The sequence below is a fragment of the Sander vitreus genome, chromosome 11 (genome assembly GCF_031162955.1).
Source record: "Sander vitreus isolate 19-12246 chromosome 11, sanVit1, whole genome shotgun sequence".
Taxonomy (NCBI): Eukaryota; Metazoa; Chordata; class Actinopteri; order Perciformes; family Percidae; genus Sander; species Sander vitreus.
Genome location: NC_135865.1, coordinates 23,849,666 through 24,138,023, shown reverse-complemented (window position 1 = coordinate 24,138,023; position 288,358 = coordinate 23,849,666). Strand labels below are relative to the sequence as shown.

Genomic DNA, 288,358 nt, shown 5'->3' with positions numbered 1-288,358 from the left:
TAAAAACAAAATATTAAAAGAAGGTGTGTTTACTGACCTCAGTGACGTCCATAACCTTGATGGCCGCCAGTTGTCCCGTCTTGACATGTCGGCCCTGGAGAGAAAAGCACAAGAGAGAACAGATAAGGGAAAGGTAAACTTTTTAGCAGCCTGCACAGCAGTCTATTAGACATTTTCAATGGAATTACATTGCTAGGCAACAGCCTGGCCCCTTGTTAACTTCCTGTCAGTTAATGTCATTCACATACACTGCAACAGGAAATCAACTTGGGGCCATTTAGAATGTTTATGTTTACTACTGTGAAATGGTCTATAGTCATTTATGTGACTACTGTTAAAAGTATAAACAGTCAATTATAAGAGCACAATATGACAATGTTATTTTTCTTTTTTCAGTGTTGGTAAAAGAAGCTAAAAAGTGACCAATTTACAGCACAGACAAGCACATGGCTGTGCAATCAAAAAGCTTTCCAGACGAGCTCAGTAAACATACACTGCGATTCAGTTGGTCATAAAAACAAAAACCACATTCATTCAAGTTATTTGCCTCTACAATAGTGTGGAAAACTACAGACGAGAGTCCAAACCTTCAGCATTCCTCAACAAACTGAACACGGTTTTAAATATATGGGCTTGGTGCAAGAAATTAAAATATAACTCTCCTCTTTTTTTAGGCACAGAGTGAACATCAAAACCCAAGTTAATGAGAAAGCCCATTTTCACTCTACAGCATCACCCGACAGGTTCAGTTACCACTGCGGGTTAACAACGTAAGTTCAAATGTTTTCACAGACGGAGAACCAGAGAGGAACGACTTAACTGACATAGAGAGAAAGTGTGAGTCTAAGTCTGTGCAACTTTTATGTCTGCATCAAGTTTGTAGCTTATGTCTGACTCTGTGCATGTGTGTCTGAACATGATCCGGTTTCCTTTGTGTAGAACAGGACTGCGACACCTGAGCCACCTGGCCCCGATGCTGAATGAGTTAGCGCAGTCCGCAGTTTGAGTGATGAGGGATTAACCCATTTTAGTTTAACCAAAGGGGACGTGTGTGTGTGTGTGTGTGTGTGTGTGTGTGTGTGTGTGTGTGTGTGTGTGTGTGTGTGTAGGCGGGGTTGGTGAAAAAGGTCAAGGCTGATCAAGAGAGCAAACTGCAAAACAAGACAAGGGAGCAAATCTCTGCTTGTGCCTTACTGTGGGAATTACAAAACTCATTAGCAGTAACATTCACAAAGAGAATTAAAGGAGAGGAGAGGTTAGTTAGAAATATGAATCTGGCAGTAGAGTGCAAGGGGAGAGGAGTGTAGATACTGAGAAACTTTAAAGAATAGCAACAACACAACGAAGTGTAGGTGGGCTGATTATGTTGAACATATCAGCTATAAAAAACAAAAGGGAAAGGAGTGACAGTTTAGGGAGTAGACAAACTGGAGCGAAGGGGAGAGGAAAGGAAAGATAAACAGAGCTGTTTCAGTGCAGAGGAGACTAAAAAATAATAAGGGACAGTGACAGAGTACCTGCATAGGAAAGTGTTTTTAACTGGACAAAATGAAGGCATATTACATAAACAAAATATGTATTTGTGTGTGAACAGTTTAGAAAACTATTCCAAGGCTTTTAAAAGCCATTCCTTTACAAAGTGTGTGCATCTGAAAAGCATTTGAAAGGACAGCAATTCTCTCAACAACTAGATACTACAATGTATGTTGCAACATTTAACACAGCTAGAGGAAGCATCCAACTAGGATTCAATAGCATTTGATCAAATCTGCTTATTGAACCCAATCCTTTATTACGGTTTCTTTTCTTTTTTTAAGTTATCTTAAGATACACAATGTATGAACCCATTCAAGACACATTAGGCAACTACCTGTCAGGCAGCAAACAGCAGACAGACAAAGATAGCAACTACCTAGTGATGATAGTGGAGCATTTAGCAGCTAAAGAGCCATATGGAGAGTGAACTTTGGACCTAGATTCATTAAATGAATGATAATGTTTGTTCTTATCTACCAGATGTGTAGTTGTCTGTCTCCTGAGCCCAAGTGGCCTAAAAAACAAATTAAGTATTCACTATTTAGCTTAATGACTACCTGAATGTTTTTTACAACTGGCCAAATTCTTCAAAAGTCAGTTGGTTATACTTCAACTGTGGAGCTGCTTTTCAGCCACAGCAAGCCGACGCAGGCTGACCTCCATCAGCCGACCATTAAACTCTGTAGCAATGCTGAGTCATCCGTTTCTAACTCACAACACACACACACAGGAATGTATTTCTGGCATACTAATGCAAACACAGCCAAACTCACCAGCACTAATAAATGCACTTACCAATTACATTTACACACAAAAAGTATATGGACCCTGACATTTTCCACAGCTTTCTCAGTCTGACCTCACTAACTTTTTCTCTGCTGACCACAGGCCTGTTTAACAAAGTGTTGCCTCGAGAGAACAAGAAGCAGCTGTGTGTGTGTGTGTGTGTGTGTGTGTGTGTGTGTGTGTGTGTGTGTGTGTGTGTGTGTAGGTAGGGTACCAGCATGTTTCAGCTGACTTGGAGTTTTGTTAAGACTTAAGAAAGTGTGTTGACTGGGTTTATTTATAATCTCACACAGAGGAAGTATGCGTACACTTATGGTAAACATCATTTGTCCAACCTGTAGTGTTACTGTCTGCACACACACACACACACACACACACACACACACACACACAGCAAACACTACTAAGGGCTACAAACTTCAATACACTGACAAACAGTAGACACACACTTCATATTCCTCTCACACACACTGAAACTAACATAACGTACAGAAGCTGCTGTATGAACACCAGTGACATCATGACAGACACTGATGAATGAATATCAAACAAACAAGAGTCCTTGAAGTGAAAAGCAACCTCTCATGACCAATGCGTGTCACTGTGTGTATGTGTGTGTAGGTGTGTGTTCTGACAGTTTGCAATTCGTACTGCATCCTCTCAGTTTCCAATCACATTAAGAAATATTGGCCATTTTTCTTTTAGTGATGCAGTTTTCCAAAAGAAATAATCAACAAGACACTGTCTAAATGATTCAAAAAGATTTTGTGTGTATGTGTGTGTGTGTGTGTGTGTGTGTGAGAGAGAGAGAGAAAGGTGACCTCAGAACGCAGACTGTAATAATTACAGAATCCCCCCTCCCTCCCAACCGTTGACACACACAGACAGGCACACAACAGTTAAAAGATGACATCATCTTCTTCTCTGGTTCCTTTGTTCAGAAACAACACACACACACACACACACACACACACACACGGCCATTTTGGACACACAAAATAAAAAGGTAAAAGACGGGGCGGTTCATCAGTCATTCCGAAGATTTATTACATTGACATTATTCAGCTGCTTTTTGTAGCTTTAAGGACAATTCCAGGCTATTTTCTACAACATGGGTTTTATTTTCACTGTTTTGCCGATTAGATGTATGATAGGCCATGTGAACCGGTCAGGACCACAACTTTTTCTTTATATCAACTGTAGCCAGCAATAGCAACCAGAAGTTAAAAGACAAAACCGGACACTGAACAAACAAAAACAAAGAAATGGGTCAAAAGAAAAAGAAAATTAGCAGGTAGACATTGCTTCATTTTTGGGGGGTCACAAGCCAAACAAAATTAACCACTGATCTTGGTATTTGAATGGAGACCAAGTGCACCTTAAATGTTACAACCTGTCTGACAACTTGTGTTCCTGCACTGTTAGACTCCCTGTTAGTATCCTTACATCAGTCATTTTAGCTAAGATTTAAGCAATGTCTGGGTTTTTTCACTACTTTTTAGATACATTATGTATCGTCTTAAATGGTGTGGATGCTTGATTTTCCATTAAGATTTCAAACTGTCCAATTGTCGAGTGCTTGGTCCAGAGAAAACTAGACTCATTAGTGATGGCTGAACATATCACTTCAACCAGACATTATCCAGGGGGATGTTCTTCACTGAAGCCACTTTTCATGATTCTAAGAATTAAAATAAAAGCAAAAATGGAAATAAAAGCAGCTGTTCTATTTACAGTACAACTGCATGACTGGATAAACCGAAGATCTAGGAGATTTAAAACTTCACTTTTCTCCCCCCCCAAGTCCTTTTATATACGTGGATGTAGATAATGCAGTTATTGAAACTCTGTTAGCACCTCCCCGCTGGCTCCACGCTCCATTCAGACATGATATCATACTGCTGTCATCCGACTCTCCCATGACTAGCACCATGATCCATCTTCACCGTGCTTGGTCAAGTCTCTGTGTGGGACGTTTGGACCGGAGTCTCCCTTAATAATGGAAAAGCCTGGAGGGCCCGGGAGGTGGGAGGCCATCTGTGTTGGTTTCAGTGCAGACTTTTTAGGCTCACATGATCTCAACACATTTCTTTCAGATGCCCTCGAGGCAAAGTTTGTATTTCTGGGGGGGAACTTTACTGCTTTACACCATACCTGAGATAACAATACAGCCTTGGTTTACGCTCATGTGGATTTTTTAAGCCTGATCACAGTTATTTTGTCAACTGAAGTCCCTGATAACCGTTGTTTTAGGAGATTATATATCATCTTTAAATTCAAATTTACAAAGATTGAATAATCATCTGGGAACTGTATTCTGGTCTTGCTGGAAACAGCTTTAACTCATCATGGGAGACCAAAACTCTCCACGGATTCAATTGTTTTAGTGTCAACAATCTATATATTTTGCAGACAAGTCCGTCTCAGACAGCAAGACATTTATTTATTTATTTATAGCAAGATCACAAAGTTAGTAAAGATGCCAAATAAGTGAGGTTGGTGAAATATGTATAAAAATATGCATCAAGACATTTGATGGAATATTTAAAAAGGACCTTAAAAACATAGGCCTATTCCCGTTGATAAAGCTTCAGAACAGCACTGAACATGCAGGTGCAAAATATGTAACGGTGTACGCATTTAAAATACAGTTGCATTAATGATAAGACTATACAATTTCAGAAAATAGTGAAACATGTCCATCACAGTCTCACTGAGCCCATGGGACATCTTCACTAGGGCTGCAAGTTAAACATTATTTTCATTATCAAGAAATTTACAAATTACTTTTTTTAGTTCATCAATTAATCAATGCTTAAAGCCCAAGGTGATGTCTTTAAATTGCTTGTTTTGTCCAGCCAACAGTTGTACATTTTCAGATTTTTACAATCACATTAGACAGAAAATCCTCACATTTGAGAATAAATGTCTGCATTTTTGCTTAATAAAAAAGTGAATCTTTATGTTTAAGAAGATGGAACCAGAGAATGTTTACCATTTTTTCTTGATAAATTAAACTATTAATCAACTATCAAACTGTTGCCAGTTAAGTTTTCGTTAATTCATTTTCAGGGTATTCCAAGTTGAAATGTCTTCCTCCTATCAGAGCAAGATGACAGGGAGAAATATATGATAAATGGATGTACAGTCTTAACCACTTTCTGGACCGATTGCAAAACACACAACAGTTGCTCAGTCAGCAGACTGTCAGGTTGCTCTGAGCTTGAAGAGGTCACGTGTGTGGGTGCTGAAGAATTGATACGCCCAGGGAGCGTTTTTCTTCAGAGACTCTGCTTTGGTTTCAGGGCATCACTGACTCACCCCCTTCCTCCCCCTGGCAGCCAACAGCCACTTTAATCAGCCGCTGTTTGCCAACACTGCCCGGCCCATCGCTCCCCACAGATCACCAGCTTCACTGATTTTTACACTCACACTTTTTATCAACTGCTGACTGCAGGGTTTTATTTTGCTGAGCTGGCTAGACAAAGATACTTATGTATTTATGTATATCAGTTTTGTTTAAAATTGAATGATTTTTTTCTAATACAGTATGTTAAAAAGGTACAATATAGTGGCTGGGTTAGCTCAGTTGGTAGAGCAGGCGCACATATGCAGAGGTTTGCTGCATGTCATTCCCCCTCGCTCTCCCCTTTCATGTCTTCATCTGTCCTATGAAAATAAAAAGCCTAAAATGACCAACAACAAAAAAATCTTTAAAAAAGGTACAATATCTGATAATTACTAATAAATACTGTAAAAGACAGCAGTGGGGAGCATTGCCCAGATACCACATTTACAAATCACTAATGTTTATTTACATTTATGTTTGTTCTAGCTTGTTCTGCTGTTGGCAAGTGGTCAAAAGAAATAAATTAAAAGTTCTTTAAGTTAGGTTTTTATTGTGTGGGGATATTATTTTTTCCATCTGCTTTTTTACATCTTTCCCCAGAAGCCATAAATCCTTAAATCCTTCATATTTTCCTCCAAATCCAAGAGTGGCTCACAATGTAAAACGTAACGTAGAGGTCACTCTGTGATCGTTTGTTCATGATAATTACATGTTACATGATAAATACTTTATTCATCTTTTGGTGATGACACACTACAACACTCATCAGGCTCTAACCTGCTGCCCATGACACATGTGGAACCCTTTGTTTAAGTGCTGACAGTTTCACAGACTGCGAGCCTAAATGAGCCCGACCACGGACGTTTAGAAAGGCTCTGTCGAAGCCTCCTTCACCTCTAATCAGCACCCATCAAGGCAGCAGAGGTTCCTTTGCTCAGACTACTGGGACCTGACCCTAGAGTTCATAAGGTACACCACGCCCATGATCCTTCAGCTGGTGTAACCTTTGAGCTGTAGCTAGGGGTGGGGTGGAGAGGAGTGATCTGGATTTCTCATTAAAGTGGAAGAGACCGAAGCTGAACCCAGATACTGATCTGTGGTCAGTTTAATTGCTACGTGTGGAAAGGATCAGAGAAACGTCAGATGTTTTTGCAAAGTAAACAAGTGTTAATAGTTAATAATATAACAATTTACGTTCAAATACAACTACTTTACGAAAAAAGGATCCACGTTTGTAATACATCGGAATTATCCTTTAATGTGCTGACACTGTGAATTGCAGTACACGATAACATAAGGGCTTATAATCAATATTGTTTTAATGACGATGTATCAAATGACAATATGAAATGGGTCACTTAAAGTGTTGAACCTACGGAGAATTATCACTTGAATCTGCAGCTCTCCTCGGCTTTACAGAGCTTTATAGTCTCAGCTCTGTGTTTAACTGTCTGGCCCTCAACTTTACTGTTCTGGTTCACTCTCACCGATTTCATGGTGTGGTTTTTTTGGCTGCAGAAGGCAGCTGAAATTGGAAAACAAAAGCCCCAAAACCCACTGAACACTACCTGTTCAGCACCAAACAAGCAGACAAACACAGTCAGTGACTAGCTGGTGATCATAGCGGAGTATTTAGCAGCTAAAGAGAAGATATTTCCCTCAGGAGTTTGTAGAGACCAAACACAGAGTGAATATTGGACTTACATTCATCAGGTGGCCAGAACCACACCTTCAAATGAATAATAATGTTGCTTTGTAACTGATGGATGTGTGAATAAACCACTGTTAATCTTCCACTGCTCCTAAGTGGCCAAAACATAATTTGACAGGAGGCATTTAATGTCTTTTTTTTTCGAAAGTGGAGACTTAGACCGTTTCACCACTACATTTACTGCTCCGGTACCTTTTTTACAAAGAGAATCGTCACGATCATTAAATCCAAAGAAATATTGACCAGCGACATCTTATAGCTATATTTCTGTCCTGTCGCTTTTAAAAAACATTTTTGTTGCCGTTCTTTTTCCTTCAAGATCTGAAAATCTGTTTTCTGGACTTTTTCAGGCTGCTACCAGAAAATACAGAAAGTGTTGGGGAGAAAGAAAGAAAGAAAGAAAGAAAGAGAAATGAGTGAAGACGAGCAGGAAAAGGAGGTTCAGTGTCAGAGGGTTTAAAAAAGAAGCAGAAGACGAATAAGATAAGACCACTCTGTGTGTGTGTGTGTGTGTGTGTGTGTGTGTGTGTGTGTGTGTGTGTGTGTGTGTGTGTGTGTGTGTGTGTAGGATGACTCCACTCCCCTGGCATTTCCTTGGGGGGCAAGTTGCGCAGATCCTTTCTTCCCTCATCATAGTTCTATCTGGCTTCCATCGTGTACACACACACACACACGCCATCTTAAACTTGTAATATATACTTTCACGTAATAATCTGTTAGCCTAAATCTGGACACACACCTGGCTCTGTTGAGCATTGTGTGTGTGTGTGTGTGTGTAATGGTTTTTGGGAAAAGGCGTTCTTTATTGCACCCCTCTGGTCTTTGGGGCACAGACAGAGCCAGGTGCAAGCTTTGGTACACACACATCCACACACACTTTTACAAACGCACACAGATGCACACACACAAAGACACACTTCCTATTTCTGCAGCTCAGCAAGTGTGAAAACCGTCTCACTAACAAGTCTTCATTGATCGAACCACTGATGTGTGTACTTACTGCTGTACTGCTAATCACCGTCGTAATTATGAGTTTCCACACCTCAGGGTGTTTTTCACATGTTGAACATCCGCCCACGACAAGCTGAATACACATACAAGTCTTTTATGACACACACTAACATATATTAAAAAAAATATTAGAAAATATGAGGTCCAGAGGAAGAATTCAAATATTTCTGGATGGTTCCAAACGAACGAACAGACAGCAGCAGCTGCTGAATGCTGTACTTCCTGCCACACATCATCAACAACAACAACAGTAGCAGTAAGGAAAGCTTCACTGAGTCACAACCAGTTCTATAGCGTTTCCACTGCCATTTTAAATTGACTATAAAACACTTAACTTATAAAGAGCATATTGAAATTTCCTCATTCACTCTTTCTTGTTTTTAAAAGAACTCACACACACAGTTTGCAGACACAACAGGCTGGAACACCTCGAAATCAGTTCCCCTTCTGAGACAGAAAGCAGCAATGTATACTATTCTATTACCATTTCTAGCATAACTCCGTAGTTGGAATTACTGCTGCAATTAATGATTATTTCCACCATCTATTTATCAGTCGACCATTTATTAGTCTATCAAATGTCTGAGGAAGACCGCTGCTGCCTTTTTCTTTAAAGAGACAGAAAACAATGGTAACAGCACAGTGACAGCAAGTAGAGTATAAATATATCCAAGAAAAGCTTCACAAGTTGTAACTTTGCTGTTAAGGCTTCATGGTATTTACAGTTGAGATGTGTTTGGGGAACTTATGTAAAAGTGGATTTCATATCCCCTTTTTTAACCTCACGTCCGATATTACACACAAACTACAAGCCTCAAAAGCGACCACATGGTTGAATCAACACATTATCTGACACTGTGTCAACAAAACCAAACCAAAGTTTTTTCTGGGTCTGCCAATCTCTAAAGATGCCGTCTTTTAAAAATGAAAATACATATTAAAGGGAAATATAAGGGGAAAGAGGGGAAGTGTTTCAGTTCACGGCACATTTTTGGTCAAAAACTGTTAGTGAGGGATGAAGAGATGTTGCTCTAAGAGCTGGGCAATATATCGATATTATATCGATATCGTGATATGAGACTAGATAACGACTTAGATTTTGGATATCGTAATATGGCATAAGTGTTTCCTGGTTTAAAGGCTGCATTACAGTATGACAGTTATGTCAAATTCTGAACTTACCAGACTGTTGTAACTGTTCTATTATTTGCCTTTACCCACTTAGTCATTATGTCCACATTACTGATGATTATTTATCAAAAATGTCATTGTGTAAATATTTTGTGAAAGCACCAATAGTCAACACTACAATATCGTTGCGTTATCGATATCGAGGTATTTGGTCAAAAATATCGTGATATTTGATTTTCTTCATATCGCCCAGCCCTAGTTGCTCTCAAGCTCAGTTTCGGTTGCTGCTTTGCCCTGCCTGACTATTCTAACAGGGAGCTCTATGTAAGTAGGCCAAGAAAACCAGCTCACTCTGGGGAGAGACACAGAGACAGACAGAGAAAGAGAGAGGCTGGTCACTTATAAACCACTATTGATCGCTGTGGTGCAGCTAAGAACTAGGGGAGTGTCCACTCTGATAAGAAACACACACACACACACACACACACACACACACGTAAGGAAAAAGATCAATATGGAATTTCTGCTTTTGATATCCACAAAGATTGCTCCACATTTATATTAATGATTAGTAGATAACTATGTATTTGGTCTTTTTTGTGTCCCTTTTTTAAGGGATTATATTTCTGTAGAGTGTAGACAGACGACACAATGCTTTCCAAGCAAGATCTTTAGAGTTAAAAAGGTCCAGAGAGAGGGGGAAGAAGTAAAGTTAAAGAGTTAAAGACAGACACACAGTGAGGTAGTGACAGAGAGAGAGACAGGTAGTTAGAGAGACAGGCAGTGTTGCATAGCTGCTGTAATTAGATCTAGTAGTAGTAAAGGGGCTACATTCTGGGCACTGGTGCAACTTTCCATAACGTAATGGGCTATCACAGTGAGGACTGACCACCGGTGAAATGGATATCGCTTATAACCAGGCCGACAACATGCAGAGGCAGCTGGGAAAACGCTGAGTCCCTCGAAAGATCAACTCAAAGCGCAACTAAAAGTTAACCACGTTCTTTTTAAATACAGCTGCTCCAAAAGATTCATTCAAGTCACACCAAGCCTAATGGATTACATTCTTTTGTAATCCAAGGACTCACTAAAACTTCAATAGCAGAAGTTTTGTGATCACTTGCATATCAAATTTTTGTGTAACAAAATTACTTCCAAAGACGTAAATAGAAGTTGAGAAATTTAATTCCTGAGATGTAGCCAAGTCAAACAGGTGACTCTTGAATTCAGAGGAATATTGTTAATTTTACAAGTGACGTGTTTAATTGAAGCAGCACAGGATTATGTTAAAGTTGTCACAAAGCTGAAGATGTCCCAACTAATGATTAGTTTCCCATTTAACTACTGGGGGCTGATGATGGTTTTAGTGACTGCTAGGGTTGGGTACCGAAAGGCGGTGCCAATAGGGCACCGGTTCCGAGGTAAACGGTAGTAACAAGAACGAAAATTTCGGTTCCTCATTTCGGTGCCTGTCTTTTCTTTTCTTTTTTTCCAGAAGCATCACTGCACGGGACGCTATGTTACCGTTAGCTAGTAGCTGGATTAAACACAATGGTTAAAATGCTGACAGTTTACGTTAAGCGGTGTAAAGTGTTACAGTATTTCGCTGTAGAGGATTCCAACACCGGGACGTAACAGTCTGACTGCAGCTGCCGTTGTCGGAAAAACAACACACAGACGGTGCGTTCACTTGAAACTCGCAAGCCTTGTGGTGCATTTTAAGTTATTGTAAAATACCCTTTTCCCATCTGGTGCTTGTTTTTGTCGTTTACCAGCAATTTACTGGTAAATAAGTCATTTTAAGTTATTGTTATTACATTATTAATCAATCATTTAATTTTGACCATATGGCCTTAGCAATAAACAAGCCGTTCTTTAATGTCGCCAACTGTCGTTTTGTGCTCCTTTTTTATATTTTATATTATATACATTATATACATTTCAGTTCAGGCACCGGCACCGTTTCAAAAGTATCGATTTAGCACAGGTATCAGAAAAAACCCAAACGATAGTAGACGACCCAACCCTAGTGATGGCATACTGTAGGTTTCCTGTTTTCACTTGATGTATTCATGCATTGTATGTTTTTGTGTACCTGAATCCGTGTGCCTACATCTACCTGGCTGCAACACAAAATTCCCCTCGGGGACAATAAAGCTAAAGCTGAAAGGGGAGTCTTGAAATTAGTAAAACAAGAAGAAACACAGCAGTTTTGTGCTTTAAGCTGGAGTTCAAAGTGACAAAGACAAGAGGAGACGCTGCTACATTCCCTGTGCGTAAAATCCGAGGACATCCAGACACGGTAGGACCAGACGTCCTCTCACCGCTCCTTTTATCATGACATTCCTCCATTAGCCCCCTGAGCTGGGAGGATCAGCAGGGAAAGCACAACCCGACCGTAGAGACAAAGGCAGAGAGAGCCGCATGAAGTACAGAAACAAGATGGAGTTGGACGGCAGAAAATATTCTTGTTTTGGTTGCATCGGGTTTGTTTAACAAACTGAAGCCATTTTTTATTAACCAAAGGAGTGTTAAATCCTTGTTGTTCAGAAATGTGTGAAAAAGATCTCTCATCAGGGTTAACTATCACCTTCTCCACAGAGTTGTGAATTGTTTTTTGTCAACATCCAAGTCAGTCCCCACCTATAGTATCAAAGACGTACACAGTACGTTGAACAGACGCTGATAAGACAGACCGCATCGGCTTGTAAACCTGAAGAAATGCATCGTGAAACTGAGTTTAAGCAACATCTGTAGCTGCAGCCTCGATTGTTTTGCACAAGTGATACCTAAATGTCTTTGGCAAAAAAACTCAAATGCTAATCAAAGCTATATTAGGTCACTTTTTAGCATGCTATCATAAATGAAAAAATAATCTTCTAGGGGTGTTCAGTCACATATTTAAACTTAAACTATAAACAAATTAGGTTCTCCATCAGACTCTGTCTCCAGGTCTGAAGCCTCTGGACGGAGCCCAGATGAAGCAGCTGAGTACACTGGAGGAATTAGCTTGCTGTCGGACGCCATTACCCCTGTTGTTACTGCGATTCAGTTCTGACTCCGCCTCCACACGCTGCCCTCCCTTGTCCAGAAGAAGACAGTCGAGCCACTGCTGGAGGCTCATTATTTTCTTACAAAGGCTCATTAGAGTTGATCTTGGCTGACTGGGGGGTTGCAAAGATATGAATCAGGGAGTAGAACACTGTTAAACAAATCCTGTTAGAGAGGCCTGCTGGGTGGTTTGGGACAAAGCTAGATAGAAGTGATACAACAATGTTTTGTAGGAAAGAAGCTCATGCTACTCCCTAGAAGGTAATTAAATCACATAGAAGAGGAGGACATATTTGTGTGTGGCAATGTCGGTCGATCGGTCCATCAATTTGGTCCAAACTGAAATGTCTCAACAACTGTTGGATGGATTTCCAAGACATTTAGTACAGACATTAGTGTTCCCCAGATGATGTATCCTACTTACTTTGGTGATCCTCTGACTTTCCATCTAGCACCATCATCAGGTCTTACTTTGGCTAAGAATTTAGCTAAAAGCATAGCTGTCTGGCCTCACAGAGCCGCAGCATGGCTTTAGACTTTTAGTCATGGTTGGGTCTTTTGGATGCAAAACAAAATATACTTGTGAGTGCATGTACTGTATGTTGCATGTCAACTGTAGCAGTTGCTCCTGACATCACAAAATACATTGTTTAGTGCAAACTTTTGCTTTTTAACACCTAATGTTTAATGTCAGGTATTAGTTATCAGCTGTTTAATGAAGTTATTTTGCCCATAGGCAGACTAATATGAATACAAATTTAGTTTCCACCAACCCCATATCATTCAGACTTTTGGACTTTGAACTGACTTAATGAATATAGCTCGATCTAAAATTACCAGTAAATCTCACATTATATTCTACTTTTGTAGTCTTTTATCCCTTACAACTGTTGATGAGCCACTCTCAGTATACTCTGGCCAGAGGTAATGTCTATAAAGTGTCTGTAAATTCCTCTTCTACCCTAATCTTTCATCTCAGTTTAATTTCAAAGCTGTATGTCCACAGCGTCTTTCCTTGGTTAATATTGAGAGGAACAATGGAAGAAGAGGAAAGATGGTGTCCTAAATATAGGCCAAACTCTCGGGAACAGAGCCCTGAGTGTTTAGGACTCTGCTACAGAGCATCTGTTTTTATCCCTTGGTTGGCTCACTGCCCTCTGCAGCTCCCTCAGTGACCCACAACTCCCACACTCTATCTTATCTCCCGCCTGGCTTAGCAAAACCTCCACCCACCGGCTCAACATCAGACAAGAGGCTGTGACTGTTTACGTCTTGCTTATAAACAGGAGTTAATTTAAGGGACGTCCAAACCTACTGCTTCTTAAAGCATTTAGGTATGTTCCCTTAGCCTTTGTCTTGCAGAGAATGAGAAAAATCATGACTCAGCAAAAATCTCCACCGAATCTGTATAGGTTTTGCCGACTATCAAACAGCACATTTGACTTCTAATTCAGGGACTTTGTGTAGGCATCAGCAGCTTAAACTATTAATTTCTTTAGCATAGTTTGGCGTTTAAATCCTCTCGCTACCCACTGTGGGCAAGCAGCCCGATTTTTCGAAAAACACTTCTCCTAAATTGCAAATGATGTGAGTGAAAATTAGCAGTGAAACAAGAGGAAAAGAATTGAGTCGGAGCATTGTTGGAGCAAGGCTGACTAATCCACGTGGGCCACAAGCTGCTTACATTCAACCTGGAAACCAGTGCTGAGCTTAATTAGAGCAGGGCAACACCAGGCTAAAGTGCTAAATTAATTAGCTTGTTAGTTGGGGTTGACTGTGTTTTTAGCTTCTCTGCTCTCTGAATTGAGTGGGTAGTGCTAACAGCTAAGCTACCACCCAGTTCTTTACTTATTAGAGACTGGAAATGTTGTCAGATAAAATTATACTGCTATTATAATGCTCCTAATGACAGAAGGATATTCTTCCTTTCAGGGATTTAAATATATAATGATAAGTCTAATAATGATATTATATTTATATTATTTTAGTTTCACTGCTGCTGCAACTATAACTTCTGATAGTGCTATTAATTACATCTACATCTCCATCTATTAACACAAGTAAAATTGTTGATACTGTTATTATAATAATTGCCTATTTCTTTATATAGCACTATGCTCTTATAACTATACTGCCAATGCAAAGTAAAACATACAGGTGAACCATTAAAACTTTATTTTGAGAAGGGATTTTAAATTAGACCCTGATTTTCTGTTAAATCGGTGCCGTTTTCCAGTTTAAAACAATGAAGGCATGTACTCTGTACGTCTGTACTCTAATATTAAAGGCAGACGGCCGCTCATCACACGGTGTCGCGCTGCTCGCTCAGCTGCACGGCTCCATCTGAGGAGGGAAACGGAGCGCGAGTGGAAGTGCAGCATGTGCGTGCGGTCGGCCATGTCAGACACGGCTAGTTTTGATGACACGAGTGTGCTGTGGAGATCAGCGGTGTCTCAGCGTGTCCCCATTTGTCTGTGCTGGGTAAAAGCGGCCGGTGGCCTACTTTCATCCGGCCACTGATGCAAGATGGCCACTCCTGAAACAGTCTATTCGGAATCAGCCGTGCTCTAGAGGTGTACAGACCTGTGATGAACATGCAAATAATTTATTATTAGACTGATGTTGGAACAATTAAATGATTAGTCAATTGATCAGTAGACACAAAAGATATGCTTAACAATAATAACTAATTTATTAGTGCAAACAGTTGCGGTTTTCAGCTTTTCTGATGTACGAATTTGCTGCTTTTCTATGTTTCACATCATATTTAATGCAACATCTTTTTTAAGGTTAGATAAAAATAAAAATAATTTTGTGTTGGCCATTTTATTTATTTTATTTTTTATATACAGTGAATGAGGGATCACAACATTTATAATGAAAATAAACGGGCTGCCCCCTAAACATAGATCATCACATGAATAATATATTTCTCATAATTCTGGTATTTTGTATTGATGAAAATCCAACGACAATAATGTTGAGTAATTTAAAAAGCCCTGTGTGTGTGTGTGTGTGTGTGTGTGTGTGTGTGTGTGTGTGTGTGTATTGTCCATCTTGAATCTATACGTTTACCTTTACCAATATGAAAAAGAGCTGCAGGGCATTCATTAAAGTGTGTGTGTGTGTGTGTGTGTGTGTGTGTGTGTGTGTGTGTGTGTGTGTGTGTGTGTGTGTTGCTCATTCCCCTAATGCATCAGTTCCTCCAGCAGTTGCAGCACTGTAAACTACATCACCATGGTAACAGAGCAAACTGTGACTCTGGGGAGGCAACGTTGTGATTTAAAAAGGGGCCAAAGGTCCTGAACACTAGCTTCTGAATCTATATCACCTATTCTGAAACATCAATCACCAGAAATGGTAGCAACACCTACACACCAAGAATATGACAGAACGATGAGCATACAGTACTTATATGCTTACTCCCTGTCTGGTTTCCTAAAATTCTTGAATCAACGAATTCGATTCAGAAAGACAAAGTTTCTGTCACACTCCGATGGCATTTTAAGAGGGCCTGGCTTCCCCAATGTGATGTATTTCCTGTTTAAACAGAGCCAGAGAAGGACATAACACATGATGGAAACATGCAGGGAGAGAAATGCAGCTTGATGTATTGGTCAACTCAAAAAACTGTGAAAGTTGTATTAGCTGGAGCTTTAATTTATTTCTACTGGTGCATAAGGTTAAGCTTTTCCACTGTGCTTTAAACTGTTTGGTATGCAATGGCTTGAGAGAATGAGCTGTGAAGGTGCATTCAAGATTATTTAAATCCAAGTGATGTACCTTTAGTTCCCCCAAAAATGTACAAATAAACCACATAAGGACAAGTAATGCAGGTTCTTGAATTATTCACCTGCAAAATCAGTCTTGAAGTTTGATTACGTAGTATGCACCAATAAATAATGTTTATGATATTATTCAGCCAAACTAATTGTGTCAAACCAGTGCTAACCATTCCCTCTACTTTAAGATACAAGCCTCTTTATTTAGCCACATGGTGATGCGATTAGAGTACTGTAGGTGTATGGCGCAGGTTGTTGTAGGATTGGATGTAGCCACAGAAGGGATGTTGCACCCTGCTGCACCCTGCCCCATTCAAAATACAGAAGACTGATCTCACAGGGCAGCAGATGCAGCGGTAACTTCTTGTTGTCTTGATCTTTGTCCTGCTTTAACATTTCAAAGTTGCATGAATTTAGACCTAAAAGCTTCCCAGGAAAACCAGACAACCACTGTCCACCTCTATGCAGCTTCACAAGAAAGATGTTGTGGATATTAATTGGTATTCTCTGACCCGGGATTCAAACTGGCAACCCTCCTGTCCTGAACAGCCCCATCAGGATGCAAACTAATGATACACAAAAACAGGCACAGGAAAAGACAGAAAGAGAGGAAGATTCTCCTGCTGTGGGAAATATATATAGATGTATCTGACTGAGCGAAACAGCTAGGCCCATTTCCAAACCAAACTCCGACTCCCTTCATGATTCGTTCCTTTGATAAATGGTGCATAGCGTAGTGCAGTGTTTAGTGTGCTAGAAGAGCTGGCAGATAAACAAAATCCTTTAGAGGCTACAAGCGGAAGGAAGAAGGGACGGAAGACAAAAAAACAAGGTAGGAGATCTTCAAAGAGTGCAAAACTGTGCCAAGCTTTTCAGAGAAAGGCCAAGGAGAACGATCGCTCTTCTCCTCCTCCTGCTCTGTCATTTACAGAAAAAGTCTAGGACACGTTTACCTCTGCAGCTTCCCTGCATGACGATTCAGAGTCATGCTCAGCTTCATCTGTGCCTCTCTCCAGACAGGAAGCTGCTGCCAGACAAAGTCACGGAAAGAGAGTCAGTGGTTTGAGGTATGACGCTGCCATGGAGAGATGTTTTTTGTACAATCAGATGATTTGGTGTTTTTCAGCCAGTGACATCTCCTTGCAGCCAGGGATGAACTACACCCTCCATTTTCAGACTCAAGGGCAGGGCGATATCCAAACCACTGGAACTTTCTACACTGGCATTTTTCTCACCTCTTCAAAAGCCCTGCGAGGGTAATGAGGGGGGTGCGGGTGGTGTCTGGTAAATATAGGGCCCTGCGATGTCGAGGAGTGAGGTCTGAAGGAGGTTTCACATTCACAGTGTGCTGTAATAAAAGAGAGCAGCTCTTTTTTCAGCGCAGGGAAGGGTGAGGCACACTTAATTAAGACAGAGATGTTTTAACCACACAGCTGAAAAAAGAAAAGCAGGGCGGCGGACAGGCGGGTAGAGAGGGAAATTTTAGACTGAGGATTGGATAACACTGGGTCTCTGTTGTATGAGAGATCTTCCAATGCTCCGTTCAGCACTTTTCAGTTCTATTCTGTTTGGACAAGTGATGAAAAGCTAGAAAAAGAGATAAAAAGTACAGATATAGGAAAATCCTTAAAAAGGGCTTACAGAAACACAAATCTCAACAAGGAATAAATAACATAAATCTCTCCAGATATCCTAGTTCTGCAGCTGACACTGAAGCACTTCAGAGATGAGCTTCCATAGTAAACACCTCACCTGAAACGCAATGATGGATGAATTAAGTTTGGCGTCTGCTGGAGTTTGAGTCATCATTGTAATCAAATTTATAAGAAGAACTAAATGGACTGCAGTGTTTCCGATCGGTGCATCCAAAAATGTGACAAAAATGTGACCATAATCTGCAAGAAGTTAATCGATCAATGTGTGAACTTAAAATGTTTCAGGCCTGGTTAGGAAAAGCTCGTATGAAAAACTCAGTCTGTAATGTCCATAGCACAGAGTATTAAAAACAGTCAAGAACCAAAAACTGCCATTGAATATCTCATCAGATTTGTAATTGTATTTACAATTTTTTTTTTTTTATCAAATAGTTCCTGACCAAAATCATAATTTAGCCTTTTTTTATTTAGGGAAGTTTTTGTATCTAGAAAACATTTAACATTTGAGAACTTGACAATTTAAGAAGCTGAAAAAAGTCTTGGTAATACTCCGCCCTAAAACTGGTGAAATTGCAGAGACAAGGATAGCAAATTGAAAAAACGCATAAATCTCAGCCACAATGGCCACTTTTCTGCCGTCATTTTTTGGCTCTGGCACAGGACACTGACGCCTCCATTTTTTTTATCATATTACATATACGCATTCAAACGGTATTACAGATTAATTTTTTTTTTGGGGGGGGGGGTTAGTGTAGTGAAAAGTCCAAAGACCACATATTGAACAGCCACTGTGAAAACTATTCAGAGCAATGCCAAAGCACGGGGCAAAAACAACCCAGAGTTCAGTTTTGTGGATGTAAACGCTCCTTTAAAGCACCATAGAGCTGCTATGCACAGAGCTGTGGGATTATGGGGAATAAAGGGTAATTCAGTAAGGCTTAAAGTCAACAGTAACTGCACAAATGCTGGTTCACTCCTGGGTGAGCTGTGCTGTTGGAGGAGGGAGGCTGACTTGGCTCAGATTAGCTGCTAGTATAACACTGCTGGTGGATAAAGAACCACACATCCAACACACCAACTGGACTGCTAAAACCAGGCTACTGACAACTAGCGTTCATCTTTTGCGCTTTCATTTTTTCTATTTTTAACTTTTTCCGAGTATAAAACAAGCACGCGTTGGGGCTGGAATACAGTGAAAATTTACCAAAAGAAACACCCTGCATACACTTGAATGCATATACTGAAAGTATAATAGATCTTTTTTGTCAATATGTTTTTTGCTCATCTGAATTTTCATTGTCCTGAGATTAAAATGTTCTCCAGTGATGTGTATTGGGAATTTGATGTGAATAAAAGTGCAACAAACACGGTCAAATCTCAGGCTGAGTGCGCAAAGAACTTAGTCATAAACCCAGTTTATATTCAGTATATCAAAACGCCTCCCTGAATAGGAGACTGTACCTTATTGTTTCTTAATCACACAACCTGCAGCTACTATCTTTGCTATGATAAACAGAGACACACAAGCTCCGTCCTTGGAGTTAATGGTCTATGCTTGCCAACCATAACACACGAACAATCAGTTCATGAGGAGGATAGTTATGTATTCCAATATTGCTTTTCCGTTTCAAACAGTAAACATTGTATTTTCCCACTACAGATGACCTGCAGAATCCCTTGCTGCCTCACAAATCCCACCTCTATATTAAAACTGATTTAAACAATGCGGAAAATTTTCCAATACATTAATATACAATTCAAATATTCCATGATTCACAAGATGTTATTCCAAGCGATACTGTGCAGCATTTGTTTTCAGGTGATTAATAGGTGGCTGGTGGTTGTGCTAATAATAGTGCATCGCCTGCTGACCTGGATTCAGCTCCACCCAAACTTTTCCTTCTGTCAACATCAACACAGGTACAGTAGGCTGGGGTGTTTAAGTGAAAACACTCACTGAATGTACAGCATGAGCATGCATACAAATAATAATGCCAAACACTTTTAAAGTCCATGAGTCCCTTCAATAGTCTATTTTAATATATGAGCAACAAGTTCCCCAAAAAGACTCTTACAATAGACATTCAATGTTTTCCTCTATAAAGACTTGAAGCCATGTAAGTTGTGATGGGCCACGCAGCAGCAGCCTCTCCTCCCTCTCAACATACTGACCCACAATTCAGCTCTGCTGCTGCACACTATAAATAGACTTAGATAGACTTAGAGAGATTTAACCTACAGCGAGTGAGATAATGAAAGAGCAGTGCGGGGAGATAAAAAAAACGGGATGAGGGCAGAGAGGTCTTTAAGCTCCACTCCGACAATATTGATGGTCATGTATCTGATTTGTCTTGGATGATATTGTTCCTGCACTCATATCTGATGTGAAGTGCCAGCAACGTTGAGAAGACCTGCGAGTAATCAGCAGCCACAGGAAGTCACATCCATCTGTCCTCCAGACAAATTAGTTACAGAGCAGTTGTTATGTGGTTATTATTCTGCTTCAGTAGATGGGTGACTGCAGACAGACAACAATTATGGGGAAAAACGTCTGGTCAAAAGACCGGGAAACGTCCTCCCTCTCTTGTAAAACGGACAGTAAACTAGAATGATCCTGCGCACAGTGACAGGAAAGAACGGGGCGTCCACATCAAGGTTAAATGATGCATAACATTAAGGAGGGATATGACAAGGTCGCTTACAACTGATTCAATATTTTCATTATTAAATGCAAATATAATTATTTTGATGAATCAAGAACGTAAAAATATATGTAATATATAATCAAACTTTGTATCTGAAGCTGGTCAAAGAAGGGCAGGGGTTAAATTTGGACAAAAAAAGATGAAGTGTAATTCGGTACACAACACTGAAGCCTCAAACACACACCGGCTGGAACAGAAAACGAGTTCATGCAGTCGTTTTCTGTTCATACCCACTACAAAAAATATCCAATGTCACTCATGTGTAAAGAGGAATCTAACATGAGATTTATGGACTGCATTGTGAACAAAGCCAGAGAAAAAGAAAAAACTGTTAAATCCTCCATTCTGCTCTGATTGATAATCCCTGTAGCATGGCTCCTCTCATCTGACATCACAAACCCTCCGCCACTCTATTTAGCCAGCAAAAGGAGAGTTGGGATTACACCAGAGGAGGAGAGAACCGGACGGAGAGAGCCAGAGTTGTCTGCCTGGCAGAGCGACAGTGAATCCTCCTCAGATCTTCAGGTTTCCACTCATGTGGGCTTGCATCAGGCATCATCTTCCCTACATCTGCCTCTGGTTCATTTTTAACCTCAGTAATGATGTCATCCATTTGCTCTCTACACTCCTGCATAGCGTATCCATCATGTCCGACAACAGAAGGCCGAAGGGCCCTTCACAGTGAATCCAACTTTTTAGTTTTTAAGCGTCTGAGAATATCTCCTGCCATACTTGTCCAAAAGAAAGATACCAAATCCTGACTCCCCCTCAGATTTTAATTTTAGCCGTTTGGTTTGCAGAAAAAAATAATTAATACCAGCTTTATTCTGGGGTTCATTAACTTATGTTTAACTGTTGACATCCCTTTGTCTCAGTTCATACATCCAGGTGAGTATAACACATGAAACTAGAGAAATACAGCGGAAACTGCTGATTATTTTCATTAGTGATAGTGTGCCGATTATTTTTATCGATCAATTAATCATTTAGTCCATAAAATGTCACACTAAGGTGACAAGGACAATTTCTTGAAGCCCAAGTTACATTTGTAAATTGCTTGTTTTATCCGACCTACAGTATAAAACCGAAAGATATTCAGGGAACGACCCCAAAACAAAAAGGGCTGTCAGTTATGAGTGAAAGGACATAGATGCGGTTCCCCATGCTTCAACTTTCAAGCAGAGTAAATTGAAAGTCATATGGGCCCCACGAAGCTGAGGCAGATGTGGTAAGTGTAAAAACCCTGACGCACCAACCCGATAATCAGCCGTCGGACAGTCTGGCGAGGTCGGTGACTCGAGTCTGTTTGGCGTGTTCCATGCCGTCGTCCGTCAGAGGGGCCGTCAGCCTTCATTTTGGCCGACCTGACTTGCTGGGTCGGAGGGCGGGCAGTCAGACTCAATGACCAATCTGATTTGTGGAGTGCTAACCCGGAAATGGTGAGTGGGATGAGGGACGAACACCTCTCAAAATCTGACGAAAATCTTTTAAACTGACCTTTGTCGATCTGAAATGAACTGTATGGCCTATTTCTCGCTTAAAATGTTTTCAGAAACACGTTTCAGTGAACTATTTTCGTAAAATACGAGATCGTATTTCGAACAAGCCGCCATTATCGGTCGGCTGGAGAAGCCAGACCCACGTGACGCCTTTGTCATTTCCGGTTTTCATTTTATGTATTACGTCTCACGCACATGCAGAACGTACGCTCAAGTTGGCGTCGCTTCGGTGTGTTCTGAGGCACTTTTGGGACCTCGGGGAGCCGACTGATCAGTCCGACTGCCTTTTCTGCCGACGGTCAGCCGTCGGGTTGGTGTGTCAAGGCCTTTATTTAGAGTGAACCAAAAACCTAAATAAAAAAAATAAAAAAATCAACCTGTAGCATCTGGTTTACAAATTGATTAGACAGGAGGCTGAAACCCTAAAGACTTTATGTTTACTATCAAACAACAGAGGTCACATGGGTCACACCATTAAAAGCTATTGACCCAAAAAAGACAGGAAGAAAACAGCACACAGCTTCAATTTGCCATCAGCAACTCTCCTGAAAGCGTTAACCTTTTCCTGTCCGTGGCTTGCAGAGCTCATCAGCTGAGTAGCCAAAAATAGCCACTCCCAGCATGCCTCACAAGTTACCATGGGATCAAACAACAGGGGAGGAGGGTGGACACCAAGGGTTTGTTTTAATCACATGGTGGAGGAGGAAGGAGGAGGAGGAGGAGGCGGTGGAGGAAGAGGGGGTAATGGCAGTTAGGCGGGACAAGAGTCAGTTGGAGAAAGAGACAGCGATTACAGAGTGATTTTACTGCAGAGCAATGCAATGATGATGAAAGATATACAACAAGCCTTTTGGCTTGACTGAGAGATTTACAGTGTGTGTGTCTGTGACAAGAGTGTTTTATGACTAGGCAGATCTTCTGTTTATCCAGGTCTTCTATTTTGCGGTTTATACTGTTGACAAATTGCCAGACTTCCACGGATGCTTTAACTGCTTGTAAATATGCACGCACGCACACACACACACACACACACTTACTTTCCCTTGCAGTCAAGTCAAGTTTGTTTATAGACAGAAATCACTCCTTCTAGAGGGCTTCACAAGGCTTTACAACATGTACACCACTAGCTCTATCCTTGTTTCAACCTAATCCATAGAAATAACAGAGGTGGTAACGTATGAAATATTCAAAACTGTTTGGATATTCTGCACAAACTGACAATTGTAGTCACATATCAGTAAGATTCTGCCTTGCATAACAAAAAGCTCTCAGATGGTCACTGGGTTGTTGGGGAGTGTTTATTTGGCTTTTTGTGACTTTTTCAGGGGTGTGAAGGAGCGCTGAGCTCAATGCAGCGAGCGGTCAGAAGTAGGACAAGTTGTAGTATGTAGGGCAGAGTGCACACAGTGGAGCCCTCAACACCCACCAGCACCTACCAGCAATGCCACGTTCCCCTCCAAGGAGAAAGAAAGAGTGAAAATTGTAAAATCGGTTCCTTTATAATAAGGACAATCACACAGTTGTCAGAGTCTAAAACTCTTTTTTAGTAGTCGTGCCTGTTTGGAAAAATATATTCTCATTAATGCACCTCTGTCACTCAGAATTACTTGCAAATATTCCAGAAATAATCTCAGAGTGAAAAGAAATGTATGTACAGAAGATAAAAACATTTAGAGCAGAATGCAGAGCAACAAAAGGTAAAAATATATCTTAATTTGACACCCCCTTGAAACTCCCAAATGGGCTGTATTGTAGCAAATGGAGAATAAATCAAGACAGATCTAGGAGGGTCAAAGTTATTTACAATGGGCAGTGAGCAGAATAAACTAGAACACACACACCTACACACAAACACACACCTATGCAGCTGCAGGGTTACATTTCTTAGCTTTTTACCCACCGAGAAAAACTTTGGAAAGGACAGAAATTCAAAAGTCACACAATGGCCCCGAAAAAATGAAAACAAAAATGATGGTTGACAATAACACTACATGGTGTGAGCAGATACACAACAATATACCAATAATGAAAAATTATACTTTGTTTTTAATTTAACTGTATTGTAATCTTGACAGTTTGATGGAGATATACCATCAAACCCCCTGTATCCCACTCCCATACTATGTACTTCAACTGCAAAGCATACACTATCTACTAATGGTGAGTCTTTGGAAAAGTAGAGGCTCAGTGTAAATGTGCTACATACATGTCTATCCACAGACATGTCCAGGCTTGTTCTTGAGATTGGCGGTGTGTCAGTGAGGGTTAAGAAGACAGAAGAGAGTTAGTTATGGATCAAGTGTTTTCAAGTGGCTTTCTACGGTTCACAGAACATCCAAAGCCTCATGCAGCTTTCCCTCTTTCTTTCTTTCTTATACACTGCAACCTGTAGCTATGCAGGTGATAAAAAAAAAATAGTCAGGGTTTGTAATAAGTCCCACTTGTTTTATGCTCTCTGTTTTGTGACAGATAAGGGGAGGGGAGCATTTTAGAAAACAATGGGACTCTGTCTACCAGATAATATATCACCACTCTCCTATCTTACAAGAACACTATGAATATTAACAACAGAAAGATATAAAGTAACATTTCAGTGACTCACACATTAAGCAGGAGCTAACCATGCAGAGAAAGGTGAGCAGTACTAGTAGCTGACAAAAACGCCCTGTGACGGTTATTTAAAACACTAGAGTCTCAAAGTGTTTTTAGCAGCGTAATTGCACAAAATAGACGGAGAGTAGATAGTAGTTCTAATACATGAAAAAAATCTGTTGTTATGTGCCTATTGGTGCAACACACATCCGAGTGCTGCAGTTATGGTTCAAAACTGCATTTGAGGTGGCCGGGTTGTTTCAGTGGGTAGAGCAGGCGCACATATGCTGAGAGGTTTATGCCTCGACGCAGAGGCCCAGGGTTCGAATCCGACCTGTGACGATTTCCTGCATGTCTTCCCCCTCTCTCTCCCCTTTCTCACCTGTCAAAAATTAAAAGCGGAAAAGCCCAAAAAATAATAAAAAAAAAAAAAAAATGCATTTAAGGCTAAATATTTTGTACTAGGATTGTACACTGAGATTAAAGAAAGGCTGTTAAAATCCTGCCCAGCCACAAGAAATATAAACTCAACACTGTGCTTAAATAATATACAAAATACTGCAGGACACTATACAAAATGTCACCATCCAAATATTAATACACTTAAATGACTTTAATCAAAACAAATATTTATAATAATATATAATCATAATTAACAATATAATAATAAAGTTGATCTATATAACAAATGTAACAATTACAAGACTTAAATATTAGATTGGTCGTGGTTTCCTCAGTATGTAAGGAATATGGGTCAAAATCATGACTGGAACTTCCCTCATTGACGTCTTGTTCGATTGATCAACACATGAAAATAGAAATCTCATCTCTGCAGCATCAGACACTGCAGCTCATTTAGCCAGATCCCGTCCTATTTTCAAGGCGTCTGCTGGACTGCTAAACACTTTACAAACTCGTCGCCAAGGCAACCTAGTGAACAGAGGCTGGTCGGAGGGAGGGTGGTGGTAAAGGCTGGTCGGAAAACAGCAGTAGGCGGGCATCAATGCCAGATCTGACCCTACAGTGACCCGTGTACCAGCTGCTGACAACATGCCAGAGGCAGAGAGAGAGAGAGACAGAGTGAGTGAGTGAGTGAGTGAGTGAGTGAGTGAGAGTGTGTGTGTGTGTGTGTGTGTGTGTGTGTGTGTGTGTGTGTGTGTGTGTGTGTGTGTGTGTGTGTGTGTGTGTGTGTGTGTGTGTGCGCCCATGGGTGCATGATCGCCAGTTTTCCGCAAAATCCGGCAACAACTGTGAGCGATGAGGTTTGTGTCGGATGGTCAGGTAAACGAAAGAGACAGACAAATAAGATACAGACAAGGACAGTAAGTGTACAAATAATGGGATGCTTAGTGTGCGTGTAGTGTTTCTTCCAAGTATTTGGAAGTATTTTCTTCTATCCAAGCATTTTATGCATCTGTTGGAGAGTTCTCTGTAAAGAGGTGACGAAAAAATGAGATGCGAGAGAATTTTCTTCAATACTGGTTTTTGGAACCTGATATTCGTTTTCAATATTTTTTATTGAATGTAACTCCGTTTTTTTTCTTGATTTCTTTTTGACTTAGATAAAGAAATCGAATAAAGAATATCTACACAAGCCCTGATAAAGCATTCAGATGCCAACTTTCGGTGCTTGCTAACCCTAGCCCTAACCAAACCCCCAACTGCTTGGGGTGCCTGTCGATTGGGCAGCCTCCTCGCCCTGACATCTGTCCATTTGATACATGTGCATAGGTCATGTGTGTGTATAATAACAGAGGGAAAAAAATATTCATATTATATAAATATTAATAAAGTATTTTCTCCTTGGACTGGATAAAACTGATATTGAACTTCTTCTGTGATTCAGGCTTTGAGGATAAACAAGGGAATTTCCTAAACGGCACACTATTCCTTTAACAACTCAAACTCCAGTTCCAGCAGCTTCTCCCTCCCTGCATGAGTAACTTGTTTGATTTTCTGTATCTGCCTGGTAACACCAGCAGCCTCAGACTCGCGAAAACATCGCCTGCATTTGAGAGGTTTTTTTCCATGTCAGCACAGTGAGATGAAAACCTTGTATCTACAGTTTAGATTGTTTTCAGGTTTTCACTTTAGCTGTCTCTCGTCAGCTCCGAGCACTTTCTCAACTCATTAAAGCCTTTAAAATCCACCATTTAAACATTGAGTACTGCAGTGTCATCAGTCTATTTGTAGCTCCTGATATACTCATAGGAATCATCTGAGAGGACTGAATCTTCACTTGGCTGCTATATAGTTGCCTGTTTGTTGCAGAGGATTCATGTGCAAAATGGTACGTCTAGTTGTAACTGTCTTGCTCTTAACTGCAGTTTAGATGTGATTTCAAACCCTTCAGCACTCATGGGAGTTTGCACAGTCTGCCCAGCTACAGGAGGAAGTGCTTTGAGAAACTCTGGGCCAATCAGAGGCCTGGGTTCTAGTCAGCTGGCTGAGGCTCATTGCTGTGGTCCAATCACGCAGCAGGGTTTGTGGTCAGGTGACCGGCTCAGAGTGGCTCTCAGTGTTTTAAAGCAGATGAAAACAAAAGCTAATGAGGCTGAGTCGTCCCTGCCAGCTGCCTCGCTGTGTGCAGGACTGAAAGAAGCTACAGAGCTCCATGAAAGAAAAACAGGATTTATTATCACTACGGCAACAAGTGTGTGTGTGTGTGTGTGTGTGTGTGTGTGTGTGTGTGTGTGAGACTCAAAGAGGTACACAATATATGAAAGGTAGGAGAAAGAAGAAAAAGTCACTTCCCTGACCTCAGTGAGGAGGACAAGCTTGTCCCTTTTAGGCTCACACAACAACAAAACAAATTGTGTGTTTACCATTAATATCTTCATACTAGTACTGTTTGGAGCTGAAACGATTAGCCAAGTTATCATACATTCTAATGTTCCACCTTCTCAAATGTGAGGATTTCCTACTTTCCTCCATCTTGTTTGGTAGTAAATACAATACATGGCATCTTTATGGGATTCAATGAATTGTGATGGGCATGTTTCACTAGTTTCTGACATACAGTATACTTTTTATTACTACAATTAATCAGGAAAATATTCATCAGATTAATCAATAATGAAAAAAGTTGTTAGCCTCAGCCCTTTTTTCGCAGTTTCTAACTGGAATGTAACAGGTACAAATCTATTAACATCCAGTTTATCCTGTCAATGTGTCTATGAGAAAGGCACTAAACTCCATATCAACCCAAACAGTTTGCAATACAGTCCAACAAAGCAGGCATTCCATAAAAACACATACAATTGGTGTGTGAAAACTGTTGTGTGACACTTTATTGTCCATTAATTGATTATGCCAACAGAAATGTGAATGACATCAAAATCAGTTAATCATTTAAGGCCATTCCCAACAACAAAAATTCCCAACATTCGCTGGTTTCAGCTTCTCAAATGTGAGGATATGCTGCGTGTCTTTTTTAAATTTTTAAACTGCGTATGTTTGAGTTTAGGACTGTTGTTCGGACAAAACAAGCAATTTGAAAATATCACATTAGGCTCTAACAAATTGTGATGGTCATTTTTCTGTATTTTTCTGACATTGGAGTAAATGATTCATCAAATGCAAAATCAACAGATTGTTAGTTGCAGTCCTTTCTGAATGGACCAGGGGCGTAGCAAAATATTCTGGGCCCTGTAGAAAGGCATTCTCAATGAGCCCCTCCCCACATCCACAGCTATTCATTCTAGCATCTTTTTGGGCCCTCCTCACATGAGGGCCCTGGGTACTCAGTCCGACACCCCTGAAATGGACCTTTTTTTAGTGCTACTAGGGGCATTTTTGGTAGTAAACCACCCACCAAACATTTACTATAGATGATGACTAAAGCGTGATTTATGCTTCTGCGTTAAATCTACGCCGTGGCTACATACGTAGGTACGTGAAGATACAAACCTACGCCGGACCCTACTCCATAGCCTGACGTGCACCTCTCGAAAAATGTAACTACACGTCACGGCAATGCACGTCGCTCGGCCGTAGCCTGGTAGCGTTGCATTTCCCCCCGACTCATTTCCTGGTTCTCCTGGCTTGTTAGACGAAATTTGGCAACATTTTGAGCGTTTTTTTCAGTTCCAAAAGGCAAAAGACAAATAACAGATGTAAGTGTGTCACCGGTTAACAGACCGTGCACACTTTTTTCCTCAAAAGAAGATACGTTTATATTGCTTTCAACTAAAACACAAACTTACCAACTCTACTTCTTCCTAAGTTCAACAATCTGCTCTCCAAGACTTCTCTTAAGCTTGTACTCAGAACAAACAGCCCCCCCACCCAATAGCAGGTTTGTTATTCCCTCTCCAGATGGCCCAACATACAGTAAAACACGCACGTGCACGCGCACGCACACACACACACACACACACACACACACACACACACACACACACACACACACACACACACACACACATCTACCCGTTAAAACCAAAGAAGCTCAGACAGGCCAACAACTGTCATTAAGAGCCTCAACCAGACGCTAAGAGTTAGCTGGTGCACGTGTGTGTGTGTGTGTGTGTGTGTGTGTGTGTGTGTGTGTGTGTGTGTGTGTGTGTGTGTGTCGAGGGGGGGAGGGGCTATAATAAGCCAACAGGAGGGATGCTGGGCTGTGCCTTTATCTGGCCGGCCAGTTATACCACTTCTTATTCAGTCGTACTAGATCAGCATTTAGCCAAAGCTAGGGTTATTCCCAGGGTCATTCATCTCTTTAACCGTACTCTGTTTAATTCAAGAAACAACTGTTTTAGGCATGAACTCCAAAAACAGTCTGCAATAAACTGAGAAAGCATTCAACATGTGGCCTGAGGAATGTCGCTACTTTCTTTGACATCAAATTTCCCAAGATCATTTCATGCTACATAATTTGGTGGAAAGGTGACTGACTTTTGTATCACATACACTTTTTTTTTTTTTTTTAAACAGGGCTAAGGCCTGCAGTGGCGACGGTACTAGAATCATACTAAAAACCAAGGAAAGGATAAGGGATGGGTCCCCAAGAAATGTAACCCTCAACTGGATAACGAATGTAATGGACGTGTGTACTGTAATCTACATAAAACAGTTGTCCACAGGAAACAGTGTGGTATATGACACATACATTAAACCGACAGACAGTGCAGATTGCAGTCAGTGATTTATCTGTGTGGAACTGTGCATGTGTGCACAATTCCACACGTCACGGTCGGGTAACCTATACTGTAACATACAGTCACTGCTCTCAGATTAATTAAAATCTTTGGAAAACACGGATAGTGGCTGGGTAACATGGCTGGGTGGACAAGTGTCACTATATTAAAAAAGAAATCTGGACGTAACAAATGCATGCAAAAAAGTCACAAAATAATAAATAAAATTGATCAATCATTCATCCTATCCTAGTTTTCTCAGAATCATTCATTTGGACACAATATGATGATATAATCATAATAGATTCTATCCAAAGTCAAAGACATCCAGCCCCATCTACGATAGAATTACATTATCATCCTCCACCTTCCTGATGGATAAAGAGTAGGCCTCTGCACTGAACAAAGATGTGGAAACACCACAGCGGATATCCAATGCCTAATTTCTTAGTGGCTTTTAGCTGCAGGCCTGGCTTTAAAGCAAAGGATGTGCCTAATGTGGTTTACAGCCACAGTTCACATTAGCTAGTTAAACTGTATATGACTGTATGGCAATTGGCTGAGAGGACACACAGAATAAGCTACCTAGCAAAATAAGAGGTGATCATTACGTCTTTATGAAATCATCAGAGCACAAATGTCGCCCTATGATGAACGTTAATTTATTAAACCTAAAGAAACCCAGTTGGGTGGATTTGAAACAGCACACGTGACCATCTAAAGCTCCGTCATTCCCAACTCGGAGCATGCAGCGCCCAGGTGGCGCCCATTTGGACTCTTAACAGAGAGGCTTTTACTGAGCTTTATCAGGCAGGAGCAGGTCACAGATAACAGAATGAAGGGGCCATTGTACAAGATGCTAGCTAGTGCTGTGTAAAATCAATAAGAGTGGAGTCCTGGGAAGATAGAGAGAGGAATGAAACCCATCTAGAAACCGTAGACATGCATGACTGATGCCTCCGACCTTGGAAATATGACTGTGCGCGTGTGTGTGCGCTCATGACTCATGACTCATGACCATTTAGCTAAGCTCAAATCCAAGGATAGGTGGGAATCTGATTCACTCCCTTATGAAGATAAATGCTATGAAAATGATCTAAAAATAATTTGTAAGGGCTTCTGCTGGGGCTTCTCTATTTTCTACAAAAAAAAATACATTTCCAATTGTCTTGCCAGATATTGTGACATCACTATTATAAATCACTATTTGTCTGCATCTAAGGAAAAAGACTAAATTCCAGATTCAACACTATCATAGCGAGCATATTTTCAACCATCTTAAATGCAACAACTGCAGCAGCTACAAAGTCTTGCTGTGCCTGCACTCTTACTGTGTCTTTACTTACCAAATTCCAACAGTTCCTACTTTATTACTTTGGTGAGCAGCTTTAACTGTAAGACTACGGATTTACATCTGGTTTTAAATACAAGTGCCTCCAGTCGACAAACAATGAGCCACATAAAAAAAACATATCTTTAGGATGTTTTGTATACATAGTACAGTTTAAATCATATGCTAACAAGAGGAGCCACAGGATGGCTTATATTAGAGCTGGGCTGATACAATGTTAGTTACCTAGTGTAAAGTTTAAAATTTTCCTCTTTAAAAGGACTGTTATTTTTAATGGTATTAATACGGATATTAATGGGCCAAATACATAAAAATCATCCTAATTTTTATGATCCAGAAAAGGATCATTTTATTAATTTCATCACATCAAAAACATGTAATGTGTCCTGTCATCTGCTTTTTTAGCCATGCTAGCGGCATGGCTCGAGGGACAGCAATGTCCACTAGTCGATCTGAAGTATCTCTACAGCTTTTGAAATTTAAGGAAATTTTGTACAGACGTTAATGCTACCCAGATGATGAATCCTGAAGACTTTGCGGACCCTTTGACTTTTTCTTTTATGTTTCCATGGAGTAGACATTTGTCGTTTTGAGTGAAATGTCTGAACAACTATTGGACAGATCAGCATGAAATTGGTTTATTAAAAAAAAAAAAAAAAAACACATTCTTGTCCCCCTCAGGATGAACAACCAGCAGGTCAAAATTCCAACTGGTTCAATACAATACTTTGATATATGACCAAATAACAGCAAAACTAATGACATAATAAGACGGTTGTTTATTACTAATGTTTTACATCAGCATGTTAGCATTGTCACTGTTAGCGTTTAAGCATGCTGACATTAGTATTTAGCTCAAAGCACAGTGCCGCTGTAGACTATCGTATTTTTTACTAATCTTCTGAATTTGCAACATTATTTTTCATGATGTAGTCTAAGAAAAAAGATTGATGTATTGATGTACTCTGTGGTTCATGGCGATGTTGACTCTACCACATGGGGAATCTATCAACGTGCGTGTTTGAGAAGCTCTACTGTACTAGCAACAGTGTCAACCTGATCTAAAGATTTACTTTAATGACAAACCTCCTGAATAACAACACATGTCCTGATGCTTGTTGAAAATGTTATGTGGTACCGGCTCTTTAACATCAGATAGATCTGTTCTTTCTTTTTTTTTTTTTTTTTTTTTTTTTTTTTTTATTGCTGGATGATCCATTTTCCTTTTCCTGCTTCTCCATCTGGACTTTAGTTTTGGCTGCATGGACGTCGCGTATTTAGACGTTGTGGCTCGTCAGCAGTAATTGAAGCATGATTGATTTACCATACAGAAAGTATTGAGCAAACTCAACCTAAAACATTTCTCCTACATTATTGTGTCTATCAGCATGTCTGCTTGCCAGTGTGACTACAGCCGAGGACAGAAGAGAAAGCACAAAGGGACGTCTGTCCATAACAGGACACATAATCAACCTAATAAACCACAAATCGCCTTCCGTCTAAGTCACACAACAGTCTCTTCATGCAACAAAAAACAGAAACAAACCCCACAGCCTCAGCTTTCAACATTACATTACATTTCAGCCATTTAGCATTTAGTCTTAGATTTACAATGAGAACCACAGTTTACCTCCAGACACCACCAAGACTAACTTAACACAATGTAGAAATGAATCCAATGGATGTTTAAAACTAAAGGCCTGGCAGAGTTAAGGATCTGTTTTACTCATGGATGTAAAGTGAGTCGGATATATTTGAGTAGAAATAAAAATGTTTTAAAACATACTATTTGGTGTCTGACTTTTAAAATAAAGCAGTCCTGGAATATTTGAGTTATTGTTTGACTAGAAATAAGACAAGAGGAACAATAACAAAGAGAGGGAAGATGAAGAAGCAAAAGAGAAAAAAAGATGAGGAAGAGGAAGGAAAAAGAAGAGATTAAATCACTGGACTAGCAGTTTGGGATATTGAAATTAAATGTGAAGACTTAAAATCTAAACTTTATTTTGATATTTTAATATGCTGGCTGGAGTCCACTGCCACCTGCTCACATCAGACATAAAAAAAGATTAGTTTGATTAATGTTAAATACTGTGGTCTCTTGTTCAGTTTTGATACGAAAATACCTTATTTGATACCTTGCTTTGTTTTAATACAAAATAAATGACAGCATAAAATTGAAAAGAATTGTCATTCAGATCATAAACTCTCTGATCAGCAGATAAGTACATAATGGGTTGGTTTTCAAAATAAAAGCTCATTTATTTTGTTTCTTCCTTTGAGAAAATTTACCAGCTGCACCTGACAGTGAGATACAGTTAATAATCTCTGTGTCTCTTCAGCATCACTGCCTCACAACTACAACAAGCCATCTGTCTGCAATGTCTGCATGCATCCGTCTCTCCATCCAGCACCACATTAACACATACTGTAGTTACACTATATAATGCATTATACATGCTTGCAGGAGCGAGCAAAACCAAAGCAATAAAAAGTGGTAAACTTGTTAATTATGATGATTTTTATAGTAGTTTCAATGAGACAAACACACCGTTGATGCTGCCTCTTAATTTCCAACAATATGATATGACTACAAGGTAACAGTTAGGGTGACCGCATTGAGATAAAGCAGGATCATACCATGACAACAGTACGTTTATAAAGTGTATATAATAATAATTTCACTAATTCAAGAAATTGTACAGCACAGAGGAATCATCGCTGTCAGACACAAGGGACCAAATAGTAGCTTGTGACATAAAAAACTGAGCAATTAAGTTTTTAAGAGGGAAAACTGAAGAGCAGCTAGTAAATGATTTATATAATATTTGGCTCTTTATCCTAATGACTCCCTTCTTTTCCTCTCAGCGTACGCATCTCCTGCTACAGCCATGGTGCCTTCCATCAAACCCCCCTCAATATGGGATGCTCAGGAACCACCAACCTTCCTCTGCTGTTGCCCCCCCCCCCTCTTTTCAAAGCCTTTTACCTCCTCTGCTTCATTCAAACATCCCTCTTCTTTCTCCTCTTGTGGGTGTACCCTGACCCTTACATTCCTCATTGAGGATGGGCTCTAAGTAGCCAGAGAAGAGGAAGAAATAGCTTTTTCCATCTTCATCCAGGTTCAGGAATGGGCCTGTGGCTGGATGCGCTGGCGGAGGAGGAAAAAGGAAACTCTTCTTCTGTCCACAAAACTCATGTTTAACAGTTCATCCCGGCAGGCCAGCAAACTCTTTCTGTGAACTTGCAGCGTTATGATCTTTGTCACAGCCTCTGAATTCACACGCTGCTGCGTGCTGGCTGACAAAACAACATGTGTGGTGTCAAAAGTAAAACGCAGAGAATGAAGGGAAATATTAGCTTGTGTTTTGCACCCAGAGCAGGTTAGCAGGGGAAACGAAGTGTCAAACTTCAGTTAATGAGAGCGTTCACTTTCACAGACTTCATCTTCTAGAGTTTATGATAAATGCAGCACTTAAACAATTATTCTATTTATTAATTGATTCGTTGATCTCCACGAAGTTTATTAAAAACTATTTGGATTCTCAATTTAGTTGAATCTCGTTTAAGTCATTTATAAAGCAAAAACTTGAAAGTGTCATTCAGTAATTTATGACACTTTAAATGCAAAGTTAACATTGTCTGAGATGTTTGTGTTATGACAACTTGACATTAACCAAGACCACAATCTCTGTGTTATGACAATTTGACATTAAAGGTCCTATGACATGCTGCTTTTTGGATGGTTTTATAAAGGCCTTAGTGGTCCCCTAATACTGTATCTGAAGTCTCTTTTATATAGACCTTAGTGGTCCCCTAATACTGTATCTGAAGTCTCTTTTATAAAGGCCTTAGTGGTCCCCTAATACTGTATCTGAAGTCTCTTTTATATAGGCCCTGTGGTCCCCTAATACTGTATCTGAAGTCTCTTTTATATAGACCTTAGTGGTCCCCTAATACTGTATCTGAAGTCTCTTTTATATAGGCCTTAGTGGTCCCCTAATACTGTATCTGAAGTCTCTTTTATATAGACCTTAGTGGTCCCCCTAATACTGTATCTGAAGTCTCTTTTATATAGACCTTAGTGGTCCCCCTAATACTGTATCTGAAGTCTCTTTTATATAGACCTTAGTGGTCCCCTAATACTGTATCTGAAGTCTCTTTTATAAAGGCCTTAGTGGTCCCCTAATACTGTATCTGAAGTCTCTTTTATATAGACCTTAGTGGTCCCCTAATACTGTATCTGAAGTCTCTTTTATATAGACCTTAGTGGTCCCCTAATACTGTATCTGAAGTCTCTTTTATAAAGGCCTTAGTGGTCCCCTAATACTGTATCTGAAGTCTCTTTCCCAAAATTCAGCCTTGGTGCAGAATTACAGCCACTAGAGCCAGTCCCACAATGAGCTTTCCTTAGAACGTGCCATTTATGTGTCTGTAGCTTTAAATGCTATTGAGGAGGAGGGGGGGGGCAAGGTGGAGGGTGGGGGTGTGGCCTTGACCAACTGCCATGCTTCGCTTGTTTGCAAGCCATGATGTCTCTCTCTTTCTCTGGGCGGGCAAAGCAGAGAAAGGGGAGGTTACCTTTCCCCTTATGATGTCATAAAAGGGAAGATCCCAGATTGGCCCATCTGAGCTTTCATTTTCTCAAAGGCAGAGCAGGATACCCAGGGCTCAGTTTACACCTAATGCCATTTCTAGCAACTGTGGGACCATAGGCAGGCTGGGGGAACTCATATTAATGTTAAAAAACCTCAAAGTGAAATTTTCATGCCATGGGACCTTTAAGAAAGACAATATAACCTGTCAATGTCTTTGTTATGACAACTTGAAATTAACCTAGACAACATAACCTGTCAAAAATGTGTCATAGCAGGCCTCATCAAACTTAAGAGACTATTTAGATGTGTTAACATTACATTAAACTGTGATGAGACTATTATATGGATGTTTATCCTTTAACAAAGTGCTATCTGGACTATGAAAAAGGGGCAGTTAAGCTGTGATTTCTGCAAGAGGTTCGGACCCGAGTTTAAGATGCCTCTCTTGTTCTTAAGGCATTCGTTTAAAAAAAATGGCAGCAGTAAATGCCAACAAATGTGTTAAAAAGCCAGCAAATAAGAAACAAAAGCACAGAAATCTTGCTCCTGATGTATGAAGCAGCAGCACGGTCACTGCATCAGTGCACACAGTGAGCATCAAGGAACGCGACCCAGATACTGTCTAAGGCTGTGGGTCTTATTTTTAGCTAAACTGTAGCTAGCAGGCAGAGCTGGTCACTGCTAACAAACTCATTAACAACAGTATGAAGAATGTCACCTTTGTGTAAAATAAAAACATTCTTTCTATAATTACTCTTTGAAACCACTTGTGATTTCATTTAATATGTCATCAATGTATAATCTTTGCTTCAGTATTCTTAACAGTTAATTGCCATATAGGTCTACTGGCAGTGCTTTGACCAGCAAAAACTGCAGAAACATTTCATACTAAACCTTACTCAGTGTATCAAGAATATTGAATGAAATTAATAATTATCCAATCAGGATAATCACTGTATCTTTAATTGTGCATTTGTACTGTAGCAATTAATCCTTCAAGTTCTTCGTGCTTTTAGGGACATATTAATTAGGGAAATAGCCGCTAGCATGTATGACATGTCCTGGTTAGACTATCAGACAACAGCTCTTAAAAAACAGCAGTTTAAAGAAGTCCCTTCGGGCTCTGGTGTATTGGGTGTTTGGTCACTTGTGGTTGAGCCTTTACACTGAAAGAGTCGGTATTTGTTCATCAACACTGAAAACAATGCTTAGTAGGTGCAGTCCTGGTTGGGAACACAAAGCAGCAAGACTTCTCCATCGTAAATCGTGACAAAGTCAAGTTCCTGTTGCTGCTATCAGTGGCAGAGCTTCCACTTCTTCTGATTGGAAAGGTCACGGTAGATAACACTAGTTTTGACTGTAAAGAAAAGTTCCCAGTGGAGACACCGCTTTACTGCTGCTGCTGTTGTTGGTGGTCGTGGCCATATTTCACTTCCTGTGCTGTGAAAGGTCACCGCAGACACGACTAACATTCCAGTTTGAATAGCCGGAAGGTCTGTGAGCCAGCTTTGCATGAGTCTATTCCTTCTGACAGCTTTGTAGTTCCACTTTACAGAGCAGGGACCGGCCTATTAATAGCTTCCCATAGAACTGGAATTGTATAAAACAATAGACATTTAAGAGGTGTGTAATACTATGCTTCTGATGACTTAAGATAAAGGACTTGATGGACAATTATTTGGGTTGATATATTTAAGTATAAATGCATTTAAGAATAGCTTTTCACATGCCAACAACTCTAAATATTCAGTGTTCCCTAGAAAGCTGTTCTTGTCAAGATGAAAGATGCTATTGCTGAAGCCATTATTTTTATTGAATGACTAGTTGGTCAACTAAATAAATCAACAACATGTTTGCTAATCAATTAATTGTCAAAAAAAGTAATTCATCAAGCAAAATGCTAATTATTCATTGTTTTCTGCTTCCTAAAATGTGAGAATTTGCTGCTTTTCTCTGCATTATATCATAAATAAAAAATATTTTGGGGTTAGACAAAACAAGCGATCGGACAACAACGCCTTGGACTCTATTTTGCTAATTTAGTATATAACATTTCTAATGATAATTGAGAGAGTACTCAATAATATAATCATTAGTTGCAGCCCTTATTTACACCATTATGAGACACTACAACTTAGGACTTGTGATATTTTTTCAGTGTTTGCAGCTCTTGTAAAAGCCAGAATGATCCACCATAGTAGAGAAAACAGGACACACTACTGCTTTAAATTAAACATGATTATCAATTTATTAGTAAAAATAAGCAAAGGAAATCAAATTTCATTGCGTGTTTTACAGTCTTTTTCTGTAGCTACCAGAACTAACTGGTCAATATCCAGTATTGTAATAGAAGGCCAGTACTGTCTTGATAAAGCAGATGTGTGAACTGTTAACCCACATATGAACAAGTCAAGGAAATGTGTACGTTTCTTAAGCTCCAGATGTGGATTAACAGGAGGTTAAAAGCATGGCATCTGACAGATCTGCAGTGTATTCAGTGAATTGCTGCGGTGCATTTCCTCTGAGGAACTCTCAGTGATGGTGCTGTGCCCTGCTGATGACAGGCTGCTGCTGGAGAGCCACACCCAGCTTCACTTTATCAGCAACAAAAAAAAAAAACTAACATCTTTCCTGTTAAAATGTCAGGATGGTGAGAAGCTGTAAAGTGGCTTTGAAGGGCTGTTTTTGTTATCAGTTTTATACACAAATTTCACGTGAGGATTTTCCTTTGGGTGTTGGACTGCAACTTGTAGCATTTTGAAGACATCGTCTTGAGGCCTAGATTCATTTATGAATAGATAATGCAAATAATCATTAGTTGCCACCCTACAAAAAAATATAAATGTTTCCTGCCTGCAGGTGATACAAAATGCTGCTGTCTGGCTGTCAAATCATATCACACCTACTCTTACTTCTCTGCACTTGTTACCTGTCAAGTCATCTCATAAGTCTAGTTCTAGTCTTTCCCCAGAATGTACAGCATGGATGGAAGTTGAATATGTGAAAGAAAAGACAGCGCTACGAAGGGGACGACCCTCCTGCTGATGGTTTACGTCCTCCGATCTAAAGGGTAAACAGGACTAACATTAGCTTGAAATGGAACAACCTTTATCTACACTGCACGATATGGCCACTGGAAGTTCCCTGGTAAAAAAGGGAGGAAGGCTCGAGAGAAATCCTCACATACCACTGAAATGACAGTTAGGGAATGGAGATTACAATACAGTGCATCAGAGTGAGAAACTGATCCAATTAAGGGTTCTCCCTAATCAGTTACAGAAAATGGTGCAGTGCTCTGACTGTTTAGCACATTTTATCTCCATTCATTTGACATTAATAATTAATTTAAAGAGTGCTAAAGTTGTCCGTCTGGTTTCAGTGCAAAGTTTTAGAGTCTCATTAATGAAGCTCATTATTTTTGTTTTTTTGTTATTATTTTCACATGCAAATGTACACATTTATTTTCAGATTGTGCAGTAGTATGGTAACTAAATAATATATCCGGTGCATGTGACGATGTAAAGATTTAAATGATCAACAATGTTCATAATTCTCATATTCTCTATATTTCCAGCTTCCAAAATGTACAGATTGTGTGTTTTTCTCTGTTGATTGTAATTTGATATTTCTGGGAGTTTTTGACTGTTGGTCGGACAAATCAAGCAAAAATCAAGCTGAACCCTTTGAATCTGGAAAAGAGTGATGGGTATTTTTTACTCTTGAGCATGACGATAATTAAATCAATTTTAACGGTAACAGCATCCATCTGAATAACACCTTTATCTGCATTGCATTTCTACATCCCACATCACCCAGTCAGCAGGATGTATGTCTCATGTTGTCACTTTCCAAACTGCTGAGACATTTCATGTTAGTACGTGAAAAAGAGCGACAGGAACAGGGCTGTGGTTTTTTAATCTGGCCATCACAACAAAGCCACCAACTTCTCCTCACTGCACTGATGACTTCCGCCGTTTCACTACTTCCTCACAAACATCTAGTCACACTCTCTGCAGACACCCGCACCAACAAACCCCATCTTCTCTCTATTTTAGAGAATAAAGCACAGGAAAAAAAAGTCCCCAAAGTTTGATTTGTTTGCTCATCTTGGACATTTTATAAACTTAAAAGGCAGTCTGAAACAATCACAGCTGTAGTTGAAGAAGAGAAGCTCAGCAATTCAGCAAATCTTAAATGGGTTAAACCATTTCCTCAGAAAGGGGGATTCCCAGCGCCACATGCTGAGTGTGGTATTACCCCAGAGTTTTAAAAATTCCTTCAGCTCCGATTGAACTTTTCCTCTACCTCCCACCGTTTAATGGAAACAAAAACACATGACCTCTGACCTCTTTGTTACGCTTGGTTGTTGTTAATGTAGTTTGGGTTATTTTACCTTATGTGTGTGTGTTTTTGGAATTCATATTCGTTTCTTTATTTCTTCAGTCACAGGATGTTTTGTTCTTGATGAATGTCCTCAATTTACCGCCTTGTTTTGTTTTTAATTTATGCCTTGTCATAAAACCAAAGACAATTTTCCACATACACAATACATTTGCTGGCTCACTAACGTTTTCGTAGGGGAACATTTTGAGATATGAGATATATACATTAAGATAAATCTAGAGAAATTCCCCAAGTGCATTTTCTGGAAATATTTATTACTATTTTTGTCAGAGTAAGGCTGATCACCACGAGTATCAAAAAAAAAAAAAGAAAAATGGCATGGAAATAAAGTGAAATTGAAAACATGCTGACAGATGTTTCACTTAAAAGTAAACATTTTAGAACTCAATCATAGACTAACAGATTTTAGTCTAGTGGATAGTGTATGAATACCACCTTGATTGTCTGACATTTCAGGCATAATATAACTAAAACACTTTGATTAAAGGGTGAGTAATTCTCTCTCTTTTGTACAGCCACCCCTATTTTATTTTTCCATCCCAACAGCTGTTGTCGGTGCACACAGCTGCAACAAGCCTTGGCGAATAGCTGCAGAGTGTGCTCTGCAGCTATTCGCCGGCATGGGAAGCCCAACCAATCGCCAAGTGCACACACACACACACACACACACACACACACACAGATACACACGAGGCAAGGCAGCGCAGACAAAAACAAAAAGTGCTTGGTTTATCCTCAAACTTGCATGGCACACGTAGTTATGATTCACCGAATCCTGAGGAACTAAACTCAAAATGTCAAGGTTAATTTGTGTTCCAGTGCATCTGAGCATTTCCACAACCACTTGTCCCCTTCTTTAATGAAACGTTTACAGCAGCCGCCATCCTCCCCCGAGCCACAAAAAAACCTCAAAGCAAATCAAGATGTGATTTCAGCAGTATTGTTTACTCCCAGCACAAAAAGGTATGACCAAACACACCCTACATGGCCGTCACCGTGCTCAATTATGAGGAGACGTTTCATCGTTCACACTGTGAGGTAACAGCAGAGCCGGCGTTCACTGAGGTTCGCCCTAGGGCGTGACTCATTGTCCATGACCACACAATCTGATTTAAAGTGACACTCGTCTCAGCAACGGAATCATTCAATGCTGCTGGTCATTTGTGTTATCCTCAGAGGCAGAACTGGAGATACAGTAGACCTTAGATTGTTCTGTGAACACAGATGCCATATTGTGTGGAAAGTAGGGCTGGGTTCAAATAATCGATTGTCCAATTAAAATCAATCTTTGTTTGCGTGATCTGATATCGATAAATAAAATCCTGAAATCAATCTTTTAATATGTTAATTATGTTAATATAATGTTAGTCCTGTTAATAAAAAAGTACTTTAACCAAACTTTTTGGGGGTCAGTTCTTAATTGAAACATTGACCTGGTGCATTATAAAAAATATTTGAGTGGTGCTTCTTGCTTGTACAATGTACAGCATAAGTTCCGAGAATCTCTTTTATATCCAAGCAAAACTGGTATTGTAACTGAAATTTCCCTAACCTAATTGACATTGATTCAAAAATGTAATCAAACAGTGGCCGGTTTAGCTCCCGTTGGTAGAGCAGGCGCACATATAAAGAGGTTTACTCTTTGACGCAGCGGCCGCGGGTTCGACTCCAAGCTGCGGCCCTTTGCTGAAAATAAAGGCCTAAAAATGCCCCCAAAAAAATAAATAAATGTAATCAAATCGGAACCTTGTAAATCAGAATAAAATCTAGAAATCATTGGCAATAGCCAGTCCTATGTGAGAGCCAATGCCAACTGTTTAGATTCCTGCTCAAACTCCTTATGCCAACTAACGGTGATCATCATGAAAGAAAGACACTGATGTGCATGAGCTTAGAGGCGAGTGATGATTCAGTGTCTTACAACCTCATTTTGTTGCAGCAATTGAGGTGAGTAACATCCCCGTCAGCTGTGCTTTCTCAGACATCCCTTCAAGGCCCAAAATGGCTCCTCATATATACTTTGATTTCCTGGAGCACATCATACTGTATGTTAGTTACTTTGTGTTGTGTTTACCATGAGCCTCGCCCAATAAACTGCAGAGCAATAGCAAGTGTATGCCATACAAGAAGTCCACATGGACTTTTTTACCTTATGATGTCTAGTACATGTCAGACAGCAGCAGTCATAAGACATTTCCACTTCAAGGCTGATGTAACCCCTTTAACACCATCATTTAGGGTAGAGAATCTGCAGCAGAAGTAACAGGAATGCCTGAGGATGGAGCTTTGTCATTTACAGATGTTGCTGCTCTCCACCTCTACAAAATCGACTTGTCTCCAGGTGTGTATTCTCATGACATTCAAGTGACAGAATCACCTCTGGCTCTGCTTCACTAATGCAGCTTTCAGTGTCACAAGAGGTTGGCATATTTATCAGTACATACAGCCAGGGGTTTAATTGGGCCGGGGCTGTCAGGGGCTCAGCGGACGCCAATACAACGGTGACCCGAGTCTGTTTGGTGTGTTCCATGCCGTCGTCAGTCGGAGGATCCGTCTGCGTACATTTGGGCTGATTTGACTTGTTGAATCGGCCAGTGGGCAGTCGGACTCAATGACCAATTACCGGAAATAACGAGCAGGATGAGCGTGACGAACGCCTCTCAAAATCTGACGAAAATCTTTTAAACTGACCTTTGTCGATCTGAAATGAAGACAGATTCAGCAACTGCATGGCCTATTTCTCTCTTAAAATGTTTTCCGAAACACGTTTCGGTGAACTATTTTCGTAAAATATGAGATTGTATTCCAAACGAGCCGCCATGATGTTCTGTTTTGAAATTCGGGAGAAGCCAGACACACGTGACGCGTTTGTCCAATCAGCCGCCGGTTTTCATTTTTGGGGCGACAACACATGTACACTCAGGTCAGCGTTGCTTCGGTGTGTTCCGAGGCACTATTTTGACCAACTCGGGGAGAATGATCAGTCCGACTGCCTTTTCTGCCGACGGTCGGTCGTCGGGTTGATGTGCCAGAGCCTTAAAACACGCTTTCTCTGTAGCTGTAGAGAACATAGTCCTAAATGAGGCGATGTAGGAACTTGCGAACATCAGAACTTTCACTGGGTTTCCATAAAAGCTACCTAGCAGTTCAGTGACTTCAGTCTAGGTTCAATTTCACTTGGATATGTTCCAAAAGGAGTTTGGAATTGTAACTCCGTTGCTGCAATGCAACACAGCAGGAAAAAACAGCACATAAGTCAATATTTTCTAGCCACAAGCTAATGAGAGTCAATCACAGCTGGACACAGCTTTGACTTGCAGTTTGTCTTGCAACATCTGCGAGTAGCATTATCTGATGGTGTGACTGCTCACAAGTCATAATAATCATGGCAATATTACCTATAGCTGCCTTCTGTCTCACATGACATCATTTCAAACAAACACACACAACAAAATTCACATTTCCTCAGATTACTTCCAAATTAAACAGCATAGTAAAAGCCTGGGCAGATCCAGCAGTTCTGACTATGTTCTCCTCTTTCCTCTGCTCTCATTTCTACAAGGCAAGAGCAGGATGATGTCGCTGCTCATCTCTGATGGGGCAACTGGGTCTCCATCAGATGCCTTTTCCTGTGTGTCTGTGCTTGTGTGTGTGTTGGGATGAACAGGCCTATCACCATAAATGCAGAACAGAGCCACTCCAGCAAAAGGCCTGCTAGGCAATAGTGTGCACAAATGCGCAAAGAAACACCGCCCACCCAATGGCGCACAAGTCGGTCAGCGTGGTGAGGGCTTGTCATGCACGGATGGGGTTGGCCTGATCAGTGCCATTGGAAAGCTTGCAGTATGCTGGGAATATTTTTATATTCCCAGCATATGGGTGAAAGGAGGAGGGACCTCTTTGGTACCAAAATAGGTGGTCTGGGATGATGTTTGCATCGCTACAATCCAAACATAATGAATGTGGATGTGAAGCAGTGAGAGGCCAAAGCGCTATCGGAGAGATAATCCAGTCCAGACTGCACCGGTCCCAGTGAGGGGAGGAGACATGTTATAATAAACGTGTTCCTGAGCCCGTGAGAGGGGAAAAATACATAAATGCATGTTTGTGCTCCAGTTTCCGTCCGTTTGTTCTCTCGGTTGGGGCTTTAACACACACACACACACACACACACACACACACACACACACAGATGGAGGCTCACACCAACCTTGTAGACTTGTCCATAGGTGCCATTTCCGACCACTTCCACCAACTCGAAAATCCCAGCAGGATCCTGTAATTAAAAAGCATAAAAACAAATGTTAAAAAAAAATAAAATAAAATAAAAAAAATAGACTGATTGATTGCCTGTAGCTATTTACAATCGGGTTCGTTCGATGTAGGAGCCGGCTGCGCCCGGTTGCCTGGCCTCCTATGCCAGCGGATATTAGACAAAGAAAAGCCACCGCAGGGTTGTGTCAACAACAGCATTGCCTACAACATGGTGGTGTTTTTATTTCTGAGCACGAAAAAATAAAATGCACTCTGAAAATGTCTTTGAGACACGCACTCACCCTCAGGGATGCCAGGTCTATATCCACCAGACTTTTGGCCGGGGACTCGTTCGCCATTTTCGTTAAAAAACGGTGTTAAATCAGCGAAATATCGGCGTGTTTTCAGTCTCCTTTAGTCGGACGGTATGTGTCTCATCCTCGGGTGGTTTTATTTTTAATCCCGCTGGTGATATTTTCTATCCAAGGCGCGTTTTTCCTCTTTGTAATCCCGGGCAGACGCTCGGCTCTGCTGCTACATACCGACCAACTGCTGGAGCCCTGTCTGCTCTAGGCTACCTCCCTCTCTCTCTCTCTCGCTCTCTCTCGCTCTGTGTGTGTGTGTGTGTGTGTGTGTACGTCTCTCTGCCTGTATTCTCCGCCCTCTCTCTTGCTCAGTCTGTCCGCATCTCTCTTTCCCTCTCTCTCTTCATTCTCCGCCCCTTCTCTCTCTCTCAAACAGGAACAGCCCTAAATACTTTTTGGGGCCCTGAAGAGAATTTGAATGCCCCCTCACATCTGAAAAAGGGAACTGTAAATTGACCAAATCCACTAACACTCCTGTAAAATGCATTTATATAGGCTAGTTGTGTGTTAAGGTAGCCTAATACCTACACATGTAGCCACCATAGGTACATTTTTGGAGCTCTGGCAGCTGATAAGCCCAGGTGATTTCGTTAACGATGGTCTCAGGACTACAGTAGAAAATTAGCCAGCTTGCTAACACCTGGACATTTACAGAAAAGTTGAATAATGTGCATTGTCCTAATAAGTACATCTTAAAAAACATACATGCACTTTTTTATTTTTTATTATTTATTTATTACTTATTAGAAAAATTCACTTAAGCCTTAGTTTAAGGTAAACATAAAACAATAACCAAGACTAAATCTCACAATTTTCCATCCCAAAATGTATATTTTTTAATGTAACATCCCGATTTAAACAATACATCAAGTGCAAAGTACAACATTTTTGTTTTCTTAAAAATCATTGAACTTTTGCAAATACAAAGTTACAATGTTAAACTTCCGACTTTAACATCAGACAACCATAACGAGCATTGTTACTTCCGAACTTCCGACTTTACTTTCAGAAATGCAATACCAACTTTCTTAATAATGGTCTAATAAGCAATGCCAGTGAGCCAGCATACACAACACCAGGGACCATGGAAGTAGCTCACTTAAATAGAATTTAATAATTATAATTTTAATGTTGTGTCAACAACACCTGTGCTTTTCCTGCTATGACATGTCAAAATGGCTGCTGTGAAAAAGGTCATCATTAGACTGTTGATGACAGAACAGAACGTGAGTGATGTTGAATGAAAATTATTGGACAAGTATTATAAATGTTATAAAAGATAATAATATAATCAATCCCCTCAAGTCCCCCAGTGGCAGTTTAGCCTAGTGCACCAAAATGTCCAGAAACGCCCCTGACCACATGTGGAAAAACTGTGATTGGTGAAATTGAGCTGCTGGTGTTTCCTGCTTCAAATGTTGATTATGATTGTTGATGGTCAGGACAACATTAAGCAAGTTGAATAAACCAAACCTATGACTGTCTTTCAGCCAGTATAAACCCACAAGAGCTAAACTTAGGAACTAAATCTGCATTTTTTTTGCTGTGAAAAAGGAATTTACAAATCTCGTTCTATAGTGAAATATTGGAAAACATGCACAGTGAATCCTACAATGTAAATATGTATCTGATAACTATCTTGTCCTCCTCTTTTCTCTCCACATCTCTATCTCTCTCTCAGCTTCTGTTTGTACTTCTCCCTCCGTCTCTCCATCAGATAGATGCAGGGCAATTAGAGCATGTGAAATGGAAACAGTGATACATATTTCAGTACTGCTCTCACTGCTCTGCTGTTCTGTTGGCAGGTATGATATCCAGACATGCTGCATTATATCCTGCTGCCATCGCTCTTACCTGTCATCTGCCTCCATGATTTTGGTTAACACTAAAAAATTTTGTGTGAACTGGTGTGAGTGTTAATTTCTTCAACTTAATGTCATCCAACAGTACAAATATGAGGTCGGCCTGCCGGCCCCTGATGTTGAAGGCTAATGCAGATACTCTTTGTAAGTAAAGGTACCTTTTGAGGTTACTTTGCAGGGGTTTTTTTAAAGATTTTTTTGGGCATTTGAGCCTTTAATGGAAAGGACAGCTAGATATGAAAGGGGAGAGAGAGGGGGAAAACATGCAGGAAAATCTTCTGGGTCGGACTCAAACCCTGGACCTTCAGCGTCGAGGTATACACCTCCATATGTATACACCTCCATATGTATACACCTCCATATGTGTGCACCTGCTCTACCAACTGAGCCAATGCGGCCACAGTTACTTTGCAGTTTTAATGTTCTTTAAAAGCAGTCTCCTAGAGATATGGTGTTCTTATTTAATTTTTTTAAAAGGAGATATTCACACACCCAACTATCTCAGATGCAGGTGGGTTGGAAAGTATCACTTGAGAAAAAAGAAGATCCCGCACACAGTTCTTGCTCAGCAGCACAATTTCTACATAATACTAAAGTTAGTATTATATAGTATGGTATAGTCACATACCTGCACCTTAAAACACAAATGACAGATGGACTATGATGTTGAGGCGTCAGAGACATTCCTTCACAGATGATCAATTGCCTGACTATGACTAAAACCAGGATAAGAGATAACAGGAACTAGTGTTTTTAGAAAGGTACTAATAGACCTATTTCACTTACTTCAACAAGAGTATTTTAAATAGATAATGCGCCGCCCATTCTGTGTGCACAGGTGTGGGACAATTATTCTTCTGTGGCAGTGTCTCTCAGTAATTGACAACATGTGTACAGTCTGTCACATTATATTCCACATATAAGAAAAATAAGAGAATGGTGTAATCATATGCACTACTAGTATATTGAGTGTTCCATAAGCAGGTCTACAAGGCCCCTTAGAGCATGACATGCCATGGTATCTTGTTGTTTATTCCATGGGGGATATCCATCCATCCATCCATCCATCTTCATCCGCTTATCCGGGGTCGGGTCGCGGGGGTAGCAGCTCCAGCAGGGGACCCCAAACTTCCCTTTCCCGGGCCACATTAACCAGCTCCGACTGGGGGATCCCGAGGCGTTCCCAGGCCAGGTTAGAGATATAATCCCTCCACCTAGTCCTGGGTCTCCCCCGAGGCCTCTTCCCAGCTGGACGTGCCTGGAACACCTCCCTAGGGAGGCGCCCAGGGGGCATCCTTACCAGATGCCCGAACCACCTCAACTGGCTCCTTTCGACGCAAAGGAGCAGCGGCTCTACTCCGAGCTCCTCACGGATAACTGAGCTTCTCACCCTATCTCTAAGGGAGACGCCAGCTACCCTCCTGAGGAAACCCATTTTGGCCGCTTGTACCCTGGATCTTGTTCTTTCGGTCATGACCCAGCCTTCATGACCATAGGTGAGGGTAGGAACAAAAACTGACCGGGGTAGATTGAGAGCTTTGCCTTCTGGCTCAGCTCTCTTTTCGTCACAACGGTGCGATAAATTGAATGTAATACCACACCTGCTGTGCCGATTCTCCGACCAATCTCCCGCTCCATTGTCCCCTCACTCGCGAACAAGACCCCAAGGTACTTGAACTCCTTCACTTGGGGTAAGGACTCATTCCCTACCTGGAGAAGGTACTCCATCGGTTTCCTGCTGAGAACCATGGCCTCCGATTTAGAGGTGCTGATCCTCATCCCAGCCGCTTCACACTCGGCTGCGAACCGATCCAGTGAGTGCTGAAGGTCACAGGCCGATGATGCCATCAGGACCACATCATCTGCAAAAAGCAGCAATGAGATCCCCAGCCCACCGAACTGCAACCCCTCTCCACCCCGACTACGCCTCGATATCCTGTCCATAAATGCTACAAACAGGATTGGTGACAAAGCACAGCCCTGGCGGAGGCCAACTCTCACCTGAAACGAATCCGACTTACTGCTGAGAACCCGGACACAGCTCTCGCTTTGGTCGTACAGAGATTGGATGGCCCTGAGAAGGGACCCCCTCACCCCATACTCCCGCAGCACCTCCCACAGTATCTCCCGGGGCACCCGGTCATACGCCTTCTCCAGATCCACAAAACACATGTAGACCGGTTGGGCATACTCCCAGGCTCCCTCCAGGATCCTTGCGAGAGTAAAGATCTGGTCCGTTGTTCCACGACCAGGACGGAATCCGCATTTCCATGGGGGATAGAGTTTTGCAAATTAAATATCAAGTAGACTTTCTCTTCTAAGTATTTAATCAATGGGCGGAGCATTATCTATTTAAGATGAATGTTGTAAGAATTGTTTAAAAGAATCTTGATGAAGGTCCAGAGGGACCAAAACGTTCTTGTTTTAATAAAACATAACAATTTGGAATTCTGTGATGAATTAGTTGAATGCATTATTTTGATTTTTATTAAGTTTGCCAATGTGGCAAAACAAATCTTCAGTGGCTTCTATAAATAGGTAGAGCCTATCCTGGGAAGAAAACAAACAAGTATCTTGAAAATGTAAAGGCCATAGGAAACAAATGCGAATGTATCACATGTGAAACACGTTTCCCATTTATCACGTGGAAAAGAAAACATTTTATAAGTGATTTTCAGATAATGCATTTGTGATATGTAAACTGTTATGTGAGAACAACAAGGCACAGAAGGGATTTGATTTAAATGTGAATATCAATATGCTCACGATGACAATGTAAACATGCTGATTTACAGTACAGGTATAATGTTTATCATGTTCACCATCTTAGTTTAGTGTGTTAGCATGCTAACATTTGCTAGTTAGTTTTGCATGTATTTGGTCATGAACCAAACTGACAAAAACAACTTTTATCTGATGGTGGCTCCAGATGAAATGTATTATTACAATTCATTATTTTATGGCAATCATCCAATATTTGGTGAGATATTTCAGTCTGGACCAAAATGGTGGGCCAACCGACAGACAGAGCCATCCACAGAGCTGCTAGTGTGGCTAAAAAATGTACTATACTATAGTACTATATTACAGTATATACTATGATTAAAAAAATAATAAATTAAAAAATCTACCTGGCATAAAATGACAAGCAAATATCCAAGTTTCAGCAATATAAACTGTCTCACCTAACTGCAAAGACCCATTTGCTCCTCTTCATCCTTCCACAGTGTGAAAACTTATGTCTGCCCTCAATGTCTTAAAAGCTCTGCACCCTTTTCAGTTCTTTTTTTAATGCATTTATGCACAGAAGATTTTTTTTTCCTACATCCCAACACTTTTTGCTCTCAACCCGTCTTCTGCTGTAATGTCAATGCTTTTTTCTTTTCCACAGGAATGTATGCCCCTCTCTAACACAGTTTTACCATTGGCTGTTAATGATGTTGGTTATCCAGATGTTAGAGCTTATTCCACTGCCTCACTCACTTTAATTTTGCTATCCACAAATGCCCAAAAATGAACATCTGTTGGCACACATGGAACAGAAACCACAGGACTTCAAAGTCATCAAACTGGATAAGAGCAGGACATACATACGCTGATCATCAGTGTTACTTTTTTATACAGTATGGGTAACAGACATACCTTTAGTGCATTATTATTGTAGTTTTTTGTAAAAGGACTTCAAACCCCTTTTATTTATTATTCTATTGAAAAGCAATCATGGTTTACAGATTTTGCAAACACTCAACAACAACAACAACACATAATAATAAAATAGGAAAGAACCTTTAAGAAGCAAAAGCATTGAACAAAGTAAAATATAAAGACATTAGATGCCATTAATTGCTTTATGTAACTTTGACTAAAGCAGCTAAATATACATTATTTTGCTTTTATGTTAAAGCTTCCAGGAAAGAACTGGTGTATTATGTCATGTTGGGGATAAAAAAAGAAATTGGTTCACTGCCCTGAAACTTGTGCTTTGGTCTGTACTCTTGAGTGAGTCTTTCCTTTGAAAATGATGGAGGGGGACGACCCACACACATCAAAGTATCACCCACTGGGTGTGCCCGGCTTTTATGTGTTATCTATAGAAGGGATATTTCAAGGATTTCAGGCTGTACGGACATCTAAATTACTGAGTTTATTCTAGACCTGGAGAGCATTGAGTAGCTCACACTGAAGGGTTCAATCATATGACTGTGTACCCATGTCTGCAGGTCTCCTCAGCTCTGTGGAGGTTTACAGCATCTTTCAGTTCATTGTTTTAGTTTTATGGTCTGCAATTTTACTGCTTTGGTTCACTCTCATCGCTCTCTGGTGTCATTTTGAGCCGCAGCTGTTTGCTGTTTTCAGAGGAAAAGCTGTAAAAACACACAGTACGCTACCTGCTCAGCCCCAAACAGCAGACAGACAACGTTAGCAACTAACTGGTGAACATGGCAGAAAATCTAGAGACAGATATTTCCCTTGGGATTGGTGGAGACCAAAAAGAGAGCTCAAAGGAAAGGGAATATTAGACTTAGATTGATCAGGTTGTCGGGAAGAAAAAAAACAAGAATCCAGATGAATAATAATGTTGCTTCATTTCTAACAGTGTAAGCAATCTGGCTGAACCTGAAAATACAACAATGCTGCTTAATCTCTGTTACAAACACACCCACTTCCATGCATCCACACCTTGGTAGCTTTGTTAAGTGTGAGAGGTGATGTGTGTGAACATCCACCAAACAGACAAACAAACAAACAAATAGATAACTAAATAAATATGATTATAAATGGTTTTACAGTTTCTTTGGTGATTATACAGTAAATAAACTGAGTGTATTATCCACTACTGGCTACTGCTAGCTTGTCCGACTGGTGTGTGTGTGTGTGTGTGTGTGTGTGTGTGTGTGTGTGTGTGTGTGTGTGTGTGTGTGTGTAGCCATCATAGGGGTCCAATCTCAATCCTGCAAGTCAATCCAATGTATCTTAAAAGTGATGTGAAGTTACTTTATTTTACGGCAAAAAGAACATAAAACTTTAATGTTTTAATGATTGCTACTGTATTGCACACATTGATTGTTCATGTATTGTCCAAGTCTTGTTTGCACTGTCTATATTGTTGTATTTAGTTGTCTGTATCTGTCTAGCCCATGCTAATGTCCTGTACAAATGTTTCTGTCCTTATGTACTATAAGTTGTGTTCAATGTTTTATGTTTCTGCAGAACAGGAACCTGCTGGAGTCAGGCCTGTTTCTATTGTAACTTAATGTTACTTTTAACTTTCCTGTATAATACATGAAAGAAAGAATGTAAACCTTGCACTTTCTGTATGTAAATCCTGTACTCTGTATTTCCTATTTTATTATTCTATAATTGATATCATGTTCTATATTGCTTACACTATATTACACCTGGAACATTCCGGATGGTTCTCACTTGGGGCAGTTTGAGGGTTTAAAGGTATGTTTAGACAAATAAAAATAACACACACATTTTCTTATTTACCCTCCAGCCATATGTTTGAGGTTTTGAAATAATTGTCTCTGAGAATTCTAAACCCAATGCAATTTCTCACTGGAACTATTTTTTATTTACCAAAGAAATACAGTATAGTTCCAATAAAAACAGTAGATTATATGAATATTACTACTAACACACTTTTCCTCCTCTTTATGTATTGTTTTTAGTTCTGGAAAAAGAATCCTGCTTCCTCTTTCTTTTCTGACTCCATGGTGTGTGTTGAAGTGTGTGTGGGGTGTTCTGTGTTTGGTTGGGTTCAAATAATGAGCAAACACTGTCTGTTTGTGTTAAATATGCAACGGCTTCCTCTTTTATGCTTCACTCTTCACCCATCAGAGGAAGCTGTGTGTGTGTGTGTGTGTGTGTGTGTGTGTGTGTGTGTGTGTGTGTGTGTGTGAAGAAGGTGAGTAAGTTATAGTTCAATCTTTCTTCTCTCGCCATTAATGTCCATAATTCAAATGATAGTATATTTGCCAGTCAGAAGCTCCTAACATCTGTTCTACTAGTAGTAAAGTAAACAATATCTCAAAGAGAAAAACATGCACACCTGACAAATGCAGTCCACGCTGTTGCTGACTAAATTCTGGCTTCTTCACTCTCATCACAAAAACATTAACAGAATGCAGTAAAAGAAACTTGAAAATGTTAAGACGGATTAACAACACAACCTGGTACCTTCTGATAAACTAACTTTACTTCACCTCATTGTTCCTTCAAGGGTACACTCACCTCACAGCAACCTTTTAAATATACAGCAAAGTAAAATGAAAATCCAGTAAATATTTTGGAAGATATGTTTGAGTGCATGCTCCTTGGTCAGTCATATTAAGAAACGGTGTCATACTGTGTGTTTACAAATGTATGTGACTACTAATTGCTGTAGATAATGATAGAAAGTTCTGATGACAATGTTGTGAGGATGTTTTTAGGATGTTGACTAGAGAGACAACAAAGCGGTGTCAAAATATGCTGGATGTTGTTCATGAATGTGAATGTCATCCCTTTAAGAACATTTAAAAATGACCATTGGAACAATGTCATTGGCTGTCTGGGATGTCTGCCTCTCTGCTGTGTCGGTCTTCACTCTCGCCTCTCAGTATGAACCCTGTATGAACTCAATGCCCCTGCAATTCATCTCACCTGCTATTTCACTAACAAACACCGCCCCTCTGTGGCCAACAGATGCTACTGTGTCCTACAGCCAAGCAGAGAGGAGAGACATGTAAAACCCTCCTACATTCACATTGCCCAGCAACAGTCACACTGTGCTTTCTATATAAAGTGACAGAGCCTGAGATGAGAAAAAAAACTGGAAGATGCTTATTGTCTGGACTACAGTGGCCGATACAGACACCAGCCAAGTAAATCAGAATAGCTTTATTGCCAAGTACGTTTTTTACACATACAAGGAATTTGTTTTGGTGTTGTAGGTGCACGTCACACATTCTCTAAAATAAGTTAAACAAACAGGTTAAACAGAACAAAACAAGTATACACACACACAATGTATTAAAAATAAGAGAGTAATAGTTAAGATAAAAAGAGCAGATTGAGTACAGTGGCATGTAGAGCCAGAGGGGGGGTGTGGAGAGAGTCAGGATGGTTTCCGGGCCTTGTAAATAAGGCTAGTGGCAGAGCGGAAAAAACTGTCCTTGTGAGGTTTTGGTCCTGATGGATCTCAGCCTCCTGCCAGAGGGGAGTGTCTCAAAGAGTTTGTGTCTGGGGTGGGAGGGGTCAGCCACAATCTTTACAGCACGCTTCAGAGTCCTGGTGGGGTAAAGGTCCTGGAGTGGCGGCAGATTGCAACCAATCACCTTCTCAGCTGACCGAATGACACGCTGCAGTCTGCCCTTGTCCTTGGCAGTGCTAGCAGCGTACCAGATGGTGATGGAGGATGTGAGGATGGACTCAATGATGTTGCTGTGTAGAAGTGCACCATCATTGTCTTTGGCAGGTTGGATTTCTTCAGCTGCCGCAGGAAGTACATCCTCGGTTGTGCTTTCTTGACGAGGGAGCTGATGTTCAGCTCCCACTTGAAGTCCTGGGAGATGATAGTTCCCAGGAAGCGGAAAGACTCCACAATGTTAATTGTGGAGTCACAGATGGTGATGGGGGCAGGTGGGGCTGGGTTCTTCCTGAAGTCCACAACCATCTCCACTGTCTTTAGAGCGTTGAGCTCTAGATTGTTTTGCTTGCACCACTTCACCAGGTGGTGAGCCTCCCACCTGTAGGCGGACTCGTCACCATCAGAGATGGTGTTTTTTTTTTTGTTATTTGTAGTTTATGTATTAGTGTTATTGTTAGTCTCCCCCTGTGTGTCAAACCTGGTCTGATCAGCCAGTATATAAGTCCCCTTTGTTTCTCTTATGACAAGTCAGTTGTATTTTTGAGTTTGTTATATTCAGAGCTTAAGTTCGGTTTGTTTTTTTGTCCTCTTTTAAGGGCCCAAACTTTATTTCTATTTTGTTGTAATGTTTTTGTGGGAAAAAAAAAACATTTTTGAAATCTTCTTGTGACTTCTCTTGCCTAACTGCTTGGTCCCTGACATATATTTTTTTTTTATTTAACAATAACACTAAATACATAAACTACAAATAACAAAAAACAACAACTAAACACTTACTCCAAAAGAAATGTAATCTTAATTAACATTAACCGAATAAATGTTCTAAATACAATACAAATCAAAACTCAAATATCTTGGGAAAAAATAAAGCTACCCCCCCAGACATAACAAGTAGTGGTAGAGTCCAATTTGGCCACCACCCCTATAAAGCTGCTGTTGTTCCAGACGCCACCCCTTTGTCCCAGCAGCCTTCATGCCTCACTCCAGGGTGTGGAATTCGTAACACTGGTAAGCTCAAAAGAAAACCATTATAGCAAAAAGACAATCCAAAACTAATAAAGTTTATATGTAAACCAAATCCAGTGTCCTGTATGTTATTTAAAACTAAATAAATGTTTACAACAAAATATATAATGTGTCTGAAAAGGTACAGAAACCAATCTTAAGGAAAACAGCATGAACTAAGATAAATGTGAGTGTATGAGGTTACCGCCTTTAAGATGGCTGTGTGGCCACGGCTGTGGCCATCACAAAAGGAGCACCTGAGTCTTCTTGGTGTTTTCCCTCCCTGTTCACTGACGTGTTTAAGTTTTTAAAGCATGTTGGTGATGGGATGGTGCATCCTGACAGTCCACGTCAGACGATTCAGGCGTACTTTTCTCTCTTAGACCCGAAATGATCAAGTTTCAAACCAGGTTAGGCAACAGGTAGCGCATATGCATTTCCCTCTGAGAAATCAAATGGCATGTGGTTGTATCAGCGTCTGATCAGAGTATGTGATGTACCTGCATCTGGCCACGACATTCATGCTTGCACATGCAGTACATATTTAATTCTGTTCCTAAATCTTCCATCAACACAATTTCCACTTTAATGGAAAACCTATCTCGAGCAGATTTCACATGGGCGAGTTTATTTTTCTTGTTTATTGAAATATATACAATTTCTAATGTTGACAATGTTCACCGTTTATTCTACCCAGGATACTACGCTTTATTCCCCAAATGTTTTTAACAATCTTTCCTTCATCAGGGTGGTATACTGTATGCATATTTTTTTTAATAACTTCTTTATATACCATTCAATGAGGCATGCAACTTCACCATATTTAATCTTGACCACGGGTATTCTGTATTAATTGCAACTTTTCTTTCTCTTGTAAAGTAAGAGAAGATTTGAGAAATAGAAGGTATGTTGTAGCAGAGTCATGTGACGCATTTCATTTTGATGGACAGGTATATTGTTTCTTTGCTGCTTCCATGGCTGTACTACAGCTGTAGCGCGCAGGGTTTACATGTTTACAGGTATATCTGGCAACCAGGCCTGGCTGTCAAACTGGGCAGTTGATAACCACACACAGGCCAAAACACAGGTTCCGTGACATTCCGTCACCGAACAGAAATTTCAAAAGGAGAAAATACTGGCATTAGCATTGTTGTCGGAAAAGAGTATTTCAACTAAGCGTGTTTCCTTAACAGATGATGATGCATTGGGGTCATTTTTTTTAATGAAATACAGTAAATATAATACATATCACCTTTAACTGTGCACCTCACCATGTGAAATTAATTTAAAAAACAATTTACAAACTGCCCATGCAGCTAACTACCACTGGATCAACACCTGATTGGATTTATCACACAAGCATCTGATGGTAGTCAGGCTCACAGATCAAAAAACACTGCCAGGGTGCCTTAACCCTCGTGTTGTCTTCCCGTCGACCGTGCAACGTTTAGTTTTTCTGGGTCTAAAATGTTTTTGTAACTTTTTTTTTCAATTTTTTTGTCACTTTTTTCGATATTTTTGTGACATTTTTTTCCATTTTTTTGTCACTTTTTTCGATATTTTTGTCACTTTTTTCCAATTTTTTTGTCACTCTTTTTGATATTTTTGTCACTTTTTTCAAATTTTTTTGTCACTTTTTCGATGTTTTTGTGACTTTTTTTTCAATTTTTTTGTCAGTTTTTCGATGTTTTTGTGACTTTTTTTTTCGATATTTTTGTGACTTTTTCGATATTTTTGTTACTTTTTTGTCAAATTTTTTTGTCACTTTTTTGATGTTTTTGTGACTTTTTTCCATGATTTTTTTGTCACTTTTTTGATGTTTTTGTCACTTTTTTTTTCAAATTTTTTTGTCACTTTTTCTACTGTGACTTTTGTCCGCACTTTTTTTCAATTTTTTTGTCATTTTTTTCCAATTTTTTTGTCACTTTTTTTCGATGTTTTTGTCACTTTTTCGATGTTTTTGTCACTTTTTTCGATGTTTTTGTGACTTTTTCGATATTTTTGTTACTTTTTTGTCAAATTTTTTTGTCACTTTTTTCCAATTTTTTTGTCACTTTTTGATGTTTTTGTCACTTTTTTCTACGATTTTTTTGTCACTTTTTCGATGTTTTTGTTACTTTTTTTTTCAATTTTTTTGTCACTCTTTTTGATATTTTTGTCACTTTTTTCTACGATTTTTTTGTCACTTTTTTCGATATATTCTTGTCACTTTTTTCGATGTTTTTCTCACTTTTTTCGATGTTTTTGTCACTTTTTTCTCCAATTTTTTTGTCACTTTTTTTCGATGTTTTTGACACTTTTTTTTCACAATTTGGTGAAAGAAACCCACATTTCAAACTTTTTGAACATTTGACCCGAGGACAACAGGAGGGTTAAAGCAAGTCACATTCTCGTTTGACTGTGGCCAGGTGTTTTCCCACCCTTCCAATTTGTGTAGGAACAGTTCAGAATTAAAGTTCTGATAAATAACATGTAAGCTTTCATTAAGTTATGAAACTAGTTTTAGTTTTCTTTTAGTAGTTTAGTAACATATACATGTGAGCACGACAGTGTGATATGTGTAGATGAGGATGTTGTTCCTGTATGGGAATGTGTATCTTCTTCACTTTCCAATGGAAATAAATCAACAAAAGTGTAGTGTTCTTTCTTCTTAACTACAATATAAAATCAGCCACTACAAACAACAGGTAGAAACAGGACAGAATGTGTTTCTCTTTATTTGCTATAAAAAAATAGGTATAAGATCTCAATTTACAAACGTACCAGGGAAATGCAGCACATTGTGAGCCCCGGTCCCGTACGGAGAGTAAGTGACTGCATAGGATTCAGACATTTGGAAGGACAGAATTATACAGAGAAATGGTGCATTTAAATGCACTCTAAGAATGCAATCACAACAGTGGTCATATTAAAGAACTTAACCAGCTTAACGTCAAGCATGTGACTTACACTGTTTCTCACTCTTTGAGAGTTACTGTAAAAACTTGATTTCATTTTATGACTTGCAAAAATAGTTACACTTAAGTCATCAACACTTCCTATTACAATTCATCCTTCCTTTTAAGGTATGCTGTCAAATATGACTGTAAACAAACAGGTTTACATTCAGTGTTTCTCACCAAAACAATTTGAATCCTGAATAAACATTTGCAAAGCTGAATATTTTTAAAACGTGTTTTTTTTACATCACCTACCAATCTTCTTTCCTGCATTTTACTGGCACGGCTGTTATCACAACCAACTGTTGATCAGTGGAATAGCTTGAAAGCGTCAGGAACCTGTATTCATCTGTTGTGCAAACAAAACCAGAACCCATTGTTTAAAACCGAACTTTTACATTTGGGCTACATGGTCATTATTGTATAACATTTTACCAATTCCCTTTAACCCTCTTGAGGTCTAAGGGCATTTTCACATCTTTTTAAATTTACCTTCTTTTTTTAAAAGAACTTTTTGGGCATTTTAGGCCTTTATTTGTATAGGACAGCTTGGACTTGAGAGGGGGAATGGCATGCAGCAAAGGGTGCCCACTCTACCAGGTGAGCTAACCAGGCGCCCTTAAATTGACCTTTTAAGGGTATTTGCATATAACTAGTCCCCATGTCTTTCATATCAAAATTGTCAGAACAAACTCAGCTTTCTGTCTAGTGACGCCCACATTTTTTTCTAGAGCAATGTGTAAAGAGATAATTTGGCGCTAAAGCTGAAACAATGTTGGCTTTTTGAAATTCCTCAAATCTCTTTTGAAAACCAACCTTAAATGGTGTGTTGTACGAATTGTTTCGGTGCTTGAAATGAGTTTACCAAAATCTTAGGTTACATATGATTAAAATAGTAAATAAATGTTTTAAATGAAATTTTGTAATATCACTTTTTGAGTAGGAGTTTTGTCAAACATCGTGTGGACGAGGGTTGATTTTCCTTCATAGTTTTTAACCACTAGTAGCGCTGTGGAGAGAACACATTCCTGTCAACAGTTTCAAGCTCCTTAATTGATCAATGGTTGGTGATGCTAAGCGCAGAGAGACAAGGCATTGTGCCAGTAAAAAAATATGCAAGTTCCAAAAATGTTTGAGAAACGAACATTACTCAACATGTTTGTCAGGCCTCAAGGATAGGCTCAATGTGTTCTGGTGAGAAACATTTAATATAAACATAGTTGTTTACAAGAAAACTTCACATGGCAACTTTATGTACTGTACTTGCATAACAGTGTGCATGTAAATGTACTGACAGAGAACGAGATAAAAGGAAGAGAAAGGGTGAAATGCTCCTTAAATAAAACATCAAAAAGGCCTCCGAGTTACATTGATATACATATAAATCACCCAACTTAAGATTTCAAACACGTACACTTAAGGGCATAGCAGAGAGAGAAACGGAAAACAAAAGAAAATATACAATCAACCCCTATACCTAAGTCTGTATTTAAAGTCGTCCGAGATATGCTACAATAGGACACAGTTCCAGATCAACTGTATCTGGAAGAAGTATTGTATGTGCCTTTTCCTAAATACAACTAGAACTTGTGTGATAGACAGACTTATGTTTAAATCTTAATCTCATTTGACAACAAATTGTACAGTTGCACTTGTTCTCACACAGTGTAGTATGTGTTTTTTTTAAGTGTTAGCATGGGAATAATCATGCTTCTCTCAATGCAACGACACCCATGGTGCCCTTTACTTTCTATCAGACAGTCTGAGGTACACGCGCACCACCGGGTGAGGTAGCAGATAGAAAGCTCCAGGTTTTTGCACGTGAGTTTTGGCTCAGTCAGGAAGATTTAGAGTGAAGCAGCTGTTGCACATACAGAAATCTGACCTCATGTGCACCTCGCCAAACGGATTCGGTAAATGTAGTAAGGAGAAAGAAAAACATCCACATACTACAGCTGGACCAGTACATTCACTTTAGTGTGTTGCCACTAAACAAGGGTTTTTGTTTTTGCTTTTGCTTTATATTTTAGTAGAGTTGAGTTTTTGTTTTGACTGTACAAACTGTCACACTTGTAGATGCGTTGGGCCACATGGCTCTGTGGCAGGCACACTGCTGTTTCAGCTTATGTGAAATACTGCTTAGTATATATATATGAAAAATGAAATCCTCTTGAACCTGACCCTTTCCGCTCACACAGCTTTTGTGAGGACAGGTTTTTGTTCCTTTCATAACAGTGAGACGGGTACATTACGTGAATGATCTAAATGGAAGTAAAGCAGCTTGACCTGACTATATCCCCGGCCTCGACAAAGAACAAGAGTTGAGGTCAATCGTGACGGGATGTAGCTTAATTCATCCAGTGAGATGATGCAGGTGGGGAGGATGGCTGGATGAACAGACAGATAGATGAGAAACCAGGAATGCCCCCACGCCAGCACCCTGGCCCAGCTGACGCTCTCAACACAACTGACATGTACTCATGTGCACGAAACAGCGAGGAGCTCATGGGCATCTGAGAGAATTAACTAATGTAAGAGTGGGCAAGTAATTGAAAATGTGTAACTGATTGAATGAATCAGTCAGTGAGTGACCTAATTAACAAATGAACCGGAGCAGCTGGGCAATCACCGCGGCCTCTTGCGCGTTACGAATATGAGAACCCTGCGGATGGCGATGAGGCGGTCCTTGAGGGAGGTCATGGCCAGGATGGTGAGCTGGGCTCGATTCTCCAACGGAAGGACAGCGAGCAGCCACCAGTACCAGGCCGGACCACTGGGACTGCCCTGCAGGAGAGAAAAGATATATACAGTTGATCTCTGTGTATCGCTCACTGCTCACAGGGCTTCAGAAAGGCTGTGTGGACATTCTGGACAATCTTTTTTCTTTTAAGTGCTCAGCTTTTTATGTGAGACTACCTTCAATCAGGGGGTGGCGAGATGATTACTGGGGTAAGATATAAGAAAAAAAGAAAAATTGGCTGCACAATTCTTTTAATTTTCTTTTTTTGGTAAAATACTTAAATTCCTCTTCAGGCATTTAAGAATTATGCATATCTAAAAAAAAAACAAAAAAAAAAAACAATTGAACTGCTCACAAAGCATACACATTAAAAGGTGCTGTAGGTAGGATTGGGAAGATCCAGGATTTAGCCAAAATTTGAACATCGACAACTTCTCAGTCCCTCCCCCCTTTCTGCTAAAGCCCAAAACGGTCTCCTAAGCCCCTCCCCCCACAAGGGAGAATGAATGCGTGCATGAGCAGTGATTGACACGCAGTTAGACCTACTGCATCTTTAAAGGCACATTAAGTGATTCTGCACAAAGATTGTTGAGATTTGAACTCAACTGCCAAAACAAATACAAACCCCCCCCTTCAGAAGCTCCGCCCCCCAGATTTACAGACAGATAACTACTGGCTGGGATATTCAAATGCTGCCTGCCCCCCTCCCGCCCCTACCATCAACTGTCGCTGCCTGTTGCCGATTGGCTGGAATAGTGTTTTGTGGCTCTTGCGCCCCTTTCCGTTTCTTTTCCATTTACACAGCCAGGGCTGTGTATTAACACCAGAATTTTTTGCAGCGCACACAGAAAATGGAAAGCTGAGTGACCGTGAGGAAATATTCACTGAATTTGACAAAAAGTGTATTTGATTAACATCACTTACTATACCTTTAACCTGCAAATGGGCATCTTATTTCATCATGTATTTATGTTTAAATCTGTAGTGATCGTGGTAAACGTGGTGAAAGTGTGCTTCACAGGCGTTTGCTGACCTGTGGGTCGGGGTCTTTGCTCGGAAGGTGTCCGAAGTGGCTGAGGATCTGGCTCTTCATGTTGTCTTTCAGGGAGGTGAACCAGTTGTTGGCCTGCTCGTAAACAGAGTCGTGCAGCTTCAGAAGTTCCTCCAGCGCCTCCCCCTCCATCTGATAGGATAGAGAGGTGAATTATTATTATTTTTTTTTTTTGTGGTTACAGTTTTTCAAAACTTCACGCAGACACCTTTAACTGTGATATGTTATTAATGGCGAGCCGAAAGCAGTCGCTGTGCTGTTGACGTTACACTTCCTGTGAGACAAGCAGGCACAACAGTGGTTTATATGCCCTGGGGACTGACTGACAGGCTGAGGTTGTAAGGCAAGGCAACTTTACTTCTACAGCACCTTTCAGTACAAGGGGGTAAGCTTCTCCTCGGACCGCGAACCTCCTATGGCGCCATTTTGATGCTAATAAGCCATCACCTCATCATCCCATTGACTGCCATTCATTTTGACGTCACTTTGACAGCGAATAACTTTACATCTGAAGCGTTTACAGACTATTTGTCCGTTGTTTATTTCTAAAGAAACACGACAATGTATAAAAGGCTCCATTACCTTGTACCTCACATTATGGCTCCGTAACGATTGTGTCATAACCACGCGACTTACTGTCGCATAGTAGAGGAATTACCGTATAGTACAGGAGAAGCTCGCAGGCAGTTTCGTCTCACATTAGCCGTTTAAGTTTAATTACTAATGTTAACTAACATTTTAGTTAGCAGTAATTAGCCTGTGTCCATGTTATCTCCTTCCATATACCTACGCTCTCCGTCTCTGAAAGATTGGGAATGATTGAGATTTCTCTTGGCACAGCTACCAGAAGACTTCCAACTTTCAGACAGGTTGCTCACGTCACATTAACGCGTTAATGCTGACAGCCCTAGTGACAGCCCTAGTTCTAAAGTAAATAGGACAAATAGGTTTGGAATTATTTTTACAACTGAAATATTTTTTTGTAATTACAGAGGGAAAGTACCGAAAAAAGTATCGTTGGGTACCGGGAACCGAATTTCAGGTACCGATATTGGTTCAGATGCGAAAGGTACCCAACCCTACTAGTCATATATTAATTAACATCAGCAAACTTATGTGTTTGCCTATGTGTGCTTAGTGCAGAGAGGGATAGTTTTTCGCCTCTGGGAAGACTGAATTTACCAGTGGCCCAGAAAGGGGAACTCAGGATTGCTTTTTTTTTTTTTTTCCCCTCACTGCTCAGCTGTCAGAGTGGCTTGGGGCAAAAACCTAAGTTCTACTTTGTGTGACATTTGATTGGCAGCAGCATGATGCAAAGTGTCCGGAATGACAAGCTCTAACAGACAACACATCCACGCAAAGATCTTCTCAGCCCACCTTCTGATCTTCCAGGTACTCTATCTTGGCAGTGTTGTAGCCGTCTCTTTGGCCGTGGCTGAGGACCTTGAACCGCGACACGCCGATGGTGTCGACCACTGAACGACCGTCAGGAAAGAACTTCACATCTCGCACCTGAAAGACAGTTTATCTTGTATTTACACTGGTAAAATACCTGTTATTTGACTGCATACAGCAGAGTAGTACTATCCTGTCCCGACTCTAAAAACACTCACCTCCAGCATGCAGCCATAGTCAGCAAAGCCTTTGAGCTCATCAGCTATGCACATGCCGAACTGCTTGGTGCCCGTCTCCATGGAGCGGCGAATCATGAGCCGGTAGCGCGGCTCAAACACGTGCAGTGGGCAGGGGATGGTGGGAAAGGCCATGGTGCACACAAAGATGGGAACTTCCTGGTTCAAGCTACAAGAGACACAGCGAAGACGTTGTTGAGCCTGTTGTGTTTGTGTGTATCTGGATGTTTTAGAAATCGAACACCGCTCAATTCTGTCTGGAAGTAGCAAATGAAGTGCGCAGAATTATTTGTCAAATGAAAGGAGTCCAACTTTATATAGCAAATATTGCACTGCCAAAGTTTGTTTTTGTTAAATAGAAGTAAAAAACTCCACATTAGCTGAGATTTTTTTTTTTTGTATAGGTTGAATACGTAAAAGGCATTACTGTTATTAAAAAAATAATTTCTGATCCTGTGACTGGTGTATTCAGATATATAACAATTAAACAGTTTCAGTGTGCGTGTGTTTGCATGTGTGTGAAACTGACTTGGATAGCTCCTTCATCTCCTCTTCATGGATTTTCTTCCTCTCGGCCAGCTCGTCTCCAAGGTAACGCTGCAGCACTTCCTCCATCAGCAGGGTCTTGTTGTAGCCCCTGGTGGCCAGATACTGCAATGACAACACACAAATACCATGAGTATGCTATTTTATTAGATACTAGGTTTTGTGTTATCATTTATTCCGTCAAGACTTTCTTGATTTATCTATTGATCCTTAGGCCTAAACAAATGGCCATTGCGATTTTAAAGTGTTTTGTTTTTGTCCAACCAACCTTAGACATTACCTTTCCAATTATAAAAAACTGAGAACAGCAAAATCTAACATTTTTGACAGGTAAACTATTTTAGCAATTAATAAATTACAAAAACTGATTTCCTGTCAACATACTACGATACGAAAACACGTATTCAGCACTACTACAAATTACACAAAAGTCACAACAATAATGATGTTATTACCTTCTCAATAAAGTGGTAATACCCTTTTTTAAACTAAGGGTATTTGCACATTTCACTATAGAAAACGTGCGTGTACCTCAGACAGATTCTCCTTGCACAGAGGGCAGTTGGAGTTGTGGTCCAGGCAGCGCTCCAGACATTTGAGGCAGAAGGTGTGTCCGCAGGGAGTGGCCACCGGCTCATAGAACAATCTAGAGAACAGTCAGGGGAACAAATGACGAAAAGCACACAGCCACACCTAAAGTACTGCACTCTCTAACACTGGCCGCTAGCCATTGATATCATGGCTGCATGTATCACGCATGGACTGTGTGCAGTCACCTCATGCAGAGTGAACACTCCATATCTCCACTGTCCAACAGCTCAGCAGGAAACGTCCTCCCTCCACACACTGCGTCCGTCTTAAGTCTGCTCTCCTCGTCTGTACAAAACATCGCAACGTCATCACATTTTTAAAATGTAAATGGACTGTATTTATGTAGCACTTTTTGAGTCTTAACTACTCAAAGCGCTTTTACATTAGTACAGGAACCATTCACACACATTCATATACTGTGGTTGCCGTAAAGGTGCCACATCAGATAAACATTCACACACCGATGGCGCAGCATCGGGAGCAGGTCACGGTTCAGTGTCATGCCCAAGGACACTTCGACATGGGATCAAACCACCAACCTTCCGATTGGTAGGCAACCGCTCACCACCTGTGTTCAGGGTATTTATTATCGACAGAGCAGAGAGGGCAGATTTATACTTCAAACTTTGCAAAAGCGTGAAACATGCCCAGGCATCCAAATGGGTTTGATATTCAGGTAATTTTCAGCCCATGGCTCATGACACAAAAATACACACTCACAGGACACATTAAAGTTGTATCACAGGGCTAATTTCTGCTTAGTTTTGTTGGAGTGAAGATCGGGCTTTATCTGTAGTTGTTTAAAACATTTAGGTGAATCATACGGTGATGATACGGTCAGATCATTTCATTTGAACAACATCCAGTTGTACACATTAGTCGTTCCACAGAATTGCAATCAATGACGGATAAAATGAGTTATTGTAGTTTTAATGTAATGCGTAATAGTGGGAAGTCCTTTGCATTGAACATTAACGTGAATATATTGAATACATAATATGTTACGCTTTTCTGGCTGGAAAAGTAGCTTAGCTGGTTCAGTACAGAGAAGCAGACTGCAGGATGTACACAGCATTGGATTGTCTGAGCCAAATACAGGATCAACACATCTCCATTAACTTAATAACACAGCAATTACTCAGTGAAGAAAGTAATTACTTGTATTACATCAGTCAATTTAATAATTCTATCACCCATTAATAATGATTAAAAAAAACAGACTTAAAAAGGGAAAATGGCATCCAATCAGTGACACCAATGAGAGCAAATTATTTAGACTTTAAGCCAAGTAGGGACAACAAAGGGCTCAATATAAAGTAATTCATATTGATAAATCATATTCAGTGATCAGTGTTATGGTACTTTCATGTGAGTCAGTGAGAGAAAGATTCTCCTACCTGTGTGTAGTGATTTCTAAATTGTAATTTCCCCACTGGGGATCAATAAAAAGTATAAAATTAAATTAAATAAAAATTACCAGGTCTGAGCAGTTTGGAGGGGGGGTTGAAGATTGCTGAGGGTCCATCTCTGCTGTGTTTCCTCTTGAGGCCACCAGGGGGAGCTGGCAGTGCAGCCAGAAAGCTGGCCAGGCTATTGGTGCGGTCCTCCCCTGCAGCATGCTCAGATTTACCAGGAGACTGAGCAGAGAGTCTGGAGGATGAGTCGTCCACTGGAGCGCTTTTAGTCACACTAAACTCTGAGTCCTGGACACACAGATGGACAGAGAGATTAGTCAGCCTGTCAGAGCCGGACGACTCTGAAGGGATGATCATTCTGACAGCCACACTCCTGACAGCAGCGATGAAAGTACACTCAACAAGCTGTGCTCTGATAAGATCACCATTCTCAATTTTCCCTTGGAGTTGTGTAACTGATTTCATTGACATTACATAAAATATTAGTGCTGTCAAACGATTAAAATATTTAATCACAATTAATCGCATATTTTTCTCTATTCTAAATGTCCCTTGATTTCTTTTTGTCCCATTATTTTTTCTCATTTTAATGCTCTTATCAACATGATATGATACTTTTAAAACGGTGCCTGAACCGAAAGATTTATATTTATATATATATATATATATATTTTTTTTATTATTTATTTATTTTTATTTAAAAAAGGAGCACCTTGTTCAATTGTATTTGTCTGTTCTGTATGTTCAAAAATATAAATAATAAGTTGATCAAAAAAAAAAAAAAAAGGAGCACAAAAAGGCAAAAACAACCACAGGATGGGAAAAGGGCATTTTACAATAACTTTGAATGCACCACAAGGCTGGCGAGGCGAGGCGGAGTCTGTGTTTTTCAGACAATGGCAGCTACAGTCTGGTGTTATAAGCCTCTCCAGTGAAATACAGTCACACTTTACACCGTTTAGCTGTCAGTATTTTAACCGTGTTTACTCCAGCTGCTAGCTAACGGTAGGCAAACGTTACCTGCTGCTAAGTGTAGTGTTGACTAGCGTCCCGTGCGGCAATGTTTCAGTTCCCTCTAACGTCCGCTTTTTGGAGTATCAGAGAGAAGCGCAGGCATTGAAGTGGCACCTAAATAAGGCACCGAAATCCGCGTTGCTATTCAGTCCGGTAGATAACGGTTATTAAGGCACCGGTGCCGTATTAGCACAGAGTCTCGGACCCCATTCAAAACGGCGATTTACACTGAAAAGCGACTAGTTTGCAGGTATGTACCACTCTTTGGCCAGCTCACAAGCCCAAACAAGTGTGTGCGGCGTGCCTGTTGTTTTGTTTCCGGTCTAGCTAGATCCGGTGTGGTGTGTAGTTTTTCTAACGTTACTAGTTGTTGCAACAGCATGTGAAAAAAACTACAAAGTTTGCTAGGCCAAAAACGTTAATCTCGCGATAAAAAAAATGTACGCCGTTAAAATGGGTTTGCGTTAACGTCGTTAATAATGCGTTTAACTGACAGCACTATAAAATATATATTTCATTTTTATAGAATATTTTCTTAATGTTCCGATGGTCCTCAAATCATTAGGGTAACATGTCCGTTCTCACAGATGTTTCCATTGGTCTCGGTGCGTGGAGTGTGTTAGCTTGTGTGCAGTAACCTGTGAGGAGGATCCAGGTTTCTGTGTGAGTGGCCTCAGAGACCTAAGTAAGGCAGGGGGTTTGATGAGGTGGGTGGCCACTCGCCCTTGCAGTGGGTGCAGCGGAGTGGGCATGTCGCTATTCTCAAACACAGAAGAGAACACATCGCTGAGGACCTGCAGGATGAAACAAGACAAGGCATCTGATTAATGTTCACAATACACATAGATAAATTAGATAAGCAAAAGTAGATGGGGACATTTGGGATTTTTTTTTTTTTTTACAATTCTAATTCAAAAAGGAGATTCTCTTACCTTCTGAGCCTCCAGTTTGACTTTGGTCCAGTCGGGCTTTAGCGCCACACACACAAAGTATTCCTGCAATGCCTCATCATTCCGGCCTGCTTCACTCAGCGCCATTGCTTTCAGATAGTGAGCCTGAAATAAACAAACAAATATTGTGTGAAAGTGTAATTTGCACGTATTTTCTTCTACATTCAAAAAAAAACACACTCAATGATGCAATCTGTTCATATCAACAGGTGTTTTAATGGGCCATGTTGTGATGGATCAGTATCTCCATTATTGCATTTTTATTATACACCACCTTCAAAACAAATGTCCCTCGTTTAGCAAGAGGTTTTGAAATCTGCAGTAAGTTTGAAGACATCGTGTATTATCCACTTACATCACTAACAGCTTTAGTACCAGGTCATAATGCACTTCATATGTAGACAGGGGGTCATTTGCAAAAAGATAATGTTTTACATTCTGTCGGTCTTCACTTGTGTCCAACGCTTCTGCTACTGTATATCTTTATCTATACTATATCATATATCACAACTACTAAATGAAATAAGTCTAATGCAAAATATAGGTGGAACATTGACTATAAAATGGTTATTTGCAGCACAGACATTCAGGGTCCGAAATTAACTTTTTCATCAATTATTTTGGAAAGATTCATGCATATCTGCACCATAATCAACAGCTTTGCATCCCCCATCCCCCCCGCACGTTTTTCTGTTCACTTTATTTTAGTGGAAGTATATCCTGAGCTGTCCAGTGTACTGTAACCCACAGGGGACAGTGATGTCTGGCACCAATCAATAAAACAACTTTCTGATGCTCATTACATAAGATCCTAGTGAAGATTAGTTTTATTTATTTTTTTAAACTTTGTTTATTGAGCTTTTTTCAAAACAGAACAAAAATACACAGAAACACTCAGAACAGAGTTCCCACCTCAAGAAATAAATAAATAATAAAAAAATAAAAAAAAAAGTAAAAGTAAATCTAAGACAATGCATGTCAAATTTGTTGTGAGAGAGGACATATATACATATGACAGAAAAGGAAATCTTAAAAAAAAAATAAAAATAAACAAAAGAAAAAAAAAATTTAAAAATCCAAGCGGGTTGTCACCTAAATAAAGTGAAGTCAGCGGTTGTCCTAATTAGATTGTTTCATGCAGCTCTGATTTCTCTTCCACATATCTCAAAAAAGGTTGCCAGATCTCATAAAATTTGCCAGATGAACCTCTAAGTGTAGGTCTTATTTTTTCCAATTTCATATAAAATAAAGTACTCCTGATCCATAGTGTGTGGGACGGAGGGATGGCATCTGTCCATCTCAGAAGGATTAGGCGGTGGGCAAGCAACGTACAGAAAGCCAGAAAGTCACACAGAGTTGTTCAAACTGTAGACGACAGAAAGTACTCCAAAAGGGCTATGACGGGACAGGGGGCTATAGACACCTCTAGGACCTCCGAAAGTGTTTTAAACATCGAAGTCCAGTAAGTCGACAGCTTGGAGCAGCTCCAAAATGTGTGTAAATATGAGGATGGGGTCATTTTACAACGATTGCACGCTGGATCTATGTCTGGGAATCTCTCGGATAACTTTTCTTTGGTCCAGTGAGCCGATGCAATATTTTACACTGTAGTAGTTCCTGCCTTGCACAGATAGAGGACGTGTGGACTCTTTAGTATTGCATCCCAAGTTTCATCATGTATAATCTCACCTACATCCTGCTCCCATCTATGTCTAATAGTGGCAAGGGACAGGTTTTTCTGGGATGAAAGTGCACTATATAGGTTACATATATTATACCTTTAAACGACTGGACAGGTGCCAATAGAGAGTCAATATCAGAGCTTGGGGGAATTTCTGGAAAGTGAGGCAGCCGTTTACGCATAAAATCACGCAACTGTAAGTATCGAAAGAAGTGTGTATGTGGGATATGAAATTTAGTGAGCAGTTGCTGAAAAGAGGCAAAGAAACCATCTATAAAAAAGTCATGCTGGGTGCGCAGTCCCCTGTTTTGCCACTTCAGAAACACATTGTCCTGAAGGGAGGGAGGAAACGTGATTTGCGTGGATTGGGGATTTCAATGAGAAACTATGCCATCCATAGTGCCGACGGACCTGCTTCCATATTTTAAGTGTTGTTCTGACCAAAAGATTTCTTGAATACGGTGCGGTGTCTGAGGCTAGAGGTGCATAGATTAATGCTGACAATATGGACGGGGCACAGGATCTAGCTTCAAGAGCGCACCACGAGGGAGTGTCGGCACCTGGATCCTCATATAGCCAATGGAGAATAGGTCGAATATTAGCAGCCCAATAATACAACTGGAAATTGGGCAGAGCCATACTACCTAGCACCTTTGGACGTTGTAAATAGGCTCTGCTCAGTCGCAGACTTTTATTATTCCAGATGAAGCTGGATACAAGTGCGTCTAGGCGTTTCAAGAATGACATGGGGATATACACTGGGAGACACTGAAAAAGATATGCAAATTTGGGCAACACATTCATTTTTATAGCATTTATTCTACCAGCAAGTGACAGATGTAGAGGCATCCAACGTTCTTCTCTACCTTAGTTACTAGTGGGTTGAAATTTTCCTTGAAGAGTCTGGCTATACTGTTTGTAATTTGCACCCCTAAATATGTAAGCTGATCATGAGTAACCTTAAAGGGAAGTGTGTGAAAAGAATAAGTGCGTGTTAGGGAATTGATAGGAAATACCTCACTTTTCTGAAGGTTTATTTTATACCCTGAGATTTTACCGAAATTCTCAAGGATGGAGAGGACCCTGAGCATAGAGATGTCCGGGTGCGAGACATACAATATCATATCATCCGCATAGAGTGAGATTCGTTGCTCTAGCCCCTCTCTGAATAGGCCAATCATTATAGTGTCCTGCCTTATTGCGATCGCTAAAGGCTCTATGGCCAATGCAAAAAGTAACGGTGATAGGGGGCAGCCTTGCCTTGTTCCACGAGAAACCGTTGGTACAGACTGATGCTACTGGCATGGTATATAATAGTATAAAAGTAATCCATTTAATATATTGTTTCCCAAAGCCAAACTTATCTAATACATAAAACAAATACCCCCACTCCAGCCTATCGAAGGCTTTTTCAACATCCATGGACATAATAAGCTCTGGGGTGGTAGGATCTGAATCATGATAAATTATATTTAAGGGTCGCCTGATATTAAAAAAAGAAAATCTATTTTTCATAAATCCTGTTTGGTCAGGGGAAATTATCTGGGGTTAAAAACCTCTTTAATCTCAGTGCTAACACCTTGGCTAAAATTTTGACATCTACATTCAGTAGTGAGATTGGATGGTAAGATTCACAATGGCTAGGATCCTTATTCTTTTTCAAGATTAAGGACATAGATGCCTCTTTTAATGATTGGGGTAGTACACCTAACTCAAGGGACTCAATGTACATGTTCAGCATGTGAAGGATTAGGTGGGTGGAAAATTTCTTAGAGAACTCTGATGGGAAACCGTCCGGCCCCGGACTCTTGCCACTCTCAAGTGTTTTAATTGCCACATTTAATTCTTCAGCAGTAATAGGATTTTCTAATATGTTCTTGGACTCTTCACTAATAGTGGGCTAAGAATCATGCTCAGAAGAATAAACTATAAAAATAAAACTATAGAAATCCCAGAACATATCATTTATTATTTTATTATCATATGTATAACCCTCAGCTGTTTCAATCTTTGTGATAAGTTGTGAGGCAGCTGCTTGTTTAAGTTGATGGGCAAGAATCGTACTGGCTTTGTCGCCAAATTCATAATATGTATGTCGGGATCTCAAGAGCATGTTCTCTGCTACACTGGTTGATAAGGTGTCAAATTTATTTTTCTCAAGCAGAAGCTCCTTCAGTAAGTCAGGTGAGGGGGAGCTTGTGTATGCTAGTTCTAATTGTGAAATTCGGGCAGTTATGTCTGACAATTTTTGATTAGCTTGCTTTTTATTATAAGATTATCTGGCCTCTCAGGTACGCTTTTAGTGACTCCCACAGAGTCGTACAAGAGATTTCCGGAGAGGAATTAACCTCAACAAAAGATCCTATTTGGTCAGCTACAAGGTGCACAAATTCCTCCTGGGATAATGTAATGGAGCTAAGTCTCCAGCGAGATCTAGGAGTGTTGTGCACAAACCTTAAAGTGGCTGTAAGGGCGTGGTCTGATATGACTATGGCATTGTATAAACAGGCTTCGGCTGAAGATCCCATCAGACTTTCTATTAAGATAACACTCAAAAGAGTCACAAGCTAAGGTCTGTTCTACACATCATCTGCAAATATGTCAAAATTGCCAAGAAAGAGTGTATGCGGGGAGAACAAGTATTTAATACACTGCCGATTTTGCAGGTTTTCCCACTTACAAAGCATGTAGAGGTCTGTAATTTTTATCATAGGTACACTTCAACTGTGAGAGACGGAATCACATTGTATGATTTTTAAATGATTAATTTGCATTTTATTGCATGACATAAGTATTTGATCACCTACCAACCAGTAAGAATTCTGGCTCTCACAGACCTGTTAGTTTTTCCTTTAAGAAGCCCTCCTGTTCTCCACTCATTACCTGTATTAACTGCACCTGTTTGAACTCATTACGTGTATAAAAGACACCTGTCCACACACTAAATCAAACAGACTCCAACCTCTCCACAATGGCCAAGACCAGAGAGCTGTGTAAGGACATCAGGGATATAATTGTAGACCTGCACAAGGCTGGGATGGGCTACAGGACAATAGGCAAGCAGCTTGGTGAGAAGGCAACAACTGTTGGCGCAATTATTAGAAAATGGAAGAAGTTCAAGATGACGGTCAATCTCCCTCGGTCTGGGGCACCATGCAAGATCTCACCTCATGGAGTATCAATGATCATGAGGAAGGTGAGGGATCAGCCCAGAACTATACGGCAGGACCTGGTCAATGACCTGAAGAGAGCTGGGACCACAGTCTCAAAGAAAACCATTAGTAACACACTACGCCGTCATGGATTCAAATCCTGCAGCGCACGCAAGGTCCCCCTGCTCAAGCCAGCGCGTCCAGGCCCGTCTGAAGTTTGCCAATGACCATCTGGATGATCCAGAGGAGGAATGGGAGAAGGTCATGTGGTCCGATGAGACAAAAATAGAGCTTTTTGTTCTAAACTCCACTCGCCGTGTTTGGAGGAAGAAGAAGGGTGAGTACAACCCCAACAACACCATCCCAACCGTGAAGCATGGAGGTGGAAACCTCATTCTTTGGGGATGGTTTTCTGCAAAGGGGACAGGACGACTGCACCGTATTGAGGGGAGGATGGATGGGGCCATGTATCGCGAGATCTTGGCCAACAACCTCCTTCCCTCAGTAAGAGCATTGAAGATGGGTCGTGGCTGGGTCTTCCAGCATGACAACGACCCAAAACACACAGCCAGGGCAACTAAGGAGTGGCTCCGTAAGAAGCATCTCAAGGTCTTGGAGTGGCCTAACCAGTCTCCAGACCTGAACCCAATAGAAAATCTTTGGAGGGAGCTGAAAGTCCGTATTGCCCAGCGACAGCCCCGAAACCTGAAGGATCTGGAGAAGGTCTGTATTTAGGAGTGGGCCAAAATCCCTGCTGCAGTGTGCGCAAACCTGGTCAAGAACTACAGGAAACGTATGATCTCTGTAATTGCAAACAAAGGTTTCTGTACCAAATATTAAGTTCTGCTTTTCTGATGTATCAAATACTTATGTCATGCAATAAAATGCAAATTAATTACTTAAAAATCATACAATGTGATTTTCTGGATTTTTGTTTTAGTCACTCACAGTTGAAGAGTACCTATGATACAAATTACAGACTTCTACATGCTTTGTAAGTGGGAAAACCTGCTAAATCAGCAGTGTATCAAATACTAGTTCTCCCCACTGTACTCAGTAAAAGGAAACCTGTTTTGCTCTCTTATTACTGTAGTCACAGATTCAGCATATATAGATTGTGAACAACATAATTCTATGTGCAACAGCACTCACATGCAGGTGTATATAATTCAACATTACAGTGCACAGTCAAAAATCGTGTGCACAGGCACTAGGTGATATATAGTAGTAGTCCCGTCCTGGTGAATTTGTCAATCACACAGTGCCACACCACGGAACCATATGTGTACATTGCAATGAATGATAATAGCAGGAATAGAAAGGGAGAGAGAAACATACCTGTCTGCTGTCAGCATATCTAACGGCAGTTGTACAGTTTCATAGCCTAACAGTCCTTCAAAAAGTAATGTCCAAAGGAGACGACCAGCACAAAACATCTGTGATGCATGGTTTGTTGTTGTTGGCTTGTTAATTAGCGGCTGTACTTCTTACCCCAGTGAAGAAGATGCAGATGTTTCATTCACTTGGGATGGCATCGTGTGGTTAATCAAGTCCAGTGCCAGGGTGGGATCCTCGTTCCTTACCCCCGGGAGAGTGACACGGAGTGTAGCTGGAAATCGTAGCCCGTACTTGGCTCCCTCTATGGATCTCAGTCTCCTTTTCACGTCTCCAAACGCTGCCCTTTTCTTCATCACCGCGGTGGTGTAGTCAGGATAAATATGGAGCATCTTCCCTTTGTACATCAGGGGGCCCTGAGAAGATTTATGCAGTATCTCATCCCTCATATGCGTGTAGTGCACGCGCATGATAAACACACGCGGGGGTTCCCCGGGTTTTGGTTTTGCTTGTAGTGATCTATGAGCTCTGTCCAGCAGCAGGGCTTCGCTCAGGTTTAGGACGTCTTTCAAAAGTTGAGACACAAACTGCGTAGGCTGACCATTCTCCAGCCCTTCCTCAACACCAGTGGGCCGCAAATTGTTCCGTTTGGCACGGCCTTCCAGGTCTTCACATTTTGCCTGCAGCTCCCTCACATCACCTTGAAGTTGGGACACAGTGGCACGGAGCTCAGTAGTGCAGTCGCTGGGACACAGTGGCACGGAGCTCAGTAGTGCAGTCGCCAGTATAGTCGGCAGCTTTCTCAAGCTCCTTCAGTCGGGTACCATGTGATGCTAACGAGGCCCGCAGGCTAGTGACCGCTGCCGATCGCTCGCCCCTCACCGAGTCAATATCCAGTTTGATATCATCCCGCAGTGTCTGAATGGCCGCCCCAATCTTTGCACAGACAGAATCCTGGAGCGAGTCAGAGAGCATCTTCGGTGTTTGCGTTTTGCTGCTAGTTGAGGCCTCGGGGGTAGCCGAGCCAGCCGCAGCGGCTGGTGCCGTACCTGACCGAGTACTATGCTGTTGTTTCGCTGACTGGTTTCGAGTATTTGAAGCCGCCATTATAGTTTAGTATAGTTTAAATTACTTTAAGACATATGAGTTAGGCCTCTGCACTTGTTTTGACAGTTATATTAAGTTTTAAAAGTCGACCTTGTAGGAGCTAGCAAGAGACGCGTCTACATTCTAGCTTGCGCAACAGCGCCCCTGAAGATTAGTTTTAAAAAGATTATTTTGACTCAGATGTATTTAATTTTGGCCCGCAGATCCATTTCAAACCTGTGTCTCACCTTTCTCCAGAGAGGTTTTATCCTACAGAGGCTGTTGGCATCCTGCACTGCCTGACTGAAGTTCCTCATCTCCATGTGCAACTCAGTCCGTTGACACAGCAGTCTGCCTGAAGAGGGCACTGTAGACCACAGGGAAAACAGACACACACCATCAGGTCAGTATGTAGGCCTCCAGGGGATGGATGGTTTTCTAGGTCTAGCAGAAGTAGGGCAACAATGTAACATGTGGCTAGAGAGCAATTTGACATGTAAGAACACGTGATACTCTAAAATGTAACTTATGTAGTCATAAAACCTTACAACATCAGTTGTGTCAGAGCACAATAACTGTCTGTCTGTTTTTGTTATACAACAGTCACTGCATGGCCAGGTTTGTGTGCCACATTAGCAAATGGTACACTTTAATCATTATATAAACAAATACTTCATCTACCAACCAGGGACTTTGATTAGGCTACACGGGATTAGTTCAAAGCATAATAATAGTGTATGTATTTAATAAACACATTTGTGGAAGACTGTTCAAAATAGCACACAGCCGCAAAGAAGCAAGAGGAAAATTCTGCAGACAGTTAGTGTTACTGTTAGTTATTCTTCTCTTTTAGATGTGTAATCTGTTAGCATTATTTCCTAGTGTTAGTCATGCAAATACCCTTTTGACATAAAATAACTTACACTCACTGGTCACTTTATTAGGTACACCTGTCCAAATGTTTGTTAACGCAGCCAATGGCAGCAACTCACTGCATTTAGGCATGAATACATGGTCAAGACTAGGGCTGCTCGATTATGGAAAAAAATCATAATCACGATTATTTTGGTCCATATTAAAATCCCGATTATTTAAAGCGATGACTTGTTGACTTTTGGAAAGATGTTGCAATTATTGAACTTAAAAAACTGTGAAAACCGTTAAACAAATCAACAGTGAAAACACCTAGAACTGTGAAATTTCCCTTAAACCTTTTCCCATTTGAACTTTTTTCCCCCCATTCAGAACACAAGACAAAATAAGAGTTTACTTGCAACACAGAATGTGCAAAATAATCGTTTGATTATTTTGTTTCTGTGATCATTAGGAGCTGAAATCAGATTAACATTTTGATTAATTGCACAGCCCTTGTCAAGACAACCTGCTGAAGTTCAAACCAAGCATCACAATGGGGAAGAAAGGTCATCCTCAAATAACCTCGTTACAAGGTATGCAGAAGAGCATCTCTGAACGCACAACACATCAAACCTTGAAGCAGATGGGCGACAGCAGCAGAAGACCACATTGGGTGCCACTCCTGTCCGCTAAAAAACATGAAACTGAGACTACAATTTACAGGGGCTCTCCAAAATTGGACAAAAGAAGATTGGAAAAACATTGCCTAGCCTGATCAGTCTCGAATCTGCTGCGTCATCACATGGCAGGGTCAGAATTTGGCGTAAACAACATGATGCAAGGTAATGGTGTGGGCATAAGTGTTGTCTTTTACTGGTTTTAAAGGCTGCATTACAGTAACGTGATGTCATTTTCTGAACTTACCAGACTGTTGTAACTGTTCTAATTATTTGCCTTTACCCACTTAGTCATTATATCCACATTACTGATGATTATTTATCAAAAATCACATTCTGTAAATATGTTATGAAAGCACCAATAGTCAACACTACAATATCGTTGCGGTATCGATATTGAGGTATTTGGTCAAAAATATCGTGATATTTGATTTTCTCCATATCGCCCAGCCCTAGTTACATGTCCACAATTATTGTGCTATTCAAACTGCCTTTTTTTTAAAGATCATTTTTGGGACGTTTTAGGCCTTTATTTTTATAGTACAGATGGAGACATGAAAGGGGAGAGAGAGGGGGAATGACATGCAGCAAAGGGCCGCAGGTTGGAGTTCAACCCACGGCCGCTGTGTCGAGGAGTAAATCTCTATATATGGGCGCGTGCTCTACCAAGTGAGCTACCCAGGCGCCCCAAACTGCCTTTTTTGTGAGACTGCAAAAATGAACAATGGAAATGTTAACCGCACCCGCAAACCTGCGAATGGCTAGTGAGCTGCTTCCACTGAAGTCTATGATCGTTTATGTACACAGTATTGTTGTACCTTTGCCTTTTTTTCCATTTCGAAACATTTTTTTCATTCATTGAATTACGATGTTGTCCTCCAATTTTTCCGGCCTTAGTTGTGTTACCTTGCAAAACATACTGCAACCTCTCCCTCAGTACCCATTATTTCAGCCGTTTCTCTCTCTTATACAAACACAAGACAGTACATCATTATATCACTTTTGTTGTGGAAATGCAGTGCATAACACATGTGGCACGGACAACCACCAAGAGAGAAAAAAAATATGGCTAAAAGGCACATTTTGGATAACAGTTGTATATCTGCTTACATCATGAGCCCATTACGCTCATCTTACATCACAGACACCACAAGGCTTCCTGCTGCCTGCCTGCTGCTGCCTCCTGATTTGTTGGGAAACCATTGATTGGCAGTGACAAAGCTGTGAAGGCACTCTGTCCTCCCGTCACCCAGTCCTTCACAAAACAGAAGGCATGAATCAATATTGATCTGGGGAGAGAAATATCTGAAAAAGTGCCATTCTAACGCTCAAAATGACAGAGACTGAAATATATCTCCTTTTTTTCTTCACACTTTCATCTCCAGTTGATCAATTTCTTAAAGTGTGAACACCTGAGTAGGTCAGCTGTGCCAGCGCCTTGTTTCAACCATTAAGCAATTTAAGGAAAAAGGGAAATTGTTTTTAATGAGGGTCTGATATGGAGGCCAGATGTGGAAAGAGGTCGGTTCAAATTTCTGAGGATTCAAACTGCGCCACATGAGACTTGCTGTTAGGTTATCCAACACATCATAAACTGCAAGCTTATGAAACACCAAAAGTAAGGGGAGGGGTTCGGGCTTAAGTCCAACACTGCCACAGCTAAGGAATATATATTATTGCAGTATATGTAAGCATTATGCATATAAATACAATATTTTGTGGATATGATAGGGACCGAATTACAAAGTGGGCTATTATATGTCCAGAGAGCGTTCCCCATATTTGCTCTATGAAAACACTACAGCACCGAGGGGAACAAATAGAAAACATGATATAAATGCGCCATTGGAAAGAAGTAGATCAGTATCTCAGTATGTGTGCTGCTTAGGTAACGAAGTCCGGTGCGTCATATAACGTCTGATCTCAGTGCAGTCTAAAGAGGTAGGAGTGGCGCCACTTATCGGTGACACAGAAAAGCTACACCGAACAAAGTAGGTCACCTTTCTAAAACACTAAGGTTTTGATGAGAACTTCTCACAATTAACAAAGAAAAGGAAATATAAAACATATTTTGTTTAATACATGAAGGCTGTGTCATCTTACCTAGATCCACCGCTGCGTTGTACTTCTCCAAAGCATCAGAGAGGTTCTGTTTTTTCCACAAAACCTCTCCTTCGATCCAGAATGTCCTAGCTTTGCTTTCGGTTGCAAACAGTTTATCCAGCAAGCTGCTGAGAACAACGTTTAATCTCAGGTCGTTAAGCAGACCATCTTTTTTGTTCAACTGTTGCTTGCAGTGTATACACTCTTTGACAGAGTTGTTCTCTAAGCACCGTTTGCAGAAAGTGTGTCCGCACTCCACGGTTGTAGGCTCGTGGAGCAGACACTTGCAGAGGCGACAGGAAAACAAGTCCAGTGTTTCATCCTCTCCACCACTTTCAACCCCGTCGTCCCCGCTACTACCATGCCCGTTTAACCTCCAGGGGATGCCCAGTTCTTTTTCACAGAGAGTCCGGGCGATGGTTTCCACCAAGAGGGAAAGTTCCTCCGGGCGCAGTTTGCCCAGGTTTGCCGCTGTGCAGTACGAGTCCAGCGCCTCTGATATCCGTCCGGCTCGGCACAGACAGTCGGCCTTTCTCAGACATAAGCCCCTGTCGGGCTGCTGGAGGTCTGCGAGCTGGGAGCTATAGATCTCCGCAGCCAGGTTAAAGTCCCCAGCCCGGTTGGCCTCCTCTGCCACCTCCAGCATTTCAGGGCAGATCCCCGCAGCCCCGGGGTTGGTGAGCGGGTGGACGAACAGCTCGCCCTGGTGAGACTTTATTCCCGTCTCCATCGTCTTCATTCAAAGGGGAAATCGACTACTTAAGCTACGGCGAAGAGGTTCACTGATACCCGACTATCACGGCTAGTCACTGGAAGTGGGTTCGGACTTAAATCATACGACCTCAATCCAGATAAAACAGGACGTCTGTGTAACATTGCTGGTCCGTGTGGGATGCGGTTTCCCTGTAAACACCTGGCTTCTCAGCGTTATCATGTACTAAGCTTTGAGTCTGTTGTTCTGATTTTACCCTTCCACTTTACAGCACGGAGGCGGTCAGATTAAATGTCTCGGCTAACGTTACACACTTTCCAGATAATGTCTCGTTTTTTAAGCGAACGCAATAAATTATAAATTATTCTTCAGCATTTTTTTGTTTAGTCGAGAGGCGGTGGGTAAAGTCATCCGTACTTAACAAGTAAGAAGCTTAATTTCCTTTTGGTCTATCGTGCTAACTCGGCGTTAAGATACTATATCCACTCAACCAAGTGTAGGTTTTTAAATAGTTGACAATACATTGGAGTCAAGGGTAAGTGACTATATCTAACCTACATACCTACAAGCCCGTCTTTGCTCCAGTCCACATCCGCCGATCGGCTGTTTTTATGTAAGAGAGCCCGAAGCACTAGCTAAAGCCGAGAGCTAACGTTACAGCGTGTTAACTAACACCGCTGGTCAAACTCCACAAACTCTCTACAACCCTATGCCCCCAAACCCTGTATATTATAACGAATCCGGATGTCATGTCTTTCTCTTCAAAAGCGAGAAATATCGGATGAAAATAAAGCAGTTGCTGGGGTACTCCATTTGAGTCGCTTGTCAGCTAGCTTCAGCAGCTAAAGGTTGTTGCTTCTTTGGATCTCACGTACTTTTCGCGGAAGCGAGCGTAGGGTGTCACGAGACGCACGAAGCGGGCTCCTATTGGCCCGTTAAGTGGCTCACTTATACAACGCCAAGATATTGTATAACCTCTCACAGACAACAGTGGGTGACAGACTATCTGTAAACTTCATCCAAAACAAGTTTTGTGTTTTTAACAAGGTTTCACACGTGATATCACAATAAGATGCCTTCAGGTAAAATAAGGATAATTGTATTCTGTTTGAGTTAGCTTGAATTATCACACAAGCCCTGCCTAGTACTGGATGTGGGATTGAATGTTTATGTAATGATTTATGTAAGCAGTGTTTCATGTCTGTTTTAGAGTTGTTAAATGACTGTTGAATCGTTCAAATCTATAATTTTGAGCCAAAATAAATTAAAAAAAAAAGTAGCCTGGTTATTCCACACTTCTGGATTTGAAACAATCTCAAATGTTGTAGTGCCATTCAAATACAGTCTTAGAAAGTGACCTCATTTAGGAGCCTAGTGGCCTGAGGATAGAAGTTTCTCCTGAGCCTCTCAGTGCCGGCCTGATGTATTCAGTACCTTCTTCCCGACCTTTCTCCCGACAGGGAGAAAAAGCTTTTATCCGCAGGTGGTTTTGATCTTTTGACCTTACAGCGCCTGGTGTAAATATGTCATTTTTACATATGTAAGAGGGTAGCTAGCTAGCTGGTGCTTGTTTTGCATTGGTCACATACAATTTATTCTTTTAAAAATGATATAGGTATTACCAGTGGGCTGGATGAAAGAAAACATGAGCGTCACTCTTTTTACAATTGGAACAAGTTGTATAAGGATGACATGAGCCTCTGTGACTCTGTACCACCACTGCTGTCAATTCAACACGCCCTGCAGTAAGTGTGCATGTGTAAGGGGGTGTTGTAACTAAAAGAGAGGCAGCACCAAGATGAATGTCTTGATAATAAGGTATCATGGAGTGTCACATAACCTGCCCACTCACACAGGTACAGACATGTGCAGACACAGGTAAACCATCCATACGCACACCCGCATTAATATACATAAACACCACATGGAACAACAGCAAGTGATAGCGTTATGCCACGGTTCATTTTTCTTACAAGACTTGCTTTCTACCCTAGTTCATTACCTTATGAAACAGGCTTGCGTGACCCTCATTTTGAACATCTATTCTTGGCGTTTTGTAATTTCTTGACACAGATTTCATAATTGACATAGAAATACTCGAACACTTCATATACCAAAGGCTGTTAGTAAGGGAGGGGACAATGATGATGAATACTTTCTATAAAACTATAATTTTTTTAGGCATTCGCTTTTCAGTAATGATTTAGAAGGATGTAATGTCAGTGTGCATAACATAAAAATGTGAGGGTAACAGCTACACCTAATGAGGAGTTTAGATGTTATCATTTCAAATAGTACAAGTTAAAAGCAACATCATCATTATCTTTGGAATAAGTTTGTAGGGCAAGAATATGCTTCTTTTTAAAAAACTTTTTTTTATCTCCATCCCCTTTTTATGTGGGACAATGTGTGAGTTTTTTTCAGTCACATGAGAGCTGAAGATATTTCTCTCACAAAGGCAAGCCAACACGAATTGTAACAGCCCTGACAATATCCCAACAAAAAAATAATCATTCTATAATATAATAGAAATTTGAGTAAATGTTGTAAGCTTCCCTTTTTTTAACCTAAATTATACAGTATAGGCAATATAGAACATGCTATAAATTATAGAATAAAAAAGTACAAACAAATAGAAAATAATTCAATAGGAAATACAGAGTACAGGATTTACATACAGAAAGTGCAACGTTTACATACAGAAGCTGTTTTTCTGGTAAAATAAAGTAAGTAAAAACACTTTCAAGATACATTGGATTAAATAGCAGGATTGTGATTGGACCCCTATGATGGCTGCATGGTCTATTCTGGATTTATGTACTGAATGCTCCTTTTTCATGATGAATATCAAATAGCAAATATCAAAACTGAAATTCTCTGACTCCTATCATCTACCTCTGCCAAGTGCGCACACACACACACACACACACACACACACACACACACACACACACACACACAAGGCAAGGTTATAAAAACAAATTTCCTCATTCAATTTTCTGTTTGACAACATCCTTTAACAATTTGAACAATGACACTAAAATGTTTCTGTCTTCACCCATGATGTTCCAATTTCCTTTTTTTTATGGAAAGGTTATTGCATTCACTATAATAGCAACGCTCTCTAGCACACCTCTGGCTTCAGTCTGACACATCTAAGAGGTTATCACTTTTTCAAATAAGATGTAAAAAGTGATTTTTTTCCACGCCAGAATGAGCAGTAAAAAAACACCATAGAAGATGTGATATTAGATTTGTTCTTACTGTTAAAAAAAGGGACTATAGCTTTTATCAGACAGCAGACAAACTGCTATAGAACCCCAAAAACCTTGGTATTTAGATTTTTCTTTTTGAATTTTTTTAAGATATTCTGGTTATTCATTATTCAACGGGTCAAGAATTCAGTCCAAACACTGTCAGATGACACATGCTCAGACAACCTGAGACAATGCTGACAACCTCAGAACTTCTCACCTTCCCACCATGCTTCATCTGTTCACCTGTTTCTTGCTCCTGCCATTCACCCGACTTTGATGTACAGTAACTTTATACATCTATTCCACTACATCTTGGAGGTAAATATTCACTTTTTACTACACAACATTTATCTGACAGCTTTAGTTATTTTTCAGATTACAAATGTTCATCCTTTCCAGTAAAAAAGTACCGCAACTAGTTATCTCTCGCATAATGCAAGCAGTTGAGTGTACCACAAGATGGCAGTCTGAATTCTGGAGACGCCATGTGGTTTAGACACACAGCTGTTGAAGTCTAGTCAGGTTCCTATGGTTTGTCAGATGAAACTTTCTTCCTTTACACAATTGTTTTTATCCAGTTTGGCTTAATTAATCAATTCCCCGTAACAATATCTCAGCTATTATTTTTCTTGAAAATAAATTCAATTCAATTTTCAATTCAATTTTATTTAAAGTGTCAAATTGTAACAGAAGTTATCTCAGGACACTTTCCATATAGAGTAGGTCTAGACCACACTTTGTGATTTACAGTGATGCAACTATTCCCCCAAGAGCAATTGCACTTTGTGCGACATATCATTCAACAATACAAGTCACTTTCTATTGAAATGATCAATTTGTATAATATGTTTTATAATGTAAAGTTTACATTTACTTAATCCTAGTTCATATTCTTCAATATCCCTGTGTGGGATCGATATATTCTTCCATCTATACTGCAATTAGGATCAGTTCTTCATTCAGAGAACTTTTACTCTGTCAAATAAATGCATACTAAATTTTCTGATGGAATAATAAATGTTTGAAATGTTCCTGTTTTTATAGTGGATAGTGTTACCGAGCTGCTAATAAGCTCTCCTACCAATACAATTCCTCAAGTTTTATGGTAGTCTGTTATTGATCGACAGGGATGGCTGACAAATCGATTCTTGCCAGACTCACAGTGCTGCTCTGCCTGATTCTCGGAATGTGTTGTTCCTAATCAGGCCATAAAGATAGACTTTGTTCTGTTCTGTCATGAGTCACTGCATGACTGTGTACAACACAGTCAGTCAGGAACAAATATCAGACATTCTGATGCTTCCAGTTGAAACTGTGGCGTGATTCAAATTCTTCGAAGCTGCAATGAAATGCAGTAGATGATTCCTGCCAAGGACAATCCTGTGTTTTTTTGCACTAGAATTTCATTATATGACATACTGAGGTGAAAATAAAACTTTATTGACTAAGTTCTCTCAATTTTGAGGTGGCTGTAAGTAAGTAAGTAAAGTTTATTTCTAGAGCACATTTTAACACAGCTTAAGCTGACCAAAGTGCTGTACAAAAAAAGCACCAAGGTGCTGCATAAAAGAACATTGAAATGTAAAAATAAAGTAGAAAGAAACACAAAAAGAACATCCCAACAACAACAAGCAGCAATTTGCACATAGAATTATAGACATGATAACAGATTGAGATATTAGTGTGTTAAAATGGCCAGCGAATAAAAATGTGTCTTAAGCCTAGATTTCAAAACAGAAATGGAGGAAGAATCTTATGTGGGTATAGGCTGCAATGGGTCATGAGTCATGACACATGCTCCTGGGTGTCACCAATCAACAGCTGTCAATGGCTATCAGAGCTCACACTCTCCGCTTCTTCATTTCTGCTGGACGCCACAATGACAACACCTCTGACTCGCCTGAAGGTTAGCATATAGATACCTGCTGGTGATGTGAACTGTACAACAGGTTCAGATCTTCTTGATCAGACAACCCAGAAAAAAAACTTGTAAGTGACACCATCAACGTTTTGCTGACACCCAAGTGTTTCAGTATTGCACTCCCATGAAGTTAGGGGAATTGTAAGGGACAGGTTGAAATCGATGCAAGAGAGATGCAATATCCTGAGTAGCTCTAAGGTTGTTAAAATCATTTCATTTCACATAATTCAGCCTGACATAATTGGTATCTTTGAAAACATATGATGTGAACTAGTTAACTTAGGTTTGGGAGCAGGGACATGCCTGCAATATGCATGTTTAACAACTCAATTACACCGTGATCAATTTCAGTTTTTGTGTGTTTCATGATCACATGATCACATTTACAGAGACATTATATGGGCATGTGGGAAATTATCAGACACAGAAAATATGTCATGTATCATGTTGTTTTGTTCTTTTTTCCAGCTGCTGCACACAAAGTACGGTAGTCCCTCCTCTCTCATTTACGCCTTCTCTGACTCATGCTGAATGAGCTGCATTGGTCACTGTGTGTTAATGGAAAGCATCTGTCTCTCGCCACATATTCGATTTGTTGTTGAGCATGAGCTGCTCAGCTGTTAGAGACTCCACAGTGACTGCGATGCACCCAGAGACACAGTTTAAAGTCATGTAATTTGATCAAACAGGCATTCACATATACAGTCACTGCCTCTGAAGATAAGGAGGGTGATTAGTTTTGTTTTGTTTTAATTAGGTACTGATATAATAGAGAAAAAAAAACATCTGAGGCTTTGTTGCATAAAAGTGGGAGCGTGAAAAGCTTTTGTAATGCAAGCCGCACGCTAGTGTTAATTCCAGTTCTCTTTCACTTCTGAGTTAGACTACAATACTACTGTAATCTGCTTCATAACAGAGGTGCAAAGTAACCATGTAATACAACTTTTCATAGCTCTAAGAACCTCCTTCAATAACCTACCTTTTTGTAATTGTGTCCACACCGCAATAACTACATTTTTTTTTTTTTTCACAGATTCTTATTATTTGTTTCACAGATTTTTGTGTGTGCTATTTTAGGCCTTTATTCGACAGGACAGCCCAGACATGAAAGGGGAGAGAGGGCACACGCTCCACCACGTGAGCTACCTAGGTGCCTGGATTGAGGTATTTTTTAAACTTCTACTTCAGAGTAGGTACATTCCTAGCACAAGACAAACATTGTACAGTGATTGGTCCAGACATAAGTGTACGTCGATGATTGAGCGATCACATGAGCCAATGTGGCACCTGCAACCACCCTTTTTAACCACTAGCTAACTAGCCAGCCGATAAAAGAGTCAGAACAACTTAATGCTTCATCCACACCCTTGTCACAGCGTAGAAAGCACATTGCTCTCACCAGATGAGGCTCATTTGCTGTAACCAGTGTAACATGAAAGCATGACAGAATAAGCTAGCTAAGGTAAGCCAACTAGCCAGCTGTCTGCTACAAAAAATGAGCCGTACAGCGGGATGGTGGCCAGTGGCAGCAGGTCCCTACACCCCAATTCCCGCCGCTGGGAAACAACTTTGTCGGGAGGACAGCGGACGGTAGCTAGTTATTGCTGCCAGCGGTGGGTAGTTCTCACTCTAGCGTTCCTATTTTACAGCTTGCATATCCCACACACTTGTGTTAACATCTGCAGAGCTTACATTGGGTATGTAATATGTCTCCCTTACTTGATTTGTATGTCTGTGTTTTTATTCTTAGTATTTCCATTCATTTTCAGATGTGACGTTATAACCAGTGAATAGCTATATTTCACTCATATATTCTGATGTCACTTCTACTTAATATAAAGGTGAGGCGTTGATCAAAACCAGATCTTAATTTGCACAAAAAGGCTCAAACAACATATTTAGTAAGACTGCAAATGGGACAAACATAGTTCCACTTTGTGTTTTGATCTAAAGACAAAATGATTTTTTATTTATTTATGGATTTTACCGCTTTTAACAAAAGATCATAGTGCCTCATAATATTCATATATTTTTTGCCTGCTCAATGACCTTACCTTTAGTGTAAGAGATCAATAGCAATGTGCGCTCCCCATCAAATCAGAAGAAGGCAGAGGAAAAAACAGATTTGACATTGGCACTGCCAAGTGAACTCTGCAGCTGTGAACATCCTCCAGCGAAAACATTGTAGCCTAATTTGATCACAATTCGTCGAAAAGTGTTGAGCGACGCCCATTGAATTGTGGGTGTTTTAACATTCCCTAAGCAGCACTTGAGCTACATCGACCATGTGAGATGCGACAGTTTGGGTCATTTTAAAGGGGAGGTTTGTTGGCAGGGCAAGCTGAGTTATGGGGTTAATAAGGGGAAGAGCATTGATGTGCCTCATCAACTAAGTGATGTGGACTTGCTCGTTAATGCCAGAGCTTGACAAACACCCGGACAAGAAAACAACGAAAAATCAGGAATCCTTTTTCTGTCCAAAGTGAGCTCTGGAGAAGAGCTGGTTGTTTTTCTAGTATACCTATCAGGGACAAAAGTATGGTTACATGACTTTTTCCATTACATTTTTTTTTAACATATAAAGAGTGACAGAAGATGTTAGTCTTGACAGGCTTCTTCAACATTTTTTAAGCCAAGGACCCCTTAACTGAAAGAGAGACTGATCAGGGACCCCCTACTACTAATATTGTATAAAATGAAGTTGCATAATAAACTGGGCCTACAATAATGTGTGGGCGGCCTAAAGCCTTTATACATAACTTTTTAGTGCATAGAATACTAAGCTATCAAATATCCTAATAATTGTTGGCATGATTATATAATTAATGTTAAACATACATGTGGCAGCGTGAATTCTTAGAATATACTGTGTCTGTGGATGGCTACCTTAGTGACTACCTTACCTATAGGCCAGTAAGCCTAACATCAATGGGGATTTATATTTGCTGATAATATGTTGGATTTTTTTTTAACAATATTTTGGAGGACCCCCCTTTATTGACTCTGAGGAACCCCTAAGGGTCCTGGACCCCCTGTTGAAGATCTCTGGTCTATAAGATAAGGCTGGTGTTATCCTATATTTATCGTATGGACCTTTTTCACAGCAGACATTTTGACTTATAGTAGGAAAATCACAGCTGAAATGAATAACCTTAACGATGGCTCAATTCCATCAAGTGTTCCAGTATGTAAAGTCATAAAGTCAAAGTATAGACTTTAGCCAGGCTTATCCTTTAAGAAGAGAAACAAAAGCTTTCTACCAGACGCAGAAGATGCATCTGTATTCTGTTTTGCTTATTTTAGCCGCGATGGATGACAACATCATTTTTATTTGCACAATCATAAGCAATCAAATGGTAACACTTCTACACGGATGCCGAAGCAAATCAAACATAACTACACACAAACACAGGCAGCAATCAGGGACGATCCAATATCAGAAAAGCTGAAAACCCACAAAACATTTATAGTGATGAAGCAGCTGCTGCAACAAACCAATCAGTCCAAAAGGCTGTACTGGAAACCACCAGACTGCAGGACACTTTCCCATCATGCTCTATTGCTCGTGTGTGCATCCCATAGGTAGCAGCTGTACGGGCTCGGCACATATGTCAGCCTATGTATATGACCACAGGGACATACATCAGGAGTTTTTGGGAAACTAATGGCCATTTGTTGTTGAGGGATGTATCACATTCCATATTGCCCTGAGACACTGACACACGATGTTACTGTCACACATGCTACAGTATGTCAATGGGAGTGGAGAAGAGAAAGAGAGGGACAGAAAGTGCTCAGCATATTCATAATATAGTTGATGTTTTTAATGAACATGAGGACAAAGCTCCAAACCTCACTATACAGTATATCATTAAGGTGCTCAAATTATCTTGTTCCCACGAGGATCAAAGATATTTAAACCTTTTGGCAGGTTTAAATATCCTCGATCATATGGATCATATTCTGTTTATCCTGCTGTAATAATTTTTCCACACAGGTTACAGATTTAGTCAGTTATTTTCTAAACATTAATACATGCACACAGGCACGTATCCAGGGCAGCCCCCCCTACTGAAAACAAGTTCCCGCTGGCATGATTTCCACAGTCCAAAGACATCAGATTTACTTCAGCTCTGCACCAAGATGGACATTTTCAAAACTTGCACATGGCTTTGAAGGTACCCTGTGGTGTTTTTGACCGCCAGTAGCGCTATGGAGCAATGTTTGTACGAGCGGGTCCCTGTTTTTTTCATATTTTTTATTTCCATATGCAATCATAAAGTGAACATGATACATAAATCACATAACAAATATAAGCATCTTCTTTGCGACAGCAACACCCTAAGAAAATACATTTGGTTTTTGGTATCAACATTCTCTGAGGTCTCATCCAGAATAAAGACTGCTGGTTCTAGAGGTAGGTCTTTTCCAATTATTTGCTTGTTCTCTGCCTGCATGTCTCTCAAGTGTTGATATAATTTTGAACAATCTGGCTATGGTCGCCAAACTTCTCACATTTTCTCCAGCATAATTCTGTTGCTGTATCTCGCTAACACAACAGAAGTCTTGTTAGCTTGTGACCCTTAAGGCATGTCTTTTCCGACATTTCATCGGTGATACAAACATTCATTTCTAATTCCCATTTCTGTTTTGTTTCCTGTTACGTTATCTTGAAGCCATCTGTATAAGTGGTATGGGTCCCTGTTTTGTTTGTGACGTACACAAGTATGAGCACATCCTGTCATGGGTTTCACGCTATTCCACTGATTGTTTGGGGGTAGTAGCAAGTAGTAGCAGGTCCGTAGGGACTTGGCATAGGAACTGGAGGGTTGCTGGTTCAAGTCCTTGTACGGACCAAGTACTAAGTTTGGACTGGTAGCTGGAGAGGTGCCACATCACCTCCTGGGCACTGAGCAAGGCACCAAATCCCCAACAGCTCAGGTGCATTTAATGGGCACCCCCACCCCCCCTCACTCTGACATCTCTCCAATTATTGCATGTATAAGGTCCTGTATGTGTGTGTGTATTTCGAGCCTGTGTGCATTATATAATAACAGAGTGTAAAATGTAATTTCCCCTTGAGGATTAATAAAAGTATTTCTTCTTCTTCTTCCATTCCATGGTAGGAACGTCCTGTCTTATCAGTGACTAAATCGGTTACCAACTTCGACATAGACGTAGACTGTTATTTTTGCATTTTACTTACTAATATAGTCCTTATCGAGGCTCTTTGAAAGAGTGACATCTGAGTGGATCTGTAGGACTTAATGAAACACTTCGCTGTTCACACACACAGAGATATGTGTGAAAGTAGACTGGTCACTAAGAAGCCACCATGAGGAACCTCATTATCCATTTTTCAGAGCAGTGGTGAGACACAGTGCCAGTGTTGGTCACCAAATTATGGAATTTTAAAGATACATTATGAAAATCAGAGAAGTAGCGCTGCTGTTGTGGATGTATGCAAAGAGCAGTTTTAGGAGCATTTTTCTACTGGTACATTACAGAGTCACATGAAGCCGAATGGACAAGGTTAATTATTAAATAGGACTTAATCAAGACAGGTGTAGTTAACCAGAGCTGGAGACTGATGCGCTTCATTAAATCCACTGTTCTTTACAATATTTGATCTAGTACAAAATTACACTAGGTGGTTTCAACACATAGGCCTACACATGCCTGTGACATCTCAAATTAGTTATATGAAGACAGCTTACAGCATGGATTTGAGGCTTAACTGTGGCTCACATTACAGCAGAAATGGCCTCAGTTTCAGCCTCTCATGCATTATCATTATATGACCTCTTTGTTCTGTTGACCTCTTGCTGTGAGTGGGGCCCTTGTATATTAGCCGCCCATTTTCCATTGTCTATCCCACATGAGACTGCATGTGCTGATCCAACAGCACATTACAATGACAACATTTTTTCTGGTATCTGAAGTGGTGTCACATTTTCTGGTTCTGAGAAGTTCAGGTTATGAGAAGCTCCAGACTATGGGTGATATGTTTCGGTTCTGGAAAAGAGCTATCTGTACAAAATTGTACGGCAATCCATATAGTTATGGAGACATTTCACTTAAAAACTATGAATGTTGATGCCATGGTGGCTCTATAGGTAAAATCAGGGGATCATCATCATCATCATCAAAAACATTAGGATTTATTGTCTGGGAACCATAACTGTTTGTACAAAACTTGAAAATTTTGACTGCTGGTGGTGCTAGATTAAAAAGTTAGAGGATGACTAAAGTCAGACAGATGGATCCTTTGGGCACCATGGATGCCTGTACAAAATTCCATGGCAATACATACAATTTAATTGGATCAAAAATGGTTAACCAATGGACCGCCAGACCGACAATTGACATACATTGTCACGTCAGCATAGCTAAAGCACAGGTCATTAAACAACACTTTACCGCTGTTCTGAAGGAACTCCTTTAAGACTGCTCTAACCATCTGGATAGAAAGACGTTCTGTCTGCTGCACAAAAGGGGTAGCTAAAAATTACTTATCACCTGGCTTAATTCCTACAACACAAGAAAAATATAAATGTGCAATTTTGTATGAAAATATAAAATAAAGGGAAGTGATATACATATAAACAGATAATAAAACTGCCGTATTAGGCATTTGAAAGAACAATAAATCTAGCTGTTTTTCTGAACAGTTCCGACACTATGCTTCATGTTCTCTATTGAGCACTTGGTTTTGTAACTCTGTGACTGTGTAAGTGCCATTGAGTGGAGAATATCCATCTTTCAAAATGAAAAAGTGAACAAGAAGCTCTTCAGCTGCTTCTCTGTGGTTACATTATTCCCATTTCCTTTGTTTTTGTGCAGGCCAATCACACAAGATGACCTGTGATTACTAGAGCTTCAAATGTGCTGCACACTGGGAAGATTCAAGAATCAACAGTGTTTCAGGTCATTGCATTTTTTTTTTTTTTATCTCTGCCACAAGACAGGGAAGCTGGGCTCAATCAGTCTGCTGAGTAGATATTTTTACAGATAAGGTTGATTATAATTTTACTTGTTATAAATAAAATAAATAAAACCAAAAGTGTCAAGGCAGGGGTAATTTGACAAGTGGATACTGGAGCTGTTAAATGATTTCAGATTCTTATTAATGAGCCTGGTTGGAGTCCAGTTTGATATATGACATGCTATATTATAAAGTGTACAGAAAAAGAACCAGATTGACAGCAGCTGCCTGCACTGTAGATATACGCGCACACACGGCACATAACGTTCTTTTTTTGCTCTGTTTTGTTCTCCACCAACTTCTGAGAAAAATTTAAGCTGCTAGATGTTTCATCTTCTTCAACAGCTAGTTGCTAATTGTGCCTGTCTGCAGTTTAGTTCTGGGCAGGTAGTTTACAGTGGGTTTGCTGTTTAATGAGAGAGCACTGAGACTCAACCACACCGTTAATGTGCCAGAAAATGAGCTAAAAGAGGCTAAAAAACATGGCAGAGCTGCAGAGTTAGGGGATAATTCTCTCTCTGTTCATCACTGGGAGTGACCGCTTCACATTACATGTAATAAATTGATTCATTGATTAGTGGAGCTTTAAAAATGCTCTCCTACAGCAAAAGTGCATTACAATTGTATTACATACAAGAGAACTCCACAGAAAGTCTGTGATAATGGACAACAGATGAGGTCATATTTATTTTATTTATATTTAGACTTATTAAATCCAACATTTACTGACCAAAACAACAATCAAAGTAGTGCAGATAAACAGGTTAGTTAGACTCTAAAGGTCAAAAGGCAGAGAAACATACTCCCTTAAATAGAGATCTTTTACAAAACCTCAGGAGCCAAAATTCTATTTGACGTAATACACTAAATTTAATGATAAATGATAATAAATAAATGATTTCATCATTAATTTGCCTCTTATTCACACAATCATCTTTCACCAAGGTAAAGGAGGCAGTGAGCGGTCCGACATAAAGCCAAATTGTTGAATTGTGTGAAAATGTGGAGTCACACTTCTTGGAAAGGTCAGCTTTATGTTGTAAAATCAAGTGTCAGGAGCAATGTGCTTCCCTTGTTGAATATAAGCATGCAGCTCTGTCTCTAGTCTACCTGATCTGAACAGTTAATCCCTGAAAAGAACAATATATTTTGCAACATCAGAGGACAACCTGACAACAGCTCTACCTGAGTAGTCAGTTAAATAAAACACTGGATCAGGCATTGGATGAATCTGTGTGACTCACTTAGAGCATTTGTGCCCAACAATAAGAGATATATATCTCCCTTCACATTTATATATATATATATATATATATATATATATATATATATATATATATATATATATATATATATATATATATATGTATATATCAGGGACAATACATATGAACAAACATAATGTAATTGTGATATAGTAAATGTTCCAAATTTAGCCAAATGGTGCATTTAATATGCAGGTCTCTGGGCAGGTTAATGCTAGAAAAAAGCACATATAGCATATATTCAGTTTCATCTTTTTAATCTAGTCAAATGAGGCCCAATAGCTAGGAATGGTTAAACTTGCTGAGGCGGCTGCTCAGATTTGTTGAACATCAGTGTCTGCAGTTTGGCAAGATAAGAACCTGATGGTGAACATTACAGCTGAATAAACTTCTCAGGAAAGGTTTTTTTCAGCAGGTTTTTGCAACTTCAATGGTCACAGAAGCAAGAGCATGAGGTGTTCAGAGAGGCCATGCAGAGGAGGGTCGCCAGTTCAAGTCCCGGTAAAGACCGAGTAAGGAGTGTTGACTGGAATCGGGAGAGGTGCCAGTTCACATCTTGGGCACTGAGCAAGGCACCAAATCTAATTTATTTCCCCTTGGGGATTAATAAAAAATATCTTATTCTTCTTCTAAAAGCACTGGACATTGTTGGACTGCCTTGGATATTTACTGTCATCACAAAATAATTTATATGTCTAATACCAGAGCTGTATTGTTTCAAGGATGATAGGTGTGTGTGTGTGTGTGTGTGTGTGTGTGTGTGTGTGTGTGTGTGTGTGTGTGTGTGTGTGTGTGTGTGTGTGAGAGAGAGAGAGAGAGAGAGAGAGAGAGAGAGAGAGAGAGAGAGGTTGTAGGGGCGTTGGATTTGCGTGTGCTGATGACCGGGGGTCGGTGTGTTTGGTCACCTCTGCCTATAAGAGGATGCCTGTCAAGGCAGAGGGCACGGTGTTCAGACCAAAACAGTTGCTGGTGACCGACATCAACGAGGGGAGCCAAACCGAACCTAACCGAGCAGATCGGTGCGCACCACAAGTCAAGGCACAACCTCTCCGAAAACGCGCGCAAATTAAGAGGAAGAGGAGCGAGCAAACACAGTCATGAGTCTGCCAACTATGCGACAACTTTTTCTTTTATTTTTATTCTGGTTTCCTGGATCTTGGAGCACAACAGGTGGGTGATCATATTTCAACTGACTGACAGGTCTTTTAAAACAAGGACTAACTCAACTTCATCTTAGGCTAAAAATGAACTTTTGTTTATGTCAGCAATGATATTGACTGCAAATAACAAATAACCAGTGAATTATATGGGGGGAAAAAATACTAATTGGATTTTAATGTGGAATATTTCTCCTTGTTTTTGGCTTGGGTTCACTCTTTAAACACATCCTGGGATGGACAAAAAGTGCAAAATGACAGCTCATAATAGAAAGATGTTGTGATCTAACACTTGAATGTAAACTAATTTATATTTCAATTGAATTATTTTATTATTTATTTTATTTATTTTTTAAACCTTCTAAACTACCTGTCAACAAACAAACTTTACTTTTATAAATGGTTTATAATTTGTAACTTGATCTTTATCAATGTACTTTATAGATCTTTAATAAGCCACTAACGAGGAGAACTTTTGGGTTGCCATGCTGTGGAAAATGTCTTTGGTGTATGTGGTCTTCAGGGATACAGTAACTTTCTTTGTCATTTTAGCTATCTTTTTAATTCATAGAGAGAGATGCTTTGGACACTATTCTATTGAAAACGAGCTGCAGAGTATTCTGGACTAAAATCAGTTCATCAACAGCTTTTTAACATTACCAACTGCAGACTTGATGGATCATTGTAAAGTAATACACTGCATATGAATGCATTACAGTATTCTGTAAAGCAAATTAAGTTGCCTCTGCTCTGTGGTTAAAAGGTGCTATTCAAATGAACCAGTACTATAATTTCAGGTATGGTTACAAATGATAAACTCATTCATTTTTCATCATTACAGTAATTACTTCTTTTTTTTACATTAATATGCTACCAGGTCAGCTGTTACATGTCATTCCCCCCAAAAAAGTCACAGGTTTTCCATTTACAGTAACCCATCAAGTGTGTGTAGAATTTTTGACAAGTTATTTAAAAAAAGAAAGATGTTTGGTCTGGAAGTCCGCAGTTTAATGTCAGATGGTCCAACTGCCTATTAGAAGAAGAAGAGGATATAAAATACAATAGGTTCTCCTTTATTCATTCATTATTTATTACTGGCCTGTAAAGCATTAATAAATGATTGAACAATCATTTCAACATGTACACCTTCTATAAAGTATGCCCTATACTAGAGAAATGCAGTGGCTGAAGAAGTATTTAATCCTTTGCAACCCTTTACAAATCCTTTAAACGTAGAAATACCTGTACATGTAAAATATACTAAGTTACAAGTTAAAGTACAGTTAAAGTATCAGCAGCAAAATGTATGTAAAGATACTCATTATGTAAAATGACCCCTTCCAGATCGTTATATTATTATATATATATATATTTTATTTTTTATTTTTATTTTTTTTATTATTATCAAAGTATAGTCAATATAGTTGTGTAATCTATGAAGATCATTGTAACTTTTAAAGGTGATCATTTATAGTGTATTTTAGAGCCCGACTGATAAAGGATTTTTAAGGCCGATATCGATACAAATATTTGGTGATTTAAAAATCCGATATTCCGATATATCGGCCGTTATTTTTTTATTTTTTTTATCCAGAAATGCGTAACAAAACATAAACAGCTTTCGCTAACATTAGTTATTTGTAGTTATTTATGAGTCCTCACTAAAATAATATGATAATGCAGTTTAAAAATAAACTTGTTTATTTTATTGTCACAACAGAACAGAAGAACATCAAAATATATTAAAGTTCTGATAAATAAAATGTATAAAAATACAAACTTAAGTGAAACTTAAAGTCCTTTGAACAAAAACACAATAACAAAAAAATCAAAGAGTGTGGCCAACAGGGACGTTGTGGAGCGCCCTCTGGTGGACAAACTAAGCAACGCAGACACTCATAACATGGTTGAAGGGTGTTTTTTGTCCGTTTTTATTTTTTAAATATTCATTTATCGGCCACTATAAATGCCGATACCGATAGTTTGGAAATTGCCTAATATTGGCCGATAATATCGGCCCGCTGATATATCGGTCTGGCTCTAGTGCATTTATATCTGAATGTACAGAATTAGCTTAGAATAGTAAGTACTGTAGCTATCAAATAGTGTAAAAAAGTACAATATTTCCAATTAAAATGGAGTGGAATTAAAGTATAAATACTCACATAAAATACAAGTATCTCAAAAGTACACAACTTGAGTAAATTAATTTAGGAAAGTATAGTAGTAATATGTAACCTAAAACCTGAAAAGCATCATTTTACTGACCTATTGTTGCTGAATGCTTGTGCTCTGTTAAACCAACCTCACCCACAGCACCAGTGATGTCAGGATGTACTAAACACATCCTGGTACACGTCAGCATTACTGCGTCAACTTCAGCCACTGACCGGGGGTCAGCCGAAACAAGAGTTTCAGCTGGTGTTAAGTTACTCTTTAAGGTTTTATGATTAAGTTTGCATTTAAGACTATAATTTATGTGTATAGAGTTACTGACACTTTCTACAGAAAGCCATATGAAAATACATTAAAATTACAGCACATAAAATACAATAAAGTACAATAATATCATTTTAAGTAACTATTGTGGACTACAAACACACTTAAGGTCGTATAGAATTGTTATATTATTAGAATGGTGATTTCTCCTCTTGTATTTTTTGCTGCCCGAGTATAAACAATGTTTCCAGTATGACGAAAATATTTATAAGTCCTCACATGTGCTCTTCATTAGATGCCAGTCCTTTCGATCGGTGGGAAGACGGGATAGAGTTAAGAAAGGTAGGAAATTATCTTTTCATTTTTCTTATTCATCCACACTCAAATCGTCCCTATTAACAACATTAACAACAACAAGTCACCCTTCTTTGGTCCCATTTCCATGTGTGATGTTTGAGCCAATTAATAATAAATGATGTTCAGGTTGTGAGTAAAGAAAGGAATGTTAATATAAGGTTGTAAAGAAAATAGCAGGGCCGTCAAAATAGGTTGTAGAGTCTACAGCTCTACCACAGCTTTTGGTTGTCTCTTCATCGAAATATTTCTTCCCTATGTCATTTCTCCCTAAGTCGGGATAACCAACACCTTCTGGTCACACATTCTTATGTGATCATCACCACCTATGGTCTGGTTGAAGAACAACATGCAAGAGAAAATATTGTCAGACCAAAGTCCATAGATCACACTGATCTGTATATGAATTCAGTCCAAATACACAGAAAATTAACTCGTCCCCCATATTGCGTTGTTGTGTCCATTGTCCGTTAATTCAAAATGAAGTGTGTCGTTTGTCTGCAGGTGCGAGGCATCCAGAGTGATGAATTGAGTGATGTATTATGGGGAGACCAGAATGAGGTATGATATATAGAGTATATTAAAACATTTCTCAGATATACTACATCACTGTCTAAATTGACTGTGACATATTGATATGATTACTGTAAACACAAGACCATAGTGCATGGACATGAGTGTTCACTTCTGTCTCTCAGCAGTGGGACTTTTTACATTTTAAGTTTAAAAAAATACCACATTTCCCATCAGCCCCGTTTGCTTAGTGATGCACGGAGAAACACAAGAAACACGTTTTGTTTTAGATCCTGCTAGTCAAAAGCTGAGAGCAGAGCAGGTGGCGCTAGCCCCGAGGCTACAGACGAGGCCTTTAAGTTTTCCCTAAATGATCATGAAAACATTACGCTGCAGCTTTTTGTAAATTAATTGGCTTTCTACTTAATAGCTAGGTTGTTTTTTTTAGGGAGGTAGCAAGCAAGTGAGAAAAACAGCTGAGAGACTGAGCGGGAGAGATGGAGCACTGAGGCCTCTAGTTTCACAGCAGTGTTGTGCAGTGACATATGCTGGGCTACCTAAAAATAATGAAATAATCAGCTACTGATATCATGAACCTCATCACAGTTTAACAGAGCGTTATCTGTAAAACATCAGTTCACCATTGAGAACCATCAGCCTCCAGACATCAACACAAATACCCCGCTACAACTTCCAACAGAAGTCTCAGTTGATCATCTTCAACCAAATATCTGAGATATCTAAAAAATTAAATGAGTTTTTAACTGTTTTCAGTGTTAGAAGCATATGCGATGACAATAAGGAGAAAGTTGTTTCTAAAAACACACAAAATGAGAAAAACAAAACAAAAATGAACAAGGTCATAACAGCCAAATAAAATATCAATGCAAAAAATATGTTTGGGTATTTCGGACAGTTTTAAATCTCTTTGAGACTTTGGACAGAAGTTAGTGACCAAACAACAGGAACACAATATAGCTCAACACCACTATAAACTATGGCCTCAGAAATGACAAGTGTCATCAGTAATTGGCTTCTTATATGCTTCTTGGAGAAAAGGAATATTGTTTTTTACAGGAGTTACTGTTGTTGTGTCCCTCAACTGTACTTTATGCAACAAGAATGAATGTTAAAAATAACAGTCAAGCAGTAAAAGTGTGTAAATGAACATGTCCAAATTATAAAAAACAAACTGTGTTACTTCTGTTATTAATCCAAGATTGTTTCCCCACAGGAGCAAGTCCAGAATGTTTTCAAAAGAGTACGTTTTCCACCTCAGTTCTGCATATTTTTTTATGTCTGGTATTTATCCCAGTAGCAGGTCACTGACCTGAATTTCTTCTTTTTTCAGTTCCTGTTTCATTACTCTAAAGCACGCAACTCTGTCGGAGCTGTACAGCACAAGGTGAGCAGGGGAGCAGACAAACCACTGGCGGTGCTGTTTTTTTTTTTACTCATTATGTCTTAAATGACATTTTCAAGAGTTATTGCTTTCATTTATTTGTCATTGGCTTGTGCAGCACATTTTGTCATTTTAAATGGCAACAGAGGTGAAAAGAGAACATGAAACATCTGCTGGAAGCCTAAAGGCTGATTTACAAAAGGGATTTTTAAAATGCTGGAGTGAACGATGAAGTCCTCGGTGCACTGAAGAGAGTCTCTGAAAATGAAAAAAACAAACCTAAGTGTTGACAATTTATCAGAGTTGGCCATTGTTGATTTGAGTGCTGTTGGTTCACATTTCCAGAGTTGACACTTCAATCCAGCCAAAACTCAACCATTAAAAATTGACACCCATACATGTATATCACTTTGATCTGAGCAGCTGTTTCATCTGAATTATCACCCCAACATTCTGGATTGCAAACAGATGTTCAGGATTTAAATCTCATTTTTAGGCTGGGTATTGTATAAAGGCCCGCCATTAGGAATTATGGATAGAGGGACACAGTTTCTTAAATTCGGCCCATCATCTACACACACTCCAACACCATAGACCTTTGCATGGACCCCCTTGATGACGGCCCTGCTAGCGCCAATACATTACAGTACCTGGGTTTCACTACTGAGGCAAAAGCTCTTTTTTTTTTTTTTATACTTTTGCATTCGACTTATATAAAAATGTTTGATAAAAGAAGCCAAATCTTTTGAATGTTGTCTAAACACAACAACTTTGCCAAAATAAAAAAACTCTAAAACCGGCCGGATTTAGGAAATATCTGATCTTTTTTTTTCCTTTTCCAAAGATTCTTTTTGGGGCATTTTAGGCCTTTATTTGACAGGACAACAGAAGACATGAAAGGGGGGAGAGAGAGGGGGAATGACATGCAGCAAAGGGCCGCAGGTCAGAGTCGAACCCTGCACCGCTGTGTCGAGGACTAAACCTCTATATATGTGTGCCTGCTCTACCAACTGAGCTATCTGGGCACCTGAATTTTGTATTTCTATAAAGTTACAAGGCTCGTACCAATGCAGACCGTTGCACGTTTTTGAAACATTGCTGTTGTAGTCCTGAATGCAAATACATTTCAGTATGTTTTAAGCCATGTCTGATACCATCTCAATATCAAACTGGGTCACCAATTACTTTATTTTTGGTTTTATTCCTCTCTAAGTTAACTCTCTTCTTTGCTCCTACAGTCTCACTCAGTTCATCCTTTGATGCGACTTCCCCCCAAGCTTTCCCAGATGAGGAAGAAGAAGGTGTTACTTTTGGTAAGAAAACACAAGATACAGGAGGTTTTGCCTCTCAAGCTACATACGGTTTGCCCTACCTGGTTGAAAGCTGTAAGAGATTGTTGGGGCAGTATACAACCTGAAACAAAGCTCTGCAGAGACTACGGAGGGCTGAAAAAAGTACAGTCAATTTCTCGCCATGTTTTTCGGTTTCAAAAAAAGTTAATCAGTTAAGATTCCCCCTTTTCATTGGTTCAATTAAGACCGTCAAGCTCAGTGCTCTTTGTAGGACACTTAACATGATTTAAGTAGCATCATTATGGATGTACTAAAATAACATATGTTTTTTTTTAATACATTTTGTGTGTCCCCCGCACTTCTGAAAATTAAACTTATGCACTTGCATCGTTGCCTGGGAATACCTGTTAAGAGGCTTGAAGAGAGGAACAATTATCCAGTTTTTAACAACAACAAAGCAAAGATTAGAGAAAAGTCTGAAAAACAAATCTAAATTGAAGTCATCTTGCAACCTAAAACTGTTTTAGAAGAAGGTTCCTTAGACTAACACCAGTCAACATTAGTAACAAGTATTAACAAGGAACGTTTACTATTTCTCTTCTTTTTACAAAAAGCCAACCTTTCCTGGAAGCAAAGAAGTAGTGAACCAGCGATGAAGAGAGCCCGCGTAAATCACATTAAATGACATCACTGTTCAGGTTCGATTTACTGACACTGATTGTTTTCCCCCTTTCTTCCTAATGAAACAGAAGATTCGAAGTATGCCGGAGGGGATGTTGTAGAAGAGAAATCTACAAAAACAAAAGGGAAATTTAGGCCTAACAGAAGAAGAGAAGCAGGCAGCCTCTTAACATCACACCCTAATGGTGGCTCGACTGGTGGAGCGCACACAGCATCTCTGACAGAAACATGACTTTTTGTTAACAGAAACATTATTGTACAGATGGAAAAAATAGAACTGCAGTACCATGGCTGCCATGTGACTTCCTGCTTCCAAATGTCAATCGGTGTGAATCAATGTGAACTGCCACCAAGCACAAATTTGGCATCTTGCACTGTTACACAAGACATCGGTATCACAAAATACAAACAGAACACTCCAAATAATCTCTTAAAGAAATCCTTTAGTGACACAGATTCCCCCAAAAATGAGAATTAAAGAAGAAATGGCACCGATCATTGTGGCAAAGAGGTGGACTCACATTTAATTCAACAGATTGAAATGTACATGAATATTTTGTGACAATTATAATGAAACGTAATAAAAAAAAGTTACAATGCGTCTTTGATGCTTATGTAAGGTGATGTAGTCGGATGTTTATTCAAACTACAAAAGAGTGATTGTTGTGCCGTTTTCCCTACGGAGACGTACAGGAGGCTGGGTGCTTCAAGCACAAAGCTCATAGGTCCAGCCAAGAGTCCTGTCCGAGTGCCGCTGAGCAGGATTGAGCTCTGTATAAGAGCCACCCACACTTTCTGGTTTGGAGTGACAGGCGTTTGTTTCTAATAGTCCTCGTCCTCAGAGTCACTGTCCTTTCCTGTAGGAAGCGAACATCTGATCGATGACATTAGCTTGTCTTCGATTTGCTTTTTGGGGTTTTCCTCCAGGTCTGTCTTCACCGCCCCGGACTCTGATAACCTCCACTCCAGCTCTGGTGAACAGCACAAATAACAAACGCTTGGTTCATAAAACATGATGACATGCACAGGCTGTGACTGGTTGTCCAAATTGTTTGAGAAAAACTGCAAGAATTAAAAGATTAAAATGTGACTAAACTAATGCATTTTTGAAAGAGTAAGATTTGAGATCAAATGCCAAAAATAACACTGCAACAGCTTTATATCGTTTTTAAATTGACTATTATGACAATATAATAAATATGTTAATCTGCTGAGAGAAAAAAAATCTAAGAAACAGTAAGTGTCCATTTACAAATACTCACACTAGGATTCAATGATTCTACAAAATGTTATGTTTATACTGACATCACTTTACATACTCTGATGGTCCTAAAGATTTAAGTCCTGCCGCTTTTCTGAAAGCAAGTCGCCTCCTACCTTCAACTTTGAGGTTCATGCCCCCAAAGACCAGTGGCCCAATGAACTGGGCCTTCATCTCTCCCTCAAAATAGACGAAGATGGTGGGAAGGTTGCGGTCCGGGTAGTTGGGGATGCAGGTGGTGGAGATGGACTTGAGGAACTTGGTCTGAGGGAACTTCCTGGCCAACATACTCAGGTGTTGGTTGATAAGGGTACACAGAGGGATGCTGGGAAAAGAGATGAGCGGAGAGAAAACATCATGTAGACTGATTAGTGCTGCACTAGTCTATATCAACGACGTTTTATTTCCGGGATTGTTCCGGTGCTGCCAGAAATTCCACCAGATGTCCCTCATTATGCCCGGATGACCGTCACCTTCCACTTTCTTTGTGTTGGCATTTTAAACTCCGGTGGATTTATGAGGACTAAAACAACCTTTGAACGTACACATGTTCCACCTAAACTAGTTCCTTCCCGAGGCACCGTTGCTCCGTCAGGCGCTGAGACCCGCCCAAGACGATTGTGACTGGTTTAAAGAAATGCCAATAAACCAGAGCACGTTTTTCTCCCACCCCGGAATGCTGTGTGGACTAGCCAGACCCTCCTCCGCAGCGTTGTGAAGGAAGGTCTGGCAGTGCGAGACTAGTGATGCACTGGGGGCAGAACCAACGTTGGTCATAATGGGAAGATTGATGAGAACAAATTACCATTTTCATCCTCTCTCTCTCTCTCTCTCTCTCATGAAGGAAAACAGATGCTACTTACATTTGAAAGTCGATTTGTTTGACTTTTTGCTCTGCTAACATTTCAACATCTGCTAACATTTCAAACCCAAAATGGTGATTAAAAAGAAGAAAAAAGGAAAAACAAGTCCTGATATTAACTTAACAGCTGTGTCAGCCTGTGGCGTTGACATTTGAAAAACTCAACTCATAATAATTCCTGTCCTTCTGGACACAAGACGTTTTCTCCCCGCATACTTGTTCAAGTACTCCATTTTGTTGGATGACCTACCCCTGTTTGTAAAGGTGCAGCACCACCCAGATGCCGTCTCCGGCCTTGTTGACCTCCTTGATGTAGTCCTGCCCGGAGATTTCCACCACCTCCCCGAACACGTTCTTCAACTGAGTCGCCTTCCACTCCGCAAGACGCTGCTGTCTGCAAGGAGATACATCTCATATTAGTGTGCAGTCAGAGTGAATAGGTTTCAGTCACCAACCAAATGCTGCAATTGTTGTTATTATTTTGTGGTACTTTTGGTATTAAGCCATCCTGTAAAAGGTCGTTTTCCAGTGGATTTTGACGTGTACTAACCACTGGGGTGGCCTTGAGAACAAAAGTAAGTTTTTCCTGCAGGCCCTGCACACAGAGTAACAGTATACTACACATGATTGGGGGTTGTAGTCTGTACACAAGACCCCTACCTGCATAATCTCCACTCACCTGTACATTTCAATGGCAGCCTCATCGTCTTCACTAAACTCATCTTCATTCTCCTGCAGTTCTTCCAGTGTCATGTCCTCATACGTTTTAACTGTTCAGAGAAACAACAGTCAGAGCAGCTGAGAACATGTTCTGCAAATAATCTAACCCTCCGTGATCAGTTGAATGGGGTCAAAATAGACTAGACTGAACTCTTTCAGAAAAAACAACAACTTGTATTTGATATAATTTACATGATTTTTATTTGCACATCTGCAAATAACAAAACTTGCGGGTAAATTGATTTGCGTGACAATTTCAAAACATGTTTTTTGAGGTGGAAACTCCCTAAATTTAGCCACAAAGAATAACCGATACATATCCCAAACTGTCTCTCTTACCAACAGACTGCTGTTGGAGAGCCAGCTCTTCCTCTTCATCTTCTTTTGGTACCTCTTTGGGAGGAAGAATGCCTTTCTTCCTCAGGATATCATTCCACTCTGTGTCTTCATTTGGGTCCTGGGGGGGAAAAAACAAAGCATTTACAAGTATTGTTACTCTGGGTTTATTTTAGCTAGTTTTTTTGGGGGGTTTTGTGTATGCAGAAGAGTGAAACAGCAATTTTAAAACTAAAATGTGCTCATACCATGATCAGGGTTTAATTCATCAATCTTTGTGAAAACAAGTTCCCTCCATAAGTTTACCAACTCTAACACATAGTTTGCTTTAATAAACTGGGAATGAGCCGTGGTGTAAGACGAGCATGTGCACGGTGGATGGGTTTTGTTCATATTTAAGCACCAAATATACAAAGTTAACTTGTGTGGGGTTTCTTTGCCACAAACTAAAACTGGGCTAACTGACAGAGAGAAAAGGTAAACATGGGGCTGTGTCTAAACCTGCTTGGAAGACAACAAAACAGTTTGGGGTGCTCTCCCCACCACAGCAACACTGAGTGAGATTCACAGTTAGAGCTGGGCAATATATCGATAATATATCGAGATCGTGATATGAGACTAAATATCGTCTTAGATTTTGGATATCATAATATCGTAATATGGCATAAGTGTTGTCTTTTCCTGGTTTTAAAGGCTGCGTTAAAGTAAAGTGATGTACTTTTCTGAACTTACCAGACTGTTGTAACTGTTCTATTATTTGCCTTTACCCACTTAGTCATTATATCCACATTACTGATGATTATTTATCAAATATCTCATTGTGTAAATATTTTGTGAAAGCACCAATAGTCAACTCTACAATATTGTTGCAGTATCGATATCGAGGTATTTGGTAAAAAAATATCATGATATTTGATTTTCTCCATATCGCCCAGCCCTCTTCACAGTGTGTATCGTGAGGGTTGGGGGGCCGCAAGCCAAAGTATTTATTGTATACACCCTTAAAATAAAAGGCGTCATCTATTGTGGACGGCAGCCTCAGGGCATCTGGCTAACCTGCAAAGTAGTGGCATGACTCGAGGCTAAGTTGGTCTCAGTTTAAAGCAACAGACTGACAACATGGTCTTGTAAAAACTGCAGTTTTAGTCTATCTATAACAACAATTTAGCAAATACTGTAGATTAACTTCTTGCTGTGCCAACTATTGTTGCAACCAATTATTGTACCGCCTGTGACAAATAAGTACTTGTTGACAAAACATTAAGCTAATAAGTAAAAATCAGACACTTAAATGTGAGGATTTACCATGTTCCTTTCCGCTGAAACATTTGGGTTTTTTGGACTTGCCCTCAGACAATAAGCAATTTGAGCTCAGTTTCTTCTTTTATTTTATTTTTTTTTTACATTTTGTAGACTCAACTAAATGACGTGAAAAACTTAAAACAGTAGATAATTCCCTTATAAAAAAAAATAGCCTAGGACATTTCTACTCACACTATATAGTTTAGGTTATTTACGTTTTCCAAGCCGTTTATTACCAAAAGTTTGACATGATCAAAATTGTCGTCAGTTAAATTTCTGTCTGCCAACTAATCGGTTTATCACACATCGTCTCAGCTCTTGCACCAGCTGAATTCATGTCAACATGTCTTTCTCTGTCTCTAATAGTAAAGCTGCTATTTAACCAGTTGATACGCCCAGCTACACAGCTAAGCTAAGTTTCAAAGCTCTGCTCAGAAATTATCTCCACACTCAACACCAACATCAACCGGTGTTGAATCGCCTCATTCACCAACGTTAAACCACAGCGTTTAAACGTCTTACAACGTTATACCAACCTGCATTTTAAAAGATAGAAGCTTCCTCTGAAATCACACTACTGCTCTCCTCCCAGACACGGAAACAGAAAGAGCGCTGACGGACCGAATCCGGCATAAAACAAAAAGCTACGATTGACTCAGATAAGCACACAATGCGTCCAGGGTGAACATAAAATCACTTCCACTACATATGTCGTAAATAAAACACAGACTGTATGCTTTTGCTTTTTTATACGGCGCTACAGCTCGGTAGTTTGTGTTTAAAAATACAAGGAACAGATGCGTTACGGGTAGGACAATAATAAAAGTGACACCAACTTCCTTTTGAGGCTCACTGTGACCATATAAGGAGTTGGAGAGCAGCATTCCATTTGTGGCTGTCGAGAGCGAAACCAAACAGGTGCTGTTGCTCACACACACGCACACACACACGCACACACACACACACACACACACACACACACACACACACACACACACACACACACGTCATTTGTACGGCATCCCCACTTTTAAAATAAAAATGGTTGAGTCTCGATAACAGGTGGAAAACGAACAAGCACATCAAAATAAGAATAAAAAAATCTCCATGAAGATAAACACATTGAAAATAATTATTGAAGTACACGATCAAATCTAAATAGATCTCCTTTTCAGAGTGTGGCTGCAAATACTGAAGTTTCTGTAACTGGGAAACTACTACTAAATGCTGACTTGCATAAACTCAACACAATCATCATTTCCTCATCATCCATCATCATGTTTTGTATTCTGTGTCCATCAATACTCAAAAAAAAACCCTGCAAAATAACAGTCATAAATCTATTAGTAAAAAGTGCAATATTTACTCCTGAATTGTAAAATGAAGGCATATAAAGTATCACATAATGCAAATGCTTAAGTAGGCTAAAATAACAAAATTGCAGTGCAATACTAGGCTATATGTTACTATAACCATAAATTAACAACTTATCAACAACTCATGTAAAGGAAACACACAAAAAAGAATGGATGTTGTTTACTGTAATGAAAGATTTTGAGGCTAAACTAAACGTGTAGCTAACTGTTTTCATGTTAAATTGGTGGCACCTCATGTTGAGATCTAATTTTAGATCCTACCAGTCGTACTTGTTTAACTTCCTCTTTTCTTTCTTCCTCTTATATTACACAGGACTGAGCATTACAGTAGATTAATATTTGGTGATATTTATTGCTGACCCTATCAAGTATGGATTACCAAACTGGATAAAAACTGGGGTAAGCACCAGTATCACTACATATTAATTTGTTTTGGTATTTTCATTATTGGCAGATTTGTCAGGGAATGTACACCGCTAAAGTTCACCATCAGCTAAACAGGCTGTGGATTGTTATGATGCCCCCCTGTCTTGTTGAGGGGCCCTGTGTTCAGGACCTTTAGCATTTGAGTTTACAATGAGTACACATGGTTCATATTCCCTAAATAAAGTTGTGTTTAATAACAATGTAAGTGACACATAGCAAACATGGGTGCTGGGGCTAGTATTTCAGCAGGAGTACTGGTTAGTTTCATGGCCACATGAAGCTGCTGTGTAGTCTGGTGTGTACTTAATGGAGACTTGGAGAGGTATACAGAATGCAAAGGATGTGGGCAGTGTGTATGTGAGAGGGTGGCCCAACAGAAACTTCTTCCCCTAATTAGGTCCCCAAATGGGTTGATCTAGCATGGCAAACAAATGGCTTGTGTCATTGTGACGATTTATCCATTGATGACACTGTGAGAGTGGCATTGAAATCTTTGTGTTTATGTCATGTATGTCCTCAGCCCCCTAGGCATACATGTCATGTTTGTGTTGACAAAACATATAAAACAATACAATAAGGATCCATTTTAATTTGTGTAAGAATTGCTCTTTTATTACAGCACCAGAGCTCATTTTATTTTGAAAGATTGACAAGTAAACAGAAACTTAAGAAAACATCCTTATTTCCTTTGTTGCCTTTAATCTCTTCTATAAAAATTATTGACGTTAGTATTTAGGCTATATGAGTAAATCCCATATTGGTCTATCCTTAATGCTAACTATTGACAATCAGCCATGCGATGTTTCCTTTCTTTGCTGCATTCTTCAAGTTAGGTTTCCCTCTTGGGTCCTCTGGTTTTAACAGGTCTAATATGATGCTTTTCTGCACTCTTTAGTATATAAACCACTCTGGATATTACTAAATGTCTTAAAAGTTAAATGTAAGTAGGCTAACTAAAATGTAAGTAATAATTATATGTTTTTTAAATTTGTTTTCAGGAGCAGTGGAATGATAGGATATAAAGAGCCTCCAGGCATTGTCTTTTTCATAATGATGAATAAACAAAAGTCATACAATGAGCCTTTGTGGGATAATTAATGTACTGAGCACCTGAACCTGTGTCAGCTGAACACCCAATCACGGGAGGGCCAGTGGCTCTCTGCCGGAACTGGCTGAAGGGAAAGTTGGTCAAATGCGGAAGAGAAAGAAAATAAAAATGAAGAGCGCCCACTCTGTCCCTGTTTTTCAGGAACCACAAACGTAATCTCTGTGTTTTAATTTTGCACGTGAAAAAGTTTTCCTCTGTTCTTGTAGGTCTTTTGCAATCAGTAGCCTATTTCATGTTTTAATTCACAATTATTTACAAAACAAACTGCTGCTGTATTTAATTTTATAGCTAGTTTTTTCAACTGTACTTTTTGGGATTATTAATTAGCCAATTTTTGGCTAAACATGTTTTACGGTGACTCTATGTTGTAGCTAAGTGTATTATTATTATTAGCAAATGTTTTTGTTTTTATTCTGGCTATACATATAGCCTAGCCTATTATTTTATTTTGTGTGTAGGCTAAAACTTTTTGTGTTTTGAGGTTGATCAAAGGTTGTAGCCTAACATATGGGTGATTGTTGCAGATATTTCCCTATCTACAACTAAGCTAAAAATGAGTTTCAAAATGACACAATGAAGATGGTGAAACTAAAAGATTTACAGTATAGTGAAACCATTCCTTTATGCAAAATGCCAACAAAACTGTGGCAACAAAATCCTCTGTTGCTGGATTTTTAATAGTAGCCTAGGCTAAACGCACTTGGTCAAAACAACGCAGAAGAGCTGGAACATCTGAAATGTGGGTCACCTAGCATCTTCAAATTTATATAAGTGCACCACAATGAGCTGAAGTCAATCACCTTTATTGGAAGGGGTTTGCTTTAACAAATTTGACTCTGGTTAATCTTTTCTCTCAGAGTATAACACTCACTTAACATATAAAGAGTAAAAACAGAAAGGACAGTAAGAAATATAAAAAAATATACAATAACAATTGAAGAAAATGATGAAAATGAACAGAGTTTTTAGATTTGGTTTGTGACTACTTACTTAACTTTTTATAGTTAAATAAGCAGAGAAATCAGGCCAATTACAAAAGCTGGTCAGTCTGACGTTGTGTTGCCTGAGCTCATTACTATTCATGAGCTTGTCCAGTTGCGCTGGGTAAAGGATGCTGATAGCCAGGCTCTCATTGGCTAGCTGTTAGCCAATCAGAGTCAAGCAGCTTAGCTCATTGAATATTAATGAGAAATGGCACAAATCGAACTGAGTCTTCCTGCAGGCTTTCTATATCACGCTAGAATGGCTTGAAACAATGTAACCAAGGCATTTTTTTCCACAACATTTTTTACAGAGTCCATGGTAGACCTTCAGACATTACCACAAAGTAATGAAATACGTGTGGCAGGGCACCTATAAGAGCTTTTTGTGCCAAATAAAAAAACTATAAAAACGTGTTTTGTTGCTATGATTCGTGATTCTGGGATCTAAAACAATTTAGCAAACTAATTAAAAAAAATCCCAGCTAACGTTACATTTATGGGGGGGGGGGGGGCTGATTCAACTACAGAGTGAGTCATCTTCTCAAATAGACGATCTTTGTCTGGTGTGTATGCTACAGCTGCTGCAAATCGGGCGTGAGGGAGCAGCAGACTTGAGGCGTGCAAGTCTGAAGCCTGCAGCTGTCGGGAGCGCAGGATACAGGATATGATCATGGATAAACCCGAAAACCCGCAGGTGTAGGATCGATCAGGGCGCTCCCGAGGCGGAGGACAGCCGGAGAAAACTTTTGTATATCGACGCTGCAAAGACCATAACGGCGGAGGGCTTCCTCCGGTCCCTCCCTGCTGGACGAAATGTGGCTAAACCCGGAGGAAGTTCTGCTGAAAAACGCTCTGAAGCTCTGGGTGACCGTGAGGAGCAACGACTTCTTCCTCCTGCAGAGGAGGAGAGGCCACGGAGAGCCGACGGGAAGGATCACAGGTAAATAAAAACAACACAACAAAAACAACACGCAAAGGCGAGGCCACACACACAGACAGACAGTAGCCTACTACAGGCAGGACCACAGGTAAACGGTGACAACACTGGAGAAGCCAAAGAAAGCCAGCTGTCAGGATAACAAGTCAACAACAAAAATAGCAAAAACAGAAAAAAAGAACCACAAAGAATCAGCAGACAGGGTCACAAGGGGGTATCCCAGAAAGAAGGATTAAATAGTTAAGGTCCGTTGAACCAAAATTCAGGGAAATCCTAGATTATTCCAATCACAGGGTTCACAGGAAAGCCCCTGTTCCAGATGGTTTACCACAGTCTGTGTGTGTTGTTATGGCGACTGATGCCAAACCAGCCTTATAACTTTATGGCAACTTGATCTTAACCACTGACCCTTAGCTTTGATTTTCTCAAACTCTCAACACGGGGGCCAACTTTGGTTAAAGGTGTCCTATTATACTCCGTTTCGGCACATAAACACATATATTTTTCATACTGCCCATTTCTGGAGCGCCTCTGGTTGTGACCAGAACAGAAACACATACATTTCTATAAAGGTATGCAGCAATCCTTTATGTCATATCCAAACTTTCTCACCTCCTATAAAGATGTTTCACACAGGTCTTAAAACCAAGATTAGAAGTAGAGTGGGAGGGGTTTCTAGCACTTCACCTACATGCAAAGTGCATGGTTTAAAAAAAGCAATCTTATAGGGTCAATGCTCCAGTAACACATCACCAACAAACTAAACTAAATAACTTTATTTTGGTTTAATTAACTGCTCACTGATATTTACACAAGAAAACTTTTGATTTTCCTACTGTCAGATTGTGGCATGTAGGCTAATACATTTTATTAAGCTGCTTCGGTTTCAGGGTCCAGTTATTGTGGTCATTTCATTTTTTATACAAAGTGTTAGATAAGTGTTGCTCTGAGGCCATGCACATCACAGCTTTACATCTCTGACTCCTCTACATTTTGATTTGTTTTGATCAAACCAGGCTTGAGTTAGCCTGATTGTGTTAGCTTTGGGGGTGTAAAGCCCCTGACCCGTCGGCAGAAAAGGCAGTCGGACTGATCAGTCGGCTCCCCAAGGTCCAAAAAGTGCCTCAGAACACACCGAAGCGATACCGACTTGAGCGTGTAATACGTCTCCATAACAGCAGGCGGCGCAAATCTGTGTTGTCGCCCAAAAAATGAAAACCGGCAGCTAATTGGACGAACGGGTCATGTGGGTCTGGCTGCTCCTGGATTTTTCAACTGGGCCTAATGGCGGCTCGTTCAGAATACGATCTCATATTTTACGAAGATAGGTCACCGCAAAGTGTTTCTGAAAACATTTTAAGACGAGAAATAGGCCATGCAGTTGCTGAATCTGTCTTCATTTCAGATCGACAAAGGTTTTTTGGGGTTCGGACTGTAAAAAATACGTGATTTTTAAGATGTTTAATTATAATGTAGAGCGAGTGGGTCATTATTACTGCCGGGGTTTAATTAGCAATAATGACCTGCTGGCTTTACATTATCCTGCTTATTACACAGCTACTTACTAAAGAAATCCAACTTTTGACACTAAATATTGATTTAAAAATTACTTTTTTGATTTAATGGTAGTAAATATTCCTCCAGAGTCTATATTCAGAACTGCACCCATAGCAGCGGTAATAACCGAGCGTAAAATGCTGACCACTGACCAATCAGAATCGAGTATTCAACAAAGCCGTGTAATTATACTGTGTGTCACTTACTATTCTTGCTGTAATGTTTATATTGGTTAAAATCAATATACAGTCAATCTAAAAAAAAACAAAAAACATTTTATTTAGTTTGATTCTAATAAAGTATACATTTTTTCTCATAGGAAATGTAACCCTCCTGTAATAGACATAAAAGAAAACCTGTAATAATCACATGCTTAAAAACAGTCTAACTGACCTCGCTGTGATTTCCTGTTGGAGAGTGACTGACAGGTTTTTGTCATTCAGTGGGATTTAGTTGTATTAAATGTTGAAGGTGGTGATAATGCTGCTATCAGTATGCCATAATTAAAAAATGTCATCCTGCAGAACTGTTTCTGTCCTAAATATTTAGTGATTATTATACACATTTCTGACAATGTACCTGATGCAGCCCATCTGACCGCTTCCCACCGCTGTGAATTACAACTTTCTCCATGATGACCTGTTTGCTGTTTCCACTGTCTCGCTTCCTCTCTGTGTTTTGTATCTGTACAACAGGCTTTACTGACAAATTGGCAGTCGTCTGTACAGTAGATTTATAGGGGACGAGGGACACTTTGAATCATTAAACCAGGCAACCAACTCATACAGCGTCTTCTCTATTCTCCCTCTTCTTCCCTTTGGGGAAACCCGTGGCCAGAGCTCTTCTCATAAAAGAGAATAGTAGGAACTTCCTGGCCGGGGTTTACTTTGTGTATGTGTTTGTTCCCACTGTTCCCATAGCAAGACGGGTAAAAAGGTCAAGTCCTGTTGTCTAATCGTCATTCAACATTAACTAATTAAACAAGCTTCTCTGTGGTGTTCCTGCCACACAGCCGAAGGAAAAAACACAGAGAGGAGTTGTCTGTTTTATGGCTCAGATCTGATTTTTATTTTTTTATTTTTATGTTTCTAGCTATAAAGATAAAAGCAGAAACTGAATTCAATGTGGTCTCAAAGTTGTGACAACATACTTACAGCAGGATTTCTGAGAAGGGTTGGGCAATGAAACATCTGCAGCTGATCAGTCCCTTCATACCAGTCTTTGTTTTATTATTTCTAACCAAATACTTTTATCTTAAAGTTACTTTTTGCATGTCCTTTGTCAGTTAGCCTTAATTGAATGCACAGACATAAAGCAACACAAGAAAAAGACAGATACAGATCATTTAAGTTTGATGCATTCAAGAGCAAACAGACATTGTAGATGTGAGAGCAGATCTCGATTTTCCTTTTCTCCAAGCCTCATAAAGGTTGACTGTAGCCTTTATGTCGCCACAGCCGTATTCCCCCACAATGTGACCATTAGCAGAGAAAGGCGATGATTCATATTGACTCCCCTTTCTGGAAAGTTTACCAGTGTCAACCCCTTCTGGGCTTTGTGGTAACAGACGGATGGTTTTGTGTTGCCAGGCTGCCGGCTTCGCAGCTCCAGGCAGGTCGACTTTGACTCTAAGATATGGTTTACATTTGGCTGAGAGCCAGAGCTGCTCAGAGAGACTTTATCTTTACACATCTCCACCTGCTTAGGGTTCCACCAACAAAGGCTATAATACTTCTGGTTTGAAGCTTACGACAGATGATATTTTATGCTGGTATTCAGTTATACACACCATGTATTGAATGATTTTAAATTGAACAAAAAACATACTTTCCAAAGGTGGAAAAGCCTTTTAAACAGCAGGTCTCTCACAAGATTATAAAAGCCTCCAGTGAATCCCATTCTTCATGACTTTCAGTTTCACTGCTTTTTTTATAGGCTAACAACCCTGAAGCTGTTGAGTTAAATCATCAAGCCCAGTATGCAGTACAACTAAAGGCCGTTTTACAGTCGCCGTAGCCGAGCTGGTGCTCGCTAATGTGACGTCAAAATGAAGTAGATCTCTCTGGCGCGCCACTGCTATTTTTTTTTCAGTGGCACGTGACAAAGCATTAACAGGAAGCATGGACGAGCTTGAGGGTAACCGGATGCCAGGACTCTCAGAGTGACTGCAAATCTCTCTTGTAAACTTACTGGGTTAAGATGAGTTCCTTTATGGCGAATGAAAGGCTTGATCCGACGAAGTAGGTCATTGAATCAAATCGAAGCATTGATGTCAATGCTGCTGCCAGTTCTGCCGTTGTTTACGTTTTTCTTCTTCTTCTAGTCCGTAGAAATAGCAAAGTCGGTAGCCTTTCCTCATTAGCGCCACCTCTGTTCAGGAGAAGACTGCAACTAGTGTCGCGACCACCACGCGCTAGTGTAAACAGTTACAGCGCTCCCATGACGTCACACTGACTCTCGACAGGTCGGCTGCAGCGAGTATACCCCACGTTTAATACTGATCCCTCTTCCTCTTCTCTCCATGTTTTACTTGGTCTTTTGTGTGTACCAGGCCAGAGAAGGCAATGCTGAACATGTAGATAGAGATCTGACTTCTTGCTCTTGCCCTTATCTTGTTCTGTCATAACTTTGAAATGCAGGGTTGTACTTAGTTGTGGCAGGTTGGGTAGATCTGGCTGATAATGCTGCCTTAACAGTTGAAAGCAAAGCTGGGTGAAAAACTTTGTGCAAAGAAGCAAAATGTAACTTCTAAGTAGGGCTGCACGATATGAGGGAAATATCTAATTGCGATTATTTTGACTGATATTGCGATTGCGATATGATTCACGATATTGGAGGGAATATTGTTTTTTGGATCATTATTCTCATTTTCATTGAAAATTATTAACATTGAAAGAAATTAAAATGATTATAGTGTGATAGTTTATAAAATGTCAGAAAATAGTGAAAAATGTCCATACCAGTTTCTCAACATGGTGTCAAGGGGATGTCTTTAAATGCTTTGTTTTGTCCGAAACCCAAAATGTTCATTTTAATATTATATAAAACAGCGAAAAGCAGGAAATCCATATTTAAGAGGCTGAAACCCACATTTTCTGCCACTTTTGCATGAAAAAATATTTTTATGGTTAATTGATTATCAATATGGTTGCGATTTATTTTTCTATCGACCGACTAATCGAAAAGTCGACTAATGTGTTTTGTCGTCTCTGCAGGTCTCCTGGTGGGGGCGCTGGACACAGTGCTGGACTCCAATGCCAGGGTCACACCCTTCCGCATCCTCCTCCAGGTTCCCGGCTCCCAGATCAGCTGGGTCATCGCCAGCGGTGAGCTGGACCATTACGTCTCAGATACGTTGGTGTTTTGGGTTGTGTGCAGTCTTGGTGTGCCTGGGAAATTTCTATGTTTTTTTTCTGTACCTGTTCAACTGCCTCATTAGATCGGACACATCTGTTAAGTTCCCTCTTGTGTTTGATCCTTTTGTCTATCAGGAGCCGCCATAGAGGAGGTGAACAAGCACTGGGACTGGCTGGTCCACAACCTGCTTCGCTCTCTGTCTGTGTTTGAGAACAAGGAGGATGCTGCCAGCTTTGTCAAAGGAAAGGTCAAGGTGCGAAACCTTCCTGTGCCGGCCTGAATCCTGTCAGAGGATGATTTTAGGTTTTTAAGATGTGTTGACAAAGCTTTCCCTGTGGGTTTAAAAAGGATTCAAGGCATTGGTTGGATCAAAGTAAAACACCCGCCTCACTGTTGATTATATAATGATGATGAAACCCTGTTGGGATGCAAGTCCATATAAAGTGCTCTGAAGTCATGAGTGTAATTTTCCTCCTTCGTAGGGCCTTATTGCAGAGGAGGTTCGGGGTCGCCAGGCCGCCCAGGAGGAGGAGCCGGAGAAGTTCAGGGAGGTGCTGCTGAAGTTCGAGCTGCACTTTGGCCTCCCTTCATCAGAGAAACTGGTGACGTACTACTCCTGCTGCTGCTGGAAGGGCCGTGTGCCTCGGCAGGGCTTCCTCTACCTTAGCATCAACCACATGGCCTTCTACTCCTTCCTGCTGGGGAAGGAAGGTCTGTACACCAAAGTGAGGGCTCTGATTTTCAAGCCAAAAGACTGAACGCAAAGACAGTTTCCCCACAATCATTTTTTTTATTCAATATTAATGTATACTGTTGTCAGAATTATCAAAAAGTCCATAGAAACTTCTCATACCTCTCACTTCTTTACTTTTTAAGTCTAGCTTCACCTGAGAAACCCTTAATGTGTGGAACATTCCTCAGAATAATAATGCGAGTTTGTGAGAACACATCGATTATGTTAGTAAAAAAGTAACCAAATGTATTGGTAAAATAAGTTTAGTTAGGGTATTTTGTAGACACAAAATGTTTTCATACCCTTTACTTTTCTTTAATCTATACTTACCTCTCATATTGCAACACAGTGTGGGGATGTAACTCTTAAAATATGTGATATAATGTTTTCCCAATATGTCATTTTAATATATAAAATACAATTCAATTTCACATCATTTCCGGTCTTATTTTAAATCTTCATCCTCCCAAACGTCTTACAAGCAGAAGTCAATTCTTGGTTATCGCTCTACAAACGTACATTTTCTTGCAGCATCTTAATTAACAATCTGCAACTGAAGTTTCACAATTGAGTGCAGTTGTGGAAAGTTCCTACTATTAGGAAAGCTTCATTTAAATTAGCTTGACAATAGGATGGAAACGCATAATGACCATAAGGTGGTTCACAGGTGAAGTAGTCACTGTGACATGAAGTCAGGCAGTTACACACCAACCAGATGGCCGAAACTCAAATATTTTACTCTCTTCTTTTTTCCCCAGTCAAGTTTGTGATTCCCTGGGCGGAGGTGACGCGGTTGGAGCGGGTCTCCACCGGTCTGATGACGGAGGCCATCCGGGTCAACACACGGCAGCGACAGAGGGAATTCTCCATGTTCCTCAACCTGGACGAGGCATTCGGGGTCATAGGTCAGCTGGCTGACATTGCCCTCAGGCGACTGCTGGACAGCGAAGGCCTGGAGCTGGACCGAGTCCTGCAGCAGCCCACACGCATCACTAAGAGGTCAGTGCTGGCTCTGGTTTTTATTACTAACATAAACTGACAGCATCGTCATTAAGTCGAAAAATAAAAGGTTTGTTTTCAGCATATTTCGGTTCACGTTTCAGGTGAATTCACAAATACCAGTTTAATTTGCTGGTGAAAGAATGTCAGGGATGAAAAAAATTCAAATTCAAACCCTGCCTGCTTTCTCACCTCCACACAGCTAGTTTATCACTGTGTGAAGTGGGTGTGAATGTCAGATCGTTAATTTTGGAAAGTTACCAAAATGGTTGGACACAGTTCCCCCTAATCTGACGATAGAAAGGCGTGAAGGTGAGGGGGTTTCTAAAGCTATTCGACAATCCGACGAGCAGTTCTGAAAAAGCATATTGTCATCTTGAGTGGCCTGACCTAAAAGTAACCCAAGATAACAGATATAATGGCGTGTTAGATGTATGTTGAGTTATAACCCAAGTTTTATGAATAGTCGGACATGACAGCATCTCCCTTAAAAAGAGAAACAAACAGAAGTAAAACAATATTGGAATATACTAAGCATTGTCTTGTTTTTTTATGCTTGTATGTTTTCTGTAATGCACTTTGCAGCAAACCTGATTTGCCTTGAGTACACAGACTACATTATATGGCGCTTTTACTCACAGTGTTCCTCCTCAGATGCCACTGTGATGCACAGGTTTACTTATTTCTTTTAATGTAAAAACCTCAAAACCACAACAGGAGGTGGAGCTAAAAGTAAACTGCCAGAGCTACAGAGCGCAGATGTAAGAGTGGATGGCAAACCACAACACAGAATCTTTTTTTGTAGCTGTAAATCGCAAATGTACCGTATTTGTGTATTTAGAGTAGATAGGGTTGATCTGAGCATGCATAAGTGAAGAGATGGAAACTGAAAAAAGGAAGTGGAAATGAAAAGTACATGCAAGGGACACATAAACTACAGGGTGTCCAGAATGGGGGTAAACATTTTATTTTTTATTTTTGCATTTGTGTGCTTGCCCTTTTGACTTTAAACAGCTTACTGTATATTTCTGTGATCCTCCAACATTTCTCTGTCTTTTATTCACTTATTCATAAAAAAAAATAACACTTGTTGTATGTAGGGTCTTAGTTGTGCTGGTGGGCATCCTTTAGAGAGGAAAAGTAGATGATTTGGTTCTCAGAGTAGAGAAAAACAAAAACTAGCTATGTTTAAACTGAACTCATCTCCTTACGGCTTTAACCAGACTGGCTTCTAGTCGAGCGTTACCTCACACATTTCTTTGCAGGATAAGTAGTACAACCCAAAAATGTTTTTGTCGTTTTCGCAAAGGCTAACCAAACATCCCTGAAATGTAATGCGAGTATCCTCTCTTCAGTTCTGAGGTCTGTATGTTTACCAGGCTATGTGCCAGATGAAGGAGCTACTAAGTTAACAGTTGAAGTGGAAGAAGACGAGAAAAATGTGTTCAAAAGACAGACTGCACAAAAAAAATGACTGAAACATACATAATGAGTCACTGATGTTGTTTACCAAGTGCAGGTGGTGATACATAGGACTGAAGAACAGTGTTTGCAGAGGCAAAGACTTGGAGTAGACAGTCTGGTTAACTCTGTCCCCCTTTACCAAAAAGCACATGCTTTTGTCCAGTGAACCAGAGAATTATATTGGTCATTCAAGATGAAAATTATAGAGGGGAATGTACAACTATGCTACAGTATAAACTCTGCCAAGAGGTGCTATACTTGTCTGTTACTTCCTAGCGCTGTACTGCAGTAAATCATCATGCACAACTACAGACAAACTAGGCCAGGTTACTTCTCTTTGTTTGTTTTTCTTGTGACATTGCCACAATAAATATCCCATGCTGGATTTTGTTTCAGATGTCAACATTTCCAAAAATGGAGCATTGCAGATTGCATGTGTTCAGTTCAGGAGGTGCCCTGAAGTCACGCTTGCATTAGCTTCATTCACGCTTCACCAGCAGTTGCTCATTCATCAGCCTCTTGGTTACCAGCTGACTAGTAACGTCCAATCCTATCAATACAGACGTACCTGTACAGCTCAGCCATTATAACCTGCTGATACACTGTTCTATTGGTGTAGTTTTAAGCCAAAGGGAATGAGAGGCAGACATTTTCTTGCAGCTTTGTGTCCAGATTCTATTTGTTTTTCTCCCAAGCCACATCTGTGTGTCACCGCCTAACTCTTCCCCTCATCATCTTCTTCCCAGAATCCTAGAGGAACAGGCTTTAAGGGAGTACGTCCTAGCTCTGTTTCGGCTCCCTCGTAGTGAACGACTCCACGAGGTGGCCTCCTGTTCGGTATGGACACCACACGGACGCTGCCATACAGCCGGGACCCTCTACACCACTGACAGTTATCTTTGCTTCTCCAGCCGAGAGGAAGGCAATTGCATCCTGCTTATACCCCTCTCAGAGGTACGGTACCTGCATCACAGCCTCACTGACGTTACCTGTTCATTAGGAGTACAATATGGTCTGTAAAGGAATAAAATACCATGAAAACACAGAGACTAAAGGCTTCCATGTGTCGCCAGTAAATATAAGGCTTCAGTGATCCATAATGACTCTGTGTACACTATGGCTGTGTGCCATTTCAGACCTTATAAAGATATAAACTTTAAAGGACTGAAGTGAGCGGAACCTGCACATCCTCACTACATGAGGTGGTCTACTAGGGTCTAATGGGGCATAATTGTAGGTTTTTGCGTTTTCATTTGTAGCAGATGTAGCTTTTCTTTATTTTGGGAAAGGAGAGGCTTTGTCCAATGAAGATTAACAAAAAGATTTAATAACGTAATGACATGACAGAACAGGATTTTATGCTGCAGTGGACTGCAAGATGTATTCCCCCCCCCGTGGTTCTACATTTTACAGTCCCAAACATTTCTAGGTTTCACAGATATATTCCATTGAAGTTGTAGGCGGTTCCTTGGATGAAAACTTTTTCCAGTGGTCCCTCATCGCAAAGTAGGCGTTATTTCCAAATTCATGTGTTTTGAGGTTACTTCCGGTCACAAACAGGATCCTACCATGTGGAAGTAAATTATTTTGAAGATAGTCTTTTGGTCTTAATCTAATCAACAGATGGCCGTGTGAACAAAGAGCTTCCTCCTGTATGCTAAGTGACAGACATGATCTAATTAGCACAATAAGCTGCAGAGGGCAAGATGTTGATTGGGATGCAATTTTCTTGCTTAACTCAGCTGCAGCATACATTGTGAATACATCAAAACATAAAAGTACATTGACATCAAAGATCAGCAATGTTTTAAAAATTTGAAACTCTACAGTTTCCTTACCTCGTCCAACGGAAAAGCTAAAGGTGCATTTCAGTGGTTCTCTTCAAATCTCAAATTTCCAAGATTACTCCCATGATGGCGCCTTTTAAATGGCTCATAAGATGATACCGTAAGTAAACTAGGCCAGGTTCTGTGGTCCCTGCGTGAGTTATGAAATGATATGGCTGTATTTACAGGATAACTGTAATTACTGTCATATAATCTTATTTCTTTGTCATAATGTGTGTAACTTACTGTAAATGCTTACAGGAAGTAGGAAACAAAAGCCCATTGGTTCAGTTCATGTGACCTAATTAGTAGCGAGTGTGAAAAACCTTTTAAATATGAAGGGATATTTTCTGATCACCATTAGGCAAGTGTGCGATATAGATTTTGGGATGCTGAAAACTGATAAGAGATACAACATCTCCTCGGGCAGTACAAGACCGTATCTTCTTTACCAGAGCTCCTGACTTTTCCAGCCGATTAAATCAGTGACTTCACAGTTACAAGTCTGTCTCTTTGTCCAGAGTGACTTTATTCAAGAGAGTTTATCTGAGCATTTCTGTAGTGTTTTCTATAATGTATTTTAAGGTGAGTTTGTTAAGCAGTCTTGTGTTTACTCTGCCTTGCCTAGTGCTGGTTAAAGAGTAACACACAGACTGGTTTCATGTGGCTGTTCACACACATTAAAGTGCAGAGGGGAATGTTGGACAGCTTGCATGTTTGCTTTGTTAACGGACAATTTCAGCCTTTAAGAAATTCAGAAGAACAAATGGGATTTGAATCTCTCCTAAGCTCTTCTATCACATGAAAACATTACCTTATCATTCTGCATTAAAGACGTACCTTTTGTTAAATCAATCGATTACCATGTTAAAGTGATACATATTGTTAAAGTGGTGGATTTAGTGCCACTTCTCTTCCAAATGTTTAATGCTGTCAGAGTAAATAATGAAAGAAAGGCAGAGCTAAATATATTATTTCAATGGGGGTATTCAATAAAGTAGCTTCTAGATTTTTACAGATGTATTTGTACGTGAAAAATAAAACGGTATATTCAAAGCTCTATTTGAGTTTGGTTTAGTTGGGAAAAGCAGAGATTAGCAGCCAGATGCCCAGTCTGTTCATGAACAATGTGAGGAATCATGCATACCGTCTTTCCTCCACTGCTGCGATTTAATCCTCTATTTCCTCTGTTTTCTGTTGAAGCATTGTCTTAGAAAAGTGTAATCGCTTCAGCCCACTTAATCTGTTACTGCTGATAAAGTTCCCCTTCTGCTCCTCTGATTCTCTTTTAACCATATATTGCTGCACATTTCCTGAAGAGCTTTTCTCATCTTAAAGCTTGTCTTACAGTAACTGTAAGTGATACAGTTGTTTGTTTGAGCTACAGTAAGATAAATTAACTGTGAATTTCTCTCCCTCTCTGGTCCACTTATCTCTAGTTTAAATAATATTTTGTATGAAAGCATGATGTCATGTAGCCTGGCTCCGCCCTCCTACGTACATCCGTTCAATTTTAATTTTTCTTCAGTACTCCGTCTGGGTTTGCAGTATATTCTTGGGTTTTCTCCGGCCAAATCTTTACCGGTCCAGTCAGCGAACAGAGGGAGTGGCTGAGAACGATGACATTGAGGTTGTGCGCTTGTTTGAGTTGTAGTTCCGTAATGGCGGCGGAGAAAGATGCAAGCGAAGCCATTCGGTCAGTTGTGGCAACTCTGCCGAACATCCAGAAGTTAAAGCCAGAGCAAGAATAATCTTTGCTGACTTTTGTTGGTGGCCATGATGTTGTGGCCCTCCTCCCCACGGGGTTCGGGAAAAGTTTGATTTTCCAGCTCGCTCCGTTAGTGGTGAAGGAGTTGGCTAAGGTGAACGCTAGCGATGCTAAGCCGACGTCACGAACAAACGTTAGCGATTGGTTATGGCTGATCCAGAGTGGCTCTGATCCAATAGTTTTAAACTTCAACAGAGTACCCGCCTTCAAGGAAGTTAACACTTGTCAATGGAGAGAGGCCAGACTCTCTGTACAAATGAAATGTACCAGAGTCTGGTAGGACCAGGCTAGATGTCATGGAGAAGTTGTCACATTATTGATATTTTGCACATTTATTTCTAAAGTAATAATCCATATTATTTCTGTTGATGAACTGAGAAGCAAAATCAAGTTTATTTATATTATGATGATTGATTGCAGACTTTAAATTGTGCTATATAACTTACCACAAAGTTGAGGGCAGTATTTTAGTACTTTCATTAGTACCCTTACTTTTCAGCTGCTTCCCCTTTACCGATTCCAACACAAGCAGTAGAAACCAGCCTACCTTCCTATTCTTATTTCATGTAAGGAATCATTGATTGTGTTCTGATGCTTGGTTTCCTGCATTTGTCTCATCAGGTGTTGTCCATAGAAAAAGTGGAGAGCACCAGCCTACTCCCTAACCCTATCATAGTGAGCGTTCGGACTAAGAAGGCCTTCCAGCTGATCGAGCTGCCAGACAGAGACGAGCTGGTCGAGAACCTGAACTCCAGACTCAGATCTCTGCAGTGGAAACAGTCCATGTTCCGCAGCAAGAAAGACGGCAGGAGGAGTATGGTATGTGTAAAGTTAGAGCACTGTTTTTATGTATTTATTATTCATTTATGTAATAATACATCTATTTTTTAAAGAGTACTTTTAAAAGAGCGCTCTATTTGGAAATCCAATCATATGATTAGGAGGGACTCAGCTGATTCATCAGCTGGTGTGCTGGTTTAGGGAGTGTCAGCTATGAGCTGAGATAATAGCCAAGCTTGACTCCATGACCTGCCTGAACTTATGCTATACTTCATTTCTGTTAAAGACACAGCGGCAATCTGAGTAGATTTATAGTAGAGTTTTAAAAAATTGTAACACTCACTACACAGCTAAAAACACATTTTGTTAAGCCTTGTGGTGAGGGAAAATAAGAAAAAGTTGTTATATTTCTGATACTTTTTCCTAGGCTCTCTGGCTCAGTCAGTAGAGGGGATCCATCACTGTGAACGTCATTTCACATATTTATTTACTATAAGTGCAATTTAAACATATGAGAGGAACTGTGAGCCCAAAAGGCACACCTGAGCATGTAAAACACAGCATTAAGTCAAACCGGGATGCTTTTAATGTTCAAATAAATTACTTTAACTGCTCAGTTTTGACATGTAGGAAAATGTCTGCATGAAACCAATGATGTTATTCTCCTCATATTTTCCTCAGAGCGCCCCGACACCATACTACACCTTCTACTATGACACCGGGCACTCTGATGAAGAAGAGATAGAGGAGCAGGTTCTGCGTAACACCGTCAACAGCGAGGCTCTGATGACGGCCTTCCACCAAAACCAACCAGGAACCAACGACAACAATGTAAGTGGAGTCTGACATTTCAGCTTCAGTCAAACTCACATTTTCAACGACCAATTAACTGATTTAAGAGCTAAATTAGAGTATTGGTTCACCCAAATAACACAGTTTCTCACTAACTCCACTTACATAGACAAGCAGATGGTTTATTTGTTGTTTTTTATGATAAAAGAGAAAATGTTGCTGCCGCCACTAGCATATAGGGCATCAGCACACTGAGCAAGTCAACATTTCTATCTCTGGATCTGTGTGTTTGTGTCAGAGCAAGGAGCAGGTGAAGGAGCGGCTGTGGGAGGATCATTTCTTGGAGTTCGGTCGCGGCGTCCACATGTTCCGCACAGACAAGATCCAAAGACTTGTTGCCATGGGGATACCAGAGTCGCTGCGAGGGGAGCTGTGGATGACACTTTCTGGTAATAGAGAGGGAGGAAGAAAAACTAAGATAGTAGCTAAAATGAAAGTGCTTCTATATGTATGAGAACCAGTTTTTCAAAATTTTTGTGCAGAGCAGTAATTTGACCTATCCGCTGAACGCTTGCTTCAGCGTGGATAGTAGTCAACAGACACAAAACGTCTGCACATGGGCTATGAACTGGACTCTGCTGCACCTCCACATACTGTATGTTGTTTAAGACCACACCTTCTCAGTCAGAACCAAACTGCCAGCTTTTATTTCCGTCTGCTCTCAGTTCCTCAGCTCAGTTTTGCTGAGGAGGAACAGCTTTCTGGAACACAAACTGCAACTGATGAACAACACCTGCTGTGGAACTACAAGGGTGTATTAGGGCCATTGTATAAAAACATTTTACAGAGCCGCGGGTGGGGGGTATTAGTCAGAGAAAAAACAAAGAATGAAAGTGTCAAATTGCGATTTAAAAAAAAAAAACTAGTATTAAACGGTATTAAAATCAACTTGAAGAGGCTTGAAAATGCCTGAGATGGATAATCAATAACCACAACATGTTTATTTTTTTTGTTTCAAAGGATGAGAGTTGAAAGCAGGGGCTGTTTGGAAGGTGTCATTTTATGCTTATTTACAGCATCTCTACTTCTGGTTTGTGCAGACGCGTCCTCAGAGCTAGAGTCCCACCAGGGCTATTACACCAGCATGGTGCAGAAGTCCATGGGCCTGAGCAGCCTGGCCACAGAGGAGATTGAGCGCGACCTTCACCGCTCTCTGCCGGACCATCCCGCCTTTCAAAACCCCACCGGCATCGCTGCACTGAGACGCGTCCTCACCACCTACGCTCACCGCAACCCCAAGATCGGATACTGTCAGGTAGGGACCTGATGATCCGAGCGCTGTGGTGACGTTTGGTTTAGTTTAGAGTAGTTTATTTCTATCACATAGATACACAACATCACATACACAACATTAATAGTAAAACAAACTGTCACCTTAATTCATACAGTGTCATCTTAACTCGTTTATAATCAATCATCTGACTGAAAAGGTGTAGGTTAAAGCATTTGCTTATTTACCTACCCTTTTTTATTTATATTTAGCTCTTAGGTCCCTCAGAATCTTATCTTATTAAATATATATATTTTTTTTAATTTGTGTGTGTTATATACAGTACATATTACATATTAACACACACATTACGTGCAGAAGATATGAAACAAAACTAAATTAATAGAATAAACAAAATGCATTCCCATTTGTCAGAGCAGAGATCGTGATGTGCAGGGGCGATTCTAGGGTCAGACCTTTAGGGGGGCCCCTCAGCCCCTAATGAGAATGTGGACCCCCCACGCCAAATCAGTAATTTCACTGGCTAACAATGAATATATGTATTTATTATTATAACGAAGGATAAATGCAAAATATTGAACATATGAAAAACTACAAAAGTCCCTTTATGGTCTACCAGAATCAAATGAAATGATAATGAGGTGTAAACAATAAATAAATAAATAAAAAATAAAACTTTCCTTGACTGGGTTACAGGTGCATAGCATCAGCGACAGACACACAGGATACTAAACCTTTTTCTTTGAACCTGTCATTTTTTTGCCCTCTTTCGCTAACAGACAAGTTCGCAACTCTGACTCGAGGCGCTAAAATTGATTTTTTTTTTTTGGGCTGAGATGAAATTTACACAATTTTCATTGTCTGTGTTTTTTGCATCTTCCATCTTCCTCGTCTGCTTCGGTCCAGTCTATGAACATCCTGGCGTCGGTGCTGCTGCTCTACGCTAAAGAAGAAGAAGCTTTCTGGCTGCTGGTGGCAGTTTGTGAGAGGATGCTGCCTGACTACTTCAACCGCAGGGTCATAGGTAAGAGGTCAGGGGTCAAGAAAAGAAGAGAGCAGTGAAGCATTTTTAAGCTTTATTTGCACTTCAGCCACTTAGAGTAGCTGCTCCTTGTTTAAAGTCACATAACCACAGCATGTTGTGTTGTTTATTTTGCGGTTGTTTGGTCTAATCTTCTGCTTCTCAGACACCAAACAACCCAAAAGGTTTATTTTGGCCTCTGAAATAAGGCTCATTTCCTGCGTTTGTGAAGCAGATTATTTATGACATGCAAGGTGCTTTTGAAACAATTTCCTGTTCGTTTCAATATCCAGATGTTTGTGTATCCTTGAAAAAACGGCAGTGATTGTGTTCTGGGAATTTGTATGTGGAGCATTTTTTTTTGTTATTATTAACAATTTCCCTCACCCAGAAGAGACAAAAACAACAAGAATTTATCCTCTGTCTGTAACCACATTCAAAAAGTGAAACTTCATTCAAAACTTCATTCATTCCACACAGACTGATATATTTCAAGTGTTTATATTCTTTTACTTTTGATGATTAGAACTGACAACTAATAAAAACCCCAAATTCAGTATCTCAGAAAATTAGAATATTGTGACAAGGTTCAATATTGAAGACACCTGGTGCCACACTCTAATCAGCTAATTAACTCAAAACACCAGCAAAGGCCTTTAAATGGTCTCTCAGTCTAGTTCTGTAGGATACACAATCATGGGGAAGACTGCTGACTTGACAGCTGTCCAAAAGACGACCATTGACACCTTGCACAAAGAGGGCAAGACACAAAAGGTCATTGCTAAAGAGGCTGGCTGTTCACAGAGCTCTGTGTCCAAGCACATTAATAGAGAGGCCAAGGGAAGGAAAAGATGTGGTAGAAAAAAGTGTACAAGCAATAGGGATAACCGCATCCCTGGAGAGGATTGTGAAACAAAACCCATTCAAAAATGTGGGGGAGATTCACAAAGAGTGGACTGCAGCTGGAGTCAGTGCTTCAAGAACCACCACGCACAGACGTATGCAAGACATGGGTTTCAGCTGTCGCATTCCTTGTGTCGAGCCACTCTTGAACAAGACACAGCGTCAGAAGCGTCTCGCCTGGGCTAAAGACAAAAAGGACTGGACTGCTGCTGAGTTGTCCAAAGTTATGTTCTCTGATGAAAGTAAATTTTGCATTTCCTTTGGAAATCAAGGTCCCAGAGTCTGGAGGAAGAGAGGAGAGGCACAGAATCCACGTTGCTTGAAGTCCAGTGTAAAGTTTCCACAGTCAGTGATGGTTTGGGGTGCCATGTCATCTGCTGGTGTTGGTCCACTGTGTTTTCTGAGGTCCAGGGTCAACGCAGCCGTCTACCAGGAAGTTTTAGAGCACTTCATGGTTCCTGCTGCTGACCAACTTTATGGAGAGGCAGATTTAATTTTCCAACAGGACTTGGCACCTGCACACAGTGCCAAAGCTACCAGTACCTGGTTTAAGGACCATGGTATCCCTATTCTTAATTGGCCAGCAAACTCACCTGACCTTAACCCTATAGAAAATCTAGGGGGTATTGTGAAGAGGATGATGCGATACGCCAGACCCAACAATGCAGAAGAGCTGAAGGCCACTATCAGAGCAACCTGGGCTCTCATAACACCTGAGCAGTGCCACAGACTGATCGACTCCATGCCACGCCGCGTTCCTGCAGTAATTAAAGGAGCCCCAACTAAGTATTGAGTGCTGTACATGCTCATACTTTTCATGTTCATACTTTTCAATTGGCCAACATTTCTAAAAATCCTTTTTTGTATTGGTCTTAAGTAATAGTCAAATTTTCGGAGATACTGAATTTGGGATTTTCATTAGTTGTCAGTTATAATCATCACAATTAAAAGAAATGAACATTTGAAGTCTATCACTCGGTGTGTGATAAATGAATATAATATACAAATTTCACTTTTTGAATGGAATTACTGAAATAAATCAACTTTTTCATGATATTCTAATTATATGACCAGCACCTGTATATACAACACTCAGACTGAATGTCCATCTTTTGCTTCCATCTAGTGGTTAAAAATTATGTAAAACAGCCCCAGTCCAAAATTACTTGCAAAAAGTACAAGTACATGAACATCCCCTCAACTATCAAAGCAGAACATTATTTTTTAAGCAGGTAGTTCTTGATTTTAATCATACTTTGGGCAATTTGAGACTGTAATCATTTTAAACAAAGTCTTTTTACGGCTGCTTTTTGTTTAGATAAAATTTAACATATCAGAAAAACATTGAAAAAAACATATAATTTTGGTAACTCAGCTATTGTATCAGCACTGTCATTGTGACATGTCGGTGCATGAGGCCACCCGGTAACCCCTCCACCCCCACACCATGCATTATTTCCCCCTGCAGGAGCTCAGGTGGACCAGTCAGTGTTTGAGGAGCTGATCAGGGAGCGCTTGCCAGAGCTGGCTGAACACGTTCCAGACCTCTCCACCCTCTCCTCAGTCTCCCTCTCTTGGTTCCTCACCCTCTTCCTCAGCGTCTTGCCCTTCCACAGTGCCGTCTGCGTGGTCGACTGTTTCTTCTTCCACGGAATCAAAGCCATCTTCCAGTTGGGTTTGGCAGCACTGGAGGCCAACGCTGCACAGCTCTCGGCCAGCACAGACGATGGACAGGCACTTATGATTCTCACAAGGTAAATACACACAGTATTTGATGCCTAAGTTTTACTCAAAATGAACGGCATTTTTGAAATATCTTTCAAACTAATTACACAGCTAGAAAAAAAATGAGCAGTCTATGGCATAAACACCGGTTTGGTATAAAATATGTAGAAATGGCTGTAACAGGGATTTTGCATTCAATGTTTTTTTGTCCATAAATGTTTGAAAACAATGAGAACAACTCCCGCACACTGTCTTTGCTTGTCCGTAAATGTTTGCATCATGTTTGGGCGATTTCAGTCCAACACATAGTTAGTTAGTTAGTTAGTTAGTTAGTTAGTAAGTAAGTAAGCTATGCTGTTGATCTCTGGGACTGTTTCTTGATGCATTTCCTGGTAACAGAGCAGAACACTGCTCTTATTGTGTTTCTAAATCACTCTAATTGATGGTAACGAGGCACTGCCAATCAGTGAAGAGCCTGTTGCACATTTAGAACCTGGTTTCACATATCAAACTTTCATTTTGAATGGAGCGATTGGGATTACTATTGTGTTTTGAGAATGTGAACCCTCTGCTCTATGCTTTGCAGTTTTCTGGACCAGGTTGGAAGTGAAGAGTCGTCCTGTCCTCCATCCTCCCCGTCGGCTGCAGAGGAGACCAGCAGCAGCGACACCGATATTCCCGCTTTGGGACCCACAAACATCACTGACCTCATCAGCGAGTCCTACGAGGTGAGAAGCACACACATATAATGGCTAATGGTGATATTGGCCATTCAGTCATTGTTTTTGCACATTTTATGTAGTTATGTAGTCACATTTAGGTAGTTTGCACTGTCCGCTACAAGAAATCATTCCTACCACAGGCAGTACAACTTTTTAACACTTCATAGTGTTAAAAAGTTAGTGTTAGATAAGACTCGTATACATCATAATACTGCACTAAGTGCAACTTGTACAAACATAGGTTTTACTAACATCTTTATAAATACTATTTAAGTATTTGTACACTTTTACCCAACGTATATACAAGTTTGTACATTCTTTTCCTTTTTATTTTTTTAATCTTTATTTTTTGAATATTTGTTCTTGTATTCTATCGTATTTATTATTTCTTGTATATTCTGTATGTGTGCTGTGTCTGATATTGTGCTGCTGTAGCACTGACATTTCCAAATTTGGGATCAATAAAAGTCTATCTAATTTAATCTAATCTATGTAGTATGATAAGTGAGGTTAATTTGGGTAAATTAGGGTGAACTGACCCTTTACCCACATACAGTCTTAATCATTTGTGGAGGAGGACATGTTTGCTGTTGCACTGAACTTCTGCTGTTTGTGTTTCCTTGTGTCAGAAATTCGGAGACCTGACAGTGAGGCAGATTGAGAGGCTTCGCTGTCGACACAGAATCCAAGTGCTGCAGGCTCACGAAGACACCACCAAAGAAAACGCTGTAAGCAGACAGAGAATATCAATACTGTCATGTAGTCTGACTTTAAAACTACCTAAAAGACAGAATGAAGGATAACCTTAGAGTTCAGCATCGTCTCAGACCTCCCTCTCTTCCCCCTGTGTGTGTCTGTGCAGTTGAGAATAGTGACTCCAGATGTTTCCATCCCTCCAGAGAACTTGGCTGATGTCTACGACCTCTTCAAGGTATATTCTTATCCCTCCTCCAATTAACCAATTTCCTTTATCATTTTCAGTTGTGTATTGAGAGAATTTGAGGTTTATAGGGTAAACAAACTATTTAATGCTTTTTCTTATCTCCTCCTCTCCCATCCAGACTGAGCACTTCATCAGTCTGTACTGGGGTGACAGCAGCTCCGCAGCAGCGGCGGAGGCGGCAGCGTGGCGTTATGCTGACTCCGGTCGCTCCTATATGGAGCGGCAGTACCGGCTAGATCGGCCCCAGTTCAAGAGCCTGTACGGGCTGCTGGCGCCGTGGCCCGGCGGCTCAAACCAGCACTCTGACACGCTGGCCAACCGCACCTTCACCCTGCTGGACCAGGACTGCGACAACCTGGTCACGTTTAAAGAGTTTGCTGGTTGGCTGGGTAGGTAAATGGAGTGAAGGAGGAGAGGAAGAATCAAGGCCGATTGAGACACAATATGATCCCTCCATCACTGCTCTTCAGCTCCATTCAGGCTCCCTAAAACTAATGCTGTAAAAGAAACCTGTGACTTTGCCGTCACCACTACTACTTTCTAGGCAACAAGAAAAGGCACACACAGTAAATTATAAGATTTGATTTTGGGGAAAGAAATGCAAGAATGTTCTCAAAAAATAGTTTCAATGGAGACAGACCAAGTCTGGTTCTTTAAAAGAAAGAGACGTTCATCCATAAGTTGAAAAAAGAATACATTTAAGGTGATTTTTCTAGAATGACAAGGATACCTTTTGCTTGACTAGATACAACTAGTGATTAATAATAATAAATAATACATGTGTACTGTATCTTAAGAAATGTAAAAGGAATAATGGCTGAACTCATAATGTCCATATTATGTTCAGCATAAATCCAGTCACCATACACTGTTATCCCGAATTAGTTGACTTCACTAGACATTTGCGTGGAAACCCGTTGCAGAAAGGTGAAACTTAACAGGTCCAGTTGTATTAACACAGAGTGGTAAGTTGATGCAGCAGACAAATCAAGTTTACATTAGTAGTCATTACTAAAAATCATTAGTAAACATAGAGTCATAAAAAAAAAAGTCTAAAATAAGCATGTTAAGTTAAAGCTTTAGTGTGTAACTTTTTGATATTAATGAACGTCCGTTACATTCAAGCCATTGCCAAATGAGTTGTTACAAAGCTAATTAAGACTATTGGCTCCATACAACTCTCTCTGTATTTCTCAGTATGACTGTGTTCAGGAGATTGTGTCGTCCGGCAACTTTTGCGCGCAGAAACCTCTTCTGAAGTGTCCATGTTTTTTAATCCTGCGTGTCCTCCTTGGCTACTAGTAACTGTGGGTTGGAGGGGTGGGGGTGGTGCCCGATCACAGAAGGCTTGCATCATGTGGATGCTAGTGGTGGGCGGATCGATCCAAATATCGATAATATCGATACCACCGTTGGTATTGATATTGAGCCATACCAGCGTAAGGAGATTGATACTTTAGTTTTAGTTTCTCTCCAGTATGCACTGCTGCGCTTTCATCAAAGAGGCGACCTGGCGGTCTGTGTCTGTGTAGGTGTCGCTGCTTTTACACATGCTGTCACAGCGCAGAGCAGGCACACTTTGCTTCTCCTCCCCCCTCTTGTGATTTCATGTTGTACCATCACGTGACTCAGCCGCGCCGGGCAAGCAAGCAAGCAAGCAAGCAAGCAGCCAGGCCCGGCATTGGCCAGCAGCACACACACACACACACACACACACACACACACACACACACACACACACACACACACACACACACACACACACAAGCAGGACAGAGCAGAAGAATGGAGAGGAAGAGAAGCGTGTGGCTATATTTTCAGGCCAAAAATTAAACAACGGCAAGCTGTATAAGTTGTAAAAAGGCTGTAAGATACAGTGGTAACAAAACAAATTTATACAAGCATATGAAAATTCTGTCCTGGGTTTGAATTTATTAATAATCCAAAGGAAAAATCACAAAACCACTTAAAGGTCATGAAAATTCATTCAGATTTCGCAATTTGATGATGCATCCACCTTAATTATAAAAAAGTATCGGTATCGGCCATACTGGCCCTGTATTTACTTGGTATCGGGTCAATACCAAATTTTGTCGTATCGCGCACCACTAGTGGACCCGCCGACAGTTTTTTTGTCATTACTTAGAATTCCTCATGGGGGAGACAGAAACTACGCACTATAGCTTTTAACATGCAAAGAAACAAATATAAAACATAATGCTACTTAAGAACTACTAAAGAAATGATTTGTTCAAATAAATATTGCTTATTTTCCTTTATGACAGCATGGCTTTAAGAACAATGTATTCAATACATGTGTTCCAATATAACAGAAAAGAAGAGTACACATTAAAAACATTATTAAAACACACTTTAACTAGGACAGAAACTGTTCAGAACATATTTATTTTTCTCCCATGAGCCTTTGCATCCCTTCAGCACAGAGCAGTTCAAATCACCCCGCCCCTCCCATACAGAAACTTAACATCCTTAGTTAACTCTGCTTAATATGATGAGAGAGACGGTTTAGTATAAAGGATCTTTGATAGGATCTGTGCACTGCATGCTTGAGCTGATTATTACAAACAACTAATGTGATTTAGTAATGAATATAGTTTTTACCAAAACATGAAAGAATAAGTAGTGACCACTAAAAAGTTTAATTACAACTAAATCTGGGTGCTCTTGAGAGAGCAGAGAGACCAAAACAGACATTGAAACGCTCTAAAGAACTTCCGGTGTCTCTATATTATGGTTTGGAGACTGAAACAGGAGAGGCTGTTGCACATCTGATTAGTTTTAACCCTTTATTTTCTCTCTCTCCCCCCACTCAGACACTTTGTACTGTGAAGAGCTGAATGAGAAAATAAGGCTGCTGTACCGTCTGCACATCCCACCAGGTTATTCATTTTGTTAACACGATGAAAGTCATGAGTTTCAAGCTGCCGTCAGGGCTGTAATTAACTGATTAACTTTTGTGTGTGTGTGTGTGTGTGTGTGTGTGTGTGTGTGTGTGTGTGTAGCTCTGACAGAAAGTGAGGATGACCCCTCTTTGATGAAGAGCCCCGTGCTGTCCACAAACAGACCCCTCTATGTTAATCTGCCCTCAGGTCGGTCCAAACACACTGTGACTCATTAGCTCAACACAACAACTAAAGAAAAATAGACAAAACACCAGCAATGTATTATGTGTTAAAGGCTGATATAGGCTGTACTGTATGTGTCTGGTTGTAGTGAATCTGACTGTTGTTCCAGATGTTGAAGGTGAAGTGACAGATTACCAGGAGCAGCTGAAGCAGATGCTGCAGGATCTGGTCAAAGAGAGGGAGAAAGATGTGGAGAAGCCTCTGCCACTCATGAACCAGGTACTGCACTAGTGTTGCATTACACAGTCGAATCTCATCTTTAAGTGGCGCTTCCTTTATTTCACCCCTGGACTCTGTATGCATATGTTCTTTGTCATATCCTGACATTTTTCTCCCATTGGTAGCATGTATTCTCTTTCCAATAAACCATACTGCGCTAAAAATAACTCATCCATGTATTATTAAATGCTTATTTTGGTAAAACAAGTGTATAGAAGAAGCCACTCTATACATAACTTGAATATCTCTGACATTGGTGCCTTCCAGTGGTAGTAAACAAAACAAAAACCCAGGCCATCAAATGAAAGTTGAAAGTATAATCACGTACGATTTAAAGTTATTTTTGTCTGCTGATCGGCAATTTAAAAAATGAAATTAACTCTTAATTGACTGACTAATTAGGCCCTGTATGCTGGTCCTGTGACAGACTGGTGACCTGTCTGGACTGGAGAGAGCCTGTCTCTCACCCAATGCATGCTGGGATAGGCCTAAACCCTTTTCAGAATAGACTGGGAATATGTAATATTACTGGCTTAATCTATCTGTTAAATTCAGACACTTTACGTAAAAGTGACCAGGATGCTTATTCAGACATGAGACCGACATGTTAATTTGACGTCGGATTAACGATTTTCTGAAAGGGTCTTTTATTTAGTCTCCCCTTTTCAGGGTGAACAGGATGAGCAAATATCTGATATATCAGAATCAGAATCACAATCAGAAATACTTTAATAATCCCAGGGGGAAATTATTTAAAAATATAGGGCTGCAATCAACAATTATTTTGATTAGCAAATAATTTGCAATTAATCAATAGTGTAGTGACCAACTGCCAAAACTCAAAGATATTCAATTTACATTGATAATGAATGATCATAAAACATAATAAAAATGGCAAATTGTTATATTTGTAAAAGCACTTATGCTTAAAAAATGACTTTTTTGATTTTGATTATCTACTAATCAATGTTTAATGCGTTTTAAGAACTAATCTGTTGGTTTGTTTTAGAAATTCCGGTAGAAAACATTTAAAGAAACTAAATGATATAATGTGATGAAACGCTGACCCTTTTTATTTTTCCCTCCACAGCGTGAGTTCATCCAGTTCTGTAAAACGCTCTACAGCATGTTCCACGGCGACCCAGAGGAGAACGACCTCTTTCAGGCCATCGCTACGGTAACGAGTCTGGTGCTGCAGATCGGCGAGGCCGGCCACCGTGGACACAGCTCGGGGTCAGAGGTCACCAGCCAGGAGGAGGGGAGAGGAGCCGCTGAAGATGCTGGGGTCGATGCCAGTAGAGGCAACGGGAGTTTGGCAGCAGAGAATGAGTGGACGGTCAGCTACGCTCAGATCCTGGCGTCGCTGCTCACTGAACAGGCGCTGGTGAACTTCTTCGAGAAGCCGGTGGATCTGTCCGCTAAAATCGCAGAGGCCAAGGAGAAGCAGTATCACCAGCGGGCGGGTTTGCTCACACTGCAGCAAGGGACCAGCTGACTCAAATGTGAACAAATGTAAGCAGCGACACAAACCAAATTTCTAATGAAGGACACCAAAATATCAGTATCATTTGACACAACGTGACAGAATGCAGCCAAGGAAGCTAAAAAGCCTTAAAGTTATCTGTGAAATGTAATTAATAGTATGACTGCAGGCAGCCACACTGGCAGGACCTGGCCTGTGACTCTTTTACCTATTTTGGCCTGGAACTGACAACAGAAAGGTGTTTGTTTTCCCCCAAAACATTTTGAGCCAAAATCTAAAGCTAAAATCTCAGCAGCAGTCCATGTAGTGGTCGACTCACGGTATCAGCCAGCAACATTACTAACATCGGAAGATCATTTTGTGCTCTGGGCCTGGAGAAACTCTGATGATTGCCTTCTTACATCACCATGAGGATGCCTGCAGTTAAACTGTGTTGTGGACAAATAATCCATCACCACTTTCTAATAAGGCACCCCTTATAAGTTTTGATCCAGAAGGTCAAACAATCCATATTGAGCAGGTTACCTGATGAACTGAAGAGCTAAAAAGACAAACAAGTGTCCTGCTGGAGGAGGAGATTTTCACAACCTGGCAACCCCACATTTGCTCCTATTAATCACTTATGACTGATCTATAAATCACTTGTAACTGATAAAGGCAGTGATTAAAACTCACTGAATGAATCCCTTTATAAAGGCTGCCTGATGAGAAAGTTGTACCAATAATCCTCACAAAGAACGGTGCAGCATTAAGGACAAATCTAGCATATAATGTTTTTTTTATCAATTTTATAACTTTCTTTAATGTTACATGTTTTCAGATGCACGCATCTCGAAATAAATATTTTCTAAACTTTTTCAAATTACTGGAAGAAATAATCTACAGTTACTGCTGGAACTGTTCTTTGAATAAAAGACATTGCATAAAGACGTCTCTTTTCTCTTTGAGTTGTGTCTTTTTCAGCTGTTTGGGACAGGTTGTTATTTAGCTCTTAACATCATTCTGAATTGGAAGCTACGGCAGTTGACATCAGGACAAGTCAACATTTGTCACGTTGATCAAATAAATATGCAAATTTAAAAATTGCCTTTTCTGTAAGTCGACTTGCAGAACTTCTTAGGCCCTGGTACAGCGAGATGGCGTCTCTGTTCTTACCCACACCTACGAAGCTGTGATTGGCTTTCTGAGAGCTGTTAGCGAGCACAACACTGGAGATGTGCCCAGCAATTCAGAGGCTAGAGCACAACTGTATTGATATGGTGCTTGAAGGCAAAGTCTTGAATACGGTGGCCTTAAAATGTTGAAAGCTGGGCTCAAATTCACCGAAACGTCCACAAATCAGCAGCGATATCCTAAACAGGGGCACAGTTATTACCACCCGAAGTGCAAACAGCTGCATTGTAAATATTATTTCCGTGAGTTAGCTGAACTTGCCTGCTGTATTGTTGTCATAGTAGACATTGTGTATAAACAATCTGCGCTCTCTAGCTTTGTAAAAATATAACTGTTTGTCTGCCAGAGAGCGCTGACACGTATTTTGTGTTAAATCCCCGGCTCAATAGTTATCTTGGACACAATTCATTGCTAAACAAATTCTAATTCTTACCATAAATGTTCACGTTACGTGTCATGGGTAGAAAATACATATAAAATAAATGTAATCGCTAGATTTTTTTTGTTTTTGAAACTCTTAAATATTGATATTGGCTTCAAAAAAATATAAACTTGTTTGTATTTGATTTGGGGAACTTGTCAGTGATTATTCTGTAAATGCAGAACAGTTTAAACCCATTCAGCAGAAAAAGTGTAAATAAAATGTAAGGCAGAAGATGCCTAAAGTCAAAGTTCAGAATGAGGGGCGCCTGGATCGCTTACCTGGTAGAGCGTGCGCCCCATGTACAAAGGCTCAGTCCTTGCCGCAGCGGCCGAGGGTTGGACTCGGACCTGCAGCCCTTTGCTACACGTCTCCCCCCCTCTCTTTTCATGTCTTAAGCTGTCCTATCAAATAAAAGCCTAAAAGCCCCAACAAATAATTGTTCAGAAAAACGTTGAGAATGTAAAGAAAGAGGCAGAGTGCTGCAGGAGCTTGGTGTGCTTTATTAGCTACTGATTAAAGGTAGAGGACCTAAATAATCAAAGAAACAAAACACACATTTTACTAGCGGCCAGCCTTCAGTACAAAGTAAGACTGAGACTTGTCTTGTACAACTCTTCACGAGTGGTTTTATCATGGAGGAGACAGATGGTAACTGACTCCTTAAAGGTTTCATTATTGTAGTCATTTCTTTTTCTCTCCATAGAATTTCCATTAAAGGCGTAATTGGAGATATTTGAGCCCATTGTTTGGGTAGTACAACTCAGACAAAAAATGTTTTATATATATTAAATATTTTTGAAATATACAAAAGGCGTATTGTTAGTGAGTCTTGCGTTTCCAAGAGTGCCTTAGAACAGTTTAAACAATCTAAAATAGTCTGCCATTCATAGTATGTATAATCAGAAATATTTTATGTGTCATGTCATGATGCTTTTATCACATCCACAGGCAACAGGGGCAGCAGCAATATATGAATCATAACAGACGAGAATTACAACACAAATAAAATACAGTTACAGAGCTACAAGTAACTAAAAGCTACACATTGCACAAAGCCACATTTGTGATCACAGGAAGACAAATCAGTTTGCCCTGTGGATGTGTCACGCCCACTCTGTAGAGCTTTGTCTTTAAACTGCTTCAACGTAGTTGGCTGGCAGCATGCCGGTCTTGCCGGTGCGCTGCACAGTACCGTACATCCACCCCTCATCAATGGCCTGCACGTTAACAATGACATCGCCATCCTTGAAGGACACCTCATCATTGTCGGCTGCACCGTAGTCATACAGGGCACGCACAGTTTTCTGCAGAGAATAAAGAAAACCGGTCAGTCGTAATGTATACGAGGGTGGTGTGAGAGTGGGAGTTTAAAGGATAAGGTTGATGATAAAATATATTATTGTTGGTGTCAACAAATCGCATAAAAAGACCAAAACTAGCAATGAATTGATCCTACTAACACGTAGGAGCACCATATGTGTATTAATGAGCTGCTGAAAAACGTCTTTTAACGTTTAACGCACATGCATTTTCAGCAATATTTGCTAAAAACTAAACTACTTTTTTTTATTAAAGGGGCTGCACTTGAAATACTGAACAAAAACAGCAGGCTGAGATTGCCTCCATGCTGATCGGGGCCTTGAAGGACAAATCAAGCATGGATTTATTGTCCTCTTGTATCGATTTTATAACATCTGTTTCTCTAAGTAATAAATGTTTCCAATTGAAATAAATATATATATATAAAAAATGTAATTACTGGAAAAAATAATCTACAGTAATCTACAAAAGCCATGCTATACTGCCCTCTCTGGTGGAAAGTTTCTAGCCTGTTTCACCCCAAAACTCGCAGAACATCACTGATGGATGTGGTTAGGTGTGGTCAGAAGTGTGCTTTGCAGCACCTGTAACGACACGCAACAGTGATGTCACGTTGTCCCGGAGTTCACCAGACATCACTGCAGCAAGTTGAGCAGGTAAACCACTGGAGGTCTAGCCTGGCTCCGCCCTCCTACCTACTTCCGCTCAATTTTCATTTTCCTTCAGTAGACCGTCTGGGTTTGCGTTCTCCGGTCCAAATATTTGGCGGTCCAATCAGCGAACAGAGGGAGTGGCTGAGAACGATGACGTTGAGGTCGTGAGCTTGTTTGAGTTGTAGTTCCGTAATGGCGGCGGAGAAAGATGCAAGCGAAGCCATTCGGTCAGTTGTGGCAACTCTGCCGAACATCCAGAAGTTAAAGCCAGAGCAAGAATAATCTTTGCTGACTTTTGTTGGTGGCCATGATGTTGTGGCCCTCCTCCCCACGGGGTTCGGGAAAAGTTTGATTTTCCAGCTCGCTCCGTTAGTGGTGAAGGAGTTGGCTAAGGTGAACGCTAGCGATGCTAAGCCGACGTCACGAACAAACGTTAGCGATTGGTTATGGCTGATCCAGAGTGGCTCTGATCCAATAGTTTTAAACTTCAACAGAGTACCCGCCTTCAAGGAAGTTAACACTTGTCAATGGAGAGAGGCCAGACTCTCTGTACAAATGAAATGTACCAGAGTCTGGTAGGACCAGGCTACTGGAGGTCAGTCAACCAATATATTTAGGGGCATTTTATTACTCTTTAAGCATTCACTTCATGTTTGTGTAGTGTGTGTATAGGGAATAAGTGTTACTTACCCCGGTGGTAGAGGGGTGTGAGGGGACGGAGGAGACGGTGGTCTGCTGGGTGGCCACTGATGATGACCTCTGCTGCAGCTCCACAGTCTTAGCATGCTGGTAACCTGCAGATGTTAAGATAATAAAGGAAACCACAGAAAAGGTACAGCCTTCTTAAAACTGATACAATGACACTGCAATGTGTAGATACTAAACCCCACATACTTCCAATCTGTGGTGTTTGGTAAAATACTCTTGATATGCCAATATAACGTATCATACAATATTATACAGTGTATGTTGAAGTTTGTTATGGTGATTCTAGATCATTTACCTGTAGAAGAGGCCATGAAGCCGTTGCTGTAGAGGGACATGTGGTGGTCGGGGTCCTGGGACACCTCAGACTTCTCATCAGCCATGCCGCTCAAGGCGCTGGTGGAGCGGGAGTGCTCCTTGCTACGGCGCTGAGCTTGCACTGTTGGAACAGCGTCAGAGGTAAGATAGATATGGTTCTTTAAGACTTTATGTAAAATAATCACACAATAATATGAGCAAATGTAACATTTACATCACACTAGCCATGGCTGAAACACATCTGTTTAAATTAGCATGTGGAAAATTCAATGTCGTAACGTAACACTTTGTCTCAGGGCAAGATATCTCGACAAATGGTAGCCAGATTGTTGTGAAATATGACAGGAATATTCATAGTCCTCAGATGATTATTCCTAATGATTTTGGCGACCAGTGACATCTCGTCCAGCTTCTGCTCTCGGGTTATGATCACCTTCACTGTAACACTTTACTTTAACACCCCCTATTTAGCATTTACTAGCTGTATATAATTACAGATGACATGGTTTATAACACACTATTATGTAGTTGTAAGGAGATATAAGGACATTTTGAAGTATTATTATATAATATAACTCCACAACTGGTCTATAGAGATAATGAGATAATAATTGCTTGATAACACTACAGTATATGACATATTTGTAATGATAGTGTGTGACTGACTGATTTGTACGCACAAATAAATAATACAAATAATAAATGCTGTAAAACAAACTGGAAGATTTGTCCATGTGGGTGATTAAAATATTATTATATCTGATATGATATATATATATATATATATATATGATAATTAATAAATGTAAAAATGTTTATTATTTGTTATATGGGGAGTTAAAACTTTACTTTAATATTTTGGACCATGACAAGGTAACTCAAAAAACGGATTGATATAAATGAATTTGTATTAATTTAATAATATCAGAGTCTAATAATCTTATCTTGTTTTATAATCCTTTGGAAAAATGACAGTGTAATGTGGACAAAATAATGTTTATTTATACAAAACATAACTAAAATGATATCTCCTTCTTTTGACCTATGCAGTCAGCCTTTTGAGCTTCTCATCTCACCTGACATCATGTGCAGACTCCTGGACTGGATGTTGTCCTCAGCAGGGTCGTAGTCAAACACAGAGCCGGGGTTTGTGCGCCACACACGCAGATCTGAAGGCACAAAGAGTCAAATACAGGATCAGTCCAGCAATTACTAATTTAAAGTAACCAACGGCAATCTGTGGCATAAAATGTGTCTCAGTCTGTGTGCTAAATTTGCCCCAGTTTGTGTCTCTCATGTATTAACATTACATAGAGCTAAGTATCGGTTTTCCTAATAAATTAGATAAATCCAATACCTCCAAATACCTTTTAAAAGATCATCAATGTTTTATCTTTCTGAAAAACATTGATTCTTAGCTCTGCGAACTGTATTAAATTTGCCTTTATCAAGAAAAATCAAATACATGAGCCAATTTCTTCAACACTTGGAGTATTTTCATCAAGTTATTTAAGAAGTTATTCTACAAAGCCTTGAAAGACTGCGATTGGCCTTTTTTCTTTACAGTTCAAATGTCTTGTATTAGCAGACACCAATAGCCCCAAGACACAAAATGAATGACTGTGTGCATTATTGTAACTGTACCAGTGATGGTCTCCTGGTCATGCTCAATGGCACGTCTCCTCTCCATCTCCACCACACGCCTCTGGATGCCACGGTAGTTGATGTCGCTGAAGTCTTGGGTGTTCTTCTTCACGCGCTCTGTCACCAGGTCAGAGGTGGTGGGAGTGAAGCTGCCCTTGCTTTTCTCAAAGTCCTGGTGGTATCTCACCTGGAAGCACAGATCACAACCACAGTAAGTCTAACCACATACACTGTCCTGCCCCAGGAAACACTCACTAGAGCACCAAACATGTATTCATTTGATTTAACAAGAAAAATATAGAACACCAGCCTTATCCTTCAAGTAGAGAAGTAGTAGAAAAGTAAACTATCTGCAGGAGAAAATGAACAAACAACCATAAAATCTTACTCCAGAAATGATGCGCTGGGTCTCCCTGACGCGCCTCATCTCAGGTGTGTCCAGAACGAAGGCAGCCTTGCCCTGGACCTGCTTACGGAAACTGTCAGAGTACAGCACCTGGTGGAAAGTGGAGGAACACACACTGAGCATCTGAAATGTTTCAATCCTGAAGCCATTATACAATAGCAGTTAGCATCCACAGGACGGTGTGGCAAAGAGACGTAATGGTAAGAGGACACACAGCTGCTGGCAGAATGAGTTGGGGTTACATTACTGGGATTTCAGACAAATGAATTAGAAGGGAGATTTTTTATTTAGAGGTTTAAGTATTAAATGAAAACAAGATTAAGTCCCAATCTTCAGTGGGAGGATGGCAGGGTAACAAGATGAAGTGGAGCAGTTTCAACAACAGAAGAGGATAGTAGTGATGATGTGCACAGACACACCCGAGCTAGTAGTATTAAACACATAAAAAAAAATAAAAAAATAGATCAGTGGGAAGAATTAATACAATTAACTACAGCCGGGAGACAAGTCAGTTAGAAAAGGGTTAACATGGGGTAGAAGAAGAACACATTTTAAGTTGAATGTGTTCTTGAAGTTGTTCTGAAGGTACCGAGCTAATGTTTTCTTGGTTCCTTTTGACTCGCTCCATCTCTGGGGTAAACACCACAGGAGTTCCCTTGGCTGAACTGTCTTTATACAAAACCTATGGGACAGAAGCACAGTGCCCCAAGGGGCCAATCAGACACTGTGGACCACACACAGACCACACACCTATAGGACTGGTTTCATAGACTTGGATTGACCTCAAACTATTTGTGTGAGTATACAGATAAAGCAGTTTTCAGGATATTTCCAAGATGAATTAATCCGAGAGAAGGAATTGCTTTGATGTGACATTTGTGGCTTTTGGTAAAGATTTAAGCCGTGTCTGAGAAATTGGTCCTATAGAGTGACTCATCCTGGTAGCTCCTGTTGAACCGCCAGTATCTCTGTTGTGGAAACAAACGTGGAAACAAACACACTCCTAACGTCTCAGCAGATTTAGTTTGTCGTTAGCTGTGAAGTGGAATTCAACTTAGAAGCTTTATGTGAAAAAAACAGGCTGTGGGTTAGAAAACACGGCATAATTGGGGGGCATCACAGGCCAAAGAGAAAGGGTTTCATTCAGCTTGAGGGGTTGATGGTTGAAGATTATCGATGGTGTAAGAGGAGAAAAAAGAAAAGAAAAAAAAAATGCAAATGGCGTGGATGAAAATGAAGGCTACATTAGGGTCAAAGTGATGATGAAAGCAGGGCTGGGGCTCAGGAAACTGCAGGCTGTGCCTTGGATGAAGATGGATGAAGATGGATGAAGATGAGCAAGAGGTGATGAGAGTGTGAGATGACAGCAGGAAGGAAGGGGAGGGAGTAGCAAACAGGCTTATATTGGGCATTATTGATGAGCTCTACTATCCACTCTCAACAGTTAGGAGCACACGTGGTTGGGTTGTGTTCCGCTACCGAGCTGATGTGCTTCTGGGTTTCTTTGACCCGCTTCACCTCAGGGAGGTCCGATATAGCTGTGCCTCGACCCAGAGAGTCCTTGTATTTTATCTACCCAACAGACAGTTTGAGTTTCAGGTAGAGAAAGTGGAGGAAAAAGTAAAGAGCAGGTCAATCAGAGACAATTGCTGGAAGACAGAGACACAGCACAGCACCAAAAATCACAGCAGACATGAAACATGTAATTAACACCCGAGAAATGGAGAAGCAGGTTGTGATAGAGACACAGTGAGGTTTAGCTGACCCCACAAGGCTCATTGGTGTTATATCTGCGTGGTGGGTTTGATGTGACAAACAGTTGGGACATCTAAACGAGCGGTGAAGGCTCAGGAGAGTTGTTATTATGACAGTGTTTGAGGGAGATGAAGAGGTAGAGGGGCGGACGGATGCAGGGTCACTCTGTGGAGTACCGTGCTTATGTTGTGCTGATTGCGTTTAACTCTCTCCATCTCTGGGGTCTCTGACACTGACGTGCCTTGTTCCACTCCTGCTTTGTATTGAATCTTTGAATGAGACGACACAAACAAGTCAAACATAAACACACTCAAAGGCAGGACATTTAAGATTTAAAAATCCAGGGAAATGGAATAAAACAAAATGGAGGGAAATTATGTTTTTGCAGAAATGTGAATTTCAAATCAAGTCATGAACCAAGTCCGGTAAATAGGAGTGATTTATGAAACTTTGTTAAGGTGGAGGAGGGGAAACCAATACTAAACACATGGAAGGTAATGTTTTTGACTTTTAGACGGAGAGGTCAGTGGGTGTTTTGGGAAATGATTTTAAGAGGATAGGATAAGGATCACTGCAGTCTTTTTCCTCTACCAAGCTGATATTCTTCTGGGATTCTCGGACCCGCTTCACCTCAGGGAGATCTGGTATGGATGTGCCTTGACCCACAGCATCTTTGTACTGAATCTGCCCATTGCATAAATTACAGAGACACAGAGTAAGACAGGGACAAACAAAAGCACAGTATGTACTGTGTTATATCTGCGTGGTGGGTTTAATGTGACAAGAATAACAATTCTGGCATCTAAAGGAGCGGTGAAGGCTCAGGAGAGTTGTTGACAGTGTGTTTGAGGGAGATCAAGAGAGAGGTAGAGGGGCAGACGGAGGTAAATTAAAGAACAGCACAGAAGGATACAGGGTCACTCTGTGGAGTACCGTGCTTATGTTGTGCTGATTGCGTTTAACTCTCTCCATCTCTGGGGTCTCTGACACTGACGTGCCTTGTCCCACGCCTGCCTTGTATTGAATCTTTGAATGAGACGACACAAAAAAGTCAAATATGGTGGTAACACATTTAAAGGCAGATTAGTTTTCAATTTATGAGGGAAGGAAATGCCAATTAATAGGAAATTAAAAAATTTTAAAATCCAGGGAAATGCAGACTTTTTAAAGGGAGAAAATAAGGGAAATTGTGTTTTTGTGGAAATGTGAATTCAAAATCAAGTCATGAACCAAGTCTGGTAAAAAGGAGTGATTTATGAGACCTAGTTAGGATGGAGGAGGGGAAACTAATACTAAAAACATGGAAGGTAAAGTTTTCTAAACTTTTATACTAGTAGAAGAGGTCAGAGGGTGTTTTGGGAAATGATTTTAGGATAATTAAGAGTCACTGCAGTCTTTTTCCTCTACCAAGCTGATATTCTTCTGGGTTTCTCGGACCCGCTTCACCTCAGGGAGATCTGGTATGGATGTGCCTTGACCCACAGAATCCTTGTACTGAATCTGCCCATTGCATAAGTAACACAGAGTAAGACAGGGACAAACAAAAGCACAGTGTATACACAGACATGTCCATCCATTCATAACAGCACACACTTCGGAGCAACGACAGTAACACGTTATTACTTCCACCAATTTTTACATATTTCAGTGGTAGTTGGGTATGTTGGCAACAGGTAAGGCTGAGTTAACATTTAGGGCCTTCGGGATCCAAAAAATTCTATAATTAGTAAAAACTAAAAAAGTAACATAATAAGCATGAAAGAAATCTGTGTTGGATTGAAAATGGCATTTTGAAGAGATGACATGTCAAGAAAGGTCTGGTTATATTACTGGTCACTAGATAAGGAGTGAATATGGAGGTTGAGTAGGAGATGAAGGAGGGCAGGGTCACTCTGTGGAGTACCGTGCTAATGTTCCGCTGGTTGCGTTTAACTCTCTCCATCTCAGGGGTCTCGGGCAAAGCTGTTCCTCCTCCCAAATCCTCTTTGTACTGAATCTTTACATGAATGAGGAATGAAAGCAGCAACCAGTGATTAGCCTGATTTCAACTCTTGGATAATGAGGACGAGATGTTTGATTTCATTTTTGCACCTTGTGAGCAAAATCCGACAGACACCAACAAAAACACACTGAATGAAACAAACATAAATCAACATTTAAAAAGGCACACATTTTGTTTAACAACACACAAGCTCTGCACTAACAAGTATAAATGTTATAGAAACACTATAGAAAAAACTGTCAGGGGTTAGTTGCATGAATTAAAATGCTGCATATTCTACAAGGTTAAAAAATATCTGTTTGGTCCAAAGAAATGAGGGCTGCAAACCAGGGATTATAAAAGACAGAAAGTAAAAAAAAAGAATTAAGAAATGTAAGAAATATGTTATTAGAAATCGTTAAGAAAAGATGTTTTTATATAGTAGATACCGAGCTGAAATTCTTTGTATTCTCTTTAACACGAAGCATTTCAGGAGTGTCCTTTATAGTAGACACTTTGCCCATTACGCTTTTATGGTCAATCTGGTATTGATGCTATAGGGAGAAAAACAAAAGTGCAGTTAAAATGTTTCACAATGATAAAGAGGTAAAATAAAAAATAAGAAAAACAGAAAGCCAGAAGAAAAACTACTAAAATGTACTTTATACCACCTTCACACCAATAACCAGGGTCGGACCAGAGTTATCTGACCCGTGTTCAACTCATAAACTGTATAATATTAATGGACAACGCATCCGAACCGTTGCCTTAAACCTGCATTCTATCTGAATTTTAAAATCGGCGATAAAGCAGGGGGTGTTTTAGGGCGTGGCTATGATGTGATTGCCAGTGAAAGTGTGTAATGTAACGTGGCTCCCTCTCGTCTAAAATCGTCACATTCGCAACCAGGATGGCTGCGGCCGTAACGGAAAACTCGACGACTCATAGCAGATCTCCACAAACCAATGGGTGACGTCACACATGCTCTGTCCATTAATATTATACAGTCTATGGTTCAACCCTTATTATATCAACTCAAACCAAGCCAGTCTACACCGGTTGATCACTGATCATGACAATTCAGATACGACATGGGTCACAACCTGGGAGCGATGCATACCAATTACCTCACGTGCTAGAAATGGGCGGGGCTTTACACGTCATATTCACTGAGCAGCTAACATCACATACTCCAGTCCAGCCGCACACTACCAGAACTAATGTTTTGTACTTGAATTCCTCATTGTACAGTACGCTCTCGATTACGTTCTAAAGCACAAATAAATAACCATTACACACTCAACACATTCATTTTGAGGAGACAGATGATCTTGTGAGTGTGTTCACGGGTGACTCTCCCTGGGATCCCTCACTACCCTCGTGACCCCCTTCTCCTCCACTGGTAAGCCTCAGCAGCAATTGTAATTTTCCCCCATTCCCCTCCCCAAGGCTGTGTTTTCAATTGTTTTAAAATTATCTAAATAAAATGTGTTGTTCTTTTTAAATTGAACCTCGTCTCTGGCTCATTGTACCTGAGCCATTGTACCTGTGTGTCCTTAATTGTATCGATAACATTGCAATTAGGAGGTCAAATCATTCCCTGGGTGAAATTCTCCTCCTCTTCATTTCATTCATTGCAGGTGCAGCAGTAAACAAGGAAGTAGGCTACCCTAATGATTTAGGACTATTTTAGGAGGAGGGGAAAACATGTTTCTTTGTTTGCTAACATTCAAATTAAAGTTAGGCTTTGCTGTCGGCTTCCCGACTCGTTTTTAAAAAGACGGAGAGAAAAAGAGAGAGATTTGCGCGAGCCAGCGGCCGCACTGAACTGCCATTTTTCATACGTTTACGTTCCAGCGCTTTCACAGGCAGCTTTTTTCCAACTGCAACTCACTACCCTTCTCCAAAGTTGACTTGGGCAGAGCGGTGGACATCTGGGCACTTTCGCCACTGTTTTCGCTCATACTGCTGTTCTTAAAGGGATTGAATTGAACCGCTCGCCTCTGCTGTTATTGAAGCTGCCTGTGAAACCCCAGCGTAAAGCATAGTTTGTTTTTTAAGGTGCGTGGCGACCTGTGACGACTATGCCATTGATTACTTACAGTGCTGAAGTTCTTCTGGTTCTCACGGACTCTCTGCATCTCTGGAGTGTCCAGGACCGGTACATAGTGGGACATGGTCCTTTCAGCCTCCTCCTTGTACTTTTTCTGTTGGACAAAAACACAGATAACAGGAATTTTTAATTAAAATAGACGTAAAAGAGTTTTACACAGTATTCCAGGAGCCCTCAGTTAATTGTTTTGAGTCTCCAGATGCACAACCTAGAAGGGGATATGTTTTAAATGAAACTTTTTGAAGATTGGTTCAATTCGATAATCTACCTGGCTGATGATGTTCCTCATCTGCTGAGCATGGATGATGTCTGGGGTGTCGATGACACTTGTGTAGCTGGCCCTGTCCATCTCAGCGGTGTGCTTGTATTTAGACTAAGGAACAGGAAACATCAGTCAGCACAGATTCTGACTTTACTATAACTGCAACCAACAACACAGACATAAATATACCATAGCTGCTCTATGAATTATTTATATATTTTCCACAATATGATTCAGACCTGACTGAGGATGTCAGTAGCGTTCTTTGCCCTCATGAAGTCTGGGGTGTCTGTAGCCAAAGCCAACATTCCCTTGCCCTTGATCTCCTGCTCCAGCGACTTCTTGTATTCTCTCTGTAAATATTACAGGTGATTAAGTCTTACATAAAAGCACTGTATTTGCTAAAAGAAGACTTCTTTTAGCAAATTTCTACTACTACTAATTCAGATTTAGTGGGGCTGCAAAACCTAAAACGTCTAGGGAATGGTGAATAAAGAAGAGTTAGAAGAAATTAGGATTTTTTTATTAAAAAGTCAGTTGTTAGACAGACAGTAGATTGTGTGTTAAGCTCCACTCAAAACTGAAAAATACAACAGCAGTTAAGGACAGTGTGTTAAAGCATATTTATGCATTTTCAACAAACCCATGTTTTTTCTTAATTTTCTATTATTTCAGTTTATTTACTAAAAACTGCTTCACAGTACTACGTCTGTTGTGCACTCCAAAAATCAACCTCAAAAGCACTCCGAGCATATCTCGACAAACAAATTAACTAAATAACAATAAACTAAAGCTTTGATACTATCTTGACCACAACACTAAGCACGTTCTTGTTCCTTTTGTATTGCAGGAACTATAATGTAAATAAGTGAAATGCAAACTAAAGTGAAAGAATGACATCCTGAAATGCAATATTGCATGTTTTCTCAAAAAAATTAAATAAAACAAAATATGCTTAGAGTACATTTAAGGCTGACTTTTGTTATATTTATTATTAAAGAACACAAGTATAAAAGGAAATAGGGTGAAGGTAAAGGTCAAGATAAGTACATTTAATAGAAATCAAAAGGAAGAAGGAGAATGTTGGAAATTAGTGATGTCATAAAGCAGAGACAAACGTAAGAGTCAAACCCAGCAGTCACCCTTTTAGTGTGATGATAAAGCTTAGTTAAGGGGATAGGATTCAGCAAATGATGCACCAAGAGCGGGATTGTGGGAAGGCAGTCGGATGAGAGCGTGACACTGTTTCCATCACCTCTCAGTCAGTCGTACCTCACACAGGATATGAGTAGCATTCCTTGCTCTCAAAAGCTCCGGAGTTTCCTCCATTATAGTTATCCCTTTACCCTTCACTCCCTCCTCTAGATCCCTCCTGTACTCTTTCTACAGGATGGAAGAAGAACAGAGAGACTGCAAGACGGGTATACAGGCAGGCCAGGCCAAGGCATACAGACAGACAGTACAGTAGGCACGCTCTGCTGCTTGCCCTATGAGCTCAAAGTCACCAAAACTCCCCAAAAAAGAAACTTGAGCAGTGACAGATTCAGAGTTTAGGTCTATTACATTATTATAAAACAGTGAACATTGTTACAATCAAGTCACATTTTCACATAGAGAGTGGAGACATTGGTGACTTTGGCAAGAATCCTGATAAAAGACAATGTGAAACACATTTAATCAGAAACAAAAAAGCAACATGACAATTTAAATCAGCATTTCACCGTATTGATTGATATGATTGCCATGCATGCATGCAGACCTTTTAAAATAAAGCTGTTAGTAGTTTCCTGATTGTGAAATTAGGAGTCCAGAGGGCTATTTCACAAAACCAAGATTAGGGATTAAGCCGGGAATTCCCAGTTATCCTGGCTCAATTTAGCCTTGACTCGGTTTCACAAAAGCAGAGGCACCTAAGTTACCATGGAGATGTATTCTGTACAGTTAGCCTGGTCCTGATTTATTAACCCTGCTGCCTTTTCTGTTCACTCAGTGGTTTTACCTTATTGTTATCAGCCTGCATTAAATTACAACAGGTACATATTGCTGTTCATTTAAGTACTGCTATTATTTTATAACTATAATAACTTTTATTAAGTTGTGACCATTATTTTTTATAATTATTCATGTGACATTGTTACTGTTGTATTGCTGTATGAAGACTGCTGTTCATATTGTTGTTAGAAGTTTGATGAACATATTAATGGCAGTTGTTGAGATAATTAGAAAAGGCTGATACAGTTGCCAAATGTGTTTTAAATGAAGTCAGTTACTAAGGGCAATATATAAAGTGCTGTACATGTGTCTCTATAGTGGACCAATGCACCTTACAGTAATTTAGTTTATTAATTTATTTTGTATTCTTTAACGACTATAATTTGGAGGATTGTACAATTTTAAGAACATATCCTAATTGTACAATCCTCCCAAATTATAGTCTTAGTTCACTGGACCAATAACTATATAGTGTAGACTACTAGTCTAGTCTATAGTGTACACTTTGCATTAAAAGCGGGCAGTGGAAGTTAATATGACTTAGGTCATTTATATTTTAGCCCATGAGAGAGAGGGAGAAACCGAGTGAAAGAGATCATATTCTAGCATTGTAGAAAATTGATCTTAATGGTAAATTTCATGAGTAACATTATCTTCTGCTCACTTTTAAGGCAAAGAGTACAACGGTTAATTTGTGCAAATGATTAGTAGCCTAACTTCTTGAATGGTATGATTATGACGGTTTTAATTCAGAGCAGTGGTCAGTTAATGTATATTTTTTGGCTGCTTACGCATTCAGTCGGTCCGCGATCGTCTGCCGTGTTTCTTTTTTACAAATGTGTTTCACGTTATCATAATTCCACAAGAAGCTGCTGCTCACTCTGTATGAAGTATGAACAATGCGTATTCTCCATTTCAGCATCAGTAAATCTGTGATCGACCTCATGGTCTGTTACGGCACGCCGTGAACGTGCATCTATCCAAATTACTTCATCCTGGTTTGACCTAGTTGCTCGTCCTCAGCCTGGCTTGGCCTTCGTGAAACGCACCAAGCCAGCAGATTAGACTAGGTCAAGCCTCGCTTTATCAGTTATCCTTTTTATAAATTCTGCTTTTGTGAAACAGCCCCCAGGATGTCAAAGGACATAAACATAAATACAAACAAACAATACTAACGGCTATAAAATCATGCTACAGAGAGAGAGAAGGGAGATGGATAAATGTTGCATTATTAAGAGTTTAGGGCAGTGTAGTGAATCATGCAAACAAACTACAACTTAAATGCATGAGAAGACCTACAGGTCAAGAAAAAAGGAAGCACTCATGGGATTAAAAATAAAAAAGTGTTGAAAAGGAAGGGGGGCCGTGGTTGTGATATAGTCTTCTTAGTATGATTATAAAGGATAGGTGAGGTAAATAGGGGAGGTTGTCAGGGATAAGTTATCCTTTAGTTACCTCACTGGCTATTTTGGTGGCGTGTCTGACATGTATCATGGCAGGGGTGACCTCCAAGCCTGAGAGGTTCTTTCCCCTCATGTGCTCCTCAAAGTCCTTCTTATAGTCTTTCTATTGTCCACAAAAATAAGACAGGGGACAGACAGAGCTAAAATAAGCACATGCAAGCAGCGCTGGTTCAAAATGCAGTTACCCCATCCTGGTTTGCACCATTCTCCTTATAATGACACCAATTTCTGCATTTGCAGTCTTTAAATGTAAGTACTTGTGCATGTGTATAAGTGCATTTGTGCGGTGTAGGAGTTGTTTATTGTGAGCAAAGAGTTTGCCACCAATATAATTAAACTAAATATAATAACTGATTATAATTAAACACTGTAAAAAGCTCCATAGAAATGATCACAGACTGAGACAAACCTACTTTACCTTTGCCATTCCTGCAATATGAAAGTAAGATTAAGCAGTCTGAACTAACATACACAGTAGTAGGCAACAACAATACACAAGACAATTTACACTGCCTTATCCAGGTTTATTTTCTAAGCATAGCTAGTTAAGAGTAAAAAATGGTGAAGGACTAACAGTAATAGTGACAATTAACTGCGATCTGAATTGTCAAAAAAAAAAAAACTGAAAGTAATTGACAAATTACAAGATGTAATTAATAACAATTAATAATTAATTTTATAAACTGGCATTAAAGGCACTGTAAAAGGTTTTGTCCAAACTTCAGAAACATTCTGTAAAATATAAACAATAGCTGGACATCAAACAAGCTAAAACTTATCAATATATAACAAGTCATTACAATACAGGTTAATATATACAGTGGCAGACACTGAAGAGTCTTCAGACTGGGAGCGAGGCTTGTAATGGTAAGTGTAGTGCATTTGTAGCTATATTAACAACATAGGAGACAGACGGGGTATTTACCTGGCTTTGCATATGCTGGGCCTCCTTAGCAGACACATATGTGGGTGTCTCAAAGTCCAGCATGGCCTTGCCCTTCTCCTTCTCATACTTCTCCTTGTATTTCACCTGAACAGCACACACACAAGTAATGTCAAAGGTTTTCAACAGACAGTTTGAAAAATATTATGCAGGTACACACAGGTTTCCATTCATTCCAGTACGCTAGGAAAATCAAGTAGAAAACACAGTAGAAAGACATGTTTGAGTTGTGTAATTCATCACAGCATGCATTAAGACTGCATTCATTTTTGTCATAGAAATGATACTACGGATGAAAAGAGCACAGTTTTAACTAATAGATATCACCATGAAACGTCCCCAGGTGATTACTTACATTAAGACAATTAGTTTATGTATTTCAAGTTTTCTGAAATGTTATGTTTCAATATGCAAATGAGGCATTATCTAATTAAATATGTGCTAATTTGCATAAATGTCCAGAACAGAAATCCAAACATTGGATGAAGCCAAAATTCTTGTTTCATTTGTTTGACATATAAGAGTCAAAGGTTTTTACAGAGGGAATTTTGCATATATCTTTTTATCACTCCATAAATCAGAAAATATGGTCAACAGCCATTTAAAAAAATCTATTTATGGCCACAATTTTAGGCTAAAATGTTATATAAATCCAGCTATATAGGATATATGAACAAACCCCTCTGTATCCTTCAGGTTATAGATAGGAATAAAACTTGAACATTTAGTTTTTTGGTTCTTTCTTTCCACTAGTCTGAAAGAAGACATGTTATGGAAGCAAAATAGCACATCTCAAAATTGACCATTGCATGAAAAAACTATGTTTTTGCCTGACGTGTCTGGCCTGTACATAAATGTAAATGGCCGTAATCAGCCTCTTTAGACGTTTTTTTAAATTGAGAAATAATCTTACTTCAGTTAACCATGTACAATATTAAACACAAATGTTACCATTTGATGTATTGTACCAGTTAGTTTAAGCAAATTTACTATGGTGTGTTATGTTGTCCCAAGCCTATATTATTAACAAGATAATGCAACACCCCACTCTTGTATGTACAGTAAGTGAAGATCTGAGATGCAGATATAGCTAACACATCTGTTTGCCAAGAAAGTGGTTGAAACCCACAGCAGTTTTTTTTGGGTGGGTGAAGTGCTTGTTGAACCCCAGAGTCTGTATCACTTACGTTGCTCTGAAGTTCAGAGGCCTCCTTGTGATGGAGCTGTTCTGGTGTGTCGGCAATCATATGGTAGTGACCCTTACTGTCCTCAAACTTCTTCTTGTAGCAGTACTATGGGGGAATTCCCAGTCAAGTAAGACAGCTCAGTACAGCAAACGAGAAAAAGAGCGTCTTTCTGGAGTTCACTCCCATCCATTACATAGTACAAAAAAATCTCATATTTAATGACAGAAACAAAAATAGTAACATTATCATTGGGAAAACAGCTTTTAGCAATGTCAAAAAATATATGACATGCTGGCAAAACAATATGTGGGAATTTTAAATGGTAGTTGAAAATTGAAAGAAAGATTATCTAGAAACAATGGAGAAGCAGGGAGTTTTGTGTTAAGGGATCATTAATAAGACTAGTTTTGTACAAACTACAGGAGGAAATAAAAAGTGAAGGAGTAGAGATTATAGAAGGTGATAGTATGGGAAGGTCAAAGGAAGAGTCAAGGGTGAGAAGGGTAAGGATCACTACCAGATGAGGTCACAGAATAATGGATATTTGGATGATGGATCTTAGTGCATAAATCCATGAGACGGTCAATAATCTGCAGCATGTTGATTGTTAATGTGTTACGTGACAGAAACACTGAAGTTCAGACACATTTCAATAAACCACAGAGGGCGCACTGAAATGTGACTGACTCCCAGCTGCTTCCTGGTTATGAATGTGAGAAGGTTAAAGGCAGGTGATGTCTTACTTGGCTGGACAGTTTGCTGGTGCTCAGGTTGTGCTGCATGGACAGCGACTCAGCCATGTCCGTCACAGGCTTGTGGATCTTCTTCAGGTCACCCTTGTACTTCACCTGCACGTTGTGTAAGCAGACACACTTATTTATAAATGAACATATCTCGAAATGGGTGATCTTTGTAATTGATGTATGGCAATTTCCTCAGATTATTAATGAGTTTTTATGATGGATTTGGAAAGAGAGTCTTGCTACTTGATAAAGGCTTAGTTGGTTTTAGTCTTACAGGGTTTATTAAAATGATGTGGAATGATGTGGGTCATGTGAGCACCTACCTCACTAGCCAGATCATTGGCATCCTTCAAAGTCTTGTAAATCTTACTGTCCTTCAGGTCATACTGTGGTCTCTTTCCTTTCATCTCCTTGTCAAACTTCTCCTTGTATTTCAACTAATGGGGGCGATACATGTGAGAGTTAGTGCAAGTGGTAAAAACCAGTGGAAGATTTACAGACTCCATCCCACTGGAAACACTTAAAGGACAATATAATGCTTTTTTTAGTGTATAAAAAGGGATTCCTTATAGATAGCTTTGTGTACATGCTTTAGACATGTTGTATACTGTATGCTTCTCAATATTAAACAAATTAAGTTTGCATCCCTTGTTATACAAGTAAAAACGTCAAACTTTGTATCCGATAAGATTTTTTCATTTTCTCATTTCCCCTTTTCATTCAGCAATCATAGGGTTAATTAGTCAGGGCAAGATGGTTTCTATGGGTGTATTCACATCTGCAGTTTGGTTCCAGGCTTGAGAAGAAAGTCCTCTATTTTGTTTTTTATTCCTAGTTTTCAAACAACTCGTTCTGTTTTTTTTAAATCACAAACAACTCCAGATATGTAATAAAACAATCACATAAAGAATCTTCTCAATCAAACCAAACATGTCAGCTGTGGAGACGCCCTAAGACTCTGTTCAGACCGAATATCTCGCATCCAGATGTATCCAGTCTGTACTTAGATGCAGAGGGATGGAGTTCACACTTGACATTAAAAAGCATCTCAAATGCATCTCAAATCTCAAGTAATTCAGCATTCTGTGATCGACATAAACACAACATGGACTTCACATATATTAAAGTATATATGAAAGAGGTAGGGCAGTATGATTGTGGTCGTGTTTCAGAGGGACTCTGGATTGACCTGTCAATCCGCAGATCATTCAGCTTTAGAGAGAAGGTGAGACAGGCAATTTCCTTAAACAGTGTCTTAGAAAAAAGTATGTGTAAATCCAGCAGTAATGATGAATAAATCTGCATTCTTAACTTAACACATTTGAGTAAGTCTACACTGACCTCTAGTGTTCAGACCAAAAAGAAAGAAGCTTCACATAGTTGACTACTGGATAAACACATGTTTTAAAAATCCTTCCATATACTGACTGAGTGAGAAGTGGGAAAATTATAAAAATTGTTAACAAAATAAATAAATAAGTGTCTTTAACATACAGTATTAGTACCAGTGCAACAAATGCAGTAACGCAACACTTGTCATTGAGCCTCAGCTTGTCAGGGAACAAAAGACTGTAAAAGGTACCCCCCCCCCCCAGTAAAATCAGAAATCATTAATTCGGTCAGTCAAAAGGTCGATAAGAAGTGAACAGATAGACAGAGGAGACAGACATTTAGTAGCGGCCCTTCAGTTTTAGGGCATGAACCTCCTTACATCACTAGTCATGGCACTCATTTTCTTAATGTGGCGCATCTGGAGGGTATCGTAGGAAGCTGCTCCGTGGAGGGAGGGCTTCGCCTCCACCTACAAAGCGCAGTGAGATGGAGGGATGAGAACACACAGACCAGGACATTTTGGAAGAGGAAAGAGATGAGGAATAAGAAGAGTAAGGTATATAAGGATGGAGGAAGAAAGAGCAGTGTAAGAGGAGAGGCAGGTTTGAGGATGGGGACATGTACAATGATATGAGCAGTTAAACATGTAAATGTACTATCATGGAATCACAACGACAAGACTAAGACATGGATTATAATGCAGGATGGCAGAGGAAGCGCTATGGAAAGGCTGCTAGTTTTATTGTTAGGACTGCAGCTAAGCATCTACAACAGCAATACTATTCTGCAAATATCAGCTAATGGAAGCTGATCTGACAATGACACCCAGACAGAAGAGTGTGACATGGCTTCCATTGATGGATTCCGGCCATCTTGTATGATAAATCAGGGAAATATTTTTCTGGGAGATGATGACTGCAGGGAACCAGTGGAAAAGCAGAATGACTTCATGAGACAGATGGTAGATGTGGTTTGGTGTACCTGGCTGTTCAGCTTGGACACCTCAGTGGCCAAAGCAATGTCTGGGCGGTGGGCCAGAGAACCTCCACGGCTGGCCTCCTCACGGGCCTTGTCACGGTAGCCGATCTGATAGATTCAAGACCAAACAAGAATCAGTGGACCATGTACAAACTACAGTGGTGGTCTTAACTGTTTTGCTGTTTCATCTTTGGTTCTAAGTCATTATTGTTGCTGTGTTGTTTGTGCACTGTATGACTTCATTTTTCAGTTAAACAGTGTTGATGGTACAACAGTTTTTCAATCATTTTCTTATGAACAATAATACATATTTCTATGCAAACCTCTGATTAATAGTCCAGACTTGCCAGACCTACAGACACTGAGATATTGCATATTTCTACCTTTGTGTGTACAGGTTTTAGTCTTTAACCTACAGGTTTGACACATATACTGTAGTTGCTGATTACCTCACTGATAAGTTTGGCAGCCTGGGTAGCCTTCTTTATGTCAGGACGGTCGATTACACTAGTGTAGTGTAGGTTGGCTTTGGCATCTTTCTTGTAGGCAACCTGTAGGGTTGGGCAGAAGTCAACTCAATTTTATTTATATAGCCCAATATCAAAAATCACAAATTTGCCTCAGAGGGCTTTACAATCTGTATGGCATATGACACACTCTGTCTTCAGACCCTTGCATCGGGTAAGGAAAAACTCCCCCCAAAAAAACCTTTAACAGGAAATAATTGAAGAAACCTTAGGAAGAGCAACTGAGAAGGAACCCCTCTACCTGGACGGACAAACGTGCAAATAATAAAATAACAATATGAACAATCCATCTGACAAAATTATACATAGAATGTGAACATATATGAAAAAGATGGATTCAAAAACTGACAAGCAAATCAAAAGAGAAATACGAGAGGCTGTGAAACTTTCAACATGGAGATTGTATGCTGTAAATACAATCAATACAATGCTATTTTAGTACAATTGTGGAGAGGTTAGGGTTAGGTTTGACTCACGTTGCTCTGATTCTTGGCTACTCCCATGGCATGCTGAACATCAGGTGGAACAACCATGTTGTTATATATTGATTTGCCCTTTTCCTTCTCAAACTTCGCTTTGTACAATTTCTATAAGGAGTGAAGAGAATGTCAAAGGCCAACCGCACAAAAACAGTCCAGGATTATGAGATGGCTGAGCTCATTTTGTAAAATAAATGTGAGACAATTGTACCCCGCTAATAAGCTTGTTGATCTCCTTGCTGTGGACAGTGTCACGAGTCTCGGACAAGGTGGTGAATGAGCCCGACTGCATATTCTTCTTACTGGCCTCCTTGTATTTGCTCTGAGGAGGAAAATAAGAATGTATACAGTTGTATAGTAAAGTCATAAAAGCAGCTATTTAGTGTAATATATCTTATTCTTAACCTGTACAAAAAATGGTTGACTTTTTACTGAATGAAATTTACCTCTGATGCCAGAGTGCGGACAGCCTTAGCATGGAGGATTTGAGGAGTGTCCGAGACTGGCAAGTAGTGGCCCTTTTCCTTCTCATACTTCTGTTTGTACTTCACCTGGAGAGCAATAACGAATAAAGTATTAGTTGACAACATGTTAAACATTCAATTCTGAAGAAATATTGTCCTTTGATATTGGGAACTGAGTACTCTCTGTCCTCTAGTCATTTCATTTCATCATAGAGAAGGTAATAAAGACATGGAAAAACTTACATCGCTGGCCATTTCAGTATGTTTCATAGCCAGGAGGGTCAACTTGTCATCAACTACAGGTATCACACAGCCCTTCATCATCTCTTTGTCGTACTTGTACTCAACCTGTGGGTGAAACAATGGAAGTGGAATTAGAACAACGCTGTTGGATGTTGTTAAAATGAAAAATAACACAAATAAAGAAGAGACACCAACTCACATCACTCTGTTGCAGGGAGTTCTTGGCATTATTGATAAAGTCAGGTCTGTCTGTTGTCCAGATCCACTTGTTCTTGGTGGCTTCATATTTCTTCTTGTAGTCAAGCTAAAAACGGATGCAAATATTAAATCAATATTTCCAGATATTTCGAGTTCAACTAATCAATAATGTACAGAATGTGACTTTTCCTGATACCGTCACCAAAGACACTTACATTGCTGATGTTCTTGTAGGCCTCCTTGGCAGCACGGATCGAATGAGCCTCAGGGTCCATGTTGATCTGGGCCTTGCTCTTCTCATACACTTCTTTGTACTTCAGCTGCAAGATGCATGAAAAACACACCATCAAACACAAAAATGTATTTCATATTTTGGCTACCTATGCCTCTGTAAGAAAGTCTGAGTGGGACTTACATTGCTGGTGATATCCTTGACCTTCTTCATGTGCTGTTGGTATGGAGTGTCATATGGCAAGGTGTATCCCTTAGCCTTGGTCTTGTTGTACTCCATCTTGTAGATGATCTAAGGATTAATCATCACATAGTCAGGAGAAATTAAAAAGACACCAAACATAAAGAAATCATTAAGCACATTTTAACTGTTAAAATCTTAAAACATTTAACCCACTGGACAAAAACAAATTTGTTTTAAAGCTCACATCGCCGATTTTCTTGCTGCGTTTGTGGGCCTCATACTCAGGAGTCTCCAGAACTGAGGTGAACTTGTCCTTGGCACGTTCATACTGCTCCCTGTACCTCCACTGATGGAGGAGGTGTAAACACAATAAAGTTAGTACCATTCGTAATCAATTTGCTAGTGTAATCATTTGCTTTTATTTATGTGTATTTATGAAGTTGAAGTAAAGACGAAAACTATCCAAGAGAAGGGGTGAATGAACTTTCGGGGGGAAAAAAAGACAATTTAAGTAAGAGAGACAGAGATGGACAAAAAGTCACATTTTAGCATCAAATGATGTCCTCCTCAAAGTAAATTCAGATGAAGATCATTTGACTTCAAATCCCTTTGTTATTACATAATAGAGCTAAAGGGTAAGAACAACTAGATTATTTTGTTATTCATTTACTGTTGTTGCACTGTTTGTTCTGTTTCTTGTTCTTCTTGGATAGTTCTCTAACAGCAAAGTCAGAAACAGTTAACTAACATGTATTATGTGAAAAATACAGTATGAGTGAAGTGGTGTCATGCATAGGTTTAGAAAAACATGCTTTATGAAACATGCAGAAACATAGAGGGAGTTATTTTCCAGGTGAAAATGAGGACAAGGACACGTTACCACTGTTCAGTCATGAAAGTCTGCAGTGCCCACGTAGCTCATGGTGACCAGCAGTCCATCTTATGCTATTGCTCACTGAATCTGAGGCTGATATACAGAGTGGCTTCAATAAAGATGAGTTTTACTCAAGAAAAAACTGTGTTGAGTAACTAAAAATGGCTGACTTTGGTATTTTAGCAGAGTAACAAAATCTTATTGGAAGAAAACTGTATGAAATATACACATACGCCTTAACAAATGTCTGTTTGTACGTATTTATTCCTAAACATATCACTTTTATATCAACCACTACAACTCAGCAATTTTGTGCAATATCCAAAAGTGCAATATCTCAGCTATTTTACTGTTTTATAGGTCACAGAAAATTGCAATTTTAAAAGAAATTATAAAATATATTTTTATTTTTCTCTATTTTAAAGTAATGTTTAATAATGTGTGAATGCAACATTAGGAATGCTACTTAGTTTCATTGTATAATATTGTGCAATGGCAATAAAGGAGTTATATTCTATAGTAACTGTATAACAGATGATACATGTATGGATAAATGATATATTGTGTCTCTGCAGAAACTTTGGTCTGTAAAGCTGCAATCTGCTGCATATCTGACTCTAGATGCATCTGTCGCGCAACTACTGCACTGCATTTTAGAGTGAGGTAAAGGTTCGTAAATCAATGAGACATTAAGAGAAGTGAATAGATGATGGGGGGGGGGGGGTTAGAGCATGAAAGAGAAGGGTGGAATGTGTGGGAGTTAAAACCCTTTTAGGAGTAAAGTGGTTTGAATGGAGGGAAGGAGTTTATACAAGATGAGTATATGATGTGATAGGGACTTGTCCAAAAACAGCACGGAGGAACAAAGTAACATGATGACTATAGAGGGCTTTTTTTCTGCTTGTTTGTGGACAGGGGTCAGAGTTTCCATGGTTCACCACTCTGTGGCTGTTTACCTTACTGCTCAAAGTGGACTGGTAAAGGGCTGTGAGGATGTCAGGGCGGTGTAGCTCATTGCAGCCACTCTTTAGCAGGCCCTTTGCTTTGGATTTATACCTTGCCTGTACAAACACACACAATGACATACACACACAGCATGCCATAGTTGAGGACACACAAAAAACAGCAGTAACACTGGGAGGACTGGAGAGAAGTACTCCGGAGATCCAAGTGTGACAAAGGAGTTGCTAGCCCTCATCTGTGCCTTCAAAGTGACATACATCTTCATCTTTAGTAGTGCTAAGCTTGATAATGACTTGTTTGGACATCATTCATAATCTAATAAGCATAACTTAATCATAGTTATATGAGTGATTAAACTGTCTCTCTGATGGCACAGATAAAGGAGTCCTGCTCACTCAAGATAGCTATCCAGCTGCTATTTAAGTGGCACGGTTTATAATGACCTCTTTGGGACTAAAAGAAAGAAAGAAAGAACGAACAGAGACTGATACAGAAGGAAGAGCAATAATCGTGTTGAACTATCATGCGACGACGACGACCAACAGCAGTTCAGTCGACGACCTCATGCACCACTGTCAGAGGTCTGGAGGACCGGACTGGAGGTAGCAGCGGAGGAGGCAGGCTAGTCGTACGAGAAGACCAGAACGGTTACCTGGCTCATCTTACTGTTCTCCCTGGCCAGTAGGTACCTAGGATCATCTGTAGTTATGGTGAACTTATCCTTGGTTTTCTCATAAGTAGCTCTGTAGGCCCTCTGCTCAGAATGTCAGAAGGTAGTTAGAGACAAATGTCCAGAAAACAATGGGCACTGTCAAGTGATGATACTTTTCCAGGGAACGAAGTGTGGTTAAAACAAGTTGATGTGAAGAACAATGAACACATTTTATACACTTGGTATTACGGTTACTCATTAAAAGAGCGGGTCATTAAAGTCAATAATCAGATAATACTATGAATTCACACTCTTTTACCTTCAAGCTAAGAGTCCAATATAGATGCAGAAAGACAGAGAAATGTGATTAACAATTAAAGTTTCTATGTTACAAATGGGTCTCAACAAACTAATTATAATAAATGACTGTATAGGGCTAAAGAATGAAGGGACTCACATCGTTGATGAGAGTGGAGGCAAACTTGGCAGCCTGGAAGAACGGAGTATCGCAAGTATACTTGAAGTTGCCTCTGTTCTTCTCAGAAGAGGCTTTGTACAGTCTCTGTTAACAAGAAATGAAACTGTTATTAGGAACATGCAGAAAAAAATATATAGTACAATAAAAAGCATAATGTAATATACATTTTAGACATCACAAGTAGTGTATGGTATTTTCTTTGGAATGAAATAAACAAACAAGTATTGTTACAACATCTTATGAAATGATTGACATTACAGATATATAAATAAATAGATCCTTCACCTCACTGTACAGCGTCTTGTTCTTCTCAGCCTGCACCAGCTCAGGTGTGTCCCACACAAAGCAGCCAATACCCTTCAGCCATTCCAGATCCTCCTTGTACTTGACCTAAAGAGGGACATAAAAAGGGGGATTTCATTCAAACGAAACATAGGATGTCAATTATACTATATGCCCTTCTCTCTACTGTGGGTGAATATAAAAATAAATAAAAACACAGGTTGCATCATTTTGGAATGCAAGTCAAAAGTACTTACAGCGCTGATGTTATCGCTGGCAATTTTGCTGATGAAGAATTCAGGACGGTCGGGGATGGACTTCCATGTACCCAGAGAGTTAATGTACTTCCCCCTGTATTTAACCTGAGGTAGAGAGATGGAGACAGAAACACAACAACAGTATGAGGGATGAAAGAGCTCAAATCAAAATGATCTTATATTATTTGTTAACATTGTGTAAATATAAGTGTGCAAAGACATTCACGACAAATAGTCAATCAGCTAATTTCAAATGCTGACCTCGCTGATGTCATCAGTGACTCTGCGGTGGTAGGTGATGTCCAGGGCATCCTTGACTGTGTGGTAGTGGCCCTTGGCGAGCTCAAAGGTCTCTTTGTAACGCAGCTGAAGACATGGAAACAAAATGTGTCAGATTTTCATCAAACACACACACACACACACACACACACACACACACACACACACACACACACACACACACACACACACACACACACACACACACACACACACACACGCCACAATTTTGCACTGATTTCTGATTTGTACTGGTAGTACTTTATAGTATGGTTGAAAGTTCATGAAACAATATTTAGATTATCGTAGCAGACACAATTCTTTGTTTAATTAGTAGATTCAGTAACCGGTTTAATAATACATTTTATAGAATAGTGCTCTGAACACACTGACCAATCAATTTTTCACTAAGATAATGGAATTACAAAACTTTAAACAAACAGGTTTTCTGCTAAATGGAAGGTTGAGCAGAAGAACTAAATAGGGAAATCTACAAATAATTAAAAATGGTTCATTGCACTGATATAAATATTATTGTTTGTTATGACCATATAGCCAATGAGCATACTCACATCACTGGACTGGAGGTAGGCTTTCTTGGCTCGGATCAGGAGAGGTGTATCAGCAATGGCAGTATATCTGTGCTTCATCTTCTCATACTGGTCTTTGTATTTGTTCTAAGGGAAAAAATGATTTATGCAACACATTAGAAGAGAGTTAGATCATTTTTGTTACATAATTTGGACAACTAATCCACTGCAGCATTTACAGTATTTCCTATTCTGTAGCAGTAAGTCAGCTACAAAATATTACTGAATACAAATACAAAACACTGTTAAGATATATATTCATTTCAATTCTGCGGAGGTGAGGGGCCCGCTGCTAGGAAACCATGGAAAAAATAATGAAATGAGGAAGGGGAAGACTTACATCACTGCAGACCACTTTCATTTTTCTAGCATGGCCCATGTTTGGAGTGTCAATTTCTTGAGTGAAATGAGCTCTCTCCCTAGCAGCCAGATTGGTGTACTGGTACTGTAGAGAAACAGATAAAATACTGATTAGATTATCAGTAAAATAAAAAAAATCTTCAAAACGATACATTCAGCAAATGATGGTGTATCTGAACTTGCTTTGTTAGTCAGCAGCTGGGCCCATTTGGCTCTCTGGTGCTCCACAGAGTCCCCAGTGGTGGTGACCTTAGCCATTTCCTCTTTGCTCTGGGCTTTGTATAGCATCTGAAAATAGAAGAGCAGAAAAAGTCAAGTCAAAAGCCTGCTTGTCAAAAGCAATTCTGACAGAATACAAACAATTGTCTTGTTAATATAAAGTGTGTTTGGGAAAACCACTCACATTGCTCATGTGGGTCTTTAGCTCAGTCACACGTTGATACTCTGGTGTGTCCAGGACCACAGAGAAGTTGGCAAGGTTCTTCTTAGCTTCCACTGGATAGGTCACCTATAAAAGACAACGCAATAGGCCATACAAAGGATTGTGATGCCACTGCAAGAAGTTGATCATAACTGAAAATAAACAATACTGATATTAAAAAAGGATATTTCATCCAAATGGAAACGCATACCCTTTGTTTGGTGATGTTGCGGACGTGGACCATCTCGGGGGTGTCATACAAGAAGCAGCCAAAGCCTCTCAGCCACGTCAGATCCTCTTTGTATTTCAGCTAAAAACACAAAATGAATTTAACGAAAATTTCTATCTAAAAGTTTTAAAGATTTTTAAAGATTTTAATATCATAAAAATGTGTGTGAAACTCATGGCTCTTTACTCCATACCTCGCTGGTAATCTCATTGACGTGGTAGCAGTGCATCAGCTCGGGCGTAATGGGCAAAGAGATCAGCTGGCCTCTGGTGTTGTAGTATTTCTCTCTGTAGCACAACTAAGATGAGAATGGAAGAAAAAGGTCTCATGAATAGAACATAATTCTCAACTCCATCGAGCCACATGAATAGAAATAGGTACATGAATGACAAAAATTGCGTGACAATGGTTCCATACGTCGCTGAGGTGTGCCTGGTTCATCTTGACTTGTTTGATATCGGGGGTGTCGTAGGTTGTGTGGATCCTATCCTTTTGCTTGTGGTACATCTCCCGATACAGACGCTGGGGAAAGAAAGATGGCAACATATAAGATTGTTTCATCCAGTAAAAGCGTCAGTAGTAAATCTCCATCAACACTAATGTGTATGGTGTCAACAATAGCAGCAGTGTGTTATCTTACATCGTTAGTGATCTTGTTAGCCTTCCTTGAGTTGACAAAGTTGACACCCTCTGGATGAAGAGTGTAGGCCTTTGCTTTTGTCATCTCATAGGCTTCCTTGTACTTCACCTACCCAAATAAAAGCAAAAGTATATAATTCAGTAATAACAAAACTCCATTGGCAAAAAGATTTAATTGCTGTCAAAAGAACAGAATAATTGGATGATTCAAGACAACGATTGTACTTACATAGCTGGTGACAACGCTGTTCATCTTAGCCTGCTTGATGAGTGGGGTGTCATTGGGCAGGGAGTAACCAGTGGGCATGGAGCTCTTGTTGGCCTCCTTGTACCAGTTCTGAGAGAGGACAAAACAACAAAGTGAATTTGTAAAAACATTTTTACAGTATACATATACAGGTAGACTGAATACTAAGGATTATTATCTTACATCACTCTGGATGTAGTTAGCCAGGCGTGCCCTTTCTGTGTCAATGGTAACAGCAGGAGACGTGTTGGTGCCCTTGATATTGGTGTTGTAATCATAGCGGTAGTGCAGCTGGAAAAAGAGAAGAAAAAAAAGATGAAATACATGATCATGATTTTTTGTTATGTAATGAAATATAGACATTGTTAAGAACATAGAGTCACTTACATCACTCAGATTCTCGGAGTTCTGCTTGGACGTCTCGTACACTGGAGTGTCGATCACCACTGAATAGTTCTTGAAAGCCTCAATACCTTTGGCTCTGTACTTATTCTGGAATAGAAACACAAGGACATGAGAATCAGCATGGTTTCTGATGAAAAACTAGGTAGTATTAGTCTATGGATAATTTGCTGAAAGGGAGGATAGTGAAAGTTGTTTGAGTGCCAAAGAGAAGAGGAAAATGTGAACAGTGACAAGATAACTTGTTAAACCAAATAACTGAAGAGGATGTGAAATAGAGGGCCGCATGAGAATGAATATACTTTGAGGTCTTACCTCACTCTGAAGATCACCAGCATGCTTGACACGGATGATCTCCGGTGTATCCCAGGCGTAGCAGCCAATACCCCTCAGCCAGTTCAGGTCATCCTTGTAGATGATCTGTACACAACAAAACACACATGTTAAGTGACTTTGGCAGATTTGTATTGCAACTGGTTTAAATCTGACTCTTCTTTCATACAGAATATGGATTTAAAAAGTGTAAAAAGTGTGGGCACTTTCTGAACCATACCCATCAACGCCTCTGAAAACTCTTGAATATTATGTTCTTATGTCTTCTTTATTATACACAATACTCAATGTGGTGTCCTTACATTTTCAATGTATTTATAAATATAGAATATATACAGGTGGCAGGTAACTGGATAAAGAAAAGGTTCTACTATGAAATTATATTATAATTAAAGGTAAAAAAGAAGGTATAGCATCATAAATAATATAACTGACAAAATATATGCAAGAATATGGCTGTACCTTTGACTAAAATTTAGCTACTGAGGCTATGCAGTAACGAGCACAGAATATCAAGCTGAGAGTAGTTACTCACGTCACTGAGCTGCTCGTTGACTTTGCGTGCTTGGGTGTACACCTGCATGTCAGGGAGGCATATCCATTGATGCAGATACTTGCGGTAGTGGATCCCACTGACAGTGGACTGGGTGTTGCGGGCAGACAGGATCTCCAGCATGTCTGCTGGGATATGGTTCTTGGCCTTGGTCTTTTCATATTTCTCTCTGTACAGACGCTATAAAGATGGACAACAGATGGGTCATTTTAGTTCTCGCATTGTGTATGCACAAAAAAGCAATACAGTTCGATGCATTTTAGCAGCTTGTTTGTTAAACTAGAGCTAATCCTCCTGCATTCTTCATCAAAAGAAATTCAGACATGTGGGAGATGAAATGGCTCAACAAATTTAACTTACATCAAGGACCAGCTTTCCAGCTTTAACGCAGCGAGCAGTGGCAGGATCGTCTTCAAGAGACTTGGGCAGACTGTAGAGGGATTTGAACTTCTCATAATCCTCCTTGTACTTCACCTAAAAGGGGTAACAGGATTCATAATGTGTCTTAAAGTTGAACGGTCAAAAATTCCAGCACAGTATTAAGATGGAATGAAATTAACAGAAGTGAAACTCACGCTGCTGAGAATGATCTTTTGCTGTTTGGCGTGTTGCAGGGCGTGTGAGTCATGTGGAATATTGTAGCTCTTGGCTTTGATTTTGTCCCAGGCAGCAGTGTAAATATTCTGATGACAGAGAACATTATCAACACGTTGCATGTGAACATGCCGTTTACCAAGCTGATATCTTTAGTCGTGTCACAGACTGAAAGAGAGATATGTTTATATTCACTTACGTTACTGAAGAAGTGTTTGAAGTTGTGGCATCTGGCATAGTCGTGGGTATCCAGAATAGTGGTATACATGTGCTTCTCCTTATGATAAGCCTCCCTATAGCTGAGCTGTCAATGACAATTGTTTAATTAATGCACTCAATTAGGCATTTTAAACTCAAACACTATACATGCTTTTAAGTCCAGCTCACTCACATCACTGGCCCAGGTGTGACCCAGGACAGCAGTCACATAAGCTGGGGTGTCTGTCACAATGGAGTAATTGTTGAATTCTTTCTTGGCTTCTGTTCTGTATTTAAGCTAGAAAGGAAGATATTACATGGGTAAATTATCACAGTTCAATGACCTTAAGAACTTAATTTAATCATATAAACCATACATTATGAAGTACATTTCTGAAGGTTTCCTGTTGTCTTCCATGTTTTCACTCACCTCACTCTGCAGGTCGTAGGACTTCTTGGCACGAACAATCTCTGGTGTGTCCCAGGCATAGCAACCCATACCCCTCATCCAGTTCAGGTCTTCCTTGTAGAACACCTATCAAATGAAAACAGCAGAAAGCACACAATTATATGTATAATAATGGAGAAAACATCTAAATGTTGTACAATGTCTTGCTTGTAAACAGATAAATCTACTGTATATCATATTAAACTATAATGTTGTGCAGGCACAACAACCATTTGTCTTGGGATAGGAACTGCTTGTCCAAAACACTGTAGTAACAAAGAAAATGTCACTTCATTATAACAATAAGATTTGGGCTGTCAAATAACTGCTCTTAATTTTTAAAAGGTCTTTATGAAGAGAACTTTTATCATATACCAAATACCAATAATCAAATATATAGTACAGTACACTGCCTGTGTATCTCACATAATTAAAAACAAAGTTGATGTGATTTGATTTTGTCCAAACGTCTACTACAGGACGTTGTGCAAAAATCAGGTACAAGCAGCAGATGTGCCCTGAAGAATGACTTACATCACTGAGAATCTCGTTGGTCTTGCGGGCACGAATGGCGTCTTCCTGGTCAGGGTGGCAAGTCCACTGGTGCAGGTAGGTACGGTAGAGGACGTCGCTCAGCATGTCCTGGGACCGCTTAGCAACCTGGTTAGCGATGATGTCAGGCGGGAGGTGGGTCTTGGTCTTGCTCTGATGGTAGTCTTTCTGGTAGACCCTCTGTGAAGACATGCATACCATGGAAAGTTATTGACATTGTCATTACCATTGTGAATCAAATTGACCTAAAATAAATCTTATGTGGATTAGAACAACTGTGAATCCTAATCTCTGGTCATAAAAGCGATTAAAATGCTTAAAAAATCTATATGAAAGGGCTGCCCTCTGTCCCCGCTCCTGTTCGCCATCGCGACCGAACCGCTGGCCGTTTGGCTTCGCTCGGAGGAAGGTTTCGAGGGCATCACACGATCTGGCACAACTCATAAAGTATCATTGTATGTGAACGACCTGTACATCTCTAACCAAGCCGTCTCACTTCCTGTGATTTTAAACATTCTGGAACGGTTCGGTGCGTATTCCGGCTACAAGCTGAACTACCAGAAAAGCGAGCTCCTAGCAATAAGCTCTCTGGCCAGGCAGCTCCAACGCTCGTTATTGTCATTTAAATGGGCTGAGGACGGATTTCGCTACTTGGGGTTTTTTATTACAACGGCCGTATCAGACATGTTCCGCTCTCCCTCGCAGCCGGTTAAATTTGATTAAAATGGTTGTCCTCCCCAAATGTCTCTATCTTTTCCAGCACATCCCTGTACTTATCTCAAAAAATGTTTTCGACAAGCTGGACAGGGCGATATCTAAATTTCTCTCGGGCGGCAAACCAGCTAGGATCCGCAAGGCGATATTACAGTCCCCTAAGATGGAGGGGGGGTCTGGCACTCCCGAATTTCAGACAATATTACTGGGCAGCTAACCTGAAAAAACTCTTATACTGGATGAGCAACGACTGTGCCTCACTACCTGTCAGGGTACACTTCCATTGTGGTCGGCCCTCTGTTCCCAACTCCCTTTACCTTCAACGCCTGTGGGCACAAGCCCGATTGTATCCCTCTTGCTTAAGATCTGGAGTCAGGTTAGGAAAAACTTTGGTTTGCAGGGCCCTTTCGTTCCCCCCCCCGCCAAGTAAACCATGTCTTTACACCCTCGAGTTCAGACCTGGCATTTGGGACCTGGCACAGTAAGGGTCTTGTCAGTGTTAAGGACCTATACAAGGATGGCATATTTGCGTCCTTCACAGAGCTCTCTTCCCTTTATGGCTTGCCGAAGTCACACCTCTTCGGTTTTTTCCAGATCAGAGACTTTGTCAAGAAGACATCAAGCTGCGTGGGAGGGTGATATGAGTATGACTATTACGGACCAACAATGGGACCATGCTTTGGCTATGGTTCACTCTTCTTCCATATGCGCTCGTCATGGCCTAATCCAATGCAAGGTCCTTCATAAAGTCCACTACACAAATGCAAAATTGTCCAAAATATACTCCTAATATATAACTGTCTGTGATGCCTGTAACAGGTGCAATCAGTCCCCCGCCAACCATACTCATATGTTCTGGTCTTGCCCTAAATTGACAACCTTCTGGATGAGCATTTTTGACACCTTGAGCAGAGCGTATAATCACATTGTCCCACCTAACCCTTTATCAGCCATTTTTGGCATTTCCCCTGACACAGACCTCCCTGTTGCATTGAGGCGAGCCCTGGTGTAATACCGTGTCAACTATATCTTGTACACTTAAATCTGCTTGCTTCATGCCTTGTTTGTTGTTCACAGAGTTAAAAAAAAAGGAAGATTTGCAAGCCACACATCATTTACAGCATTTAAAGTACGGTTAATCAGGCCCAAGTATGTCTAGGACCATTTACCTGAAAACAAAGACTGATCTTTTGACTGTCGATTCTTACTTACTTAGCCTTTACATTTTCTTTGGACAGGGGAATATCATTTATGCTATCTTTTTCCCGAATTCTATGAATCTCGTGGTGCATGTGATATCTGTTTGCTTTTATAGTACCTTGCAGATGTATTAAGCTGCTTCATATGTATGGAATAAATGAACAAACTATATTCAATATCTTACCAGTCCCTTGTTCTTTTCCTGGTGTCCACAGCGCATCACCTCAGGGAAGTCTACCAGGGTCCCAGCCATGTAGTGACCCTTGGCCTTCTCATGGAGTTCCTTGTACTTGACCTAGTAAGATCCAGAATAATAAAAGTCTCAACTTTTGTTTACATATTGAAAGAAGAAAACATGATTCCATGCGCTTTGCCTTATCAGCAATGACAGCTATAAAGAAGTGTAAGACACTCACATCACTAGCGATCTCCCTGCCCTTCTTGCCGCTGAGAAGTGGGATGTATTCATGGTTCAGCTGGTAGCCTGTAGCCTTAGACTTGTCCCATTGCAGTTTGTAGAGTTTCTGAAATCACACAAAGTAGGCACAATGTTTAAGACAAGGCTGCTAGAATACGTGAAATACAATCAACAAAAATTGTAATTTAATGAAATAATAGTTTACATTACCTCACTGATGTTCTTAGACACATCCCTGCTATGGGCCAGTTGAGGAGTGTCTTCCGAACCAATATAAGTACCCTTTTCTGCATTGAAGGTCTCTTTGTACTTCAGCTATAGTAGGAAGCAAACAACAGAATTTAGATGTGTTTGTTATTACTATGCTTCTTGAAATTTAGAAGTTTAAAATAGATTTTTTACATACATCACTGAGATTGGCAGCATTTATCCTCGCCAAGACAAGTTCAGGGCGGTCCACTATCAGGGTGAATTTTCCAAAGCATTCTTTGGCATTCTTCTTGTAGAGCCTCTGCAAAAAAAAAAATACAGCTTTGAGGTAAGACAAAAAACTGACAGAAAATGGGCAAAATGTGCTTAAAGAAATCAGCCAAAATAAAAAACTAAATGCAATACAGTAAACATACGTCGTTGAGAATCTCCTGGGCCTTCCTGGCCTTGACGTGATCAACAGATTCAGCTGGCATCCAGCCGCAGCCACGAATCCATTCCAAATCAGACTTATACACATTCTGAAGACAGAAAGCAAGATACAATTTAGTATACCAATGTGATAAAGAAGTCCTAGGTTAGTGTGATTAGCACTCACATCACTTTGAAATTCATAGGCTTTTCGGGCCTGGATATGGGTTTGCATGGTCAAGAAAACAAAGTAACTTAAGGCAATTTCCATTATGGAAATTATGCTTTTTGGTGTAGGATAGGATAAGAGCTAAAAACCAACTCCAAACAATCTGCTCTTACTTTATCAATTCTCAACAAGCCCGCTAAACTTTACATGTACTTACATCACTCTGTAAGTCGCAGACCTTTCTAGCCTGAACCACTGAATCACTTTCTTGGGTTAAAATAGGTATATACAGAATAGACCCCTCAAAAGACCCAATACATATTTGATCATTGTTACAATAGTGTATGTGAATGAATGCCATCCACAAGCACTACTATAAACCTACATCGCTCTGCAGATCGTAGGTCTTTCTGGCCTGGACCACATCAGTGGAGTCTGGCAGGCAGGTCCACTGGTGCAGGCGGGTTCTGTAGAGGTCATCATTAACTTGTCTCTGACATTTCTTGGCCAGTTCAAACTGCAGCATGTCCACGGGTAGGTTGAACTTGGTCTTAGACTTGTTGAAGTCCTTCTTGTACAGGGCATCACTGGCAATCCTGGCTGAGTTCAGAGCCAGCATGATCAGAGGGTCGTCCTGGCTGCTGAGGGCACCAATGTGATGGCCAACCTGCTTACGGTAACTCTCAAGGTACTTATGCTACAGGACAGACAGAAAACATTATTATATCATATTATTATACGATTATTATACGTATATTATATCATTAATTAATGTATTATTATGAAAGAAACAGATGCAACTTTGTCCCACTACTCACTTGACTCTGCACTTTACTCGTGAGGATGCACTGCTTGATTGGTACAGCATCTCCAGGCATGAAGTAGCCTGTGGCTTTGACCTTATCCCATGCTTTGGTGTACAGTTTCTGCAAAAGATGGAAATGTTTATTATAGGTTTATGATGATGTATTGCTTATTGAGCTGAAAATAGTGGATAAAATTGGTACAGAACAAAGAATGTTAAATTGAAATATGTAGCAAATACCTCCCTTGAGGAGTCATCTTACCGGGTGAACGTTCTTAGCCACCTCTCTGGCTGTGGCAAGAATTGGAGTGTCCACCACTGTGTACTTGGTCTTGTCATTGTGCCAGGCCTCACGATATTTGGCCTGAGCAGAGCGATAAATTATAATGCAGTTACCAAAACAAACAAAAATCTGTCATTGTTACTATTCTGGTAGGGGGTTCGACTGAAGAAAGGACTAAAAACATTTCCAAACAGCATCTGAATAGCAGAAAGTCATCCTCACCTCGTTGAGGACGTCAGCAGCATTCTTGGCACAGACCAAGTCAACTCTGTCAGTTGTAACTGTGAATTTCTGATCATCCAATTTGACACGGTAGCCTCTCTGTAAGTAGCAAGAAAGAACTATATTTCAGCAAATTTAAGATAGACGTGCATTTTTCTAGCTAAAAACATTCTTTTAAATGTTTACAAATGTCTGTGATTTCACAAGTAATTAAAAAGTCAAATTGTAGTCAGACTTACATCAGCCAGGATCTTCTGTGCATGCTTCACCTTCAAAACATCCACAGACTCATGTGGTATCCATCCACATCCACGGATCCATTCCATATCAGCTCTGTAGACAGCCTGGGAAAAAAAAACAAGCATATCTTTATTTGTTTCCAAGACATTACAAATTTATACAGACAATAATCACAATGTGAGAGTTTCTTGGGCTAAAATAGGTGTATACAGTATAAACCCCTCAAAGACCTAATACATATTTGATCATTGCTACAATAGTGTATGTGAATGAATACTATCCACAAGCATTACTATAAACCTACATCGCTCTGCAGGTCATAAGCCTTTCTGGCCTGGACCACATCAGTGGAGTCTGGCAGGCAGGTCCAGTTGTGCAGATGTGTTCTGTAGTTGAAATCATTAACTTGGATCTGGCATTTCTTGGCCAGTTCAAGATTCAGCATGTCGACTGGCAGGTTGAACTTGGTCTTAGACTTGTTAAAGTCCTTCTTGTACAGGGCATCACTGGCAATCTTGGCTGAGTTCATAGCCAGCATGATCAGAGGGTCGTCTTGCACGCAGCGAGCACCAATGTGGTGGCCAACCTGCTTACGGTATCCTGTATGGTACTTGTACTAAAAGAGAAGAGATGAAAAGTTGAGTGATGATGAAAAGACAGAAAGTATCCCATTTATGCATCTGTTGTATTTAAACCTGATCCAGATTTCTATTCTTACGTCACTAATGATGTCTCTGGAAGCTCTAGCCTTCAGCACAGCGATAGCGTCCTCCTTGATATGGTAGCCTTTGGCCTTCTGGTCATCCCATGCCTTTGTGTACAGTTTCTGCACAGAGCAAGAACATATGATCAAAAAGACTGTACAAAATAGTAGTGTCAGCGTATCGAAATCACAGTAATCATGCACTGATCGAATAATACTATTTCAACAAATAAGATATTTATATACTTTTCAGAATTTCAACATAGGCAAAACTGGTACAGTGCAAACTTACATTGCTGATGCTGATAGCATTGGCCTTGGACAGTACAAAGCTGGGGGCATCAGGTGGCAAGTGAAAGCTGACCTTGTCTTTATCCCAGACTTCCTTATATTTCCTCTGTTAGAAAGAAACAAACGTTAACTTATCATTTACACAAATATTTGTACAAAATATGTATTGTTAAGTTTTAAATGTTAAGTTTTAAATTTCCTAGAGAAAGAATTAAGCATGACAAAATATTGTATTACTCACATCACTGATGTTGAGGGCATTTTGCTTGGACAAGACAATGGCCGGGAGGTCAACAACACTGGTGAACTTGACAGTGCTTGGGGGCTGGCGGTAGAGCCTCTCATTGATAATAGCCTGGGCATTTTTAGCTTTGATGACGTCCACAGAGTCCTGTGGTGACCAGCCGCATCCCCTCAGCCACTCCAGATCAGCTCGGTATACGGCCTAAAAAAACAATATCAGTTTTAACCTCACCAAAAATTGTTATGTTTTTGTTCTTAAATTTGTGGAAAATGCAGATCGAGGTTCAAATGCTAGCATTGATCTGAATCTATTAAACCAACAAACATACATTCTCCAACAACCTTAAGAATGGGTTTGCATAGTAATTTAAGGCAATTTCCATTATGGCAATGATGCCTTTTGGTTTAACAGTAAGAGTATGATAAGAGCTAACAACAAACTCCAAAGGATCCACTCTTACTTCATCAATTCTCAACAAGTCTGCTGAACTTTACATGTACTTACATCACTCTGTAAGTCGTAGACCTTTCTAGCCTGAACCACATCACTGGAGTCTGGCAGGCAGGTCCACTGGTGTAAGTGAGTTCTATAGTTGAAGTCATTCACTTGCTGCTGGCATTTCTTGGCAAGTTCAATTGTCAGCATGTCCACTGGCAGGTGGTACTTGGTCTTGGTCTCGTTGAAGTTCTTCTTATAGATGTTGTCACTGGAGATCCTGGCTGCATTAGCGGCCAACATAATCAGTGGGTCGTCTTTAACACTGAGTGCACCAATATGATGGCCACATTGCTTGCGGTAACCAGCCTTGTATTTGTACTAAACATTTGGGATAGAAATATATGGATTAGTTTCATAATTGCAGTGAAATAATAAAAAAAAAAGCTGCAGAAGAATTCAGCTTGTGAAGCGAGAAAAGGAAAACGAGAGGTACCGACTTACATCACTGACGATGTCTCGGGAGGCCCTGGCTGCTAAAACGGAAACTGCATCTTTGGGAAGGTAGTAGCCTTTGTTTATGGTGTCCATATAGCCTTCACGATAATGTTTCTGAGGAAACAAGAATTAGGGTGTCAGGGTATCTGATATACACACTGTGTGCTATACATCATAATACAAGTACAAAATACCAGTATCGATGGAGCAGACAATTTTCTTTCACACTAGATGTGATTAAAATGTCAACAATTACTACATGACAATATCGTTCTTTTTTTTCAAACGTTAGCACAATTAACTGATTTAGATACATAAAGTTGCCAATTACTGATATGATCATTTATGATGTACTAATTGGTTGTACAACTACATACAGAGGCACTGCATTACCAGACTGGTGTTCAATTTATTCTGCTTGGCCAGGATGATCTCTGGGGTGTCAGGCTTGACGTGAAGCTTGATCTTGTCCTTCTCCCAGGCAGAAATATATGCTTTCTGTAAACAGAATATTAACACAGTTTAGTGAGACGTGACTGTATCTGAGTCATATAATACCATAATAAAGCAAACTGAGTTTTGGCTAAAACAAGCTGTCCTCATTAGGGTCAAACAAATGGAAGTGATGAAACATTTAGCCAAAGATTTGGTATACCATTTTTAGAATAAAAAAATAAAAATAAAACAAAAAAAATAATGCAAAGAAAAACAATAAATACAATGACATAATATTGAAGAAGCAATATCTACCTTGTCCATGATCTGGGCATTAGCTTGAGCAAGGACATATGGCATGTCACTTGTCTTGGCAGTGAATTTGAAGTTGGAGGGAGGCTGACGGTACTTTATCTCGCTCAGGACCTCTCCTGCTTTCTTGGCTTTCTCCACATCAACTGAACCAATTGGCACCCAACCTGTTCCCCTGATCCACTCCATGTCGGCCTTGTAAACAGCCTACAAGTCACAGCAGGAGGAAACAGGGGAGTCACATTGAGTTTAAAAAAAAAAAAAAATCTTCAGTCTTCAGCAAACACATTCTGAGAAATATTCATTACTCACATTACTCTGCAGGTCATAAGCCTTTCTGGCCTGGACCACATCGTTGGAGTCTGGTAGGCAGGTCCAGTTGTGCAGATGAGTTCTGTAGTTGAAATCATTGACTTGGATCTGGCATTTCTTGGCCAGTTCAAGATTCAGCATGTCCACTGGCAGATTGAACTTGGTTTTGGACTTGTTGAAGTCCTTCTTGTACAGGGCATCACTGGCAATCTTGGCTCCGTTCAGAGCCAGCATGATCAGAGGGTCGTCGTGGACGCTGAGGGCTCCGATGTGATGACCGACCTGCTTACGGTATCCCGTCTTGTATTTGTACTGTGAAGAGAGGAGTAAAATGACAATTGAAAGATTTATGTTCAAATAAGCCAAAGTCAATATCACAAAGAAAATTATTCATTTGTATGTTACGTACATCACTGATGATTTCTCTTCCACGTTTGGCAGCAACAACAGAGACAGCATCGGCCTTAAGATCGTAGCCCTTTCTAAAGATCTCCTCAACACCTTCCCTGTATAGTTTCTGAAAGAGTAATGAAAATATTTGAATTATGAAATGAAGTTCATGATGCCTATATATCACTGATATTTTCTAACATGGATGTGTAATACTATTTTTCAAAGCAGACCAAACGTACCTTGCTGATGTTGTGAGCATTAGCTTTAGAAAGCAATATCTCAGGTAAATCAGGGATAACATGATTCTTAACCTTGTCAGCCTCCCAAGCAGAAATATACTTTTTCTGTAGTGAGAAACATAAAAAGAAGAACACACAAATTGTAAACACCAGGAATGGATTTTGTTTGTATATAAAAAAAAAGAATAAAAAGAAAAAAAGAGATGTGATATTCTTACCTTGTTGATGATTTCAGCATTTGCTTTGGCCAAGACCATGGACATGGAACTCATGTCAGTTGTATATTTCTGTGTGTCTGGTTTCAGCCTGTAGAGATGTTCGCTGAGAATTCTTCCAGCATTCTTGGCCTTCACCACATCAATTGAACCGATGGGGACCCATCCCACGCCTATGACCTCATCCATGTCAGCTTTGTATACAGCCTGTTGGGAAAAGCATAAATATGTTACATTAAAACACATAAGCACAGTTGACATGGTATATTAAGTTGTGATATGTTGAATATGTCACAGAAGGGCTCACGTCACTCTGAAGATCATAGGCCTTCCTAGCCTGGCGGACATCATTGGAGTCTGGCAGGCAAGTCCACTGGTGCAGGCGGGTGATATAGTTGGCGTGGTTGACTTGAATCTGGCATTTCTTGGCCAGTTCAATATTCAGCATGTCCACTGGCAGGTTGAACTTGGTTTTGGACTTGTTGAAGTCCTTCTTGTACAGGGCATCACTGGCAATCTTGGCTCCATTCAGAGCCAGCATGATCAGAGGATCATCCTGGATGCAGCGAGCACCAATGTGGTGGCCGACTTGCTTACGGTATCCCGTCTTGTACTTGTACTGATGATATCAGCAGAAAATGTTTTATGTTACAACTAGAACATATCTCACATTATGTCTAATACCAGTGTGTCAATCATATAAACAGATTTTAGATACAGTATGAGTCACTCACATCACTGATGATGTCCCTGGAGCCCTTAGCAGCCTTGACAGAGATTGCATCCACAGGGAGGAAATAGCCTTTGTTGATGGTGGCCTCAAAACCTTGTCTGTAGAGTTTCTGAAAAGTAAGACATTTATGAATACTTTTGCTTACTGTTTAAACAAATGGAGGTCTAATAATGGTGCTTAATTCTGGAAAGCATCAGGCTTTCCACTAACCTAACCTTGCTCATGTTGATAGCATTCTGCTGAGAGAGGATGATCTCAGGAGTGTTAGGTTGGATGTGCAGCTTGGTCTTATCCTTCTCCCATGCTTCAGTGTAGAGATTCTGGAACAAACCACACATTTTTTGAGTGTTACTTGATGGTATTGACTTTAAAGATCTCCAGAGAGAGATCTCCATTGCACATGAAGGTAGTTGTTATTATTATAAGCCCTTTCACACAAATATAAATTTGTATTTTACCAAAAGAATTATGAATTGTAGCACCAAACTCAAATGTTCCAAAATAAAATGCCCTTTTCATTGGACACAACATAATCTTATTTGACAAAATGATATACTTGGCCATTATTATTACTTGGAAAAATCTATGTTATAAACATTAATTAGTTTGTTTCAAATGTTGCCATGTTATCTTCTTTACTTACGTTTTTAAATAACTAAACAAAAATATAATAAAATGTATTCAGTGTAAGAAAAAAACGTAATCAGTTATTCTACTGTATGCTTAAAGAACATTTTGTTAAGTGTTATTAGTTTTTGAAAAAAACTGCATAAATATGATACACAATAAAATGTTGGGGCAGTAGCTGCAAATACCTTGTTCATAACCTGAGCGTTGGCCTTAGCCAACACCATGGGCATGTCTCCAGTGGTCATTTTGAATTTGAAGTTGCTTGGGTGTTGACGATACTTTCTCTCACTCAGGGCCTCACCAGCTTTCTTCGCCTTCTCAACATCCAGTGAACCTATAGGCACCCATCCAATACCCTGCAACATCTTCAGATCTTCCTTGTAAACAGCCTGGACAAAACATAAAAGGGTTTATTATGGTTAACAATCTTCCAAAACTTAAAATTATACATTAATAAACCTGAAAATGTTTCAGGGTATAGATTCTTACTCACATCACTCTGTAGGTCATATGCATGTCTGGCCAGGCGGACATCATTGGAGTCTGGCAGGCAAGTCCAGTTGTGGAGGCGAGTGATGTAGTTGGCGTGGTTGACCTGAATCTGGTTCTTCTTGGCCAGTTCAAAGGCGATCATGTCCACTGGCAGGTTGAACTTGGTCTTGGACTTGTTGAAGTCCTTCTTGTACAGGGCATCACTGGCAATTCTGGCTGAGTTCAGAGCCAGCATGAGCAGAGGATCATCCTGGACGCAGCGAGCACCAATGTGGTGACCAACCTGCTTACGGTATCCTGCATGGTACTTGTACTGGAAGAAAAATTTAATAATTTCATTGTTTATTAACATTTACATACACATTTTGTCCGATGGGTAAAATGAAATAATTTATTTACTATACTGTTTTGGCAAACATGATTAGTTGCCTATAATAAAATTAACATGGCATTTATAATATAAATAATATTGCAATTAACAATCACTTGTCACTTTTCAAATAAATAACTAAAATGAAACACTTACATCACTGGCAATGTCCCTGGAAGCCCGGGCTGCTTTAATGGAAATGGCATCATTGCGGATATCGTAGCCCTTCTTCTTGGCGTCTTCATTTGCCTGTTTGTACTTTTTCTGTAACCAAACACAATCATCCCAGAGACCTTAAGTATGTATAGTTAACATTGAAAGTAATCCATAAATACAAATTGCTGTACCATCATTACTATTTAATTTTCCACATACTATGCTGTAGTTGACATTGTTTGCTTTGGCTAGAAGAACATCCATAGCATCAGGCATGATGTGGATCTTCGACTTATCATTATCCCAGGCTTCAACGTATGCTTTCTGCAGTCAGAAATCAGAAACATGAGAATTGACTTACATTATGAAATCTGTGAGTAAGCATTTTTATGGTTAAATCATTTCCTTATCATATCCATATGTAGTCACTATAGTTATTTGATATTACACAAAATCATTCTTTAAATATGATTTCATACCTTGTTCATAACCTGAGCGTTGGCCTTAGCCAACACCATGGGCATGTCTCCAGTGGTCATTTTGAATTTGAAGTTGCTTGGGTGTTGACGATACTTTCTCTCACTCAGGGCCTCACCAGCTTTCTTTGCCTTCTCAACATCCAGTGAACCTATAGGCACCCATCCAATACCCTGCAACATCTTCAGATCTTCCTTGTAAACAGCCTGGACAAAACAAAAAAGGGTTTATTACGGTTAACAATCTTCCAAAACTTAAAAAATATACATTAATAAACCTGAAAAGATTCTTACTCACATCACTCTGTAGGTCATATGCATGTCTGGCCAGGCGGACATCATTGGAGTCTGGCAGGCAAGTCCAGTTGTGGAGGCGAGTGATGTAGTTGGCGTGGTTGACCTGAATCTGGTTCTTCTTGGCCAGTTCAAAGGCGATCATGTCCACTGGCAGGTTGAACTTGGTCTTGGACTTGTTGAAGTCCTTCTTGTACAGGGCATCACTGGCAATTCTGGCTGAGTTCAGAGCCAGCATGAGCAGAGGATCATCCTGGACGCAGCGAGCACCGATGTGGTGACCAACCTGCTTACGGTATCCTGCATGGTACTTGTACTGGAAGAAAAATTTAATAATTTCATTGTTTATTAACATTTACATACACATTTTGTCCGATGGGTAAAATGAAATAATTTATTTACTATACTGTTTTGGCAAACATGATTAGTTGCCTATAATAAAATTAACATGGCATTTATAATATAAATAATATTGCAATTAACAATCACTTGTCACTTTTCAAATAAATAACTAAAATGAAACACTTACATCACTGGCAATGTCCCTGGAAGCCCGGGCTGCTTTAATGGAAATGGCATCATTGCGGATATCGTAGCCCTTCTTCTTGGCGTCTTCATTTGCCTGTTTGTACTTTTTCTGTAACCAAACACAATCATCCCAGAGACCTTAAGTATGTAAAGTTAACATTGAAAGTAATCCATAAATACAAATTGCTGTACCATCATTACTATTTAATTTTCCACATACTATGCTGTAGTTGACATTGTTTGCTTTGGCTAGAAGAACATCCATAGCATCAGGCATGATGTGGATCTTCGACTTATCATTATCCCAGGCTTCAACGTATGCTTTCTGCAGTCAGAAATCAGAAACATGAGAATTGACTTACATTATGAAATCTGTGAGTAAGCATTTTTATGGTTAAATCATTTCCTTATCATATCCATATGTAGTCAGTCGCTATAGTTATTTGATATTATACAAAATAATTTGTAAATATGATTTCATACCTTGTTCATAACCTGAGCGTTGGCCTTAGCCAACACCATGGGCATGTCTCCAGTGGTCATTTTGAATTTGAAGTTGCTTGGGTGTTGACGATACTTTCTCTCACTCAGGGCCTCACCAGCTTTCTTCGCCTTCTCAACATCCAGTGAACCTATAGGCACCCATCCAATACCCTGCAACATCTTCAGATCTTCCTTGTAAACAGCCTGGACAAAACATAAAAGGGTTTATTATGGTTAACAATCTTCCAAAACTTAAAATTATACATTAATAAAAATGAAATATTTTCATACTATAAATTCAAGGATTCTTACTCACATCACTCTGTAGGTCATATGCATGTCTGGCCAGGCGGACATCATTGGAGTCTGGCAGGCAAGTCCAGTTGTGGAGGCGAGTGATGTAGTTGGCGTGGTTGACCTGAATCTGGTTCTTCTTGGCCAGTTCAAAGGCGATCATGTCCACTGGCAGGTTGAACTTGGTCTTGGACTTGTTGAAGTCCTTCTTGTACAGGGCATCACTGGCAATTCTGGCTGAGTTCAGAGCCAGCATGAGCAGAGGATCATCCTGGACGCAGCGAGCACCGATGTGGTGACCAACCTGCTTACGGTATCCTGCATGGTACTTGTACTGCAAATGAGTAACAAAGCAACTGATCAAAACGATATGGTTTTCACAAGGCAATAGTATCAGTAGCAATATTGTTTTCAAACTTTGCTGCACATCAATTTCAGTATAAATTAAGTATGTAATCATGTAGTTAACAACATTTTTACTAATGTGGAATATTAGCATGAAAAAGTATACTACATTACAAAAAACAAATCTATAACACAATCATTTAAATACATTAAACTGCTCAACAATTGCATGTTTTTTTACCTTTTTATATTTAAAATATGTGTGCTAATTGTAATAAATGGAAATTAAATTATTTTACATCGCTGGCAATATCCCTTGTAGCTCTCGCTGCTTTGATGGAAATGGCATCATTACGCAGGTCGTAGCCCTTCTTTTTGGCCTCTTCATTTGCCTGCTTGTACATTTTCTGTATAAAGGAAAGAAAATACAAAAAAACCTTCAAGCATCTTTTGAAAAACAGTGTTGTATTATCAAGCCTGTTGCTTGAAAAGCTATGACAACAACTTAACTTTTTTCAGAATGTTTTATAAGGACTCACCAAACTGTAGTTGGATTTGTTTGCTTTGGCCAGTTGAATATCCATGGCATCAGGCATGACATGAATGGTTGTCTTGTCTTTTTCCCAGGCTTTAATGTAAGCTTGCTGTAATTTAAAGTTATTTATTTTTGTTTAATTTCAATACAAAAAAAAACATTTAGCAGAAGATTAATTGGCATGCATTGATAATTAAATCAATACTGATCTTAAGACAAATAAAAAGCGGATATAAAGAGATAACACCTGAATGTGATTTATTATGCTAAATGTCGTCATGCAGAGTTTTTTTCGTCAGTCAGCTGGAATGTTTACTCAGTTTTTTACACTTTAAATTGATTATAATGAATAGATTAGAATTATACTGTATAACAAAGCCCTAAGGTGGCAGTCATAACAAAATTAAAAACCTTTCTTTAGGCACAGTCAAAACACATGGGTGTCCTTTGTCATGGTTGTTGTTTGCATGATCGCTGAACCTTTCACTTTATGTGTAGGTGAGAACACAGATATTTAAGGTTAAACATCAGTGATAGTGTACTGTACAAGCGGCAACTTCCGTGTCTGAAAAGTGAAGCCAATGTGGAAATGCCTTAAACCTGCATTCAAAAACCTACGTTATAAAAATGTATATTCTTCCTGAGCGTTGCCATGTTATCTTCCTTCGTTATGTTTTAAAATACGTAAACAAAATATAATAAAATGTATTTGGTGTAAGAAAAAGACCTGAATCAGTTCTTCTACTGTAAACTCAGTGTTATTAGTTTCTAAAAAAAACAAAAAAACATCATAAATATGAGACACAATAAAATGTTGGGGCAGTAGCTGCAAATACCTTGTTCATAACCTGAGCGTTGGCCTTAGCCAACACTATGGGCATGTCTTCAGTGGTCATTTTAAATTTGTAGTTGCTTGGGTGTTGACGATACTTTCTCTCACTCAGGGCCTCACCAGCTTTCTTCGCCTTCTCAACATCCAGTGAACCTATAGGCACCCATCCAATACCCTGCAACATCTTCAGATCTTCCTTGTAAACAGCCTGGACAAAACATAAAAGGGTTTATTATGGTTAACAATCTTCCAAAACTTAAAATTATACATTAATAAACCTAAAAACTTTTCAGAGTATAAATTCAAGGATTCTTACTCACATCACTCTGTAGGTCATATGCATGTCTGGCCAGGCGGACATCATTGGAGTCTGGCAGGCAAGTCCAGTTGTGGAGGCGAGTGATGTAGTTGGCGTGGTTGACCTGAATCTGGTTCTTCTTGGCCAGTTCAAAGGCGATCATGTCCACTGGCAGGTTGAACTTGGTCTTGGACTTGTTGAAGTCCTTCTTGTACAGGGCATCACTGGCAATTCTGGCTGAGTTCAGAGCCAGCATGAGCAGAGGATCATCCTGGATGCAGCGAGCACCGATGTGGTGGCCAACCTGCTTACGGTATCCCGTTTTGTACTTGTACTAAAAAGAAAATGTGAGTTTTCATAACCAAACTCTGTTGAGGGGGGAAGCATAACAAATAATATACAGTATACAGTAGGTAGGTAGTACAGTATAGAACTAACCACACAGACACTTACATCACTTGCAATAGCAGTGGAGGCTTTGGCAGCACGGACTGCAATTGCATCCCCACGAACATTATGGCCCTTCTTCTTGGACAGTTCATTGTCCAATTTGTACAGTTTCTGAAGAGAGAGAGAGAATATATATAAAGGAAAGCATGTCATCTTTCAAATTAATGAACTAATGCACCAACCTGAAATAATGTACAGATTTCCTATTTGTCTATACTGTAAGTGTTGTTTATTTTCATTACAAATCATGACAGATCTAGAAAAAAAAGTGTGGAAATGTGTAGAGAAATTAAGGTATCGCACTGTACCTCACTGAAGTTCTTCTTGTTTCCTCTCGCAAGAACAATGTCCATTGCATCAGGCATGATGTGGATCGAAGTCTTGTCTTTCTCCCAGGCAGTGGTGTAGGATTTCTAAAAACAAAACATTGTTGGTTTGACATCTTAGACATGAATACTAGAGAAGAGATATGTGTGGTTTTTTCACAGCAAGTCCTTTTCAGTACCTTATTCATAATCTGGTTGTTGGCAGTGGCTAGTGTTAGATCCATGGAGTGCATGTCCTTGGTGAATTTGAAGTTGCTAGGAGCTTGACGGTATAGGGCCTCACTGAGAATCTTGCCTCCTATTTTTGCTTTCTCAACATCGAGTGATCCAATAGGGACCCATCCTATTCCCTTTATGAAGCTTTCATACTCACTTTTGTACTGGTTCTGAGGGAAAATATGAACAGAAATCATTTCCTTCACAATGCAGCACAGCACCATACAGCAATGGTAACATTAATGTAAAACTTTGGATTTTTATTTTAAAATGATTAAGTCAGCCTCTCTACATACATCACTGGCGATGAACTGCATGTTACGCGCTAGTTGCAGGTTCATGGCATCAGGCAGCACAGTGTAGTGGGAGTTTTTCTGCTTGTATCCAGCCATAGTTTGAGCAGCAGAAGCCTGCTTGGCATGGACCAAACTGATCATGTCTACTGGGGAGTGATACTTCAGCTTGGACTTCTGGTAGTCCTTCTTGTAGTTCTTGTCACTCTGCAATCTGGCCACCTCCATGTAGTGAACCAGCAGAGGATCGTCCTTGATGTTGCGGAAGCCAACATGGTGGCCTCTGGCCTTCTCGTAAGCCAACTTGTACTTGTACTGTGTCAGCAAACATGCACTTTGTCACTCACAGAGACTGTACTCTCGTACAATATGAATTTTATCAGATGTATTGTGAATATTGATTTCCTACAGGAAGTTTTTTTTATAACTTACATTACTGGCAATAGTGGTACCGGACTTGGCAGCCTGAATTGGGATGGCATCTGCTTTGAGGTGGTAGCCCTTATTGGCCATCGCCACAACACCGGCTTTGTAAAGTTTCTGTAAAAGAGTAAGATAACAATGAATAAAACAGTGTTCACATTCACAAACGGATCACCAATAACCCTATACAGAATTAACTATTGCAAGCAGTTGATTTATTAGTTTCATGGATTCCCCCTTACATTGCTCATGGTGAGGGCATTAGCCTTGGCCAGGAGAATCTCAGGAGCGTCTGGCATGACGTGGACTGACAGTTTGTCCTTCTCCCAAGCTGCAGTGTATGCTTTCTGTAAATAAAGACACCAGAAAAACAAGTGAATGATGATTGTTGTAAACAATATGATCAGCAACATTTTTGTAGCCCTCCACTTTAGAGTACAGTTAAACATACTGCACCTTGTTCATGATCTTGTTGTTGGCAGTAGCCAGAGTCAAGTCCATGGAGTCCATCAGTTTGCTGAACTTGAAGTTGGATGGATGAGTGCGGTACTTTTGTTCACTCTGAATCTGACCACCAAGTTTAGCAGTCTCAACTCCAATTGAGCCAATAGGGACCCATCCAATGCCCCTGATATAGTTATTCCATTCAGACTTGTAGTCACACTAAAAAGAAATGCAAGAATCAAGGGATAATACAACAATTATCTATTATCTTTTAGCAAAAATATGAATATCAAACACACAGTGTAGATTTATTGTGGTTGCCTTTCAAACATAGTTTGGATCCTAAGAGACACAATTCACAGATGAAAACTCTCAATGCCACTCACATCACTTGACTGGGTGTTCATGGTGCGACACCGCTGAACGTGCAAGTTGTCAGGCAGAAGAATGTAGCCGTGAGGGATCTTTCTGTAACCAGCATAGGTCTGAACAGCAGAGGCGTGCTTGGCTTGTACCACACTCATCATGTCCACTGGGGTGTGATACTTCAGCTTGGCCTTGTGGTAGTCCTTCTTGTAGTTCTTGTCACTCTGCATCTTAGCTACCGCCATGTAGTGAACCAGCAGAGGATCGTCCTTGATGCTGCGGAAGCCAACATGGTGGCCTCTGGCCTTCTCGTAAGCCAGCTTGTACTTGTACTATAACAGTGAATAAATACTTGTTTAACATGTGTGATGGTTTGTAGTAGATTAACTTCTTGATTTGGTACAGGAATTTATTTTCAACTTACATTACTGGCAATGGTGGTACCGGATTTGGCAGCCAAAATTGAGATGGCGTCTGCTTTGAGGTTGTGGCCCTTATTGGCCATCTCCACAACACCAGCTTTGTAACGTTTCTGTAAAAACATATACATTAATATAATTAAAATAAGATCAAATATTGAAGTATATAAGTACACAAATTCCTAAACAGCATGCCATTATATATATATATATATATATAAATAATGACATGCTGTTTAGGAATTTATTATATATATGTAAAGTTTGAATATATTGAATGAAAGCCTGAATATATTGAATGAACCTTGACTATATTGAATGAAAGTCTGAATATTTTGAATGAACCTTGAATATATACTGTATATAAATGAAAGTCTGAATATATTGAATGGAAAACAGAATATATTGAATGGATGTCTGAATATATTGAATGAAAGTTGAAATGGAATCTGAAGTCATTGTCTGCCACCATCTTGTGTTTTCATTGTGATTAATCCTAACTGAAGTGTGACACTATGAGCGAATCAGCAAGAAATCTACTGTCAGCAATTTTGAGCAATGAAGAGATTATTAAAACACTGGTGAATGCATGTACGGGCCAAAACACTGGTTACGGTAACCATATCCTGTACCGTTCTCCCAATGAAGAAGTTTATTCACTTTTTCATCATGTAAGATCGAATGAAAGGAACCTCTCTGGTCAGACAGGTCCCTTTCATCAGGCTAACGTCAACACGCCTTTCATTCAATATATTCAGACTTTCAGTCACTATATTCAGACTTTCATTCAATATATTCAGACTGCCATTCAATATATTCAAGGTTCATTCAATATATTTGAGGTTCATTCAATATATTTGAGGTTCATTCAATATATTCAAGGTGCATTCAATATATTCAAACTTCACATATATATAATAATTTCCTAAACGGCATATATATATATATATTATATATATATATATATATATATATATATATATATATATATATATATATATATAGTAATGTAATTTAATGCCTTACATTGCTCATGGTGAGGGCATTAGCCTTGGCCAGGAGAATCTCAGGAGCGTCTGGCATGACGTGGACTGACAGTTTGTCCTTCTCCCAAGCTGCAGTGTATGCTTTCTGTAAATAAAGACACCAGAAAAACAAATGAATGATGATACCTATGAACAAGATTATAATTTATATTTTGTGACCCTGCACTATATACTTGAATATGCTAGCACCTTGTTCATGATCTTGTTGTTGGCAGTGGCCAGAGTCAAGTCCATGGAGTCCATCAGCTTGCTGAACTTGAAGTTGGATGGATGAGTGCGGTACTTTTGTTCACTCTGAATCTGACCACCAAGTTTAGCAGTCTCAACTCCAATTGAGCCAATAGGGACCCATCCAATACCCCTGATATCGTTATTCCATTCAGATTTGTAATCACACTGAAAAAATAAATAAATGAAATGCATATTAGTTCTGAAGTTAAGATCAATGACAATTATCTTTTAAACTTTTAGCAAAAATATGAATATCAAACACACAGTGTAGATTTATTGTGGTTGCCTTTCAAACATAGTTTGGATCCTAAGAGACACAATTCACAGATGAAAACTCTCAATGCCACTCACATCACTTGACTGGGTGTTCATGGTGCGACACCGCTGAACGTGCAAGTTGTCAGGCAGAAGAATGTAGCCGTGAGGGATCTTTCTGTAACCAGCATAGGTCTGAACAGCAGAGGCGTGCTTGGCTTGTACCACACTCATCATGTCCACTGGGGTGTGATACTTCAGCTTGGCCTTGTGGTAGTCCTTCTTGTAGTTCTTGTCACTCTGCATCTTAGCTACCTCCATGTAGTGAACCAGCAGAGGATCGTCCTTGATGCTGCGGAAGCCAACATGGTGGCCTCTGGCCTTCTCGTAAGCTTTCTTGTATTGGATCTAAAAATAAATAAATAAAAGAGTTAGAAACGCCTAGATGACAATGAGTGATTGTTTCAGTTATATGGGAAAAAAAGTGCTGAATACATTCAATGTTGGGTAGATTTATGATTTACATACATCGCTGGCAATATGTCTGCCTTGCTTGGCATGCAGCACAGAAATAGCATCCGGCTTCATGTCGTATCCCTTGGCAATATCTTCCAGCCACTTGTGCTTGTAGTGACTCTGTGGATAAAGATCAAAGTATTACAACAATATTTTGCATAAAGATTATGCTGATATACACTTGGCATTTCAGGCTAGTCATATTCCTTTGACTTGCACATTTGGCAAAGAAAACATTGTCTAACTTTGATTTTCAATAAATATATTGTGCTCAAACCTCGCTAAGGGTCTGGGCATTGAATTTAGCCTGAAGGAACTCAGGGCAGTCAGCTGGTAGATTATAGGTGTGCTTGAACTTCTCGCCTGAAGCTCTGTATGAAGCCTAGAGGGAAGGAAAAAGAACAGTAAAACCTGTGAATTTTTGTAACTTTCTAATAGGAAAATCTTTGTTCTGACATGCATCAATATTTCAACACATTTTAAGAGATGTAAAGCCATTGCATAATCAATATAAAGAAGACATTCTTACATTGTCCAGCGTCTTTGTGTTGGCCAGAGCCAAAGCTGTGTTAATGGCATCAGTCTTGCTTGTGTATTTGAATGTACTGGGATGCTGGCGGTATCCTCTTTCTGCCAGTGCGGATCTAGCAACTTTGGCCCTCTCAACATCCAAAGAACCAATAGGGACCCACCCTACGCCTTTACTGTAGTTGGTGTAATCTGACTTGTAGACATTCTGTGGGTTTATAGAAAAAAAAAAGTTAAGAGTTTACTGTCCTCACCTCGCACATTGCTTTGGTACTGTGTATATAATCAATTTACTCATATAGGTACCAATTATACTAGCATTACACTATAGTAACATATAGGTGAAAAGTGAAAACATACATCACTCTGAATCTCCATCATGCCACGACACCGCTGCATGTGCAAGTTGTCAGGAAGAAGCATGTAGCTATGAGGGATATTTCTGTAACCAGCATAGGTCTGAACAGCAGAGGCGTGCTTGGCGTGTACCACACTCATCATGTCTACTGGGGAGTGGTACTTCAGCTTGGCCTTGTGGTAGTCCTTCTTGTAGTTCTTCTCGCTCTGCATCTTAGCTACCTCCATGTAATGAACCAGCAGAGGATCGTCCTTGATGCTGCGGTGGCCAACATGGTGGCCCTTTGCCTTCTCATAAGCCAGTTTATACTTGTACTATATAAAAGAAAAATATTAGGTATGAATAACATTGAATTCAGTAAGATTGGAATCAGATTATTATTACCATATTCACAACTTACATTACTGGCAATGATGCTGGAACTTTTTGCTGCAACAATGGAAATGGCATCTTCCTTCACATGATGTCCTTTGAGCAGATCTTGACGATGAGCATAGGTGTAGTAATTCTGAATAAAATGATCATCAGTGTTATGTTAACAATATAGTAGCAATTTCATTTCTACATGTTGTCCACCAACGCTGGAAAACACCAAACAAGAATCTGCAACTAACCTGGCTGATGTTGACGGCGTTGTATCTGGCTTGCATCAGTTCAGGGACGTCAGCAGGGAGATGGTAAGTGTGCATGAACTTCTCTCCACTGGCCTTATACTCTTTCTGCATAATTACAATTAAGAGATAGCTTTATGTCTATTCTGAAAAGGAATTCAAAGACTTAAATTATGAAATTTATATTAGAGCAAATTAGGAAGTTATTCTGTTTTCTCCTTCTCACCGCATTCATGATCTTGGCATTGGCCTTGGCCAGCTCCATGTTCATGGAGTCAGGGACACTGGTGAATTTGATTGTGTCAGGGTGCTGGCGGTACTTTTTCTCATTCAGAGCTTCTGCTGCTTTCTTGGCTTTTTCCACCTCTAGAGAACCAATGGGAATCCAGCCAATTCCCTTGACAGAGTTCTCATAATCCAGTTTATAGTTATACTGAAAAGTAAATGAGACACATTAAAAATGATCAGACCTGCAGAAACACCATCTTTTAGCCAAGACATAAAATATTTACCTAGATTATGAAACAAAAGTCATAAAAAGGAAAATTAAACTTACATCACTGGAATTGATGTTCATGTTGCGAGCAAGGTGCAGACTCATTGAGTCAGGCATAAGCATGTAGCTGTGAGGGATCTTTCTGTAACCAGCAAAGGTCTGAACAGCAGAGGCGTGCTTGGCTTGTACCACACTCATCATGTCTACTGGGGAGTGGTACTTCAGCTTGGCCTTGTGGTAGTCCTTCTTGTAGTTCTTCTCGCTCTGCATCTTAGCTACCGCCATGTAGTGAACCAGCAGAGGATCGTCCTTGATGCTGCGGAAGCCAACATGGTGGCCTCTGGCCTTCTCGTAAGCCTTTTTATACTGGATCTAGAAATTCAAGGGCATATAGCATCTCTAATAATTTCGCTTTAAATTAATGTTAACGATTATATGATGCAACAAGAAGTACAGAGTACAGCGCATGTTAAAATGGAGTTTGTTGGCTCAGTTGTTTAGAGAACTTACATCACTGGCAGCATGTCTGGCAGCTTTGGCGGCAACAATAGATACAGCATCAGACTTCAGGTCATAACCTTTAGCAATCAATGCCTGCCAGTCAAGCTTGTAGTAGTTCTGAAATGACAGATTAAAGATGTAAACAATAATAAAAGATATGCACATTCAATAGGTTTAGCATGGATCCGCTACACATTGCACGCACATGTGTGTGTGTGCGTGCGTGCGTGCGTGTGTGTGCTTGTGTAATGATATAGTGGAATTTAAACATACCCCAAAGTACTACTTACAAAATTGTGCTATCAGAAAATATTTGGTTTACATAATTGAAAAAAGTGATCTCTCAGTGTTTCTATGCCTTACCTTGCTGATGTTGTAGGCATTGCACTTGGCCTGGAGGAACTCAGGGACATCATGAGGCAGAGAGTACTTCTGATGGATCTTCTCCAGACCTCTCTTGTAGAACAGCTGGAAGCAAGAAAGCAATAATGGCACAAGTCACATGTGCTGTATTAAGATCGAAGTAAAGATTAAAACAATCTTCTCAAAAGTGATCTTAGAAAAATAAAGTGCAGAAAGATTTCAAAATAACTGTTGTGACAATAGACTCACATCACTCCTTTGAAGCTGGTTGACTTTGGCCTGCATCATGGTGGGGTGGTTGTCAATAGAGGTGAAAGGGACTGTGTCTGGGTGTTTTCTGTATTTTTTCTGTAGGAAACAAGTAAAATACACTAGTAACAAGTTATTACATAACACGGTATGTGACATATTCCGCTAACTATCAAACTAGTCCTTTTTTTAATTTCTAGGGGAATTTGTCGCAAGGGGTAAAGTTATGTACAGGAAGACTGAAGTGTTGCTGTTGCACACATACCTCACTAAGGATGTCACCAGCTTTCTTATTCTTTTCAACCTCCACAGAGCCAAGGGGGATCCATGGAGAACCCTTGGTGTAGTTGTTGTAGTCAGACTTGTACTCATTCTGTGATGCAGGAAAACGAAAAACAAATTAAAATGGTGTCACTGAATACATAACTAATCTCAATAACCATGCAAGTACAAGTTTAATATTATGATTAAAACAAAAACCAAAACTGTCAACATTAAATCAGTTAAAAGTCTCTCTATGCTTACATCACTCTGGATGATGTTGGCTTTTTTGGCCAAGTCCAACAGCACACTGTCATAAGGAAGGAAGAAGTTGGCGCTGATGCTCCTATACCCAGCCATGCTGGCAATCCCCTGTGATTTCTTGGCCAAGGTGACTGACATCATATCCAGTGGTGCATGGTACTTGGTCTTTATCTTTTCATAGTCCTTTTTATATTCCCGCTGTGAAAATATCAGTAAAAGATTGTTCAAGAGTGCCCTCTTATCTCAGCTCTAATATAGGTAAATCAATCATTTAGTAATACAGCAAGCTAATGACTTACGTCACTCTGGATTTTGGCCACATGAACAGAGTGCAAGATCTTGGGATCATCATTAATGCTGAGGGCTCCAACCATATGTCCCTTGTTCTTCTCATACTCCTTTTTATATTTAACCTGAAAAGAAGAGCAAAGGGTGATCAATTATGAGATTAATAAAAACGAAACTGGGTGCTAAAAGCAACTGAAATACAAAGCCAGAAATACTGAAACATTAAAGGCTGATATTGTAGCATACTTACATCACTGGCAATGTTTGTGTGAGCACGGGCAGCAAGGATCGAAATAGCATCACCCCTGATCTCAAACTTTTTTGCTTTAGATTTCTCCCAATCATACTTGTAACAGTTCTGCGAGGAGAGAATCACACCATTCAGGAAATTACAATCTTATACCAAATTAAAGCTGATAGCAATTCAATTTCGGTTACTGCTGGAAATTAATTGTATAGTAGTTACTTACATCACTGAGGTTAAAAGCGTTAACTCTGGACTGGATGAAGAAGGGATAGTCGGGGGGCAGACTATTCTTGAACTTTGTATCCTCATACTTTGCCTTGTAGTTCAACTGCAAAAAGAACAAAGTGATAACATTATGTTTGTTTTTTCTAGCACAAACAAAAGTTTAGGTCAAGTGTTATTGGATTTTCTGTCACTGGATGGCAGCAGTGTATTAGCTGGACTCCATTTGAGACATATTGACCATCCCTTTCCTGCCTCGCTGATCACAGGGTTTATTCTGGGCCAACTGAATGCTTGATGCTATTTATACTACAGATAGATGGCTCTCCAGTTTCCATGGTGCCCACAGAAAGACAGCTGGGCTATGTGGATGATTGGGCAGATTTTAAGGTGATCTGCATATCTAGGAAAAATTGTATGTAGAGAATTTGATCTAGAGCCTTAGCTGGCGATTGTAGCAATTTCAGTAAATAAATGAACAATATAAAGAAAGAATTATGTTCTCCTATACAACTTATATGAACCACTTATATTATTTATGTGAACATACGGTAAGAAAAGAGTTCATGAGATGTACTGTACTAATTCTAATATATTTTGTATCAGCACTAAGAGGCAGGCCATGCAGTCATACATACATCACTTAGCTGTTTGGCGTTGATGGCGGCTTGAAGCTGAACTGGGGAATCCACCACTTGTGTAAATTTCACTGTGCCTGGATGTTGCCGGTAAACTTTCTGCAAACCATAAGATAAACACATTTTGTAACATACAAGTATATCAAAACAGAAGAACTGTAAATCCGTTGTACTGCAAATACGTTTTTTATTAGCCAATACAACTCACCTCATTACACTGCTGAAGCTTCTTCCCAGCTTCATATTCAGGAGTCAGTGTTTGAGGGAAGAAGCACCTTGTCTTAATGTCTTCATAGTCAGATTTATATAGTTGCTGCAAGATACAATAGGAAAATTGCAAGGAAAGACATAATGAAGTTTAAAATACATTCTTACACAAGTTTTTTGATTTTGAAAAATAAAAAAGCACATTATATTATTAATTTACCTCATTTTTCATTTCCTCAACTTTCTGGCAGTGAAGCATGTAGAGATCTTCAAAGCTTCCAATGTAGTGGCCCTTCACCTCATTTTCATACTTATTTTTGTAACGTGCCTAAAATAAAAATTGCATATTACATTGCATATATTTAAAAAGGAAAGAAAAACAATAATATTATTTTAAGAAAGTATTTCAACTCATAGATTATACTAACATCAGAGAACTGTTTAAGTACGGAGTCCATCTGAAACTTGGGCGTGTCACAGTAGTTGATGCTGGAACCCCTGGATTTTTCATAGCTGGACTTATAAACTTTCTGCAAAGAAGACATAAAACAAATGCAAAATCACATATAAATGATGATCAGTAACTCAAAAATACACAAACAAACAAAAATAATGGACATCTGTCCACATGGTACATAAAGTAGATGTCCAACCCCCTCTACTACCTGTCAGACTGGTAACTTGATTTAATTAAATCAATTATCTCACTGTATGCAAAAGGGTACTGCAAGTGACTTCCAGATGGTTTAATTAGCACCACTAATATGACAATCCCCTTAGAGGAGCTTCATGTCAGACACTCTAAATAACATCCACAACTACCACAACTACTAACTAACCAACCAACCGTCTAACAAGAGTAATTGCAATACTCATGCAAGCACAATCTCTGTCTATACAGGAACAGACATGGAGACCTATAATGCACTACTTCAAAGATTTTGTAATGGGTTTTTACCCAAAATTGTATCTATAATTTTTCATTAAACCAGCTGTGATTGAAAATTCCTGTGTTCTTCAGACACCTACATCACTGAGGATGGTGCCAGCATATCTGAGCTGTCTGAGGAGAGGATTCTCTGTGGCGGGGAGCGTGTTGTAGTCACACTGCGCTTTCCTTTTCTCGTATTCCTTCTTGTATTGGACCTGGAAACAGAAACATGGACAACAGTGTGAGTAAGAAGAAAACAAAGTGTGTCGATGAGTCTTTTTAGCATGATTGATACACTGACTCATAACATGACGTTGGTAGAGTCCGTCATGGTGTCTTTATGTTTTGTTTTTTAAATGACGTATGTTTGCATTGTGTGTGAATGCGTGGGTGGAGGTATACAGGAGCTAAAAAGCCCATTCACATAGTCTGATATGTTGTTACTGGGGACTAGTTAAACTACACACTCAATGTGTGCAGTGAGAATGAACTAAATGTAGATCTCTCAGTCATACAGTGCATGTGTGGGCACAATACAGTGTGTCCCTCTGTCAGAGTGGACTCAGTGTGTTGACTCACACTCTGCTCTGAGACACATGTCAACTCTCTGTCGTATCTTCCACATGAGATAGGACCTATAAAAATACTTTGATACCTTTGTGTGTGTATTTGTGTGGACTTACCTCACTGGCAGCAATACGAGCTTTCTTGTTTGTGTCATAAACGGGCGTGTTTGTTTGCATGAAATAAATTTGGTCTTTCGTATCCTCATAATGTTGCGTGTATTTTTTCTGAAAGGAGAAGGAATCAACAGTTAGATACAGGAAAATGAAAACCTAATACCATTTTGAAAATATTGCCCCTTAGATAGTGTTATGCTCTTACACTGCTTAAGTTCTCCATCGCCACCCTGGCAGTGGCCACGTCAAAGTATGGCGTCTCGCACCATTGACCCTTCACATTTTTATTGTAATCCTCCTTGTATTTAAGCTGTGGATAAAAACAGTAAAACATTGTATTTAAGCTTTGGAAAAAGAAAAAAAACATTAGAAGAATGTTGTTGTATAGTTAGAGAAACTAACTGAAGATAGAGAAATCTATTAGATATTTTAATATTCTGTTTGATAAAAACACTTTGGAATGACTGGAATCTCTGTAATTTCAAACTATTGTTGAACCCTCCCTTTCAGCTTAGTGTGGCCAGTAAGAGCGCCAAAGAGCAGGTGGTCAGTTATCCCTAGCAGTGGCTCGGGGTTGGTTGGTCTCTAAGGGCCCTGTTTCCATTTCCAGTAGGTACACTGTGCAAAGTACAAGTTTGAGCCTCTAAAATGTAATTTTCCTGAGAAGCAATGAGGTTTATTATTCTTCTATGCACTATTATTTATAGGAATAAAGTGTATGAAAATGCTGCCTGCTCATATTTTTTACACCTACATTTCTCACTTTGCCTACCTCTATCATCCTGTGTTTCTTATATTTGTTTTACACTTATACAATGTGTTTGAGAGCCAGATTAAAATTGTTCATCTTACATCACTGCGCTGATGGGCCACTCTCTTGGCCAGCTCCATTTCAGGAGGATTAGCCAAGGAGGTGTACTTAGCCTTGCGTTGATCATGACCCTTCTTGTAGAGAATCTGCGGGGGGGGCACACACAGAAGGAGCGGAAATTTACTGAGGTGGTTAATTCTTCAACACCAATAGCTGACCTTAGTACACAGTCTGCCTCACACAGATCATATCTACATTGACTGGTGTGAGTTTCCCACATAAGCGAAAATGGTTACAAGCAAGAAAGGGCGGGGGGGGGGGGCTAAGCACAAACAAATGGACCCTGAAAGGAAAAAAAACCAATATAAAAGCAGAGAAAACGTGCTCGTCTTTAGGCAAAGCCTAAATAGCATGTTGCCAGCAAAGTCAGAGGTAAATTAACTGCTCAGGTGAATTTAAGTCACATTATACTTAGCTTGTTTTTATACAACTGACCATATGTTAAATATTCAACATTGTTTCATATCAGAACACTACAAGAAATGGCACCAAACAGTCACAATCCTATATTGTGGTATATGTAATATTTGTACCACAATCTTGATACACTGTATACTGTGATATAGTATATTTACTGGAGATTAAATAAAATAAATGCTTATAGACAAATTAACCTGATGGAAATGTCTACTTTCAGCTATGTCAGTGAATTATATACTTGACAAATCAAGGTACAGAAAAAACGATGTAACTCCAATATTGCAGTCCTTCTCACTGAGGATAGTAATGGCCAAATAAAGCCAGTTAAAGTGAGAGCTGCCACGGCATAAAGGGTAAAGCAAACTCTCTGACACTAAATTCTCATGGTGTATGTTATCATACTGCCAAACCCTTGAATCACAAAATGTCACGATACTGTTATTTTTCACCTTGCAAGCATTTAAACCACACACTGTCTAAAATATGAATGTTGGACAATGTGTATTTCCATTTACTGCAGTTGAAAAAACTGGGTGATGTCAGTAAACTCAACTTACATCACTGAAGACCTCCTGAGCCTTGGCCACCCTGCGCAGCTCAGGGCTGTCGCTGTAAGGATAGAACATGGTCTTCTCTTCATTCCAGTCCTCCGTGTAAAGTTTCTGAACAAAGTGTTAAGTCATGAATTACCCAATGCATACAAAATATTTAAGAGATTTTTTTTGTATTAAATCATACATCAGATATGTTTCTAATGTCAGAAAAAAAAATCTTTTTTTGGGACATAAAATACAGTGTTTGAATGCCACATTGTGCTTACTTTGCTGTAGTTAGCAGCATTTTTCACAGCCAGGACCAGCTCAGGAGCATCAGGAGGCAGCAGGTACCTGTCCTTAGTCTCATCCCACTTCTGTCTGTACAGAACCTATAAGAGATTAGCAACACCATTTGTGTTAAACATTCAAATTTTCTTTTCTTCAAATCTTGGCATATTGTTGTGAGTTCAGATAATTCACCTTGCTGATCAGCTCAGATACGCGCTTGACGTGGGCGACCTCTCTGGCCTCACCATCATACAAGCTTGTCGTCCGAGTTTTATTTCCCTCCATGCGGTATTTAACCTAATGACAAAGTGTGTGTAATTTGTTAATATGTATAACTAGAGAAAATGAAGTTTGAGAAATGTAATTATATATTTTGTATCTTCATCTTTTATACACCTTCATTTACCAAAAACCTAAATCACAATGAATGTATTAAGCATCTATGCTCCACATTCAATCTATCGCTGGCCACAGAATAGTTTTATTTAAGTAATTTTGCAAACAAGATTTTAACCAGCAATCTTCCATTCCAATAACCCTCCAACAGTCAACCTTGAACTTTAGACAACATGACTTGGGGAAAAATATCACCACAGTTCTCAGTGGTACCTCGCTAAGCTGCTCCTGGGCCTTCCTGATGCGAATAAGTTCAGGGGTATCATTGATGAAGGCAGTAGGTGTCCCTCTGGACATGTCATAAGCTTGCCGGTACTTGTTCTGTCAAGAAAAGCAATGACTGAATTGAATACAATAGTCATGAATTAAGTAAAAGTAAAACTTAAATACAAGTAAAACCGTAAATCACAAAAAATATTGAATTGAGTAGTAATTTTCACAACCATATACTGCCAAACCCAAACGTGTAGCTTACATGGCTGAACTGCTCCAGCATCTTCTGGCTGTGAGCCAGGTACGGAGTCATGAACTTGGAAGTATCCACCTTGACCTTCTTCCTGACTTTCCTGGTGGGCAAGCCAGACTGGAGGAGGACAAAGGGAACTACAATTAACTACACAACTGACAAAACGGCCTAGGTTCCTTGATTGCAGGAAACATATTGGCCAGGAAGTAAAACTACATCCACAGACATGGCAATCATCAAATACAAGGAGAAGGACTCAGTGACATTTTAACAAAACTAATTATTTCAGATATTTTGAAACTAATGTAAATTTGTTAATTAAATAATGATCTTGTCAATTTGAAGCGAAAACTTCTCATCAAATTGATATTAACTTGTGTGAGTTTGCAGTATACCTATTACTCTAATAACTCACCTTCAATAAGTGAAGTGATTCAAGTAAAGACTTAAAGGGTTGTGAATACATCAGTAAAATATTCTACATGAAACTCAAGTAGTTAGGACAATGGCATGATTATGTACTGAGATAATACTGGCTGAATAGTGACTGAAGGACAAAACTAACACAAGTAAAAGCGCTGAATATAAATTAAAAGTATCTATGAGCATCTTGCACTGCATGCAATGCCAGGCTTAGCAACATGTACATGAGGGTTACAATATCTCATCTTTTGGGAAGTAAAGCCACAGAGAACTAAAGTACAAGAAGCAATTAAATGCCCAAAAAGCAGCTATTTCGTCTTGGAGGTTACATTAAAATGATTGTAAATTACTGAAAAGTTAAATTTTCATGCAGAGTTGTATAACATAAAAACCTGGCAAGACAAAGGACAATATGCATTAAATAACCAGACAGTAATAGCTTATCCATACAGGCATGCAGACAAGGAGGAGGATGCACCATTGTCAAGACAAGGGAGGGATATCCTGTACTGTTTGAACTGTTGTCCCTTGGGAGAAGGTGCTTTACCTGTGCGAACTGAGAACTCTTGTGCTCAGTGACAGTCATCGTTGTAATCTGCTCAACATATTACAAATATAGGACTGAGGTTTCAAAAGTGCCAGAACAAGTTATGGGAGAAACAGCACATTATTTCTATTGGATTGAGGGTGATTTTTCCACAGCTCTGGTGTTCATCAATTACGGCTATTAACACTTCAAGTATGACAGGAAATCACTCTGCACTGCATCACATTTGTAGCTGTTCTGTCAAACGCCCTCAAAAGGTCCATCAACTGCATAAAAGCAGAGAGCGGATCTTTGTCCTAAGGTTTAATAAACTGATCAAACCGTGTCACTAAAAGAAAGGTAGGATCCATAGACGGGAATGTACTATAATTATGACTGCAGTCTAATTAAGCCTGTATTGTACAGAGGACAGAGAAACATTAATATCCTCTGTTATGTGAGCCTGACTGCTCTAACTCTTTGGCCAAGTCTATAAACACCAGGCACTCACATGACAGTAATTCTATTCTTATTTATTAAATTTTTTCATAGACCATTGTTCCTGTTATCACTTGCTACAGCACACCTCAGTACTCAAACTGTTTAGACAGCTTTGTAATCTCATTGTCTGAACACACACAGTGCTCATGGGTTTAAAGGACTGGTTCACTCAAATTACAAAAAGAAAACTAATGCTCTTAATTATCTCAAGTGATATCTAGCCATGCATAGTTTTATTTTTTAAATATTTTGAGATATCTTTCTCTACGTTGGCCTTCACTCCAATATAGTGAATGTGAATGAAATTTCATTTGTGGCGCTCACAGCATTGAAGAATGGCATTTAAAGAAATCCAACAGTGACTTGAATTTTTTAGAAACAATGTCCTTGTTACTCTGAATTATCCACAGAGGATAGGAACTATTTTCTTCCGAAGAAGTAGTCCCATACTGTATATAAACTGACAGTTATTTCCGTGGATTATCCAGAGTAACAATTATGTTGTTTCTGAAAAGAGATGTTGCTGTTGGACCATAAATGAAACCCTGATTCACCACTATTGTATTGGAGCGGAGAGATCCCACAATCTGGGGTTACAGTAGGCTATCATTTTTACTGTAATTTGGGGAAAAACATCCATTTAAGGGGAAAACGTTCTTTTCCAGTCAAGCACCCTAACTCTCAGACTTAAGTAACTGACAGCATTCCCACACATAGCATACTATTCCATGAATAGCCCGTCTAACTTACAGCCTGCCTGAATTACACTTCCTTCTACTTAGGAAGTATCTCAGTGAAACACTGACAGTCATGTCGTAAGGGTGAACATTTTGAGACCGGTAACCAATAATCCTTCAAATCTACCAAAAATCTAGAAATAACCAGAGCTGCGAGAAAGAACATCTCAATCATGTTTTATCAACATTTGTATGAGGCTTCAATATCAGAATCTATCAGACAGGAGAGAACCATAGGTGTGAATGAATCACTCAACCACCATATTACACATCACTACAAAGACATGCAAAATGAACCTCTCTGCCACCCGGCAGGCACTCTTTCCATCACCTCTCCTAAGCAAATTTCTAGCAGTGTGACGTTAATACGTTCCAGGCTATCAGAGTGTGATTTAGAGCACAGTGGCTCGTCTCATTTGCCCCCCCCCCGCCCTCTCTCTCTCTCCCCTCCACTCCATCTCTCTGCCAATGTGCCGTAGATGTCCACTTCTAATTTTGTCTAAATGCCAGACAGAGAACTCTACGCTCCACCCCTTAATGACCTGAGGAGTTTTTTAAGTTAATGAAGAAAATACTCATGATCATAATGACTTATAAAGTAGATCATTAGCAAATAGAACAAAAGAATAATTTAGTAACTACACTCTTTTTGATATTATTAGATAATCAAACTAGATCTAAGTTCTTGTGTGTTTTTAACTATTATACATATTCTTATATATGACGTGAACAGCACTATGTTTCTCCCCATTCTGTAGATTAAATAAGAAGCCATCATACTCTTTTTTTCAAAACAATGCAACTTTTCTCCACAGTGTAGATGAAAGTGCAAGTGAAATCAGAGTGTATTGATTTTGTGGGTATCCATTTGTTCCGCCTCCCAAACGATTTACATCTTTTTAGTAAAGATGGCAAATCTATTTGAAACAGTTGATATGTTATACGGGAGTTAAATGATGACTGATTGCTTGGTATGATGAGGAAATATTGTGGCAGCTAAAAACAATCATTTAGACTCCCCTATAAGATATCAGCAATATTAATGTGTATGAACAAATACAAGGCAAACCTTAATCCTATTTCACCAGGAAATATAGGATTAAGCTGTTAGCCTTCTGCTTTCACTCTTCCATTGGACACTGATAGGGAGACCTTCAGAAACTAAATGATTCATACACAAAATGCATTCTAAACGCAGCATAAAAGCATCCTGAAATCTCGGGGATATGAGGTTTGATCACATAATCTGGAGACAATTATGACTAGAGATTGGTGTGAAATGGAAGGTCATTTCAAACAAAAGACAGAATGGTAACTTCCAGAAACTGGCACACAGCCAAATATTATGTAATCCAATCTTGCACTATCTATGCTACACAGGAAGGATACCATCAGAATTTGGGAAGCATTACATTATTGCAAAGTATTGTTCATCTATAGGTTAGATAATTGAGATAGCTAATGGCCTGCTACAAAAATGTAGTTAAGTCCTCTGCAAGAATTTGTGGAAATGAATGACATTATCTTGTGAATCTGGCAGTTGTATAATAATTATGTCACTAGATTTCAGGATGGCATACTAACCACCTATGGCTGCCTGCCATAAGGCATAATAGGACAACAGACAATGTCCCCCTAAAATATTCTATCTTCAGTTTAAAATAGTTTTATTTATAGTTGGCTTTTAAGGGCAATCCAGGACGTTAAACCTGTCAGAAGGTGTCCATCTGAAACAGGATCCACCAGCAGACATGGACGACTGGTTCCATGAACTGCGACTGGAGGGGTTTACTAACTTAACTATTCATAGGGCCTGCCACTGGCTCCTGTATCTTAGGTTTTATTCATATTTAGCCTGGAAACTAAACAAATTAAGTATAGAAATGAAAGTAAAGTAATCTTGCAATTTACAATCAATGTACATAACCCAGTGAGAGGATGTCTACTTACCTCATCCACAATCTCCTCCTCCTCCTCATATTCCTCATATTCCTCATATTCCTCCACAATTTCCGTCATTTTGGGACGGTTTTAGAGGTTCTAAGGAAAACACAGATAACATGTATAGGCATTCATTATTCAAACTCTGAATGAACAAGGTTTGGCCTCATAAGCTAAAACGCATACAACATAACAATTTAGCAGAGTTAACATAAATGTTCTATCAGTAGCACCAAATCCCATTTTAAGACAGCATATACTGGGGCTTTGACAAGAGATCAAAGGACAACTGCACCAGCGATATTTTAGGATGCTGCCCGTCATCCGCCGTTGAACCCAATTACACGATTCAAAAATAGGAATAACACACAGCAAACGCATGCTTGAAAAATACACAAGATATTGATGATAAACCAATAAGCATGCCATACCAGCGAAAGATCTCCAGAGTATTTCCTAACAGTAAGGAAGTTGCCATCCACTAGGGTCTCAAACTTAAAGTCCAACTTTGTGATTTGCCCAAATCCTAAACAAAGTAATACAAATGTGTGAAACACCTCACAAACTAGGCAACAAGTGTAAATCAGTAATTACACAGGGAGAATTGCAGATTAGGAAGGTGAGACACTGAGTGCATTATAACAGGCCTTTAAATGCGTGACAGTCACAACACAACTCAAAGAACTGTGCCTCCTGGCTGAAGGTTGGCGACAGCTGCCTAACAGTGCTTCAGCTATTTGACATGTAAGCTAATGCCACAGCCTGATTGGTCGACTCTGTTTAGCAAACGGTGGGGCAATGCCTTCTGAGGCTGCAGGTTAAATATAGTATGGCATACTAAGTACCTTTTTTAGCACTTGATTACCCTCTCTTTAAATCAAAATATAATTTTCTAAGTAAAATAATAAGAGAAATAGGTGAAACGGTTGTGGTAGAATGACAAAATAGCCCAACAGGTGTTGCGATTTCAGAGAGCAGACAAAATGGCCAGCCTGCTGCTGAAATTTCAGATACATCCAAAGGTAGGCCTGGTCAGATCTTTCTTGAGTCTTGCAGATCTGGATTGTTTGGTTACTCCTTCCATGTGCAGCAGAACCTTCACACTCCTTATCCCTCAATCAGCTGTCCTCCTGGATCCAGATGGCAGGAGATGACGGAAAAGAAGGAAGTCCGTGCAGATGGAAAGCCATGCAAGGTGTAAAAAATATTAATATGTGTGCTTTTTCTCCTTTTCTTGCTTACCAGTTAAATCAAAGTTTAATGGTCTCCCAAGCCGCCAAAGCCTCACCAGCTTTCCTCCAGAGAAACGCTGGGCGACAGACCACAGCTGTGATTTCTACCCAGGTTATCATGTGGCCGACACAGCCAATCAGAGGCCAGTGCACTCAGGTTTCAAATTCTAAATATACCTAAGTGATCATTTTAGAAAGGAGCACCTGTTGAGGCTAATGCATCAGCGGTATAGTTGTGAGGAAGGCAGTGGGGAACGGGTGGTCGGGGTCTCAAGAAAACAAGGGTAAACCCTAACTGTTGGTTGTGTTGACAAATGCAACAGTTTTTTTGTATAAGGTTTGGAAGTAGGTCTGACCATGGGTAAGGATATGACTATGAGCCTCTGAGAGAAGGCTATCTGAAGGCCCAGCAGGGATCTGTTGAGGTCATCTGTTAGCTGACCCTGAGCTGGCTAGGTCCTCTCAAGAACCAGGTCAACATCAAACTGTAGACCTTTGAGACAGAAAAAAAAAACAAGTACATGCCCCCATACATATGAACCACAAATTAATAGCTACTAGTATAAATGTGACTGTATGCATCTGAAAAAAATGAAGTCCGATAAATCACCCCCTTGGATTATAGACAAAGCCTGCTAATGAATAATAAGTCACCCTGGGCAAGTCTTGACATTTACTTTGGAATGAAGATTGAGGACATCTGACATGATACATTTAGATGTACGTGCATACATTTGTAAAGTTTTTAGCTTTACAGTGGTAATGAAAATTAAATTCAACCTTGTTCCCTTGTATATTAACAAACCTTAAAACAATCAGCTATATATATTCACTTTATGTTACAAAATAGACTAAATTCCTTTCAACCTCTCACAAGTGGCTGATATCTGGGTCAAAAAAGCTAAATTTCAAAGCAGCGGATCAGACTGCCACTCAAGTTTCATACGATCAGAGTGCCTGATAAAGTATCTGACATTCAAAAATACATCAAGAACTATTTCTAGATAACATACTGTACACCACATATTTGAGGTCAAATTGCAGCTATGGTTTAATCCAACAGCAGTTTATTAAATATTAAATAATATTAAGAGGCAAATGGCATCAACTCTGAACATGTGGTGCCACAGGACAAAGAATGAAAAATGTATCATATATTTACATTTCCTCTCTTCAGATGATGTGCCTCTATCTCTCTGGTATGTCATATATTTGCTCTCACTCTTTGTGCCAGGAGCAGGGTGCTACCCAGGGACCAAGACAGACAGCAGCAGCTGAATGTCTCTCTCTCCCTCTGGAAAGTGGCAATGACCCTCCATTCTGTGATGCAGTGAATGACTGCTGCTTGGTCCTTTGTAGCAACATCACTACAGTTTTGTATCTCTTAATCTGCAAAACTAAAGAAGTAGTCATGTTTTAAAGGGTCACATATTGAAGGATATATCAAAATCTGGGCATATAAATTCCAAAACTATTTACCACTGAGGGACCCTTCAAACGAAACAAAAAAAGTTTTGAGTTTATGTTAAGCTTGATACTGTATTGCAAAGGATTTTCATGCTATGAAAAAACATTAGGTGCATTACATTTGAAGTTCAGACAGGGTATCACAGACTTTTAGGATTCTAGCAGTCAAAGGAACAACTACCCAATGCCAAGGACACCAAGGGAGGGGGCTACATGATGCTTAGTCACTGGAAAAAATGACTGATGACCAGTGAGACCAGAACATAACAGCTGCGGGATAGACAACCACAACACAAACACTGCCAATTGTAAAGCTTAGTCCACCAACACCTTAGAAAACAATACATTCTAGTGAGGTAAGAGGCCTAAAATGATCAGTCAGTCAGTCATGGAAATACTTTGCAAAAACAGAATAGGTTGTTGTTTACACAAACACAAACATCTGCACTGACCTTTCTAGCTCTATAAGAGGAAAGTGATGTCTTGAGTAAGTTCATGCTGGTAATCAAGCCTTGGAATCATCAAATGACTATAATGTTTGTTGATGTTGATCACTTTGCGATTTGGAAAGATTTGCTAGTCTGTACTATTACACATGCCTTCATTGTTCTCAACATAAATTAGACCTGTGCAAAAAGTATGTCAACCAAAGGACTAAACTCCCCATTCACATCTTTGGGGTGGTTATACTGTCGGACACTATCGCTGACACATTACTTAAAATAAACTGAGGACACACAGGTCTCCTGTCCTGCACTGTGGAATGGTGGAAAACTGGAATAAGGCTAGAGTATTTCGATAAATCATTATGAAGATAAACTTAATGGATGACAGTTATTGAAATTGTGTTGACTGGGTATTATTTGGGTTTGACTTACCTGCTACAATACCTGGAATGTCTGCTTAAACTGAAATTTATAAAAAGTTTTGCAGATGAAACATTGTGACTGAAAGCTATTCACAGATCAGTGTGAAAAGCCAACAATTGCAGTCTGAGGATGTTTCAATTCAATATGAAGCAAGTTCCCGATTGTGTGAGCTTTAGGAACAAAGATTAAAAAAAAACTTGCATATCTGTTTAAACATGTACACCAATTAATCCAGAGCATATTTTAAATAGGTTGGAAAAAGGATAGAATACACAAAATTTTACAAAAGTATTCTAGCACAAGGTCCACTAACAGTATTTTCTTTTCGGTGCTTTTAAGACGCATCTTTTGGTCTTTTTTCATTAGCAGATGGCGTTTTCTCAGTTGTCCTAGCAGAGATATGATCTTCACACACTAGAATTTTACTAAAATATCAAGTGTTTGTGTTCATTCATTTATATCTCCACTCCACTTACTTTTGTTGTTCAGAGTAAAAAAAAAAAAGTGAGCTAAAAGACACTAAAGATGGAGCTGACGGTTTGGGTAATAATTCTCTGTGGTCGTGTTACTTCTACATTACACACAGTCATTTGATTCAGTGTTAGAGTAACAATATTAATATATTAATGCTCACAGTGAAACTGGCTGCTCAACGTTAAAAAGACAAGAATCTTGCTATTCAAAAACACAAGGCCATAATAGGTAGTTATCACACAGTATGAAAATATTTAAATGAACCATATTTATGACTAGGTTTAAAGCTGTTCATGAGTCAGCTGTTACATTTGGCATAAAGGAAGAAAGTCGCAAACCAAGATGAAAGGATAGTCACAAGACCAAAGCATGGAAACATGTCATAATGACAAGTTTAAAGGATAAAGATAGGGCTGTTTGCTGACATTGTAAAAAGCAACTTCCACATAGCAACATTACCACAACAATGGATCTGAAAAGGCAAACCTATCAACAAAGTGAGGCAGCGGAGGCACCACAAATGAGTGGAATAGTTTGGCTTTCGTTTGTGTTAGTTCCCATTAATTTGAACTTGATTATCCTACTGATAATCCTACTATGCAGTCCTTGTTATTCTGCTGTGCTTTCTTCTTATCTTAACAACTCACTGTGTGCTTGGTCTTTTCTTCTCTCCCTGAATCCCTCTGCTGTCTGTCTAACTCTGGCTCTCTCCTCTCTAGTCCTGTAGCTTCTCATCATACTCCCTGAAAAGCACCAGGGACCATGAGCTCATGTGCCACATTCTGCCCCCTAAAGGACTAAAAAAAGAATAACTGACGTTACAAACAAGAAACTCAATATAGTTGAGAGTAAAGTAAATCATATTAAGTGAATCACCTGAAAGAAATACTCATTTATGACACGCTGCAATTCACCTGAAACAGATAAAAACACTTTATTTCACCGATTATTCATAGGGACTGAAAATAAGAGGGTATTTTGTGATTTGACCCTCCTTTCTGCACGTTTCAGTCACCATCAACCATCATCACTTGAACATTCTGCTGCAGGCACCAGGTTAAAAGAGAATACTGGACTGTACACACAGGGTAGGGGGCAATAAAAACTGCCACAGCCAGTCTGGCAATACTGCAAGGCCACCGTGGGCTAGAGAAACACAGAGCTGAAGAATAAGTCCATGTACAGTTCCATGTCAGACACCCTGCTGACTTCTGTGTTTTGTTGAAAAGAAAACCGTGCACACATTTCAGTTGAAATAATTAGAGTCTCTTTTGTTGTTCAATGTCCTTCTGAAAAGGTTATGTTTTTTGTTTTCCGAGTTCAGACGTCTTTTGTAAAATAAATTATCACAGAAGATTATAACGTCCTGGCAGCGGTCTGCCCACGTCAGCATCACAGGAAAGAGGAGAGGGCCATCCATCAACCGACCTCACCCCCATCCTCATTTCAAGTCAATGTCTGGAGGCAGAGAAAACAAAGAGCAAGGGCGCACTCTTGATCAAAGTCAAAGGTCATCATCTCACGCGCAGCCGTGACATCATCCACTCAAGACCCTGGCACAACCTGGAGGTAAACAAGACATCGGGGGAGTTGTAAAGGAATGGGGATGTGGAAGAGAGAGGGACAGGAATGCAGATAAGACAGGCATTAAGATGACAGCTTTGTATGTATACTGTATTAGAACAAAATGTTTTCCTACATAAAAACACAGTGGTGTGAGTGCACACAAGTCTTTCTACGGTCTAATGTAACAAGAGTAAGTAGTAAATGCAGTTCTCACCCCTCCCCAGTGAGGGCGCAGCAGGCCTGGATGTGCCACTGGTGGTCTTTGACAGAGGTAAGCTGAAGGCTCTGGGAGATCTCAGCCACAGACAAGCAACCTTTCACATCCTGCTTGTTGGCAAAGACCAACAGCCCTGCCTTTCTTAAATCCTTGAGGACAGAGACATCAAAAGAGAAGAGGGTAAACAAATGTAGATTCTTTCTAAGACAAACATTATGTATAAGGGTACACAAAATCACAATTAAAAAATAATTTCATGGAAAATGGCTTTTATTGCTTTGATAAAAAAAGAAAAGGGATATTCACAAACATAATTGAAGAGTTTGAGTTATAGATGAAAAATCTGCACTTGACTACAGACATGTTTGTAAATTTGGCCATCTCTTTTTTATGTTTACATGATGAGCTGTGACTAACTTTTGAAATAACTAAGTCTTCATTAGGGCTGCACAATAGTAGGAAAATATCTAATGGCGATTATTTTGACAATTGCGATATGATTAACGATATTGGAGGAAATGATCATTTTTGTATTATTATTAGGGCTGTCAAAATAACACGTTATTAATTAATCTGAGAAAAAATAACGTGTTAAAAAAATGTACGCAGATTAATCCATTCCATATTGACGTTTGCATACAGACGAAAATCTGGTGCCACTGATATGTCTGCGCTTCTCTCTGCTGCTCTGAATCAGACGATACAGGAAACACAAACCCCGCTGCACGTGACGCTAGTTAACACTATACTCGACAGCAGCTAACGTTAGCCTACCGCTAGCTAGTAGCTGGATTAAACACGGTTAAAATGCTGACAGCTAACGCTAAACGGTGTAAAGTGTGACTGTGTTTTACTGTAGAGGATTCAACACCGGTATGTAACAATCTGCAGCTGCCGTCGGAGAAACAACACAGACGGTGCGTTCAATGAAACTGGTAAACTACAGCCTCGTGGTGCATTTGAAGTTATTGTAAATGTCCTTTACCATCTGGTTGTTGTTTTTGTCGTTCAACAGCAACTTACTAGTGAAATAAGTTATTGTTATACATTATTATTAAATCATTTAATTTTGACCATATGGCCTTAGCAATAAACAAGCCGTTCTTTAATGTCACCAACTGTATCCTTTTTTTTCTTTTCTTACTTTCTTAAAAAGTATCGGTTCAGGCACCGTTAATTATGTATGCGATTCATTTCGATTAATTAATCACAGAGTATGTAATTAATTAGATTACATTTTTTAATAGATTTCGATAAAATTGCGATTGATTGTGCAGCCCTAGTCTTCATCTTAAACAGTGCTGCAAAGATGGGTCACATACTGTAATGTCCCAGTCTGCATTTTTGTAATGCCAATTGGCTGTGCTTTGCAAACTGTATTTTGAAATAGTATTAGAGAATGTCCTCCTAAACATATCAAATAACACTGCATTAAAAAATAAATTCCCTTCAAAATTTGATTATTTGGGTTTTTAGAGCTCTGTCAGTGATCTCATCTGTTTGTTGCGCTAAATGCTGCTAACTGGTATTCAATTTAATTTGACCCTTTGTAAGTTTAGTTTATGATAATTTAAAGCTAGTCATTTTCCATTAGATGTTGACTTTACGTGGCATTAGTCCACCCCCAGGACCTCCAACATTTATATCTATAAAAGATGATTAACTGATGTAATTACAATTGATATATTTTTTCATGATACTCACTTCATGTGCTAGCATTCTGTAGAGTTCCTCTTTGGTCACGGAGATCCTTTCTCTGTCTGTGCTGTCGACCACCACAATGACAAACTACTCAGAAAAGATGGAGAAAAATAACGGACGATAAATTAAAGAGTATTGCATCTCAACTTTGCAAGACCATGGGCATAACTGACATAGTACAGTGGCCATTTATTCAAACTATAGCCCAACCAATGTTTGGTAATTTTGATGATATGACTTTTTTTTTTCTTTTTTGTTGGATGCCGATCACTAGTCTTTATGATTAGCAGTGAGTCAACATAACCTGCTATCACCTCTGTGTTTGTGTAGTATGTATTCCACGATGACCTAAGGGACTCCTGGCCCCCAATGTCCCACATCAGGAAATGGGTGTTGTTGACCACAATCTCCTCCACGTTGCTCCCAATCGTAGGAGAGGTGTGCACCACCTCATTCATTGAACTATAACATACACAATGGGGAGGGGGGGGGGACCTTTAGGTTGTGGGGTAACACAAGCAACATTCACAAAATGACCATATCGATTTATCATACATATGGATGGATAAAACGGTGAGGATATATAAAGAAGCTTACTGATAGTGCTGTTTGGATACTTACAACTGGTAAAGAATTGTGGTCTTGCCAGCATTGTCCAGTCCCACAATAATAACTTTGTGTTCTGAAAGGCAATAAAAGACACTTACAAAGAATTCACAAAGCTAACAGTGACATCAATATGTGTAAACTCAGCCAAGAAATCTGTTGAAAAGATGTCTTTTGATGTGGAACTGCATTGAGCGATTCAAACAACAGCCCTTTTGTGTTCAGCATTATGCTTCAGTACTAAACACATACTGTAAGTAGCATAACTGAGACATTGTGGTACTGTGAACAGTATACTTTCACAGCTAGAACAGATGAGTTGGAGGGTTGTCTTAAGCAAGCTTGTACAATCAGGCTGAACCACAGGCTGGGACAACTAGGATACATTGCTACCCTGCTGTTAATACACTAAGGTGACAAGACAATAGTAAGATATCCTATAGTAAGCACAATGATAGGATAAAGGTAAAGGACACAAGGTTACACTGCATGAGCGATCAAAGCCCTGGTTGCCTTTGCGACATTATACTCAGCTTCAACAGCACTAAAGGCTCTTTTCAAATGTAGAATTTAATTATTTTGCAATGATCCAGATCCTGTGACAACACAGAAGACAGATGAGGAACCAAGACTGTTTGGTGTTTTTAGTCACGGGCAAATGGGTAGTCAAGAGAAACTAGAGCATGACAGAAAGAGATCAAGCCCGAATTCTCTAAACTTTTCTTTTACTATACATGTTTTAAAGTATGTCTTATCAGAATGACCGTCACGTTTTTGTCTACACAAAGCCTAGCAACCACACAACAAACACATAAAAGGCATGTAGTTGAGGGATGCATGTGTCCTCTTGCTGATAAAAGCTTACAGTGATTTTCAGATATTTTCCTAAATCGCGTCAGTAGTTTTTGCATTTTGTGAGCTTGGAGTACTCACGTATATCTATATATAATGTAACTGTGTAATTGTTACTTTGAAGGAAAAGGTGGTAAAAGGGATTTCAAATTTATTTTTGCCAGTGTTTTGAGTTTCCAAGTGGGTGGCCTTGTTTTTGGGGCTAAATACAGCCATGCTATTTGACTTATGGCTAAGGTGTTGTAGGTTTGTTCAATATTATTAAGAATTATGTATTTGCACAACCTTTCATAACTTTCTGCAACTGCTTCTACCAACCAACTTATTCAGCTACATGGAAGGCCCAAAGTGTGTTTTAGGAACTTAGGAATGCACAAAGCAAAAAACAGTGAAGCAAGTTTGATGGAGGTTTGGCCAAACACATAACCACAGATGTCACCTTGAATCTGAAAGATAGGATACTTCCTAACAAATCACAACATCAGCCTGTTGATTGAGACTGACTGATTCTTATGCTTTGCATACTGCTATGCCTAAGAGCCAATATATAGTGTTGTTTTCAAGGACACACGTCTTTTTCAACGGAGTGATATGAAACAGATTCACAAATGCAAGAATGAAGAAATGGGCAGCAATTCACTGCAGCCTTTTACAGAGAGACAGTGAAGATAAATGTAACATAGTGAGTGATTCATAAGATGTGCCACATGATTTAATGTCTCTTTATTCGATTGTGAATAAAAAGAGTGTTTTTTTTTTTGTGGTTGTGGACTTTCTGTAATTTCAAGGCATATTCCAGATATACTAGAGTAAAGTATTGTTGGACTACACATTTTACAAAGTTTCCTGTCTGGAGTACACCTTAAAATTCTGTGAAATTACAGAAAGTTCACAACCAGTGTGAACACTGCCAGAAAACTATTTTCTATTCGATAAAACTTGATGTACGTATGTTACCGCATAATGTTAGGGTACAGCTGTTACAAGAGGAACTAAAACCTCACTAAGGCAAAGGAAGTGAATACTGCAAGGCAAACAGAATTGCAGAAGATAAAAATGTGGGCCTTATCTATGCAACTGTACCATGTTAAACCTCAACAAAACACCTGTGAAGGAGTAACGTTATTTCATCAGAAACATAACAGACTGCATGTATAGACATAACACACAGCTCACTACACTATCCTCAGTGTGTGAAGGTCACAAGTCAGTCTTGTGCAGTTGGAAGAGGCTACAGTAAAAGGTGCTAGCTAAGCTGCTTGCATACATTCTAACTCAACAAACATCCCTAAATGTGGGTGGTACAGTGCCTACAAGGGTTTTCTCCCACAATCAAAAGTAGGTCTGCAACCAGGGTTCAAAATTAACTGTTTTTTTTGTCCACCAGCTAAATGGCTAGTCAATGCTCACATTTTAACAGCCACTCAATAGATTACCATTGTATTTTTTTTTGGCTGGTGAGTGAAGCAAATCTACCAGCCACTTGTATATTTTACCAGCATTTGGCTAGTAGATGGTGCTAATTTTGAACCCTGTCTGCAACTAACATTGTTCTTGGATTCTGCCAATAATTTTCTCTATGAAGTTTGGTTTAATAAACGTCTGAAAATAGTGTGAAATGCCCGAAACAATTTCCCGACATCAATTTAAAGCGAGGTCTTCAAATTGCTTATTTTGTCTGACCAAAAGTACAAAACCCAAAGATAGACGAGCCCATTTGAGAGTGTAACTAGCAAATTTGAGGTATTATTGCTGGAAGGTCTGTGACCATTATGTTGAATAAGACTTTGCTACCATTGTCTTGAAGCCTTTTAACATTTAGCAGTTATGAATATGGATAACTACATTTGTAATGTCTAATCACATGCCCTCCTCACTGTGAATGAACTTCTGTTGTTCCACTGGGTTGAATCAATCAACTGGGAACAGCCACGGTAAGACTTCCTGAGACTTGGAAGTGCAGCTGGGGCTAGATCCAGGGGTTACAATGAAAGTCTTACAGACTCCAGTGACATGATGGATGGAAGCAAAATGGAGCAGAGCTCAGAGATGATCTAACAGAGGAAGGTGCTATTTGATGACTAACCAGACAATGATGGCAACAGCAAATAATTACAGCTTTTGCCAACGTTTATGTCAGAGAGCAGTCAAAGGATTATTTTCAAACATTTTAAAAAGGCAATTAAATGTAAGGTGCACCCAGCAACTTATTTTATTCTTTAATTGATATATCAACTACTTTTCTGATTCATTTTTAGACTTTATTAATAACAATACTACTACTACTAATATATTAGGGTCTCAATCTTGTTCACAGCTGACACCCTGATCTACTTTGTAGTTATGACAAACTTAAACTGGATAGTGAACATTGTAGTTATCCCTGTTTTACAGAAGACAAGCCAAGTGTGAATGGATTTGGGGTTACCTGTATTGCTGACATTACACTGATAAGGGGATGTGATTACAGTGGCAGTGCAAAGTCAATGTGATTCACTCTGAAGTCATTCATCGATCCTTATTGGCCCACATTCTGCTTATGTGGCTGCCTTCAGTCAAGGGAACTTATAAGGATCTTTATAGTTTCCTTGCCTTCAGTGTGCTCTGCCTATGTGCCATCTCTAGTCATAATACCGGGGCTGAACGCTGGACCGTACGTTGGGACTCATGTTACAGAGGTTTTGCAATGAATCTGTTTACTGATTCAAGATCACTATACAGGGATCTACTTGGTTTCACCTAACCTTCGCTCCATCTCCAGAGAGCATAAATAATCTAACGCGAACGTTAAATGAATGCAGCAGTTTATACATAACGACATTCTTCACCACTTAGCTAGCTAATATACGAAAACAATAGCGTAATCTAAGCGGGGTAAGCGCAGTGGTAAAGCGTATGCACATATACAGCGAACGACATTATGATAACAATTTTAATACCTATATACTGTCATGTGTAGAAAGCGTTTTTCCAGGCTAGTATGAACGGAGCAGACCTGTCTTTCAAAGCGGGCCTTCTCTGACCAACGAGCTCCCATTTCTTCGACAATACCATGATGAATGCCAGGGCACCTTTCTTACCTTGATGGTTAAAAAGCCTCCATAGTTTTGTAAATAGTATTCCCATGGCTGACGATGAGGTTTTTTTGATGCCAGATTGTAAGAATCCGCTGTAACTTAGCTAGCTAGCGTTGATGCTATTCAGTGCTATCAACTTTACCTGGCTAGCTAGCTAGCTAGCTAACTACAGAGACGAAGAGCTGTCAAGGCTTTTAAGTACAACCGCCATACTTGTATGAATGAATCTTAATTATGTCGCTGCCGCAGGATGTAAGTTGAGTATAACGGTTAATATGTTGCCGAAAACCAAACCAATACGGTAACCACTGTGGAAAGCTGGTTGGCATCAGCTGGCTGTTGTGAAGTGCGCTGCGCTGGTTAGCTGTCAACCGTGCGCATGCGTACTTGCACACAGTCCTTTTGGTACAAATGATACAAAATTGAGTTAAAGTACAATACAGTTTCTATATAGACAGACAGAAATGTAATAATCTTAGCATAATTTTTGGAAGACTACTATATATTAATATTAATAATACTACTACTAATATATTAATACATATTAGATGTACATATAGCAGCAAAATAGAATCAAATCACATAGAATTATCATACTGTAATAATTTAAGTATAAAATCATTATTGACTAGTAGTAGATTCTTTTTATTATTATTTTCATTATTTTTTATTATAGTGGATGATTATATTGCATTGAAAAGATCAGTCAATTCATTGATTAGTTGACCTGCAAAATGCCAGAAATACTCTGGTTCCAGCCTCTCAAATGGGAATATATGATGGTTTTCTTCTATGAAACACACATCTTCTGTACACCTTTGAATTTTGGACTGTTGATCAGAAACAACAAGACATTTGGGATAATTCGATTTTTCATCTTATACCCAAACAATTGATAGATGTATTGGAAAATATACATTATATTAGCCTATATTATAGTTCTGAAGTGCTCGCAAAATATGAAGAAATAAAGAAAACCAACAGGTGTGTGTTTGTTTTTGAACAAAAAACAGTGCTATCCATACAACAACATAAGGGCAGTTTATTTCATTACAATTGTAAAATTACAGTGCACACAATTTTCTAATCAATGCATCATTCTCTCACAGGCAGTAATCAAATCTTTTACATTGTTGCTTCAGAGTTTTGAAACAACAACAAAAAAAGCTACTGTATATGGCAGATACAAGCAGAAGTCTCCTTGTCCTTCTTCCTTTTCCAGAATCATTGAAGCACAATGAGATCTCTGGCCTATGAACTGAAGAAAAAAAACTGAGATTTTCAACAAATATTAGATTACAAGATAGGAAGGAAAGGATATGTCATTAAAAGGTAGTCAATTCTGTATTAGCTGGCAGCACACAAGTGATTTCATTTGATTTAAAAAAAAAATGCAGCATGTCAAAGATATTGTGACAAATGTAGCGCAGTCCTGCCCAAGTGCTTTCACTCTTTAGGAGTCTTTAATTAAACTGAAATTGAATACATTGAAAAAAGTTATAGCTGAAAATACGTATGAACATGGTGGCCTGTCGAATTGCTACTCAATTAAAATGTTACTTAATACCATTGTTACTTTCTTTCATAAAAGCTTTAGTAATAAAGTTAGATGGAGGAAATATTTAAAAATATGTTTTGATCAGATGTTGACAGGTGTATGCAAGGCTTTAAAAGAAGAGTCAATCAATGGAATGGGATGAATCTACTGAAAGTGAAACTTTAAATGAATTAATGCTTCTGTCCTTTTTTACTGTTACACATGGAAGCCCTCAATATAAATCTCTCACTAAAATTGAATTCTGTCTATTCCAAATGATGTCCTGCCAAATACATGACAGACAACAGGAGCTGATAAACGCATGGCGTATGAAAAAACATGCTGGCTTGACCATGCTAGTGACTCCTAGTCCTGAAAGTGTTTATTCCTTATAGTAATAACTTTTTTGAAACAACTAAATCATAGAATCACGCTCAGAATCAAATTTCCATCAGATGGGAAATAAACACTACATCTGTCAGCACACTGCTAGGTCTAAATGACCTCTCATTCCTGAGGTTTGGAGCTTTGAAGTGAATTAGTAGCTGCATGATTTTTATATTTCTGTCTTGTTATGGTTAATGTTGAAAATGACATTAAGAAATAACAAAAATAGGGCACAGAGAGCTACTGTGTGAACCCTGAAGAGAACACCACGACACCATCCATGTCACTTCAAAACAAAATATGTAAAACTCTGGATTTGGGAACAGGCTTCCACTGGATTTACTACACTCACATCGCAGACAGTGGCAAACAAACTTAAGGAGCATTGAAGATGCATTATACTCTTCTTCTACCTGCTCCTGGACGCGTGCAAACAGGTTCTGTGCTACTCATCACCTCTAGTGCTGTGTGGCACTGGCTTGAGGCTGGTAGTAACCAGTAATTACAGTCCTAGCTGCATGCTACAGTAACAGCTGAAATGGTGGGGAGGATCCAGAAGAACCTACGTCGCACACTATCACCTGCTAGTGTACTTCACTCACAAGCCACATTTGCAGCATATTCAGATCAGGTCCAGCTTTATCCTTCCCTTGGAAACATAACTTTTCTGCTCTTGTGCTACTTTCATTCCCAGTCCCATCCCTTGTTCACATCAAAGCAAGAGCAGGATTCTTAATTTTTTAGGTTCAAATGCTCCTATGGCAGCAGCCAAGGCCAAAGGGAAAATGAGGTACTACACATCGACACAAAGTTGTTACGGTCCAAATGAGTGTAGTAGTTTCATCATCTTACAGCAAAGCTGCCTCAACTCTTATGTCCACGGTGGTTAGAGAAAGACAGGCCTACACTTTGTTCACAGCAGGCCACAGCTCAATGCCGGTGCCTGGAGTCCTGGCTGTAGCCTCCCGGGGATCCTCGGTTACGATGAGGCTTGTAGGAATCCTGGTAGGGGTCCTGGTAGTCCTCCTCCACCAGAGGTGAGTGGTCCCGGCTGTGCTGTGACCCAGAGGACAGACGGTTGCGATTTTTCCGCGCACGTTCGTTATGGTAGTTCTCATCGGCAGGCATCAGGCTGCGACGTTCAACAGGTGAAAGGTCTGTTGTTGTGTGGTTGCTGTTGCGGTTTCTTTGGGCCTGTTGGAGAGAGAAAATACTGATTCTGTACAGTGTTTTGCTTTGTTAAATATTTGAACAGTTTAGCAGCAACATGTACAGTAACATGATACACAATTGGCAAAAGGTTTGTAAAGTATTGCCATTATTAGATCTAATGTGCTAGTTTTATCTAATGTAAACACATGTTGATATAAGCATCATATTTAATGACATCAGACGAATGCTTGTAGTTTCCTCATTGCTATCAATGAAACAAAGATAAGCAACTTCTGAAGGCTTGAATTCAGTTAGTTACAATGGAGTCCATGGGTGAAGTTTCAAACTTTCAAAGAAATTCAGAAAAACACAGTCCATTTGTCCACTGCCAATATGGCTCTCAGCTTTGGCTTTAAGGTATACTACATTTATCAGAGGCATTTTAGCATGAGTTTTACAGGTAAGCCTATAAACACACAAAAAATAGGGAGTACAGACTTTAAATTAACTACCAAAGTAAAAAATACAAGACATCATTTTTCTTTTTTTTCTATTTGACAAGTTCACCTGAATGGCAGCTGGATATGGGGAGAGAGCAGTGGAACCCAGATTGCGTCCCAGCAGGGGGTTGAGTGGCGTGCTAAGTGAAGTGTGTGTAGCACGCCAGTATGCATCCAGGTACTCTGCCAGGTGTTCACACGCATCTTCCAGCTGGTTCTCATCCAGAATAATATCAAACATCTCCTGAGAGGGGGGGGGGGGGGTAAAAAGGAAAGTGTCGTTTCACCAATGGAAAACTAAGAAGCTGCTGCTTGTAATTGTGCTGCGTTGTTTTAGATTTAAAAGGGTGTTTGAAATTCACTCACAGAAGGACACTGTGCTAGTTTTTCCGCTGCAACAAGCTGCACATTCAAGTGTTTGCTTTGAGATTTCCCTCTTGATTTGATCAGCCGCTGGAGGACCTATGGCAAGCACATGTTCAATAGAAAAACACAGGGAAATATCTCCAACTATGGAACACTGACTACAATGGCTTTGGGTTACCAAGTGTAACAGTTATGCCCTCTGTCTCAGACTTTACCTCACTGCCTGGTGCAGTGTGCAGTGTTAATCCTCAAAAGATGCGACCTGCAGCTTTAAGACTATATAGTACCCTGCTAGGAGATGACATGTGGAAATCAATACAGTTTTATGGATGGCTATCTGGTATCTAAGCCTTCAATCTTACCTTAGGTGAGGACACTTTAACGTGGACGATAATGGGTGCTAATGAGGTCTTGATGAGCTGTGCTGGATGGTTAATTGTGTCTGCATCCAACACTACCAGCTGTAGAGACCTGGCCAGCTCAAAGATCCTTTCTATTTCACTCTGAACCTCCGCTACATGAAGACAACAACATATAGCAGGAAAATTATGAACAACAAGGAATATGAAGGTTATTACAAAACATTCACAGTGTCGACACCTACAAGACATGCACATCATTGAGTGGAACAGTTTCTGTAGTTTTACCCAGGCTGGAGCGGGTGTTGGATCTCTCAATGATGGCCCTCTTACTGGGGTTGTTTAGTACTGACCTCTTGGCCAACGATATGTCAGCTGTTACCCTTGTGATGGATATCCTGAAACAACACAAAACACACATGGCATACAGAGCAAACTGTCAGGAGGATGATACACTGTACGACAGGCGCTGCTTTGCTTTGACTGCTCACCTCCCGTCAAACCTGTGCTTCAGGAAGTCAAACAGAGCCTTCTGCATCATATCTGTCACCTACAGTGATGGTTATGGAAGAAGGCGGAGGACACAGAATGAAAAGGGAAGAGGAAGGAGAAGAAGAATATCAGGTAATTAAAGGCAGATTAAGGGAAGACGTCAAGGACAGAACATACTGTCAGGCATGTTACAAGTAAACAAAAGAGACATACAACATAAACATCCTAACACATCTACTGGATATGCTATAAAGCAACAAACAAGTGGAAGTGGACTCTTATTATTCATTCTGATGCCGTCCATTCAGGCTGCTGCTGAATTACACACTTGACCGAGCAATTTGTCTACAGTGCACACAGTTTCTTTCCTTCCGGCTCTTTGCTGAGTGAATGTGGCCCACATTAAATAAAGTGATTAAGAGCTACAATGAGAAGTATCACAAAGACCAATGCACAGGTGATGAATTGGGGCAATTGCACAGTGCAGCCTTCAATTATAGCTTTTCCTGATGAGTATGACTGCCAGTCCAAGACCTTGAATTGAAAAAGATATTCAAGATGAATTAGCTTTTGTTGAGAAAGTCATCCTTAAAGGCAGACAGTCATCCAATTGGCCTGAGGTGTTTGACTAGAGGAATTGAATACATGGATACATGAATCTAAACAGGCAAAGCTTGGTGTTAGGCTGTTGTCACTCTGAATTGTTCAAATGAGCTTGACAGTGACAGAGGGTTGACAGGGGCGGCATAGCCTTTGAGCTGAAACACAGCAGTAGATGGAAATGAATGCTGTTAACATGTGCAATGACTTTGGGGATCCAAAAGGTGATTAATTTCCAACTGTACTCAAGTAATGTATATAAGTACAATTTTGTACTTTACATTTTTCTATTTCATGCTACTTCATACTTCAACTCCACAGGAAATTTTTGTTCTTTTTACTTCGAACTACAGCTACAGTTTTGTAGTTACTTTCTATTTTACATACAAGCATATGATCCATTTATAAAATATGATGAAGCGTTACGGATTAAACTACCCAACAGTATATAACGTAGCGATTGTACAGCTCAACCAGCTGCAACATTAAAATGCTGATTATATACATATTAGATTAGTTATACATCAGCATTGAATCCAATTATCCAATAAATAATAATATAACAATGCCAAGGGCCATTATGCTGCATAACAATGACTTTTATTTTTGCATTTTGCAGATTATACTTCTGTACCCTTCATTAGTGTATGTACTGTTTTGAATGCACAGCTTTTACTTGTAATTGAGCATTTGTGGTATAACGTTTAAGCAAAGGATCTGAATACTTTGTCCACCATTGTAACTACACCACTCTTCACACAAGCTTAACACCATGCACTTTTATTAAGCCCCATGTTCTGAATAAAAGTAACTACATCCTCATTCCGGTGCCATTGTCAGAAAGAATAGCACTGCTGACACAAAATCGTGTACTTCATGAGTTTTATTATTTGTAGAACTAAATTGCTGTCTTGTATTGATTCAGGAACAATGAGCTGAAAAGGTGTCAGATGTGATTAATAGCTAAAATCTCTACTTCTTATGGAAACATTAAATGCCATTCAGTCACTCATCTCATTCCAAAACCTTAGTAGCAGTATACATTATTCTCCGTTTCTAATTTCAAACCATGCTCCACTTTTTCAGACTGATGCAGTTTACCCAGAATGTTGTTACCATGGCAACACCAGAATGGGAAATGAAGACTGTGATTCCATGACGACTCCTCCCCTCTTCCACCTCCCACCACCTCCTTGGCCTCCTTTATTGTTTGCCCTGTGATTCCAATGGTAACTGATAATCAATGAGCAGTTTCCATTTTAATGTTGTATCTCCATTTTAACTTTAGAGGGAATTAGCCTTAACACAAGAACCTTCGACAAAATGCAACATCAAGGAATTAGTCAGCTTGGCTCATAATGGATGCAATGTCACTCTGAGAAAATGATGTCAGAGAGGGAACATGCCAGTTATGTCACCTAAATAAGAGCTGCAAAAATCTTTGTATTGGGATTTTTTGATTATAAAAAAGTGAACCTCTTTGTCTCACACAGTAGGGAAGAAAATTGCCTTTATGTGCAAGTGCACTAGAATATTAGGCATTTATTTCATTGGTCAAAGTTGGCTAAGTAATGTAAGGATGACGAGATTTCAGTTGTGGCTGTGAGAAAGATTCTGAGTCAGATGACTGGAGGAGCAGCAGTGTGTTCTACCTCGTAACCTTTCAGGGATGGTCCCACCAGGACAACCGGCCTCATGGAGGGAACCACGTCATACGGAGGGATGTGCTCAGCCTGGAGGGGTGGGCACACACAGACTACAGTCAGGATTTCATTTTAGCAAGTGTCTCTCGAAAGAAACCAAGCACTCTTCCACGCTATATCAATGTAAATGGAATTATGCTTTAAAGCAATACTCCATTATTGTATAAATAAAATGTTTTCATTTCAGGATTTTTAATGAATGTAAAACAGTAATGATTTAAGCTATTGACATTTCATCATGTAACATGAGAACAGTCTGCAGAGTAGAATCTGACTCAGATGCAGCAACCAATTCATTTAATATGTGTGTTGTTAAGCTTTAGTCTTTAAGAAGGTGCATTCTTTCATTCAAAGTCAATTTTGCAGGAGAAAACATGTGGCGTTCAAACAATACTAACATTTATGCAAACACAGATGTTGTTAAAATGACTAGTAGCAGTTTCCCAAATAAGCAATCCATTTTAGTTTGTTAAGAACTTGATTTTGATTTTAAAGTTTAACTGCCACAAAAATGGCATGTTAATTAAAGGCACGATATGTGGTCTAAATGTAAAAAAAAAAAGGGTAGCCTTTAAAAACTTAATAACTTAAAACTCTGTTAACCACTGTTAACCTACCTTTAAGGGACCTTAATAGACCTTTAAAAAGTAATTATTTCAAGAAATCAAGTTATGCTTTACATACTTTAATTTATTCCCTATAAAGTAGGCAAATAAATAAATAAATGAATGTGTAAATTGCCATGCTCACCACTTTCTGTTTCTGTTTTCCTGAAAAAGAAAGGAAAGATCAGGTGAGTAAGTAAATACTGGACTGGGACTATACATGAAATTATATCAGATATTGTAAAGCATCAAATATTACAGGAGCTGAATAAATACTACTTTTATACAGATACAAATACAGAGCAGAAACCAAGACAAACAATTCCCTCTGTGGATCTGACGACAGCGTTTCCTCTCAGACCTAGACAGAGTCGTATCTGTGGGACCAACCTGTAGAGTTGGGGTTTGGCTTGAATGTGCCCGACACCATTTCTCCCAGACTTGAGGAGGAATTCCCACTGGACTTACTGCTATGATGATGGCAGCAGCGAATAGAAAGAGAAAAGTGTTAATGTAAAATCCAGCAAGATGTCATCCTTAAAACACCACTGAACCCTAGGAATCAGGTGACCATACACCACCCCCCGCCCACTCCCTCTAATTCAAAAAAAGTACTATGCAGACAATTGTGTTCAGCAGTGTATATTATTACTTGGACATAAATAACAGAACAAAACTCAGTAACTGAGTGATGGTTTTTCTCCAATTTACTTTAAAATGATCCCCTGGGAGAGTGTTGAGGTAGCCTTGAGCTAAATAAAAAAGGTGAATAGCTGAAATAAAAATAGGATATATTGAGCTTGGATTAAGATGTGTCTGACTCAGCTGTAACTGAATGCATATCTCAACTAAAACAAAGTCTTTTTGGTTAGTTTTCTCTCAACATCTCTAACGGCCTTGCTGGTTGAAACACATCACTCCATCTGATGGAAAATTCTGTGGTGGCCATGATCCAGACCCACCTCTGAGAGGCTGGACCACACAACACAGCTTGGCTTTCATCCACTTGACTTCCTCCCTATCTGCCAGCTCAACTGCCAGGCTTTTACTCATCCCTACAGTGGCTCTCCCCTCAACACATCCCCAAAATCCTCCAACTCTCTTTATCCCTTTTGATCCATGTGTCTTCTCTACACTTTCTGCTGCTTCTGCTGCTGATTCCTCCACCTTGTGAACTCTCACATCCCAGTACTCCTCCTCTACTCACCCATGGAAGCGTCCTCTCTTCTGTTCCTGCTGGAGTCGGATGTTTTCCAGCTTCAGAGGGCTTGGGATGAAGCCGATGTCACAGCCTTCTTTCACCAGACGACCGATCCACCAGTCATTGTTGTACTTCTGTAGATTGGAGAGAACAGACAGAAAACAGACAGAAAACCTCAGGGTTTTATATTATTTTGGGAGATGAAGAAACCTAAATTAGTTGTTTGTTTTATAATTGGTGGATTTATTTTATCAATAAATACCTCCTTAAGACACAAAAATTGCACTTTATTTTGTAATATCCAAAATTATCCAATCCAAAAATATACCTTACTTATGAATGAACCACAGGCCGAAAGAATAGTTCCCCATTCCAGCATATTGAGAAACCACCAAGTCTACCACAAATATATATTAGTTCATTTTATATGTTATATATGTTATATTTCATCCCTATATTTTACCTTTAGCACCATGTCTAAGATTCTTTCCAAAGATATTTCTACAAGCGTTGTTGGAGGGAGATTTTCATTGACTGCTTCTCTGTATTGTGTTGCATTTGACAATAAATAACTTGAAACAATACATTTTCTGTAAAGGATGTAATGAAAAATGCCACACAGTCTTTTGAACAGTTGTTATACCATTGTACCAAAAGGTTGGGTTCCAATTAATGCTAACATTTATTGTAGACACCACACAAGATATTGAACAATGAAACACCATGACCTGAGAGCGGGGAGCCATTTACTCTGCTGACACAATATTTATTACAGCACACCAGCTGTCCGGAAAAGAGCAAAAGAGGGTGATCAAAAGCTCCAGAACTGCTTCTAAACAGACCTTGTGGTGAGTATGTTGCCTCAACTGCTTTTTCCCTAAACTTTGACCTGAAGCTTTTAAACCAACATGGACGAAAAGTTCCCAAAGCGCTCAGAAAAAAAAATGTAAATGTGCACATTTACAATTCCATGACAAATGGGCAAACTCCATCTGCTGATAAAAAGTAATTTGGTATGATTGAAAGCTCCAGAAAAGCTACTAAATAGACATTGCTGTTGAGATTGTTTTGTCAAGATAGTCTGTTTAGTTTAGTTGTAGCCAGTTTCTCGAGTTGTCAGGTTTTATTACCGGTAAGTTAACCAATTACATTTTGTGACAGACAGCTGCCAGTCAATCAGAAAAGAGTATTTTCTTTGGACATGGTAGTGAAAGAACAGATTGCTGACATGCTACAATCCAGTGACAAAGTCTGTTAGACACACATTAGTAGAATATAGAACCAGTGGTGGAAGAAGTAAAAGTAGCAATACCACAGTGTAGAAATACTGTTAAAAGTAAATGTCCTGCAGTAAAAGTATTGTTATCAAAATATATTGAAAGTACAAAAAGTAAAAGTACGAATTATGCAGAATGGCTCATTTCAGAATAATATATACCGGTACTAATGAATAATTAGTGATGCATTAATGTGTCATCACTTTAATGTAGCAGCTGGTAAAGGTAGAGCTTATTTGGTTATACTGCCCGCCTGTGATTTAACCAAGATTTATCTTTATCCATCATAATACATAATACTTCTACCATAATACATCATTCATACTTTATTTGCTTATTATATTTTGTATTATTAATCTGAGTCTGTAAAGTAACTAATAACTAATGTTATTAAAGCAATGTAGTGCAGTAAAAAGTACAATATTTGCCTCTGAGTTGTAGTAGAGTAGAAGTATAAAGTAGCATAAAATGGAAATACTAAAGTAAAGTACAAGCACCTCAAGACTGTACTCAAGTACAGTATTTAAGTAAATGTACTTAGTTACTTTCCACCACTGTATAGAACTATGTACAGTACAAAAGTACACATGCTCATGTGACTGTGAATGTCCCCGTTGTGGGATCAATAAAGGATTTTGAATCTTGAATCTTGATTTATAAACCAAAATAGAGGGGACTAAATTCAATCTGTCATACCGTGCCACAGGTTTAGCATCACTGGATAGTGCCTGAATTGTACCTCTTTGATGTGGAGGAAGTCCTTGGCATCAAAGGAGACGGCGGTGCCGACCACAGGAACATCCTCGTCCAGAGCACCACAGTAGCTGACGTTGGTCCTCACAGCAAATGCCACTGCTTTAGTCTGTAAGACAGCAGAGAGAAAAGGGTCATCACAGCAATAAAGTGGCACCATGAATATGTAATTGGGATTAAAATCTTCTATCACAGAATATGAAACGTTATGTCATGATGTTGATATTGTATTTTTTGTGTGGAAATTCAACAGAGAAACCGTTTAATACATAAACAGAAGCAGCAGTGGATACATAGAGACACAGAGCATGTGCAATGTGCTCATCAAGCTCCAGCATCACATGCAGCGAGACTGCAGTCAGGGGCGGGCACTAATGAAGAGACGCTATTTCTGAGCTCCTGACGAAGGTGGCTGCAAGACAGCAGCAGTGTGATCACACCAGCATACAGCAGGGGCAGCAGAAGATTTCACTCCAAGGCCAAAAAGCCTACATAGTCTACAAAGATGGCTCCTTCAAACATTCTTTACCTATTATCCTTTTTTGTACTTTCTTACAATGAAGTACAGGCCATAATATGGTGAACTGACTGATTAAGTTGATGCTTTTCTCTTTTATTTTATTTTACTGGTTTTATTTTAGTTAACCATTATTTATCATGACTTGATTTGCTGATAGATTTGGGTTAGATATTAATAATATATCGCAGGTGAAATGGTGTCTTTTGCTGGTGTTAAAGGCTGCATCACTATTCTTACTAGAATGAGTTCTTACTAGCACTGCTGCTGTTTTCTGATAGTACGATTAATTACAGTATCTCTATAAGACATTGTAAGGTTATGTATTCTGTGTTATATCATAGGTGTATATATCATGGTTTGTTGTACTGATACTGTAGCATCCCCATGGAAGCGCTTGTTTAAATTTTTTGTTATTATCATTATAGTATTTTTTCACTTGTTTTATGTCCCAAGGTTGTTCCTGTAAGTGATATGATGTTGTTGTCACCAAACCAAATTCAACTATGTTGAAATGAAAATAAAGTATTGATGCTTTGAAACCTTGATTCTGGGGGAAAAACACAAAAACCAAAGGTTTGGCACCAATGCTTTTGAGTAGTGATTCCGCCCCTAGCTGTTGAACTCTATTACATTTTTCAACATAAAAAGTCACATCACACTGTTTATGCTCAGCCCGGTTTCATCAGGAAAAAAGATATCCACAAACAACAGAAAAGGTGTGAGAATGCAACGGGACGTGGCCAAGTTGACTCAGTGGTAGAACAGGCACACTATATACTGGGAGGTTTAGGCCTCGACGCAGAGGTCCAGGGTTCGAATCCGACCTGTGACGATTTCCTGCATGTCTTCCCCCCTCTCTCACCTTTCTCACCTAGCTGTCCTGTCAAAAAATATAAAGGCGGAAAAGCCGCAAAAAATAATAAAAAGTAAAGAGAATGCGACGGGACAGTGTAACATCTCTGCATCTGTAACAGTGTAAATCTATATTTCGACAAGTTGACAACTTTTAGACAACTAATGCAGACCAGACGTACAGTGCAGTAAATTAAACTAAATCACGTGTCTTTTGTTTGTGCGCTGAGATTATGAGTTTCATCATGTGATATACAGAACAGCATGTAGCTCTATTGTGCTGTAAATGACCTTTGCCCTCTCGAGCTGGACAGTGGCCTGCTGCTCCCTCTCCTGCCGGCCGCCCTCCTTCTCCTCCTCCAGGGACACATCCGAGTCAGACGGTCGGCTTGTGTAGGAATCAGCTGAGCCCTGGAGAACAACAGGGCACAGAAGATGGAAATAACATGTTACAAGAAGGAATTAAAAAGTACCAGTATTGGCAAAACAACCACAGGGTGACAACTTCCCTTATGTGATACAAATTTAATTTGACATGCGTCCCATTCAAAACTAAACCCATTGCAAAACAGTGCAAATAGATGCAGGACATAATAAGAGACTGTTTCTTAAAACACAGAATGAGTAAGAGGTTAGAAAAACCCAGGTGTGCGCGCGTGTGTGTGTGTGTGTGTGTGTGTGTGTGTGTGTGTGTGTGTGTGTGTGTGTGTGTGTGTGTGTGTTGCTGTGTTTACATGACTGGTCGTATTCCTCTTCATAAAGGATCAAAGGCTGACAGATTAAAGATGATGAACCGACTGGGAGGGCAGGTTCAGAACAGAAAGATGGTGTTTTTATTTGTAGAGATAACATTAAAGACACAATACTCAGGAAACCCTGCCTCATTTGTTTGTCACCATGGTAATTTGACAAAAATATGAATTTGAATGACAAAAAGGGGTACCCTTGTCTGCAATCTCATAGAAAAAAAACGCTAAACCTCGAATGAAGAAAATACACGGACCTCTATGGGTTGAAAGTCTGTTGCTCTTCTGACAACATTATTCCTTTATCGTCACATACACACAGTACAATGTAGTGAAATTCTATTACTGCATTTAACCCATCCTAAGTATTAGGAGCAGTGAACAGCTATACATACAGCATCCGGGGAGCAACTTGGGGTTCAGTGTCTTGCTCAGGGACGCTTTGACGTGTTATGGGGCGACCATTCTACCTCCGAGCCACAAGCCACCTACCTTATTATCTCATGAAAAGTTTTAGTTTATGTTCTAATGTAAATATCTAATATTGTAATCATCTTCTTGGCCTGAGTTATGTACAATTTAACTTGTTTTGTTAAGTCTTGTTAAAAAGAAATAGTTTAACGTTTTGGGAAATATGCTTATTTGCTTTCTTGCCAAGAGTTAGATGAAAAGACTGGCTATAACTCTCATGTCTGTACACTAAATATGAGGCATTTCAGTTGAAGAGATATAAGATTCAGTAAACAAAATATAACATTTTAATTTGTGAGCTTTAGAGGTGCTGGTAAAGAGCCAGGCTAGCAGTTTCCAGTTTTTATGTTTAACTAAGCTAACAGCCTGCTGGCTCTAGCTTTATATTTAGCATACAGACATGAAAATGGTATCAAGCTTCTCATTTAACTCCCAAGAGTGTATTTAAAAATGTCAAACCATTCTTTCAAACTAATTAATGTAATGTTTTATCTTTTCTTTTTGCTATTTGTTATTTTTCATGTCATTTTTTTCTTCCATAGAGTCACATGTGTGTAAAGACCCCAGGAGAGTTAGAAATCTGTGGAAGATAAAGCGGATCCTGCTCCTATAAATAGCAAGATAGCTATAACGCTCGCTCCTTTCAAAAATGTCCAGCAGTGAAAGAAGGACTTTGGTTTATTGCAGGTACAGATGGGTGACAGCGTAAAGAATAAAAGCCAACATAATGTGTCTTAGTGAGGTGCTGTTCCACCACTAGCCTCCACAACACCTTCAGTGTTTCTTGACTTTAAGAGATGAACACCATTCTTACAAACAATATTCCCCTATTTGGTGATTTAATGATTAAGATGGACAGTGTCATTTAAAAAGTCATTTAAAAATCTCTCCCACCTCTATGCTATAATCTGCGTTAAATTATTCCTTTTTTCTTTCTTTTAATTTGTCACCCATTTGTATGTGATGAATATTTTGGTTTGCGAGGACATTTCTTCTCCTAAAAAATGATTACTGAGAACTTATTGGTTATACAGTATGTGTAATGTATGTATGTGTGTATTCCTCTGAGACTCAGTGGGTGGCTTGACCCCCCTCCAGATCAGTCTCATAGCATCACTATCAGTGGAGTCACCTCATTCCTCACCCCTCATCCTTATTAGCTTTATATTTGCTTTATATTGGCTGCTGAGTTAGAGGAGCAGTAAATAAAAATAAAAAAAAGCCCACCCATTTATTCAAGGCAGAGAGAGAGAGATAACTGAAGAGACAGCAAGATTATTATCGACTAGCTGAGGAAACTGTGCAAACATCAAAAGAAGCAACAGTGGATGCACATAGATGGTTGGAGAGCGAGTTTCCCCTCAGCAGAGAGAGTTATTACAGCACCAATGTGCTCATCAAGCTTCAGCATCACATGCAGTGAGCCTGCAGTGAGAGGTGGGCGCTGATGAAGAGACGCAGACCTTGAGACAGACAAAGACATGGTGACAAGAAGACAGGTGCAGATCCCAATCCAAGGCCACCATGCTGAAAATGATTCTTGGTACTGACATTTGTACAGACTTTTAGATTCTGCTATATGACTACAATGAGGTTACACCTTGTCTGAAAAATTCTAATCTCCACCACTGATGTAGAAAAGAAAAAGATAACACAGAGTAGAAGAGAATGGAGACATTTTCATGCTACTGTAGTGTTTATTGATGTAATGTAATGTGCATGCTGCAAATATGGGTACTGATTTTAATATTTATCTTATTATTATTATTATTCAGTGGGTTTTATTTTCCATCTTTTTTCATTAATTATGGCATTTATTCCCTGTAAGTATGTTTATTCTGTGTATAATGTCCCTAAAGGCAGTTACATACCGGGCCGATTATCGGCCGTTGGACAGTCTGGCGAGGTCGGTGACTCGAGTCTGTTTGGTGTGTTCCGTGCCGTCGTCCATTGGAGGAGCCGTCGGCCTTTATTTTGGCTGACCTGACTTGCTCAGTCGGAGACAGGGCAGTCGGGACTCACCCGGAAATGGCAAGCGGAATGACCGGGACTAAGCCTCTCAAAATCTAACGAAAATCTTTTAAACTGACCTTTGTCGATATGTAATGAAGACAGATTCAGCAACTGTATGGCCTATTTCTCGCTTAAAATGTTTTCAGAAACACATTTCGGTGAACTATTTTAGTACAATATGAGATCATATTCTGAATGAGTCGCCATTAATGGCCGGTTGAAAGCAGGAAGCAGCAGCCAGACCCAGGTGACGCGTTCGTTCAATCAGCTGCCGGTTTTCATTTTTTTGGGCGACAATACAGATTAGCGCCGCCTGCTGTTATGGAGACGTATTACGTCTCGTCGCTTTGGTGTGTTCCAAGGCATTTTTTTAACCAACTCGGGGAGACTGATCAGTCCAACATCCTTTTCTGCCGACGGTCGGCCGTTGGCTCTGTGTGTAGCTGCCTTGTTGTAAAGCACATGCTGCATTTCTGGTATAAAAGATGATATATAAATAACGTTTATTATATTATTATCCTTTATCTTACAGTTCTACAGACTTTTTTCTGTAGAGCTTCTTCTTTCTATTATACAATAGTATACACATAACACCAATATATACTATACAAAACCAAGTAAAAAAAAGAATAAAGTACTAGTACTTTTGCCTCAAATTAAGTTGAATAAACCCCTTTGTAAAACACTTTCAATATAATCATAACCTTCATAGTATGTATTGCAGGGTTGATGTAAGACTGAAGCAATTTTAGTAGGGGTACCTATTTAAAGTGTGCACATAAATGTCTTCTGCCAGGACCAATAGTCATCCCATCCCCAAACAACTGTACTATTATTGATAAATTTTTTACACATTGATTTTAGGGGTATTCATTCAAACATATTGTAAAACTTAATTTTGCCACCATCCTGCAAACACAACAGCAAGGTGAATGCATTTGCATAATGTTACCTGCTCCTGAGCGTGAAATGAAAAGCACACGTCACACATCTGAGTGGATCCCTGGCCAATGGACATGTACTATAAATCTATCATTAACAATGGCTAAATCTACAGTGCGTCCTGTAACATTACCAATTATAACCTCCACCGGCTGACTTATAGTTTGCCAACATTGTCAACACATAGCGATGTATGTGTGTAAACTAGGCCATCATGGCTCTGAGGACTTAACCTTTGGCTGACGGTACTGTGGCCGTTTAATCCTATGTGGGAGATCTGGCTTCAGCCCTTATTTGTTACAACTGCACCATGTGATTAAGTCTCTGTGCGTTATATGGAGTGGCTGCACATTTGATTCTTTCATTCATCAAGCTAATTTACAGTCAAAGAAATGGCAGTGTTGTTGCAGCACCATTTCCTCTGAGCTCAGAAACTCAGCCATGGTTGTCTTGCCATTAGGTTTTGGACTTTAGTGTTTACATAGTGTTGGTTACTAACTTAGAAGTCACAATAATATTGTAAATGTCCTAAAGTGTTGAATGCAGCAGCGCTGCAACTAAAAGATCAAATTTATTGAACTTTGACCCCAACTAATCCGACAGCCAATGGCTAAAGTATACGCTTGAGCAATGGGGGATAAATTAGGCATTTGTCTTTCTGTACATACTCATACAATAACGTAGATACTCATACAACTTATACTGATGGGCAAAATATCAGCCTATCATTTGTAGAATGCATCAAGCGCAAGCTAATCTTAGTAGTGAGTATAAACAAGGACTATAAAAACACATATGTTTTATTTATATATTTTTGGACTGAAATTAATTCACATCACAGCAGCTTCTTTCACTCTTTCTTTCTGGTCCAGTTAGCTGTTACTCTCTATTCTCCATATCTGTGATGGAGAGAGATGTTGGTCGCTATGTAACAAAATCTGTACAAAACGCTACACTACAGCTGAGAAATCACTACATTAGCATAACAACACTGGATGCCTGCCTCAGAGGCAAAAAAACAACAACCTCAGTGCACAGACTCACTAGGGTCCACAAGCTAATTACTGCTCATCATTACTTTCTAGTACAGGTACAGGGAATACACTGTGTACAGTTGCCTGCAGGCTTCCGTAAACAGCAGCCTCTTCAGGGGTCAGGAGCCAGTTATTCCCTTGTCACCAGAATTAAATGAGAGGAAGGCCTGAAAGATCAGCGTGAGTATGGCTGCTGCTACAGTTACCACTACTGACATAAATATCCTTTATGATTCATTGGCCCCACAGTCTCTATAACCCACCTGTCTAAAGTCATCTGTTACCCTCTTTGTTTGCCAGTCTGTCTGCCCTTATCTGTCATTTAGTCCAAACATGTCTTTGTGTGTCAGTTTCTCTTACTTTCTATTTATAGAGACAAAAAGCGCCATAGAAGTGCAGTAAACACTGTGTTATTCCAGTTGCCAGTCAGTCCACATCAACATGTGTTGGCTTGAACAGGCAACTACTGCCTGCAACAATCTGTGCACAAGTATTACGTAACATGCAAAAACGTTCTATAATATATGGAACCATGTTGCATGATGTAATGCTGTACACAGCATAGTGCAATGGCCATGACATGCATCATGACATAATACATAAATTAGTTCATTAATATGAATGACTTCTTCACTTTCATGTTCTACAATAAAAGCGGTTCGTCCCTCACTGGGTGACACACAAAAGCAGCATGACTTCCTGCACTCAACGACGCAACGACTGAAAACAAATGAACAAGTAAATCACTGCATAGCACAAGCTTATACAATTAAAATATCCTTTTTCTGTCTAACAGTATAGAACATACATGATCACGGTCATGATCAGACCACTTAAATCATTTCTGTCAAAACAAAGTGCATTTGTTGATTGTTTTTTTATAAGACATATGACAAAAAAAAAAACAGCCGTTAAAAGAGTAATGCCAGACTAGTGACTTAAAAGTAATTTTTAATTTGAACCATCAATTTGATTGTTCAACCACACCTGTCACGGTGCATACAGTCTACAGAACATTTTGACTCGCTGAAGAATTGACTCGGATCAAAATGTTTTCTTTTTGTCGTATAAAAGTCATGTGCAGTCAGAAGTTTTCTAGATCTAACAACATAATCTTATACCTGAGCTGCTTTACCTGCTGAAAAGTTTACTTTTGTTTTGTCACTATTAATCAAACTATAAGTTCTGAGGTTTGCCATCTTCCATTTCTCAATATTTTCTTCTTTCTTGTTCATGATGTACTTTCATAACATGAACTCCCCTTACTAATGTATTTGACAGTCTACTAATATAAAAGACAGCCCAATGTACTTTACAAGGTTCCCACCTCACACATCACAACATAATAATGTCATATTGACATTGGAGCCGGCGATGCAGCATCTTCTTTGTGTCATACCTCCTGAACTATGCAGTACACTGGATATCATGTTACTGTCAACACTCGGACACTGGTCTCGCATGGCAAATTTAATATTCCAACTCTTTTCTGTCAGCGTTTGTAGGTTTTGTTTGACTCCATGAAATAAAATCAGAAAGGAACATAACAGCTAACAAGTCAAGCGACAGCTTAAATATATTGTGACTAAACTATTACTGTACAAACATCTCTTATAACATAATATATAAAAAAGATATACTAGTAGGAGATATATATATATATATATATATATATATATATATATATATATAAAAATATATATATATTATAAAATCCAAATTTAAATCGCTCTGATGGTAAATTCAGCATTCTACAGAATCGTGATCTTGGCTGACGAGAGTACATCTCTGTCCTTCACTGAGTCCAAGTGGCGGCTGTGGATGCAACATTCAGCATGTCATTACTCGGCTGTTGAAGGGTGAAGATCATGGAGGCGGTCCATCTCTAACTACACTCTTCTTTGAATGTGGACCATCAAGCCACATTGGTGAAGCCCGTAGCTATCACACAGACAGCAGTAAGTGTGGAGTTGATCACTGCTTCGCAGTTGTTGATCTTCCCCATTTCTTTTTGTTTCAGCTTTAACTATACACATGGAGAACTTGTATTTCCAGAATGTCAGCTCTTCATTAGCAAAGAAAAACAGAATTGTTATTAGTCCCAGACTCTATGCTTGGTTCTAACTTTCAGGCAAATAGTCAAAGAGTTTTCTCAATTTACGAAGTATCTACAATATATAGTCTAAAAGTCCTCAAATGTAAGGCCAGTAATGTTTAATTTCCATAATATTGTTGGTTCAACATGTTGGTCTAGTTGAGTTTTAAAACATCTCATAAAAAGGTAACGCTCTTTATGTTTTATGCTGTTTATAGAATTTGTCAGTGTCAGTGTGTCATTTGTAGCGATATCTTTGCACTAGTATTAAAATAACTATGGATGAGTATCAAGCCTTAATCTGTCCTTTTTTTACTGTTTGAATTATGTTTGTAGTACCAGAAAATGTCAAGTAACTTACATTAGCACAAAATGTAACCAAAACTCTTGCCAGGATTTTTTTTACACACAAAAAATTATATTTTGTTCACACACAACTTTTTTTGTTTAAAGGACAGATTAAGGCTTAATGGGTTTTTGGTAAGAGAAAGAACATTTTTACACTCATTCACACGAACCCAATTCAAACGTGAGATGCTTTGTGCTCTCCAGCTCGTCGGGTCAGGTGGATCTGCTTTCCATTTTGCTGGACAGCCAGCTGGTGGACGTTTGGAGTCCTGCAGACTCAGCCAAATGGGGTGAAAAACTTGGCCTCAGCACAAATGTTTCCCTAACAGATGATGGCACAGTCTGTTGCCCCCATGGATGCTGCCACAGACTCTGTTCAACACAACCCATTAACAGCATTCATCCACAGAGGACAGGGGGGTACAGTACAGGCAGATATGCCGTGTTGACACAGAGCTTTCATACCATCTGAACATTTCATAAGAGCTGAAAATGTGAGATTCTGCGAGCAAGAGTGTGAATCTTTAAATAGAATCTTTGTGAGGACCTGTAATCATGAACATTTCTTACATAAATATATGAGAAAAAATAATTATTAAAAACAGATCTTTGCACAAGAGAAGAGTGATGAAGAAGATGATGATGACAGGAATTAAAGGAATACAGCAAATATTTCATCTTATTTTGGACTGTTGGTCGAACAAAACAAGACCTTTGAAGATGGGACTTGGAAATTGTGATTATTCCCCCCACTATTTTATGACTAGTAACTGATCCAAAACTTGATTTTATTTTTATTATTCATGCTATTAATTCTATTACTCTTTACAAGAACAAAATAAAAACTCTTGCACAAACACTATATCTAGCCTTTTTAGAAACCTGATAAAAAAAAACTCCAATATGTGATAGATAAAACTACAAAGGAGTATAATTTCAAAACATGTGGAAGCAGCTGTAAAAACTGTATACAGTGCATGTGCAAGTACACATGCACACACACCCACACACCCACACACACACACACAAAGGGGGTGAAACTCATGGGAGCAGGAAACATGCTTACAAAGGGTTGCTTGACATCAGGACTAAGGCATGATGTATTGCTTTACTGTAAATTCTGCCCTGTTCATCATTTTTCTCTCCTGCGATAGCACCTTCTTTTTCCATAACCATCTCGTCCAATTACCATCCTCTGCCACTTTCACAGCAGAACAGATGTTTTGCATGATTGCATTCTCTGTTGCGATCAGCCGTTTACATGCCACAGTCAAAGACACAGAGGTATAGTATGTTCTTGGCAAACTTTGCATTATCAATATGACGTGGTAAATAGTAAGTAAATTGCATGTTTGACTGATGGCAGTGACATGCAGTTAATACAGTTTTGGAGTTATAATTTCAACCTTCCATCAAATGCAGAGAAAAACAATATATAATCTGTTTGTACCCAAATGGTAGCATTAAATATGAAAATGATTACTTTGAATAGTTGAACAGGATAAGAAGAAGACTTGGATGGTGTCGCCATCGTCAATGCATTTTTTTATATGTGAGTGCGTGCACATAAGGCATAGCGCATGCATTATGTTGCACATTATGGCAAAGGGCAGGGGACATGCAGCTCGTCATACATTTCCCCAATGTATATGCGCCAATAAAAGAAAATAGAAATACATAAATACATTTAGATTTTAAAAACAATAATTGCATGAAAACAGGTTGTTGACGAGTCTCGAAGCTTGAGTCCGAGTCAAGTCTGAAGTCTTTTGGGTCGAGTCCGAGTCATGTCTGAAGTCACTGTTTGTGCGACTTAAGTGTGACTCGAGTCCGAGTCTCAGACTTGAGTCCCCATCTCTGCGTTGTAATACTGTCAGACAGTAGTGCAATGACAATGAAGCCTCTTATATCTTTGAGAAGCAGCCACTGTTTTGTATTTGACCTTGATAAACAACTTCAACAAACTAATTTTAGCAACAGATTTGAATGAAATTAGGTAGAAAGTTAGGTATTGGACCAAAAAAGAACTTTTTGGTGCCATTAGCGCCACCATGTAGCTATAAAGCACATCGGATTTTGGCGCATACAGTAACTCCTGCACTATGAGCCATAGAAGCAAATTCCACTTTTGCTTGGCTCCTCCTGAAAGACATATCTTTCAGTTGAAGCCCTGTCTGCTGCCTAAATCTTTTTCAAAAACACGTTTTTCAACACGCTACAATACATTTTAATCCAATATTACCGTTATTTCCGAATTAACGTTTTTTCCGAATTGGTTGTCATGTTCTTCTATAGAAGAACATGAAAACCAATTCAAAATGTATGTGTAGCCTACAGTCATGAACTGCCATAATAAACTAAATTCTTATGAATAGTTTCAGATATACACGTATACTCAAGTAAAAATGTAAATGTGATGTCGTTTCTGTATGATATCTTGTATTGCATTGCTGTGGTGCTTTTGCTAAGACAATAATTTGATTCTTATGACCTATTGAATAACTATAAAGTAGACAGAGGGTAAACAACTGTGCAAACTTTGTAACTGAATTTCTGATACCACTTTACAATTTAAAACTGTTAAGTAACAAATGACAAAGATGATGTCATTCAGCTCATTTTACTAGAAAGGACAGAAAGTATTCAGAGCACGAGGCACTTTGAAACCCCCCCCCATCCCACTTCTCTGTCTGTCTCCTGTCTCTACTCACACACATACACACACACACACACACACACACACACACACACACACACACACACACACACACACACACACACACACACACACACACACACACACACACACACAGACAATGAGTTGTTTGTGAGGTTATTATCCAAGAGTGTCAAGTGGCCAGTCTTAAGTCCATCATGCAACACTCAAGCCTTATCTGTTCGGACGCCAAAGCTAGGTCTGTTCTCTCATCTCCATCCTTCTTCCTCCCCTGACTTCCACATATCAGACCCAGGCTAAAAGGCTAAAAGCATTCTTCATTATATCCAACATCAACAAGAATGGAGAAGTGGAAACATACCTCCAGGCTCCTCTAAAACAACTGAGCCCAAATAAGAGAAAGAGCTCATACTGTAATTCACTTACATTTGTTTTTATGTACACAATGTCTTCTTCTGAATCACTGAGCTCTCCTTCCAGCATCCTTACAATAGTACAATCACTAATCATTGAGTGCAGCAGGTTTACTAGGCATTGTATTTAACACAATAGCTTTCGTAAAGGTGAGTCATTCATTAAACAACATTGTTTATGTGCAGAACTCTGGTAAGTGGATTGCATCATTCCTGTAAGCTAGGGAGGAGAAGTTGCTTATTAAAATTAAAATGTTCTGCAATAACAACAAAGTTTGACTTTGCTTTCACTTTAAAGTTTATGGTCTGAGGCTCATGTTCTTAAAAGTCCCATGTAATGCTAATTTTCAGGTTTATACTAGAACATGTTTACATACTTTAATATTAAAAAAAACAAAAAAACATTATTTTTCTCATACTGTCTGAATATACCTGAATTGACCCTCTGAATTAAAACGTTTTTGTGCCTGTCTCTTTAAGCCACCTCCCTGCTCTGATTGGTCAGCGTTTCCAGGTCTTCCGCATCTGCGCTTTCTGAGTCTCTGAAGCATCATTGCAGCCGGGGAATAATTGTGACGGCACCTTAGCGGCACTTTCAACCTATAAAAAGTATAGTTGTGACATCACAGCCGTACAGAAGTCCTGACAACTTGTTTAAAGGCACAGTTTCTGAATACGTGCTGTGTGCATTTCTTTGTGGAGTGAATGTTTTGACACTTTCACAGCATTTACGTAGCCCCAATAGTTGGTCCTAGCCCCCAAAATAGAAATGAGCACAAGTAATTGCCTAAATTTGTTAGACAATTGTGAAAATATAGGTGGGGAAAGTGACGGAGGAGCACGTTAACAGCTAACTTCAAAGTGCTCTTGAGCATAGCACTTAACTCACTGACATTTTGTTTTGTTGTAAACTATGCTGTACAAATATATTGAAAAGATTTGACTTGACTGACATTTCGGTCAGACAACTCACGTTTGAAATGTTTATTATAACAGCAGAATGTTGTCGGCGGCCAGACTCCGAACCTCATCACTCCCAGCAGATTGGGTTTACACGAAATATTGGCAAGTGATGATAAAGTAGCTTCCCCCTGGCTGGAGCCTGCAGGCGGATGCTGGGGTGGTGCTGAAAGAGCAGGCAGCAATACAGGTGCGTGGCAGCAGCAGCACTGACAAGCAGAGATGGGGAAATTGTGCAGCTTAAGACCACCAAATTGAAGGGGTGTGTTTGGTAAATGATACGGAGAGTGAAGCATGTCACATGTGTATACAGCAGTACAATTCGTTGACTGCCTGAACTAGCTCGCAGGCGTCGCACCATTTCTGCTGTACATTGTCAGTGGCTGAGAAAGTATGCAGCTGTACGAATGAAGCATTGCAGTGCTGGAAAGAATAGGCATTCTTAATAAAAAAAATCTACAATCACCAGAAGGTGGGTGGCATGGGCATATACTGTCTGGCCATCTCAGAAAACATTACATTCATAGTCAGAGTGCCAAACAATGTCCCTGAGTAGCTTAAAACACATTCACAGAAATTCTACTAAGTCACACAATAGCCTGCAGGTCATTATGGGTTAAAGGACAATTCCGGCGCAAAACAAACCTAGGGGTTAATAACGGATGTGTACCCACTCTGTCGTTCTCTGGGACATGTTTTCATGCTCATTGATTGTGTTTGTAGCTTGAACGAAGCTAGTGCGGACCGCTGGTTAGCTTACTACGCTAGTATTCGGGGCACAGGGAAAGTAAAAACAAATTGCTATTTATACCACTAAAAAGGCTCAAAATATCACCAAACTTCAACGGTAGCATAGTGAGGGTCACTATATGTTAACCGAAGCATTGAGAACTTTGTAAGTGTACCGACAGTTTATTGAACGAAGAGCTGCAGGAGCTCCGTGAAAGGGCTACGAGAGAGAGAGCTATGCCGCAACAGAGCCTCATACTTCGGGAAACTGGTGGTGTACCTGCGGACATTGTGAAGCTATGGCCACCGAACAGGAGTATCTGTGTTGCACGGAGTGGGACCTGTTGCGTTGCAACACCCAAGAGACGCAGTGTTTTGTACAGGCTGAAGATTCCCCCTCTCTGATGAACAGGGAAACTTTTTTTCCATGTCCCGAAAATAAATTGGAGAATGCGACCCAGACCGGAGGGACAAGATGGACAGTTATCCACTGAGTAAGTAAACTAGACAAGTTATGTTTTACATCGGTGCGATTATTTCAGATATATTGATAAATTGCTTTTGATTTTAGTTGGCATCGCCAGCTGTAAGTCATGACTGGTTTCCCGCAGTACGAGGCTCTGTTGCGGCATAGCTCTCTCTCTCTCTCGTAGTCCTTTCACAGAGCTCTCGCAGCTCTTCGTTCAATAAACTGTCGGTACACTTACAAAGTTCTCAATGCTTCGGTTAACATGTAGGGACCCTCACTATGCTACTGTTGAAGTTTAGTGATATTTTGAGCCTTTTTAGTGGTATAAATAGCGATTTGTTTTCACTTTCCCTGTGCCCCGAATAGGCTACTAGTGTTGTAAGCTAACCAGCGGTCCGCGCTAGCTTCGTTCAAGCTACAAACACAATCAATTAGCATGAAAACATGTCCCAGAGAACGACAGAGTGGGTACACATCCATTATTAACCCCTAGGTTCGTTTTGCGCCGGAATTGTCCTTTAAGGATGCAACAAATGCTTTAGTTTCTCATCTGTTGTTTTAGAAGTCCTTGGACAAAGTCTCACATCTGAAAAATCCAGACACCCACAAGCCAATGACAAGTGCTGATAGCAAACCACAAGGACAGTAAGAGCCCCAAAGATGTCTTCTATAGTGCTGCCAATACCGCCCTAAATATGGGACAGCGTGGAACAACAGCACTGATTGTGATTGATTGAAGAACAAGAGTTGTAAGTTGGGATTCATTAGAATCCATGTCCCACACACGTGCTGTGTCAACAGAAACATGACTGGACTCATTGTTTGAAACTGAAGAAAGTCAATCCAATTAGTGGTAATGAATGAATCCAGTGGCAGTTATACAGTTTTAATTAGGGTGGATGAGGCCGTGTCCTTGAGATATTTTTTTAAAGAGAATTTACAGAGAATCCATTTCCTGAATAGTCTGAGGGGAAAGTAAATAGTCTCCAGCCTTATCAGTTATTCAGACCCATAATAATGGGACAATATCACATGATAACAACAGCTGAAACAACAGACTGTATTTCTGGATTGTGCTGCACTGTCAGGGACATACAGAGTAACACATTTAAGAGAGTTATTTTTGGCATCCAGGGTTCTGTCAATAAAAGTCCTGTTCATTTTGTGCAATGTTATGTGACTGAGGGGAATGAAACTCTCCTAGTTGAATCTTCTGTAAAAAAAAAAAAGAAAAAAAAAAGAAAATATCTGGTTCTTCGGAAAGTTTTTTTGGAGCAAAAAAAAAATCCAGCCAACAAACCAGCCACTCCCCCCGTTTCACAACATCATTATCATCAAGGCCAAAAGTATGTGGACACTCCTATCTACATGTGCACTTTTGTTCTGGGGTTTGTTTTTCATGTTTTGAGCTTTTCTGTTTTAACATGACAATGCCCCCGTGCACAACGCCAGGATCATAAAGAAATGGTCTTCTCAGTTTGGTCTGGAAAAAAGCCAGGATGTCAGGTAGAATTTAAAAAAGGTCTTGACAGATTCTGGCTCAGTGGGATTCCCCCCCTCCCCTCCACCCAGCAGCAGCTCCTACATGTATTGCCTTTGTAAGCATTTTTCCGGCACTCCGACACATTTCTATCCCATGGATGCCCACTCTGCCCAACTTTAATAATGTTGGCCTCTCTGCATCAAAGGCAATGTGTAGGTCTAACTGTGTGTACCGTCACCTGTGTGTCGTCAGGATGAACATTTATACTTAATGACCTGGGAATATGACGTTTCTCTACCATGCATGCCTCCTCGTCTTGTGAGGAAAACGTCACGGTCGGATGCAACATCAGTATTATACAGATGGATATGAGCGTTATGATCATAGCTGTTGGTCTTTTCAGTAAACCTTGATGATGTATAGTGGGATATGATGAAGGGAGCGACATCCTCAAACACAGATACCCACAATGCTCATAAGCAGAGGTTTATCGCATGCACACTGGCCATTCATCCATATGGAGAGATGGTAAAGGAATACTCTTCTGATCTGCAGGTGCTCAGTCCAGACAGGAGGAAAACTGTCATCTGACTGGCAGCATCAGTAGAGAAAAACTGTACAGTTTGAGGAGCCCCAAAGACACACGCTCTCTCAAAAACACACGCCGACACACATACACACTTGTGCGCACCCTTCCCCCAGCCTCTCCTAACTCCCCAGAGAAGAGTGCACGCTCAGCCCACTCAAGTCTCAACGTATTCTGTGGGTGTTTATGAAGAGATCAACCAGCCACGACACAACAGAAAAGCATGGTTTACAAGTGCCAGACGCCCCTCTCCACTCACCGCCTCCGAGTCTTCAAATCCATGTAGGTACAAGTTATCGTACATGGAGGAGTGGAATTCCAGAAAGCAGCTATTCGGCGCAAAATTGGCAGAAGCAGTAAACGATCAACCTGTTCCAGAGAGGATGGGTGATGAGGACTGGGGAGTGACAGAGCCCACCAGCAGTCTCTTTCTCCACATAGACCTCACAGACCACAGAGCAACCAGAGCAGCAGATAGAAAGAAAGAAAAAAGGTGGAGCCCTGTGTTTGCCTGATGCTGAATTGGATATTACTGCCCCTGAGCCAAGCGAGCGTTGGTTCCCATTATTGTAAGGCAGCCTGGTTGTCCCCAGAGGCAGAGCAGACCTGGTATTTCATCTGCCTTCCAAGCTCAGATCACACAAGCCAATCCCTTTCTCCAGCATTGGCTGATGACAGAGGTGGGATGCAGCTTGCTGATTGGCTGGTGGAGGCTCCAGTCAGGCTGGCTGGCTGTGAATAAGGAAGAGGCAGAGAGGGAGGTGGGGGTCTGCAGCCCGAAATCAGCGTCAACCAGCAAACCGTGTGTACTCTGTGCATGGATGTGTGTGTGTTTGAGGTAACCTAAACACCAAACTGCAAAGACAGACATATCATTTACACATGCAGAATTGCAGCAAACAGCTGAGGGATGGGCGCCAGGGTGGCTCGCCTGGTGGAGCGTGTACCCATGTGCAGAGGCTCGGTTCTTGACGCAGTGGCCATGGGTTTGGTTCTGACCTGCGGCCCTTTGCTGCGTGTTGTTCCCTCTCTCTCCCCTTTCATTTCTAGGCTGTCCTGTCCAATAAAGGCCTCAAAAATGCCAAAAAATAATCATCAAAACAGCTGAGGGATGATACTTTAACAGGTGGCAGACTTGATGCTGCGGTGCCCCTGCTCTGTTACAACAAGTGTTATAAAATCAATCTATAAAAGTATGTTACAAGGAAACTGATCATATAGGAAATCAGGCAAGAAGAGAAATAGAGTTTGACACCTTTTATGAGCAAATTCCCTGTTGAAAGCATTCACAGAATAATGGAGGAATGGTAAGGCCATTGCTTTTTTACAAAAAAAATTATTTTATGAATTCTGGCAAGGCCCTTAGTGATTTGTTCCAGGACACTACTACTGACTACTGAATATTCTGTTAAAGTATTATGATGATGTACGTATGTGCCTTAAATGAAATATTCAGATTTCTTACATTAGGGCGTCAAGGCAACAATAAAAGTCATCTCTAAAAAATACAGATGCATTTTGTGACTTCTTCAGCAGAGGAAGGCCATTGGATACATTATCACAGTGTGTTTTCCCAAGGTCAACAATGAACCTCCATGCTCTAAGATAAAAAAGATTAAACAGACTAAAAACATTAAAAAAAGGCTAATTGGCTAATTAAATGGTGAAGAGAAACAAATTGGCTGAACTTAATGAAAAGCAAAATATTCTAATCAAACCAAAATGCTGTAAAAGCTGTCTAGATGTAAATTTTAAGTTATTATAATTAGTATTATACTATTTTTTTAAATTATTTTCCTGCATGCTCATGTCCTATTTCTACAACTAAAGCTATGCAACTCCTGTGTGGGGAATACAGGTAAAAAAGCCCATTGTCCTTGTTAAATTAACCAATAAACCAATACATGAATGCATGAATTGCACATATTTTTTACATTATCCAATCCAAGTGAAAACTGCAAGAGAATATCATTTGTTATGTCCGAGTCTAAGCTGCGCTTGTGACAAAGTAGAGCAACAGCGCCCTCTGCTGACAAACTGTGTTACAGCAGATGCACCTGCTCCTATCAGAGGATGCATCTTCATCAAACCTGCCACAGTTTTCTTTTTACCTTCCTCTTAACAAGCACCTCTCAAAATACCTGATGGCTTCATATCTATCAGATATTCTAGTGTGTGTGTGTGTGTGTGGGGGGGGGGACAGAGGTGACACATCAAAGAGCTGATACTCAGATAGTGACCTGTGTCTGGAGACCTCAGCAGCTCGCAGCCCCCTCTGGCCTATTGACGTACAAGCCACAGTAGATGAAGGAGAAGCCATTAAGAATCAGTGCAACAAAGCTGCAGGTGCAGGAAGTAACACTTACATTTCTGAAGAGAGATACCGCTGTAGATGTTTAAGGTTGTGCTAATTTTAACTCCTTTATATACTGCTGGGTAGTTTAATCTACAGCACTGCATCATATTCCATAAGATTATCATACATTTGGAGCATCGCTGTCCTGAGAACCACGTATCTCTAAAAAGTCAACTTTTCATGGTGTCAGAAAAACAGCCCTGTTTTCAGCTTTGTGACGATGCATTTTCCAGCTGATCCAAGAAGCTTTTTAAAGCCGTTATTTAGCTTAAGAAGTAGGATAATCTCCTCAACACATCAAGGAAGACTTCTAATTCAAAATCAAAGGAATTGGAGATATATAGTTCTCCCTAGACAGGAAGGGGATGGAAATGTATAATGTGAAAAGTAACTAAAGTTTGCCTCTGATGTAATGGAGTAATAATAATATTAATAATAATAACTTTATTTGTTTAGCACCTTTAATAAATGCAGCTTAAAGTGCTTTTCAGTATGGTATTAATAGAAATAAAAAAGAAACACATTAAAGAAAAAGCAACATACATATAAATGACAACATACATAAGATAAATAAGTTTATTAAAATAGAGTAGAAGTATAAAGTTGCATAGAATGGAAATACTCAGCACAAGTACCTGAAATTTGTAACTTGTGTGTGAGTTCAATGTATTATTTTATGATTTAGACTTGGTGTTAGGATTAGGCATGTAGTGGTTATCATTAAGATTAGGGCAAGCCACAGGGGAATGAAGATAGGTCATCACAAGTGCTGATTACTGACAATTAATTGATGTGTCAATCAAACAACAACTATTTGACAACTATTTTTAGGTAATTTGTGAAGTAAAAAAGATGAATATTTTCTTTCTTTTAATGTATTTGTTGTAATTCTCTGTTTCATAAAAGTCTGAATTGAATATCTTTGTGGTTTAGACTTTTTTTTACATTTTCTCAATTAAGCACTAAATCCACTCATTTAGAAAAATCCATTAACTGATAATGTCTAATAATTATAAGTTGCAGCTCAAGTGTGTATGCATGAATTGGTTGTATTTATTTGTTGCAACTTTCAGTAGCTTGTGCTTTTGAATCCCCGATTTAAGATACAGACCTGATATGCAGTGATAGCCAACCCAGCTGAAATGTGTTGTTTTTTAAGTGTATTTTCATGAGTAATCTTGCTAGGGGGTCTCCAGGGGTTGCATATTTACTCAAGAGGCACTGGCAGACTAGTGCATGGTGCCAGCGAGAGCTATGAGAGCAGTGGCCAGACCCCATCAAGTAATTTACGAATTAAATGCTGCTGAGTTGAGCCATGCGACCTACATAAAAGGGATTAGCCGTGCCAAGAAGCCCCTTCTTTATCACTATGCAGGGAGCAAGCTGAACATTTTGGTTAAAGGTATTTCTGTGTATAATGTATTGTGATTCAGAAATGAAATTTAATTTCTGGGAGAAAGCCGTGTCATCCCAAAATGAGACAGGCAATCTGCAGGCCTTAAATTCCTAATTTGCATTTCAGACAGAAGGTGGTGACCCAGGATGTGAATATGGGCTAAGACTTCAATTCAGACTTTTTCTAAAGAGGTGACGATGAGGTCTTTAGTTCACAGCTGCATTACTGCTACAACTAAAAGTCATTTTCAGGTCAGCCTCAGCCCATGAAAACATTGGGTACATTGGGTCATACGTTCATTTTATTACTTTTCATCGAATTTTGTGTCAAGTCCACACGCTGTCTTCCTTTTGCGGCTCATCGTTCATTACCACAAACGCACTGCCCTCTGAAGTCTGCAGTAGAAATATATGTCAAATTAGGACACTCTCATCAAAATAGTTTAAAAAGCGCCACTACTGGTAAAAACTCCTTAAGATACATTCCAGGCTCATGCCTGCTTTTTACTAATGCATATGCACAGCAGAAAAATTGGTAGAAGTCACAACATTCCACCATTGTGCTTCATTTAGTCTGCTGCTGACCTTATTTCACATACTGATGGGATTCATTGCATTTTGCTGACATGTATAGTTAATTCTTGAGAACACTGACGCAGGATATGTGAGGTAGTCATCATGTGCATACAAACACGTCGCTTATATTAGCTCTCAACAAACACAAAAATCAAAGAATGTGCAACCAGAGCAAATGTCCTCTGTGCCACTTCAACGTTGCAGCTTTGGATTATTCCTGAGCGCAAACATCTGCCGAGCTTTGGCATCCTCTTATCATGAAGCTCAGAGGTTGGCCCGGAAGCCGTTCAGGCATTCGCTCACCGATCGTGCAGAGAAGCATCTTTCCACACGAGTACTGCATGTAGATGTTCGGCACACAGTGTGAGAGAATCAGCTCTTTACCAGCACCTCTCTGTTAGAGATCTGATCTGCTCAGCATATCATGTGGTGACTCATACTGATCAAACATATCTCCTCGAATACATTCTGTCCTTTTAGTTTTTTCTTTCAGACTTCCTTTTCCCTAAAATGGACTGATCTGTATGAGGACATCCCACAGACTCTGGCCCTGACCAGTTGCCATTTCCTCCATTAACCCTTATACTTTAAGGCCCTGAATTTATTTTTTCAGTAGTGAGATCTACAAAAGTTTCTGTATTTCTGTCTGTGCTCTTCTTGCTGGTTTGAAGTGGGTGCAGTGAGATTAGCAATATTTGAGTCACAATCTGATGACAGTCGTGCGGTTGTTTGCCTATGTTGCCAATACAGTCAATCCAATCTGATCAAACAACACCCACACAGTGCTGATGAAGCACATTCGCTGAGTTTCTGTGTGTTAGACCCTTGATAAAAAAATATTTTGTAGGTTTTTTCCAACTTTGATTCGTGTTCATTTAGTCATGAATATTTAATGTTGAGATTTGAAACCAAGTTTTCAGGGGCTTTAACAAACCCTTGAATGCAACACAACACCCTAATTTTGCTCCATTCAGGAGTTAAACGACTAAATGAAGCTGAATAACCCTTCTGTCTAGGCTTTTGCCATGTGCCAGAAAAGCATGACGTGAAAGCACAGAACTGGGATAAGGATGAGGATTGAGATCCTGTCAAACTTTCTATAAATGTAAGGCGACCTCTAGCTCACCCCGTAAGAGCGTGCGGCCCATGTAGGCTGAGTCCTTTGCAGCGGTCTGGGTTCAAGTCCGACCTGCTGCCCGTGTCATCCCCCATCTCTCTCCCACCTTTCCTGTCTATCCACTGTCACTATCTAATAAAGGGAAAAAATGCCCCAAAAAATTATCTTCTGAAAAAAAATCTGTAAATGTTATTTAAGTCTTAAATGAAAGCGTAAGATATCCCAATGTTTTGGAGAATAAACCTGATGTAACTTTTATTTAAAGCATTTTTCTCAGCGTTCTCTTCTTTTATGTGAGCATTTATTTTAAAAAAAAACCATTGTACTATCTGCTGAAAAGGAGGAGGAGGTGCAGTTTCCTGCTAATCAACCTTCAGGGCTTGACCCCTGTTGTTGATGGGCAGCTGTTACTATGGATACACAAGGGAACCAAAGAGAGCCCACTGCTCCTCTTCTCACCTGATGACGATCACACCGGTGATGACAGAAATCACAGCGGGGGTGTAAAAGAAATCTGTGAGGGAAAGCAGTGAGCAAGAGATTTTATGTGTACATTTCTCCGTCCTTGCGTCCTTGTGTCTTTCTTCTTTTTATATCCATTCTTTGTTTTTTTGTTTTTAATTTCTGCTTGTTTTGTTCTTTCTGTCTAATACATCTTGTTCTTCCTCCTTCCTGTGAACCACATAATTACTACCTGCCGCTTTCATGCAGTGGGCATTCAATAATTAATGGCAGATGTCAACAGGTTGAACGTACAGTACATACACTGGTGTGTAATTCAAAAACAAAGCCATGAATAACTCTAAAGGACTGTACTATTCATGAGGATCCAACAACTGCTCTGTAGCTATACTGTCTATACTGAACAGGTTTAGTTGAAATGCTATTAAACAAAACATTAGACTGAATATTGCCTCAAAAATGATGATATGTGTGACCTTCAATGCCTCAGGACTCATCTACTCACCCAATACAATCTCACACGTACAAACATGACCTACATGTGATAGAAAATGTGGCAGCCACAGATCTGAGCACTTGACACTATCATCACTCACATCAGGCTGTTGGATTTGACAAGCTGTCGGGCGCTTTTGTTTGCATGTCCACGTTGAAAAGCCTCCAACCTGATTCGTTTTGATTTGCCGTTACCGCATCTCCTCAATGTGGTACGATGATGGAGAAGTGAAAAAGTGAAAGAGGCATTGAAAAAGAAATAGAGGGTGACAAACTATCGCTACTACCGCTAAATGGCCTCTGCAGCCTCAGTTCCCTTGGTAACTTGCTAGCAGGATGTCAACGACCAGGGTAATTCTCCTGTGTATTATGAATTACAGAAGGGACTTAATACCGGAAACTAATTTGAATTTGTTTTACATTGGCACATACAGTATAAAGGAGGCGGCATTCAAATGACCCTGCCTAACCCCGACCTTATGAATTAAACATGGCTGATAGCTCTTAAGCAGCGGAGCGGGCTGAATTTCCAGGCTGATACAAATCAAGGTCCTCCTTTCCCTAAACTACAGCAGAGGCCAAAGGCTTTGGTCTTGGAAACATATTGTTTGATGTCATACTGTAGCCCCTTTGTTCACTTTTCACTTGACATTTGAATCAAACTTTTATGAGTGATACTAAAAGTTTTGAAATGAACTGAGGTCAGAAGCCAACCGAGGTACACTGCTGTCAGAAAACTCCCTTTTTCAAGGAGGAATTTCAACAAGAGTTTCTTTAAATGACAAGTCCCCAAATGTGTTCACCATTCACTGTCAGTGCTGGGATTGGTATCGCGCTTTCAGAACCTGGTGCTTTTGAAAGATGAATGGATAAATCTGATCACAGACTTTCACAGAAAAATAGTGAGACGTTTCATAAGTAATTTCATCCAGAAAAAGTTCTGTCGCTCCCAGTAAATGGCATCCCTTGAAGGTGAGGACAGCTCAAAATATGCTGCCAAAATAAAATTGAAGATCTGCTAAATCTGTTTATAGATCAGCCCGGTCTTTGTTATACCTTAGACTCTCACCACTAGTGGGAGAAGTTTGTCTTGCACCCCCCCCCCCACCCTCCATTGTCCTACCTGTCTGAGGATGAAGCTGGTGGAGGTGGTGCTGCCGTCTGACCTTTTCAGCCGGCTACGTCTGGAGTACGTCCCTCTGTTAGCCTGGTGAGGACAAAACACACACATACAAATACAATTCTGCTTTTCATATTCTGTATTTGTGATTCTGTTGCTGTACCTTGTCTTATACCTATATTTAGGCTACCCCTTACTCTCTTCCACACTAACTCAATGTCACCTTTCCTCCAGCAACCCCCATTTAAAAACAGCATTTCAGAGTCCCTGGTGGTGGAGGGGTGACAGGGCTCTGACTCTCTGCAGCTGCTTATTGTCCTCTGTGACGACCTGATAATATGAAGTCAGTCTTTCACTGCTTTCTTAGACCAAAATCCATAGTACATTTCTTTTGCATGAACGTTGCTAGGCTGCACAGATGCACTCTGTGTGACCCACTTTCATATGTAGCCAGTTTTGTTTTAGTGCTTGAGGAATAAATGAGGTAACACTTCACCTGAGACACAAGAAGAGGGGCGGAATATGATAAATGACTGTATGTGAGGCACTGGAGTGTATCTGGGGTAAGTGAATGATAGTTCCAAAACAGACTGCTACTTACTTGGAACTGCATTTATGTATTACGTTCATCTAGCGATGCAACAAACTGTAATTTTCATTTTGAAAAGATGACATCCACAGATTGCTTGATTTTTCCAACCAACAGTCCAAAACCTGAAGATTGACAAAACTGTCTCAACTCAAGTTCCACGTTACACGCTTTTTCTGGAGCTTTCGACTGTATCACTGGGTCATCATCAACAGATTGAATTTGCTCAGTAGCCCTGGAGCTGTATGTTCAAACTTTCCCTGATTTTACCAGTACTATCACATTAGACTAGACTGGGTAAACCCAGCCCGATCTGCCGGCGATTTGATTTCGCCTTGCAGCTCTTAAAAGATTGAGCTTGGTCTGGTGATAGCCAGACTAACATTATACAATTAGCAAATACTCACATTTAACAAGCTGGGACTGGGTAATGTTCAGCATTTATGCCTAAAAATGACATAGTCAATTATCAAAATACAGTTAATCTTCTGCCAAACAACTAATTGATTAAATAAATAATGAATTGTTTCAGCTCTACAATCAAAAGCATTTATTATATTACTAATTTATCTGCTGTTTATTCCTTCCGATGCTGTCTGTGTTCTCTTTCACCTTGCAGACCCTCTAGACCCTAGATACCATCTGTCTGTACATGTCCTCTGTAGGCTATTTATCTTTTGCACATAGTAATGCATGCATTTAACAGTGACAACACAAGTACTGATGCAGAGGTACAAAAAAGCCCTGTTCTGTATCAACAATGTTTACAAAATTCTGCTTCAGTGGTAAAAATATAGTTCTTTTGTGGAAAAAGTGACTTTGACCACCTCATACATCATGAGTGGAGTTCTAGAGAAAATGTTTAATAATTAAGAACCTAATTTCTTTTTGAATAAATCAAATTCTCACCTTACTGCAGGACCTGTGCTTGTGTTTGATTAATAGCACCTCAGGGGGCTCATTAGATATAGGCCTAACATGCTTTAGTTAAGCAGAATGATGAGTTTGGTGTGTCTGTGGGGATTAGAGTTCAATTCTTACAATCAATTTTCAATATTGCTGTTTCAGTAGGAGTGTAGTATTGATCTCCAATAACACATTTTTCCCAATCCATAATAGCCTAATTATTCTTATTCACATGTTTGGCTGTGCTTCTAATTCATTCAAATAACTATAAGACAAGAGGAAGAAGAGCCTCGGTGATTTCACGTGATTTGTGTTTTTTTTTCCTACCTGAAACACGGGCTTCTGCATCCCTTCTCCTATCCCGTGTCGGGTGTAGATGTGCCGGGACATCTCAGCCAGTTCATCGGTCCAAGGCGGAGGCTGCCTCTCCGTGCCGCTCCACTGGAACTGCTGCTGCTGCGGTAGTGGGCAGTGGACCGCGGGCTCCAGCTTTGCTCCGGTTCCGCTTCACGACAACAGAAGAGAAAAAGATGTGTCCCACTCTGCAGTAGGTCTGCACAGAATAGATGAAGCCCGTGTATCAGTGCGACCACTGATACTAACCCTCCCCCTCCACTCCTATCACACTGGGCTTCAGTAGTGCTGCGTTCAATGACAACGCAGATATTCTGAATTTCAGCAATGCAGCTTGAGATACGCATGAAAGACCAACATATAGGCCTAGCCTAGGAGCCATCAATCCATCACCTCGTTTGAGTGAAATGTCCAACTAGTCTAAACGAGTTGTACACGTGAGAGAAGGCCTATGTTTAAACATTGTTATGTTGACACCAGTCAACTAGTGTAGGAACAATCCCTGTGCACCCTGTAACACGAACAAGCATCCGCTGTAACTGTAAATTATGTTTTATAGTTTGCATTCGTACTATTTTAACATTTTAATATCATCACTGTCAATAATAATCTAAGCACACTCTGTATGCCCTATAAACAGTTTATAGCCAAATGTCATATCCACGTAGGCTACCTCATGTAGCCTAAAGCAAGCTGTTACATGAACCATTCCATAACCATAATTATTCCAGCACCCTTTGCACTGCTGTCTTTTATTCATTATTGTGGATTTTAGCTGTATGTCTATTTTTGTGTAAGCCCATTGAGAGCTTCGAAAAAAGAAATTCCTTGTGCACATACTTGCCCAATGATTCAGATTGTGATGTTGGACTTTACGAGGTGCATCTGAACGCAGCGTCAACACTTCGCCAGCATGACCTGGCATTTGGCTTGAGAGTTCAGGCAAATGCATTCTCTTCATTGCATTAAAAACAACAACCCTCATAAAAGATTTAATTATGGCCCACTACAAATACTGTAGGCTAGGTTATAAAGAAAAAACAAACTTCATCTTTAAAAAAACACAAGATGAATGTTTGAATATTAACATGATTAAAAGTGCTTTTTTCAAAACATTTTCCATAATGATGACTGGTAACTTTAAGTTTCTTTTATGATAAATAGAACATATTTGAATATATGCTATATTCAATATATTTAAAGTATTGTATGTACAATTGTAACCCAACACAATCACTTACTGATTTAGTGTAGTGCTGTGTTCCTCACATAAAAATAAAACAAACAAGGCCAGTTTTATCCCAGCAAATAAACTAGGACAAACAACAGATGATAGAACCTCCTCAGTCATCCTCACCAGCTGTGCTGTTTTCAGACTATCTCACTGCAGGTCTGTGGAGAGCCTTAACACGGTGTTCTATCTCGGTGGCATCCTGGCTAACAGCCTGGTGTCTGGCCTTAAACATTGAATTAAAGAGAACAGTTTTACCTGCACTTTGCCACCAGAATGACCCTGGCATTCAAAGGAGCCTCAGTGCAGCTTTTTGAAAAGTAAAGAGGAGAAACTATAAAAAGGCTATGTTCAATGAATAAATTATACCTTCTGAATAATGACCATATTATAAGCTTGTTCATGACGTGCAGCTGGTGAAGTGTCCAGGGAATCGGAGAGACTAATTAGTTGCAAGGCTAATCATCTTCCTCTTAATTTTTTAAATGTAATTACTTAAAGCCAGCCATAGGGAAAAGTTAAGTTTAAAAAAAAAAAAAAAAAACACCACCCTCAACACAGGTACATTTCTTTTTATTTCAAAGAATACTATGTTTGCTCTGTTAAAAAAAGCAGTCTTAAAATCCTGGATAAAGGAACTTTTCCTGGAATATTTTAAATATACAGAATTATACATATCCAGCGGATTCTGAGACTGAAGTTAGTCGCCAAAGTTGTGTGTGTCATTTTTTGATTTCTACAGAAAAACAAGGCATCCAGTGGTAAATAAATGTTTACAAAGCTAAGGTGCAATGGCAATGCAACCAACAAAACCAGGTATTTTACATCTAATATACAATGCCTTAAATATGAGGCCATAAAGAAAATATAAACAGTTCTGGCTAGAATTATAACTACAGAGCTACTGCAACATGACTGTAGATTCTAGGAAAGCTGCTCCTTGATTTTCACCCCCAAACTGAAAAAAACAAGGGTAGATTTGAAACATGATCTCTTACTTTCCTTTCTTCTTAACAGTAACTAATTGTTTCATCATGCCTGGAAAATAAAAAAGGTAAAAGTAGAAGCAAAACTAAGAATAATAATTACACATTCTCCAGCCATGTAAATTATACATGTATAATGTCTCAATATATATATATATATATATATATAAATCAAAGTACAGGCGAGGCCATTGACAATTTTGAAATTTAAGTATATAGAGATGATAAATCTCAGTATCGTGCATTTGCATAAAACATGGACTCCTAACAGGTTTCCGCTAAATGGAAGAGACTCCACAGATGAAGATGAGAGGCAGCAGCGTACAGATGTTATAATCATGAACAGATGCATTTCACCAGATTAAAAAAAACACACAAAGAGATCTAACTATTTCTCAGTTCAACCTAAAATCTGATCCTTGTGAAAATCAGTGTAATTTTACAAAGATGAATTATGGGTAAGCCCTCAAACACATACAAACATGTAAAAAACAAACAAATATGTGCACACACACACAGAAAATGTCATCTTAAATATCGCAAATGCAACCACAGAATGCATTACAAGGCAGTGAGTTTACGGAAAAGTATTGTTTTTAACCATTTACACAAATATAACTGTTAGCATACATGTTTGATAGTTGAAAATATAGTGTGGACTTCTCTTCAGAAAACAGATGAGCTAAACTGATGAATGCTGGTGAGAAGAAAAAAAAAAACGGAGTTCCTGCCTTTTAATAAGAGCTGACTTTGCAGAAACAGACTCACCAATCTCACCAAAAAATGTTGTTTCGATCATTCAGTGCAAACTGCAGTAGAGGACAAAGAGATAGTCAAAAAATAAACTGTACCTGCCTTCAGATGAATTCACCTATAGACTTAAAAACAAGATGGTCATTAAAAACTATAAGAAAAACAAAACAATTAGGCCCTGTTCACTTTAATACGTAGCTACATTTGAAAATGCCATTTTGGTGTCAAATGGTGTTCAATCCACACTAGCAAGCAGCTGCAAGCTGGCTATACCGGACATGTTTCAGCCACGTTTTTCAGTAATCTGTCTCACAAGCATCTGCCAGAACAGATATGCTTTTTAAGTTTTGATCAATACAGCCGTTTAGACCAGCTGTGCAAAGGCTTGCGTAAAGGCTCACGTTTTACTTGCATTTTACATGCAGAGCTGCTATTTTAGTCTATTCAATTCCGACTTGCGCATGTAATTACATTGATCTTCTATTATGCTATATGGGCTGTACTGTGGCTAAACATATCCAGTGTACACATTGACAGAGGGATTGCTTTCGCCACATTGCCCATATAATCAAGGTAGAAAAAAAATGTTCTCTCATTTATCTACATTAGTGTGGACATGGCTGACTCTTTCTTACCACCTCAGAAGAGTACATGTTGCGTGAATTCTTTGAAGGGGGTCAATACAGAAAAAAAGCAATGTTTGGGAGTAGCATTGTGATGAACTATGAATTGCCAAAATAGGCTGCTCATTATTACATGGTCCTGTATTGGTGGGCAAACCCAACTCTTCTTCTGTGTTGACCAGCGCCGTGTTCACTGTCAGCCAGGAAAAAGCAGTGAAGAACAGGAGAAAACTCCTGGCGCCATGTTTAGCCTCACATACAGTAGCTGAGGACATGCGCACAGAGAGTGTCCTGACTCAGACCTGCGTTACATACACGCCGCAGTTAATTCAACTTTCGCAGGGTCTCTCTCTCACACACACACACACACACACACACACACACACACACACACACACAATTCATCTTAGGTCTACGGTCAGTATGAGTTTTACAGCAAAGGCTGCTGATAATATGCCGCTTGCTGCTGCTGCTGAGGAGCCTGGTGAGGAGGAGCAGCCACAGGATAGGACACAGGAGGCATGTTGGAGTTGTGATAGGTCGACATGTCCATGTGTGGGTAAGGAGCTCCAGGAGCTTGGTTCATGTACTGAGCGTTCATACCACTGCTGTGAAAAGAATACAGATGTGACAATTTTTTTACCAACAAAGAGTCTCAACATGTAAAAAGTATATTTTGTTTGCATGTAGTCTCGCTTTGCCAGACCCTCCTCCAAAACGCGCTGGAGGAGAGCCTGGCTACTCCACATAGCATTCGGGATGGGAGGAAAACATGCTCTGGTTTAATGGCATTTCTTTAAACCAATCACAATTGTCTTGGGTGGTGCTAAGAACTGGAGAAAAGCTGCGGTGCCTCTGCAAAATAGGCTCGAAAGGAACTTGTTTTGGTGGAACATGTATACGTTTAAAAGTTGTTTTAGTCGTGCAACAGAAAACTCAGTCTGGACAGATAGTCTAACTAGCTGTCTGGATTTACCCTGCAGAGATCTGAGAAAAGGTTAACCATAGTCCTCATAACTCCACCGGAGTTTAAAATGCCAACATAAAAGGAAGCCCAAGGCAACGGTTATCCAGCCATGGTTTTATTTCAGTTAGCCTAATAGCTGGTTTGATTTGCATTGAGAGATGATCTTATGGAAAGTACCCCATGCCAATCTCTAGGTATGGTGAAGGGTATGTGATGATGTGGGGCTATTTTAATCCCAAAGGCCAAGGAACTTTATCAGGATGCATAGTATCCTGGATCCATGAAATAACTGGCCTTTAAAAAAAAATCTGCCTGCCTCTATGGGAATTTAACATAGGGGGTGTACTTACTTAAGCCCCTGTATTTTAAGGAAGAACATTTATTTATTTACGATACATTATTCATTCACAAAGAAAACTGGTGTCCTTAAAGGTTGGATTTTTCCTCATTTTTTTTAATTAAGGCATTAGATCACTTTCCAAAAGAAGATTTTTTTTATTCCTCTTTTTAGTCAACTTTAGCATGGGCATATTCACTTATGCTGAGCACTGTAGACTAGTTTGCATGTAGTGAATAAAAATAAGTAGAATCTCTCAGACCTTTTTCATGAGCTTTCTAGATCTCTTGTGTAAAAATTAGGGGCGTGTCAAAAATAACGCGTTAATTTTGATTAATTAATCTGAGAAAAAAATAACGCGTTAAAAAAAAATAACGCAGATTAATCCATTCCATATTGACGTTTGACCCGGAGCCGTTCTAGCCACCATTCGACTGTAAAATGAAGGAGGGAGACGAGAATGTTCTGCCTGGATCATTAATTGGAACATTTACTTGTAAAAATCTTCTTCCTGCCAACCCTGGCTACCGAAAATCTGGTGCCACTGATATGTCTGCACTTCTCTCTGATGCTCTGAAGACGATACAGGCAACACAAACACCGCTGCACGTGACGCTAGTTAACACTATACTCGACAGCAGCTAACGTTAGCCTACCGCTAGCTAGTAGCTGGATTAAACACGGTTAAAATGCTGACAGCTAACGCTAAACGGTGTAAAGTGTGACTGTGTTTTACTGTAGAGGATTCAACACCGGTATATAACAATCCGCAACTGCCGTCGGAGAAACAACACAGACGGTGCGTTCAATGAAACTGGTAAACTACAGCCTCGTGGTGCATTTGAAGTTATTGTAAATGTCCATTTCCCATCTGGTGGTTATTTTTGTCATTCAACAGCAATTTACTAGTGAAATTAGTTATTGTTATACATTATTATTAAATCATTTAATTTTGACCATATGGCCTCAGCAATAAACAAGCCGTTCTTTAATGTCACCGACTGTTGTTTAGTACCCTTTTTTTTCTTTTCTCTTTCTTTCTTAAAAAGTATCGGTTCAGGCACCGTTAATTATGTATGCGATTCATTTCGATTAATTAATCACAGAGTATGTAATTAATTAGATTACATTTTTAATCGATTGACAGCCCTAGTAAAAATAATAAAAATTTTACTGAAGAGCTTCATTTCTAACGTAATAATGAAAATATACACAGCAGTAAAAACACAAGTTCATAAAACCCAATATTCAAAACAAGTAGCTTGTTTATACCAAGGACCTGAGGCATAAATCCATCTTGAATAAATCACATCATGACATGAGCCTTGTCGTTATTTGTATTTGGAATATATTTGCAGAGCTTTTACTCTGACAGCCTAATCGATCCTGTTCACAGTGGTGGGGCTGTTTCCTTACCCCATGTAGGGAGGCTGAGCTTGGCTGTTGGGTGGGGCTGAGACGTTGGAGGGCAGTGAGTGGAGCTGTCCGGGCTGGTCACTGGGCAGAGTGTAGGGCTGCGCAGGTGTAACCTGGGGCATCACTGGAGGAAGGTAGGGACCGCCGGCCGGGCCAAGGTAGCCCTGAGCAGACCAGAGGGAGAGGAGCAGGTCGGCTTTAATAAGTGCTAAGAGCATGATTAATATAACAATTCTTCTTCAATAAAAATATGTAGAGTGAAGTGTAGAGGGACATGAAGAGTGTTTTAACAGTCCACTGAGTGCTAAATAACTTTGACTGACTCGGACACTAACTGACTTGCTGAAAAAAAGTCTGTACTACTTTATCAGTTTTTAAGGAATAGATAAAAACTAGGTCTGTCAAAATAACGCGTTAATTTTGATTAATTAATCTGAGAAAAAATAACGCGTTAAAAAAATTAACGCAGATTAATCCATTCCATATTGACGTTTGCATACAGACGAAAATCTGGTGCCACTGATATGTCTGCGCTTCTCTCTGATGCTCTGAAACAGACGTTACAGGAAACACAAACCCCGCTGCATGCGACGCTAGTTAACACTATACTCGACAGCAGCTAACGTTAGCCTACCGCTAGCTAGTAGCTGGATTAAACACAGTTACAATGCTGACAGCTAACGCTAAACGGTGTAAAGTTTTACTGTAGAGGATTCAACACCAGTATGTAACAATCTGCAGCTGCCGTCAGAGAAACAACATAGCCGGTGCGTTCAATGAAACTGGTAAACTACAGCGTCGTGGTGCATTTGAAGTTATTGTAAATGTCCTTTTCCTATCTGGTTGTTGTTTTTGTCGTTCAACAGCAATTTACTAGTGAAATAAGTTGTTGTTATTGTTATACATTATTATTAAATCATTTAATTTTGACCATATGGCCTTAGCAATAAACAAGCCGTTCTTTAATGTCACCAACTGTTGTTTAGTACCCTTTTTTTTCCTTTTCTTACTTTCTTAAAAAGTATCGGTTCAGGCACCGTTAATTATGTATGTGATTCATTTTGATTAATTAATCACAGAGTATGTAATTAATTAGATTACATTTTTTAATCGATTGACAGCCCTAATAAAAACTAAGCTCTAATTGGTCAGTCAGATCTGGCAACATTGCAGAGGTGCTGGTGGGCATAGGTTATGAGCTTTGGCAAGAGCTAGGCTAACATGACAGGGGTATACATCTTCTCATCCAACTCTTGGCAAGAAAGCAAATAGGTGTATTTCCAAAATCAAACTATTCCTTTAAGTACTAAAACTACAAAATTCTCTTTCATTAAACCATTATAATACTCTAATGCCCAGATTTACATTCAACCCTTTCAGATGCAAGTTTCTGGAGATTATACATCCAGAGTTTCTTTCCATTTCCTCAGTAAATTAATATCACCTGTGTTCTGCCTACCAACACTAATGAAAGAGAAGTCCATCACTGAATGTTTGGCCTCCAGAACATGTCTGGCTACTGGGAGTTAGATACATAGAATATGAGATATAAAAACACAAGTTGTTGTTGGTTGTATAAAGTGCAGACTATTACAGTAAGTCAGGTCGTGTTCCTATGCATAGTATCAGGATTTTATGCCTCTAACTTTTTATTTTTTTTATTTTTGAACTTTATTGCCCATATTAAACATTGCTGGCAATTTTAGCAATACAATACGTCTCCAACTTTAAGTGATTATGCAAAACAAAATCTTTGTCCCTGCAGGTGCAACAACAACCTTGTAAAGAACGTTACAGTACAATGCAAATAAAGGGGAAAAGAATAACAGCTGAAGAAAAATAAATAGGGCAGCACTCCGGTGTGGGGCTGCCCAGCGCAGTGGACATTTTTCTAAATCACGGGGGAAAGACAGTGACATCAATCATTACAGAGAAAACAGCCACTGCTAAGAAAACCCAGGCAGCCTCCAACTCTCTAGGAAGGGAAAAAAGCTGACTGAATGTCAAGCTATCAGGACAAGTAGAAGAAGCCAAAAAATCCAACTGCTCTGCTGGCCAAATATAACACACGAGGGTAGGATGTGAGAAAGAAAATATGGAGACAATATAATAAAAATATAATCATGTGCCTGCTCTGAATGATTTACCTCATACATTAATCCTTTGTTGTCTCTATGAAATAAAAATAAAAAACCATCACATCTAGACATCAATAGAATGAGAGTCTAAGTGCCGATGTTCAATTATGCAGGTTACTCGTGGGTGGGCACACTGGCAGTTAACATACAGTCTGTACAAATGCACCTGTTCCAACACACAAACCTCTCCAGCCTTTAGCGTTCTGATATACAGTGGGGAGAACAAGTATTTGATACACTGCCAATTTTGCAGGTTTTCCTACTTACAAAGCATGTAGAGCTCTGTAATTTTTTATCAAATGTACTCTTCAACTGTGAGAAACGGACTCTAACACAAAAATCCAGAAAATCACATTGTATGATTTTTAAATAATTAATTTGCATTTTATTGCATGACATAAGTATTTCATCACCTACCAACCAGTAAGAATTCCGGCTCTCACAGACCTGTTAGTTTTTCTTTAAGAAGCCCTCCTGTTCTCCACTCATTACCTGTATTAACTGCACCTGTTTGAACTTGTTACCTGTATAAAAGACACCTGTCCACACACTCAAACAAACAGACTCCAACCTCTCCACAATGGCCAAGACCAGAGAGCTGTGTAAGGACATCAGGGATATAATTGTAGACCTGCACAAGGCTGGGATGGGCTACAGGACAATAGGTAAGCAGCTTGGTGAGAAGGCAACAACTGTTGGCGCAATTATTAGAAAATGGAAGAAGTTCAAGATGATGGTCAATCTCCCTCGGTCTGGGGCTCCATGCAAGATCTCACCTCGTGGGGCATCAATGATCATGAGGAAGGTGAGGGATCAGCCCAGAACTACACGGCAGGACCTGGTCAATGACCTGAAGAGAGCTGGGACCACAGTCTCAATGAAAACCATTAGTAACACACTACGCCGTCATGGATTAAAATCCTGCAGCGCACGCAAGGTCCCCCTGCTCAAGCCAGCGCATGTCCAGGCCCGTCTGAAGTTTGCCAATGATCCAGAGGAGGAATGGGAGAAGGTCATGTGGTCTGATGAGACAAAAATAGAGCTTTTTGGTCTAAACTCCACTTGCCGTGTTTAGAAGAAGAAGAAGGATGTGTACAACCCCAACAACACCATCCCAACCATGAAGCATGGAGGTGGAAACCTCATTCTTTGGGGATGGTTTTCTGCAAAGGGGACAGGACGACTGCACCGTATTGAGGGGAGGATGGATGGGGCCATGTATCGCGAGATCTTGGCCAACAACCTCCTTCCTCAGTAAGAGTATTAAAGATGGGTTGTGGCTGGGTCTTCCAGCATGACAACGACCTGAAACACACAGCCAGAGCAACTCCGGAGTGGCTCCGTAAGAAGCATCTCAAGGTCCTGGAGTGGCTTAGCCAGTCTCCAGACCTGAACCCAATAGAAAATCTTTGGGAGGGAGCTGAAAGTCCGTGTTGCCCAGTGACAGCCCCGAAATCTGAAGGATCTGGAGAAGGCCTGTATGGAGGAGTGGGCCAAAATCCCTGCTGCAGTGTGTGCAAACCTGGTCAAGAACTACAGGAAACGTATGATCTCTGTAATTGCAAGCAAAAGGTTTCTGTACCAAATATTAAGTTCTGCTTTTCTGATGTATCAAATACTTATGTCATGCAATAAAATGCAAATTAATTACTTAAAAATCATACAATGTGATTTTCTGGATTCCGTCACTCACAGTTGAAGAGTACCTATAATAATAAGTACAGACTTCTACATGCTTTGTAAGTGGGAAAACCTGCAAAATCGGCAGTGTATCAAATACTTGAATTGAATTGTAATCGCAGTATCTGGCAGAAAAATTGCAATTAGATTTTTTTCCCTAAAATCGTTCAGCCCTAGTCGGCACACATCACAAGACAGAGAAAAGATGACTACAGTACACCGACAAACTTAAATGATTTGATCTGAAGTTGTCCAGTCTAAAAATGTATATGAAGCAGGATGAGCTAGGTACTCCTGTTATTTTGTTCTTTGTCTTGTGTCCTTTTCATTTGGTTGTGTGCTGCTGTTTTGATTGATTGATTTAGACCGGCTTGTAGTATTAATGTTCTATGATGCAGCGCTACATAAATAAAATGTTTAAGTTTCAATGACAAGATTAAACCATTGTTAAAGTGAGATTTTGGGCGGCACAGAGGACAACTTGAATGCATTTTTCTGACCTGCATGGCTACAGCTGAGCCAGCTGGAGCATACTGCGCCTGCATCTTGGAGTAGGCCGAGTAGAATGGAGCCTCGTTCATGAGCTTGTTGTAAAGCTCCAGGGCCTCCATAACTTTCAAATTTAGATCCGACAACTCTGAGTGTTTCCTGCAACACAGAGAGAGACATTTGTTGGATAAGAATTTTTTTTATTATTATTGTTATTATTATTATTATTTGTAGAGCAGTCCAAGTACACCCTAAAGATTGTCTTTAAAAGTCTCCACAGCTAATGCACAATCCTTTCCATCTTTATCCTAAACGTCATAGTAGCTGAAATGGATCTTAGATCATCTCAGACACCGAGCTTGACCTTTAACGAATCAGTAATAATAATTCTGATAAATATAAGACGTCCAATAACACTCCACCTGTCAATCTCCTGTAGCTTCTCATCAATCATCGGGTTCATCTGTTCACATGCACCTGTTAAGATATTTACAGTTAGGGAGGGGAACAGAAACAAAAGAGTTAGAAAACAACACTGTTGCTCAGACAGTCTGCAGTAGATTTACACCAGCATTAAGGTTTATACCCTCCAGCTGGATCAGCTCTGGAGAGTCAGGAGCCGGATCTGCAGGATCTGCATTCTGCAGCAGTGCCTGTGTTCTGTCCATCTTCCCCTGCAGAAAGAAGAAAGTAGGGTTGGGTTGGCAGTTTGATTGAGAGGCGATTTGGGTTTGGGATTGTTTATGCACAGAGGAAATGGTAGTACCTCGTCAATGAAGACAGGCTCAGGCTCAACTTTGGTTTCCAGGCTCGTCTCTTCAGGACTGGTTGGCCTTTCAACAAAAGCCACTGTGGAGGAAAAGGTGAGTTCAATTAGCAGTTCTGAGACTAATTTGCTCCAGTTTAAATCAAATAGCTGAAGAGCATAGAGGCTAGTATGCTTTCTAAAAGGTAAAAAACAAAGGTCAGTGTGCTGTAGGGGCTATAGTACAATGTTCACTTTCAGATTCAATAGAAAGACTAACCTGTCTCTGGCTCAGCATTCAAATTAGTTGTGACAAAGTTGGAAGGGAAAAGCCCCACTCCTCTGTGGTTCTCTCCTTTCCACCAGTTTGGATCGCTATTAACAAAATCATGAAATAGGAAAAACATCAATGCATGAGCTTTTAAGAGTGAGCCATACTGAGTGTCCGACTGAGTTTCAGACCGGTGAGAGCCATCTCAATGTAAAAATGTTGTAGAGCTGCAACTAACGATTATTTTCATAGTCGATTAATCTGTTGATTGTTTTCTCGATTATTCGATTAGTTGTTCGGTCTATAAAATGTCAGAAAATGGTGAAAAATGTGAATCAGTGTTTCCCAAAAAGCACAAGATGACGTCCTCAAATGTCTTCTTTTGTCCACACCTCAAAAATATTCAGTTTACTGTCACAGAGGAGAGAAGAAACTAGAACATATTCACATTTAACAAGCTGGAATCAAAGAATTTTTACTTTTGTCTTAAGAAATTACTCAAACCGACTAATCGATTATCAAAATAGTTGGCGATTAATTTAAGAGTTGACAACTAATCGATTAATCTTTGCAGCTCTAAAATGTTGGCTTAAATAAAAATGAATTCTCAGCTTATGGTGTCCTACCAAGTCTTCAGGTGTGTTCCTTACTTTATTTGTGGAACAGACTTTGCCCCGCTATTAATTATTTGGAGCAAATTTAAAATCTAAATCAGGAAGGCTGTATAAAATGATGAGGCTCTTTTAAGCCAACAGTAACATAAATTAATACATTTCACAGCTGTGTTTTATTATACTGCACGTAGTTGAAAAATATATTTGCTAGGATGCTTTCAAAATCTGAGAATATCACTGATGATGCACTTGGAGTTGCATTTAATGTATGACTTGTGCTGTATGAATAAAGTTGGATTGGATTAGGAAGTCTGCAACACCAAATACTGAAATTGGAATTTTAAGGATAAAGCAGAGCTGATTCATGATTGGACGCATTATGAAACATTACCTGTCATCCAAAACCAGAATAAGTTCTCCAGCTTTGAAGGTCAGCTCATTATCTTCAGCCGCTTCAAAGTCGTACAGCGCACGCACCTTCCGGGCCTCCTCCCCCCCACTACCGTTGGTGTAGTTTGGGGGGTCAGAAGTCATGGCCAGGGGCCGTGTCTCCACCTGCTGCTTCTGCTCCTGCAAGGACAGCTCGATGGCTGGGAGAGTTGGAGGTTTGGATGGGAAGAAGAGAAGTGGAAATGAGAAGAAGAGGTTTGTCAAATGTCCAACACATGCGCTTTGAGCTCGATGGTGTTTTTTGCCTCCAACGGCGCCTTCCAGGCAGCTAACCCTAACCTTAACCCTAAACATAACCATTGCCGCGCTGCCTGGGAGGAGACGTTGGGGGGAAAAAACACCAAAGACTTTGGCTTTGAGAAGACACAGGAATGTTTTTTTTTTAGAATACAAACTACGGTGGCTGACACGGGCAAACGCCCTGCAACTTAATGAAACACACGCAAATAGACAAAACACAAGCAAATTAAGAAAACATCTTCATTAATTTGACAACACATGCGCAGAATTTAGCAAACGCGCTGCAAATACATTTCTTGTGCTGTTCTTAATTTGCTTGTGTTTTGTCTATTTGCGTGCGTTTCATTAAGTTGCAGTGTGTTTGCCCCTGTCGGCCACCGTACAAACAGCTCTCAGAAGATTGCTCAAATGTAATCATTAACGCAGGTAGGGCTACAAAGATTAATAGATTATTGGTTAGTTGTCAACAATTACATTAATCACATAATTTTTTGACATTTTAAAGACCAAACAACTAATCAATTAATGGAGAAAATAATCAACAGATTAATCGACAATGAAAATATCGTTAGTTGCAGCCCTAAACAGGGGCAACAAAACATCTTTTTGATGCATGGGAGCATAAAATCTAGGTGATAATCATGATAAAAAAGGAGTATATTTCTGAGAATATAGGTACAAACTAATAATAATAATAATAATAATAAGGCTTAAACATACAGTACAGCAGAAGATATGCATCTGTTGCAGAAAATGATGCTTAGACTAGATGAAAGGTGTGTGTAGAGCTAAATGAAGGCGCTCACTTTACCTTTGGCCAGGTTGTCATCATCTGATACTTTGCTCACAGCAGGTGTGCTGACCTTAGTGGTGGACCCCTGTGGACAATACATAAAGATAAGGTCAAGTATGTGTGCGCCTATACACACAGACTGTTAGTGTAGCACTGGAACTAGTAGTAGCACAAGACAAAGAAGAGGAAAAACGGATTTCCAGTGACTGTAATGCCCCCTGCAGTTCATGTTGGGTACTACATGTTGGTCAGAGCCATGGCTTTAGCCTTGAGACAGAATTATCTTTTAGGGGTGGGAAGGAATCACCAGAGGCCTCACGATACAATATCATCACAATACTTATGTCACGATACAATATCATTGCGATTTTAAACATATTGCAATATTCTGCGATATATTGCAATTTATTTACTTTTTTTCCAACTTCAAATTTATCCCAATTTCATATTACGTCTCCATTTGTCAGGTGTGTCAACATCTGTTTTATCTAAAAAGATAAATTTCTCTGTTTGCTCATCTCACTTCACTTGTATTGCTGCAAAATGGGATTGTCAAGCAGACAAACTGACCACCACATACATACTAGGGGTGGGTGGGGGAGAGGGTATCGATACAGCATAGTATCGCAATATTTCCCGTGGCATTACTGTATCGACACACAAACGCCAAGTATCAATCTTTTATTATATATGTGTTGGTCGGTTTGTCTGTATCGTGATGATATTGTATCATGAGGCCTCTGGTGATTCCCACCCCTAATACATAATAAAAGATTGATACTTGGCGTCTGTGTATCGATACAGTATTGCCACGGAAAATATTGCAATACTATGCTGTTCCTCCATAACTTGCGCATTATTTTAGCTATCAAAATTATTTTGATAAAGTTTAGTCACGAGGGTCCACCGAGTCCATATCCAAGTTTTCGTGCAGATTGGACTCACGGCCGAGGAGGAGTTAGACAAAGTATGTTGCCCATATATCGCGATGTGGCTAATTAATAAACAAAATTCTAACAGCCGATTCAATCTAAATTTGGTATGGATGCTCAAGCCCCTATGCGGAACAACTGTGTCATGTTTGGTGTCAATCAGAATAAATCTTGGTAAGATACGCAACTTCCTGTTTCGACAGCCCCCTGGTCCTCTGTAACTTGCGCCTTGTGTTGTGCTATCAAAATTCTTTCGATAACTTTTTGTCATGAGGGTCCACCGAGTCTACGTGTACATTTTTGTGCAGATGGGACTCACGCTCTAGGAGGAGTTAAAAAAAAAAAAAGTAGGTTTCGCTCAAAGCGAATTTGCTAATTAATTTGCTCCGTTAAGTCCATCGGAATAGCCGTGTGCAAGATACAACCGTTCCTGTTTCGACACCCACCTAGAGGAAGTTGGTCCTCTGTAACTTGCACATTGTTTTAGCCATTAAAATTCTTTTGATACATTTTTGTCACGAGGGTCCTCCGAGTCTATATGCTAGTTTTCGTGCCGATAGGACTCATGTCCCAGGAGTAGTTAGACATAGTAGGTTTCCCATATTAAAAAAAAAAAAAGTTAAAACAGCGCCATCTAATGGCCGATTGACACCAAGTTTGGCACAGATGCTAAACCGGCCATGACGAACAATCTTGTCAAGTTTCGGGGCAATCGGAATAATTGTTGCCAAGATAACGCAACTTCCTGTTTAGACAGGAAGTTGCTGTAACTTGCGCATTTTTTCAACTATCAAAATTCTCTGGATAACTTTTCGTCATGAGGGTCAACAGATACTACCTGCAAAGATTCAAGTAGATTGAAATCACGGCCTAGGACGAGTTCAAAAGAATGTAAAACACATGAAAAATGCATAATTAAAAATGGCCGAATAATTAAAATAATTAAATATGGTGAAGTTCAGAGCAACTATGTCCAAGTTAAGGCCTTGTAGGCATTAGGGGGCACTATGGAGCCCACTTACATGTTTGGGCCAAATCGCTGTACAGTCTCGCAAAGCTCCCAGGTGTTTATGTGGGCGCCAATTTTTGTGAGTTTTCGTATATATTGAGGCCGTCAAAAATGTGCCCAATGGCTAAAACCAATTAGGGTCCCATAAGCCATGCCCACTTTGACCAATCAGTACCTTACTGTAGGGGTGGTGTCATGAGTGGCCCTAAATGGTACCCCTAAAATCTTGTAAAAATCAGATAAGCCATTCATGAGCTATAACCTTTATGTACTTGTAGCACCCCCTAGTGGCCAATTTTTGTAAAATGTGTGGGGCATCTCCAGAGGGTCATGGCAAACAAGAATTTTAGCAATAATTTTGGTCGAGATATGGCAAAGTTGGTGTTTTCATATTTAGCTACACAAATTAGTTTGTGCGTAATATGTGCAATTTGTGTGATGTGTGCAAATTTGTGAGTTTTCGTGCATTCTAAAAATGCGACGAAGGACTCGGAAAAATAATCTGATGAAAAACAATAGGTTCCTTCTCACTTTCAGTGCAAGGCACCGTTGGGGCCTTGCACGTTCGTGCTCGGGCCCTAATTAAGAAAGAAAAAAAGAGGCTGTATGGATTAGTGCAGGATGTGCAAAAGTTCAGTATATACAGGATGTGCAGAGGACAGGATGTAGTATTAAGACTCAATGTCAGTGGGGGACAGTGTCCCTTTTCCAAATACAGTATAGGAGCAGATTAACAGGGTGCAGATGCAAGCTGTCAATTACTGAGAATGATCTCACTATTTTACTGTATATTAAGCACATGTATATTCCTGTGAGCCTGGTGGGAGGGGCCTAGGACAGAGAGGGGAAAGCTGCACGAGAAGGGCTATTTTCAAATTCTGCCATTTGTTTTGCCTTTTACCAGATTTATGGCTGCCTGCCACACTACCTGCTACTGTTTGCTCATCATCTGATAGAGATTAAATATCATACTTGCTGCCTCATGTGCCACCTGTTTTCAAAGCAGGTTTCACACAACAACACAACCACAACAAAATGGAGCACAGCCACTGGCGACAAAGTGATGAGATGCAAATTAAAGCCAAGTCATTTCGAGGTTTCGTTAATCCATGTTCAGTGTAGGAATGGATCAAATTAGTCAGTTGTACAGCGCAGCCATAAATTCTACCTTTACAAATAATCAGTTTTGAATGACACTGTCAAAGAGGCATTCATTTAACTATATGCCTATTATTAGACTGTGTCTGACAAAAGTGCATTAGACTGCACTTTTGTCTACTACATTTACAAACATAAGGAGGGAAGAAATATACCATTATATACCATACCAGAATAGACCTTCAACATCTAAAGAAGCAAAGTCCTCAATTAACAACACACAACAGAAACCATAAGCCACAGAGAGACTATGACCACAGATGATACATTTGTAGGTCAGTTGCTTTACGACAACCTGAGAGCAAAGTCCACTTCAACCCCTAACACACATATAAGCTTGTGACACAACAAATCACACAGACGTCATGTAAAGGATAGAGCCGAAACCACGAGACCGCTCGGTCCACAGTGATCATGAGGACAGTCCTGATCCTGGGACATACACATACATATCCACAGAAATATGGGAAATATGTGAAAAGTAAATTCCGCTGTAAGCACTTGTCATACAAACGCAGACAGACAAGCTCCACCCAACCCGAACCTTCACACTTGCGACACCCTGGTCTGCAGTGAATCCACAGCCATAACGACTGCCTCAGGCTAGACAAGAAGCATCCACACACTTATTTTGTTATTGTAGTTTACAGACTGAAACTGTAATTAGGAAGAGAAAACCAGCAAAACAGAGTGTAAAAGCTACTGCTACATTACATTTGTTGAATGATACTCATGTCAAAACGTGCAGTTTCCAACATATGAAACCAAGTGTTAGGATGCAACTGAATATAACAAAATGCTGCTAAATCTGGCTGTGGATTAAAAAAAAAAATCCTTGCCAACAGCCACTTTGGTAAGAAACTAAATTGTAGTTTATTTTTTGTAAAAAATAAAAGCTGGTCGTATCATGGTGAAAGTGGCTAACGGAATACTTTTTTTCCTACTAAGAGAGGGTCTTAGTGCTTAATGCTAAATAATGAAGGCTTACAGTGAAAACTGTTAATATATTGTATCCCAATTTCTGTGTAAAGAGAGGCATCTTGGATTTCTAAACTGGGCAAATATATGTGAGGATTTAATAAAGGGACATGATGATTTAAACAGACTGTATAAAATAGGTTTTAAAGTGCTCCCAAGTGCTGCAATGCTCTCCCTTCTCTTCATTGAAGCCTCTATGTTTACAGGCTTGTGGTGATGCGCAATGTGCTATAAGTGCCAAAAATGTGTTATAAAATGTATATAAAATACACATATAAAATGTTTGGTACTGCCAATTTGTTTTGTTTTGTCATGGTTCATGTGTGCAATAAACATTACACTTTGTGCGGAAAAAAACCATGGCAGAGAATCGTGATATCAATTCTGAGCTAACAAATCGTGATTCATATTTTCCCCCGGATCGTGCAGGCCTAATGTTGTGTCAACAGTTGGTTTACTTACTTTAGGCTATCTATAAAAGTACAAACAAGATGGAAGAAATTGGGGTTGAAAGAACATGGAATATACAGAATTGAGTTTCAACCTTTTTACTAATTGTTTTAATATTATTTACTGTACTATGTAAATAAATACTGTGCGTGCATATATATATAAATAAATAAATAAATAAATAAAAGGCAAGATAGCATTTTATTTGCACCTTGCTTTGTGTACGTTCACAAAATCATCACATACTGTAAACATACCTGTGAGGATGTGGAGGGGAAGGTGATGCCTTCCTCTTTCAGAGTCTTGATGGTGGCGCTGATCAGGCTGAGTTGTGGATCCTTCTGGAAGTCTTCTGCCCACTCCACCATTAGAGCCTTTAGCTTTTCACACACCTTAGGGTGAGCCTTTAGAGGAAATGCAAACAAACAGCTGTCTTTTTTTAGCCGTGCCTTTTATATTCAATTCAATGTTCAATTTGTTCCATAAAAGAATGTTGGAAATGATTTCCTTTCATTTGTTTTGAATTCAACAAGCAATTTGCTGTATTTTAGAAGAATACTGAAAGCAGCAGAAAAGCAGAACTGAGTAGACTTGTGCGACTATTTATCGCAAGTCATATCGTTATTGCGATATTCAACAACGTTATCAGATGTCGCATATTTCCCTCATATCGTGCAGCCCTAGTTGTAAGAACATAGTTATGAGTCTTATCTGGGACATTTTAGTTATCCTTCTTTAGAGGGTGAGGGAGTACATGTGTGAGAATGACACTGGTCAAGAGGGTACAAAGAGATGACAGACAAATATGGGTATAAAATGGGAATAGTGAGGAAAAAAGTTAAAATACCCTGCCCAGCACACTCCGTACTTCACTGGCAAACTCCCTTGAGCAGATTTCCAAGTGGAATATTTTGCCGCAGTTTGACACACAAGCACCCAGCAACTGCAAGAGAAGAAGTCGAAATTGTAAAAATAAGATTTAACAGCTGATATACAGTATGTTGTATTATAGGGGAAAACAGGATTTTTTTTTCTACCACTCCCATTACTGAATTGGTCAAAGTATGTGTATTAATAGCAGGCGAGGCTTTTGTAATTATAAATGGTTTTAATGACAATAGGGCTTTAATTATCTGAATGACTGAACAGAGAGATCTAAATATAGAGCAAGACATTTGCTCATGATGACTCAGACAGAGACAGGGAAACAGCTCTCATATTTCTCATCCTCCCAGTATGAAATCTTCAAACTTTCCTGTATGGCTTTAATAATGGGAACATTAGATCAATTACAGCTCAACTGAAGCTAAATTGCATTGGTGAAAACTCATTTCTCACACTTTAAATGCGACAGAGAAGTTTGACCCTACCCAACTCTATTGATAGTAGATTAAATATATACATGTTATTAGAAACTGTCTTTTTAATGTAAAATTGGCAGAAGATTTTGAGCAGACAAAATGGGGATGCTTTTACTAATGATGGCCGTAACTTGGATATGAGAATGCTATACTGTTTGCTGGGGAAGAATTAATGTCATGTGCAGTTGATTTCTTGGGAGTGTCTACCAAAGATGTGACCAACTCACATTGATGGCCTGCATGGCAACATGAGGCACTTTGTGGTTGACTCTCTTCATAATGGATCTCAAACTGTCCTTTGGTCTGAAACACAAGACAGGAGAACAGAAAATAATTTTTGTGCTAGTACAATAATTACCCTACTAAAGAACAATCAGTGTCCTTACACTAGAGATGCTCCTGCGCAGGTCCCGATATCTGGTGCAGACTGTTAGATTCAAAGTCTCATACAAATTAGGGTTGCACGATATTGACAAAATTTGATATTGCGATATCGATTGTGAATATTGCGATATATAGATATTTCTAAACATATGTAAAATTACAAAAGTTATGGGAAAACATCAAAATATGGGACGCAGCACTCCACAATATAAACAAAATATTGCAAATATTACAACCCCTTTCGAGATAATATTGCGCAACGTGATATTGCGATAACGATATTGAGTCGATATATCATGCACCCCTAATACAAATGTCCTATACAAATAAGGAGCTCTTTGAACCACAGTGATTCTCAAACGCTAATAAGCTCCTATCATTCAAAAAGGAAAATGCCTTTTCCCAGCTTACCCATTGGGTGTCGTTCCAATCTTATCACAGATGTCCATAATGAGCCCCCAGTCATCTGTTGTGTTGTTTTCATTGGTTGACTTCTCTGAAAATATGGCAAACAGGGATACAGTGCATATAGTCCAGTGAGAATATATCTTCACTGGCATCAAAGCTGTGCCACACGCAGTGGGCAAGTGTTATGAATAGCAAGCGTTGAACTGCCACATTTTCGGACTGGATTTTCATGATGGTAGAGGGGGTGGTCTTTTTGTCAGGTGGCGAGTGACCCACTGCTGCTTTGTAATATGTTAGCAGGAAATGACTCAAATGCACATTTCCAACTCGTACTAACCTCTGTCACAGTCATCCTGACAATATAACACTCAAGAGCCAGTTAAGTGTAACAGTGCATTATTGTCTGGCCATACAAGCACTGTGGTGTTGCAGAGGCCGATAAGGGTGATGACCTTAGAAGTTTGCATGACATTTTACATAACACGACTATGAGAAAAGACATATCTACAACACAAATGACCAACACATTATAACCAAACTGACTCAAAGCAGCAAAGAGTCTTAACTTAGGCTTAAACAATTGGTTGATTAGCCTAATCTAAATAGAAAATGAATTGCCAAACATTTTCATTGGGGCAGTAAACTAATGATTATATTCATCTGCAGATTATTTTCTCAATTCATTGTTTGAGCAATAAAATAAAAAAAAAAGTGTCCTTCACAAATACTTAAAGCCCAAGACATTTAATTCATTAATTGCCCGTTTTGTCCGAACCAGTCCAAAAAAAGAAAGCCTATTTACTCAACTATCACATTAGACAAGAGAATATTTGGCACTTTTGCTTTAAAAAAAAAAATATATTACTTAAACGAAAAATGGCTGCCGATTAATTTTCCGTCAACTGACAAGGCCATTCATCGATAAATAATTCAGCTTTCCTTTTCTTATTAGATTAATCATTTAAGTGAAAAGCAAATGTATATCATCAAAACTTATACTGTGTATTATACTGTCTTATAAGGGTTTTATATAACTTAATTGTAAACTTACGCTAAATATCTTCGGGTTACGTCAAAGTAACGTTAGCCTATATAAAGATAAAGTGACGTTTTTAGGGTAAAGTGACTTGGAATGAGCTCAGTAGTCGCTTAATCGAAAGAAATCAACCCATAAATGGAGATTTAAAAATATCGTTATTTGTTACCCTAATCATGTTGCATGGCACATATATAAATAATCGACCTATATAACCAATATGACCGGATTTTGGATGAGGTGACGTTGAACGTCAGCCAGTCATGAATCAGACTCGAAGTTAGTGACCAAGCAGTCGGTTATGCTAGCAATTTAACTGATCGATAACCTTAATGGAAGTTGTTGACAACCAGTTAGCTAACTTACACACTAAAAATGTGTCTAAAACGTGTGGTTGTTGTTGTTGTTACCACAACTGGCAATGCTAAATAAACTTACAACGCTACAGCGAACTAAAGAAGCTAAGCTAACGTTAGCTTCAAGTGTTGTTGGCCCTATCGTTAGCTAGCTAGCTCGGACACACTGAAAACACCAAAGAAACAGCGCTTCACTTACCGACATCTTGGTCAAATGGATTTTGGGCAAACAAAGGCATGCTGACGATATAAAAAGAGCCAGACTATTTCACGAAAGAAGAGTATGTGTGATCTTCAGACTAAACCTAAACAAATATCTTTTCCTTGTCCATTAAACCCGCACCAGTTGCTCTTCCGGAAATTTGGCTGCCTTGAATAGTGCCTGAACAGTATTTTTAAACGTCGAAGTATAGTGGGCAATGTATGTTTTTTAATACTTTTAGTGTGTTTAAATAGTATTTATTTAAATGATTTAAAGCATAGCACGTTGACATGAATTTCTAAAAATGTTCTACACAATTTGGCACTTGAGTTAACACCTCTGTTTACACGTTCAATACAGTAACACTTAGGATAGTGAAACACTGACAGCTAGTGGGGAAAAGAGGAACGTGAGCGTATAGGACTTATTTCATTATGTCCAGGACAGTCACAAAGTATTGGTTTGCACATTAGATTTGATCATACGTGTAAAGTGCGGACTTTCAGGTTTAGTTTGAGGGGGTTTATATTCATATTGGCCCAACATTGTGGGTATTGTAGCCCTACACAACGACCCAATTTTAGGACAATGTAGCAAAAGGACAGCTCCTCAACATACAAACAAGGCAACCCGTTTTTAAGGAACAAACAGTGACATGTTCTTGACTGTCAGCCACTTGACCTCAATGCAACTGAATGTGTTACACGTTTTGAAGCAAGAACCTGACCACCTGGTGACCTGGTGCAATCAAAACAATCTAGAGCTCAACGCTCTAAAGACAGTGAAGATGGTCGTGGACTTCAGGAAGAAAGCAGCCCCACCTGCCCCCATCACCCTCTGTGGCTCCACAATTGACACTGTGGAGTCTTTCCGCTTCCTGGGAACCATCATCTCCCAAGATCTCAAGTGGGAGCTGAACATCAGCTCCCTCGTCAAGAAAGCACAACAGAGGATGTACTTCCTGCGGCAGCTGAAGAAATCCAACCTGCCAAAGACAATGATGGTGCACTTCTACACAGCCATCATTTAGTCCATCCTCACATCCTCCATCACCATCTGGTACGCTGCTGCCACAGCCAAGGACAAGGACAGACTGCAGCGTGTCATTTGGTCAGCTGAGAAGGTGATTGGCTGCAATCTGCCGCCACTCCAGGACCTTTACGCCACCAGGACTCTGAAGCGTGCTGGAAAGATTGTGGCTGACCCCTCCCACCCCAGACACAAACTCTTTAAGACACTCCCCTCTGGCAGGAGGCTGAGGTCCATCAGGACCAAAACCTCACGTCACATGAACAGCTTTTTCCCCTCCGCCACTAGCCTTATTAACAAGGCCCGGAAACCACCCTGACTCTCCACCCCTGGCTCTTCATGCCACTGTTCTGTCTCTGCTGTAATGCTCTTTGCTCTATATTTTTTATTTATATCTTTATTTTTAATTGAATACATACTGTGTACATATACTTATACTTATATTGTTTATACCTATACTTATATTGTTTAATATTCCATCTAGAGAATGTGTGACGTGCACCAACAACACCAAAACAAATTCCTTGTATGTGTTAAAAAACATACTTGGCAATAAAGCTTTTCTGATTCTGATTCTGATTCTGAAGAAGCAAAAGTGATTGCACAACAGGGCTGACAGAGCAGGGAAAATACCAACTGCTGATGAGACTTCAGACACTCACTCATCGTAAAGGATTTGACACCTATATATTAAGTTTGATCATTTCTAGTACTGCACTTTCATAAAGTTGGGGGACTTACAAGAGACACATTTTTAACAAAGCATAATGACTTTTAGTGTGTATGGATCAAGCTCAAAACAAGCTGTATCATACAATTCCCATTTAAAAAATCAGACTTTCTTATTATATGCTCACCTCTATGATATCCACAGCGGATAAAATTATCGGGGAAAAAAATCCTAAATCCTTTTTATACATTTAATTTTGATTATTTAGTTTCTATACTTTGTCTGACTGTTTGTTATATTGTTTTGCTTTCTATTTGTTGTCACCTGTGACTGGCGATTCACTCCATTGTCATGTGAATACAAACACATGGTCTGCTTGGGTTGTAGCCAGTGGCCTTATTAAGACTGGACACCTGCTGCTTATTTCCATTGTTGTGAGATATGTAAGGTGATACCTGTAGACATGTTTTCCCTGAAGATCTATGACAGATCAAAATGCAACAGGTACAGTGCACACAGCAGACTAGACAAGGCTACTTTATTTTATCTTAATTTGATTACATATACATTTATTAAGGAATATGCACAATGCAAGCAAAGAATCAACTGAAATAATGAAAGTATTAAAACTAGGGTCTGACAGGGGAAACCTCAACATGACAGAGCCACTGGATCAGGTTTAAAAAAATGCAGAGGGCCCGTTTTATTTCGGCTTACTGTACTATGAGCCTCCTGAGAGAGTCTGGAGCCTAGTGGCAGGTGTTTTAACCCTGTTGGGAAGCCCCTGTAAAAGCATGTAGTCTTGGGCGCGCAATAGGGGGCGCGCCTATCAAAGAGCGTCTCACACAATCAGAGGAACTGACAAAGATTCCAACGTCGGCTATAGATTGTTTATGTTCTATTAGTCCTATTAAAGTCTGCGGACATCCGAAGGACAGATCGCCTAGCTATATGCGATTAACGCAAAAATAAATGGTCTAAACAAATACGAATAAATAAGGTTTAAGGTGTCTCAAAGCGAAGGCGGAAATACAGAGGTTTATCCTCTCGCTTCAGGACGACACTTCCGGGTCTGGCCCCTGTTCGAGGTGAATCTGACAGCCACCGTCTTCCAGGACCAAAGACCGTTGAGGGTTGCAGTCATGTCGGCGGTTGCTCCGGGGACCAGTAAGGCGGCCCATAGCGATGTGGCCGCGAAGAAAAAGAAGGGACCCGGTGCCCTGGCCACGGCCTACTTGGTCATTTACAACGTTGTTATGACAGCGGGGTATGTTGTAGCGTGTTTCCTCGTGCTAATGCTCTCTGTGTGTGTGTGTGTGTGTGTGTGTGTGTGTGTGTGTGTGTGTGTGTGTGTGTGTGTGTGTGTGTGTGTGTGTGCGCGCGCGCGCGCGTTGAGCCAGACAAATAATTGGAGCAAGATATTCCTGTTGTTATATTACAGTGCTATTTTTGGATTATTAACCTGCACATTTCAGGTGTTTACTATTGAAAACACAGCTAGCATGCTGTGTAGCTAGTGAAATAACTTTGAGTTAGCTTCCTCAACGTCCAACGGCTAATACAGATTAACGTTAGACGAGCAACAGACAACCACCTGGCGTGCACATTAGTTGAGAGACCTATCGTTGTGACCATTTCTATGGTTGTGACCAGTGGGTTGTGACTGACGGCTCGCCACCGCATATAATACAGAAATATTAAGACAGATGGTTTGTTGTTTGCAGTCTGTGTTTTTTTTATTTGTTTGTTTTTGTTTTACACCAGCAAGTGTTGGTTTTAATCTTGTATTGTCATTATTTTTGCAGGGCAACGACTGAATTTGACTTTTATTCATCACAAAAGTTAAAATCAAATACATAGACATACATATAAAATAACAATGAAAAAGAATGTGCAGGGAAAGGAAAAAGAGCCAGCTAAGGGCTTATTTGTTACATCTGCCTAAAATAGGCTACTTATATTGTTAGATTAATGTGTACATTTTTTTTTTTAAATTTAAATAAATAAAAAGTTAGAACTAAAATAATTTACAATTAGTCGATTAAGGATTAGTTGATAAATAAATACAATGAATTGGCAACAATCAAGCAAAAATGTCAGGTTCAGTGTATAACTGATTCCTCGAAAGGGGACATATGCTGCTTTTCGCTGTTTTGTTATCATAGTATATTAATTTAAATAGAACAATCTTTGAGTTTTGGATGTTGGTAAGACAAAACGCTGCTATCTTGGGGTTTCAGAACTTGTGATTGGTCTTTTTTTTTCCTTCTTTTTTGAACATTTCATGGAAAGAATGCATCTGTTAATTGAAAACACTTTAATCAATTATTACCTGGCCCACGTGTTGTTCATTTAAGTTCATAAAAAAGAAAAGACATTGTATTCCTGTATGCACTTTGTCTGTATCTTGCACTTGATAAATAAAAGTTATAAAAAAAAAAAAAATGATTACCTGGCCCAGATATTTGCTGTAAATTTAAAAAGAAATGACTTTGAACTCTCTCTGCGTGTCCTTTATTGCAGTGGTTTTTAGACTGTTGCACAATTGAATGGTGGGTGTTTGCTCACTGTTCCAACCAGTTAGGTCACATTGCGAATGCCTCAGTATTGATAGGCCACACAGGGCCTGCTTTGTATTGAGCACATGTTAGGGTGTCGTACAGACAAGCGCCTTCGCTGTTCAAATGCAGAGTCTGCATTCAGCCATAGCAGCTAAGCAGGAGTAGTCAGTTTCTGCCCTGGCCCTGATATTGATATCCATCACTGCCTAATGGATACAAGTGACATTTTTTCAATCTGTGGAGCCAAAGTGTGAACTGAAACTTTGGCCCTTCTTAGGCCTCCTCTACTCTGACAGCTTGTACCTCCACATGGTCTGCAGTTGACCTTTGACCTCCGTGTTGAGGGGGGCCAAGCTAATTCTGAATGGTGTAATGCATTACATTGCATTATTATATTTTATATATATATTTTTATATATATATATATATATATTATTATTATTTTTTTTTTTATGTGGTGAAATCAGGCAACAGTTCTCCATCCATATAACCTTTACACCTAGTTTTTAACATTTACACAACAATAAATCCAGTTAGCAGATTAATGTTCATAGAAATTATGTCATATATGATGTGATCAGAATGGTTGATATAATTGACCAATATTAGGTTATCAATATAAAATCAAGAAAAGATGACACTTTTCACACCTTTTACTGTGTATTATGTTGAAACTTTCTAATTTATTAAATAATTGCTTAAAGCATTTAAACAAAGTTTTTGAGTTTGTAACATTCCAAAATCAAAATTTTTCATTGTCATTGTATATGTATATCGGTTCCAAATATCTGTTATCAGTTTCATTAACTGCTAATAATCGGTATCGGTATTGAAATCAGCCTTGAAAAACCAGCATCGGTCGATCCCTACTTGTTTTACATTTTTGCAATGACAGTACTGTGATTTCTCTCTTCTCCTCTGCTCTACAGGTGGCTGGTGATAGCTGTGGGTCTGGTCAGAGCTTACCTGGCCAGAGGAAGCTACCATGGGCTGTACTACTCCATAGAGAAGCCTCTGAAGTTCTTTCAGACTGGAGCTCTTCTGGAGGTGAGATGAGCACAAAGGGCTGGACAATATTGACCAAAACAAATCTCACAATATATGTGATTAAATACATATGTATATATCACAACATCCAATTTATATATGCAGATATTAGGGTTTCAAAAAATTATTTTGATTAATCCACTAATAATGTTTTAACCATTCAACTAACCCTTTAAAGATGCAGTAGGTAAGACTTCAAAAACTAACCTTCTGTCATATTTGCTGAAACTGACCCTATGTTCCAGTAGAACTACATGAAACAGGTAATTAAAAAAATCCTGCTCCTCTGGCACCACCTACAGCCTGTAGTGTGATTTGCAAAAATCCACTGCTCCCTGTTCAGATCCTCCAATCAGGGCCGGGGGGGTAGGGGGGTTTAACTGCGTGTCAATCACTGCTCATGCACGCATTCATTCTCCCTTGTGGGGGGAGGGGCTTAGGAGACCGTTTTGGGCTTAAGCAGAAAGGGGGGAGGGACTGAGAAGTTGATGTTCAAATGTTTTGGCTAAGTCCTGGATCTTCCCAATCCTACCTACAGCACCTTTTAATTGCTTTTTATTATATAAGTATTTTGTTTAATGATTTTGCAGCACTATTGATGATAACAGATGCATCTACAAGTATCTATTGTCCAAACCCTGGAGTGAATGATATGTTAAATGTTAAATATGTTATGATAAGTATGTAAAATCCCTGTGAGGATTTTGGTCGCCTAATGGATAAATGAATCTGCCAGAAATTGGTTTACTGTTATTCCCGGCCTGTTTCAACTGCTACAAAAATCATCAAGTCAATAAAAGCTGGCTGAGTCTTTCATTCAGGTCTGGATGATTTTCACATGCCTGTTATCTGTACAGTGTTTGGTATGTCCTCTATAACATACCAGCGTGTAACCTAACATGCCAGACTACACACTGTGGTAAACGCACACAGAACTGAAGAAGTATTTTATATTATTGTATTATTTTACTTTACTTTTTGTAAGATTCCAAACTAAATAAAAAAAATATTGTGGCTGAAAATGACAGAGAAATGTCCACTACTGTTTTTCAAAAGGGGAGAATTGTCCATTTCCCTCTTGTGTTAAAGAGTGCTTGTACCCACTGACACTCGTGTAGTGCAGAGGTAAAGCAGCATGAGGTGTTTCAGCGATCCTGTCCAGACACACTGTAGCTCAGTGATAGGAGACTACGTTTTGTTTAACATCAGTATCTTCTATTCATGAATAAACACTACTGTGGCACTATGGTGTTTAGTTCTTAACAGTGTCAATCGTTTATTGGCACGCACAAAACACATTATGTAGATATTCTAAACCAGGTTTTGTATTATAGAGTTGTGCACATTCAAATGAAAGTGAGCATGATTTTACAACATTAATTCAAAAGATTTTAATTTTTTTGGGAATGCAAGAAAAAAATTAAATTAAAGAATGAATCCTAAGCAGGCCATACGTTTTTGTACGGGTTAAAATAAGTGGTATCATGAGCATATTGAGTAATTTTCTCTTTTCCTTTCACAGATACTGCACTGTGCTGTAGGTGAGTCTCTCTTCAGCCTAAACCCTCACCTCTCCCTTCAGAGAGAGTATCACAAACTACGTTACCATTTAGAAGTGTGGTTCTGTATCTCACACTGAAATTTCACTTGTCAAAATGTTCCTTAAAGATATCTATAATTACATTTTAGTACTTCAGAAATGTGGTTGTATGAAACCACTAATCTAAAAAATATCTACCAAAGTTTTGATTTTCTTTAGATGTGAATTCCACATATCTTCATTTTAAATTCAACTCAAATTCAGAATACTTTCACAAGTTTTAAGTGGAGATGTCTGAACTGCAGTTATATCTAATCGAAAGTAGAAATACATAAAGATGACAATTTAAAGCATGGAGCTGTTTTTTTTAATTTATTTTGTCACCCATCTAAAATGAAATCTAAAATTCCTCAAAAAAGCTCTTACCAATTTGTTGCTTTTTGGAGGCCACTGCTATCCAATCCCTGGTTTGCAAGATATAAGTTCTCCAGTTATCATTTGGTATGTTTAAATAGTTGAATGACAACATCAGTATTGTCATTACAGGTATCTTTAAAGTTCTTTTGACCGGTCCAAACGTGTTTGCAGATATCCCAGGTCATTGTGACAAGTCAGATAGCAGTGGCTTATATCTTAAGTTGTGAATTTGACTGGTCACAATGTAATTGCCACTCGTTAGATTGCATTTGTATCTCGGATGACAAACACAAGCTTTTCATATTTGAAGTGTTTGCCAAAGAGAGAGCAGAGAAGCTGCCGGCTCTCGTGGTGTCAATGCGTGAGGAGAGAGTGGCTCTCGCCTGGAATGCCTCGCCACGGTTCACAGTCCATTCTCTTCATTGTCTAGGATTAATGAAGGTTTATTTAGGCTCCCTATGGCTGCTGTCCACACACACACACACACACACACACACACACACACACACACACACACACACACACACACACACACACACGCAGCTCTATGTTCCTCTCTACTGGTCAATTAAAGACACTGCATCAACATTCATACTTTTGTGTGGATCTTAGCACTCACACAATAATTAAACATTTGCTATCAATATGTTGTCCAGTGTATTTAGTCATAAACAAAGTATTTTCTGGTTTTTGGACAAGTTCTGTTTTAATTTTTTCCCCAGCCACTGTCTAGATAATTACAGTTTTGCAGTGCATGTTTGAAAAGAGCCGTAAGGTTGTTTACAGACCCAATACTGATTCAGTGTGCAGAACAGGGCAACACTTAGTCCTGCTATCAAAACTAAGGCTGCAAATCATTTTTTATTATCAATTGATCATGTAATTATTTTTCCATATTAATTGATTGTTTAAACTAAAATGTCCAAAAATACAAAAAGAAATGCCCATCACAACTTCCCAGGGCTTCCCATCACGTTTGTCAAACCAACAGTCCAAAACCCAAAGATATTCAGTTTACAATGAAAACAGAGAAAAGCAGCACATCATCACAGTTCAGAAGCTGGAAGCAGAGAATGTCAGTTTTTTTGTTTAATTAACCAAGATTAGATGCCAGTGAGGTCATTCACGCACACGTATACAGTATATTCAAATGTGTTCAATGTGAGTGACTACCAGTGCTCTTGCATCCTTACATATAGGTATTTGTCCTTTGTCCCTTTTTCTTAGGAATCGTACCGTCCTCTGTGGTCCTGACTGGATTCCAGGTCATGTCCCGGGTCTTCCTCACCTGGGCCGTCACACACAGCGTCAGGGAGGTACGACGAGTTTCACGCTGTTTTTTTAACTCCCACACATAAATCAGTCTTGCATAAAACAGTCTGTGTAATGGACTCGGTATGAATGACACAGCAATGTAAAAGGTGTCCTATCCAAAAGTGACCCGTTGATGTACTGTTTGCCTTGTTAATAGATCTGGGAGGAGTAAATGTGTAAGTAACGTTGGATGGTTTTGCTGTAGGGTTGCAGGAATAAATCTGCTGACTTTTGGTGTAGTGAATAACCACTGTATCATGTTTTTTTATTTTTTTTTTTGTGTGTGTCTATTATATGAAGCTGCAATCTGCATTTCTCTTAAAGGAGAAATCCGGAAAGACTGTACCGTTCGGTATACAGGCAGGCACCATCTTGGGAAAACAGTCATGACCAACGCCGTGTTTGAGCTATGGTACTGGTTACACGGCGTTTGTCGTTCGACTGGTCATGACGGTTTCCCCAAGATGGTGCCCGCATGTATACATGAACGGTACAGTCTTTATAAACTGTCTTTTTAATAAACTGTCTGTACACTTACAAAGTTCTCAATGCTTTGGTTTACATGCAGGGACCCTCATTATGCTACCGTGGAAGTGTGGTGCTATTTTGAGCCTTGTTAGTGGTATAGAAATAGTGATTTCTTTTTACTTTACCCTCTGCCCCGACGACTAGCTTTATAAGCTAATCAGCGGTTTGCGATAAAACTGGTCACATTCGATTAGCATGAAAACAGATCCCAGAGAACGGCCGACTCGGTACACGTGTTATTAACCCCTAGGTTCATTTTGCGCCGGATTTCTCCTTTAAGATGTCTTTTTCCCCTTTTTTGTTCAATGTGTGTGAAAACTGTATTTAGATCGTGAGTGTGTGATAAGACATTTTAACATCAGATTTGCATTGGTTTTAACCTAATATCTGAGGATGGTGACCATCTGCCTGCGGTGTGTTTTGATCTCTGAGCATCTGAAACAAACAGCATGGTTCTGCGATGTCAAGTCTAGATTAGCCTACAGCAGATTAGCTACTGCAGCATGATGCAAGCCCGTCTGTTCCTCTTCTCCTCCCATCACCGTTTGTGTGTAATTCTGCAGGTGCAGAGTGAGGACAGCGTGCTGCTGTTTGTCACAGCCTGGACCATCACAGAGATCATCCGCTACTCTTTCTACACCTTCAGCCTACTCAATCACCTGCCCTACCTCATCAAATGGGCAAGGTAGGAAAATCAACCCCAGTGTTGTCGGAGCAGGAGACTTATAGGAGTTTTATATTTAATTATACCCGCTAAAAAACATGGATGAACAATCGTTGCTAAATTAGGTAATTGGATAAGAACTGGGTCAAGCCTCAAAACTCGTTGAATACTTAATAAATACATGAATTATGTCAGTTGGACTGAGTATTGAAAATTTTGAGTTGGCAATGTTTGGTCAGATTCTTAGTTTTGGTAACTTCTTGATCAGATATTTCCTTATATAAACTCATGATTGTATCGTATTTATACTATATTAGGCCTGACACTAATGATTGTTTTCATTATTAATGGATTGAGTAAGTGTTTAGTTTATGACATGCCAAAAAGTAGTGGGAAAATGCCTATTTTGTTGAGCCCGAGGAAACATCTTCAAAATACTTGTTTTGTCTGACCAATAGTCCGAAACCTCTGAGATGTTAAATTTACAATGAAATATGACAAAGAAGAGCAGCAAAACCTCACATTTAGAAAGTTTGAACCAGCAATTGTTTGGCATTTTTTTACTTGCAAAATGATTGAAAAGATTAATCGATTAGCACAATAGTTGCTGATTATTTTTAGGATGATTATAATTGTGTGAAATATGATGTAGTTTTACTGTTTGACTTGTTACAGAACAAACAGTAATTATACATTTCTTATTTTCTTTCTTAAAAGTAATAAATTGCTGGAATAATTACTTTTTTGCGAAAGGTAATTTGTTATGCTACTGTTCATATTTCCTAATTTAAAACCTAAAACGGATATGTGACTCTTTTTGTAGATACTATAACAGTGAAAAGGTTCAGGAGGTTTATGAATGTGACACTGTTAAGCTAAAAGTAATAATATCGCAGTTACAACAGTTATATATTTATTAGTGCTGTCAGTTAAACGCGTTATTAACGGCGTTAACGCAAACCCATTTTAACGGCGTAAATTTTTTTAGCGCGAGATTAACGTTCTTTTTGGCCTAGCAAACTTTGTAGTTTTTTTTCACATGCTGTTGCAACAACTAGTAACGTTAGAAAAACTACACACCACACCGGATCTAGTTAGACATGAAACAAAACAGGCACGCCGCACACACTTGTTTGGGCTTGCGAGCCGGCCAAAGAGTAGTAGGCTAACGTTACGTTTGGAGTGGAAGGCGAGCGTGAGACGCCGAAATGGACGCCAATAAGATTCTGAATGGAAAGTTTGGTTCCAGAAATGGTTCAATTGACAAGACCAAAGTGATCTGTGTGTTTTGTCGTTGTGAACTGAGCTATCATCGCAGCACATCCAGACTGAAATACCACTTGATGGCCAAGCACACAGCTGATGCAAATTCTCCCCCCCCCTCGTCAAAGCCAGGCGACAATGGATGACTTCAGACAGAAACACATTTGCACAAAGCAAGCCAATCCACTTTGCCATGTTAATAAGAGCATTAAAATGAGAAAAAATAAAGGGACAAAAAGAAATCAAGGGACATTTAGAATAGATAAAAATGTGCGATTAATTGCGAGTTAACTATGACATGAATGCGATTAATCGTGATTAAATATTTGAATCGTTTGACAGCACTAATATTTATCCATTAAAAAAAGTTACAGAAAATCAAGCCCTTTCCACCATAAAACTCTACACCTCTCTTTCTGCCTAATAGGATTCATCTGCATCTTCAACCAAGGCAACAGTTGTTAAGTGCATCCCTCCCTGCAGTCTTTGTTGCTAGGTAGCAAATGAGACCATTGCTATATTGGTATTCGACTTTCAGTTTGAGATGTACCCTGAGAGGCAGAAAAATTGGTTGTGCATCTGTGAAAAATTCGGTGGAGGATCAGAAAAGACAGTCGCTGGGTTCGGTGTGCTCGTCAACTCCAACGTTTTATTTTCTCTTCTCGATTTTTATTCACTCTGCAGAAGAAACAGGTGTTCAGTGCATCTCTCTTAATTGCGAGCTTTCTCTTCTTCCTGCTTAACAGGCCTGGTGCTTCAACAGCTCTATGATTTAAAAATGTAGAAGCATGCAGAGGCAGTGGTATTTCATTTTGATTTGCTCTTGATCATGTTCTTGTTAAGCAGCACATGGTATGGCCCGATATTATTATCATTATTATTATTATTATTATTATTATTATTATTATTATTACAGTATATTTAGAGTTTTGATGTAATATATATTATGATATATGATTTGTCTCAGCTGTTTGCGCCACTTTCTCACAACAGCTGCGGTACAATTTTGGGATTTAATATTGACAATGCCGCCTTTTAACTATAACTTTAAACTTTCTCTGTCAACAGTTGGAATGGGCACCGTGTATTTACTGAACTGCATAGTTATGGTGTTTACATATCCTTCTATGGATGACTTTTCTTTTAAGCACAGTGATTTGTTTTAGGTGATTGAATTGAATTACTTGTGTCAGAGCCTGAGCACATTCTCAAACATTCCCCATACTTTTTTTTAAGAGATAAAAAATGTTTCTGGTATTGCTGCCTCTGGCGAAAAAAAATGTGTTCTCTTCTGCTCCACGTACATACATATATATTTTTTTTAAATAACTATGGATGAAGTGCCATCTTTAGACCACTTTCTTCATCATTTGGTCTGTAGCACTGTGTTCTTTACCCATGTTTTCTGAGCATGAAAATTGGTTTGTTTTAGTGAAAAGAAGAAGTTTCTGTTGGCCTATCAGTGACTAAAAGTTTAGAGCTGGACTGGTTAACACGCAGGAAGTAACAGTAAAAAGCCAAATCCATATAATGCATATCTCCCTTAGCGTTTTGCTGTTTATATCGGCTTTACCGCCCGCCCCTCATGTTGCTAAATAATAAAACCTGTATGATTTATTATTTCTCTCCTCTGCCTTCTCTTTCATTAACCCCCTGCTGCAGGTACACTTTTTTCTTTGTGCTGTATCCCATGGGAGTGACTGGGGAACTGCTGACTATCTATGCAGCGCTGCCGTACGTGCAGAAGACAGGCCTGTACTCTGTCACTCTCCCCAACAAGTACAACTTCTCTTTTGACTACTACACTTTCCTCATCCTCATCATGATCTCCTACATTCCCCGTAAGTAACCAAGCAGATTTTTCCTCTTTTGTAGTGACAATAAACAGGCAGCGATGCTGTGCTTCAACAAAAGTTCATTGCATTTACCAAAAAATGTTCTTGTAATTATAACTTCCTTACTCATAATTTGTATCTCATAATAACAAGAAGCAAGCATTACAAGCCTTAGATTGTACAGGTGTACCTTATAAAGTGGCCACTGAGTGTAAAAAAGAAGGACATTTCCCTTGTTGATGCTGCTGCTGCTGTTCTAGCGTGATGTAAAACTCACTCAGTCTATTAGTAACATTTTGATCTCCCCATCCAGTCTTCCCCCAGCTTTACTTCCACATGATACGACAGAGGAAGAAGGTGCTGGGCCACGTGGAAGACTACAGCAAAGTGGAGTGAGCCAAGCAGCATTCAGACAGATCTGATGAAGGGAAAAGAAACAAAACCTATGTCTGCTTAAAGAAACGTGAGCCAGTTTTCAAACTGCCAGAGCTGACCTGGCAGAAGATCCAATTATCAAGCAACTTTATGTATTTTTTCCAGCTTTTGTCCGGGTTGTATAGATGCTCACAAATCACGAACAAACTGCTGTTTTATTTTTGTTGTCATTTTTTCTTTTTTTTTTCTTTTTTATGAACAAACTGCAGTTACTTTTGTTTAGTCAGAGAGCCTGCAGCTGTAAAGAAACTGTATCTTGATTCGGATACAGTTGAGTTGCTGTCTGAGCACTGAGCAGAACTCGGTCACAGCAAAGCATTGGACTGAAAGAATGGATAACCTCTGATAGAATGGATAACCTCCTTTTTTAAATGTCACTATAAGAAATCCCCAATAGATTTTTCACCTCCCCATCTCATCTTTTGGTCTCTTTTTAAAGAAGCAGTTGTGCTTTACTCTAGCTATGTAGAAAGAATACTGAAGACTAGGACTGAAACTAGGTTGTAGGTTTTGCATCCACAGTGTGTTTGTTGGTGCAAACTGTGGTCCTGATTTGTAATTTTGTTTTGTCTTTCATTCCTTTCAGTCAAAAGTTTAATTACATTCCTAAGTTAGTTCAATAAACCTTTTTCATTCTGTGCTTGCATGGTTTTCGATCTGTTTTTCGCGTGTGTTAGCTGCTGTTTGTTTGGTGTTTTGCTTGGATGTAGTTTGGACTTCTCTCTTAGCATTCTTAGTGGTTTGACCTCGATCATGTTGACTTATGAAGCTCAAGTTTCCCAGTGATCACTGTGAGTTGTGTCTTTTGATGTCCTCATTGTTTGATGTTTATATTATTATACATTAATAACCTGACGTAGCCAGTATCTTTCCCATCACACATCCATCCAAGTGAGCAAACATCCCTCTTCTCCTTATGTGATTGCATTTTCTTTTTTTTATCTATTGAAAGTAACTTATTTTAGCATTTATAGCTCCAATAAAGTGATACTTTATAAACCTTTTAAATTAGAACACACACTTTTATTCATGCTTTATTAAGCTCTCAGTCTTCAGTTTTCACCTCTTCTCTTATTAATTCAGTCAGTGGGTCTTAAAAATGTTAAAAACTTTTATTACAAAAGAACAATTAAGACATAATGACTTAAGTTATGGGACACTTAAAAAAGAACAGCACAGCATAGAGTAGCAGCAGTGTTTTCTGATGAAATTAGCTTTGATATGTAACAAACAAAACCGCATTGTAGCCTAAATATATGTTAGATGGTTGTATAGACCTTTATTTTGAAATACAGAGTGATGGCGCTATACTTTGGTACATAAAACTGGTGGTCATTAAATTATGTAGAGCTATGTCAGCTAAAATACTAATTGACATGTCCATGTCAACGGGGGATTAATGCTTTAGAAGGAAGTGAACAGACTGTACTGAATTCAATTGGTGAGCTCGTAGTGATGCCTTTACAATGAGGTGATTATAATAACATACAGTACAGAGAGAACTGTGAATCAGACTAGTTCTATTTTTTTTTTTTGTGTGTGTGTTTTGTTTGTAATGGTCAGATTTGATGCAAAATACATAATGTTCGCTCATTGTTTTGGACAATGTTACATTTGTGACATTTTGAAATTGTAATCCTGAATGCTCCATATATATATTTCGTTCAGCTCAGTTGCAGCTGTTCTGTCGGACAGTAACTTAACACCAGGCTGAAAAGTATTCTTTTATTGCCCTCTTTTAGTTGAAACTTTGCCCCTCAGCAGAGAACAGGGTTTTCAATCACTTGAGGTCAGCAAAAACAAGATTTTCAGCTGAAGTGACTCTTTTAATGGTTGTTTACATACCTCTGGTGGTATCTAGCCATCTCATCTATGAGATTTCTGCCTCCATCCCAGTGCATAGTAGGTGAATGGAATTTAGTTGTGGTGCTCACAACATTTCAAAATTACATATAAAAAGTGCAACATCTATTTCCTGTTACTCTGGATCAGTCTTTCCAGACTCCCCTTTAGAAGCCGAAAAAGTGTTAACAGTTAATGTTATTAGTTACACTTGTGTTTGACAAGTTGTGAAAAAGGCTAGTCTTCTGTGCTTTTGCCTTGGTCCAATAAGCCTCTCCCTGCAACGGTTCTGTGAATACAATATTTTAAATTGAATTTTGTATAATGTTTTGAGTGCCACAAACTAAATTACTTTCACATTCAC

General features: G+C 39.6%; 10 protein-coding genes across 16 annotated transcripts in view; 3 read left to right on the top strand and 7 right to left on the bottom strand.

Annotated features, from left to right (window-relative positions):
• LOC144525542 (mitogen-activated protein kinase kinase kinase kinase 4-like) overlaps window positions 1-45,157 on the bottom strand; it is a 105,889-nt gene extending 60,732 nt beyond the window's left edge. For 2 of the 3 annotated variants that reach the window (XM_078262451.1, XM_078262454.1), the window contains exons 1-3: window positions 44,856-45,157; window positions 44,510-44,575; window positions 38-94 (exon numbers count right to left, since the gene is read on the bottom strand). In XM_078262451.1, the coding sequence (XP_078118577.1) occupies window positions 38-94; window positions 44,510-44,575; window positions 44,856-44,912 (180 nt within the window). In that variant the 5' untranslated portion in view covers window positions 44,913-45,157. The remainder of the gene's footprint in view (window positions 1-37; window positions 95-44,509; window positions 44,576-44,855) is intronic. The other variant, XM_078262455.1, reaches the window with a different exon arrangement.
• A 15,471-nt stretch (window positions 45,158-60,628) lies between these two features.
• Window positions 60,629-80,511, bottom strand: lonrf2 (LON peptidase N-terminal domain and ring finger 2). 2 transcript variants are annotated; one of them, XM_078262448.1, is made up of 12 exons: window positions 78,906-80,511; window positions 75,519-75,637; window positions 67,999-68,121; window positions 67,705-67,860; window positions 66,115-66,340; window positions 64,823-64,922; window positions 64,578-64,692; window positions 64,030-64,151; window positions 63,483-63,669; window positions 63,247-63,381; window positions 61,852-62,001; window positions 60,629-60,862 (listed from the first exon to the last, which is right to left on the bottom strand). In XM_078262448.1, the coding sequence occupies exons 1-12, from the start codon at window positions 79,642-79,644 to the stop codon at window positions 60,704-60,706; spliced, it is 2,331 nt and encodes a 776-aa protein (XP_078118574.1). In that variant the 5' UTR covers window positions 79,645-80,511; the 3' UTR covers window positions 60,629-60,703. The 2 variants fall into 2 exon arrangements, with proteins under 2 accessions (XP_078118574.1, XP_078118575.1); XM_078262449.1 differs by lacking the exon at window positions 78,906-80,511 and adding an exon at window positions 77,913-78,032.
• A 13,268-nt stretch (window positions 80,512-93,779) lies between these two features.
• nms (neuromedin S) lies at window positions 93,780-101,294 on the top strand. Its single transcript, XM_078262447.1, has 7 exons — window positions 93,780-94,215; window positions 96,937-96,983; window positions 97,500-97,556; window positions 98,743-98,769; window positions 98,860-98,913; window positions 100,149-100,223; window positions 100,952-101,294. Exons 1-7 carry the CDS (start codon window positions 94,143-94,145, stop codon window positions 100,982-100,984), a joined length of 366 nt encoding a protein of 121 aa, XP_078118573.1. The 5' UTR covers window positions 93,780-94,142; the 3' UTR covers window positions 100,985-101,294.
• An 87-nt stretch (window positions 101,295-101,381) lies between these two features.
• pdcl3 (phosducin-like 3) lies at window positions 101,382-106,009 on the bottom strand. The gene is made up of 6 exons (XM_078262446.1): window positions 105,901-106,009; window positions 104,066-104,183; window positions 103,686-103,776; window positions 103,257-103,400; window positions 102,261-102,469; window positions 101,382-101,854 (listed from the first exon to the last, which is right to left on the bottom strand). Exons 1-6 carry the CDS (start codon window positions 105,904-105,906, stop codon window positions 101,706-101,708), a joined length of 717 nt encoding a protein of 238 aa, XP_078118572.1. The 5' UTR covers window positions 105,907-106,009; the 3' UTR covers window positions 101,382-101,705.
• Window positions 106,010-107,043: 1,034 nt separating this feature from the next.
• Window positions 107,044-135,850, top strand: tbc1d8 (TBC1 domain family member 8). Of its 2 annotated transcripts, XM_078262443.1 has the most exons (21): window positions 107,044-107,139; window positions 109,836-110,197; window positions 114,967-115,077; window positions 115,243-115,361; window positions 115,591-115,819; window positions 116,600-116,840; window positions 119,051-119,258; window positions 122,520-122,717; window positions 123,360-123,509; window positions 123,769-123,919; window positions 124,571-124,785; window positions 125,668-125,785; window positions 128,154-128,439; window positions 128,997-129,138; window positions 129,762-129,860; window positions 129,995-130,063; window positions 130,194-130,464; window positions 132,910-132,975; window positions 133,099-133,185; window positions 133,331-133,440; window positions 134,531-135,850. In XM_078262443.1, exons 2-21 carry the CDS (start codon window positions 110,071-110,073, stop codon window positions 134,933-134,935), a joined length of 3,402 nt encoding a protein of 1,133 aa, XP_078118569.1. In that variant the 5' UTR covers window positions 107,044-107,139; window positions 109,836-110,070; the 3' UTR covers window positions 134,936-135,850. The 2 variants fall into 2 exon arrangements, with proteins under 2 accessions (XP_078118569.1, XP_078118571.1); XM_078262445.1 differs by lacking the exons at window positions 107,044-107,139; window positions 109,836-110,197; window positions 114,967-115,077; window positions 115,243-115,361 and having other exon boundaries at window positions 115,742-115,833.
• A 1,150-nt stretch (window positions 135,851-137,000) lies between these two features.
• On the bottom strand, window positions 137,001-202,219 carry neb (nebulin). Its single transcript, XM_078262442.1, has 140 exons — window positions 202,151-202,219; window positions 198,984-199,031; window positions 198,023-198,130; window positions 197,761-197,868; window positions 197,344-197,448; window positions 197,148-197,252; window positions 196,885-196,989; window positions 195,889-195,993; window positions 195,242-195,346; window positions 195,040-195,147; window positions 194,455-194,571; window positions 193,854-193,955; window positions 193,646-193,753; window positions 193,427-193,531; window positions 193,219-193,317; window positions 192,582-192,686; window positions 192,362-192,469; window positions 192,123-192,236; window positions 191,824-192,021; window positions 191,564-191,671; window positions 191,299-191,397; window positions 191,050-191,154; window positions 190,696-190,803; window positions 190,246-190,557; window positions 189,916-190,122; window positions 189,693-189,797; window positions 189,479-189,586; window positions 189,081-189,392; window positions 188,722-188,928; window positions 188,470-188,574; window positions 188,205-188,312; window positions 187,773-188,084; window positions 187,380-187,586; window positions 187,171-187,275; window positions 186,150-186,257; window positions 185,746-186,057; window positions 185,372-185,578; window positions 185,158-185,262; window positions 184,925-185,032; window positions 184,496-184,807; window positions 184,163-184,369; window positions 183,966-184,070; window positions 183,661-183,768; window positions 183,230-183,541; window positions 182,914-183,117; window positions 182,082-182,186; window positions 181,842-181,949; window positions 181,220-181,531; window positions 180,904-181,107; window positions 180,641-180,745; window positions 180,422-180,529; window positions 179,897-180,208; window positions 179,602-179,805; window positions 179,342-179,446; window positions 179,123-179,230; window positions 178,598-178,909; window positions 178,290-178,493; window positions 177,690-177,794; window positions 177,476-177,583; window positions 177,049-177,360; window positions 176,745-176,948; window positions 176,527-176,631; window positions 176,304-176,411; window positions 175,895-176,206; window positions 175,586-175,789; window positions 175,229-175,333; window positions 174,842-174,949; window positions 174,407-174,718; window positions 173,900-174,103; window positions 173,660-173,764; window positions 173,383-173,490; window positions 172,969-173,280; window positions 172,664-172,768; window positions 172,425-172,523; window positions 172,182-172,283; window positions 171,933-172,040; window positions 171,500-171,811; window positions 170,951-171,055; window positions 170,731-170,835; window positions 170,535-170,639; window positions 170,323-170,430; window positions 170,091-170,201; window positions 167,975-168,172; window positions 167,423-167,527; window positions 167,186-167,290; window positions 166,994-167,098; window positions 166,776-166,883; window positions 166,561-166,674; window positions 166,183-166,380; window positions 165,630-165,734; window positions 165,300-165,404; window positions 165,096-165,203; window positions 164,895-165,002; window positions 164,667-164,774; window positions 164,444-164,548; window positions 164,220-164,324; window positions 164,009-164,107; window positions 163,780-163,884; window positions 163,560-163,664; window positions 163,357-163,461; window positions 162,999-163,103; window positions 162,409-162,513; window positions 162,148-162,252; window positions 161,894-161,998; window positions 161,588-161,692; window positions 160,472-160,576; window positions 158,886-158,987; window positions 158,642-158,749; window positions 158,442-158,546; window positions 158,228-158,332; window positions 158,029-158,133; window positions 157,768-157,872; window positions 157,533-157,643; window positions 157,319-157,429; window positions 156,765-156,866; window positions 156,319-156,423; window positions 155,717-155,806; window positions 154,329-154,442; window positions 154,006-154,110; window positions 153,263-153,367; window positions 152,058-152,162; window positions 151,125-151,235; window positions 148,950-149,060; window positions 147,917-148,030; window positions 147,684-147,788; window positions 147,405-147,509; window positions 145,752-145,856; window positions 145,225-145,317; window positions 144,729-144,821; window positions 144,255-144,347; window positions 143,913-144,005; window positions 143,498-143,590; window positions 143,046-143,138; window positions 142,156-142,248; window positions 141,549-141,656; window positions 141,161-141,347; window positions 140,593-140,685; window positions 139,497-139,637; window positions 139,184-139,287; window positions 137,001-137,824 (listed from the first exon to the last, which is right to left on the bottom strand). The coding sequence occupies exons 1-140, from the start codon at window positions 202,217-202,219 to the stop codon at window positions 137,651-137,653; spliced, it is 19,185 nt and encodes a 6,394-aa protein (XP_078118568.1). The 3' UTR covers window positions 137,001-137,650.
• A 4,873-nt stretch (window positions 202,220-207,092) lies between these two features.
• On the bottom strand, window positions 207,093-214,585 carry arl5a (ADP-ribosylation factor-like 5A). Its single transcript, XM_078262441.1, has 6 exons — window positions 214,206-214,585; window positions 210,289-210,349; window positions 209,982-210,129; window positions 209,671-209,754; window positions 207,964-208,115; window positions 207,093-207,746 (listed from the first exon to the last, which is right to left on the bottom strand). Exons 1-6 carry the CDS (start codon window positions 214,249-214,251, stop codon window positions 207,698-207,700), a joined length of 540 nt encoding a protein of 179 aa, XP_078118567.1. The 5' UTR covers window positions 214,252-214,585; the 3' UTR covers window positions 207,093-207,697.
• A 641-nt stretch (window positions 214,586-215,226) lies between these two features.
• cacnb4a (calcium channel, voltage-dependent, beta 4a subunit) lies at window positions 215,227-251,048 on the bottom strand. 3 transcript variants are annotated; one of them, XM_078262439.1, is made up of 14 exons: window positions 250,816-251,048; window positions 248,997-249,080; window positions 226,798-226,917; window positions 225,121-225,243; window positions 223,111-223,238; window positions 222,294-222,370; window positions 222,049-222,068; window positions 221,248-221,328; window positions 218,995-219,053; window positions 218,792-218,901; window positions 218,507-218,658; window positions 218,145-218,240; window positions 217,846-218,022; window positions 215,227-217,320 (listed from the first exon to the last, which is right to left on the bottom strand). In XM_078262439.1, the coding sequence occupies exons 1-14, from the start codon at window positions 250,876-250,878 to the stop codon at window positions 217,057-217,059; spliced, it is 1,554 nt and encodes a 517-aa protein (XP_078118565.1). In that variant the 5' UTR covers window positions 250,879-251,048; the 3' UTR covers window positions 215,227-217,056. The 3 variants fall into 3 exon arrangements, with proteins under 3 accessions (XP_078118565.1, XP_078118564.1, XP_078118566.1); XM_078262438.1 differs by having other exon boundaries at window positions 222,294-222,373; window positions 250,816-251,047; XM_078262440.1 differs by lacking the exons at window positions 248,997-249,080; window positions 250,816-251,048 and adding an exon at window positions 241,732-242,045 and having other exon boundaries at window positions 222,294-222,373.
• Window positions 251,049-252,630: 1,582 nt separating this feature from the next.
• Window positions 252,631-273,009, bottom strand: stam2 (signal transducing adaptor molecule (SH3 domain and ITAM motif) 2). The gene is made up of 14 exons (XM_078262437.1): window positions 272,847-273,009; window positions 271,259-271,343; window positions 270,691-270,766; window positions 269,950-270,045; window positions 269,360-269,506; window positions 264,594-264,660; window positions 263,484-263,682; window positions 262,488-262,582; window positions 262,229-262,311; window positions 262,049-262,136; window positions 261,885-261,939; window positions 261,474-261,621; window positions 257,156-257,319; window positions 252,631-255,043 (listed from the first exon to the last, which is right to left on the bottom strand). Exons 1-14 carry the CDS (start codon window positions 272,884-272,886, stop codon window positions 254,866-254,868), a joined length of 1,521 nt encoding a protein of 506 aa, XP_078118563.1. The 5' UTR covers window positions 272,887-273,009; the 3' UTR covers window positions 252,631-254,865.
• A 2,448-nt stretch (window positions 273,010-275,457) lies between these two features.
• On the top strand, window positions 275,458-286,792 carry hacd2 (3-hydroxyacyl-CoA dehydratase 2). Its single transcript, XM_078262431.1, has 7 exons — window positions 275,458-275,815; window positions 278,039-278,156; window positions 279,679-279,697; window positions 281,341-281,429; window positions 282,519-282,640; window positions 285,545-285,723; window positions 286,031-286,792. The coding sequence occupies exons 1-7, from the start codon at window positions 275,691-275,693 to the stop codon at window positions 286,111-286,113; spliced, it is 735 nt and encodes a 244-aa protein (XP_078118557.1). The 5' UTR covers window positions 275,458-275,690; the 3' UTR covers window positions 286,114-286,792.
• The last annotated feature ends 1,566 nt before the right edge of the window (window positions 286,793-288,358 follow it).

Excerpts from the sequence above, each read along its gene's own strand:
- lonrf2 (XM_078262448.1), bottom strand. The coding sequence starts at position 79,644 with ATGAAGACGATGGAGACGGGAATAAAGTCTCACCAGGGCGAGCTGTTC. Across the intron at positions 63,670-64,029 it reads GAGATGAAGGAGCTATCCAA|CTTGAACCAGGAAGTTCCCA; the intron begins GTCAGTTTCACA and ends TGTCTCTTGTAG. Across the intron at positions 60,863-61,851 it reads GCAAAGACCCCGACCCACAG|GGCAGTCCCAGTGGTCCGGC; the intron begins GTCAGCAAACGC and ends TCTCTCCTGCAG.
- nms (XM_078262447.1), top strand. The coding sequence starts at position 94,143 with ATGAGTCTGCCAACTATGCGACAACTTTTTCTTTTATTTTTATTCTGG. Across the intron at positions 96,984-97,499 it reads ACGGGATAGAGTTAAGAAAG|GTGCGAGGCATCCAGAGTGA; the intron begins GTAGGAAATTAT and ends GTTTGTCTGCAG. Across the intron at positions 98,914-100,148 it reads TCGGAGCTGTACAGCACAAG|TCTCACTCAGTTCATCCTTT; the intron begins GTGAGCAGGGGA and ends TTGCTCCTACAG.
- pdcl3 (XM_078262446.1), bottom strand. Across the intron at positions 103,401-103,685 it reads GCTGCCATTGAAATGTACAG|ACAGCAGCGTCTTGCGGAGT; the intron begins GTGAGTGGAGAT and ends ATCTCCTTGCAG. Across the intron at positions 101,855-102,260 it reads CATGAACCTCAAAGTTGAAG|AGCTGGAGTGGAGGTTATCA; the intron begins GTAGGAGGCGAC and ends GCTGTTCACCAG.
- tbc1d8 (XM_078262443.1), top strand. The coding sequence starts at position 110,071 with ATGTGGCTAAACCCGGAGGAAGTTCTGCTGAAAAACGCTCTGAAGCTC. Across the intron at positions 115,362-115,590 it reads TTGTCAAAGGAAAGGTCAAG|GGCCTTATTGCAGAGGAGGT; the intron begins GTGCGAAACCTT and ends CCTCCTTCGTAG. Across the intron at positions 133,186-133,330 it reads CTATGTTAATCTGCCCTCAG|ATGTTGAAGGTGAAGTGACA; the intron begins GTCGGTCCAAAC and ends CTGTTGTTCCAG.
- neb (XM_078262442.1), bottom strand. The coding sequence starts at position 202,219 with ATGACGGAAATTGTGGAGGAATATGAGGAATATGAGGAATATGAGGAG. Across the intron at positions 177,361-177,475 it reads CCAGGGACATCATCAGTGAT|TACAAGTACAAGACGGGATA; the intron begins GTGAGTGACTCA and ends TGATATCATCAG. Across the intron at positions 153,368-154,005 it reads CCAGCAAACTGTCCAGCCAA|TACTGCTACAAGAAGAAGTT; the intron begins GTAAGACATCAC and ends ATTCCCCCATAG.
- arl5a (XM_078262441.1), bottom strand. The coding sequence starts at position 214,251 with ATGGGAATACTATTTACAAAACTATGGAGGCTTTTTAACCATCAAG. Across the intron at positions 210,130-210,288 it reads ACCACAATTCTTTACCAGTT|TTCAATGAATGAGGTGGTGC; the intron begins GTAAGTATCCAA and ends TGTATGTTATAG. Across the intron at positions 207,747-207,963 it reads TGCGCCCTCACTGGGGAGGG|GTTGTGCCAGGGTCTTGAGT; the intron begins GTGAGAACTGCA and ends GTTTACCTCCAG.
- cacnb4a (XM_078262438.1), bottom strand. The coding sequence starts at position 250,878 with ATGTCCCGGCACATCTACACCCGACACGGGATAGGAGAAGGGATGCAG. Across the intron at positions 222,374-223,110 it reads AAGAGAGGACGCTTCCATGG|CAGTAAGTCCAGTGGGAATT; the intron begins GTGAGTAGAGGA and ends CCATCATCATAG. Across the intron at positions 222,069-222,293 it reads GCCAAACCCCAACTCTACAG|GAAAACAGAAACAGAAAGTG; the intron begins GTTGGTCCCACA and ends TTTCTTTTTCAG.
- stam2 (XM_078262437.1), bottom strand. The coding sequence starts at position 272,886 with ATGCCTTTGTTTGCCCAAAATCCATTTGACCAAGATGTCG. Across the intron at positions 271,344-272,846 it reads TCCATTTGACCAAGATGTCG|AGAAGTCAACCAATGAAAAC; the intron begins GTAAGTGAAGCG and ends CCATATTTTCAG. Across the intron at positions 262,583-263,483 it reads ATTCTGGTTTTGGATGACAG|CGATCCAAACTGGTGGAAAG; the intron begins GTAATGTTTCAT and ends TTTTGTTAATAG.
- hacd2 (XM_078262431.1), top strand. The coding sequence starts at position 275,691 with ATGTCGGCGGTTGCTCCGGGGACCAGTAAGGCGGCCCATAGCGATGTG. Across the intron at positions 282,641-285,544 it reads TACCTCATCAAATGGGCAAG|GTACACTTTTTTCTTTGTGC; the intron begins GTAGGAAAATCA and ends CCCCTGCTGCAG. Across the intron at positions 285,724-286,030 it reads CATGATCTCCTACATTCCCC|TCTTCCCCCAGCTTTACTTC; the intron begins GTAAGTAACCAA and ends CTCCCCATCCAG.